The 288,358-nt window shown below is 42.5% G+C and overlaps 5 protein-coding genes and 1 long non-coding RNA gene across 8 annotated transcripts in view; 2 read left to right on the plus strand and 4 right to left on the minus strand.

Moving 5' to 3' along the window:
* The first annotated feature begins 34,870 nt into the window (after positions 1-34,870).
* On the plus strand, positions 34,871-188,618 carry Adcy1 (adenylate cyclase 1). The gene is made up of 20 exons (XM_047560293.1): positions 34,871-35,611; positions 51,914-52,063; positions 76,360-76,478; positions 83,908-84,019; positions 106,496-106,623; positions 112,525-112,683; positions 113,995-114,136; positions 117,286-117,441; positions 127,052-127,246; positions 127,360-127,457; positions 128,766-128,850; positions 136,530-136,619; positions 137,044-137,297; positions 137,638-137,764; positions 167,990-168,106; positions 169,945-170,091; positions 170,645-170,743; positions 174,500-174,614; positions 176,750-176,874; positions 178,875-188,618. The coding sequence occupies exons 1-20, from the start codon at positions 34,973-34,975 to the stop codon at positions 179,172-179,174; spliced, it is 3,357 nt and encodes a 1,118-aa protein (XP_047416249.1). The 5' UTR covers positions 34,871-34,972; the 3' UTR covers positions 179,175-188,618.
* LOC124990346 (uncharacterized) lies at positions 143,701-148,888 on the minus strand. Its single transcript, XR_007109750.1, has 2 exons — positions 148,664-148,888; positions 143,701-143,853 (listed from the first exon to the last, which is right to left on the minus strand). It is a non-coding gene; the product is annotated as an uncharacterized LOC124990346 (long non-coding RNA).
* Positions 188,619-195,696: 7,078 nt separating the features above from the next.
* Positions 195,697-210,383, minus strand: Ccdc201 (coiled-coil domain containing 201). Its single transcript, XM_047562144.1, has 3 exons — positions 210,327-210,383; positions 196,739-197,194; positions 195,697-195,783 (listed from the first exon to the last, which is right to left on the minus strand). Exons 1-3 carry the CDS (start codon positions 210,381-210,383, stop codon positions 195,697-195,699), a joined length of 600 nt encoding a protein of 199 aa, XP_047418100.1.
* Positions 210,384-214,730: 4,347 nt separating this feature from the next.
* Igfbp1 (insulin like growth factor binding protein 1) lies at positions 214,731-219,550 on the plus strand. Of its 3 annotated transcripts, none has more exons than XM_047559947.1 (4): positions 214,731-215,244; positions 216,684-216,868; positions 217,886-218,014; positions 218,852-219,550. In XM_047559947.1, the coding sequence occupies exons 1-4, from the start codon at positions 214,875-214,877 to the stop codon at positions 218,981-218,983; spliced, it is 816 nt and encodes a 271-aa protein (XP_047415903.1). In that variant the 5' UTR covers positions 214,731-214,874; the 3' UTR covers positions 218,984-219,550. The 3 variants fall into 3 exon arrangements, with proteins under 3 accessions (XP_047415903.1, XP_047415901.1, XP_047415902.1); XM_047559945.1 differs by having other exon boundaries at positions 214,732-215,250; XM_047559946.1 differs by having other exon boundaries at positions 214,732-215,250; positions 217,889-218,014.
* A 12,148-nt stretch (positions 219,551-231,698) lies between these two features.
* Positions 231,699-238,728, minus strand: Igfbp3 (insulin like growth factor binding protein 3). Its single transcript, XM_047562504.1, has 5 exons — positions 238,181-238,728; positions 234,609-234,835; positions 233,945-234,064; positions 232,880-233,020; positions 231,699-231,805 (listed from the first exon to the last, which is right to left on the minus strand). The coding sequence occupies exons 1-4, from the start codon at positions 238,587-238,589 to the stop codon at positions 232,895-232,897; spliced, it is 882 nt and encodes a 293-aa protein (XP_047418460.1). The 5' UTR covers positions 238,590-238,728; the 3' UTR covers positions 231,699-231,805; positions 232,880-232,894.
* Positions 238,729-285,489: 46,761 nt separating this feature from the next.
* The window catches only part of LOC124991378 (proteasome subunit beta type-2-like), a 13,355-nt gene continuing 10,486 nt past the window's right edge, over positions 285,490-288,358 (minus strand). Inside the window, 3 exon segments of the mRNA XM_047562145.1 lie at positions 285,490-285,818; positions 285,821-285,902; positions 286,252-286,459. Coding sequence (XP_047418101.1) covers positions 285,490-285,818; positions 285,821-285,902; positions 286,252-286,459 — 619 coding nt within the window.

Consider the following 288,358-nt stretch of genomic DNA (forward strand, 5'->3'; position numbering starts at 1 on the left):
GTGAGATAAGCCAATCCCAAAAAACCAAAGGCTGAATGTTTTCCCTGATAAGTGGAGAATGATATATAATGGGGGCGTGGGGAGGGAGAGAAAAATGGGGGAACTTCCTTCTATAGAAGATAGAGAAGATTATGTAGAAGGAAATGAGAGGGAGGGGGGTATTAAAAATGGTGGAATGAGACATCATTACCCTATGTACATGTATGATTACACGAATGGTATGAATCTACATTGTGTACAACCATAGAAATGAAATGATGTGCCCCATTTGTGTACAATGAATCAAAATGCAGTCTTAAAAAATTAAAAGATAGGTTAAAAAAAAAGAATCAAAGAGGGAACATTACTACCTACCAACTGTACAGAAACAAAAAGGATTATAGGGGAATACTATGACCAATACATGAGGTAAACTAAATGAAATGGAAAAAATTAAGAAACATACAAAATGGAGTCAAGAAGAAAAGGCTAATTTAAATAAATCCATAACAAATAAAATAATTGAATTGGTAATTAAAAAAATTCTTCCAATAAAGAAAAACCTGGGGCCAGATGGCTTCACTGGTAAATCCTATTGAATGTTTAAAGAAAAATTAACATTCTTCAGTCAAAAACTCTTCCAAAATTAAAAGAAGAGGGAATAATTTCCAAGTTTTTCTATGTGACCAGTATTACCCTGATTCTAGAATCAGACAAAGAAATAAAAACTAGGTACCAGTATTTCTTATGAATAAGATGCAAAATTTTCAACAAAATACCAGCAAACTGAACTCAATAGCATATAAAAAGGATTATACATCATGATCAAGGAATGCATGGATGGTTCAATATATGAAAATCAATAGAATACACAATATAAATAGAAGAAGGAAGAAAAACAACCATCTCATAGATCAGAAAAAAAGCATTTGAGCACATCCAATACTCTTTCATGATAAAAACACTTAACAAACGAGAGATAGAAGGAAATTTTCTCAATACAATAAAGGGCAATTATGATTAACTCACAGCTGGCATCATGTATAAAACTGAAAACTGAGTAAAACAAGGATATATTTGCTCTTGCCACTTTTATTCAACACTGTACCAGGGAGGCATCAAGATCATCTTGAACAACTTATCAAGACCCTGTCTCAAAATAAAAAATAAGAAGGGTTGGTTAGATATAGCTCAAAGGTAGAGCATCCCTGCGTTCAATTACAGGTATTACCCTCCCCCCAAAAAATCAGTTTAAATAAACAAAAAGATACCCCATGTTCATGGATATTCATGGATTAGAAGACAAAAATTTTTAAGATGATAATACTCTCCAAGCTATCTACAGATTTTATATAATTCTTAGCAGTATTCTAATGAAGACATTGACACACTTATCTGAAATTTCATATAGAAATGCAAGGGCTCAAAATGGCCCCAAATGATCTTGAAAAAGAAGAACAAAGTTGGAAGACATACATTTTCAGATTTTAAAAAGTTACCACAAACCTATGATAGAATAGCATGGAACTGGCATAAAGATTGATCAATGCAATAGAATTGAGAGTCCAGAAATAGACCCGCATGTCTATGGCCAACTGATTAACAAGGTGTCAAGACAATCCAAGGGGGGAATGAACAGTCCTTTCAACAAATGGTGCTGGAATAATTGGATTGCCACATTTGAAAGAATGAATTACAAGAACAAAAATTAACTCCAAGTGAATTTAAGATTAACTCCAAATATTACAGTTAAAACTGTAAAACTTTTAGAAGAAAACAGGTGTAAATCTTGTGACCTTGAATTAAGTGACAGTTTTTTAAAAATTTGTGACACCTAAAGCACATGCAAACAAAGGAAAATATAGGTAATTTGACATTAAAATTAAAAACTTTTGTGTATCAAAATACATTATTAAGAAAGAAAAAAAACCCTGCACAATGGGAGAAATTGTTTGCTAATAATACACCTGATGAGTGTCTAGAACATATGAACATACGAAGAGCTTTTACCTCTCACCAGTTAAAAAAACAAAACAAAACAAAATAGCCTAACTAAAAGATATTTTTAAAAAATTGCCCAAGAAATGTATATGAATGGCTTCCATTCATTTCTGGTGAAAGGGTGAAATGGTAACTCTACATTCAAAATCACTCAGCAGTTTCTGAAAATGTCAAACAGCATTATTAGTGAACCCAGCAGTTTCACTCCTAGGTATATTGCCCAGGAGAGTTGAGAAAAGTTCACACAGAAAATTGCATACAAATGTTCATAGCATCATCATTCACAATTGCCAAAAAACAGATGGATAAAGAAAATGTGCTATATTCAAATAATAGAATATTATTCTGGCATAAAAGTAAATGAAGTGATACACACTGTGATTCAGATGAACTTTAAAAATCTTAGGCTAAATGAAAGAAACCAGGCCCATTGGGTCAAATAGTATATGATTCAATATATAAGAAATTTATCTAGAATAGGCAAATCCATAGGCAGAAGGCATATTAATGGTTTTCAGGGACTTGGGTTAGAGAGAATGGAGAATGACTGCAAAGAGTGCAGGGTTTCTTTTGGGGGTGATGAAAATATTATGGAATTAGTGCTGATTTTACAACCTTTTGAATGAACTAAAAACTACTGTGCACTTTAAAATGGTGAATTTCATAATATGTGAACTGTATCTTTTAAAAAGGCAAAGACTAAGTAAAAATGAACAAGTAAATAACATATCAGAAAATTATTTGCAACACTACAATAAACAAAAAGTTACTATTCTTAAAATATGTAAAGATCTCTTGAAATTAGTTTTTAAAACACCCATAGGATGCATCAGCAAAGGACGTGAACAGTGAACAGCCTCACATAAAATTTAAAAAAAGTTAAAGGGTAAGAAATAGATGAAGAAATGTCTGCCTCGCTAGCAAATGAGTTTATATTAAAATATGATATTATTGATTATAGTCTTATAGTTCTCCAGGCTTTTATTTTTTATTTTTATTTATTTGTTTTGCTGAAATAAATTTAACAAAATGAATTTCAGTACAATTTATATGTACTGGGGATTGAACCTGGGAGCAGTATACAGAGGCACTACATACCCAGCCCTTTCTATTTGTTTGTTCTTTATTTTGAGACAAAGTCTGGCTAAGTTGCTGAGATTGGCCTTGAACTGGTGATCCTCCTGCTTCAGTCTTCCAAGTAGCGGGGATTACAGGCACGGGTCACCATGCCTGGCTTAGTTCTCCATACTAAGTTTCTATTTTAGAATCATAAAAATTCTTTTAAATCGTGTCTAATGAAGCCCTTGGAGAATGTTCTGGGAGCTGGTGCTTTGGTGAGTGGGAAGGGACTTGTATTGCTGAGTCTGGCGGCTACATACATGCTGGTCAGCACTTAGGAGGTTCTTTTCATTCCTATAAATAGTGTATCAACACTCCATTTACAGGTGGTAAAACTGAGGCCGAGCTCTCACGGTGTAACTTGCTGAAGGTCAGATGGCAAATCACTAGGAAAACAGGTTCAACCAGGGTCCCAAACTCTTACTGCTTCCATGTCAGGAAGCACCTAGAATCCCCTCCTCCATTCCTGCTTAGAGACTAGGATTCTTATCAGTAGCCTAATCTGGTCATCCAGAAGCATCGTGAACTGAAGCCAGGGCTAGTAGCCGGGATGCTGGAGGAAGGCTCAGATGTAGGACAGACCTGGCTCCAGGAAGGTGAAGTCCTGGATAGCCCCTCTGGCAAGGGTCATGCAGGGATGGGTAGTATACTACTTCTTGGAGAAGCAGCCCTTACATGTTCCCTGCAGGGTGCAGGAGAGCCTGGAAGGGTGCCAGGGACAAGAGGCTCTGACTCAGAAAACCCAGGAAGAACCCTCATAACAGCCAGGAGCAGGAAAATACAGAAACAGTAAATATTACAGCAAAGATGTGAGACCTGGAGTGTTTGCAGGATACAGTGGGATGGGAATTGGAAGGTGTTGTGCTGAATTTAAAAGACCCACCAGGAGGGCATAAGAATCCTCCTTCTTATGGTGGCTGGGACCATGTGTGCTTGTGCATGTGTATATTCCTGCATGTGTGAGTGGATGTGTGTGTGCTTGCTTGTATGCTTGTGCACATGAGTGTGCGTGCCTGTGTGTACATAGCAGGTGTGTGTGTGTGTACCCATACTGTGGGTAACATGTAGTGATACTTACGTAGGTCAGAGTGTGGGTGGGTCAGTGGGTCTCTGCCTGTATGGCCTTGGCCACGTCTGTTTCTCTGAGCCTCAACTTAGAGACTCCCAAAGAGAAGCAAAATTTACTCAATTCTGAGGTGACTTACTGGCGTCTCTCAGGGCAGGTAGCCACCTGCACAGTGCTTTTCCGTGTGAAGGATCCCTGGTTGTTGGGTGTAGGGGCTGAGACATCCTTTCCTGACTCTGGGATATGCCTCAAGAAAGGTTCTCTCAGGGCCAAGGCATGGACACAGCAGAAAAACGTTGTGGCCTTTCACGTTCCCAGCAATGACAGCTATTCTCCACTTTTCTTTCTTCTTTAGAGTTACCCCAGTTAGGAAGGGGCCTGTGTAGGAGCATCAAGGCAGAGAGGGGGCCTCGATTATTGCTGGGGACCTTGGCAAATCACCTGCAGTTTGGTGACTTCTCCACTAGACTGCATGAGCTGAGAGATATACAATGTATACAGCAGGGGATGGTGCAAATGGGCTTTAACCCTGCAGCTACTATTGATGCTCATCTTGCAAACGTGACCCCACATAAGGAAACTGTATCCACTGTACACTGGATTTTTTGAGTGTCTTAGAATCCTGACAAATGTACAACGTTGACTTTTTTAATTAGTTTTTAAATTTTGTTCTAATTTTCCATACATGAGAGTAGAATGCATTTATAAGAGGATATATAATCAATCAACAAATATATGAAAAAATGTTCAATATATCTAGCAAATCAAAACTACTCTGAAATTTCATCTCACTCCATTCAGAATGGCAATGATCAAGAATACAGGCAACAATCAATGTTGGCGAGTATGTGGGAGAAAAGGTACATTCATACATTGCTGGTGGGAATGCAAATTGGTGCAACCATTATGGAAAGCAGTATGGAGATTGCTCAGAAAACTTGGAATGGAACCACCATTTGAACAAGCTATTCCACTCCTCCATTTATAAGAGGATTAAAATCAGTCTACTCCAGTGTCGCAACCACATCAATGTTTATGGCAACTCAATTCACAATAGCTAAACTATGAAACCAACCTAGATGCCCTTCAATGGATGAATGGATAAAGAAAATGTGGTATATACACACAGTGGAATATTACTCAGCCTTAAAAAAGAATGAAATGAAGCCATTTGCAGATAAATGAATGGAACTGAAGAACATCATACTAAGGCAATTAAGCCAATCCCAAAAAACCAAAGGTCAATTGTTTCCTCTGATATGCGAATGACTTTTACTTTTTTTGGTTTAACCTTAATTTGCAAGAGCCTGTCAGTGTTATTAATAAGTTTAAGATTCTTGAGGAATCAAAAGTTTTATATTTTAATCTCTATAAATGTCTGAGCTAGAAACTGTGGGGGATCCAGCACTTCTCCCATGGAAACCATACTCATCCCATAACTCTTTAAAGTAAAATGCAGCTAAGCCATCAACATGGTTCTTAAGGTTATGTGGGCATTTAAGTAATGTTTTAGCCAGCTTTGCACTGCTGTGACCCAAAGACCTGACAACAACAACCTAGAGGAGAAAAATTTTATTTGGGGGTCACAGAGTCAGAGGTCTCAGTTCATAGAGGCCAACTCCTTGGTGGGTCCAAGGTGAGGCAGAACATCATGGTAGAAGGGCCCACTGGAAGAAAGCGGCTCAGTTCATGGCAGGGTCAGGGTGGATGGGGCTCAGACAGGCAAAATGCACCCTTCCAGGACACACGCTGGTGACCCACCTCCTCCAGCCATGACCCACCTGTATATAGTTACTCCCCAGTCCTAAAACTTAGGATGGACTGATTAGGTTACAACTATCACAGTCTAACTATTTTACCTCTGAATATTCCTGCCTTAACACAGGAGCTTGGTGGGACACCTCATATCCAAACTATAACAGATAAACAGGAAAATCCTCACTCCAGATTTTGAATCAATTTAGATTGCTTCATGGCCTTTTGGCTAAGATCAAGTGAATCACTTTAGTGACATGATTTCTGAGTTGACTTTTCATGGTTGTGCAGGAATGGGGTGAGAATGGTAAAACCCTCTTGGCCAAATCCCAGTTTACCTGCTCCAAAGGAGAGATCCCACATAGACCTCCTGGAAATGTTATTGAAAGAGAGCATTGTTTCTATATTATGTAGTTAAATAGAGAACAGACTCTGTCTGTCAAATAGAATTATTAATTTCTTTTCCTCTTCAGATAGTAAGAAATGCCAAATTTTAATGATTTGAAAATATTTCCCCAATTTTTCTTTTTTTAATTTTTAAAAATTTTTACAGATTGCATTTTGATTCATTGTACACAAGTGGGGTACAACTTGTCATTTCTGTGGTCGTACATGATGTAGATTGACACCATTCATGTAATCATACATGTAAATAGGGGAATGATGTCTGTCTCAGTCCACTATCCTGTGGACTGTCCCCTCCCCCCTCATTTCCCTCTACACAATCCAAAGTTCCTCCATTCTTCTCTTTTCCTCCTCCTGTTATATATCATCATCCACTTATTAGAGAAAATATTCTTTTCCCAACTTTTCAATCCCCTTATTCCCTGCCCCACAAGCCACCATTCTGGGGATCAAACCCAGGGCCTTGCTCATGATAGGTAAATGCCTTATTATGGGTACACCCCATACCCAGTCCCTCTTTTTCTTTTTTTGTAGTACTGGGTATTGTACCCCAGGGCCTTTTGCATGCCAGGAAGCACTCTAATACTAAGTCATACCCTCAGCCCTTCAGTCCCCTGATTTTTTAAACAGAGTGAGAAAACAGGTAAGATACAAGTCCTTTAGGGAGAAAAGGAAGGGTTTATTTGTAGCTCTTCCTAACAAGCACAGCAGGTATGCTTAACGCGGGTATCAGGCCAGCAGTAACAGTGCCTGAAAACTCTTAAAAATGAACATTTTCTGACCCCACCCAAGTAAAACAGAAGCTCTGGAGGTTGGGGAGCGGGTGGAAATCGAAGTTTTGGCCAATCCTTCAGGTGATGCTAATGCAGGCTCAAGTTTAAGAGTGACTCATTTACATAAGGCAAAGCATTCGGGGTAATATTCTCAATTATGTAATTCAGAAAAACATACATATCCACAACACACACATAGCCACATATACATAATACACACAAACATACATACATACCTACAAGCATTATGTGCACACATACATGCATACTTAAATGTGTCCATGCATATATGCATATACATAACAAACATGCACACTTAACACACAATACATACATAATACATAATATGTGCACACACATAATACATACATAAACATATGTCATACACTTAATACATATACACATGCATACGTACATACAGTACACACACACACACACACACACACACACACAGTTTAAAAGCTCTCTCGTGACCTTCAGATAAAAAAATTTGTAAGGTAACTCTGAGCAGGTGTGATCTGTAAGTGAGAGCTTCAATCTCTCTGCCACTCTTTTTTTTTTTTTTTTTTGTCTATAAAAACAGGGTAATGTCAACCTGTCAGTTCTCTAAGAAGCTAGATATGCCTCAGTTTTGAATCAGAGCACCACAGAATCATGGGGTCAGACACTGGAGACCATCAAGTCCAATCTCCAGGTAGTGTGTTATAGTCACCTGATGTAAGGCCTGGACTGATTGGTGGCCCAACCCAGACTCCCTGGAGGGTCCTCAGAGTCACTGGGGAGCCTGGGAAGCCTTGTGTGTGACAGACCCACATCCTGCTCAGCTTCCCCTTTCATCCCCAGCATGTCCCAGTAAGAGTACTCTGGGCTCACCCTATTTGTGGAACAATTTCTGACAAGGAAGCACACTGCAGCTCCATTTGTTGATGTTTCAAATTACATAACGGTGGACTGATACAAAGCAAGCATAACCATAAAACCATTAAAACTAAAAAATGTCCTGAACCGATGCCCCAACTCAAGAACAGAATCATTCCCAATGCTATTGTATTTCCCTAATCCAGCATCCTATTTCTAAACCAGAGGACACAGAAGCATTGAATTGTGAGTTTATTAGGCTCCTGATCTCATAGAAAAAGAGGATTTCTTTAAAAATGCATGCATCCCTAAGTGACATACAGTTTCAATGCTCTTATTTTCAGGTTTTGTGAAAAGTGCCATCGTTTCTCTGAGTCATGCATATTATTGCATGTCACCATGATGCATTTATTTTCAATGCTTCATAATTGAATTGTGTCAATATACCATGAATGTTTTTTTTTTCTTTTCCTGTGATTGGAAGTGTTGTCTTTTGGTGTACATGGGTAAGACCTTATCTAGACTTTTAAAAGTGAGGGGTATCAGCTCTGGGTGGCAGGGTATGCAAATATTGACATTTACAAGATATATCAAATTGTTTTCCCCAAATTGGATTAATTTACCTCCCTTTTTCTACTCTTTGGCTCTGTGTCAACGCATACGCATTTGCCAATCTAGGGAAATCAGAATGATTTTCATTGTGATTTCTGTTAACATAATTACTAACAAGATCAAATGTCTTTCCATGTGTGCTTATTTGCCAATTATGTTTTTTCTTCCTTAAAATGTTTGTCCATGTTTTAGTCGTTTTTTCCTCTGCTGTGACCAAAAGACCTGACAAGAACAATTTTAGAGGAGGAAAAATTTACTTGGGGGCTCACAGTTTCAGAGATCTTAGTCCACATGTTATAGGACTGGAGACTTCGGGGAAACTGAGCAGCAGGAAGACTGCCTCCCCGACTTTAAACCCAGGTTTTTGCGATCAAGTTAGAAAGATTTCAGACATGTTGCTTAGAGTAACAGGAATGAGTTTATTGGAGGGCTAGGAAAAGGGAAAGGGGACACTGTCAAGGGAAAAAGTGGGTCCTCTCAGAGAGAAGAGGGACAGCGTGCCTCTTCTGCACTCCAGTTTTATCCCAGAGAAGTTTCCAGAGAGTCTCACCCAAATCTACCTCTTGGCTTTTGACTGACTTCAGGATGACATCAGACTTTCAAGTCCCCGCTGCCAAGACAACTGGGTCACTTTGGCCTGTGCTGATGGGTTCTAATCGGATCCTTAACCATGAATCCTTTTTCTTAATTTTTTAAAAATTTTTAAAAATTTGTTCTAATTAGTTATACATGACAGTGAACTGCATTTTGACAAATCATACATATATGGAGTATTATTTCTCATTCTTCTGGTTGTACATCATGTAGAATCACACCGGTTGTGTAGTCATATATGTACATAGGGTAATAATGTCCAATTCATTCTACTATCCTTCCTACCTTCATACCCGTCCCCTCCCTTCCCCTCTGCCTAGTGCAAAGTACCTCTATTCTTCCCTAGTGCTCCCCCAACCTTATTGTGAATTAAACATCAGCATATCAGAGAAAACATTTGGCCTTTGGAACTTTGGGATTGATTTATTTCACTTAGCGTGATGTTCTCCAGTTCCATCCATTTACCTGCAAATGCCATCATTTTATTCTTCTTTAAGGCTGAGTAATATTCCATTGTGTATATACACCACAGTTTCTTTATCCACCATAGAAAATCTTTTCATTTATTTGGGTTTTCTTTAGCAACTTCCAAAAAACTTCATAATTTCATCCCTGAAGGACTCATACCTTTTTTTGTTAGATTTATTCCTTGATATAATTTTTGCTACTATTCTAAATAGATTAGAAAATTTCCCTTTCTCTGAATGTTTTTGGAGATATAAATATGTAGTTAATTTTTGATATTGATCTTATATCTAGTCATGATATTAAATATATAGTATTTCTGATAATTTGGCTCTGAATTTTGTTGGATTTTCTATGTAGGAAATAGTATAACACTGATATAATAGTAGTTTAGTTCTTTACAACTTTCAGAGCTTAAACCTTTTGCTTTTGTATTGTAAATGATATTTTTTGTATCTTGCAAGAACTATGAGTAAATTATGAATGTAAGCTATGAGAGTGAGCTGTTTTTTAATTTGTTCTAATTTATTGTACAGTAGAATGCATTTATACATTTTGATATATTATACATAAATGGAGTATAACCTCTCATTTTTCTGATTGTACATATCATAGGATCACATCAGTCATGCAGTCATACATGTACATGAGGTAATAATGTCTGTTTCACTCTACTATCATTCCTACCCCCACACCCTTTCCCGTCCCTTCAATCTCCTCTACCTAATATAAAGTAACTCCATTCTTCCCTATCCATCCTCCCTTATTATATGGGCTGTCTTTTGATAGATGTTATCAGGTTGTTTCTTCTGTTTGCATTTGATTAGAGGACTTAATATGAATGTGTGATGAATTCTATCAAATGCTTTTATTGCATCAGTTGAGATGGTTATTTATTATGGTTTTCTCTTCATTAATTTTTACAGAAAGATATTTATAGATTTTTCTAATGCTAACGAAGCATAGGAACTCATAAAAGAAGATGTAAAGTATGTCCACTGTTTCTGTTTGGATGAAGAGTTTGTGTGAGTCTAGAGAGATGCATCCCTCGAAAGTTTTGATTGGACAGGAGTGAGTTGTGGAGTTCTAATGTATAGCAGGTGAGGTAGTTAGAAAGCATGTGTTATATACTTGAAATCTGCTGAGGGAGTGGCTTTCACCACACATACATACACACAGTACCCAAGTACCCAAGCGAGGCAGTGGGTATGTTAATGAGCTTGATTGTGGCAATCATTTCATAACATATTCATGTATCAAAACACCATCATGGGGGAGCTTCAAGATGGCGGCCTAGAGGGCGGCTGCATTTCACGTTGCTCCAGGATGCAGGATTCAAAAGAGGAGATAGTGAGAGACTTGGGACCAACTCAAAGCCGCCGGGTGAGTCTCTCCCGTTGGGGAGGCATCCCGGATGGGGCAGTAGCCCCGGAACGCAGGGAACTTTGTGAAGTGGAGTTGCTCGGCGAGATGCCCCTCCCCCCGCTGGAGCGGTAAACACGGACAACTGGGATCATCGTAGAGGAGGGGGCTCAGCACAGCGCTTGGACTCGGAGCAACCACTGGGGCTCCGGGCGGCTGCCTGAGGAGGAGCTGCGTGGTGAGCTGTTTAGACTCAGAGTAATCGCTTCTGAACACCGGGGGGTTGCCCGGAGGAAGAGGAGGAGCCCGGTGGGTCGCTTGCTCTAGGAGTGACTGCATCAGAGCCACAGGCGGTTGCCAGAGGAGGAGGCGAGTGGTGAGTTGATTGGACTAAAAGTGACCGCTCCTGAACACCGGTGGCCTGCCTGGAGGAGGAGCACGGTGGGTCACTTGGTCTCGGAGCCACCGCCCCTGAACACCTGGGGGGCTACCCCGAGGAGGAGGAGGAGGAACAGGGCGGGTCACTTGGGCTTGGAGTGACTGACTAGGGCTACGGGAGGTTGGCGGGAGGAGGAGACGCGAAGTGAGTTGCTTGGACTCCTAGTGACTGCGTCAGAAACCGGGCTGCTGCCTGGTGGAGGAGGTGTGTGGCAGGTCTCTGGGTATCAGAGCTATTGTACGGGGCTCCAGGTGGCGGCTCAGAGGAGGGGCCGCATAGCCAGGCGGTTAGGTGCAGAGTAGGGTCCCAGGAGCTAGGTGGCTTCTTGCTGGAAGAGCCGCACAGAGATACGCCTAGGGGCGGAGTGAAGTTTCCAGGACTGCGGGCGGATTCTCTGGGAGAGGCAGCCTAAGGAGACTCGCCTGCGGAGGGTGAGGCTCCCAGGCCCAGGAGGTAGGTCCGGGCCCCTGGGAACGTTGCAGAGGAAGACAGCACAGCCCAGGCGGTAGTTATAGATTGAGGGGAACCTCTAGCAGGGGAACTGACCAGCGAGACGTTCCCACCGAGTGAGTCTTCCCTACTGGGAGAGGTTTTCCCACAGGGACGGTAAAACCAGAGACACAGGCACAAACAGGACTTGCCTCAGCCCGCAGCCTAGTTCCCCGTTGGATGACCATTGGTCAACAAGTGGAGACACCTCTGACCACTAGCAGGGAATATATGCCACCTGAGGGTCACCACCCTAGAGAGGCAGCTTCTTCGTGGAGCTCCGCATTATCAACTTCCTCCAAGACTGCAGGCTACTGAAGGATAAGAGGGGATATACTAGCAATCTTCAGGGACATTATAAGTCGATAGAGGAAATCTGCAATATCTTAATGACCCACTGATTCCTGAACAATATGAGAAAACAAGGGAAGAAAATGCCCCAAACAAATCTAGATGTTACATCAATAGAATCCAACGACAGCATGGCAGAAGAAATGACAGAAAGGGAGTTCAGAATGTACATAATTAAAATGATTAGGGAAGCAAACGATGAGATGAAAGAGCAAGTGCAGGCGTTGAATGTTGAGATGAAAGAGCAAATGCAGGCATTGAATGATCGCACCAATCGACAGTTAAAAGAGCAAATACAGGAAGCAAAAGATCATTTCAATAAAGAGTTAGAGATATTGAAAAAAAACCAAACAGAAATCCTTGAAATGAAGGAAACAATAAACCAAATTAAGAACTCCATAGAAAGCATAACCAATAGGATAGAACAGCTGGAAGACAGAACTTCAGATATTGAAGACAAAATATTTAACCTCGAAAACAAAGTTGAACAAACAGAGAAGATGGTAAGAAATCATGAACAGAATCTGCAAGAATTATGGGATATTATGAAAAGGCCAAATTTGAGAATTATTGGGATTGAGGAAGTCTTAGAGAAACAAACCAAAGGAATGAACAATCTATTCAATGAAATAATATCAGAAAATTTCCCAAATCTGAAGAATGAAATGGAAAATCAAGTTCAAGAGGCTTATAGGACACCAAATACACAAAATTACAACAGACCCACACCAAGGCACATTATAATGAAAATACCTAACATACAAAATAAAGACAGAATTTTAAAGGCTGTGAGAGAAAAGAACCAAATTACATTCAGGGGGAAACCAATACGGATATCAGCAGATTTTTCAATCCAGACCCTAAAAGCTAGAAGGGCCTGGAACAACATTTTTCAAACTCTGAAAGAAAATAGATGCCAACCAAGAATCTTATACCCAGCAAAGCTTACCTTCAAATTTGACAATGAAATAAAATCTTTCCATGATAAACAAAAGCTAAAAGAATTTACAAAAAGAAAGCCAGCATTACAGAACATACTCGGCAAAATATTTCATGAGGAAGAAATAAAAAACAAAGAAGCAAATCAGCAAAGGGAGGAATTATCCTAAAGGAACTGTCAAATAAAGGAGGAATCAAGATGTGTCAAAAAATAAATAAATAAATAAATAAAATTTTAAATATGAACCAAGTGACCGGGAATACAAATCATATCTCAATAATAACCCTGAATGTTAATGGCCTGAATTCATCAATCAAAAGACATAGACTGGCAGATTGGATTAAAAAGAAAGATCCAACAATATGTTGCCTGCAAGAGACTCACCTCATAGAAAGAGATACCCATAGACTAAAGGTGAAAGGATGGGGAAAAACATACCATGCACATGGACTCAGCAAAAAAGCTGAAGTATCCATCCTCATTTCAGATAACGTGGACTTCAAACCAATGTTAGTCAGAAGGGATAAGGAAGGACATTTCATACTACTTAAGGGAAGCATAAATCAGCAAGATATAACAATCATAAACATCTATGCCCCAAACAGTGGCTCATCCATGTATGTTAAACAAATCCTTCTTAATTTTAGAAACCAAATAGACCATAACACAATAATACTAGGCGATTTTAACACTCCTCTCTCACCACTGGACAGATCTTCCAAACAAAAATTGAACAAAGAAACCATAGATCTCAATAACACAATCAATAATTTAGACTTAACAGACATTTATAGAATATACCATCCAACCAAGAGCGAATACACTTTCTTCTCAGCAGCACATGGATCCTTCTCTAAAATAGACCATATATTATGCCACAAAGCTAATGTCAGCAAATACAAGAAGATAGAGACACTACCTTGTATTCTATCAGATCATAATGGATTGAAGTTAGAAATAAATGAAAGAGTAAAAAACAGAAACTACTCCAACACCTGGAGATTAAACAATATGCTATTATATGATGAATGGATAACAAAAGATATTAGGAAGGAAATTAAAAAATTCTTAGAGGTAAATGAGAACAAAGAAACATCATATCAAAATCTCTGGGACACTATGAAAGCAGTACTTAGAGGAAGATTTATTTCATGGAGCGCATTTAATAAAAAAAGTAAAACTCAACAAATAAACGACCTAACACTACAGCTCAAAGCCCTAGAAAAAGAAGAACAGAACAACACCAAAAGTAGTAGAAACAAAAGAAACAATACAAAAAATTGACAAAATAAATAGTTGGTTCTTTGAAAAAATAAACAAAATTGATAAACCTTTAGCCACACTAACAAAGAGAAGACGAGAGAAAACCCAAATCACTAAAATTTGGAATGAACAAGGAAATATCACAACAGACACGACTGAAATACAAAACATAATTAGAAGCTATTTTGAAAATTTATACTCCAACAAAATAGAAAATTTTGAAGACATCAAAAGGTTTCTAGAGACATACGAATTGCCTAAACTGAACGAGGAGGACATATACAATTTAAATAGACCAATTTCAAGTAATGAAATAGAAGAAGTCATCAAAAGCCTACCAACAAAGAAAAGTCCAGGACCAGATGGGTTCTCAGCCGAGTTCTACAAAACTTTTAAAGAAGAGCTCATTCCAATACTTCTCAAAGTATTCCATAAAATAGAAGAAGAGGGAACCCTCCCAAACTCATTCTATGAAGCCAATATTACCCTGATACCTAAACCAGACAGAGACACATCAAGGAAAGAAAATTTCAGACCAATATCCTTAATGAACATCGACGCAAAAATTCTCAACAAAATTTTAACAAATTGCATACAAAAACATATTAAAAAGATAATGCACCATGATCAAGTGGGTTTCATCCCAGGGATGCAAGGTTGGTTCAACATCAGGAAATCAATAAATGTCATTCACCATATCAATAGACTTAAAGTCAAGAATCACATGATTATTTCAATAGATGCAGAGAAAGCATTTGATAAAATACAGTACCCCTTCATGCACAAAACACTAGAAAAAATAGGGATAGTGGGAACATTCCTTAACATTGTAAAGGCCATCTATGCTAAGCCCATGGCTAATATCATTCTAAATGGTGAAAAACTGAAAGCCTTCCCCCTAAAAACTGGAACAAGGCAGGGATGCCCTCTTTCACCACTTCTTTTTAATATCGTCCTTGAAACTCTAGCCAGAGCAATTAGACAGACTAAAGAAATTAAAGAGATACGAATAGGAAAAGAAGAACTCAAACTATCCCTATTTGCTGATGATATTATTATATACTTAGAGGAACCAGGAAATTCCACCAGAAAAGTTTAGATCTCATAAGTGAATTCAGTAAAGTAGTGGGATATAAGATCAATGCACATAAATTCAATGCATTTTTATACATAAGTGATGAATCTTCAGAAAGAGAAATTAGGAAAACTACCCCATTCACAATAGCTTCGAAAAAAATAAAATACTTGGGAATCAATCTCACAAAAGAGGTGAAAGACCTCTACAATGAGAACTACAGAACACTAAAGAAAGAAATTAAAGAAAACCTCAGAAGATGGAAAGATCTCCCATGTTCTTGGATAGGAAGAATTAATATTGTCAAAATGGCCATAATACCGAAAGTGCTATACAGATTCAATGCAATTCCAATTAAAATCCCAATGATGTACCTTACAGAAATAGAGCAAGAAATTATGAAATTCATCTGGAAGAATAAAAAACCTAGAATAGCTAAAGCAATCCTTGGCAGAAAGAGTGAAGCAGTGGGTATCGCAATACCAGATCTTCAACTCTACTACAAAGCAATAGTAATAAAAATGGCATGGTATTGGTACCAAAATAGAAAGGTGGATCAATGGTACAGAATAGAGGACACGGACACAAACCCAAATAAATACAATTTTCTCATTCTAGACAAAGGGGCCAAAAATATGCAATGGAGAAAAGATAGCCTCTTCAACAAATGGTGCTGGGAGAATTGGAAATCCATATGCAACAGAATGAAACTAAACCCATATCTCTCACCATGCACGAAACTAAACTCAAAATGGATTAAAGGATCTCGGAATCAGACCAGAGACCTTGCATCTTATAGAAGAAAAAGTAGGTCCAGAGCTTCAACATGTCGGCTTAGGATCAGACTTCCTTAACAGGACTCCCATAGCACAAGAAATAAAAGCAAGAATTAATAACTGGGATAGATTCAAACTAAAAAGCTTTCTCTCAGCAAAGGAAACTATCAGCAATGCGAAGAAAGAGCCTACAGAGTGGGAGAAAATCTTTGCCAATCATACTTCAGATAGAGCACTAATCTCCAGAATCTATAAAGAACTCAAAAAACTCTACATCAAGAATGCAAAGAATCCAATCGACAAATGGGCTAAGGAAATGAATAGACACTTCACAGAAGAAGATCTACAAGCAATCAACAAACATATGGAAAAATGTTCAACATCTCTAGTAATAAGAGAAATGCAAATCAAAACCACCCTAAGATTCCATTTCACCCCAATTAGAATGGCGATTATTAAGAATACAAGCAACAACAGGTGTTGGCGAGGATGTGGGGAGAAAGGTACACTCATACATTGCTGGTGGGACTGCAAATTAGTGCAGCCACTCTGGAAAGCAGTGTGGAGACTCCTTAGAAAACTTGGAATGGACCCACCATTTGACCCAGCTATCCCACTCCTTGGCCTATACCCAAAGGATTTAAAATCAGCATATTACAGTGATACAGCCACATCAATGTTCATAGCTGCTCAGTTCACAATAGCCAGATTGTGGAACCAACCTAGATGTCCTTTAATTGATGAATGGATAAAGAAACTGTGGTATATATATACAATGGAATATTACTCTGCCATAAAGAATGATAAAATTATGGCATTTGCAGGCAAATGGATGAAACTGGAGAATATCATGCTAAGTGAGATAAGCCAATCTCAAAAAACCAAAGGAAGAATGATATCGCTAATAAGTGGATGAGGACACATAATGGGGGATGGGAAGAGTTAGTGTTAGGGTTAGAGTTAGGTTTAGGGAGGTGGGCAAGAATGGAGGAAGGAAGGACTGTATAGAGGGAGGGGAGGTGTGGGAGGTGTGGGGGGAAGGGAAAAAAATAACAGAATGAATCAAACATTACCCTATGTAAATTTATGATTACACAAATTGTATGCCTTTATGCCATGTACAAATAGAGAAACAACATGTATCCCATTTGTGTACAATAATAAAAAAAATAAATAAATAATAAAAAAAACACCATCATGTAACCTTAAATACTACCATTTTTTCTTGTCAATTGTACCTTAATGAAGCTGGGAGAAAAGAGATTGTGTATTTATTTTCTATTTCATTAATTTAGACTTTAGGTTTTTCTTTACTAACACAGTGCTCACATGACGTTTGAATTTATTCTAGAATTCTTTATTCAGCCTCTTAATTTGGGTCCTTAGCTTTTTTTATTTTCATACTTTCTTCTTCCTATTTAAGTATGTGAGACTAAAAGTTTCTTATTAAATACTGCTTCCATTTGCATCTCTTAAATTTTGATGTGCAGTACTTTTTATTGTTCAGTTTTAAGTATTTAAAATTTTTCTGTAAAAACTTCATTTGGGAATATTTGCTAAAGTGTTCCCATCAATGCATTGAGAAATGCAATTCTATATTAGTAATATTTTAAAAATTACTTGTTTTTTAATTATTTTGTGGCTGGAAAACTAATTTGTATGAATCTGAGCCTCTGAGAGTTTTGAGGTTTACTTATGGATAAGGGAGAGGTCCCATTTACTTCCACTTAGTTCTTATGGATGCTCTTGAACTGGATTATAGGAACCCAATTAATACAAAGTGATCAATAAGAGACAAAAATAAGTGTTTTATTAATTGTACGAATAAATGCAAATCTTTCAAAGAGTGAAGACCAGCCCCCCAAATGACCATAGCATGCTGCTTTGATACTACTGAAACAAAGAACAATAAATGTGTGAAGGAATGACAGAATAAATGGATCTCTGGACTAGAGTAGTAGATTCTAGAGATGTCACTAAGAGAAGTATGAGGAGGTGTGGAGATAGTGAAAGACAAGGATTGCTCCACAGAGTTTATTCAGTCAGGTCCATTACAGTCCCAATTTCCAGTTTCTGGTGATGAAGCGTATTTTCTTGCCCTGGTATGGGAAAGACATCTTTGCTGATCATGGGCAAAGTCAGGCCAAATGACCCTTTCCTCAGGTTATTTCAGCCTGAAATAATCTCTACTCCCTCTTGGCGTACTTTGAGATGGCACATCCTTACCTCCTTGTACCCAAAACTGAAAGGAGTCAGGAAGGATCCTCTTCTGTAGGTGTCAGAGAGATCCTGACTCTGTGGACACCTTGATTTTGAACTTCAGGCCTCCAGACTATGAGAGAGAAAATTTCTGTTGTAAAATGACCACCCAGCTTTTGTCAATATTGGTATGGCAGCCCTAGGAAACTACCGAAGTCTTATAAGATTCAGGTACCTCAGCTTCCCTCCTTGTGGTCCTGGAGCACACAGGCCACCTCTCATTTGATTTTATGTCCCAGTTCTCTGTCCCCAGGTCTCATCCCATGGCAAGCAGGTACTCAGTGAATACTGGTTTGATTAAAATACGTGAGGGCCTGGCATGGTGGTGCAGTGTTAATCCCAGCAACTCAGGAGGCTGAGGCAGGAGATCATACTTGATTTTCAAGCAACCACAATAATGTCATCTAAAGTGTCTTTGACTGGTAAGAATACAGGTGTTTTCCTCTTCTATACGTGTTTCTGTGGCTTACAAAATTTTTGCCAAAAATTTGTTATAATCAGAAAATCAACTTACTGTGATAAGGTTTGAAATCTACTACAGGACAGGTTGCTGTGTGTACCAAAAAGTAAATGAGAATATATAGGGGAAAGACTTTGACAATGGAAAAGCATAAAGCACATGTATATTATTAATATTGTTATGTTATTTCTTTTGTTGGACAGGACAAAATATAAACATCGAAAAAAAAAATTCTACTTTTATTCAATTCACAATTTCTAAGTCCCAGCCCTTAACCTGCTGGAGGGAGGTGCAGATATTAATCAATTGGGAGTCACCTCTCCAGGCCCTGAACAGGCATGATGATAAACCAGGGCTCTCTGCTCCTGCCCTGGTAGAGTCTGCTCCATGACCAATTTACTTAGCCAGGATTTTGTCTTAAGAAGAGAGAACTGTAATACTTTACTCAAGACCTTTCTTCTCCCAACAAACTCCTTCCCTGCTAACTTCTGTCCTGGTGTTTCATAGAGACAGGGAGTAACTGTTCAGTTATTGCTTGTTAATTACTATTCACAGGGAAAAACTGTTAAAATGCTACTGAAGTCATCATTTAAGAGAGAATGAAAACTCCAAGGAGGTGCCCTGCACACCTGAAAGAGTGGCTCAGTTGAATCTGACCTTGTAAGGCCCCACCCCCTGTCATGCCCCAGGCCCTATACCTGTGCTCTGACCATGCTTGCAGGCATTGGGGGTGCTTCAGGGTGTCACACCTGGAATTTGGAAAGTTACTGGTGATGATGGTGGTAAGTGTGTGAGTGGGGGATTCACTTTGCACAAATCTGCAGAACTCATTGTCTGACTGGACACACTCCTGGGATTTGTTATCTGCACCTGCCTTATTTCTATTCTACCTGTCTGTGTGAGATCTCTTCTTAGTGACTTCAATCTCCTATAAAGAGGAGGTGACTGTAAGGGATCCCACGGAAACCACACAAGACACAGGAAATCACATAAGGGAGTTTATTAAGCAAACAGAGTGTCTCCCTGCAGGGTAAGAGAGAAAATGAGAGAAAGAGAAAGGGCAAGCGCAAGAAAGTGTAAAAGCTAGGAGGATAGAGAAAGTGAGTAGGAGAGAAAGATGAGGAAAGATGGCAGGGTAGCTCCAGTAAAGCAATTGAATTCCACCGGCCTAACAGGGGACCAATATCGGAGAAGGATACTTGCAAGCTGACTGATGAACCAATAGCTAGCTAGGATGTTCACAGATTGACAAGTGGTTTGGGAGGCGGGGAAAATGGCTGCACCCGGAAAGGTTAGGGGGAGCAGCTTTGTACATTACAGTGACTCTAAAAATGGAGTGATTGCTCAACCTTTGAGGAGGTACTGAGACTGCTGTGGTGGAGAGAGTCAGGTGGCTGAGCTGCCTCCTGCACCAAAGAAGGAGGGTCTGTCCCACTGAGTGGGACGGGGAGAGTAGAGGATCTTCCCATTGAGGTGGGAGGAAGGGGATAGGGATAGAGATGGGGAGGGAGAAGAGGGTCTTCTCACTGAGGGGGAGGAGTCGGGGGACAGGGAGAGGGCCGTTTTCTGCCCTGATGATGAGAAGGAACAACAGGGAGCTGCTGCCCAGAGATGGAAGCCATGCAGTGTGGGTGGGAGAGTTGGTCTTGAGACACTTTCTACCCCTTGAGTGATTATGTGTGCAAGAAAGAAACTTTTATTTTGTATTTAAAAAGGTAGAATAAAAGAAACATACTGACCAGTTGTAATACATGCCCCTTGATTGGATCCTAGTTTGGAAAAACAAACCAAAGAAAGAATCTTTAGGGAACAGTGGGAAAAATGTGAATATGGTCTGGGCCTCAGAGGACATGAAAAATGCCTTGGTGACTAGTCTACTGGGTTTTCCTAAGAGTGAATGACATTCTGATAGTGAACTTGTGTCTTTATTCTTAGGAAGAAAATGCTGAAGTATTTAGAAACGACGTTTTACAGCCTCTATAGTTTTCCTTCAATTAGTTCAAAGAAAACTCTTTCCACCCTTTTGTATGGTTGAAAATCTTCATATCAAAAGTTAAGAAAGGGAATAGGGAGGGAAGAAACGTCAGGAAATAAGATCAGAAGTATACACGGCTATTAGCAGAAGCATAAGTTCTCTGTGGGAAAACACCCTAAAGTTAGGCCTCCAGTTCTCCTCCAAGTTAATGTAAACCAAATCTGAGTTCATACTCAGAGATCATCAACGACATAAAGAAACAAATGACTGCAAGTGACAGTCGACAGATTTAGATCCTCGAGGTCTCCAGACATTGTCACGATCAGAGGCGGAGCATAAACAAGTGACAAATAGCATTTGAAATGAACTAAAGTGTAGTGACCAAAGTGAGCAAATGCAGAGGCTCTGGTAGAAAGAAGATAGAGCAACTGGAAGAAGGAAAAGACCTTCGCCCGCTGTGAAACAGGGTGTGCTGAGCACAGACTTAAGACAGCAACAAAGGGAAGGAAACAAACGTGGATTATTATTTTAAAGGCCTGAGAAACAAGCAACTACCAGCTTGGAATTGTGCCATTTGAAGAATAAACTTACCAAACAGGACAAAATGAAGACATTGCCAGAAAAGCAAAGACCAAGAGAAACTATAGCACCAAAATAGCTACAATAATGAAGTATCTAAGGAACTACTCCAGGAGAAAATTAAATGAACCCAGCAAGTTGTTCTGAATTTTAGGATGCATAAAGACAATGGCTGGGTCTGCAAACAAAAGTTTGAAATATTTTATTCATAAGAGTTATAACTGGTAGTGATACGCAGAAATTGCCAGCCAAGAATCAGTTCAGCAAGGCTAATGCTGACTGGTGGTGTAATATCAGACAAGACTACCTTTCTAAAAGTGTTTTTGGCATAGAGAAAGTTATATCATAGAGACCAGAGTTTCAATTCCTTAGCAAGATGTAATTCTAAACTTGCAAGCAAGAAGTGGACTCCAAGGAAATATAGATTAAGAACGGGTAGAACTACAGGAAGAAATAACAAACACCATCAGATATGGTTCTTTCAATTTTTAATAGATCAAGCTGACAAAACATTAACAAACATCAAGGAGATAAACTTTTTTTTTTGAGATGGACAACTATGTTGCCCGTGATGGTTTTGGTCTTGTGATCCTCCTGCCTCAGCTTCCAGAGTAGCTGACATTGCAGTCACATGCCACTGCACCTGGCTATAAACTCATTTTCTTTGTTATGTACGTAGAGTTATGTTGTCCACAATTAGAGAACAAACAGTTTTCTAGGCACATATGCAACATTTACACAAATTTGCTACTAGGTCATAAAGTGAAGGAGTTAAGAACGTGCCATCTCAAACTATGCCAAATTAGTTTATTGATTATCTTAAGCTGTAATTGCCTGGGGAGCTCAGATGGGACCGGGTGGCTTGGCTTTTCCCACTTGCAGTAAGCCTTGAAGATTCTTTTGGAAGGGCTATTCTCCCTGTTTCAAGGTGAGAAAATAGCCTTTATTACTAGATGCTGGAAACTGAGACTACAATGAACTTGAATGAACAGTCTTTAGAGCAGGTTCATCTCGCTATGTATCTCTTAGTCACACCCTAGAATTTACAGCACTGGTCTAGAGGTTCATTTGTTCTGTCATTCTTTCACAAATTTGTCATTCTTTGTCTTAAACTATAAAAGCATCTTGCTTTGACCATACCTTTGGACCTCACACTTGCAGAGATCCCCATGTACAAGTAAAATTAATAAAACTTGCATGTTTTTTTCCTGTTAATCATTCTTGTGTTAATTTGGTTCTTAGACCCACCTGAAAGAACTAAGGAAAGACAGAAGGACCCCTCACCACTCCAGGTATTTGCCTGCAATCCTTGACATTCTTTGGTTTCTGCCAGTGTTGCTCCAAGAGCTACCTCTGTCCTCACATGGCTATCTTCCCTGCCTCTACCCTAAATCCAGGATGATGGCATCTCAAGATCCTTAACTAATTGCATCTGCAAAGACTTTATTTCCTAATAAGGTCACATTTTGAGGTTTTGGGTGGACATAAATTTTGGGGGGACCTCATTCAACTAACTACAAAGACCTTGACGAGCGCTAAGACCTACAAAGACCTTGGAGAGTGCTAAGACCGGAGGGAGAATAAAAGGGGGGTCTGGGCAGTGAGGGATTGTCCTTCAATGCAGAGGCAGTTGAATTGACCACAAAGTGGACATAGTGACAATGTTTTATTCAACCAGTGTCCGGATCTTACCCAATGTGTTCCCATAGAACTGCCTTTCTGTGTTTCCACACAATCCATGCCCCCAAGGTCAGTACTGCCCCCAGGCTCCTTCTGGCTGGTCAGAACACCCTGGCACAGCCCTTGTCTCAGGCACATGACCAGGGTAGGTTCAGAGAGACCCATGGTGGAGATCTGAAGTGCAAACTGAGAGAGATTCTCCTCTGCGATGATGTGCATGAGGACATGAGTGGGGACTGTTCCTGCCCGGTGGACAGAGCTGGCATGGAATGCTGTAGACACAGAGGTGCATCTTTCCCTTTGGTTGGGTCACTCCTTTGGTATCTAGAAAATAAAATTGGGGCCTTAGGCAAAAACTTGCATGAACCAACTCTGCATTCTGGGTTTCCAGTTCTTCCAGATGTCCTAAGAGGTTTCTAGCCAATGAATGGGTAAACTGAGTGAAGTAAGAAGAAATATGAACCTGCTCTCTGCCCACATTTCCTGGCATGTTCCTAAGACCCCTGGAGTCTCTGAAGAGTTGTATCTTCGAATGCTGATGAGATGACTATGGCTGGGGCTCCTGAACTGTCTCATGATGGTGGTTGGTTGCCAGGGAACCAACCACGAGATAATACAGTTGGAACTTTCAGTCCCATCCTTAACTCTGGGAGGATGAAGGACTAACAGCTGAGTTTATCAACAATGGTCGATTACTGAAGAGAAATCTTTAGTAAAAACCCAAAAGGATGGAGCTCAGAGGGCTTATGAATTGGTGACCAAGAGCACATTCATGTGCTGGGAGGATAGTGCATCCCAAAACTTTATAGGGTCAGAAGCACCTGTGCTTGGGACTCTTCCAGACCCACACTAGGTATCTCTTCATCTGCCTGTTCAACGTATTCTTTGATATGTCCTTTGTAATAAACTGGAAACTGAGTAAGGAAGCTATTTTCCTGGGTTCCCTGAGTAGCTCTAGCAAACTATGGAAACTGAGCAAAGGGTTGTGAGAAATTTTGATTTGCAGTCAATTGAGACAGAAGTTGTGAGTGGCCAGGAGACTCCTGCCTGGTGACTGGCATCTGAAGTGGAGGCAGCCTGTGGGACAGAACCCTTAATCTGTGAGGTCTGACACTAACTCCAGGTGGATAGTGTCAGAACTAAGTGGAATTGTGGGGCACCCAGATGATATCAGGATTAATAGAAGAAGCCAGGTGTGATGGTGTACACCTTTAATCCCAGCAGTTCGGGAGGCTAAGGCAGGAAGATTGCAAGTTCAAAGCCAAACTTAGCAATTTAGTGAGACTCTGTCTCAAAGTAAAAAAAAAATATAAAGGGCTGGGGATGTGATTCAGTTGTTAAGCACCCCTGGATTCAGTCCCTGGTACCCCCCAAAAATTGATAGAGGAAAACCCATGTATTTCATGCATTTTGGTGACCAAAAGTGTTCAGTGTTGAGTGTGAGAGGAAGACAGTTGTTTTTTTCCTAAATTCTCTGAAAGGAGAAAGAGAGATTGGACGAGGGCCCAGTCTTATAGCGGGGTGGCAAGGTGCAGTTATAGAATGCAAGGGACAAGTCAGGATTGCAGGTGACTGCACAAATGTGTGCTTGGGGGAGGGAAATCACAGGTTTGAGAGCCCTAGGGCTGGTGTCCGGCTGTTCAACCCTATCCTTAGGATGCCATTCGGTGTTCTTTGGTCAGACAAATTGGAAATGCTGCCTTAAATGAAGCTAAGCACACTCCTGCTTACAGCGTCTCTTGGATGCATTCTAACACAGCATTTCTTTTTTTAGGGTTTTTCTCAGGCCTCCAGTACTGTAAAGGGGATTCTTTGAGATACTAGGAAAACATTGATTTTTTTTTTTTTTTTAAGAGCAAGAAACTGATAAGACCCTCTTCACATTTCAGGAAAGATGTGTAGGAGACTGAGCAGAGGTGAGTGGCAGTGGTGGTGGGGTAGCTGGAAGCAGAGAGCGAAGGAATCTGTGAAGACCTGGTGGCAAGTGGCAGTGATGGGCTTGGAGCAGAGATGCAGAGGAGGGAACTATTTTGGGGATGGAATCCATAGGACTCGGTGACAGATTGGACGTGGGGAGAAGAGGGAGGTGTGGAGTGTGCGGCTGGGTTCCTGGCTGGGATAAGGTGGTGTGCAGAGATACAGAGAATCCAGAATGGGCTGGGTGGAGTCTGGTTTGTATTCACTGTGTGCTGACATGAGCATTGTCACGTGTGTGTGTGTGTGTGTGTGAGAGAGAAGTGTGATCAGAGCCACCGCCCCATTCCCAGCTCTTGAGCACGAAAAGCACTATTTAGCTTGAACCCCAACAGCGGCCACCAGAGACCACACTGGGCACAGGTCCAGGGTCATAGGGGTGCTCTGCACGAGCCTCTGGCCCTTTCTGTAAAATGCTGGGCTCCATGAGCGTCAGTGCGCATCCTGCATGTATAGAGCAGGAGACCCCTGCCCTTAAAAGGAGATGCAAAATTTATTTTAAAATCCTTCTGGAGTTTTGGTTTTCCTTTTAATCCCAAATGGCCTTTTAAGCCTCTGGCTCCTATATTTAACCTATTTAATGAGATTTCTTTTCCAGTAATTCCTGAAACTGGTAATCTCTAATTGGGTCAAATTCTCTACCCACAAGCCAGCGATGCTATTTTTAGTGCAAATCCTCAGGCTGAAGCTCCTCCGGCCTTTCAGACGCAGCTGTCAGCGCCGACTTTCCGCCACGCTCCGCTCTCCCCAGCCAGACCTGATTTTAAATATTTTCCCAATACGTTTCAGGGTGCGCCTGCCCGCCCAGCCCTCCGGCCTCCTCCCCATCTGCAGCCCCAGGATGGTTTACACAAATCCATTTAACGCTCGTCAGCTTAGGTCCCCAGTGTCACTATAAATAATCGAGTCCTGGCAGCGGCTTTGGGGAAGCACCTGAGCTCTACTTCCCGCTGCCTTTTGTCCCTGTTGTGGACGAGCCACCTGGGGGAGAGGGAGGAAGGCAAGGGCTTATGCTGACCCTGAAAACCATGGGGGGTGGGGTGGGATTTAGAGAATCCCTTTCCGGTGTCCTCATTCAGCCAGGGGACCTTACTGGTCCTCTGGATGATCCAGGTGCCTCCTCCTGCCCACAGCCTTCCTGGACGCCTCCTGGTGGGAGGAGCATTTGGGGAGGTAAGTTGGCCCCTATTGTCCCAGGGGCTTCCTGTTCTCCGGCCTCCCCCGCACTGGACTGTGGGCACCTGGGACAGGTGGGGCTTCTTTGCCTTGGTGTCTCCAGAGTTCTAGAGGAGTAAATGGACCCTCTCAATAGGGCGACCTAGGGGTTTGTCTGGGGAGATCTTGACCCCTGACTTTGCTTGAAATGCACACATCTGAGTTCATTTGGGGTCGGGGCGGGGAAGGGAAGATGCTACCAGGGAGAGGCTGAGTTAGGTTGGTGTGAGGTACATGTGTCTGCAGTCCACGTGCTCAGTGGTCACAATGGGCCCAAGACCAGTGAGCCCTAGCCCCATATCCTTCAAATCAAGAGTGTTGGCAAAAGGGATGCAGACTGCCTATCCTGAGGTTTCTTTCCTGCGGCCTCCAGTTTTTTCCCCGAAGTTTTAACCTCTCAACAAAATCCACAGTGAGACAGTTCTGGAAGGTTCTGTCCTCCTTCTCCAAAGAAGTATGCCCAGCCTTGTTTCACATTCACTTCGCAAGCCTAACGTCCTGAATTAGGAAGGACATTTCTAATTTCAAAGTTTGCCCATTGGCAGACCATGTGACCTGCCATTAATGCAGGCAAATAAACTTGTTATACCTTTTCCTTTCTGGGGATTTTGGCCCAACTCCCTGTCATGGTTAATTTTATGACATTTTGTCTGTGGCATGCCCAGATAGCTAATGGAATGTTATTCTGGATGTGTCTGTGAAGGTGATTTTGGATGAGATTACATTTAAATTGCTGGACTCTGAGTGAGGCAAATTTTTCTCTATAGTGTAGGTGGGCCTCATCCAATCAGTCGAGGGCCCAACAGAACAAAAAAGATTGACCTCTCCCAAGTAATGAGGAATTCTCCAGAAGATCATCACATTGGAGTGAACTGGAACATGGGCTTTTCCCTGGAACTCCAACCTTTCCACCCATTCTGAAGACTTGGGACATGCCAGCCTTCATAATTGAATTGTCTTTTTTTCTCATATTGCATATGTATATGGATATACATACACACACCCACACACATACACATGCATCACATGTGCACGTGCATACATACACCCTATTGGTTCTGCTTCTCTAGAGAACTTGGACATACATTGCCCCTACCCATCAGACTCCAAATATTACCATGCAGTGTCCTTCCTGAGATAACTGTGTGGACAGGGTTTGAACCCACCAGGAGGAGCAGGAAAGAAGGAGGAGAGTTTAAGCTTATTGTATAAATGCTCTTGAGCCACAGTCCTCAAGGAAGCAACCTAGAGATGGTCACTTCTCCTGTCCCAATATTGCAGTCCCTGGCACTTTCCAGCATCACTGTCCCCTGAAAACAACAGGGGGAAAAGATTAGGCATCTTTTATGAAGTTTGCAGTCATCCCCAAGATAATTTGGGATGATCAAGATGATAATTTGGGATTTCCTGCCAAGGAAATCACACTGGGGTTGCAATTCCTGATGGAAAGCTGCAAGCCTAGATGAGGACAGGCCTTGAGCATCAGGAGCCAGCGAAGCCCCCGTGAGGGTGATCTCACAGAGCCCCAGAGGGCTTAGCAAGAACAGAACATGGGCCACATGCCATGTCCACCAACAGACAGGAACTTGCCTTTCTTTCAGAAAAGAAGTGGAGATTTGGGGCTCTTCAATAAACCTCAGTGAGTATAATTTCTTTTGAATTTAATATAAGTAATTGTGATTAAAATAACAGAAGCAGGATATACTTGTTTGGGGCTACTTTGGGGTGTGTGATTGTACATCTAGGAAGATGACTCTTCCTTAGGGAAACCTGAGTACATGTGAGTGAGCTGGAATGACCCGTTATCTCCATCCTAGAGCTTGGACAGGATGGGGCAGGCAGGCCGCAGGTCTTTCCATGCAGAGAGTGTAGGGATGATAAAGTTTTTAATGGACACCCAAGAAGCTGGGACCTCATTTAGTCTGTAAAGGGATAGGGAAGAGAGGAAGGGTCTCAGAGGGGGTTGGGGGACCTCAGGAAGGTGTTACCCTGGGGCCAAAGGAGTATTGGCTAGTGACATCTTGGCTTGTTGTAAGGGAGGAAGAGATTCTCCTCTACCCCCCTTAGTTCCTATGTGGGCTCTTTGACTGGATCTAGGAAGACAATTAATACAAGAGCTGATGAACCAGAGAAAAGCATGAAAGTTTTATTAAATTTACAGGCACATGGGGATCTTTACAAAAGAGTGAAGTCCAAAAAAAAAAAAGACCAAAGCATGAAGCTTTTATACTTTTTAGACAAAGAATGATAGATTTGTGAAGGAATAACAGGACAGATGGTTCTCTGGATTAGGGTAGTAAATTCTAGGGATGATATTAAGGTCTATGGGGGGCATGTGCAAGCTTGTGGAAGATAAGGGTCATTTCAGAGTTTATATATTCAGATTCATTGCAGCCCAGTTACCAGTCTCTGGTGATAAAGGCTATTTTCTGGTCTTTGTGTGTAGAGAACACCCCTCCCAGTAGACTCTTCAAGGCTTGCTGCTTGTAGGGGAAGACAGGCCAAATGACCCTTTATGAACTTAAAGTTTCTCCAGGGATTTCAGCTTGAAATAATCAATACACCAGTTCAGCATATTTTGAGATGGCATGTACTTGCCTTCTTCAGCATCCAGGTCTTATGTTCAGTTTTAAAATCTCACCCCAGTGCTGTGCTCTCTCTCCATCCCCAGATCTCTTATGAACTTTGCTGTGAAATTTTGCTCTGTGTTACCTGGGGAGACACAGGAATGAGGGAGGGTAACTTAGGGGGAGAGAGGACCAGGAGCAAGAGGACACTGAGTTTGCATGAGTCCTCCCCATTCCACAGGGGCTTTTCTTAGAGCAGTTGCACTTCTGATCACACATTTAGGATTACTGGATTAGCACCTGCCTTTCCCACTCAACCAGGAATCCTGATAGGGCAGGACTCTATGATCTCTGCCCAATGCCAAATCCTTATTAAAAAAAAAATTTTTTTTTATTGTGGCATTAGGAATTGAACCCAGGGGTGCTCTACCACAGAGCTACAGCCCCAGTCATTTTTTTATTTTTTGAGAGGGCATTTCACTAAATTGTCCAGGCTGACCTTGAACTTGCAATCTCCTGCCTTAGCCTCCTGAATAGCTGGGGTTACAGGTGTGTGCCACTATGCCCAGTTCATTACCAAGTCTTAAGAGCCATGGATGATACACAGACCTCTGTCCAAATGCTCAACTGCCAGTTTTCCTTGAAACTGGGACATACAAGTGGATGTTTATCTGATGCCTAGCATTCCTTAGGTTGGCCTGGGACCTTGGCATAGTGTTGAGGAAGTGGAGTCTCCCAAGACCCACAAGTGTTGCCCTCAGTCATGCAGAGGCCAATGGTAGGGCTGCCTCAGAAGGCTCCATCACCACCTTTTGCTCCATCTTCTTGTGCCACAAGAAACATCTCTAGACTAGTGCTGCTTGAAGTGGCCGAATCGGTGAGCCCAGATCCTGTATCCTGTATGCTCCCTGGCTGTCTGCAGATTGTCGTGCATCTCCTTCCTGCAGCTGCAGCTTCTGCCTTTAGCACCAGGACCTCTTCTCCTGGGTTCTGTCTGTCTGGGTGCTGCCTTGGTTCCAGAGAGGAGCAAAGGGACAACCAGCACCTCCCACGGAGTCACATGAGCAGGTGGCAGTGGGAGCCCCCATCCCACGGTTCCTCCAGGCTCTGGGGTTGTAGGACAGATGCACCTGTGGCCATCCTCTGACCTTAAGTCACAGAGATGCCACCTCATCATTTTGGATTAATGTGGTGTGTATAGTTTTCCTATCATTTTTTGACAGAAGGAATTCCAAACAGATGCTCATGATGGGTTCTGATTGCTAGCCTTGAGTAACTAAGAACACTTTCCTGTGTTCTACATGCTTCAAGCAAAAAACTACGTGAGGAAATACCCCAAGAAGGGCTGGGACACACCCTTGTGTCACATGTCAGATGAAGTTGGTATTTGAAAGCCATCTTTATAAAGGGGAGAAATGGGAAAAGGGCAACATTTGAGGGTCTTAGTCCATTTCCTGTTGCTATAACAGAATACCTGAGAATGGTTAACTTATAAAGAGAAGATGTTTGTTTTGTTCAGAGTTCTAGAAGCCGGAAGTCAAAGAGCACAGCACCAGAATCTGCTCAGTTTCTGGTGAAAGTCTCATGCTGATCTGTGCACAGTAGAAACTGGAAGGGTGAGCAAGCGCATGGAGAAGAGGAGAGGGAATCAAACTCCCATGCTAGCTAACCTGGTCCTGTAAGACAGTGTTAATCTATTCATGAGGTTCCACCTCCATGACCCTGACTCCTCACACTAGGCCCACTACAGAATGCAGCTGCACTGGGGAATTAAGGCCCAGGATTAGTTTTGGTGGGAACCTATATTCAAACCATAGCCAGACCCAACTTGCTCTGGGCTGAGCCCCAGCAGCTGTCAATCAGCTTGGAATTTTTCACCATTCTCAGACTTTAGTGGGGATCATTTGATTACCTAGAAATTACTTGAACAAAACTAGCTTCACTGAGTAGCCTATAGGCACAGAATCAACAACTTTCCTGACCAAGCTCATTTCCACAAGAGGCTCAAAGTCAGTAGTAGAGGCTGATCTCTCCTAGCAGCTTCACAAGGGAAATTTTGTCCCTAAATATGAATTTTTGTCCCTAAATGTAAAATGTTAGTGGAGTTGTAGCCACTCCTCCAGGAGCCAAATCTCTGACCAAGTCAGTAAAACTTAGTGAGCTCTCTGCCAATAGAATGTGGGTAAGTTGACTTTCCCAGCTATTATGGTCACTATCCAGATGCTAAAATGACACATTTTGCTGTAAGAATCTGAATGACCCTCACCCATTTATATGTATAAGAAACACTGAATTGTTATAGGGAAAACTGTCTTTGTTCTACATGTACCAAGTGCAGGCTTGTGCATGTGGACCATGAAGCCTAGGGAGATAGGTCCTAAATCCCCAATCCATAGTGAAGAAGTCAAAGAACAGAGAGGCTGAGTATGTTGCTTAAAGTCACATAGCTGGGAGGGGTAGCACCAAGATGCTAGCCCAGCAATGTGACTCAAGGGTCCCCACTCTTAGCCATGATACTACATGACTGTCTTGTGGAGACTATGAGCTGAACCTGGGTCAGATGGGCTGAGGCTCCAGGATGAACCCACTCAGCACCACCCCCATGATGCTGCAATTCATTTAGTTTCTCCAAAGGCCAGGGCCCTCTGCTGTGGTGAGGTTCCAATACAAAGACAGGAGAGATCAGTAAATGGTGGAAAGCAAAGGGATGCCCCATGGCGTTATTGTTCAGAAAGACCTCGAAGGGGGCAGCAGCTTCCTCAAGACAAGACCTTGAGCCCCAGTCTCCTCCACGTGAACAAGGGTGCCCAAATTGTCCCGCGTGTTTGTTTTTATTGGGAGGAAAGTGTATGCTGTGGTGACGCAGAGGTAGCAGATGCTGGCCTGTGCAGACATGTGCACACCAAGTGGCTGACGGCGCTGGCTTCTGATGAGGGCGGCAGGTGCTCCCCAGAAGAACAGAATTTCTCACCATGATTCTCAAATCCCCTTGGCTATTGTTCAATGCGTACTCACTGCAGCAAGGAACATGATCCAGGACAGACCACATGCGAGTGTATTTATTAGTCAGCCTCCCTTAACAAAGCACCACAGACTGGGCAGCTTCACTCACACAGAGCTGCCTCACAGTACTGGAGGCAGTCAGTGTCCAGATTTCCCCTTTTTATAAGGACATCAATCATATTGAAGGGGGCCCTCCTGCAATCCAGCACAGCCTCTTCTTAACTAATTATATCTGCAGTGACCCTCTTTTCAGATAAGGCCACATTCTGAGGTGCTGAAGGTTAACTTCATCGTATGAATTTTGGAAGAAATGCAATTTGACCTATTACACCCACCAAGAGTACAGGGTGTAATATTTCACCGTACTGCACATTAACTTTCCTGTCGTCTCTGGTTGCAAAGTGTCCATTTGAAGGTTTTCACCTTCCAACCTGGTAAACAGGGAGAGAGTATTAACACATCAGTATACAAGTCCACACCAACAAAAGCAACTGTGAGTTCCTGTCCCTCCTGGGATTTTAACAACAGGGGTTAGAGTGAGGAGTTCCATTCTTTTACCAAACTCTGGCATGTCCCTGGTGTGACTTGAGGTCACTCTCAAACATCTCTATATCTCCAATTTTTTGTCAACAAAATGAGAGTGATAAAAGCTTCTTTCCAAGACACCACTGAGGGTCAATGGTACAACAGTCATGAGAATGATGGAGAAACATCTCAGCACCAGGTAGCCCTGGATACTTTATTAGGACTGGCATGTGTGGCAGTGAACAAAGGGTGTTGTACCCATGAACAGTCTTTTTTTTCACTCAAACTTGAATATAAATCTTTTCGAGCTCTCTGGATGGCAGTTGATGCCAACCCTACCAAAGAAACTTTTTTTTTTTTTCTGTTTACCAAATAAACTTTTTGAATAAGGGAAGAGGTGAGAGCTAAAAGGTGCAAGAGTGTGCTGTTGATTTGTGAATTTTGTACCCAGATAACTTTATCACACTTCTCTCATTTTCATGTCATTTGATCATCTTTGGACATTAACTTTGCTTTTATAAAATCATTAAAATATAAAAATACACCATTTAATAAGAGAATATACACTTTGATAAATGAACAAATTTGCAAACTTCGCTATTTGGGGACAAATGGAGACCAGGTGATGAAAGTGGTGCTTTGTCAGGTAAGGACAAATAGGCATCGGGCGAGGTCATTTCCCCAGTGTCAGCTGCTACCCTCCACAGGCTCTACCCCAAAGAGGGGAGGAGGACAACTGACCACAAAATGAGGCTACAGAGTGGTAGTTGTGAAACTTCATGGAAGGTTAGGGACTGTGGATCCTTCTCAGGACCAGGAAGGCTTCCCAGAGAAAGGCCACCTTCTGGAGAGGTCATTCCAGGAAGCAGAACCAGCAGGTCACCAAGTGTTTCCTGAGGGCCTTAGGGATGAGCTATTGGGTAGATGGGTTGGGAACAAGTTCCTACTTTAGGCAAAGACCATGAAGCATCATTATCCTCAACTCTGATTGAAGCAGGTGAAAATAAAGTTGATAGGTGACCACTTTAACCCTTTTACAAAAATACAGCAATTCATGGAGCTCAGCCTAACACTAGTGCCAAAGAAAAAGGAAACACCACCAGTTTTCATCGTTGGGCCCATATAACAGAATGTGGCTTTCAAGCTATTAGAATTCCTGGGGGCTTCTAAGATAGACCAATGCCTGGACAGAATCAGTTAAATCAGAGTTTCTGTATGGTGCTAGCCTCCAGTCAGCAGTATTTCACCAGACCCCTAGTTCTTGGTTTATCCCCATGATCACAGAAGGGGCAACTACCCAGGATTTTCGCTAAAGGGGAACAGAAGTAGCTACCTCAGGACTCCTACCTGAGCAACAAATAAGATACCACGCCTGAAGCACCAGCACAAAGTTCTCTACCTACAATAAATGTAACCCCCACACGCTAGCGGGATTGTCCCTACCATTTGCCCCCGGAAGATGGAAAATACCTCTTCATCACTTGGGCATTCACCGTTTCTTTAGGGCAAACAGCATCTCTGTCTCATCTCTCATTTCTAATCCCTGCACCTACACCTCACATCGTGTTCCCTGGACATAGCAGTGCTAGGACCCTATTCTGACTTAGTTCAGCAACAGGAGTGACCCCTCAGACTGAACCTCAGGGGCTCTGCCTCTGGAACTTCATCCAGCCCCTCCCCACACCTCCTCAACCACAGCTCCCGTCAGCTCCTGCACCCACACAGGATCCCTGGAAGGACCCTCCATAAAAAGGGCTCCAAGTCTGTGCTGAGGGGCCCGGGTTCAAATGCCATAGGCCATTGCCACTGTCCTCCCCACTCTGAGGGGCGGGGGGAGGGTCCTCGGGAGTCGCTTCTTGGTTCCCGGGGCCCTGACTCTGGGTTTACAGTCAAGCATCGGCTCCTTTCGAGCGACCTAGTTTTATTTGGGGAGGGGGAACACATATGGTAGGACTCCCACTCCGTCCACGAGGAATTTCAGCGGTTTTAGCGTCCCAAAAGACTCCCAGGGGGTGGGTTCTACTGCGCTCGGGTGGGGAAACCGAGGCTCAGAGGGACAAGGGAGGTACCTAAGGTCACGCGGCCCCTTTGGCGGGCGGGGACGCGGGGCGCAGAGTTGGGACTTGGGCCGTGCGCATCCAGGACCGCGGCTCCCCGGGCTCGGCTGTCGCAGCGCGGTCGCCGCGGAGGACCGCGGCCGGGGCGCGGGCGGGCGCCAGTGCGCAGGCGCGGCGGGCGGGAGGGGACGCGCTCGGGGCGCGCGCGCTGGGCAGCCGGCGCCCCAACTCCGCCCGCCCCGCGCCCCGGCGCCTAGCCGCCCGCCGCCCGCCCGCCCCGGCGCCGCCGCCCGCGCCCCGGCGCCCCGGGCCGGCGAGGGGCGCGCCCGTAGCCGCTGCCGCTGCATGGCGCTGAGATGGCGGGGGCGCCGCGCGGCCAAGGCGGCGGCGGAGGCGGCGCGGGCGAGCCCGGGGGCGCCGAGCGGGCGGCCGGGCCGGGCGGCCGGCGCGGGTTCCGGGCGTGCGGCGAGGAGTTCGCGTGCCCCGAGCTGGAGGCGCTGTTCCGCGGCTACACTCTGCGGCTGGAGCAGGCAGCCACGCTGAAGGCTCTGGCTGTGCTCAGCCTACTGGCGGGCGCGCTGGCACTGGCCGAGTTGCTAGGCGCGCCGGGGCCCGCGCCCGGCCTGGCCAAGGGGTCGCACCCGGTGCACTGCGTCCTCTTTTTGGCGCTGCTTGTGGTCACCAATGTCCGGTCCCTGCAGGTGCCTCAGCTGCAGCAGGTCGGTCAGCTGGCGCTGCTCTTCAGTCTCACCTTCGCGCTGCTGTGCTGCCCCTTTGCACTGGGCGGCCCCGCCAGGGGCTCTGCCGGGGCGGCTGCGGGGTCGGCCGCAGCCGAACAGGGGGTTTGGCAGCTTCTTTTGGTCACCTTCGTTTCCTATGCCTTGCTGCCCGTGCGCAGCCTGCTGGCCATCGGCTTTGGGCTTGTGGTGGCCGCCTCGCACTTACTGGTTACAGCCACCTTGGTCCCAGCCAAGCGCCCGCGTCTCTGGAGGACGGTAAGTGCTGCCACACGCCCCCCCCCCTTCCCATTTGGTCTGAGACACACCTGCTTGGCGGGACTGGGAATGCCCAGAGTTGGGCGCGCTTTTTCCTACCCAGCGGGTGGGGAAACTGAGGTGCTAAATGGGGGGTGGTTGTTCAAGGTCACTCAACAAGCTGAGGACGCAGTAGGGACTGGCACCCGCGACCTGGGCTTTTTCCTCCGATATACCGTCCACAAAGCACCTCTGGGCGTGCGATGTGGAGACGCGAGACAGGCATGGAGAGGGGGAGGATTGGCCAAGGTCAGGCGGCTGGTGAGCGTCCAAAAGGGTGCAAGAGCAGGATCCAGTACTCTTTCACTATACTCATCCCTACAGAGGGGTGAAAATGGGAAGGGGCGCGGACCCCAGGCCGGATTCTTCCTCTGGAATGCAGCCCCGGGCTCCTCCCTCGCTTACCTGGCGCGTGTTTGGGGCTCACCTCTCAGCCCTGAGGACCCAGGGGAGAAAGAGTAGTGGGGAGGACTTTGCGGTCCAGTGTGGACCCGCCTTGGTCCAGAAGGAGCAGGATTTGCGAAGGTCACACACCTCCAGTTCCTCCCGCCCCACTCGGCGATCGCCCTGACCCTAGCTCCGCAGCGCTGGAACTTTGTCACTGTCTTCCCAGCTTGGCGGGAGAGGTGGTTGCAAGGGCAAGGACTCAGGACGTCTGACTCCTGAGGGCTCCTTTGGACTGTAGAGTCGTCTGTTCCTATCAGGCCACCCCACCCTGATGGGAGATGGACCAGGCGACTTTGCTCCCAGGGACTTTGGGAGCCTTCCCTGGTGTCCTCAGTGCAGAGGGATGGTTTTGTTTTTTCTCCGACTGCAGTTTAACAGGAGGGTGGTGTGAACCAGATGGGGTTGGAGATCCCCTCTGAGGAAAGAAGTGGTGTGTGTGGGAAATAGAGAGAGAGAGAGAGAGAGAGAGAGAGAGAGAGAGAGAGAGAGAGAGAGAGAGCAGACAGACAAGGACCAAAGGGGGAAGAGAGAGAGAGAGAGAGAGAGAGAGAGAGAGAGAGAGAGAGAGAGAGAAAGAAAGCAGACAGACAAGGGCCAAAGGGGGAAGCCTGACAGAAGGAGATTCTAAATTGGGCAAGAATAACGTGGTGCTGGGGGTAGGTGTATGAGATAGTGTTTAGACAGTTTTGCCTGGGGGACCAACAGGACCAACCCCCAAGGAACTAGAAGACCTGGGGACCAACATCCAACACCTTACCCAAGACCCTGATACCAGGGGCAACACTTGGGCAAAGGGGTCATGAGATGCACAACTAGGCACAGGGTGGGCACATCACTGGCTTGCAGTTTAAGGCTAGAGAGAGATGGCATGTGCTCAAACCCATGGCAGAGAGCACAGGAAGGAAGAAGGAAGAATGTGTGGAGCAGAACTGGCAAAGAGGGGGTCGGGAGTGGGAGGAGGAGAGGAGGAGAAGTAGGGGTGAGGCCAGTGCTATAGAAGAGGGGAGGAGAAAGGCAGAAAAGAGAGGAACAAAACCATAGGATTGTGTGTGGGGGCAGGGTTCTCCAGCATGCCCCTCTACTGCCTCCTCTGGGCTGTGCCTGAGCCTTGTGTGACCATTCTGAGGGGGCTCTCCCATGTCTCTGCTCTTCTGTCTCTGTTTAGCCTCATGCTGGTCCTCAAAGCCATATTGTATCCACAAGATAACCTCCCCATTTTAAACAGGAGGGAGGCCAGATGCCTGGGCAGCTAGGGAGTGGGGAGGGGGCCAGGGATCTCATCAGACTGTGCTTCCCCTGTGCACATTTGGGAGTCAACAGGTGCTCATAAAAGGCTGTGTAATTGTTTTCTTTTAAAAGAACTTTCCCATGCAGCTTCTAGGCATTCCTTTCAGAGAAAAGGTTATAAAAGAGAAAGGAAGTCTGCAATAGTGCCTTTGCTCCTCCTTCTGGTACAAGAGGAGCCCCTGTTACTCTGGGGGGAGGGTGGAAGAAAGCCCATTCTGGGAGCAAGGATTCTGAGGGAGCAGACACCTGCTACTAGCTCCCTGGGCAATGTAAACCCTTCCCTCACCAAATCTCAGTTTCCCCACCTATATAAAGGGATAGAAGTCCCTCTGCAGTGCAGTGTAGTCAAGGGGAAAAATCCATAGTGGAAAAGCACATATTGGAAATCTCCTGACACTTCTAAATCACTTTGGCCTCAAGAATGTTCCTGTGCCATACTACAGGTTGGTGGTGATATTGACAAATAGGTGGAGATCAGTGCAGAGCAACCTGTAGTGAGGAGGGGGCTAGATGATCCTTCAGGAATTTTGTTTTCTTCAAAATTCCAGGAGCCTACTAAGTCTGTCCTTAATGAACTCTGCAACTTGGTGCTTGAGATGAAGGAGGAAGGTGGCACGCATAATAGGGAGCAATGGTGTTTCTGCTCCTCCTCTCTGCCTTACTGCTGCCTCCCATCAGGCCTGTCATCCTTCAGTGCACTCACCTGCTGATGGTGCTGCCTCCTCAACTCTGAACTCTAGGGAGGTGGGCAAAGGGTGGATGCCCAAAGAGACTGAAAGATGGACTGAATGAGCAAGGGAATCATCAAGGGGTGTCGTCCCTGCTGCGTGCACAGAAGGTTGTTGGTGAGCCCCATGAAAGCATGAGAAACTAGCTGTCTCCAGAGTCAGGTTAATACCCTTAGCAGCGATCCCTCAGATCTCAGACCCAAGTGCCTTCTTGTCAAGGATAGCCCTGAAGAGGCCTTGAGAAAACCTGCACTTTACACAAGGACCTGGGTTCATTCAAGTTCCTGGACTGTGCAGTGGAACAAGTCTCTTTTCAGAGTCAGTGCCTGTCTGCAAAGAGGCTCTTGGACCTCCTTGCAGCATTCCTGTGCCACTTCCGGTACACTGTGCTCTGGGGATGTGGCCCCTATACTTTGGGGCATCTGGTTCCTTTTCCATAGAACCCAGGCCAGACTCAGGACACCGGGAGGTGGAGAGAACTGGAATCCAGGTACACATGTAGCTAGTACTAACTCCTCCCACAGAGGGGGTGCTTGATACTGATGTCCTATAGAGCACAGAGGTCTTTAGGGGAAATGGCCTTATTCCCACCCAGAGAGGAAGTGCCCATAACTGTGCCCTGAATTCTTCCCTCTTCCAATCCCTTGCTTTCAGGCCACTCATTGTACATAAACAATCATATATATATATATATGTTTTTTTTTTTTTTTTTTTTAAATTGGCCTACTGTTGGAATTGATAGCATCTGGTTTAAAAGCATTCATGTGAAAAGGCCATCCAGGGTGGGCTGGAGAGCATGGGAGTCGGTTGGGGGTGAATGCAGCACCCTGTGAGCTGTGGGACATTGTGGGTGGGGAGGAAGAGAGAAGGGGCTGGGCACGGTGATGATACCCATTACTGTAAGTCCTAATAGAGCCTCAGAGGGAGGAGGTGAGTTGCTCTCTGATGTTGACATGTTCAGGGTTACCAAGGGAGGGAGAGGAGTTGGTGGGGAAATAAAAGCAGGAGTGTGTTAGAAAAGGTCCTTGTCCTGGAGTACTTGTGAAGGACAAAGGGAATCTTGGGAGAAGGGTGTCCTGGACCAGGCTCACTGGCTTAAGGCCCCCACCCCCTGTGGTTCCTCTTCTGCCCTGCCCACCTCTGTGCCTGGAGCAGCTCTGAGTCTCCTCCCTGTGCTACCTTGCTCTGCACCTCCCCCAAACGCTTGCTTTTTTTCCTCTGTGAGTCAGGATTACTGCTATTATTTTTTTATTTTTGAAGTAGCAGAGGTCTATGGCCTTGTACACAATATGTGTCAATATGGTTACCTTTCAGTATAAAGGGAATATATTTCCGTTTGTGCTGAGTTCTTAACCATAGGCAGAATAACAGAAACCACAGTTATCACAGATGTCTGCATGACCCCATCCCTGCCTGCCAACAGAGCTGTCAGCATGCCCTTTTGGGGACTCACCATGGTTTTGGACGCTGTCCCTTTCCCTTCTCTGAGGGCTAGAGGTCTTGATAGGCTCCTGCAGGGGTGAAGTGGGGTGGTTCAGATGCTGACAGACCAGGTGGGCTTGTGAATGGGTGGATCTCCCAGCACCTCAGGGGTGCTGGCATAGCTGTGTGACCTGGGGCACAGGATGACCCCCATGCTTGTTTCCCCCACTGTCAATGGGAGCAGTTGTTCACTCTGTAGTTCTGTAGGACAGATGCATCTTCCAGATACCGTACGTGGATTGTCTGGCAGGCATTCCCCCTCTTGCCTGCACCATCGGGGCTCAGTGGCATGGGAGCAGCCTCTTACTCCCAGTAACTGTTCCTAGCTGGTGACCTGCTAGTTTATCTCTGATTTAGTGAACCCGAACTGTCAGAGTCAGAGTGAAGCTGGTCTAGATCACATGCTAGGAGAGACCCCATGAATGCAGGTGGCAGTCCTCTGCTCTCTGCCTGCTCTATCAACTGTAACAGCAGGAGCAAGGCAGCTCAGTTAGAGGGACCGTATGGCTCTGATGGAGGTGGTATCCCTGTGGCTGGAACCTGTGTGTGCTCATTCTGCCAGACTAGCTCTTTTCCAGCCAGCCAGGTAGCATGGGAGGCTGCAGTGGCAGGGCCCCAGTGGGCACAGGAAGAACTGTGGCCCTCCTCAGGGGAGACCCTGTTCCTACAGCCACAGACTCCTCTTTATCCCAGGGACTGAATGAGGCAAGGGGCAGAGTGTTCTGCTCTGCAGGATGCTGCTTTGCCTCCGCCGAGTATGTGAGTCATGTCCGCCTCTCTTCTCTTCATGCTCTCACACACATGCACACATGTCCACCCACACACACTGCCACACACATTCTCACACAGACACTTCTACACACATGTCACATTCTTACACTTAAACACTCACACATGTGCATATACACTCACACATAGGCACTTTTACATACCCACTGGCATACATCCACACAAACTCCCACACATGCACACTCAAACCCAGTCTCACACTTACACATGCTCACACATGCACCCACAAACCCATAATCACAGACAAATCAATGCATATTCACACACTCATAATACTTGATGCACAAACCCACACACACCTGTGTGTGTTTACACTCATTTTCACACACATCAATAAATACGTGCACGCTCATGCACTTACGATCTCACAACACTCAGGTACACACAAGCATACTCATAAACTAACCACACTTGCACATATACATCCACACAAACATACCCACCTGCACACTTACACTCATTCCTTTTCATACACCACGCTTTTGTTAGTGTGTCCCCCTTTATTTGTGTGGTACTCTGGCTTGAACCCAGGGCCTCATGCATCCAAGGCAGGTGCTCTGCCACTAAGCCACATCCCCAGCCCTTTTTATTTTGAGATAGGGTCTTGTTAAGTTGGCTAGAACTTGGGATCCTCCTGCCTTAGCCTCCCAAGTATCTGGGATTATAGGCATGCATCACCACACCTGGCTAATGTGCACCTGTTTTTTGGGGAGATGCAACTCCCACAAGGGTGGTGTATGCCTCTAGTCTCAGGGGTGCCTGGGCAGAGAACCCAGCTGAGGTCCACCTCCTTTACCTCTAGTTCCATGACCTTGGGCAACCCCAGGGTCTATAGAATGAGGAGAACAAGCTTAGGCCTTGCCTGGATCAAGGAGATTGGGTGTGTCCAGGTGGAATTTGAGGGTCATGGGGACAGTAATGAGGGGTAGGACCCCAGAACCCTGTGCGGGGAAGGGAGTGGGACCTACTGCTACTTAACCCAGACCAAGGTGGTCCTGCCTCCTCTGTCTCCCCCAGCCCATCTGCCACAGTAGTCCCGTCAGTTGTGTGAGGCCCCTTTGTTTCTCCTGTCCTCCTCCCTCCTGAGGCTTCTTCCCCTGTCCTCTGTAATTCCCTGTACCTTCTTCTCAGTTGGGCATCAGCAGCCTATGTGTTCTTATCCTAAAGGACCCCACCCTGTCTTCCCATGTGCTGTACAGACTCACAAGCCTCAGAAAGAGAAGGGGGGCCACCCCAGGGGCCAAGCTCTGGCTTTGCCCTGAAGGCAGCACAGAGCCTGATGATCTTCTCCCTGAGTTGGAGGGAAGCAGGGCCTGCTTTGATCTCCAACTGGGTATTTGCTCCGCCTTTCATCGGAGCTGAGAAGAAAGCTCAGAGTTGAGGACAGTTGTGCTACTTGATTTCCAGGACTGTGCAGAGCCCAATGCGGTGCTTGGGGTGGTGCTCTATGTGTGCATGCGTATGAGTGTGTGCATGTGTGCTCATTCGTGTGCCTGCTTATTCACATAGTGCAGTGCACAGGGATGCATGTTCTTGTGTGTCTCTTCATAACCATGCCCATGTGCTCACGTTTGTATGTTTTTTTTTTTTGTATGCATCTATGCATACATAATTGTGTGTGCACATGTGTGCAAAACAGTTGGTAACATTCAGAGGATCCCAGGGGCAGGTGGATAGGAAGCCACCTGTGGTATTATAGGGTCCCTTGATGTACCAGGAGTCCTATCCCAATCTCTGAGCCCTGTAGAGGAGAAATTCCTCCCTGGTAGCACATTCTGAATCTGAACACAACTTTTTGTTTTCACTCTAAAATACAGACCAACCCTTTTCTCAGAGTACACTGTTCTCTTTTCCTAGTAGATTCTCTTGCCTTCAGAAGTGGCTTAGTGCTCATGCACATGCATGGTGCTTGGCTGGCCCAACTCCCTGGTGCCTGATCACCTGAGTGCCCTTTTCTTAGCAACATGGTTCATTTGATTGATATCATGTCAAATGCTGTGTGTGGTGCATACCTGCTGCTTTGTCTCTGGGAGCACTGATGTTTCTGATAGATGGGATTTTGTTGCTTGCCCAGTGGTCTGTGAGGCTCAAGGCACCACCTGGCTAAGGATGCAGATGGGGGATGTACACCTGGGGCAAGGAGAATGACCAGGTCATGCCAGCACCCTACCTGGGTTAGAATGTCTGGCTACTTTTTGCTGTCTGTCCTGGCTGTGGTCCTCAAGCTAGCTCTGTCTACCAGTCTCGATGGCCTGCTTGACTTCTTGACTCTGTTCTTCCCTGGCAGCAGGCCTTGAACTGTCTTGGTCAATCTATATAATGCTGCATTCTTTGGAAGGTGCCTCCCTGTCCCAATGTACCAGTATGTCTAGCTGGGTCTAGTGCTCTTAGCCTGTGTTTGGCATCCAGCCTTTCTAAGAGAAACATCACTGTGGGACACCTATCTGTCTGTCTGCCTGTACTATCAGGAGGGCTCCTTCTCAGTCTGTGGGGTAGCTGTGGGTTTTCTCAACTCTAGCATCCAACCCTTGGACATGGTGTTATTGTAGCAATGTATATCTGAGTGAGTCTTCTTGGGAGGGTGGTGGAAAGTTTGAGACTCTTAGCAGTTGCTTGTGTGCATTGAGATTGGGGGCAGCCCACTCCAGAACATCCTGCTCTTTAGGGGAAGCTGCAGCAGTGAGCATTTTGAGTGGTCACTGTAGGTGTACACTGTGTACCTGCCAGTTTGGGGAACCTGTGCTGGAACCAGCCTGGTGATGCCATTCTTTTTTTTTTATTTTTAATTTCTTATTTTATTTGTTCTAATTAGTTGTACATGATAGTAGAATGCATTTATACATTTTGATAGATCATACATAAATGGAGTGTAATCTCTCATTTTTCTATCTGGTAATGCCATTCTTGGAAATGGTTAGTATGTTTCTCTTGGTGCCTTTGAGTGCATCCACCTAAAAGAGAAATAACCTCCTGTTAAGAAAACTTGTTGCCCTTCTAAATCAAAGTGAAGGATCTGAAAAACTGGCTCCTTCAACTTGTTTTCCATGACAGCTATTTTCTCCAATTCTGTGTACCCTGCTGTGTGAACGATGAACTGAATGATCGCATTTTAGGAATCTTTGGTTTAGCCTAAAGGTTTCAAAGTATCTTTGATGTTTAATTTTTTTTTTTTTAAATCTACACTTGGACATCACAAATGTTTCCCTAGCACTGATCATGAGCTGGGTGCTGACTTCCTTGGTGGGACCCTGTGGAGCAGGCATATCTTGGGTATAGTTTGTTCAGAGGTCAGCAATGCACAGAGCTCCTGTTGGTATCCAGGAGTCTGAAGGGGTTGGGGCGTGGAGACATCATAGATGCCATGGATGGGTGTGGGGCAGGCCTGAAGTGGGACTGTCAGAGGTCTTGGTGGGTGAGCTTGAGCCAGAGTCACCGTCTTTGCGAGGCTCAGATGGTCCTCTGGGAGGGTGGGCGTTGAGCTCTGCGGGGAACTGCTTGTCTCTGGTAGGAACTGTCCTGGTATGCTCACTGCCTTGGGCCTTAGACCTGTCTTCTGAGTCCCTACCCTTTGTTCCTAAATTTCTGAGGTGTCCAAGTGTCAGCCACTACACACACATACACCTTTTCCTCTCTCCCTCCTCAGGATAATGATGTGGGTGTACCTGATGTGGGAGGAGAGAGTGGCACTGTGAGGGAATAGATGGCAAGTGCAACTCTTGCATGAGGCCCTAACACTTGGGGCCCCCCTTGGCATTGAGGGGCCAGGGGTTACCCAAGACACCCAGGGCCTGCTTCCCCAGGTCTGTGAGATCCATTTCTTCACAAGTCAGAAACAGGAGGACTGGAGAATCCTCAGGTTCTCTTTCTTTCTTTCTTTCTTTCTTTCTTTCTGTTATTAAACTTGTTTTTATTTTATTTTTATTATGGGAAATTTAAACATACCCCAAAGTAGAGAGATGGGTACAGTGATTCCTTGAGTACTCTTCACCAGCTCCAGCAATGATCAACATTCTGCCAATCCTCTCTCAAATGATGCTAATTCTAAAACACTTATTAATTCAAAAACAGACAGCTAGCAAGCAATTAGGTTAATTTGCACAATGTTGCAAAAGCAGCCAGTGTTCAAAGAAAATGACAGTACATTTACCACCCAGCCATTGATGGACACCCACAGGCAGGACTGAAGGCCTATGGATGAGATGAGGGCCTGACCCCACCGACCAGACACCCAGGAGTCTGTGCAAAGCCCATGGCGGTCAGTGAATTTGTTATGTGACTGTGTCCACTGTGGTGTGGGGAGCAGTGTGCAGGATCAGACTCTTCTCTGGAGGTGGCCAAAGTGCTGTGTGCTAATGTGAGAAAGGACTTCCTGGACAGGCTTTGTGTCCTGTCTGCATGTGCCCTTCTGGCAGAGACTGGTCAGGGTCAGCCCACATTGGTTTCTGCATTCCTACCAGTGGTACAAATGCTGCCCAAGCTCTGTGTCCAAAGTGGGGGTAGCCCAGGCAGCTGCGGGTTGAAACCGGAGCAGGTTCAATGGTGAGGTTTGCATATTGAGTAGGGTAATGTTAATTGGGGATGCTACAAGATGAGAAAGGACTCCCCAGCCCAATCCAGGGATCAGGAGGTCGCTAAGTGAAGGAGGGAAACCTGCAGACAGGCTGCAGAAAGGGGAGAGGTGAATGTGATCTTCCTAGAACCATGTGCTGAATGCATGGTGGCATATGTGTAGTAGGGCACATACTCATGCATGTGCACAAACCTGAATACATGTGTGGAGCATGCCCCGCCCACGGACCAGGAGGCATGGTGGGCAGGAATGGGGTTAGCTGAGTTCTTGACAGCCTCCAGCATGCTAGGGATGTAGGACTCTGTCCAAAGGTATGAGCAGGGGGATCTGCTAGGATGACAGGAGGATCTGCTGTCAGGGAGACTCCAGTTGCATCCCAGTGTGAGTTGTGCTGGCAAGTGGTGGGTGGAGAGAAGCGGGTGGCCTGGGGCCCTCAGGCAGGAATTGGTGAAAGTGAGGAGATAGAGAGGGAGGTCAGGGGACTCACAGGTTCTGGACTGGGCAGTGGCACTTGCTACTGAATGTGGCACAGGGTAGGAGGTGTAGGTACCAGGAAGTGTGAGATGATGATGTCAGGTTGGGACAGGCCTTTGCCTCAGGGATTGTGGAACATCTTAGAGAGATCAGGGTCAGGGCCGCCCCAGGTGCTAGTGCAGTGACTCTGAGGGGTCTCCATCCAGTGGCTATCCATGTCTGATGGTTTGTCATCTCATGGCTGTTCTGGAGCGCTAGGTTTTCTGCAGGAAGCCCTGGGAAGGGAGTGCCCTCATCACACTGCACTTCCACATCTGTCAATGTGACTTGTCACCATGGAGCTGCTAAGATTGCTGCCAGGCTTCACCCTGATGTGTTTCTTTTTTATCTTACTTTTCTACATCTTGCTCTTTGAGAGGAAGCACTGTGCCCAGCCCACACTTAGGGAGTGGGGAGTTTACCTCCTGGAGGACGGAGTCCTTGTGGATGACTTGGAATGCACCCAGGGTTTGCCTGTTTGTCTCTGATCCTTTGTTCACGTTTTATTCATCGGTTGATTTCTATCAGTGTGGACTTGTGGATGTTTATTTTTTACTTTGGGTTGTAATCTAAAGCCACTTCATTTTGTTGCTCAGATTGTTCCAGATCTGGCTGCACAAAGCTCTTCCATCTGGCTCCTGTGTCCTCTAACACACCCCATCATTGTACGTGTGTGACTTTTTAAAAGCCTTTGCCTTACTTTGTGGCACTGCATGATGCTCCAGGTGCCTGTCATATGTTCTCTGCCCCAGCCCAAGAAAGGAACACTTCTTTCTTCTCTTGGAGATTTGTGTTAGACCATGATGTGGACCCTGGGTGTCCTCATTGCTCCTGGGGCATCTTTGCTTCTGACAGCAGACAGAGCTAGAAAATTCACACCCTTTGCATACTTTTGCAAATATTTGTGTTTGTGCCCATCCGTGTCTAAATTAAATTGAATATAAATTCATCCTGATGTCTCAGACTCTAACTTGCTCCCTCACAGACGACTCTAGCTTCCTCCCTCACCAGCCTGCAATACCCTCCCACAGTGAGGAGCTGGCTCTGGTGATGTTTTGAGCTTGTTGCTCAAGTGCATAGAAAGGTCCTGCTGTGCATGGGCCTCTCTCCTGGAACATAACTTGTGGAACCTCACTGAGCTGGTTCTTTGAGAATCCCTTCTTCCCCAGACTCTGCCTGCTAGGCAGGTCCCTTGAGGCTTCTGTGCTCATCTCTGCATGGGCTGGTTCACCCTGTTGTGATGCCAGCCAGCCTTGCATCCTGTTGGGATGATGACCAAACGTAGCATTCTTAAACTCTCACTGGCCTCTGCGAGGTGGGAGCTCTGCTTCAGGTGTTGGGTCTGCTCCCTCTCTGGGGCATTGTTGGGTGGGTTCTGGGGCCACTGCAGAGGAGCACACAGGCATCTCAGTGCCTGGGAGACCTGTCTTCTCTCCTGCACTCAGTGTGTCTGTCTGCAGAAAGGGATCAGTGATCAGTGGGACAGAGTGGGGTGGGGGATGTAAGGGAGGATGGGGAGCAGTTCCCAGTGCTTCCCCCATCCTCATAGACTCGCAGCAGAGTGACTTCTGTGCTACACACCGAGCTTCCATCTGTCTGGGTGGAGCTCATCAGGAATGTCTGTGACATCAGCTTACTCCTTGGTGGTTCACACAGAGCTTCCTGAGCACACCAGGCAGACGTTATATTATGGGTAGAACATGTGTGTGATGGTTAGACGGGGGACCAGAACCTAAGAAATGATTAGGGGAAAACTATAGCTGAAGAAGGAACAGGGCTCCATTGGAAGGAGAAGGCTGGGATGGTAGAGAGGGTGTCCACACTGAGACCAGCAGCTTGGGTCCTCTCTGCTCTGGGCTGCCATAGGGCCTCTGAGTACAGAGGTGGCATGCATACCACCTGGACCGGATTGCCTTTGAGGAAGGCCAGAATTGGGTCCACTGCTCCAGCAGTGACCAGTCAACAGGGTGGGAGCCAGTCTTCCTCTCCCTCCAGTCCAGCAACTGGTGAGGTCTTTTCCTTTGGGTCCACTTGGGGACCTGGGGGTGGTCTAAAACCGGTCAGTCATCCCAGTACACAAATGTGCCAGCGGTTATTCATGTGCCTGACTCCATTTTCCTGTAGTGTAACCTGAGCCCATTGTGTTCTAGGTGGAAACCATGGGAGAAAGGAAGCTTAGATGTTGACAAATTTCAAAAGGGAGGTTTTGTTCTTAATTATAGTTTTCATTAAGGGCTGGGATCTGCCTGCCTTTCACTTCCGTTAGAATGTGGGTGGTATGCCTTTGTGCAGGCCCTTCTGCTGGCCTTATCAGCTCACCTGATAGCTTGGCTCCTTTCTCTGGCCCTGGCCCTTTCCAGACCTCCATGGTGTCCGGCGACTGGCCAGTTCTCCCTTCAGCGTCCATCTGTTTCAACAGTTTGCTGCATTGTACTGAGAAATGCTGCTGCCTCTCAGGCTCCACCTGCCCTGGCCTCTCCATCTTCAGCCACTGCTGTTGTCTTCTGTTGGGGGCAAGGGGAGGGTGAGGCCATGGCCCTCTGGGGTCCTCTTGGTCATCTGCCTAGTGCCCTTGATGTCCATCCGAGTTTGCTTCAGGATCTGCAGCATCCCTGAAGTACTGTCCACCCAATGTTCCAACTCCAGGGCTCTTGGGGGCAGAACACAAGGCTGGAAGGATTAGCAAAGTGTGTTCTTGCACCAGGAGAGCAGACTGCCATGGAGCCATCTGTAGGAGTGCTAAGTGTGTAATCAGAAATGCTGGTCAGAACTTTACCTCTGAGGGTTTTATTACGACAGGGACAAATAGTGGAAACCATCAGGAATGCAACTGGAAGATCATGGCTATGTGAAAGAAAACATCCATTTGCAGCAGTATCTTGTGTTTGTTAACAATTCAGAGCACCTAACGAATTCTAAGATGCTCTCTGTCATGTTCATGGAAAAAATTGGGTCTAAATCTCAACTACTCTGTGATGAAGCTCAATAAAAAGTATGGAAAGAAAAGAGAAGTGGCTAATATTTAGATTGCAGTGAGACAGAAGTTGGGAGTTGCATGGATACGTTCAGGTCACAATGGCATGTCAGGGTCACAGTGGGATGTTTAGGTTACAGAGAAATGTTCAAAGTTGATTGGATATGTTCAAGTCACAATGAAATGTTCAGGTCACATGAAGATGTTCAGGGTCACATGAAGATGTTCAGGGTCACAGGCATAAGTCAAGTGATAGTGAGATGATCAGGATCATATGGAGATGTTCAAGGTCACAGTTAGATGTTCATGGTGGCATAGAGATGTCAGAGTTATAGTAAAATTTTCAGGTCACATTGAGATATTCAGGATCACAGTGTGATGTTCAGATTACAGAGAAATGTTCAAGATTGCATGGAGATATTCTGGTCAGAGCACTGCTTGGGGTCACAGGTTAATTTTCAAGGTCACATGGAAATGTTCAGAGTCACAGATGTTCAGGTCATGGTGAGATGTTCAGGGTCACTTTGTACTGTCAGGGTCATAATGGAGATTTCAGTGTCACCATGATGACGTTCAGGGACCTGGGAGGAACCATGTCATAGGGTGTTGCATTAGGCAACTTTTGATCATTCTGATAAAATACCTGAGAAAATTAACTTAGAGGAGGAAAGATTAATTTTGGCTCATGGTTTCAAAGGTTTCAGTGTATGGTCACTTGGCTCCATTGTTTCTGAGCCTATGGTGAGGCAGAACATCATGGTGGTAGGGTGTAGTGAAATAAAGCTGCTCATCTAATGGCAGTCAGGAAACCGAGACTGGAGCGGGGAGGCTGAAACTGTCAGAAAGGGGCTGGGGCACAAGGTATACCCTTCAAAGACCACCTCCTCCAACCAGACCCCACTTCCCAAAGTTTCCACCACCTCCCAATATGCCACAGGCTGGCAACCAAGTCTTTAACACGTGGCCTTTGGGAGACATTTTAGACCCAAACCATAGCAGATGTCTTTCCACCCTCTCTGACCCTCTCTCAAATACCACCTGCCTACTGTCCTGCTGGAGGAGGCTGTGATCAGGGTGTTGACATCCAGGAAGAACAACCAACTAACTCTGCATTGTATGGTGTTGAATGTTAGCCCCACGTGGTGAAGTGAACACGTGCCTCACTTCCCCGGAGGGTTGTGCTGTGCAAGGACCAGCTCTTGGGTGGCAGGGCGAGATTCTCGTAGAGGATGGCCATTCTGTGGGGCCTGTGGATTCTTATTTCTTGTCCTCTCTTCTGGTCACCTCTTTGAGAATGCTCTAATGTGTTTCTAGAGTGCATGTGACTGTTGACCATAGGACCGTATTTCCAGCCTTTGGACACATCATTTGAGGAGTAAAAGAGTAAATTGAAGCACAATAAAAATTTAAAGAGTTGCATCAGGTGCAAGTCATGAATTGGAAAACACTGAACCAATAGAGGTTTAATATTTTTTTCTTTTTGGTGTTGGGGGCCAAACTCAGGTCCTCGTGCATACTAGCTCAGTAGAGGGTTAATGTTCTGATAACAAAGCATTGAATTTAAGGGTGATTGAAGAAACAAAATAAAGGAATATTCTTGTGGCAGTTATACTGTTGCTTATTTGATCTATACCATTGGAAAGCTCCTCAAAGCTGTTTATTGACTACTTCTGTTGGTTGAGCCTATGTTCTATTTTCTTTTAGTATAGGTGTTCACATGAAACAGCTCAAGTTAAGGTTTGCCTGTGTTTGCAAATCAAGCCAAGGGTAAGGTCACTTATGAGGTCTGACTGTCTTTGTTGGCTCAGGGTGTCTTTAGGCCTGGTCCCCATTTTATTTTGCTTTAACAGAGGTTATCTCATACACCTCAAGTTCAAAGGTGCCCATGTCCTAAATCTGTCTTCTTTCTGTGGACCTGACCCTGTCTCAGCTGGCCCACCTGCTCCCTGGCCCAGCATCCTGTCAATCAGCTGCAGTTCTCCTTCCCTATAGCTCTTCCTACCCGATCAGGGCAACTTCCCTGTTTCTCTTGGGAGTTATCTTGGTGGACACCTGCTCCACGTGCCACTATGTTTGTGTTAAATTTGTTCTCTGTTTAATAGTGTGTGGCACACAGTCGCGTCTCAGGGTATTTGTGGCTAATCTGTAAGAAGCAGTGACATTTGGAAACTGTGATTTCTACTCCCTGGGGCGGAGGTAGAAATGCCAGGTTTAATCAGACATAGAAATTGTCCACTTTTGCAGCCGGGTGAGAGACCCTTGTTTCACACAGTGCTTATAAACTATGTTAGGTAGAGAGTGGGCATCCCCTGCCAGTGGGTAGGGCTGCCATCCTATGTATCATTTGAGAGGTGCCTCTATGGAGTGCAAGACTCGGGACAGACCACATGAGGCATCCTGCTGGGGCAGCCATCAAAGCTGTAGTGTGGGTTCCGAGCCCAGTCCTGAGTCCACTATGCCTGGGGTGTGATCGGGCAGGGAAGTCCTCTTTGCCATTGCCAGTTCCTGTGAAATTCCATTCTTAGTCCTGTAAGATCTCAACTAGAGCTGAATCAGGGCCAGGAAATCATACAAGCTGCATTCTTGGGGTCCTTTTTTAACCGAAGCACAGGGCATGCCTTTTGCACTGTCTATCATTGCAGGCCTTGGAGCTGGGCCCCTGCAGGATTCTCCTCAGCCGGGCCTTAAAGATCTGGGAGAATAGGAGATGGACCTTAGGATGCAGTTTCCTCATCTTGTGTTGGTATTTACCTCATGTCCAGATCAACATTCTGGATTTTATTTTTGTCAACTTGCTTTCCCTGAATCCTTCTAGAGCATTCCTTGCAGTCTTTGTGAACAGTCACTCTTCACATTTATGTTTTCTAGGTATATTACTTTTCTGGGGCTGTCATAACAGTGACACAGAGTAAGGTCTTAAATAACAGAAATTTGCTTTCTTACGGTCCTGGAGGCTGGAAGTAGAAGATCCATGTGTGGGCAGGGTTGGCTGCTTCTGAGACCTCTCCCCTTGGTATGTAAAATGGCATCTTCTCTCTGAGGCCTTCTCTGGGTCTTTGTCTTAATCTCTTTATAAGTTCACTAGTCAGATCAGATCAGGACCCACCCTAATGACCTCATCTTACCTTGGTTACCTCTTTAAAGACCCCAGCTCCAAATACCGTCACATTCTGAGATTCTACGGGCTAAGGCTTCAACGTAGGAATTTTGGCAGGGCAAAATTCAGCCCATAATGTTAGACTTGGATATCACTGAATTCTGTGACATGCTTTGGCCTGTGCCATCGGCCTGGATGGACAAAGTGTGTACTTCCTGCCCCTGATCAGCTCATAGCTTACTTCACGGTGTGTCTGGGCAGCACTGCAGAGGTCCCTGATGGCTGTGGTGGTTACGGGGCTAGCTGTGGGGTGTTAGGGAGTCTCTGCATGCTCCAAGGATGGCTTCCACATGCTGCATCTATGCTCTCCCTGCAGCTTGGCGCCAATGCCCTGCTCTTCGTGGGTGTGAACATGTATGGCGTCTTCGTGCGGATCCTGACTGAGCGCTCTCAGAGGAAGGCCTTTCTGCAGGCCCGGAGCTGCATCGAGGATCGGCTGCGGCTGGAGGATGAAAACGAGAAGCAGGTCAGTGGGAGCAGGTGGACCTACCCTTTGGCCTGTCCCTGTCCCTGTCCTGCCAGGCTGTGTGGGCTTCAGGAACCTGGGTCAGTCAGCCAACAGGAAGCAGCTGTGGTTATGGAGGAGAGGGAGCTCTCCACCTTTTTTTCTCCCTGGGCCTCAGTTTACCTCTTGATGACAGGGGCTACAATTCTTATTGTTAAGTTTGGCATATGGGGCTGTGGAGGAGACACCCTCCATATTTTATAGGAATCTAATGGATGGGTAGCCTGAACCTGCTGCTCCTACAGGGGCTGAGTTGCTTGGGAGCCATGGGATAGTGATTGGGGGTGGCATTTGGGTGCATTATCTCCCTGATGCAGCTGGGAACAGTTCACCTGGCCTTGGGAGGATGAACCTGGTCCTGGCCACACTCAAGTGAATGTGAATGTGCAGCTGGTCCTGAGCTGCTGGCCTGAGGAACCCCCTTGGCAAGGAGCTGAGGCATGTACCAACTCTGGCCTTGGCTGATTCCTGGGCATGCTGCCTTTCCTGGGGGTACTTGGGAGCTATACAGGAGTCTTGGTGGTCACAGTGGTAGGCTCCCTAGTATGACCTGAGCACCCTCCTTGGGACTCCTTACTATGGCCTGCTGAGGCAGCATGACTGTCACTCTGTTCTCAAGATTAAACAGGCTTGGGGAAGCTGCTCTTCAGTCCCACTCACCTCCTGTTGTTCAGCACTGTGTATTTTTGCATGGGGCTCTGCCCACAAGGTGGACCAGGTAAACATGACCCAAGTGACTCAGGGTGAGGTCTGGAGCATTATGGCTTCTGCACTGGGAGGATCCAGATTTCTCCCAGCTGGGGGCTCACAGACCCTCTGCATACCAGTGCTAATGTCTCAGGTGTGTGGTTGTCAAGGCAGCGGGAGAAGACAGCATCTAGTTCTCAACTGTATTCTACTTTTTTTGTAAATATTATTATACTTACTGTAAATTTAAATACATGCACAATCGTTTTTTTTTCATGTATATGCCTTGTAATGAAGCCTACTATTTCTGGTAATAGTTGAATATAATTGAGGAATAGATCACATGTACATTTAGATTGTGTGTTTGGACATGTGCATGGACCAATGTGTATATGTGTACATACATACTTGTGGATATGCATGTATGGATATGTGCACATTTTCCTTTGTACACATATGCACACATATGTCAATCTGACTGCGTGTTCATATGTCATGTGCATATCTATGCATGTCTGTATGTCTGTGTGGCTGCATGTGTGCGAGTACATTTATCTATGGGTTTGTGGGATCTGTGTACATGTATGTGTGTGTGTTATATACTATATGTGTGTGCATATGTGTGTAAATTGTGCATCTTCTGAGACTGTGTCCTGAGCATTTGGCCAGAGGTTCATCACACTGGTAGCAATGTCTTCTTGGTACTTTCTAAGAAATGCTTGACCCTGTTTTTATTTCCTCTGTGAGATTCCAGAAGTGAATCCTTAGAAACCCTGTTTTTCCCTTAAATGATATCCTCTGCAGTGCTGGAGAAAGCAGGCTCTTTTGTGGGTCATCCTTGTGTGTATTTCTGAACCATCCTTTTCTTTTTCTCTGATCCCCTGCCATCTCCTTTTCAATACCTTCCTTTCCTACTTCCTCTCTTTTGTCAATTTTCATTTCTTTCTGACTTTTGCTGCCTCTCCTACAGATGATCTTGCCTCCCAGTGTATTCTTTTTTTTATTAAAAAAAACTTCTCATACCCCTTTAAATCATTTTGTTTTTATTTATTTATTTTTAAATTAATTTTTTGATTAACATCTTAATCAAATATACTTATCAATGGAGTTCAGTGTGACATTTCAACATGTGCATGCAGCAGCGTTGATCGCATCAGGATAGTTAGCATTTCTCCTTCTTGTCACTTCTTTATGTTGGGAGCCTTTGAGTTACTCTCTACTAGGTCTTTGTAAAATGTATAGCAAGTTGTGAAATGTATTCACTCCACTGTGCTGTGGCACACCAGAACTTACCCCTTTTATCTAACTTTGTTTCAGTACCCATTGCCCAATCTCTGTCCATCCTCCCTGCCTCTGGTAATTACTCTGCTATGTTCAGGCTGACTTTTTTAGCTTTCACATATGAGAGAGATCATCCTGCAGTTGTCTTTCAAAAACGGCTGCCTCATTTCACTCAATGTCCATCCATTTTGCTGCAAATGACAGCATTTCATTCTTCTTTATAGCTCAGTAGTACTCCATTGTCCACATTTTCTTTATTCATTCATCTGTGGGTGGGCACCTAGGTTGATTCCATATCTTAGCTACTGTGAATAGTGCTGCAATAAACTCCTCTAGCCATTGCTGCTTGAGGGTGTAGCTTTGCTTGGTTTTCTAGCAGTCCTGGGAACAAGGGTTTATTTCTTAGCTCTACAGATGAGGAAGGCTAATCTCAGGCAGGAAATTTCAAAATGGTAAATGTCACCCAGTCCCTTTAATCCAGCTGAATGCCCTTCTTTTCAACGTTTTGTCTTTATGTGTATTCTTTTCTCACGTATTGTCATCTTGGCATATGGAATTTTATTTTCTACATGACCTCACAGTTTGCATAGGTGTACCCACTTGCATTATAAATGTGATTTGAATCAAGTTTCTTCTTCCCCTTAGTGCATATGCTCCAGTGTTCTCAGCTTCTGATATTTAGATGCCGTGCTTTCAAAACGTTTTTCTTCTTGCACATCTGTATTCATCTAGATTTGAAATATTCTTTCAGTTACATTGTTAGGTGAGTGATTATGACCTGCTGCTCTCCCAAGTTCCTGGGTGTTGCTCCTTTATATCTTTAAGAAGTAGTATCTGATTACACTGTCCTCCCTGGAATGCTAGTTCTCTGTGTGGGCCATGCCATCAGCAGCCTGAGGGAGCCTGTTAAAAATGCAGATATCACGCCCTTACCAGCCTGAGGGTGGGAAAGACAGGCCCAGGCCCAGGGAGGGTTGGGTTTTGGTGAGCAGCCAGCAGTGTTCTGTGTTGAGTCTGATTGTCTTTCCCATCCTCTTTCCCGCCTCCCATTCTCTCTCTCTCTCTCTCTCTCTCTCTCTCTCTCTCTCTCTCTCTGTTTCTGTCTCCCTGTCTCTGTTTCTTTGCATCTTTGTCTCTGTCTCTCCCTGTCTCTGCCCTTCTGTCTCCCTCTGTTTCTTCATATCCCTCTCTCTTTCTTTCTGTCTCCATCTCTGTGTTTCTGTCTCTCTCTCCCTGTCTCTGCTCCTGCATCTCTCTGTTTCTCTTTCTCTCTCTGTTTCTTCATACCCCTCTCTCTGAGTCTTTCTTCTTTTTGTCTCTCTCTCCCTATCTCTGCCTCTCCATTTCCTTCTCTTTGTCTCTGTCTCTCTTTCCCTGTCTCTGCCCCTGCATATCCCTGTGTTTCTCTCTCTGTTTCTTCATATCCTTCTCTCTCAGTCTCTCCCTGTCTGCATCTCTGTTTCTCTGTGTATCTCCCCCTCCCATCTCCCTATCCTGCTCTCTGTGTCTGTTTGTCTCTGTCTCTCTCTGTGTTGGACTGTGACCCCTCCTGCTCATCCTGTCCCTCTCATTACTGGTGCCATCCTTGCCACCTCCTGCTCATGGTCTGTATTTCTCTGTGAATTGTGCACTTGACTCTCATAGGAGCTGGGTACACAGCTCTTCCTATAACAGCGAGGTGACGCTCTGTCCACAGCCCTATGCTTCCCCAATCCATTTTGGCTTTTCTTTGTATGGAAATTCAATCCTTGGTGTTTATAGTTTCCTTCATGGTTTTCTCTGTTGCCTCAAAGTGGAACCCACCCTGCTTCTGGGAGGGTATCTGGGATTGCTCTTGGGTCCTGGAAGATCTAGGCAATGGATCCCAGTCCTGGGAGGGGTCTGTGTCTGTGCAGGAGGTGAGATGTAGGACAGAGTTCAGAGGGACTAGAAGGTGAGGCCTGAGTAGGTTGAGACTCAGGGAAGCAGCATGGGCAGAGATCCCAGCTGGGTGCTCCTGTGTGTGTGGTGCTTTTGGGGCCTTTGGTGGCCTCATCAGGAGCAAGGTAGCCCTGAAGGTGGATCAGGAAGTAGGTCTGGTCCCAAGTGTCTCTTCTGTGGGATGACTTTTCTCTCAGTGGCTGTATGGGTGTTAGGCCCTGTAAAAGGACCCCTGCCTGACACTAGTGGGACAGAGGCATCTGGACATGTTGGGAGTCAGTGCACCTATGAGAACCTGAAGGCAGGGGAGCAACTGCACTGGGGGAACTTGGGGGCTTCTTTTCTCCCTTCCCTGGGGATAAGTGTGTAGCTCAGGGTGCCTGGCAGAAAAAGAGCTATGCTCAGTTCACAAAGAAGAGCACTCCCCTAACCAAAGAAGTGAAAGTCCTCTACAATGAAAAGTACAGAACATTAAAGAAAGAAATTGAAGAAGACCTTAGAAGATGGAAAGATCTCCCGTGTTCTTGGTTAGGCAGAATTAATATTGTCAAAATGGCCATATTTCCCAAGGCGCTATACAGGTTTAACGTAATTCCAATTAAAATTCCAATGACATTCCTCATAGAAATAGAGAAAGCAATCATGAAATTCATCTGGAAGAACAAAAGACTCAGAATAGCCAAAGCTATTTTGAGCAGGAAGAGTGATGCAGGAGGTATCACATACTAGACCTTAAACTGTACTATAGAGCAATAGTAACAAAAATGGCATGGTATTGACACCAAAATAGACAGGTAGACCAATGGTATAGGATAGAAGACATGGAGACAAACACGCGTAAGTACAGTTATCTCATACTAGACAAAGGTGCCAAAAACTTACAATGGAGAAAAGATAGCCTCTTCAACAAATGGTGCTGGCAAAACTGGAAATCCATATGCAGTAAAATGAAATTAAACCCCTATCTCTCACCCTACACAAAACTCAACTCAAAATGAATCAAGGGTCGAGGAATTAGACCTGAGACCCTTCATCAAATAGAAGAAGAGCACTCCTCCCAGGGATGTGCCTCAGCCTGGCTGTGCTTCTGCAGCCAGCACTAACCACCTGTGCCTGCCAGGGAGAGAGCAAGGGGCCGTTGTTCTGAGATGCAAACTCCTGCATTAAAACTCCCTTGTCCTGTCCCAGGGATTCGATAGAACAGATGAGAACCACTGAGACAGCAGTGCCCTGGCCCAGTGCTGCTGGTAAGAACTGCAAATGGAGGTCACAAGGCCTCAGCCCTTCTTCACTCTGTTTACAGATTGGATCCCTTGATCCCATGCTGGAATTGTTGTTGCTTGCTGCACCTTAGGCCTTGGTGAGAACCTCCAAGAGCCCTGGGTGATGCCGACATGTTGGAAATTACCAGCCAGGACTGCATCTGATGCTATACTTTTTGCTCATTTTTTCAGCACTGCCGTGAAGAGAGGCATGTTTGATACAACCATCAGGAACCTTTGCCCTCCATTGTTTATGCTGACAGCCGTGTGGCTGCCTTGCCTTCAGCCAGGCTGTGTTGAGGTCCAGCCCTTCATCTGCTGAGGTGTTTAGGCCCAAATTCTTACATCATTTCAGGCTGTGAGCCCTCCACCAACATTCATCAACATAAAATAACAACACTGCTTTAAAGAAAATGAGAAAATAGTCTATTCAGAGGCAAATGTGAGTGATCCTGGTCCAGAAAGACACATTTGAGTTACCCTGAATGATGTGTTCTCTCATGAAAGAGGTTATGTGGAACTTTTATGATCAAAGAAGGCCATGAATAAATTACATTCCATAAATCTTTTGGTGGGGGCAGTAGGTAGGTAGGCTTCAGCAAAGGGGGGAATTTCTTCCATAGGTTTCAGATGTTATAGCATTCTTAGATTTGGGGTTGGCGGATGCTGGAGGGCTGCTAAGCCTAGTGATATATTTTCCAAGAGATTTATCTAATTGTCATTTGGAAGTTAAGCCATGTGCAAAGGTTACAAGTAAGTGGCTCTTTCTAAAGGCCCTAAGATAGCCCAAGATAATTTTGGTTCTCAATCTGTAACAATCCATCTCTTCACAGTCACCATGCTCTGCTCAGTCAGGATCAAATATTCCACAGGGTCTTTAACATAAAGATGGCTTCCTCAGAGAACTCAGGTTGCACGCTTGTGTTGGAGGAACGTTGGAGTTGCTCTTCCCACCTTCCCTGGACTTTTTGAAGCAGCCCATAGCACAGGAGGAGATAGGAGGGAGGGTGGGGCAGGGGCTCTTCTGTTACATTGTACCACTTATTATGCTTCTAGAAAGTTCTTTACTCCTGAGAAAAGTTACCTGAATTATTAGCAGGGCTGAGGCTGATTCCTTTGGGAGGGGTTTGGATATGCTAAAGTCCCCTCCTCCCAACAAAATAAAGGAACAGAATAAAGGGGTATCCTTACCTATGGGGCCTGGGTGGAATAGAAGATACAGTGCAAAAATGTTCTTCTTGTCCCAAGTGGTTGAATCTCTTTAAAATTAAGAGGCATCTGTTAAATGGTCAGGCCTCTGCCTCATTGTTAAGAGTGTAAGGAGTTTTTTTGGTTTCATTAATCTAAGCCCAGATTTTTAAACACTTTGGGAAAGATAATGAGCAAATAACAAAGTGGAGGTGGAGCAGAACCCAGGCCCACCCCTGCATCTCCCTTTGTGTCTGGTCCTCTTCAGCACACAGAGGCTCATTCAGGTGTAGTTTACAGAAAACTGAGTTAAATGTTCCAAAGGGGTGTGAAGATTCTAGCAGGGCTCTTGCTGTTTCCGAACAGAAATGTCAGAAGTGGATTCTTAGAAAGAGAAAAACCTGAGAGACACCGATCAAGAAGAAAGAGAGCTGGCACACATGAGTGGTATGAGGGACGAGAAGGGGCTGGCTGCAGACAAAGCAGTGACCCAAAATAGATAATAGGGAGATGCTAAGAATAACCTTTTGCCTGCATATTTGAAAACTTAGACAGAATGGACAAATTCCCAGAAACGTGTCAGTTGCCAAACATGATCTGAAAAGAAAAAGAAAGCCTGGAAAATCTTACAACCATCAAAAATACTGACTCAGTCCTTTTACAGGCTTACCAAAATGTAGACAGCAGGCCCTGAAGGGTTTGCAAATGAGCTTTCTCTCTCTCTCTCTCTCTCTCTCTCTCTCTCTCTCTCTCTCTCTCTCATATCAGGGATCAAATCCAGGGATGCTTAACCACTGAGCCATATCCGCAGTCCCACCCCCACCCCCATTTTTAATTTTTATTTTAACAGGGTCTTGCTAAGTTGCTTAGGGCCTCACTAAATTGCTGAGGCTCACTTCGAACTCAAGATCCTCCTGCCTCAGTCTCCCAAGCTGCTGGGATTACAATTGTGCACTACCACGCCTGGCCTGCAGATGAGTTTTATACAACTTTGAGGAAGATATTATTCCAACTGGATCATGCGCAGGATGGGAAACATTGTCTGAGCTCAGTGGGACCTTGCTTGAGCTGGAGGACTCAGATCTAACAGGAAACTCAGATGAAACAAACCTGTTTACCTGCCCAGTTTTCATTAGTGGCTCCTCTCAGGCTGAGTGGACTGGAAGGGAGTTCCTGGGCTGCTTGTCGCCTATTGGTGTTGCTAATGCATTGGGCTCTAGGAGAGAGGGGCAGGTGTGCCACTTGGTTGGGGCGATGACCTGACTCTCTTGTGTAGTTAGTCCCACAGTAGCCCCAGTATACTGTGCAAGTGGAACTGAGTTCCCAGTGGCCCCAGAAAACTATTGACTTGGGTTGGCCTTAGATCTCCTGATTCTTGGTCAGTTACTTGAATGGGGAGGTGACCACCTCCATCACCACTTTTTTGAGCAGTCCCTGCCCAGCATTCTTCCTACCTGAGGTAGTCAGCAGGAGTGTGCTTGGACACCCTCCTGCAGCCAGGATGCAGCATGTTGTCTACACACTGAGCACTAAGTCTTGCAGCAGGACTGTCCAGCGGTCCTCAGACTCCACAGCCTTCCAGTAACCCCTTGCTGCTCTGTGATCAGTCTTGCCACATTGTTTCTGCCACTTGTGCTTCAGAAGTAGTCCTGCAGAAGCCACGGGGACCCAGTGTCACTTCCTTGTCCTTCTGTGGTGAGGCTCTACATTGTCAGGAAGAGACCAGAAGCCTTGGTTTCTAGGTAAGGAGGTTTGTGGGGACCCCAGCCATCCACCTTTTCTGTTCTGTTCCTCATTTGTCTGAAGCCTATGTGGCAGTTGGAGGTGGTGGCCAACGTGCTGTCCCAGGGACAGGCCTCTTGTTGTCAGAGCACAGACATAGGAGCCACTAGCCTAACAGAGCCATGGTGTGGCTGGGGAAGAAGGGTTCCTTGAGCTACAGGACTAGGGTCTCTCTCCTTGGCCTGCAAATAGCCACCTTCTTGTCTTCCCTGTGTGCACATCCTGGGGATCTGTGTCCAAATCTCTTCACCAGTCAGACTGGATTAAGGCCCACTCCAGTGACCTCATTTTAACTTAATTACTTTCTTAAAGGCCCTGTCTCCAAATATGGTTACAATGGGGGTTGGAATTCAACCTATAAATTTGAGGGAGGGAAAAATTCCATCCACAATATGCACTAAGCCACATGATACTCTTATGTCATGTAAAAGTTAAGTACACCATCCAAGAATGAGGAGCTGCTGGCTCTGAGCCCTGGGTATGGGTGGAGTGCAGAGTACCTGTTCTTGTCCCTAGATGGCCAGACACAAAGAGAAGGAGCAAGTCTTGACTCCTGTGCAGCTGTTGGAGAACAGCTTGGGCTGAAGACTAGCCCCTTTCTGTTCATTCTTCCCCATCCCTCCTGCTCTTACCTGGGATGTGCTGCATGGTGGCAGCAGGAGGAGGAGGAACCTGAGCAGGCTCTCTGCTTGCTTCAGATGAATGGTGACAGCTCATTGGCCATCCCGGGGCCTGGGACCCACCAGGCCTGAGTACAGATCTGCCCCTTCCTCAGGATGGTTGTGGGCAGGAGTGCAGCATTACCTCCTCTCAGCCCAGGGTACCCTGCGCCCCACTTAGTCCTGCTGTCCCCACTGAGGGAGAGGTCCTTTCTCAGCACTCCAAGAACTTTAAAAAGGATTATTCTTGGTGTTTCTAAGCTCTTTTTGGTTTCTCTTGGTGTTGATTTTCTCACCTGGCACAGTGATTGGCAGAGGTGGAGTCATGAACATAAGTGGGCCATGAACAGATGTGATCTGGGGAGGATTCATCCTCTGGTCTCCTTGGCCCAACTCTCCTGGGGCCTCTCCCTCTGCAGATCTCACACAGCCATGGTTGGTAACCTTGGCAGTGAGCCTGGGTAAGGGGTGAGGGATGGAGTGAGGACAGTGGGTAACAGACCTTGCCCTTTGGACATGTCTAGCTTGGAACTGGTGTGAGAATAGAAGTGACTGGCCTCAGTCAGCAGGATAGGTGGAGGACAGTGGCTGAGGTTGCTTGCCAGACCTGGGGCAGAGAGAGGATTACCTAGCTGGTTCCTCCAGCCATGGAGAAGCTTCTGGAAATGACCAGTTCTAAGAATCAAGGAGGCTCTGACTGGGCCAAGGAGAAAAGTCAATCCCAGGTGCAAGTCTGTGGTGGGGTACAGGTGGGTCTTGGGCAGTGCGGGTGGTCAGTATGATGGCCTCCAGGGAGTTGGCTCAGCAAACTCTTGGCAGCCTGGCTGGACAGAAGGCTGAGGGTCTGGTGAGTGAGGGTAGGGGAGATGCAGATGGACCCAGCTGTGCTGCCACTCCTGCGGTGGAGAGCCAATTCCCCTGCCTCCTCCAGGCACTTTCATTTCCATTTTCCCTCTGCTTTTGGATGTTAGCCTCCAGCGTCACCTCCCACAAGCCCCTGACTGAGTGTTCTGAGTTACCTGGGAAGATGCACCTTGCCTGTGGGGAATCAGCTGGGCAGTGTCACCCTGATGTGGTCCTCAGCTACCCCAGGCACTGGTGAGAAATGCAGAAGATCAGACCCTACTCCGGACTCACTGAAACCACAGCTCTATGACTGAAACCCAGAAGGGGGCGTCCAAAGAGGGTCCCAGGTGCTGATACACAGACTTCCATAGCAAGCACCTGGCACAGATGCTGGCAGCATATGCCCCCTGTGGGGGTGTGCTGTATGGAGGTGTATGATCAGAGGTTTAAGGGATGTGTAAGAGTTTGCCAGGTAGAGGCAGGGAGGTGGGAGCCCATGGGTGCCTTTCAGGCAACGGACTGGGGGAGTTCACGTGTTAATTTTGGGAAAGGATAACCAGGTCCCTAGGCATGAGCTCTGCCTTCCTTCACTGTGGAGATGTTAGGGATGCAGGCTAAAAGGACAGTTCCAACAAGGCCACCTGGGGTCCTCAGGTATATTCACAGCCCCAGCCTGGAGGTTTGGCCCTGGGATCTGTGCCTGTCTCAGCTGGAGAGTACAGGGGTGAGAAGTATCTGACAGTTGCCTTCAGCAGGTCCTGGGGCTTCCTCCTCTGCCACCCCCAACAGTCCACTGAACAAGGGAGTCCTACGCTCAGCTTTCCCTTCCTAAGTGTGGAGGCAGGTTCCTCCAAGGACCTGGCTGTTCCTCAGATGCCACTACTAAATCAGAATTCCAAAAATAACACACAGCTATTTAAAGCACACATTCAATTTGTTATTCTAACAAGGTAAATGGAACAATTTTGAATTCCCAGTGTGTAAGGAAATTTATTAAGAGAAAGTAATATAGGATCGATATCTAAACAGGCTGACCCATTCTGAGCACTCTTTTCAAACCACTGCAGTTGTTATTTACACTTCATTTTTAATTTTATTTTTTATTGTTTTGCAGTTCAGGTAATTGACTGCTTTGTTATTAAAATATCTTTGTTGACAATTGACATATAAAGTTCAATTGAAAGATCAAAACAAGTTTCAGTATTTATAGAATTTTTTTATATTGGATTATTATACAATAATCTTAATCCTATGTGTTAATTTTATTTAATATATATTCATCTTAATTTTAACCTTACACATTAATCTTATTTAACATATATTAAGCAATGAATATATAGAATTACATAACAATCAGTATAAGATAGGAAATAATTAAAATCAATTGAATTGAGAATAAAAAAAATTCCAAAGGATCAATGAAACAAAGAGTTGTTGTTTTAAAAGCTAAATAATATTGGTAAATCCTTAGCCAAACTAACCAAAAGAAAGAGAAAACTCAAATTAATAAAATTAGAGATGAAAAAGGAAATATCACCCCAGACACTACTGAAATCCAGAGGATCATCAGAAACTATTTTGAAAATTTATACTTCAACAAACTAGAAAATCTTGAAGATACTGACAGATTCCTAGAGATATAGGACCTACTCAAATTGAACTATGAGGATGTAGAAAACTTAAACAGATTAATATCAAGCAATGAAATTGAAGCAGTTATCAAAAGCTTTCCAACAACAACAACAACAAAAATCCCAGGACAGGATGAATTCTCCTGAGTTCTACCAGACCTTTAAACAACAACTAATACCAATACTGCTCAGATTATTCCATGAAAAGGAGAGAACACTGCCACATTTATTCTATGATGCCAGTATCACTTTGATACCCAGACAAAGACACATCAAGGAAAGAAAAATTGAGGCTGATATCCTTGATGAACATAGATGCAAACATTCTTAATAAAACATTGGCAAATCATATAGAAGAACACATTAAAAAGATAGTATACCTTGATCAAGTGGGTTTCATCCCAGGGATGCAAGGATGGTTCAACAATAAAAGTATTTCACCACACAAATAGAGTTAAGGATAGGAATCACATGATTATCTTCATTTATGCAGGAAAAACATTTGACAAAGTCTAGCCCCATTCATGTTTATCATGTTTAAAACACTAGAGAAACTAGAGATGGAAGGAACTTACATCAACATTATAAATGCTACATATGACAAACCCAAGGCCAATATCATACTGAATGGAGAAAGACTGAAAGCATTTTGTTTAAAAATGGGAACTTGACAAGGATGTCTACTCTCACCACATCTATTCAAAATAGTCTTTGAAACTCTAACCAGAGCAATCAGAAAAGAAAAGGAAATTAAAGGGATACAAATAGAAAAGAAGAGCTTCATGTATCTGTTTACTGACAATGTGATCCTATATTTAGAAGACCCCAAAAACTTGCAAGCACAATGCCCTGAGTTCGATCCCCAGCACTGCAAAAAAAAAAAGACCCCAAAAAATCTCCACCTGAAGATTTCTAGAGCTGATAAACAAATTTAATAAAGTAGCAGGATAGAAGATCAACACATGTAAATCAATCACTTTCCTAAACTCCAATAATGAATATGCTGAAAGATAAATTAGAAAAAACTATCCCATTTACAATAACCTAAAAAAAATACTTGGGAATTAATCTAATGAAGGAGGTGAAGGACCTCTACAATGAAAACTATAAAACACTGAAGAAAGAAATTGAAGAAGACACTAGAAGATGGAAAGACCTCTCATGTTCTTGGATAAGCAGAATTAACATTACCAAAATGGCCATACTACCAAAAGCATTATACAGATTCAATGCAATACCCATCAGAATACAATGACATTCCTCACAGATCTAGAAAAAGCAGTTCTAAAATTCATTTGGAAAAATAAGAGACCCAGAAGCCAAAGCAATCTTGAGCAAAAAGAGTGATGCTGGAGGCATCACAATACTGGACCTCAAAATATACTACAGAGCTGGGAATGTGGGGGTTTCTGCCACGTCCCGCATGGCTGAGAAAAGGGATAAATGCCAGAGGACGATGCTGGCTATCAATCATTCAATTACCCATAAACTTATATAATCAATAAACACACAAGAACCAGTACTCTTTTTAAATGAGAGGGGGTGGACGAGATGGGGCCATACCCTTTCTGGCCTCTAACAACATGGAGTAGCCCAACTCTCTTTTATTTATAGTCACACAGATAAAGGGGCTGGGAATGGGAGGGGCTTCTTCTGTAATAACAGGATGGGGTGGAGTTAGGGGAGTCAGTTTGCTCAGGGAAACTATGGTAGAACCAGACAGGGAACCACTCCCACAGTGCCGCATACCTCCCGGCCATCTGGGACAGACCTTCATGCCTGCCAGTTCCCAGAAGTCAGGCCTTTGTGTCATGAGGCCCATCCTTATCTGATTCTGCTAGATAAGGATGACTTCCCACATGGGAGTGATGGTACACACCTGTAATTTCAGCAGCTCAGGAGACTGAAACAGGAGGATGTCTCTAAAGAAAGTACAAAAAGGTCTGGGGATGTGGCTCAGTGGTTAAGTGCTCCTGGGTTCAATCCCTAGTAGATTATATATATACACAGCTATAGTAACAAAAATGGCATGGTACTGCCACCATATATAATGGAACCACCATATAACTCAGCTATCCCACTCCTTGGCATATATCCAGAATATCTAAAATCAGCATTCTCTACAGCCACAACAATGTTAATAGCAACACAATTCACAATAGCCAAGCTATGGAACCATCTTAGGTGCCCCTCAGCAGATGAATGGATAAATAAAATGTGGCATACATACCCAATGGAGTATGATTCAGTTATAAAGAATGAAATTATGGCATTTGCAGGTAAATGGATGGAACTGGAGACAATCATGCTAAGTGAAGCAAGCCAAACTCAAAGAGTCAAATATTTAATATTTTCTCTTGATATGCAGAAACTATTCCAAAATAAGGAGAGAGAGGGGAAGAGGGAGAAGGAGAGGGAGAGAGAGAAAGGAAATAAATGGAGGAGAATTTCATCAAAATCGAAGAAAGAGGTATGTAGTAGACTAAGGGGGATTGAGGAGGAGGGAGGGATGGGATAAGGGAAGAATGGTAGAATGACTCCTGACCTAACTTTCCTACATATGAATATATCACACTAAATCTCACCATTATATATATCCACAGAAACTATTTAAAAAAAAAACACAATAGGAGAAGGATCAGTAGAGTAGAAGGAAGGGAACAGGGGAAATGAGGAGAGAGGGAAGGAGGAAGTACTAGGGACTGAATTAGAGCAAATCATATTCAAGGCTTTTATAATTATGTCAAAATGGATCCTAATGTTATGTAATTTAAAAAAATCAAGAAAAAAATAAGCACCACTTAAAGTTAGATAAAATAAAGGTGTTGTGTCCATTTACAACTAAAAATACTTTTTAAAAAGGAATAGTGAGGTGAGAGGAATCAGTATATTCAATTTCAGACTTGTTATAAAGAAACAATAATTAAGACTATGTGGTACTGTAGAAAGAAAACAAAATGGGCAGTGGAACAGAATCTAGAATCAAGAAAGGAACCCACACAAATTTGCATAATTTTTGACAAAGGTTCAAAACTAATTCAAAGGAGGAAGTAATTTTAACCTTACATTAATATTATTTAACATATTAAATCATCGCAATATTATTATATACAATTATGGTGCTGAGGATAGAACCCAGTGCCTCACACGTGGTAGGCAAGCACGCTACCACTGAGCTACAACCCCAGCCCCCTCATTATTCTTTTTCAAAAATTTGTTAATTGTTTATTATTCCTTTTTCCATAGAAATTTTAGAATAATCTTTCCCATGTGCACTAAAGTCATTTGTGGGATTTTGATAGGATTTGTATTAAACCTGTATATCAATTTGGAGAAAATTTACATCTTTACTCTGTAGTCTTCCATGAATACAGTATGAATATTGTATGTTTCTCCACTTATTTAAATCATTTCTGATCTCTTTAATCAGTTTTATAATTTTCAGCATTCAAATTCTATGCATTTTTTTTGTATTTACACCTATGTATTTCATTTTTGAGCAGTTGTAAATGGCATAGTATTTTTAGTATCAATGTCCGTGTGTTCATTGCTAGTATAGAGAAATGCAAGTGGCTTTTGTATATTGATCTTGTATCCTGTGACCTTTTGAACTCAATTATTTGTTCTAGGCATGTTTTAAGAATTGTTTTGTCTTTATAGCAGTCTTTTTTTTTTTTTTTCCTATGTAGTCATCATATAATTTTTGTTTCTTCCTTCCCAGTCTAAATCCTTTTTCTTACCTTATTGCACTGGCTAAATCTTCCAGTGTGATGTCGAATATGAGTGATGAGGGATGATATTGCCTTGTTCCAGGTAAAAGCACTGAATGTTAGCATTAGGGGGATGTTACTTACCAAGATGAGGAAGTTCACTATTCCTATTTCCCTGAAAATTCATCACAAATAAATGTTGTATTTTGTTACATTCTTTTTCAGTATTAATTGCTATGTGTTTTTTTACTCTTTATTCTGTTGGTGTGGTATATAGCATTGATATTTCAAACTAGCATTGTGTTTTTGTCAACTTTTGCATTGCTATGACCAAAATCCCTGACAAGAACAACTTAGAGGAGGGAAAATTTATTTGGGACTCATGGTTTTAGAGGTCTCAGTCCATTGTGGGCCAACATAAGGCAAGCACATCTTGGCAGAAGGGCCCACTTAAGGGAAAGTTGCTTAACTCCTGGTGGGATCAGGAAGCAGAGAGAGAGAGAAGGAGGGGAAAGGGGCCACAGGGAAGATGCACCCTTCTAGGACATGACCCCAGTGACACACCTCCTCCAACCATGTCCTCCCTGCCTAACACCAAGTTAGTTCATTCAAACTAGGATGGACTGAATAGGTTCCAACTCTCAGAAGTCAACCACTTTACCTTTGAACATTCCTGCATTAACACAGGAACTTTTTGGAGGGTCACCACCTCACATCCAAACCATAACATATGGCATCCTTGAATTAAACCCATTTTGGTCAGGGTATATAATTCTTTTTTGTGTGAATTACTAATACCTTGTCAAGGTTCTTACAATCGATATTCATTTTCAAAGGGTGTTTTAGTTCTTCATTAAGTCATTTTTCTGATGATTGCTTTAGGGTCTTCGTTAGTTATTCTTACATCTCTGACATCTTGAGGTTGGTTGTCTTCATTCATTGAGCTTGTTCTAGTTATTGGTCTGATGAATGATAGACATTTGGGGTACATTGTATGAGGCTCTAAATCTTACTTGGACCTTGTGTTTGGATTAGTTTTCTGTGACATCACTCTATCAGGGGAAGGGGAGATACAGTCTCTTTATGCCAGATTGGGGTTGAAGTCCAGGTTCCACACTCAGACTCCATGACCCTTATGAGAGGAGGGCTTCTCCTTACTGCTGGGAAAAGTGTGCGTATCTGTCCCTATAGGGCCCACTAATAGCACTGGGCTGGTGGGAGGAGCAGGGGAGCCCTGTGGTCCCCACTGACCCCACAGAGTGGGGAGGGGCATTTGTTACCCCCAAGTGGAAATGACAGGCCTGGCTCCCTCTGTGGCCTTCTCCAGCACCACTGGGTGTCAAAAGGTCTCACTTCCTGTCAAAAATTTCTTCCTCTGGGGCTACTCTGTCTTGGTGCTTGGACTGGAGAGAGCATCTTTTGTTGGGCCTTCTTTGCATTTGTGCCCACTGGTGTTTCTGAGTTGCCTACTTCACAAACACTGGGTCTGGGATTCATGAGGCAAGCAGAAGGTCCAGGTAACTCCCACATTGTTTCTTGGTCCTGGTTTCCTGCCTTCTTCCCTCCATCTTTAAGTCTTCCGATGTTTGATGTGAAACTTCTAGAACTTTTAGTGGTCCTCAATGGGAAGAATAGGGAGAAATACTTCTCTGTCTTCCTCGAAAAGAGTTGTCATTTAAATATCAAAAATTTATTAATAATACATTTATTCTAAGTCACATTTTGATAGTTATGATAAATGTCTTAAGGTTTTAATATAGCCTTTGCAGACACTGTAATACTTCATATGAAGTTTTGTCCCTCTGATTTCTGACTTTGCATCTTGTTTTGATGTTTAGAATTTATCAGTATCATCTTGTATTCCTGATGTTAATGTTTATTGTGTTTGGAGCTTTGGGATCAGGCTTGAGATTGGAAACTGATTGCAGGCATTACTTTTTTCATGTGTATGAGTTGCTTTGTCTTAGGTGTTTTCTTTTCAATCAGGAATGAGTGCATGACCTTATCAGATGGTTGCTTTGCTCCCAAAGGTTATGTACTTTCGTTTTGGTTATTAAAAGGTATTGGTTTTAGGTGCTTTTGCTAATCTAATGGAGAGAGTTCTTGGTTGGAAGTACATTCTACCATTAGAAACTTCACATGCCAGTAGCTTACACAAGTGAAGTAACTCTGTTTTCATACATACATTCCAGGTTGGCACCCTCTGGTATTGTGCCAGATCTCATTCATGAAATTCTCAGCAAGTCTTTCTGTTTAGTTCATGTCCTATGTACCTAGTGTGTGGTCTTCATCCTTATGACTCAAGATTGTAGGTAGAAATCCAGCCATTATGATTTCCTCCCCAGGAATGGCATGGTAGAAAATGGAGGAGATAACCTTAAGGACTATTCTGGAGGCGTCTTGTGTTAGTCAACTTGAAAGCAGTCTTGAATCAGAATTGGGTCCTCATTCCCCCAGTGTTGAAGATTAAACATCAGAGAAATGCTGAGGCAAGAAAACAAGTTTTATTTAAGGGATAGAACAGAGGGGGTGGGGAGACTTCTCCAGAGAGCAGGTGCCTGAGGGAGAAGGGGTGTCTTGTCCCTTTTTTGGATTTCAGGTTTCCTTTCTTCTCATGCCTATGTGACCAAAAGGCAGGAAGAGAGCCTTCCAGGGGGTGATTGCTTATGTTGGCAAGTGTAATCCTTCCCTTCCCCGGAGGCTATTAGCAACCAGGTGATAGGGAAGTACTCTCTGCCCATTTCCTTTTCTTTGATAATCAGCTACCTGTCCTTTGCCCTGGTCTCAAACTTTCCATCATTATAATGAAGTAACCTGAGATAACTTAGAATGGGTTTATTGTGGCCCACAGTCTTGGAGGTTCCAGTTTAAGATCAGTTGACTCTGTCACTTTGGTGAGTCCACCCATCTTGCTGGGAGCATGTGGCAGAGCAAAACCGGTCACCTCATTGCCAGGAAGCAAAGAGAGGAAGAGGAAGGGACAGGGCCTTACTGTTCCCTTCAAGGGTATGCTGCCAGTGACCCAAGGATCTCCCAAAGGCCTCACCTCTCAAAGGTTCCATCACCTCCCAACCGTACCCACCAGGACCGAGTCTTTACTGCACGGGCCTTTGGGGAATATTCAAGATCCAAACCACAACACTCTCACATGGTGGGGGTCATCTGTCTCCTTGGCCATATCTAGGCATGGGAGGCAGAAAACATGATCCTTTTGCTAGGTAGCTAAGAACCCTGGTGCAGACGAGGCCTTCACTGTGGTACCAGTAGTGGAGCAGGGTCCTGAGACAGTGAACTGATGGCCAGTGTCTGCCATAGGTACTTCTCCCAATGCCCTGTGTCACAGTCCAGCCTTCCATGTGAAGGACTCCAGTGCCCTGTGCCAGGGGCTGTGTGCAGGAGCTGCTCAGGGCCCTTCTCTCCTTCCCTCTGGGATGAGCACCTATGGCCCAGATGCCCCATTTCCATGGAGGTTGGTCTCCTCCTGTGTCCTTTAAGTCCTCCTGTCTGACTGGTTCAGTCCTGTGGCCTGTGGTTCACTGTTGTTCTGTCTCAATTCCAAACTGTGCAGGGCAGTGAGATGATGGTAAGACCAAGAGCCCCTAAGGCCTCCCTGCAGGTGTGTCGGGAGGGTGTTCTGGGGGCTGCTGAGGAGGGTGTTTTGAGAACATTGACTGTAAAAGGGGGCCTGAGATGGGTTCTGGGTGAAGGACAGTGTTTTACTTGTTTGTTTGACTTTGGGGTATTTTCCCACTCTGTAGTTGCAGGTGAGAGACAGATGTGAGATGCAGTGAGCTGAGTGCTGGAGTGATGGGATGGGGTGCTGGTGGGAGCGATGGCCCTGCGGTGACTGCTATGGCTGTGGGAGGCTGAGGCCCGACCTGTGAGTCCTCTTTGCTCTCAGATATCATCCTCACCTGTCAGGCATGATGACGCTGGGACAGCTTCACTAACTGCCCCAAAACCATTGAGCCAGGATTTGGGGCCAGGCCTCCTGGAACCCTGATGTGATCTCTCAGGCCTTGTCCAGGGCTACCCAAGTGCTGCCTCCCAAGCCTGCACGTGGCTTGTTGGCTTGAGGAGCTGTTGATTCTTTCCGTGACTCTGGGGCCACTGGGGAGAGCACTGAGCATGCACTGTGCTTCCTCAGGACCTTCCTGCGCAGCCTTCCAAGTTTGTGCAGCAGCTTCTGCTTTCCTGCCTGCCTGATGCTGTTGAGCCTCGGGTCGGGTCTGTGACTGACACTGTTCCTGGTCCATCAGCACATGGCCTGAGTGAGCACCACCTGGGTTCCTTCCAGCTCAATATGGCTGGTTGCCTGCAGTTGTCCCTTTTGAGGGCCACGTTTTGGACTGTGTCCTGAGTCCCTTATCAAGGAAGAGGCCCAACACCCTTAGCACTAGACATGCTCCCACTCCCTGTGCAAAGGGGCTTTCCTAAGACTGTCCTAAAGCAGGGTGGCTGAGACACTGCAGTGTCTTCTCCTCTTGTGACCTGATGTGGAGAGTGGTCATGAATGGTTCATCCTCCTGCAGGGTCCCTTCTGGAGTATGAGGATGCATTCCACAGGAGTTTTCTGGGACACAGTAGTGGATCTTCAGCATAGGTTCTAAGGCAAGATTCAGGCAGGCCTTGCTTGGATACACAAATTCAGCCCTACTCAGCCTGTGAGAGGGCTAGGCTGGGCTTCCTCCTCCGAAGTTTATATGGAAGCAACTCACCTGGAGGCTTCTCTGGTGTGTCTAGCATGTTTTCCATCATGGGATGACTATGCACATGCTGCGCCATCTGTAGTGTGGAGCAGAGGGGCGAGGCCTCATAGTGACTCCCCAGGATCCATGGGGTTTTGGAGTCTGCGCACCTGCTTTTCCTGCTTGCTGTCCTGATGGGTCCTGGGCACAAAGGTATGGGTACCTGTGCTCCTGGAAAAGTCATTGGGATGGCAGCTGCTCCCAGTCAGGATGTGGGCTTCCACACGGAAGAGTGGGTTGTGGTTCAGGAGCCCCGAGGGTAGCTCCTGCAGTCTGTACCAGACTGGGAGACAAGCAGGGAGGGAATGAAACTCAGTTGGGTGCTTCTGAAGCTCCCCAGAGGGAGGGTGGGCCCGGTGCTGGTCCACATGAGTCACAGGCCAGGAGCCTAGGAAGGAGCCTGCAGAGAGATGAAGCAGGGATCGAGTTTTCTCTCCCATACCAGTCCTGTGCCCTCCCTTGTCAGTGGGATGTTTCACCGGAGTCTGTGTGGGATTTAAACTCCATCCTTTAAATGTCCTCTCCAGTGTAGCATGAGAGGGGACATGGGTGGGTCTGAGGAAAAATGGAGGCCTTCACACCACAGATTCAGCATGATGTTTCTCAGACACAGGGTTGTGTCCTGTGGGTCAGGGGCTAGTGGGGGCTAAGGTCAGGAAAAAGGGTCCATGTTCCTGGTGAGAGTCAAAGTCCTGCCCACACTGTTTCAGATGGGAAAACTGAGGCCCTGGGAATGGCCCTCCTCAGGGTGGCACAGCTGTCCTTGAAAAATCCCAGCATTGGAGATCAAGATGACAGAGGGGATCTAAGCTGTGCTTTCCAACTTCTCTGCAGTTTGAATCTAGAGAATGTCCACACAGCAGTGTAGGTATCTGAGAGAATGCACTGAGGATCAGTCATAAACTGACAGACTTGGAGAGACTCAGAAAGTCTAGTTACTGGACAGACAGTGAGAGAGAATCAGTTCCGAGCGTGCACATGTGCTGCCCAGACGGGGAGGAGGGAGGGAAACCACAGAAAGGAGGGGAAAAAAAGAAGCAAAACGATAAGACTGCTTTGAAAACAGTAGTAGAAGAGAATATTGGACTGAACTTAGCTGACACAGAAGCTGCACATCAGGCTGGTGTAAGAGAAGTGTTCTGCTGTTCTCAGTTTTTAAGTAGAATACTGTGGCAGGAAGCCATTTTGTGAAGGTCATGCCTTAGCTGGCAGTGCCGGGAAAGTTAAACTGAGTCCTGGAAATTGTAGCAATTTTGGCTCCAGAGAATGATTTTGAATTAGATAAAGCAATCAAGTGGGAGCGATGGCTGCTGAGAGCCACTGCCCACCATGTGGGAGAGGAATCTGTGCTGGAGCAGAGCTGCTACGGGACCAGAGCTGTGACTGGGTGTACTGAACACCCAGGGCTTCCTTGGTGGAACTGAAGGGTGGGGTGAGAACTGTTAGAAGCACTAGGTGTGGACTTTCCCCCATAAACATGCAGTGTCTTCATCTGCATGGCGGGTTTGGCCTCTGGGCAGTACAGACCCCAGGACCATCTTGTTTGTGCTTCTAGAGGTATCTCCAGCATCTGGCCCTGACACAGAGCTATTAAGGTGACCAGCATACAGTCCTAGAAGTGGGAAGAAATAAAAGTGCCATGCCTCTTCCTACCACTGAGCCTGTGGATTCAATCACCTCCTCCATATCCAGAAACTTTAGAAGTCACGCTTCTGTAGCTTGAACAATTGCCACACCTTCAGTACCTCACAGATTCTTAATCCAGAAGTCCTCAAAGAAAGACTCTTTGTCTTACATATCCAGGCAAGAGGAAAATTGTAGTTTTGATTTGAGTTGTATGGTTATTGTTGTAGTTAGTTTTGATTCCCCTCATTATTGTGATTGCATATGTTTATATAAAATTTATACTTCAGAAAATTTGCTATTTGTATTTATTCTTTTTTCTTCTTTCTCATTTTTATACTCTACTATTTGTCCATCTTTAGCTGTTTTTTTCTTCTTTTGTCCCTCCCCCACACTGCTTTTTGGGGAATATAAACAAGATTGATAAACCCTTAGCCAAACAAAGCAAAAGAAAGAGAAGACCAAAATGAATAAAATTAGAGACAAAAAAGAAACTATTATAACAGAAACCACTGAAATGCAGAGGGATAAAGAAATTGAAGACTTAAGAAGATGGAAAGACCTTCCATGTTCTTGGACAGGCAGAACTAATACTGTTAAAATGGACCATGTTACCAAAAGTAATCTACAGATTCAGTACAATTTCTATCAAAGTGCCAATTATATTCTTCTCCTTACTAGAAAAAAAAAATTCTAAAATTCATATGAAAGAACAAAAGACCCCGAATAGCCAAAGCAGTCCTGAGCGCAAAGAACAATACTGGAGACATCACAATACCTGGTCTTCAGATTGTACTGCAGAGCCATAGTAATAAAAACATCATGGTACTTGCATAAAAGCAGACATGTAGACCAATGGAGGAGAATTGAAGACACAGACAAACCCACATGGATAACATTGTCTGATAAACATATGTTAGAGAAAAGGCAGCCTCTTTAACAAGTGGTGCTGGGAAAATGGCCATCCATATTCAGAAGAATGAAAATAGATTCCTCATCCTGTACAAAAGTCAACTCAAAATGGATCAAAGACCTAGGAATAAGATCAGAAACTTTGCAAGAATTAGAAGGAAAAATAGAGGAAACACTTCTACATCCAGGTGCAGTCAAAGACTTACTATACAGGAATCCTATAGCTCAGGAAATAAGAGAAGAAATCAATAAATGAGATGGCATCAAATTAAAAAGCTTGGGCTCAGGTTGTGGTTCAGTGGTAGAGTGCTTGCCTAGCATGTGGGAGGTACTGGGTTCGATTCCCAGTACCACATTAAACAAAATAAACAAAATAAAGGTATCATGTCCATCTACAACTAAAAATAAAAAAAAAATAAAAAGCTTCTGCACCACAAAGAAAGCAACAGAGTGAATAGACAACCTATAGAATGGGAGGGAATCTTTGTCAGCTACTCTCCCAAAAAGGATTAATAACTGGAATATATTAAAAACTAAAAAACTCAATATTAAAAATTCAAATAATTCAATCAATAATCGGACAAATGAACTGAACAGGCGCATCTCAAAAGCAGCAGTACAAATGGCCAACAATTTTATGAAAAATATATTCAGTATCTTTAGCAATTAGGGAAATGCAAATTAAAACCACACTGAGATTCAATTTCACTCCAGTCAGAGTGACAGTCACCAAGAATACAATTAACAATAAATGCTTGTGAGGATATGGGGGTGGAGGTGGGGGAGGAGAAACTCTTATACACTTTTGGTATGAATGTAAATTAGCATAGTCACTGTGAAAATCAGTATGGAGGTTCCTCAAAAAGCTAAAATTGAAACCATATACTACTTGCTCTATCCAAAAGAATTAAAGTCAACATACTTCAGAGACACACGCATACCCATGTTTATTGTAGCACAGTAGCCAACTTAAGGACTTAGCCTAGGTGTCCCTCAACAGATGAATGGATAAAGAAAATGTGGTATGTATACACAGTGGAGTTTTATTCAGCCATAAAGAAGAATGAAATTATGTCATCTGCAGGAAAATGGAGGAACTGGAGATCATAATTTTGAGTGAAATAAACCACACTCAGAGAAGAGTATCACGTTTTCTCTCATATGTGGAAACTAGAGGAAAAATCAGGAAGAAAAGGGATGTTATGAGAGGAGACCATTAGGGTCGAAGAAGTGGATCAGGAGATGAGGGAGAGGGGAGGAGGTATTGAAGCATGAAATTGACCAAATAATGTTTTTATGTATGTGGTTTGAATATGCCACAATAAAATCCACAATTCTGTGTAATTAATAATAATTATTAATAAAATTAATATTATTTATTACTGATTTTTACAAAACCCAAACAGTTTTTCTTTTGGGGAGAAATTTTAAAAAGTGCTTGACCTCCACAGATCAGGGAGAGGTAAGGCAAGGACCAGGAGAAAATCCCACCTTATCCCCAAGGCGTTGTTTCTGTGTAAAAACAAGGAGTCTGGTCTTTGTCTTATGAAGAGAGTGACCTATGAAAACCATCTGAAGGACTCTTTCTGGACTGAGTTGGGGCAGTGGGGGTTGGAAAGAGGGTCCTGGTGGGAGCCCAGGTCAGAGATGGTGGTCTTTTTGCAGCTGTGACCCTCCTGCACACGGAAGCTTAGAATGCCCAGCAGGCCAAGACTCAGTATCTTGACCTAAGGAGCAGTGTGCAAGGGGTTGCAGGTGAGGCTGTGTGTTCAGGAGGGCAGGTCCATGCTCAGCCAGTATTCCTGGAGCCAGTTACTTGCTTGTTCTGGTGTGGGACCCACTGAGGCTCTGGGCCTGGGCAGTGTCTGCAGGCCTGGATGCTTGTAGGCTATGCCTGATGAGATGGGCAGCTCCTCACCCCATCCTTATCAGGGCAAGTGCTCAAGGAAGGTCTGAGGAAGAACTGGGAGTCCCCTGTTGTCTGATGTGAACCTTCTTTTCTGTGTAGGAGCGGCTGCTTATGAGCCTCCTTCCCCGGAATGTCGCCATGGAGATGAAGGAGGACTTCTTGAAGCCCCCTGAGAGGATTTTCCACAAGATTTACATCCAGAGGCATGACAATGTGAGGTAGGGCTGGCCCTGACCTGGCCCAGAGGTAGGACGTGGGCCTGAGGTGTAGAGGTGATGAGGGAGAAGGGCAGGGGTGAGGAAAGAGGGGAGGGAATGGCGGATAAGGAGAGGAGATGAAGGAAGTAGGGAGGAGATGGTGGAGGTAGGGAGAGGTTGGGTAGGGAAGGAGGTGGGAAAATCATAGAAGTTAGGGGAGGAGTGGGAAGGTGTGGTCAGGAAGCCCAGGTAGGCAACTGTCCTGCAGGGAGTCTGGTCCCTGGACTGTGGCTTCTTAGATGATGCGATAGTTCTCTCCCATTTCTTACTTCATTACCCTTGAACTTCTTGTGTTGACTACAAGGTTAGAACTCTCTCCCTAAAATTGGGTCTGAGCAGTGACTTTTTGGGCTGGGGATTTGCCCAGGTCTGAATTATAGCTGAGTATTATTTTAGTTGCTGCCTGGGTCTGGGGAGGGCTTACTCCTCTCTCTTACTCTTTCCGTCTCCTGAGAGTTCTTGAAGGTAGGGACTGTCGTTCCCATTTTGCAGGTGAAGAAACTGAGCCCTCAGGTGAATCAACTTGCTGCAGACCCTGAAGTTTGTCTGTTTTTAACATTCTCTTAAAAGTATTTATCTTACTGCATTATACATTCCTTTCAAAAACACTTTGCTGAATTGTAGCACACTTAGACTAGTGGTGGTCACCTGTTTGGGATTGGCACTTTGTGTAAATGCTACTCAGGTATGAGGTGGTATTGGGTGGACCCCAAAGCACTTTCCTTTTCAGCTTTTGGTAAGTTGGCTCTTTTTGGTTTTGGGTGTCATTGACTCCTGAAGACACAAAAGAATAAGAAAAACTATCTTATGTCAAGCACCACAGGCTGGTGCTAAATGGAGTTCTTAAACAGAAATGCAAGAATGCTAAACAGCAACACAGTAGGAATTCCTATTACCCAATTATAGTAATACAGATTTTGTGCTTGTATGTACATTTACCTTTACCAGTTTCATTAAAGACATATAGTAGATGAATGGGCAAACAAACAAGCAAATAAACAAAAATCAAACAACAATAACCACAAATAAGTCTAATGTTTTAGACAACTTTCATTGCTGTGACTGAAATACTTGACGAGAACAGCTTAGAGGAATAAAAGTTTATTTGGTGCCAGAAGTCTGAGACCACAGATAGCTGACTCCATTGCTTTGGGCCCAAGGTGAGGCAGTAAATCATGGTGGAATGGCCAAGTTGAAGTAAAGCTGCTGAGCTCATGGTAGGGTCAGGAAGCAGAGAAGGGAAGGTGAGAAGGGACTACAGGGAAGAACAACCTTTTCAGGGCATACCTCCAGTGACCTGCCTCCTCCAGCCCTGCGCTACCTGCCCATAGTTACCACTCAGTCTTTCCATTCATACTGATTTAAAAATGGTCAAAGGACTTAAATAGATACTTTTCTCAAATGCAGAATTTCACATAGCCAACAGGTGTATGACAAAAATTCTCAACATTACTAATCATTAGAGTAATGCAAATTAAAACCACAGTGAGAAATCATCTTATACCTGTTAGAATGACTGTTTTCAAAGACAACAGATAAATGTTGGTGAGGTTATTGATAAGAGGAAACTTGTACAATGTTCTTGGGAATGTAAGTTAGTATCACTGTTATGGACATCAGTGTGGAAATGCCTCAAATATTACAAATAGAACTACCCCTTGATCCCCCACCACTGAGTGTATATCCAAAGGATATAAAATCAGTATATCAAATAGATATCTATGCTCCCATCTTTATTGCATTGTTTACCCTGAGCAAGATATGGAAGCAACCTAAGTACTCTCAAAATAGGAATGAATAAAGAAAATATGGTATGTATATGTATAAATATGTGTGTGTGTATATATATGTTTACGCATATACACACAGAATACTATTCAACCTTAAAAAGGAGATCTTGCCATATATGCCAATACAGATGGAGCTGGAGGACACTGAAGTAAGCTAAATAAGACTCAGAAAAACCTTCATGGTTTCATTTACATGTGCAACTAAAATGGTGAAACTCAGAAGCATAGGAGGGGTGGTGGTTGCCAGGAGCTGGGGGGAGAGGAAAATGGAGTGAAGTTGATGAAAGAGTACAAAGTTTTAGCTACATAGGCTGAATATGTTCTGGAGATCTAATGTGCAACAGAATGGTGAGAGTTAACACTAACATATTCTTGAAATTTGCTAAGAGGATAGATCTAAGTTCAATCTTGTTAACACATGTACACACATACACACAGAGGATGGTAACTATGTAGAGGTGATGGCTATGTTAATTAGCTTGATTATGGTACTCATTTCACAATGTACTTGTATATTAAAACATCAAGTTGACCAGGCATAGTAGCACACACCTGTAATCCCAGCGTCTTAGGAAGCTGAGGTAGGAGGATTGAGAGTTCAAAGCAAGTCTCAGCAAAAGAGAGGTGCTAAGCAATTCACTGAGACCCTGTCTCTAAATAAGATACAAAATAGGGCTGGGGATGTGGCTTGGTGGTCAAGTGCCCCTGAGTTCAATCCCTGGTACCCTCCCAGAAAAAATCCACATCAAGTGGGAAAAATACAACATCAAGTTGTATACCATACATACACAATATTTATACAATGATATTTCAGTGAAGCTGATAAGAAAGAAAATGTGGTATGTACATAAAATGGAATACTATTCCTTCATAAAAGGAAATTCTGCATTACATAACAACATAAATAAAAGTTGAGGACATTATGCTGACTGAAATAAGCCAGTCACCAAAAGATAAATAATGCATGATTCTATTTATATGAGATATTTAAAGCATTCAAATGCATAGAATCGGAGTGGTATAATGTTTTCTAGGGAGTCGGGGAAGGGAAACTGGTGAGTTATAAGTCAAAGGCCATAAAATTTCAGTAAAATTAGATTAATAAGTCCTAGAGATCTGCTATACAATATTGTACTGATAACTAATAATAATATATTATAATTTTTAAAAAATTAAGAGACTTGATTTCATGTTAGATTCTTAGCAGAATTTTTTTTTTTTTTTTTTTTTTTTTAAAGTCAAGGTTCTTCGGGACTGGGGAGTTAGCTCAGTTGGTAGAGTGCTTGCCTTGCAAGCACAAGGCCCTGGGTTCGATCCCCAGCACCGCAAAAAAAAAAAAAAAAAAAAAAAAAAAACAAACAAACAAACAAAAAAAAACCCAGGAAAACTCCAATTAAAGGGACATTTAATAAAACAGCCTGTACTCTTTAAAAAATAAATAAATAAATAAATAAAAAATAAAGTCAAGGTTCTTCTGGGGAATGCAGCTGGAGTTGGGCACAGTGTCTGGACACCTAAGTGCCTTTTCCTCAGCTGGCTTCTTACCTGGGGACAGGGATAAAAAGTGGAGATGCAGGGAACCACCATTTTTCTTGTATACTGAAAATTATCCATCTGCATTCCCTAGTTGGCTCCTTAGTACCCCAGCAGTTGGAATGAGACAGGTTCAATGACCTGAGCAAGCAAGCTGAGCCTCCTTATTGTTGATGGTGCCAGCTCCACCCTCACCCCTTTGACAACCTTCTGGAAACTGTCACAGATGTCTTTTGGTGTCCCAGATATGAACATCTTGCTGCTCTTTTCCCATTCTCAATAGAATCTTCCAGTGATTCTGAATTACTCCAGGATCGCTGTCCAAACTCAGTGTGCCATATACAGTTCACATGGACTGATGTCATCAGGGCTGGTGTACATCTTGCAATTCTCTTCTCTGAGAATGCACCAACAATGCTGGAAGATGTTGTAAGAACTCTAGAAATTAGCCCAAATCTTGCAACAATTTATGAGGAGTATTTAAGAAAAATAACTAAATTTCAAGAACAGTGAGCTGTTTGGCTTTTTAACTTGCCCTATTCCATCTTTCTGTCTTCTCAGCTCCACAATAGCATTGAAAACCAACAATTGCAGTCACAGTGAAAACTAACACTCTTAAAGCTACTGAAGGGGATCTGAATGGAGTTGGTGCTCTTTCCAAGCCTGATTCTCAGAAAATTGTCATTATTTGTGTGAACTTCCCTGGGAAATCCCGCTCATGAACCATCTCTATTGTACCCGATGCAAAGCCCAGTGTGGACTGCCTTTGCTCAGCACCTTTGATGAAAACAACCAGTGGCAATTGTTTAACATCATAACTGCCTTAGGCAAACAATAAGGTAACCCCCACCCAAAAAAAAAACCAAATTAAAGGATAATCTTGGGAAGGAGATGTACACAGGATGCTTTGAATACCTCTGGGAATTTCAGAAGACCAAGTGTATGTAGAATTAGTTCACAAGAATCACTAAATAATGTCAAACCAAATAGCAATAACTACAATCCCTGAGGTGGGAGTTGGGGTGAGCAAATGTTATTTCCAGAGTTGCCACATTGTATTATTCAGTTCATAATAGAAATATATTATATATGAAATAAATGTATATATGGTAACACATAGGATGGAAAGAGCAATTAATGGAAACCATCCTTGAGGAAGCCTAGACATTGGGCCTCTTAGACAAAAATTTTAGCTCAGCTGTTTTAAATATATTCAAGGAACAAAACTGTATCTATATGACTAAAGGAAACACTAAGAATGATTTTGCACTAAATAAGGAATGCCAATAGTGTTTTAGTTAAAAAATGAAATAGAATTTCCAAAATTGAAAAATATAGTAACTGAAATGAAAAATTCACTAAAGGGTCTCCATAATCAGTCTTGAGCAGGCAGAAAAAGAATCAGTGAACTTGAAGATAAGTCCATTGAGATTTTGCAATCAGAACAATGAAAAAGGGATTAAGAATATGAAGAGAAACTCAGAGCTGTGAGACACCCTCAGGTATATCAACATATGCATAGTAAGCCCCAGAGAAAAGGAAAAAAGACAAAAGGGCAGGAAGAATGTTTGAAGAAATAATGGCCAAAAATGTCCCCAATTTTTTTGGAAAACATTAACACACACAAGAAGCTCAGTGCACTCAAGGTGAATGAACTCAAGGAGATCCCCAGCAAGACACATTATGATCACATGGAAATAAACTAAAGATGCAGAGACAATCTTTAAAGCAGCACAAGAGAAATGACAGTTTACTTACAAGTAAGATTAATTGCTGAGTTCTCATCAGAAACCGGGGATGCTAGAAGGCAGTGGGATGGCAGTGAGAAACTGAATTGAAATGTTCCAGCAAAACTCACAGGAGCAGTATCTGCTCTTCTCTCCACCTGGAATCCTGCCTGCTCATTGTCTATGCATCACCCTCCTCCCACCCCCAAAACTCACCTGACCCACCCTAGGTAACAATACTCACAACTCCATGCCTGTCCCCCAGCTTCAGTTTTCACTATAGTTAAACTGGCCACCTTTGGCATACTTTATATGTCCCCTCCTTCAGTGGAAGGGAATTCTTCCAAGGACAGTCATGTTTGTTTGAATCTTTTGTTTACTACCAAGTTCCAAGCATCTAAAATATTGTCAGTACATCTGGCCCACAATACATACTTGTCAAATGAGCAAGCGAATGAATGAATGAATAATGATACTTAAAAATCATTATAAATGATTGTAAACAGTAATAGAGCTCTTAAGGTAGCCTCTTGTTTTACTCCCATTTTACAAATGAAAGGATGGACATTATGAAAGTTTGCATAAGTTGCCTGGGGCCCCTTGCTGTTAGCTGGTAGAGCTGGACAGTCCTGCTAGAGTAGAGCTGTGAGCCCCTTCTTTGCTTTCCTTCTTTTCTTCTGTTTATTATTATTATTATTATTATTTGCAGTGCTGGAGGTTGACCCCAGGGCCTTGAGCATCCTAGGCAAATGCTCTATCACTGAGCTACACCCACAGCCCTTTTTATTTATTTATTTTTTTAATTTTGAGACACAGGGTCTTAGCTGGATGCAGTAGCACATGCCTGTAATTCCAGTGACTCAGGAGGCTGAGGCAGGAGGATCTTGAGTTTAAAGCCAGCCTCAGCAAAAGCGAGGCGCTAAGCAACTCAGTGAGACCCTATCTCTAAATAAAATACAAAATAGGACTGGGAATGTGGCTCTGTGGTCGAGTGTCCCTGAGTTCAATCCCTGATACTGCCCCCCGCCCCAAAAATGCCCAGGTTGGCTTGCACTTACAATCCTGCCTCAGCCTCTGGAGTAGCTGGGATTACAGGTGTGCATCATCACATCCAGTTAAGCTGGGCTGGTTCCTCTTTGGTGATACTATCTGTTGTCCACAAAAATGCTTGTTTTCTTTTACTTGACATTTATGGCTTCCATAGAGGGATGCTGGGAGGGAGTGGTATAGGTTCAGGAAGTCCAAAAGTTAGAGAAAAACAAGAACACCTTATACATTGAATAGTGGTTGCGGCCATGTTTTTAGACATATCTTAAAATGTAATGTTTCCAAGACAAACATTTTTTTCTTCATTTCTCAAATACTCTGCAGAGAGCATGTTTTAATTTTATAAGAAAATACATGGGTGTGGTGGCACATGCCTATAACCCCAGAAATTTGGAAGGCTGAGGTGGAAGTTTCAGGAGTTTAAAGGCCATCCTGGGTAAACCAGTGAGAACAGTCAATCCATCAATAAATGAAAGAAGGAAGAAAGGAAGGAAATCCTAGAAAACATCTTTTTAACCCATTTTTGTCCCATCATCCCAGATGTGGAACACGTATAAAAACTTAAGTTGAGCAACAAACATACTACTTATAGTAACTTTGAAATAATATTTGAGTATTTATTGTGTTTGCAGAATTGACGACTTGGGACCTAATGGATTAGTCTTTCCTACCAACTGTAGGGAAATAGTTCTGCTCTGTGGGTGGACACTGAGTTCTTGAGGCTGACTCAGGTTCTATATAAATAAGACACCCAGTATGTGGAGAATTTCACATAAGGGTGTGGCATCTCTGTAGAATAATTTAGTGATCTGTCCCCTTTGATTGTGAGGCTCTAATACCTGACCCAGGACCTCACAGTCACCTGTGTCCAGCTCATAGCAGAAGGGGAAAAAAAGGTTGTGGTGTGGAGGGGCCCACACACTTCTTAAAAGCTCACTACCTTAGTTCAGTGCTTGTAGCCACCACCTAGTCACATGGCTTCCCTGGAAGGGGGCAGGTCTAATGGACAGTGTGTAGTGGGAGAGGTTGGCAAGGGGGCTTGGCAAGCTCTGAATGACCCAGCAGCTAAACTCCCTCTGGGACCAAGAGGAAAGTCCTGCAGCTTCTCTGAGCCTCAGTCTTCTTGCCTCTAAAATGGGAACAGGGGGACCTTTATTTCCAGCTTGCATGGAGGAGTAAATGGGGTGATTTATTCTAAAGTGGTTTGTGGGTGGAAATGTCTATTCAACTTTGAAAGTCATTATTTTCCGAGTGATTGAGAGAAGGCGGCCCTGGCACCCCTTTCTCTTGCAGCATCCTGTTTGCCGACATTGTGGGCTTCACAGGCTTGGCATCCCAGTGCACGGCCCAGGAGCTGGTGAAACTGCTCAATGAACTCTTTGGCAAGTTCGATGAGTTAGCCACGGTAAGCTCAGTGTTTTCCTTTGTTCAGGTTAAATCAGAATGGCTTCTGTGCTTGGTGATTCCCTGTACCTAGAATGTGAACTGGACTGAGTGCCAAGTCATTCATCACCAGCAAGGTGGTAAATCATTGTGTTTTGAGCCTCACTGTTCATTGATTCCTCTCCTTGGACCTGCATGTGCCAGATAAGTGCACATGGCACAAACTCTGCCAGTGTACCTTCCAAATGGGTCTTCCAGAAAGATACTGTGTCCTGCAGGCCATACCCAGGCACAGGGCTGCTTTTTGCCATTCCCACAGGCAAACAGAACCAGTGGCCACAACCCCTTGTTCATGGCTATGTCTGTTGACATTAGGCTTGCCATTCTTCTGGGGCTGAGTCTGCCAATGGACATGCTGGGTCTGGGCAGCAGCCACCTTTGCCCTCAATAGGCTGCATGCTGGAGTGGAACAGGTCATAACTGGCATCAAGTCCTGCTGAAGGCCCAGCTAAGGCCATGCTAACAGCTTTGGCTTGAAATGGTGTGCTTGGATGCTGAGAACAGTAAACCCATGGAGCTTCCATGAGTGCCAGTAATCCCCTGGGCCACCACAGCCCCCTGTGGGAGTCTGGTTGGTGGACTCAGGAGCCCTTTGCATTTGTGGTACTCAGCCACATTGACCAGCAGGCTCTGAGGGGCTACCAGAGTCTTCCCCTCACCCCGGAACATGTTGGTTTTTAGAGCAGAGAGAGAGTATGTGGGTCTGGAGTCCAAGCTGCAGAAACTGACAGACCATCCCAGCCCTCAGGAGGGCACATTTGCTGAGTGGGATGCCCTTCATTTTTCTCTACTGCCCAGGGGAATGTTTGGGATAAATTGCACTGCTCACAGCAGTAATCAGATCAGGGCTAAGAATGCGCCCTGTTACTCTGTAGTGGAAATCCTCTTCTAGCTCTTTCATCTGGCAAATCCTCCCTGATACTGATTCCTAGCCCATGCGGGCCTGGCCTGCTTCTGCAGGAAGACTGACCACAGCCAAGGAAGGCTCCTCTCTCAATGGGACAAAGGGAGCAGAGGGCAGTGGTGGGATGCCCAGGTGTGAGACTTGCTGGGGCACTGGCTGTCTGGGCTTCCTTGGACCCCAGACCCTCACCATCCCTGCCCTTTGAGGAACAGGAAGAGCACATGGGATGGTGCCAAATTCCCCTTCTCTTTTGATCAGCCTCCTTCCAGGTGGGGGAGGGGGCGCTGAGGTCAGTGGTTTGGGAGAGAGCAGTCAACTCCAGGGAAAATCAGTACCTTTCTCAATGGAAGCAATGGTGAAGATTCTTGGGAGAAAGAGTGGCTGTTTACCCAATGGAAGCGCCAGAAAAGGGCCTAGCTGGGGCTGGCAGTGTGGCAGCAGAGTTGAGAACCTCTGAGCATGGTGTAGGCTGGGTGAGGAGCCCCACTGGGCAGGGCATGGCCAGGTGATGGTCACATGGGACTGAGGCTGCTGAACTTGCCATACCTGGATGATTCAGTTTTGGGGTCTGACTGTGTGTGTGGGAGCAAACCTGGGCATGTGCTGTAGACATCTGGGATAGAGAGAGAGCTTAAGAGGGGTGGGAGGGAGTGGGCCTGGGAACTTTGGACGCTGCTATCTTTTGGGGGTTCCTGTGGAGAGCAAAGGTCCTGAGGTCCAATCCTAAAGTTGTTGTCTACATTCCTAATGGACTGGTTAGATGAGCCCTTTCTCCTAAGATACTCATTGGTATGCTGGGACAGGGTGCTGTGGAACCCTATTTGGGAAAGGCTGTGTCCTCCTTCCTGAAGGGGAAAGGAAGATGATGGCTCTCCATCTGGAAAGGACGCTTTCTGGCTGAAATGATGTTTTTGCCTGGCTTGGGGGCTGCCTGTCTATAGCTCTGTCTGACTATCTACTGGCCTCGTTCCCAACTGTGGCTGTAACTATCTTCCCACAAGCTTCCCCATCTTCCTGGGCAAGTCCCAGGGCTCTTCCTTTCTATCTGTTGCATAGGATTTCTGGCTGCCATGAAGGAGGTGTGGTGAGATATGCCCAGTGTGCGCCTTATTGCCTGGGGTGGAGCTCTAGCTCCTGTCTTTTAGTCAAAGAGCACATTTTGTCCAGATGCTAGGGGGTGCCTATAGCTTCATCCTTATGGAATCTTCTAGATGGAGTGTTCCACTTAGCCCTGCCAGGGCTTTCTTTACTTTTATTTGTTTTTTTTTTTCCTTCTTCTTCTTTTCTCTCCTGGTCTGAGCTTGTACTGCCAATGGGATGGGTTGGGTCATTTCTGTATTGTGTCTGAAAAATCTTTGCCCAAAGTGCTATTACTGTGTGTTGGTTTCTCAAAGCCACTGTGGCAGATTACCACCCAACTTGGTGGCTTGAAACAATAGAAATTTGTTTTCTCAGTTCGGGAGGTCTGCAATCAGTCCTTCTTGCCTCGGATCAAGATGTCGATGGATGTTGCACATGGTGGTGCACACCTGTAATCCCAGCAACTTGGGAGGCTGAAACAGGAGGATGGCAAGTTCAAGGCCAGCAACTTAGTGATACCTTGTCTTGAAGTAAAAAAGAGGGGGAGGATTCTGGAGATGTAGCTCAATGATAGAGCATCCCTAGATTCAATCTCTAGTACCAATAAATATATAAATACATAAAAAGGATGTTGGTAGTGTCCTTCTCCCCACCAACGGAGAATCTGTCCCTTACTGCTTATATCTTCTCTTGGTTTCTGCAGTTCCTTAACTTGTGCCATATCTCTCCAGTCTCCTTTGTCTTCACATTGCTGCTTCTCCCCTGCTTCTCCTCCTCCTTCTCTTCCTCTTCCCTTCTTTTTTTCTTCTGTCTGTTGCTTTTTTCTTTGCAATAGGTTTCCTCCTGCCTTCCTCTTATCAGGCTACGTGTCATTGTACCCAGGGCCCATCTGCATGATCCAGGATGGTCTTCCCATTTCAGGATCCTTAATTTAATCATATATGCAGAGATTCCTTTTCTTATTTGTTATATAAAGTGACATTCACAGATTCCAGGGATTTGATCATGGATATCTTTTGGGAGACCATTTTTCAGCCTACCAGTGACTCACTTTTAGTCTTTCCATTGAAAAAAAGGAACTAGCTATGACTATTTCAAGGTGTTAATATAATGAGAAGTCAAATAGTAGAAAGCAAAATAACAGCATGAAACACCTAGCATAGTGCTTAGGACAGAGTTAACCTTCAGTGAACCACAGCTACTGTCGTTACCAGAAGAACTGTGATCAGAGGGTCAGTGACATTAAAACTGCTTAGGTATTTGAAAACTTAGTGTGAAAAAAATCAGCATCTTCTAACATAAAGCTCATTTTCCTTTAATCCCATTAGGTTATTAATTCATAACCAGATAACATTGCTGTTAGAAATGCCCATTTGTCAACCGGGTCTCTTTTAGAGAATTGTCAAATGACTTTTGTTCTTACTACCTTTGTAATTAAATCATATTCAGTTTTTACTTTGCAAATTTTCGCACACTGTGCTATGTGGGAGAAATTCTGCTGTTCACCAGGATGTGCATTTCCAAGCAGGCTGCAGACTTTATTGATCAACTTCATACTCCAATAGAGGAAGACATGTATTTCTTATACACTTGCTTCATAAAGCACACACTATATTACCAATAAATGGAATACATTAATTCAGTGTTCTCCATCTTATGAGGTCTGCACCCAAACTTGAGAAAAAACATCATTAACAAAAAGTCCAAGCATTAGATACAGTAGTTAGATTCATGGTCAATGAAATGAAAACATGACATAGTACTCATAAATTTTTTTGTGTGTGAATTTTCCACAGCTTTACAAATACATACTGTTTTTAGAAAAATGCACATGGCAAAGATATGCAAATGATTGCAATCATTCGTTTCATTTGCCAACTATCTAAACCCAGCCTGTGGCCCCTCTCATAGTAGGGTTGTTAAATAAATATAAGAAAATTTTTTGCCTAATCAAGGTCATAAAAATTTTCTCCCATGTTTTCTTTTAGAAGTTTTATAATTTTAGGTTTTACATTTAGGTTTATAATACATTTTGAGTGAATTTTTGTGTATAACATGAGGTATGGATCAAAGTTTTTTAATTTAGTTTTTTGCATGTGGATATCTAATTGTTTTAGCAACATTTGCTGAAAAGACTATCATTTCTGCGCTAAATTGTATTTCTAGAACTTTAGAATAAACACTTTTGTTTATATATAGGTGGACCTATTTTTGAATTTTCTTTTCTATTGATCTTTGTGTCTATTTTGACACCAAAGTCACACACTTTGGTCCTATAGCTTTACAACAAATCTCAAGACAGGTCTTGTGAATCCTCCAAGTTTGTTTTTCTTTTTCAAAGTGATTTTTGGCTATTTTAGGTTCATTTCTTTTTTCTATGAATTTTAGAATGGACTTGTTAGTTTCTAAAACAGAGTCCGCCAAAATTTTGTTTGGGATTGTGTTGCATCTACATTATGAATCCAGGGAGACCTGGAATTCCATAAATACAAAAGCTTGTGATTCATGAACATAGTATATCTCTCCATTTTTTAGATCTTATTTAATTTCTTTAAGAAATGTATAGTTTTCAGTGTATAGGTGTTTCATATATTTTATCAAATTTATCCCTAAATAGTTCCTACTTTTTGGTATTATTTAAATGCTTTTGATCTTTAACTTTTAATTTCTAATTTTCTGTTATCAGAATAGTGTTAGTTTTGTGTCACTGTGACCAAAATACCTGAAAAAAATCAACTTAGATGAGGAGCAGTTTATTTTGGCACACATATTCAGAGGCTTAGTCCATAGTCAACCAATTCCATTGCTCTGAGCCCAAGGTGAGGCATGAAGAACATGGTAGAGGAGCGTTGCTTGTGTCATGGTAGAACCAAAGAGAGGGGTCAGGGGTCACAGGGCAGATGAACCTTTCCAGGGCACATCTCCAGTGACCCACCTTCTCCAGTCATGTCCCATCTGCCCCCAATTACCACCAATTACATTCAAACCAGGATGACCTGATAAGGTTATAACTCTCACAATCCAATCATTTCACCTCTGAACCTTTCTACATTAACATAGGAGCTTTTGGGGGATGCCTCATATCCAAACCGTAACTTAAAAAAATTGTGTTTTTATTGACTTATTGTTCTGAAACTCTGTTAAACTCATTTTGCAAATGAAGACAGTTTTTCTTCTTTGTTCATCATCTAGTTGCCTTTTATTTGCATTTTCTTGTCTTATTTCACTGGCTAGAACCTCTGGAGTAAGTGGCAGGAGCAGAAATTCTTGTCTTGTTCTCTATTCTAGGAGAAAAGCACTGTCTTTCATAATTAAGTATGATGCTAGCTGTGGGGGTTTTGTGGATGCTTTTTATCAAGTTGAACAAGTTTTCTTTTATTCCTAATCTGCTGAGAGCTTTTTACCAGAAATGGATGTTGGATTTTTGTCAGTTTTTTTCTTTTGTGTTTATAGGAATGGTCATATGACTTCCCATTTTTAGTATGCTAATGGAATAAATTACATTGATTGATGGTAAGTGACAAAACATCCTTGCATTCCTGGGATAAACCATACTTGAACATACTTGGCTTTGATTTGTTAGAATTTTGTTTAGAACTTTTTCCATTTATGTTATTTGAGGATATTAGTCTGTAGCTTTTCTTATTTTGTCTTTACATAGTATCAGTGATCTCAGAGATGGCTTTTGGGTGTGTTTCTTCTTGTTCAGTTTTCTGGGAAAATGTTCAGTAGATTTACCAGTAACACATCTGGGTCTGTATTTTCTTTGGGCAAAATTTTTACCAACAAATTCAACTTCTTACCCATTTTTTTTTTCCTTTTCTTGAATGATTTTAGTAGTGGTTTTTGTTTGTTTACTTTTCTATGAAGGAGTTTGTCTACCTACTCTAAGTTGTTAAAATCATTGGAATAACCAGAAGAGTAAGAAGTTATATTCCATTTATGTATAGTATATCAAAATACATTCTACTGTCATGTGTAACTAATTAGGACAAATTTAAAAAAAATCATTGGAATGAAATTATTCATCATATTTCCTTGTTATTCTTCCACATCTGTAGAGTTTGGAGGATGTCACTGCTTTTATTCCTGATTTAGATAATTTGTATCTTTTCTTCTGGTCATTTTGTCTAGAGGTTTATCAAATTTGTTGATTTTCTTAAAAAATGCTTTTGTTTTCATTGATCTATTTTTCTGTTCCAACAATTTCATTTCAGCCATTTATTAGTGTGTTTCTTCTTATTTTGAGTTTAATTTGCTTTTAACTTTTTTTGTAGTTTCATTAAGATGAAATGATCATTAATTTGAAGTTTTTTCTTTTAATATGTTTTTAGTGCTATAAACTTCCCCTGAAATGCTGCATAATAGCACCAAAATTTCTGCTTTGTTTTTATTGAGTTCAAATGCTTTTTAATTTCCCTTTTGATTTTTTTTTTTTTTTTTAGACCCATGGGTTATATTTAGAGGTATGATGTAGGGATTTTTGAAGATCTTTCTGCTTTTGACTTCTACTTTGATTCTGTTATAGTTAGAGAATATAATATTTTTTATGATTTGAATTCTCTTAAATTTATGGCCAAGGATATGGTTTCCTTGATAAATGACCCATGTACACTTGAAAATAATGCGTACTCTGCATTTGCAGAATTCTTTTATTAATAATGTATTCTATAAATAGCAGTACTGATATCCTGGCTACTTGTTCTCTCAATTATTGTGAGAGGTGTGTCAAAATCTTCAACATAATTGTATATTCTTCCTTTTGGTTCTGTTTTCTGTTGCTTCATATATTCTTAAGCTTTGTTATTGGATTCTTTATTTAATAACAGGATTGTCATTTCCTCTTGATGTATTCACTTGCATGTGTGTGTGTGTGTGTGTGTGTGTGCGCGCATGTGTGTGTTACTGGGGACTGAATCTAGGGATGCTGTACCAGTCTTCTCTATTTTTAATTTTGAGTCTGTCTCTCACTAAGTTCCCCAGACTGGCCTCGAACTTGTTATCCTTCTGCCTCAGGCTCCCATTTAGCTGGGTTCATAGGTGTGCTTGGCTAAGTTGACTTATTATTAAGAAATAATCCTCTTCATTCTGGTGATAATCTTTACTTGGCCTGATATAAATATAGTTATTCTAACTTTCTTTTGATTATTGTCAGAAAGTCTGTCTTTTCCTGTGCTTTTTTTTTTTTTTTTAATCTTTCTGTATCTTTTTATCTGAAGTTCATTTCTAGTTGGATTTTGCTTTTATTTTTTATCTGGAATGACAGTTTCTTTCTTTAATTGGGCATTTGGACTCTGCATTATTGATGCATTAGGTCAAAAACTGTCACCTTGCTATTTACTTTTGATTTGTCCCATCTGTTCTTTATTTCCTTTTTTTGTTTTTGACTTTTATTGCCCTTTTGTAGATTTATTGAATGTTTTATGGTTCTGTCTTACCTTTGTCGGCTTATTAGTAGAAAGTGTTTTCATTATTTTCAGCATTGCTGTAGGGTTTTATAACTTAATAACTTTCCACCATCATGCAGTTTCTATTTACTGTTCAAGCTTGTTTACCTTATGAGAAAAGGATACTTCTGTTTCTGTCCTCTTGTCCTTCATGAAATTGTTGCCATTCACCTTTTTGTGAGTTATGTTTTTTGGTGTTACTTTGTTAATATATCTATTTACGTAGTTCTTTTTGGAAGAGATTTAAATGATAAGAAGTCTTATCTATTCCTGTAGTTTCCATTTCCCTGGCTCTTCATTCATGTGGTCAGTATATCTCTGTGTTGTATTTTTTCTGCCTAGGGAATTTCCTTTAACCTGTTTTGTAGTGGCAGTCTGCTGGGGATGAATTCTTCCAGTTTTTGTACTTCAGGAAAGCTCTTTATTTGGCCTTCAGTTTTTGGAGTTTATATCTACTGGTATCATCCTCTAGGTCTGTGGTTTAGTTCTGTGTTACTTTCTGCAGCACTCTGAGGATGTCGTTCTGTTGTCTTCCCTTACGTGCTTTTCCTGTGAACCATCTGCAGTCAGTTCTTGGTTCCTTTGTATGAAATTGGTCCCTTTTCTCTGTCTACTTTTAATAGTTCCTCTTCATCACTGGTTCTAATAAATTTGATTTTGATGTGCCTTGGTGTAGTTTTTCTCATGTTACCTGTGCTTGCAGTACATTGAACTTCTTGCATCTGTAGGTTTATACTGATATCAGATTTGGAAAAGACAAAAAAATAAATCATCCCTTTCAAACACTTTTTATTTTCCCTCCCTCTTCCTTCAGGGGCACCAGTGCCACCTGTGCTAGGTTCTCTTGAGACTGTCCTATAGCTCATTCATGATCTTTTAAAAAAGAATTTTGGATTCCTTTTCTTTTTCATTTTGAGCTATGTCTATTTTTTTCTGCAGTGAATAACCTGTCACTCCTAGTCACTGTCATTTCCCTCTCAGACACTTCAGTTTTTATCTTTAGAAGTTTAACTTGGATCACCTTTTCTCCTTGTTGAGGTAACTGCTAGGAATTTCAAAATTGGAATGACCCCTTTCATGTCATCTTTTTCTGTATCAGTTATCTCTTCTTCCCTTTGTGCCCTGATGGTGTTGTGCATTTTTAAGTGTGTGGTTTGCTCTAATCTGCATGAGTACTTTTTAGAGGACCTTATGTGCTTCCTCATAGCTGTGCTCATTCTGGGTTGCAGTACCTGGCACTGAGACTCAGGGTGGCCCCTGTGAAGTGCAGGCTTGGAAAATCACACACAGCTGTAGTCCAAACACCTTTTCTTTACAGAGGTACCTGCAGGAAGTTAAATAAACACAGTGCATATTTGCCTTAGTCTTAATAGTAGCTGATGGTTTATTTACCTCCTTAGCCATGGTTGATGGTCACAGATGTGAACAATATTTTTGACCTTTCCCCCATTTATTGGATTCTTGTTAGATTTGCATTGGTTCTTATATGCATGTATATTTGCAAAACTGTCCACACCCCTGTGAAATGATGGAGAAACACCTGTTCTTCTGTTTTAGTCAGATTTTTTGCTGGTGTGACGAGAAAACCTGACAAGAATGGTTTTGGAGGAAGAAAAGTTTGTTTGACGCTTATGGTTTCAGAGGTCTCAGTCCATAGATGGCCAGTCCATTGCTGTGGGTCCTAGATGAGCAGAAGGGTGTGGAAAAGGAAAGCAGCTCAGAACATGGCAATAGGAAGCAGAGAGAGTGCTTTTCTCATCAGGGACAAAATGTAATCTCCAAAGGCATACCCACAGTGACCTACCTCCTCCAGTCATACCCCACCTGCCTACAGTTACCACACAGTTAATACATTTAAATGGGTTAATCCACTGATTAAGTTAAGATTTTTATAACCTGATCATTTCACCTTTAGAACTTTTTTAAAAAATTTATTTGATTTTATTTGTTCTACTTAGTTTTCCTTCATTGTCTCACACAGGAGCATTTTGGGGGGTGCCTCATCTGAACCACAGCAGTCTTCCTCCTTTCACCTCTACCTGTGGAGGGACAGGGTCCCATCTCTGAATGTCAGTTTTCCTAACAGGAACATGAACTGGTTGGACTAGGTACATAGTCCCTTCAGCTGCTTCCAGAAGGTGATGGGACAGTGTGGTGATTCACACTCTGCCATCTGTAGAGATAAACCGATTTCAATATGGCTTTTTTTTTTTTTTTTAATCAGCTAGACAACCTGGGGCTCCTCCTGATCCCAGGTCTCATGTGGATGAGAACAGAGCTCCTTAGTTTTGTTCATAACTACCAGAACCCTTCCTGGAGCCTCCCCTGCCCCCATTAACAAGAGCATATTGTAAGTTCTGAGCTCCTGTGTGATGGTTGTCAGTGGATGGACTCAGACTTGAGATGGTATAGCTGGGTGCCCTGATTGATACAGAATTCAAGCAAGGGTTGGTTGGGAAGGATAGCAAGGTCGCACAACTCCATGAAGTATTTCCTTTCCCTGGATTGGCTTCGAGGTCACCCCTAGGTGTGAGTAATAGTGAGGGATGTTCAGGGTCTGCTGATAACCTCTTGAAGTCAATGCTGTCCCCAAATACAGATATACCAGGAGACTTTCTGATCCACAAGGAACTATCACAGAGGATTACTTGAACAAAAATAATGAGTATTTAAGTTAGGATCATTAGCATTCATATAATTTGCTTTAAGAGAAAATAGGGCAATCATGCTGAGTTGAGGAATTCTTCTGCAGGCTCAAATGACATTGGGCTTCCTGACCACAGATGACAAGACAGACACACATGGCTTTATGATACAATCTGGCCATTTTGTTCAATCTTTAATTGCTGAAAGATGACACTTTGATGGCCTGTGTAGTGAGGTTATTGTTTTGCATTTATTTTGTGTTTCCTCTGGATATTTCCAAAAGGAACTCATGCAAGCTGGGCTGGGAGCCAGAGCTGTCCCTGTAGGCTCCAGGTCCATAGGGAAGTGTGTTCACATCCATCCTTCTAGTGCCCTCTTGGTCTTTGCCCTCATTGAACCTTTCACTGGCTTCAATTTAAAGGCCACGGGCAGCCCTAAGTACCCAGCCTCATCATCATTACTTCTCTTGCCTCACCTTCTGTGCCTGCAAAATGTGAGGAGAATACCAGAAGGGTCTGCACATCCCCTCCTGCTCTGGCACCCTAGTTCTGTGAGCCACTGAACACCTGGCTGTCTTAGAACCCTGAAGTGGATTTGTTGATTCGTTGTACTCACTGTTGATGGTGTTCTTGGAGCAAGTTTGTGTGTCATGCACGTTGAGCACAGAGCATGCTGAGCGATGCAGTCTTGGTCTTTACAGACATCTCTGTGCGGGGCACTCTGAGTTTTGTGTAAAACCAGGAGTTTGCTGAATAAAATGCTTGACACATTATGATCAGAATAGAAATAAAACATCATGAGTGCTGTCCAGAGTGAAACATGGTGCATTTCCTGGAGAGTTGGTCTTCCAGTAGAGACAGTGGAATAAGGGAGAAAATGGTGCCTTTCATGGGGGACAGTGTTATATAAATGAGTGGACATAAAGAAGAACGTGGCCAAATTGTGATTTGAATGCAGAATCTGATCAGAAAATGGGAGAGATGAGACTGATACCTGGTTTTGGAGATCAGGAACAGGTCCTCATTCCCCAGGTGCTGAAGATTAAACACATCTGACAAACCTGAGGTAAGTAGAAAGCAAGTTTTTTTTTTTTTTTTTTTAAAGGGAGGGACAGAGGTAGCAGACTTCTCCAAGAGAGAAGGGCACCCAGAGCTGGGTGCCTGTGAAGTGGGTGTGTTTTGTAGACCCCAGACCCGCCCCCCCCCCCAACCTTCTCTTTCTTCTCTGTGCACTTACCTAAGGGCAGGAAGAGGCAGGAGCACAGGTAATGGCTTGTGTTGGGAAGCACAGTCCTGGAGGTGTTACCAACCCACTGAGCTGGTACTGTGATTCTGGAGGTTAGCTGTTAGCAACCCAGTGATAACCAGCCATCTTCCTCTCATTGTCTACACTGACTGCCAGGCCTTCTGCCCCCTGCCTCAGTTTGTTGAAGAATGTGACATTTCCTGTCCCCTTAGGCCAGGTGGGGATGCAGGCAGATTGCTTTTGGGCACAGAAAGCATGTGGGGAGTCAGTGCAGTGGGTTCATTTTATAGAATTATTCCCTTAACCTTGTGTTCCCATCATCCTCGTCTATTTGTCCCCATATAAGGCTTGAGTGAGAAGCAGATCAGTTAGCTAGGGAGATCCTGCTGGACACAGCAGGAGATGCATTCACCCCTCAGTCCACCTGCAGGGGAGACAGATGTTCACAGTTGGGTGTGTTCATTCAGAAAACAGGCACTGAGAGCCAGGTGGGGTAATGCACTTGTGTAATCCCACCTACTCAGGAAGCTGAGGCAGGAGGATCACAAGTTCAAGGGCATTCTGGGCAACTTCATGAGACCTTGTCTCAGAGTGAAATTTAAAAAGGGTTCAGGAAGTAGCTTAGTGATAGAGCACCCCTGGGTTCCATCCCTAGTACTGAAAGAAAACAAAAGCAAACAAACAAAAACAACTTCTGAGCCCCTCTGTGGCCTGTGCAATTTTCTAGAAGACAGGGTTGTAGCATGAACAAGTGAGGCACCAACCCTCCCTTTAGGAGTCTGCCATTTTATTTTTTAAAAATTTTATTTATTTTTATTTTTACAGACTGCGTTTTGATTCATTGTACACAAATAGGGTACAACTTTTCATTTATATGGTTGTAACCATGTAGATTCATACCATTTGTGTAATCATACATGTACACGGGGTAATGATGTCTGTCTCATTCCACTCTTTCCTTTCCCCACCCCCCTTATTTCCCTCTACACAATCCAGAGTTCCTCCATTCTTCTCTTACCAGCCCCCCACCCCATTATGTTTCATCATCCACTTATCAGAAGAAACATTCAGCCTTTGGTTTTTTGGGATTGTCCTATTTCACTTACCATGATATTCTCCAACTCCATCCATTAACCTGCAAATGCCATAATTTTATTCTTCTTTATGACTGAATAATATTCCATTGTTTATATATACCACAGTTTCTTTATCCATTCACCTATTGAAGGGCATCTAGGTTGGTTCCACAATCTAGCTATTGTGAATTGAGCTGCTATAAATATTGACATGAGCCTGCCATTTTATAATGTAACTTCAGCAGTTATTAATTATGGTCAGTCTTGTTTGGTCTTTATCCTGTCTCCTCCTAAATGCTAGATATTATCTCACATCATGTACAAGTCCTTCAGCACATAGCTCTACTATCTGAGAACATTTCAACCAACACCACCACGACACTATTTTCATCTCCAACCAAACCACTGACAGCCACATCATTTCTAACAGTCTGGGCTTAGTTTACCCCTTTTCATGTGGCTGCTTTGTTCCTTCAGGATACAAACAAGATGGACACATATCTTGATTGCCCTGTGGGATGTTAACTGATGGAGTGACCGAGTGAGGACACAGAGAGAACAATACCTTTGAAGGAAATTTATCACTCATAGCAGAATAAAAGAGACATTCTTTGCCAAGCCAGTCCAGCTGGGAAGAACCACAACAACCAGCAGGGGCAGAAACAAGGGGCAGCAAACCTCTGAGCATTTATTTTGTTCTCTAGGGAATGAAGGGGTGAGGCAAGCTAAATAGTTCATTAGGTTTAGGATTGGCTAGTTTGAATAATGACCTAGGCTATAGGTATGGTCTCTAATTGTCTGGTACTTGACCCTGAGGCCCTTTGGGAGTGTGACTTGGTGTGTGAAAGTTAGGTTAGATAAAAGGGCGTTGGGTATGTGGATGAGGGCTTGGTTAGTTTGCATGTGAAAGGAGAGTTCTACAGAGCTCTTTGCTGACTCTAGGGATTAGCTAACCCTGGGAGGCCACTCTCTCAGTATGCAAACCTCCAAGCTGTCAGAGCTTCTGAAAATACAGAAAATAGAAAAATGAATTTTCTTTTTTCTCTCTGAAGTTTTAATGATTTTAGTCCATGAAATAAATTGATATGGGACAGACTTAACAGGAAGAAAAGCGTACGAATATATTAACATGCAGAAACATGAAGGCCACACACCAAGTACAAGACTCAAAGAACAGGACCCAGAGTTAAAGTTCATCATTTTAAGATACAGAAAACAAATAGAGGCTTGAGGCTTTGGGAGATTATGGAAGGGTCAGGGGAGAAAAATGCCCTGAAGGAAGGAGGTCTCATTAGGCAAAGTCTCCAGGTCAGCAGAGGACTTCATGTGATGTCCTACTGTTGGGGCCAGGTGTGAGACCTCCAATCTCTTCTTCCTGTGAAGATGCCTTCCTAGGCAGATGGGGGCTTCAGAGAAGGCCTCTTTACATCTGCTGTTTACTTGTGCTGCAGACAAAAAATGTCCCCCACAGAAAGACAGCTTTTCAAAGCTGTCCTGTGTCTTCAGTTCCTCTGAAAAGCCATCTCAAAATATGCATTAGAAGTGTATTTTGATGTGGCCTCACATGATTAATACAACCTGTTGCTCTTGGTGGATAGGTCAGTGTGTTGTGTTTGTTTTGTTTTGCTATTCCTTTTTCATTCTTCAACAGTTTCCCTCCCTTTTTGGTTCCTCATCCTCTGTGGTTTTATGTTAAGTCCCATAGCCCCTTATCATCTCCTTTGAATTAAAACTGGTACATCCCAGAGACTTGACCGAGTAGGTTCTTGGGTCTGCACCCATTCTTGTGTGGCTATGAGCCTCCCATTGCTTCTCCCCAGCAGGGGGCGCCAGAGCTTTTCTCTTCCTGGAGGTTGAGGTTGTTGGTGGATTCAGACTTGGTCAGTGAGATTCACCCCCTCACCTGGCTCCATCCACTGTTGCACCCAGTGGTCTTACAGCAGCTGCCCTGTAAGCATTGCCAGGATTTCATACTTCATTTGAGCGTGCTTTTTAATTGCATCACTTCTGAGTTTGTTAACTCATAATTTTTGTTTAAAAAAAGAATGTTTACTCATCAGCTCTTTGATTATTCTCAAAAATAGTAAACACTTCATTTTTTAAATTGATCCATCAGTTTTTAAAACAGTGAATCAGAGCCTCTTTATGAACTTGTGGATTTTGAAAAATCTGATGTACTGATCCATTGTCATCTTTTTTACTTTTGGGGTTCTAATTTCCCATGTTGGCAAGTGGGGGCCTGGCTCAGCTGACTTCAATTTCCTTTGTTTTAGACAGTAAATTATTTTATTTATTTTCTTAAAAACAAATCTTTTATTCAGTATGAAACTATTATTTCACAATCAACTGTAACTTGAAATTGCAAAACTTTTTATAATGTCCAACATATACTCTCTCTCTTATTAATATTTTAAGACAACTAGATTTGACAAAGAAATAATTATTTTTTTTCATGCAAAGTAGAAAGATCCCTTAAAAATATCGATTCACATAATGGAAAGATTCCAACAGATACACAGCTGCTTGCTAGTTTGGGGACATTAGGCATTTCTATGCATATATGTAACTCTACAAGATCTCATGTAAAATAACTGCATTTACTTTAATTTCCCCTTGATGCTAACTCTTTTTTTTGTTGTTGTTTTGAATTCCTCCAAGTATGGTTTTTAAAAATTTTTTTTTTATTTTTTTTTTTTTTATTTTTTTTTATTTTTTTTTTTTTACGCTTACATAGGGTAATGATGTTTATTATATTTTTTCCCCTCCCCCCCACCCCTCCCACCCCTCCCACCCCTCCCACCCCTCTTTTCCCTCTACACAGTCCTTCTTTCCTTCATTCTTACTGCTCTCCTTAGCCTAACTCTAAACCTAACCCTAAACCTAATGCTAGCCCCTCCCACCCCCCATTATATGTCCTCATCCGCTTATCAGCGAGATCATTCGTCCTTTAGTTTTTTGAGATTGGCTTATCTCACTTAGCATGATATTCTCCAATTTCGACCATTTGCCTACAAATGCCATAATTTTATCATTCTTCATTGCGGAGTAATATTCCATTGTATAAATATGCCACAGTTTCTTTATCCATTCATCAACCGAAGGACATCTAGGTTGGTTCCACAATCTGGCTATGGTGAATTGAGCAGCAATGAACATTGATGTGGCTGTATCTCTGTAGTATGCTGCTTTTAAGTCCTTTGGGTATAGGCCAAGGAGTGGGATAGCTGGGTCAAATGGTGTTTCCATTCCAAGCTTTCTGAGGAATCTCCACACTGCTTTCCAGAGTGGTTGCACTAATTTGCAACCCCACCAGCAATGTATGAGTGTTCCTTTTTCACCACATCCTCGCCAACACCTATTGTTGCTTGTATTCTTGATAATCGCCATTCTAATTGGGGTGAGATGAAATCTTAGGGTAGTTTTGATTTGCATTTCCCTTATTACTAGGGATGTTGAACATTTTTTCATATATCTGGTGATTACTTGTACATCTTCTTCTGTGAAGTGTCTGTTCATTTCCTTAGCCCATTTGTTGATTGGATTATTTGTATTCTTCGTGTAGAGTTTTTTGAGTTCTTTATAGATTCTGGAAATTAGCGCTCTATCTGAGGTATGGTTGGCAAAGATATTCTCCCACTCTGTAGGCTCTCTCTTCACATTTCTGATAGTTTCCTTTGCTGAGAGAAAGCTTTTTAGTTTGAATCTATCCCAGTTGTTTATTCTTGCTTTTATTTCTTGTGCTATGGGAGTCCTGTTAAGGAAATCTGATCCTGAGCCAACAAGTTGAAGATTTGGACCTACTTTTTCTTCTATAAGATGCAGGGTCTCTGGTCTGATTCCGAGGTCCTTGATCCATTTTGAGTTGAGTTTTGTGTAGGGTGAGAGATAGGGGTTTAGTTTCATTCTATTGCATATAGTTTTCCAGTTTTCCCAGCACCATTTGTTGAAGAGGCTATCTTTTCTCCATTGCATATTGTTGGAACCTTTGTCTAGTATGAGAAAATTGTATTTATTTGGGTTTGTGTCCATGTCCTCTATTCTGTACCATTGATCTACCTGTCTATTTTGGTACCAATACCATGCCGTTTTTGTTACTATTGCTTTGTAGTAGAGTTGAAGATCTGGTATTGCAATACCCCCTGCTTCGCTCTTGCTACTGAGGATTGCTTTAGCTATTCTAGGTTTTTTATTCTTCCAGATGAATTTCATAATTGCTTGCTCTATTTCTGCGAGGTACATCATTGGGATTTTAATTGGAATTGCATTGAATCTGTATAGAATTTTAGGTAGTATAGCCATTTTGATGATATTAATTCTGCCTATCCAGGAACATGGGAGATCTTTCCATCTTCTAAGGTTTTCTTGAATTTCTTTCTTTAGTGTTCTGTAGTTCTCATTGTAGAGGTCTTTCACCTCTTTTGTGAGATTGATTCCCAAGTATTTTATTTTTTTCGATGCTATTGTGAATGGAGTAGTTTTCCTAATTTCTCTTTCTGAAGATTCATCACTTATGTATAAAAATGCGTTGGATTTATGAGCATTGATCTTGTAACCTGCTACTTTACTGAATTCACTTATGAGCTCTAAAAGTTTGGTTTTTAAAAATTTTTAAAAATTTGTTCTAATTTATTGTACATGACAGTAGAATGTATTTATACATTTTGATAGAGCATATATAAATGGAGTGTAATCTCTCATTTTTCTGATTCTATTTACTTTTGACATGGTGATTTACCTCTGAGCATTATCTTTAGGGACAGTGAGGAGTTCCTGCTGCAGACACACCCTTGGCATTATGCCAGAAGCCCTAGTTTCCTTCAGTGGGAATTGGGGTTTCAATCCTAGAATCTGGGTTGCCATTGGTCCTGGGACTTTTTCAGAGATAGAGATAGTTATATATTTTTTTAAGAAAAGAAAAATAAATTTGAGTTTATATTAATATTTCCAATTCCCTTAACTCCACTCCTTTGATTTTGATATTTCCAATTCATGGAACTCCACTCTTTGATTTTTATATTTATATTTTTTTCTTGATGCTTGAAAATCCTAATGATAGTGCTATGGTTCTAATATGTACCCTGAAGTTCTTATATTGGAAACTTAATTTCTAATTCAATAGTACTTAGAGTTGGGACCTAGTAAGAGGTTAGGCCATGAGGACTCTGCCCTTATGAATGGATTAATGTCATTTTTGTAGGACATGGGCTAGTGTCCTGAGAGTGGGTTGTTACAAAAGTAAGTTCAGGGCTGGGGATGTGGCTCAGTGGAAGAGCACTTGCCTAGCAGGTGTGAAGCACTGGGTTGGATCCTTAGCACCACAATGAATAAAATAAAGGTCTATTGACAACTAAAAAAAAATTTTAAAAAAAGTAAGTTCAGTCCCAACTTGGCTTCTCTTGCACTCCCTGGGGGGCTTCCACCAGGGGAGCATAAAGGTCTTTGCCAAATGTGGACCCCTCATCCTTGGACTTCCCAGATTCCAGAACTGTAAGAGATAATAAAAATCTCTGTTCTTTTAAAAATACCTATGCCCAAGCATTCTGTAATAACAACACAAAGTGAATAAAGATAATAATATGATTTGTTTTACCTTTCCATATATAGTAGGTTCAAAATAACTGCCAATATTATTATAATCAAGAAAAAGCCTAGTGGGTGCATTTTAACATTTCTTGGTGGTTATATCCATCAGATATACAGCATCTTATGTTTTTGCATCCCTTAGAATAATTTTGTGTGTGGTCATGCTGCCAGCATGGTAATGTTGCCAGAATCCTAGGCCAGAGGCCTGATTTCAGGGAGTCCCAGCAAACCAGGTTCAGACATTTGCCCCATACATCCAGTGAAAATAGTAATGGTGACGTAGGAAAGAAATTTTTTGAGTATAGGTGCACTTGGGAAGACAAGGGGGGCCAGCATCCTCAGCCTTGTCTTTGGGGTGCTTCCATGAACTTTAGGTTTAAATAAATAGGGGAGGATCAAAAGCAGGGCACAAGAAGTATATAAAGTTAAGCCATGTTGGTCAAACTGGTGTGGTGGATGCTGATCTCAATTCTGGTTCTTGTGGTCCTGGAGAAGTGGTTATTTGCTTGAGAGGACTGTCTGATTTCCATCATGAGATGATGGCGCCTGCTTAGGGGGCATTCTTGGTTCCCATCATGGGATGATTGCTCCTGTAGGAGGGCAGACCCATCAAGGGGTGACATGCCTGCAAGTTTTAGGGAAATAACTGGAGACCTTTAGGAATTTCCCAGGGGTCTGGAACAGGATGTTATAAAAGCTGTCAGTTGACAATTTGTTGATTATGATGTCCCTGCAAGTCTTAAAAATACCTTAGTTACTCTTATCTTGGTGCTTCAACCTTGAAGGGGGATGAGAGAGGTTAGGTAAATTTAGGGCTAATCAACCTTGTATTACCAGTTTTTAGACAGACACTCCTTAAATGATTAACATGTCTACGTGCAAAGTTAAGCAGAAATCTGACACAACGTTTAAAGTACAAAGGAGACAGATACACAATGAAGGCAGAGGTGACAAGCTTTTTTCCTGCTTTTAGTTACCCATCTGAGGACCAAGCAAAGAGTCAGTTCTTTTAGCAAAATCAGCCTCTTAAGTCCCTGTTATAGTAACAGGTTTATTTCATTTTGGTTTGGATTTTTAGGCATCACTGTTTTTAATTTAATTTTATTTGGAGAGTCTTTCTGATGACAGGGTAGGCTTACTCCTTTTGGTCCTTTCTGAGCCAGGGAAACCTTATGGGGACTGTGCTTGCCTGGTACCTATTGATGGACAGATGTCTGTAGAATTCTTGGGTTTCAACATTTCTGCCCTGTATGTCCCAGTCCTTGTAGTGGAAAGCTCCACAAAGACAAAGATCTTCTCTCTTTTCATTCACTCTTATGTATTCCATGCTTTAGTGTAGTGAGTGGCTCATCATGGGGTTGAGTAAAAGCACTTGTGGGAAAATGAGTTCAACTGCAGTTGAAACAACGATTCTTCTTAACTTCTGGTGATTTCCACTGAGTGTATTTCAGTGCATTTCTTTTTAATCCTGTGGGTCTAGCAAGTTAAATGTACACAGTTGCTACACATGTATAGTTGTCACGTGCTGCAACATAGAAATACAGTTTTGTCACATTTCCTGTTCTTCTGTTTTTCCACTGACAGTCAAACACTCAATTGTACAAAGTTCATAGGACTTGGTCAACTCGGGTTTTGAACGCAGTCACTTCAGGGCAAAAACTGGATTAATGCATATGCCTCCTCCTTCTCCAGGGGAGCCCAGGTCCTGGGACTTACCTCACTCAATCGAGGTGTAGTGTGGAGTCCTCATGTTGTCCTCTGGCCTCTCTGGACTCCACTGTTTTAGGGCTGACTGTAGCAGGGCTCAGACATCATAGGGCTCTAGAATCAGTAGCAATTATCCTGCCTACTGACTCTGCTTCCTCCTGGACCTGCAAGATGGTGGTTTTTAACTCAATCATTTCTGCATGGAATTAAAGCCCTCTTATAGACCCCAGCCCTTTCAGTGCTCTGTGACCTTCTGGGCTGGACAGAGTCAGAATATACAGCTGTGTGTGTGACCTTCCCTGTGACTGCCCACTCAGGCAGGGTCATTGCTGGTCCAGACTTTGTAAGCAGGCTGTAGGTCTTAAGGCCACACATGGGAAGCAAAGTGTGAGATCGTCCTGCCTGCATTCTCTCTCAATCCTGTCTTTTCCATGCCTGGGAAGGAGGGACAACTTTGGTCCCTTGGGGCTGCCTACATCTTAGGGCCCCTTCCACCCTCCTCTTCTTCTTCTCTCTTCGTGGTGGGACACAGAATCATATGAGTATCATAAATGTTCCCCTCTGTGCTTCCTGTAGTGACTCCCAGCAGTGGCTTTCCATATTTACAGAGAATATTCTAAAATCTAAAGGCTAGGGTCATGCACCCACGTGCTGTGCATGTTGCCCAGGTTCCAGGTGGGGATTGCTGTTCTAAGATAGTCATTCTGGACAATTTCTCCAGAATAGACCTGACCCTCATCGGTCTTAAGACCTTAATGTGTGGATGTGTGCACATGGATATTCAATATTAAATGGCTTTGCCCTCAGTCCCTGTTCAGAGATAGATTCTCCCCATGCACACCTCAGCTGCAATGTGCAGTAACGGTCACACTTCACATTCCTGTGCGTGCCTTTGGCTTTCATCACAGGGGACTGTTTTCATCTCCTTCTGCGTATGACTCCTGTAGGGATTGTAATCAAAGATTATACCTCTGCCAGCCCCACAGCGATGTTCCTTTTCTGTGATGCTGTTGTGTGGAAGGAGTGGGCATGGAGTCATCTGCACAGCTGGTGGCACCTGCTTCTCAGATGCTCACTGGGGGCTGGAGACATTTCTCAAGGTCTCTGCAGCACCAAGCCTGGGACACTTCAGGACAGCAGTGAGGGCAACTGTTTAACAATCTCTGGGAATATCTGACCATGGACAGGTCTAGGGGTGGACTCCCCTCACCACCCAGCTGCTATGCTGACCCCCTGCTCAGCCTGGGCATTCGTTAATTCACAGCATTTGTGAAAACCTACAGGAGGCAGCTCATTAATAAGAAACCAAAGGGTAAAATTAGATATAAACTGTGAACATGTTCTCAAAGTAAGGTCTGAGGAGCTCTGTGGCTCTATGAGACCATCTCAGGGTCCGGAAGGTCCTTTCTTGCCCACCAGTGTCCCTGTGTGGGTTCATTTCCTTGATGAACATCCATGGCATCAGCACAGCATGAAGGGTTGGAAGCAGATGTGTCCAGCTGTCTGCTCTGAAAATGGGCATCAGAGACATGCAGAAGTGGACAACTAAGCCAGACTTCTCACTCATTGTATTTTGTGTGGGGAAATGTTATAGTTTTTCATAAAATGTTATTTATGTTAACTTGCAAATGGGTTAACTATTGCCTTTAAATGCATCCATATGTGTTTTAAAAATGTGTCAGTGGTGGGTTCTAATTGGTAAATGTCAACAGTTGTAACCCACCCCCAAATTTTTTGTGGACACTTCAGTTACTTCAAGATGTAAAGGGATCCTGAAATGGAGATGTTTAAGAACTGCTGTTTAATGCTTAAAATAAGAACAAGAGTCATGATGATAGTCTCAGCTGACACCTATGGAGTCACACTGGTTAGGTATAATGCTTGACTGACTCTCTTGATCTTCATTGTAACTCACCCGTCCTTCCTACGAGATCTTGTATGTGCCAGAAGGTCTGCCCATGACCCTTTGCATTATTGGTCAAGGGAGCAGTGTGCAAATGCTATGGGTTGAAGCAGATTTGCCACAGAGGTTCAGTTTCATGTTAAGCACCTATAATCTGAGATCCAAAATCTGAAATACTCCAAAAGCTGAAACTTTGAGCATTATGTCACACTAAAAAACTTTTGGGTTTTGAAGCATTTTGGGTTTCAGGTTTTCAGATTAACAATGCTCAACCAGTTTTAAAATCTTTGCAAGTATTCCAAAATCTGAAAAATCCAAAATGTGAAACACTTTTGGTCCCAAGCACTTCAGATAAAGAATACTGAGCCTGTTTTCTTCTTAGTGTAATTAAGGGAATGGATATTCAGTGATAGCAAGGGCCTTCTAGAAGTATGCTCTAGGGTGGGGATATTGAGAGTTGCAGGAACACCTGCAACCCTGTCCTTCCTGGGGGACCTTGTATCTTCCAGAAGGGCTACCTGTGACCCTCTGTGTTGATGGACGGCGGGGCACTGTGCCAATTATGTGTTGTGGTAGTCTCTCCATAGAGGTGACCTTACATCTGGACCTAAGAGGATTTGCTTACCAAATGGAGGTGGGAGGGATGAATTCCCCAAGTGGAAAGAGGCTCTGGGTAAGGGTATCAGGGGCAGAAAAGGGAACATCAGCATGAGCTTGGTTCTGGCCATTGTGGTGACCATATTGGTAAGTAGTTCACATGCTTGGTGGTCAAATAGCATCTAAACGTGATGAGAAAGGTCGAATTTCCCAGTTCTATCACTGACCATGTGCTTTGCCTTCTCTGAAGGAGAACCACTGTCGTCGCATCAAGATCCTTGGGGACTGCTACTACTGTGTGTCAGGCCTTACCCAGCCCAAGACTGACCATGCCCACTGCTGTGTGGAGATGGGGCTTGACATGATTGACACCATCACGTGAGTGCCATGCTGCCCCAAGGGTCTGTCCGGGGCTGCAGAGGCTGATGCAGCAGTGGGAGGGTGCTGGGTCCAGGAGTTCTCTCCTGGTCTGAGAAGTGGGGCTTCAGTGACCCCCTCCTGCATTTTGCTGTGATGCATTTCTTTGTTCAGAGGATCCTGTGTATTGTCAGGTATATCTGAGACATGCGAAAAGAAATCCCCTTTTATAATTGGACTGGATAAGCCATTCAGAAAGGGTGGCCAAAGACAGCCTTCATTGTGTGCTGGTTTTTCTTCCAGCAGGTGACTGCTTCGGTACTCGGTGTGGAGAGTGGGGCTGGGGTCTGGTAAGGTTAGTCCTTGAGGAGGGATAGTATCTGTGAGGACTGGCCTGCTCTTCCTTGGTCAGATTTGTCTCCTTGTCCTTATGAGGGACAGGAGTGGAGACATAGAGGCTCTTGACAAGGTAAGGTGTGGAGATGGCCTGATGGTTGGAGGGTAGATCCTGATTCAGACATCTTAAAGCATGGAGAAGTGGGTCTGTTCCAACAAGATGAGTAAACAGGGATTGGTGTGAAGTTTCATGCTTGGAGCAGAAGGTACTATCACAAGAATCAGGTGGGGAAGATGTGATGGGTGAAAGAATGCACACACATCACCCACAGTTAAGGCTGCGGACATTGAGTGACACTTGAGACCCTGTGGGGCCCCACTGTGCTGTGGGTTACCCCAGTGGTACCCTTGCAGATTGCACCTAGAGGAAGCATGAAGAAGGAGCTAGCACCATGGGCATACTGAGTGCCAGGCACAGTAAGCAAGATCTGGACCCTCTAAGGAGTGGTTCTCCAGTGTGGCTTACCCATGTCAAGAGTCCAAGGGAGCTGGTCTGGGCCAAGTTCAGGGCTGAGATGGAAAAGCTTCCAGCTGACTGCAAATCACAGCCAAATGCAAGAACCACTACTTCGGAAAAAAGCAGGCAGCTGCAAGAAATGCTAGGCTGAAATTGGGGAAGGAAGGAAGGGAGGAGGCAGGGAGGAAGAGGAAGGAAGGACACCTGACTTGGAGGAGACTCAGAAGGCAGTGACTGTCTTCTGAGACATCACTGGATGTCAAGCCATAAGGCTCATGTCACAGCTCATCACATTGCATGTCATACATCACATGTGATAGCACATATATCTTGTTACTTGCTGTATGTCACCTGTGTCCTGTCACATCATGTCATACATCATGTTGTCACAACACATCATCTATGTTATATGTTAGATCTTGTATCATATGTGCCATATTACATCACATCACATAAAACACATCATATATCATCTAATATATCATACATCATATTGGTTTTAGTGAGCTTTTTCACTACTGTGATCAAAAAACCTGACAACAATTTTAGAGAAAGAAAAGTTTATTTTGGTAATTGTGGTTTCAGAGGTCTCAGTCCACAGATAGCTGCTTCCATTGCTCTGGGACTAAAGTGAGGCAGAACACCATGGTAGAAAGGTGTGGCAGAGGAAAGCAGCTCAGCACAGTACACCACGAAGCAAAGAGAGACTTATCCTTTCACCAAGGACAAAATATATACCCAAAGGCATAACACCCAATGACCCACCTCCTCCAGCCCAACACTACCTGCCTACAGTTCCTACCCCAGTAATCCATTCAAGTGAATTAACACACTGATACACTGATTAGGTTAAGGCTCTCATAACCTGATCATTTCACCTCTAAACTTCCTTGCATATTTTCACATATGAGCTTTGGGGGGGATACCTCCTAATCTAAACCATAACAACATCACATATCATAAGCTGTATTATACCACATCATACATACCTCATCATATACCATCTATTGTACATATCACATATCATATTGTATCATGCCATGTATCACATCATATCACACTGCATATCACATATCATATATATCACATTATACTATTATATATCACATCATATAACATAGAATGCCATCATATTGTTATAAACCCAAGTTTGTTTTACTCACTGCTCAAAAAAGGGCCCAATGAATGGAGGACAAGTTTTCGGGGCAAAGAAAAAGATTTATTTGATAGAGCAGGAAAACTGATGGTGGACTAGCATCCTGGAAAATCATCTTAGCGCAGGCTTTAAGCTCCTTTCATCTTTAGGCACGGGGGAAGGAAGAGAGGTTTAGGTTAAGAAGTGATTGGTGAAAGCTGGTGGCTCTTGATCCGTTAAGTTGGCACAGGTGTAAATCCACCCTTGCTGCTACTTTTCAGCTTTAAGTGATTAACAGGGGCTGCATGTCAAGGAGGATCTAGAAGTGTGGTTAAATACAACACAGGGCTGTGGCGCTGAGTTTTCTGTGAGCCGCAAGCATGGCTACAAGCATGCCTTGAGTTGTATATTGCATTATATCACATCATATATTATATATATGTCATATATCATACTGGATCTTGTTTTGTGAGATCTCCTTAGGATAAAATGAGGAAGCTATAGGTGGAAACTATAAGGAGACAGAGGTCAGCCTATTCATTTGGTAAATATTTACGAAACCCTGCTCCAGCCATGCTGATACAGGTAGTTAGCTGGGTGCTCCAGCTGACCTGGTCTGACCAGGAGGTGGCTGAGGTTGCACCTTGTGCCACTGTGGTTGGTAACCTTGACTGAACTCCTGGGCATCCTCTAGCTCTGTCCCATCTGGGTGGGCCTCCCAGGCCCACTCTGTGCACAGGAGCTCATCCTGTCTCTCTCAGAGGGCTGTGACCTTAAAGTGGTGCTGCCCTTCCTTTCCTTAATATTTTCTTACTTGAATTGCACACTTATGGATTCTGAATAGTTCCTGCAGGAATTGGTTTATCACCTGCCAGACAAAGGGAGCTGACCCAGTGGAGAGGGAGTCCCTCTTCTTTGGAATTCCCTCTGGAGCACATGGTCCTGTATACCTGTAGAAATGGGGACCTGTCTATTCATCTCTGGGGGAAGTTTCTGCTGGCACAGGCAATAGGGAAACAGGAATCTCATTATTCTTCCATACAATCCCAAAGTATGCTAAGTGCCATTTTGTTAAATAGACTTAATCCAGAAAAGGCCTTGCTCATGGTTGATATGTTTTTTGTTTTTTCTTTTTCTGTACTGAATTAAGTTAGCAGGGGAAAATGGCACGCGCTTTTCCTCCCCTGGCCCACCTGAACTGGTGAGGACAGCTTGTACCTGCTGTCCTCATGCACAGAGTTACACAGTTCCAGCAGAGCCTGATGGCCTCCCAGCTGAAGCCCTGAGGTCCTGGTAGGGGCGCCTATGACCTTGTTTCCAGACACCTGGGCTCTCTCCTACAAGCCCTTTTTTTTTTTTTTTTTTTTTTTTTTTTTTTTTTTTTACGGTGCTGGGGATTGAACCCAGGGCCTTGTGCTTGAGAGGTGAGCACTCCACCAACTGAGCTATCTCCCCAGCCCCAGGCCCTTCCTTTTTAACAAACTGGTTTGTGTGTGTGAGCCAGGGAGCATTTCTCAGTTTCTCATCAGAGTAACTTTAGGGATTACTTCATGTTGTTACTGGATTCTAGTTTTGGTTAGGTGCACTCATGTCTTTATTTGCATAGGATTTTCATCAAAACTTTATGGGATCTGGAGATTCTGAACCTGTACATTCCAGGTTGAGAACTTGCATTTTTACAGATGGAAAAGCTAAGGCGTAGGAGTGGAAGTGAGGGGCCGGAGTTGAGGCCATTTTTTTGAACACATGGGACTTGATACCATTTGCTCCATTCTTCCTCCATGCTGGGAAACTTCCTTCTAGATGATAGTAAATTGGCCTCTATAGTGTCCATTGCCTCCTTTTTATTTTTTTTTATTGTGTGCCCAGCTGTAGCCACAGTGCTTTGAATAATGACTGAAGGGAGGCAGTCAATTGATGTTTGTTGAACAAATGAACAGAAGTACCCTCATCTGCCCCTTCATTTGCAAGCTTCAGTATAATCATGATTACATTTCCTCTATGCCAGGATTTATTTATGCCAAGGTGCTGATGGGGTCTGCTGTGTCTTGGGGTGGACTGCTTCCTTGTTTCTTCCCTGTTGGAATCAAGCACTTGAGAGCTCAGGTCATGGCTGCAGACTGAGCAGGCGTCTGCCTTTTTCCTGGCATAGAAAATACTTGAGATAAATAAGTGAACCCACGCACATAAATAAGAAAGAAAAATTGGACAAATGAAGTCAAAAGGCCTGGGAAAATTCTGGTTCCTTGGAAATGATATGAGAAGTTCTATTGTATAAATAGCCAAATCCAGCCGAGATGTTCCAGGAAGAATAGGGCCAAGAGGAGTGACAGTGAGAACAGCTCTGGAGGTGTGATTTCTTTAGAAGCAGCTGTCCAGTTTCCTGAAGACCATATGGTGTCAGCATGGAGATATTGGAGGCAGAACCTGCTAACGACAGAAAGTATTGGCAGAAGGTGCAGGGTGGCAGATGTGTGAGGCTGCATGGACCTGGTTGGTGGTTCTTGAAGAGGTCTGGGGACAGGGGTGGATGTGAGTCCCAGCAGTCTCCATGTCATCTGCCCTTTCCTGACTACATAAGTATAAACGTTCAAAGTGCTCTGAAACACCATTGGCAGGTTTTGACATCTACATTTTCCCATAGGCATTTCCTGTCACAGATTTTGAAATGTTTTAACTTCAGGATCTTGTTTTAGTGTCTCTTATTGGAGACTGGCAAACAACTGAAAAAAGTTTAAAAAGATTGCTTTCAAAATATAAAGTCGAACAGGTATTAAAGAAGTTTTAATAGTCTAACTTTCAAATAACTTCTCCGTAAATCTGTGGAATGAACGCTTCTGAGGCTACTGAAGCTGAACTTGCACTGGGACTTCTGGGACCCTCCAGTGTGGAGGCTGGCAGACAGCTCTCTTGGAGTGGCTGTTGGGTCCTCTGTGTGCTGTGGTTGTGGAGCACAAGCTCTTATGCAGGTGAATACATGATGATGGCCGAGCTGCTCCTGTTTGTAAGATGAGCCCAGCAGGGTTGAGTGGAGGTCAGGAGGCTGTGGAGACATGCTGGGCAGTTGCTCCCTCAGCTATGGTGGGGGCTTCAGACATGGAAATAAGGGAAGTCAGAGTGAAGGTGAACCAGACACATCTCAGGTGGTGTGGGGTGAACCTGTGCTTTCCATGTCATCATTGATACAGAGGCCTCTGGAGTGGGGCTGCAGAGCAGAGCATGGAGCAGGGTCCAGGGCAGAGTGCGGGCTGCCTCACTGAGAGTGGCAAGGAGTGGGCTATGCTTCCTGAAGACTTTTTTTTTTTTTTTTTTATATTTTCACTCAGTGGAATAGAATGAATTAGCAGGCTGACTGTTCCCCCATGTCCTGGGGTAACTGGGGTGAGTTTAAATGATTTTGGACATTGTCAGAACCAATGTAGCCAGAGCTGGACTTCTATGCAAGGAAACTGAGACTCAGGGATAGGCAGTAGTGTGTGCAAAGTTGGCCAGGCTGACCTGACATTCCCCAAATCCTCAATACCCTTAGCACCTGCTCTGTCTTCATTTATCTCCCCAAGTCCCCTTCCGTTTGTGACAAGACTTGTGTGGGATTTGAGGTCCTAGGCTCATTTCTTTCTGGGGATGTTCCTAGATGGGAAGGGGTAGGAGGAGGCCATGGAGGGAACCTCCCGAGCTGGTGTGAACACTGTAAGGTGACCGCGATGGCCTTGTCTGCCCACCCAGGGCTCACAGACAAAGCAGAGAAGTGCTGTTATCCACTGACCAGGCCAGGAAACCTCCATACACCTGTCCCATCCTGACCCTTCCCGGATGGTGTAGCAGCATTGAAGTCTAGTTTCCCCGTTGCTCACAGCTTCACAGTGCAGACTGTGGTGGTCCATTGAGGCAGTTGCTGGGTGGTCTCAGCCCCATGTTCTATGCTGTGTTACAGGTCTGTGGCTGAGGCCACTGAGGTGGACCTGAACATGCGTGTGGGGCTACACACCGGCAGGGTCCTCTGTGGTGTTCTGGGCCTGCGCAAGTGGCAATACGACGTGTGGTCCAATGATGTGACCCTGGCCAACGTCATGGAGGCTGCTGGCCTGCCTGGGTAAGTTGGGGACTCGGTAAGGGGTGGCCCCACAGTGACCATGTGGTCTCATGTGAGTCCTCTCTCTGGGCCTTGTTCCTGAAGGGATCTGTGTGGGTTCTAATTTGATCCTTAGCATCAGGAACTCAGAGGAGCTTGACCTGTCCTGGCCACAACTGCCACTGCATCCTGTGGTGGGGGCTCCTGCTGAGCCCACTTCTGCTCTCCCTGGGTTGAGCTGAGGCCCAGTACACATCTTCAGAAAGCTGGTATTAGATTGGAAGACTAGATGTGCATGGAGACTTTTTTGCCTGATGCAAGTGGTGTTCTTATAGCTTATTATTGCTTCTTTTTTGCTCTGTTTGGTTTTATTTTCTGAAAACATGTGCATGGAAAGTGCGTAACCTCAGATACCCACCAGTGACTGGCAGTTTCCTCCCTATCCTTTCCTCTCCTACCCATCCCATCCTCTGAAGCTCATAAAGCAGCCACTGCCAGAAAAGGCCACTGCTGACCACCCAGGCCCTGTCCTCCCCTCTCAGAGTCCTGGAAAATTTGGAACCTCCACCCTCAGCCTGGCCCCCACTTTCGTGGGGCCTCCCTGATTTCATCCTTAGCCAGCCAGAGAGTTCAATCTTGAAATCAAGACTTTCCTCTGCAAGGAAGTCAGAAGATTGCATGGTGAAGAGTGGAGTTGGTCAGGGAGTTTACTTTTTGTTCCCTGAGCATTAGGTGGAGGAGAGGAGGCTGCCAGTGTTTCATCTGCCTGTCACGTTTGCATCTTCTACAGAGATGTTGCTCCCTTTGAGGGATTCATCTGCCTTCGCCTGAAGACATGTGGGGCAGTGTGAAGGCCATGGGTCCCATGTACCACAGCATGTCCTGACATTCTGTCCACTCACATTGTGTGGGGCCAGGCTGGCCAGCTCTGACCTGTGTGACTGACCAAATGTCACCCTAACAATTTGGGAAGTGGCTCCTATTTCTCCTCTTTTCTTTTTCCCCCACTCACCTCACATATCCTCTTCTCAATTCCTGGTTGTAGCCTTCTGACATTTTTCTCTCTCCTGTGATTCTTCCCTTCTCCCTCTGACCCTTCATCCTCCTCCACTGTCCCTGCTTTCTCCTCCTGGGCATGACCCCTCCTGCTTTGCTTGCCTCCTTCTCCTTTCTTCCTAGGTTACCTGTGTAGAACATGCACAGGGAGCAAGAGTGCTCCTTGGGGAGCTTGCTCCAGGCCAGGAAGCCGGAGCCATGGGCCCACGTGAGGGCTCTCTGGGACACTGAGCAGCAAGGCTCACAACTCCATGCACATGTATCCTTTTCTCATAGGAAGGTTCATATCACAAAGACAACCCTTGCGTGCTTGAATGGGGACTATGAGGTAGAGCCAGGCCATGGACATGAGAGGAACAGCTTTCTGAAAACTCATAACATCGAGACCTTCTTTATTGTGCCATCCCATCGGAGAAAGGTGGGTACCTGGAAACTGCACCCCACCTTGCTTTTGATCCTTAAATGGCCTGGCCTGGACAGAGCTTTAGAGACACACTTGTCCCGTGCTCCTCCTTCCATGATGGTTTCTCTGGCTATGGACTTGCTGAGAGAGAGAGGGGTACCCCTACTAACATTGGGTCCAGGGCTTTGCCTTTTGTTGGTGGGAGCAAGTCAGAGAGCAGAAGGGATGGGAATCCCTAGTCAGACATCTGGGGTTATCTCAGGGCTGGGTCCTCCCTCCCCACTCTGGACCTTTACTGTCTGCTCTGCAAAGTGAGTGAGAGACCCCTGCAAGGGGTCAGTGGGGGAACTCTGTGATCTGAGTGGTGCTGCATACACAGGGAGCTTTGATTATACTAGTGGAGCACTTGTCATCACCCCATCCAGGGAAAAGTGATCTGATCATGATTGAGGGTGACAGAGCTTCCAGGGTTCAGGTGTAGGTACAGGCTCAGGTGAGGGAGTAGGGCTATGTCTGTGTGTATGTGTGGGTTTTAGAGAAAAAATTTGTGATGTGACTAAAAAATAAAAGCATGACCTCACTGCCCATGTTCTCTACTGAATATCACCCTTATCACCACTGTGTTAGTCACCTTTTCGTCCCTGTAATCAGAATAGCTGACAAGAACAACGTATGGAAAGAAAAATTTATTTTGGCTCATGGTTTCAGAGGTTTCAGCCCAAGATCAGCTAGTCCATTGTGGAAATATCTTGGCAGAAGGGTGTGGAAGAGAATGCTGCTCAATATGGCATCTAGACAGAGAGAGAAAGAACCAGGGACAAGATATAGTCCCCAGGGTTATGCTCCTAGTGGACTACCTCCTCTAGCCACACCTACCTGCTGATAGTAGTGCCCAGGCGTCCATTCAAAATATTATTATTATTATTTTGGAACTGGGGATAATTTAGAGACAAGGTCTCACTGAGTTGATTAGAGCTTTGCTAAGTTGTTGAGGCTGCCTTTGAACTCAACGTCCTTCTGCCTCAGCCTCCCATTTACAGGTGTGTGCCACCATGCCAGGCCATTCAAATTAATTCATCAAGCAGATTAATCCACTGATGAGGTTACAACTGAGGATCCAACCATTGCCTAAAAGCCCCACCTCTGAATCTTATTGCATTGGGGATCAGATCATGATTTCAACACATGAGCTTTTGGTGGGAGGCATTCAAAATCCAAAGCATAACAACTACCATTCCAGGGAATCTAGTGTCCATACAGGTTGCATGGTTGGGCCTCTCTGGGGATGACTCTTCTTTGTGAACACCAGTGAGAAGCTATGCCAAGGGCTCTTTAGAAGCTGACCTGCCCTGGACCGTAGGTCCTGGGTGGCTTTCTTTGACTTTGGCCATCACCCACCTAAGGTTCTGGAGGAGGTAGACTGGACAGGTCTGGGCCTTCCTCAGACTGGAATATCCCTGGCAGTAACTGGGATCACAGTCTCATCCCAGTGAGTATCAGGACTGAGATCTGAAACAAAAAGGTCAAGGGTATGCCAAGAGAGCTAAGCCCCTTTCCAACTTACTTACCCAGAGTTCCCCAATTCAGCTACGGCTACCAGTAAAAATGTCTTTTAAATAACCTATTAAAGATGGAGCCTCCTTTTCTTTGTCTTCTAAGCACATGTTGCTATGGGACTCCCTTGTGTGTTTCAACTTGATGCAGGAGTATTGAATTCTTAGGGACCACCACTTTGTCAGGACAGAGTGGATGGGGCATGAGAAAGAGTTTCCAGACTCCCTGGGCTGGAAGCTCAGACTCCCTGGGCTGTTGTTCTTCCTGGGCTCTGGAGATGCAGTGATCAACCCAAGAGAACCCAGCCATGGAGGGTGGTAGAGGAGAAAAGGTTTGGGAGACAGCATCTCCATCTGACTTAGGGGCCATGGATGACTGGGCAGCAGCCAGGAAGTGACATGGGGTTCACTGGGCAGGACAAACTGGGAAGGACCAGGTCCCTCCTAAAGGGGCTGAGTTTGGGGGAGGAATTCTGAGGGGGAACTTGGGCTGTGAGGGGCCCTACAGGGAATGTAGCAGGGGTCACCCTCAGGGAAAGTAGGCATTGTAAGTTGGGGATCATCAGAGGGAGATTGTTGACCTGCCACCTGTAGGTCAACCAAGGATGAGGGAATGTGAAGGGGCTATAAGTTTTAGAAAGCCCAGGAAGTCCAAGCAGGTTGGAGTCAGGGGACTCAGAGGTCCTGAGAAGGGGGGCACTGCCCCACAAGGATGCCACCCCCAGGCTGGGTCATGTTGACACAGCATTGAGTACTGTGGTTGGAAGGTAGTGGGGTTCATCAGGTCAGGACAGTGTACAGCCCCTGTTTATAGAACTTTGGCAAGAAGAGAATGAGTGTAAAAAGCAGGAGGGCGTTCTGTTGTTTTGAAATTGAGAGTTTCCTTTCCTATCTGTAGGGCCAGTGGAGGTGGAGGTAAGAAGTGGGCAGGGTGGCTGAGCACCAGTCAGGAGCACCTTGATCCTGGAGAGGAGATGGAGTCAGAGCTGCTCTGGGAGAGAGCTTTGGGCTCACTTTAGGATGATGTGAAGCCAGCAAGACAGGAGGCTTTCTTAGGTTCCCACTTTCCTATCCTCTCACTTGTTCTTGAAAAGGCCTGAGGGGTGAGCAGGTAATATTGTGCAGATCAGAGCCCTGGACACAAAGGCAGTGAGAATGCAAGGCCCCCAGCCCAGCAGGTGCTGACCCTACTACCTAGCCTCCCTGGTTCATGGCGTCTTTCCTCATTTGTAGAGTAGTACATACTGGGACCTGAATGGGATAACAGAAGCCATAAAGTGACATTTGCTCCAAGCCTAAGTGTTGTTTCTCTGACCCTGGTCCCAAACCTTTCCTCCACTTTGCCCACGATTTGATGCCTCATTTTGGTTTTAGAGGCCTTGTGTGTGTGTGTGTGTGTGTGTGTGTGTGTGTGTGGTTTGAGAATTGGATGTTCTGAAACCTGGCTAGGGTTTGTTCATTATTGTGTTCAATGCCTGGCACACAGTCAGCATTGAGCAAATGGTTCCCTGTGCCCTGGGGTCCCTGTCACCACCAGGGTCATGTTTTTAGTCCGAGAAACATCATATATCTCATTGATAGCATTTCTCTCTGTTCATTGTGTTTGAACAGATATTTCCAGGCCTGATTCTCTCAGATATAAAGCCGGCCAAGAGGATGAAGTTTAAGACTGTCTGCTACCTGCTGGTACAGCTCATGCACTGCCGGAAGATGTTCAAGGCTGAGATCCCCTTCTCCAATGTCATGACCTGTGAAGACGATGACAAGGTAGGAGTTACCAGGGGCACTGCTGGCAGGAGCCAATGGGAACTGAGTCTCCATCCCATCTTCTCCTCACCTCTCCTCTGCAATATAGTACTTGTGCAGCTTGGTTAGGTCCAACATCACTATTTATACATTGTTTAGTCAGCTTTTCATTCCGGTGTCTAAAACAACTGACAAGAACAACCTAGAGGAGGAAAAGTTTATTTTAGTTTCATAGTTTCAGAGGTTCAGTCCATGGTTGGTGGACTCTATTGCTCTGGGCCTTGGATAAGACAGAATATCATGTTGGAAGGACACAGTGGAGGAAAGCTGCTCAGCTCATGGCAGCCAAGAAGAAAGAGAGAGGAAGGGGCCATGGACAGATAGAATTCCCAAGGTCATGCCCCCAGTGACCTACTTCCTTCAGCCATGTCCCACCTGCCTACAGTTTCCATCTAGTAGTCCTTTCATATTATTAATCTATCAAATGGATTAATCCACTCACAAGGTTATAGCTCTCATAATCTAATCACTTATCTCTGTACATTTCTGAACATTGCCTAACACATGAACTTTTCTAGAGACATTAAAGATCCAAACTATAATACATGTTTATGATCTTGTGAATGCTGCTGAGTGCTAAGTTTTATTTCCTGTACAGATTTCTGTATTGCCTTGTACTTTTTCACACCTTAATAATCTGTATTTATCCAAGTTCAAGCTAACATTCCCCCACTCACTGTCTAAGCTCAGGATGGTCCTGTACTTATGTCCTAGCCATTTTAGCCTTGATCTGACTATCCCCTGAGGCTGGCCCCTACCACCCTAATGGGCTTCTTTGGCGCTGTCTTTCTCCTGTGGTTGACCTTGTGTCTCTCGTATCACATGGGCTCCTCTCTCCCTTGGTTCAGTTCTTCCTTTTGATGGATCATGAACTCTAGCAACTGACCATGGGAGGGACAGGAGGTAACGTTGGGGTACCTTGCATGCATAAAGGGATCTTTCTAACACCACACATGTAGAGCTTTGCAGCCTGTTGGTGTAATAGGGCCTCAATTACTAGGTTGATGTATTAGTTGCTCAGGCTCCACAGCAGAATGCCACAGCCTTGGAGAGACCTTAAGCCATAGACATTTTTTTCTCTTACAGTGCTGGAGGCTAGAAATCCAAGATCAAGGTGTTGGCAGGGCTGGTCTCTTCTAGTCATCTCTCCTTGGCTTTGCAGGTGCCTTCATACTGTGTCCTCACATGGCAGAGAGAAGGGGACTCTGGTGTCTCTTTAAGGATGCAAATCCCATCAGGATCTCATCTAAACCTAATCACCTCTAAGTCCTCACCTCCTACTACCATCATGTTGGGGGTTAGAATTAGAAGAAGTGGATTTGGAGGTATTCAAACATTTGATAGTTCACCATGATCTTCCTTCCTCTGACAGTTTGTTTCACTATGTTCTGGCTTCTGGGGTTGCTGCTGAGAAGCTCAGAGTTATCCTATTTCCCAACCCTTTGATGTGACCCTTCTGAGTATTATTGCTCTCAGGAAGCTTATGGAACCTGTTCTTTGTACCTGGTGTTCTGAACTTGCCCTAAATATGCCTTAATCTAGGTTTTTTTTTTTTTAAATGCTTTGGAATGGATACTGCATGGACCCAGAGGATCCACCTCTGGGAGTGTTCTGGGATTATTTTGTTGATGATTGCTTTTCCCTCATTTTTCCTAAAACGTTTATTATTTAGGCATTGAATTGAATCTCCTGAACTGGTGTGATTCTCCTTCTCTGTCTGTCTCTACTTAGAAAATTTCTTCAACTTTATCATTCATCAATTTTTTTTTCTTTTTTTTTTTTTTGTACCAGGGATTTGACCCAGGGGTGCTTAACCATGGAATCACATCCCCATCCTTTTTATTTTTTATTTTGAGATAGGGTCTTGCTAAGTTGCTTAGGGCCTCGCTAAATTGTTTAGGACCTCTCTGAGTTGCTGAGGTGGCTGTGAACTAGCGATCCTCCTGCCTTAGCCTCCCAAGTCGCTGGTATTACAAGCATGTGCCACCTTACCCAACTCAACACTTCTTTTGAAGTTTTCATTTCTTCAACCACATTTAAAAAAACAAACAAACAAACAAACAAACAAACAAAAACCTTCCATGATCTCTTATTTTGTTCTGAATAGTTCTTTTCATGAAATCCTATTTCCATGTCAGGGATGTATCTTTCCCCCTTTTGTCTCACTGAGATTTTTTTTTTTTTTTAAAGATTTTCTTGTCCCAGAAACATCTGTTTCCTCTGAGCACCTTTCCCCACTCTGTTCATCTTCCTTTATAATCCTATCTCCCATAGATGTCCAAAGCCCTTACTCTTGTTGATTAAATTTGGGAATTACAGAGCTGACTGGGAATGCCCATCCAGGAGAAAGGTTCTCCTCTTTGAACTTTCTTGTGGGTACCAGGATTTTCTGTCTCTCTTCTTGAATGGGTCAGGGTCACCTGGGATTCTTAAATTTTCTGCTGAAAGGCATGGGGTCTCAGGCTTCACTTCAACCAGGTGGTCTTGCATCAGTAACTCTGAGCTGGAGACCCTGATTTCCCCCTAAGGAAAGATCTCACTGGTACTTTGGGGGGTTGATGGGTTCATGTCCCAAGACTGTGGGGTAAACCTGGGACCATTGACACCGCCTCATGGATGGCATTTGACCACAGTAGTTATGACCATCAATGCTTAAACCTGAGCTGGCCTGGTTCCTCCACTGTCAGCTGGGGTCCAGCCCTCCAAGGTCTGTCTCCTCAGTTCCTGATGCCTGTTTTCTAAACTCCTGTTGCTACTTTTTCCACCTTCATTTCTTTCCTGCCTTTATGGGTTTTATGCCTTTTAAAGAAACCTCTTGCTATAATTTAGAGTCTTCTAAGAAGCAAGATTCTGCTGCCTCAGGCTCATGGTTCATTATCACAATTTGTGTGTGTGAGCTCAACTTTGCTAGAACTTTATCTGAGAATTCTGTAAGAATTCATGGTGTATCCCATCAAAGAATATTGGTCTTTATGCCTCTCAGGCAGCTAGGGACTGTTTTAAACTAAATGGTTGGCTTCTAGTTTTCAGATGTCCAAGGTAATAGGGATTTTGGCTCTAATCAGGCCAGTAGGCACATGTTTCTAAGTTTCTACTCCATTCAGAGTGGAATCCAAGACAGATAAGTCTCCTCATCTCCCATGCAAGGAGCTTTTCCAGTCATTGGCTGAGGGTGGAGCCTCTTGAGCCTGGAATTCCCACCACTTTCAGGCCTTAGTTTTTGGGGCTGGTGTTCTGCGAGTGCCACATGAAATATGCAGCACTTGAGATGTACTGAGTTTGACAGCGCTGCTGCCCCCAGGGCTGACAGTGGCTTTGACATTCTTACCCTGTCTAGACTCCCAGTTACCTGAACATTTCTGACCTCTGATAATTTCCTTTCTTGCTAGTTCGGTTGTGCATTGAATTTTATTTAGAATTTGTAACCAGAGAATCTTAAACCCTCTTGTTTGCCATGTTTTCAGATTTAATCTCTACCTTTCTCCCCTAGTGCTTGGGGCCCCCACATATCTCTCCACCAGGGCTAGAACAAAGATGGGGCAAGCCAGGTGCACAGTTTAAGCCCAAAACTCAGTCATCCAGATAAATAATATTTTCATGCAATATTTTGAAAAATAAATTTTAATCCAAAAGAATCCAGGATGAATAAAAAAATCAAAATTAAAAAAGACTAGAGGGTGCAGAGGTATTATGGAACCTAAAGCAATAGGGAAAGCCTGCAAGCAGGGCTTCTGTCTGCCCAGGACACTCTTGGAGCAGTTGTGGTGAGGGGAGCAAAAGTCATTCTTATTGGATCACTGAGGAAACTCAGGTTTAATAAGACTCTAGAATTCAGACATGTTTCCAGGTAGAGCATGCTGCTCAGTGATTCAAATATTAAAGCTCTATTGGACAAACCAAGATAGTGACGGGACTGCCCTTTCTCCTAGGGTGGGAGAAAGCAGTGTCTCTGCTTAGATTTTAGACAACTCCCGCAGCAGCCCCTCAGTGGCTCTGTAGGTTTGGAAGGAGACAAACCTGGGCTCCCCGGACCCTATTGAGCCATTTGCAGCCTCACTTCAGTGGCTTGTTGGTGATTCCAGCCCTCTCCTGCCACCATCCTGCTTCCTGCAGTCTTACCCTGGCTTAGGCAGCATGCCTTGACAAGCTTCTATGTGCATACACCTCTCACCTCCCTGACCAAAGACTTGGACCCCTTGCTTTTCACCTTCCTGCCTCCTCTGGGTGCACTGAGTGTTGTCCCCATTTCATCTTTGGTCCCTCTATCCCCTCAGTCCTCTAGATGGATGGCATAGAGCGTCAGACCTCACCTGTGAGCTCAGGGTTCTGAACTCCAGGCCCTGCTGCTGCCTGCCTGGTGCCTGGATACACAAACTTCTACATCTGACTTTCATACTCCCCTGGGAGGCTCAAACCCTCTCATATTGTGCCCTCTTCTCTCTCATCACGGTGCCATACCACCTTCTTTGAACTCTGGGACTTTATCTGTGCTTGTCATGGTCGGGTCCTGTCCTTGCTGGGCCCTCCAGCCCTGACCCTCAAGTGTCCCGCATGTTGGTGCTGGCCCTTTTCACTTTGGATGACCCCTGGACATCTTGCTAAGCCTCCTGGCCTTGAGGCTTGGCCCCACCTACCATCACCTTATACCCAGTGCCTCCCTCTTTTGTCTCATCCTTCTGTCCATCTGCCTGTCATGTTGCTTCACAACTCCCCATCTGTACATGAGCTCTCTGCCTGTAGATGATCCTCCCCTGGCATCATGCCTTGGTCAGCAGCCCTGTCAGTACTGCCAAATGCTGCCGAAACACTGTCTTCTTGTTCTCTACCTCTAAACTCTGACCCCTTGCCATCCAGGGTGCCCAATTCTGGCCTCTTTGCCCCATGGATATTCTCTGTGGCCAGGGCAACTCTCTTCCCCTAGTACCCAGTCCTCCCTGGGGACAGAGACCAAGAGTCACCCCAACTTCCATGGAAAAAGCTTTACTTTTCCAATATCCTCATCACCATCTGTTCCCAGACTGGGTTCCTTGCTGCTGCCTATGATTAGTGAAAACAAGTCCCAAATGGGGGCAGAGAGTGTCATCAAAGAGTGATGATGGGCAATGGCATGGGGTCTCTACAGGGATGTCTGTGTTGGCTCCAGGGAGGGCCAGATCCTGAGCATGTGACAAGTTTGCTTTGAGTGACAGGTGGACACTGTGCAGACTACTCTGCTTGCAGCTCTTTCCCTCTCCATGGCATTCCAGGCTTATCTTCACTCATCCATCTCACCTCTTCCTTTTCTCTGCTCCCCTGCTCCTCCAGACATGCACACCTGGCAGCCTCAGTGTAAGATGGAGCCACCTAGGAACTGGGGTTGGGGTGAGGTGAGCGTGTGCTTTATACTTGGGATATTGGCATGGCTTTTATGATCAATGTGTCCAGTTCTGTGGAGTGACTTACAAGTGTACTTGAGCACTTGAGCTTGGACTGTTCTGTCCGTGGGGGTCCAGTGTTTTCAGGTGCTGCTCATTTAGGGGAGCAGGAGCCAGGACAGCAGGGATTGACCAATAGGTGGCAACATTGCACAAAGACTCAGTTCAGGGTCAGGAATTGGGGTGTTCAGGATCTGTGCAGTAGAACCAGGGAAGTGGGGTCCCAAAGTTGGGGGGAGAGATTGGGGTGAGCTTCAAACACATCAGGGAAAGTGGGAATCTGTAGCTAAGTTATAGGGTGGAGTCAATGGATAGAAAATTACCAAGAGGAAGCATCAGGGATTTGGTGATTCTGGCTAAACCAACCTATAGGATTCCTGCTGATGATAAGCCAGGGTGATCATATATTACCTGGGGCATGGTGACGGTTGAGGGACCGACTAGTTATGGATGGTGATCATATATTGAGGCAGGATTTTGCTAAACTAAGCATGTTTCTTTGCGGAAACTAGATTTTATAAGGAAGTGCACAGAGAAACCCAGAGGAGGATTCTGGATCTGAATCTTTGTTAGTTCCCACATATTCTACCTCAGGTAGGTTTGGGCCACCCCACACTGGGTACCCTAGACTTCCTCCTGGGGGTTTGGTCTACCTGCACCCACAGTGGCCTTGCCTGTGGCTTTAGGTCTTGCTCAAACAGCTATTGTTGTCATACTGCAGGGATAAGCTCCTACAGTAAACTGTAACTCACAGCACATATACATCTTCTTTTTGTTCTCTGAATATTCTCTATGATTATAAAAGTACTTATTGTAAAAAATTTGAAGAAACGCAAAAATGCATGAAGAAGAAAATGAAAAATATTTATCTATAATCCTACCAACTCTCACAAAAATAAAACCTATCATTAACATTTTGTTCCTTCCTGTTTCCTAAGTGTGTGTGTTTATAAATTTTTTAATAAAACTTGATTGGGTAACATACAAACAGTTTGGTTGCTTGTTTCTTCTTCACTGGCCAGTATATCATAAGGATATATGATTACACGACTGGGTGATTCTACATCATGTACACAGAATGAGAAGTTATATTCCATTTATGTATGAGATGTCAAAATGCATTCTACTGTCATGCATAACTAATTAGAACAAATAAAAAATAAAAATAAGAAAAGATTTTCTTATATTGTCAAATACCCCTCAAAAATTTGATTTTCAACTATTGCATAGATATCTAGAGAGACTATTTACTTAATCAACCTCCACTGATATTTAGGGTATTTTTGTTTTAAATGAAGCACATCATGAACAGCATTTTTGTTCCTGAAATTTTGTTCTTGGATCATTCTGTAAAATGAGTCCTATGAGTCAAGGTCTGCTTGCATGGGTGTGTCACTCATGAGGGTTTGTGATGCCTGTCACCAATTGAACCCATCAGGTTGGGGACAGGCTGATGCTAGCCAGAGCCAGTCTGGGGACTCTTCTTGATTCTGGTATTCGTACATCTGGGAACCTCCTTCTGTCTGCCTTCTCTCTCTTCTCTATCTTTTAGCATTATTTTTATCCTTCTTGTCATACTTCATTATCTAAGTTTTTTGATTAAACAGTAACAATAACTACTACAAAAAATATACTGGGCATGGTGGTGCATGCTTGTAATTGCAGTGATTTGGGAGGCTGAGAAAGGAGGATCACAAGTTCAAGGCCAGCCTGGGCAACTTCATGAGACTGTGTCTCAAAATAAAAATAAAATGGACTGGGGATGTAGCTCAGTGGTAAAGTACTCCTGGGTTCAATCCCTATTACCTAAATAAATAAATAAAAATAAAAGCAGTGTCTGTACATGATACAAAAATTAAATCTTTCAAACTGTTTACCATTTTGTCTTTCTTTCTAGAAATCAGTGTGTGTATGCACCAGGAAGTAAATGCAAGTAGGAACTGAGATTACTATAGCTATGCACAGTCTTTTCTCTCATGCTGGACCATAGGCATCTTGGAGATACACACAAATCCAAGTCCTTTCTGTGGCAGAATGGTTTCCACATCTGGAAACCACTGGATGGGTGCAGACCTGACTTCACCCATCTTGTTGGTAGATGGGGACTTCATTTTATCATGTCCCCAGGTTCTGGGAACATCCTTTTAAAAAACACATCTTAGCAAGAGTACAAGGATAGCCTGAGGTATTGCGTTATGGTGAAATTGCTGGGTTAATGGAGTGTCTATTTTAATTTTGGAGAGCTATTGCCAAATTGTGCTCTCCCAAGTGTCTGCCCTGCTAACCCCACCCATGGTATGTATGAGCTCTGGTTTTCCCAACCCCCTCAGCTCTTCCCTTAGCCTAGTTTAAAATATCACCAGTGTGCTCCCTGCCATGCCTTTTCTTCTATTTCTGATCCACTTAGCCTTTTGCCTGCCCTATCTCCTGGGCTTTATGTTTAAATATGCTAGGGATTATTTTTATAAGAATAATGTCTACTATATCTATCTAATATAGTGAACATAAAATTTTAGCTTGTTTGGTCCGCACACAGTAACTTCTTACTTAATTCTCTTGGATTTTCTCGATCTACAGTAATATGCATTACAAATTATGAGAATTGTGCTTCATCTTCTTTCCATTATTAAGTGACCTTAATAAAGGTGGGCATTCTTTTTTATTCTGACTTTAGTAGTTAAAACAAATAGGATTTTGCCATTAATGATGACATTTTGCACTAGGTGTAGTAGAATATGCCTAATTATTTCAGGGAAGCAGCTCACAGCATTAGTATTTACATTTTTTAATGAGAAGTTTTATCCATCATTTTTTAATGCTGGATTTAGGAAATACTTTTGTGTATGTATTAAGATGATACACTTAGAGGTATGGCCCTCTGACTGTTCATATGTATGATGTGACTGACTCTCCCGTGTTTCTGTGATCTTATGAGGTGCGGTTAGGGGTGCTCTCTTGTTACTGCCAGGTGAACATGGAAGTCCCGGTTGCCACTCATCTTCCGTGACATCACTATTAGGCAGATATGGAAGCTGATTCTCCTTGAGGCCACCAGTAGTAGCATAAGTACAGGGTTCATTGCCATTTCCTGGATATGAGCACCTTGGCTCTGTTTGACTTTCTTTGGCATTGTCTTAGTTGGGGTGCAGCTACACTTTCTCACAGCCCTATGAGAGTGGAATTCAAGACTCCAGTGTGGCCTTTGCTGGATGAATGGGGGTAGGAAACAGATTTTTCAGTGGTCTTGGGAAAGAGTAGGGTGGTTGTTGCCTAAGTTTTCTCTTTTTCTAGGTTTCCCATTCTTGGTTCTTTTGCCAGAAAGAGCAGTCGTTTGGTGCTTCCACTAATTTTATCTGTACACAATGGCATTTTCAGGCCATTGGCTTCTTCAGTTTCTCATCTGAGATAAATAAGACAAAAAGAAACCCCAGGGGGACCTCCCACTCTGCCATACATTTTTTCTTTGAATCCCAAAGTTCCTAAAGCACCCATTTTTTTTCTTTCTACTGTTGAGTCTTGTGTCTATATGTATTGTTGGCATTTTGACCATTTGGTTAGAATAGAATGGAGTGATGTGTTTATTCCTTCTTTTCTGAAACTACATGCACAGCATCTTTTTAATATTTTTGTTTTCTCGTAAAACGTGTTAATCACCAGAGGCCCTGCTTGTGAAGTCCAATAACGAGATCGCAGTAGGTGGTTTCAAATTAGATTCCATTTTCTTTTTAGCAAATGGGTGCATTCCTATACCCCTTCTGGGACATGTAGGAGCTGTGTAGAAGGGTTCATGCTCCATTCTCATCAGCCCTGGCTGCAGTGAGAGACCTGTAAGGTCTTGTCTTTCGGGTCATATGTGCAGGTGCCTGCTCTTCCCTGGATACTGTTCCACCACTGCACACGTATTGAGTCCCACAACCCTCACTGCAGTGCTGTGGACAGCTGCCCTGTAACCCCCAGCACAGATTCGGGAACCCCAACACTGAGAGACCTCCCCTCCCATCTCAGGTCAGCGGGGGCAGAGCTATGTTTGCATCTCAGATCCTCAAATGGAGTCCATCCTGCAGTGGATAGGATGCAGGCTAGAGGGTGAGTATGACCCCTTTTCTTCAAAAAGTGGAGAATTTGATGATGTTTCTTTATTTCCACAATGGCTGCAGCGGAGGGCGTTGAGAACAGCATCAGAAAAACTGAGAAACCGCTCGTCTTTCTCTACAAATGTGGTCTACACCACACCGGGCACGCGTGTCAATAGGTACATCAGCCGCCTCCTGGAAGCCCGTCAGACGGAGCTGGAGATGGCGGATCTGAACTTCTTTACCTTGAAGTACAAACATGTTGAACGGGAACAAAAGGTAAGTAACTCTGGTTTTAATCTTCCTTGATGTACTGAGTCAAGGCGCCGTCTAGGGCCCAGAAGCTCGCAGCCCCAGGGGTTGATCCATCTCTCTCCCTCCCCTCTTTGTAGTACCACCAGCTTCAGGACGAGTATTTCACCAGCGCTGTCGTCCTTGCCCTCATCCTGGCTGCCTTATTTGGCCTTGTCTACCTTCTTATGATCCCACAGTAAGTGTTGTCCTGTTCTGATCAGTGATGTGGGAAGGTGATCAAGAAGTCGGGGTCACTGGCTGGACATGGTGGCTCACACTTGCAATCCCAGCAGCTCAGGAAGCTGAGGCAGGAGGATCACAGATTCAAATCCAACCTCAGGAACTTAGTGAGGCCCTGAGGAGCTTAGCAAGACCTTGTCTCAAAATAAAACATAAAAGGGCCCTGGACGTGGCTCAGTGGTTAGCTGCCCCTGGGTTCAGTCCCTAGTAGGAAAATAAATAAATAAAGTGGAATTTGAGGTCCCTGAGGTTGGTAGCTGTGTGCTCTTCTCTTATATTCAGGATTCACCTCCCAGTTACTCTCCCATCATGCCCAGCATTTGGGGAAGACATTGGCCACCACCAGTTACTCAAGTCAGTAGTATAGCAAACTTTGATGGCATCCAGCTTGGTACTGGTCACTGTGGATTTTTAATTTTGAACTGACTGAATGAATTCTAAGACACCATGTATTTTCAGTTTCTCCATCCTTTGTGGCATGTGCCATTGCCCTGATAACTGTTGTCAAGGAAGAAACTGAATGTACTGAATGGCCTCACTGGTTTTTAGGTCCATGTCGTTTTCAGAAACATTAAAATGAGAAAAAGAGGATTCTGAAAAGGAAGAAAAATATACTAATCATCCTATGAGTGGGTGTGAGTTTGGCAGGTGTTTTTGGTTGAGGAAGGCACCCCAAAAGTCTCTGCTTGTTACTTTTCTTCCAGACATAACTGTTTCTTCATAAAACCTATCTAGGGGGAATAACATCTCCTTTGACTTTCCAGAGAACACACAGGATGTCCTCACACCTGAGGAGGATAGGGGGCCACATCTGTGGGATGCATATAGACCCTGAACACAGTGATCCACCTGAGGTCCCTGTTTGGGAATCTAGCTTTTTCTAGAAGCTTCCTTCCCAGATGAAGCCCCTCAGAAGGGCAGCTCATTTGACTGGGCAGCTCCTATGATTCTGTCAGGAGTAAAGGGCTTCCAGAAAGATATCTGTCCCTCAGCCTAGTTAGAACTTGGAGGTAGGGTGGTACAAATCAAGTATAACTCAGAAAAAAAAACCCTTTACTTGGGAACCCCAAATGCCTCCTCTAGAAGACAACAGATGTGGCAAATTGCCAGGGACCCAAGGGCAGGCGGCCCAGTATATGACACTGCTTCATCCTGAGAGCTCAGGAGATTTAGAGGGAGCATAGGGAGAACTGATTTACAGGTATCTCTTGGCCACATCACCCAGCCCCTGCCCAGCAGTGACCTGCATGTCCTCTATCTTCAGGAGTGTGGCCGTCCTGCTCCTGCTGGTGTTCTGTATCTGCTTCCTGGTGGCCTGTGTCCTCTACCTGCACATCACCCGGGTCCAGGTACGTGTGTGGTGTGTGTCTCCTCCCTGTCCATCCCACCTCTGGGCAGGACAGGTGGGATGTTGGAGGCAGTACTGTCCCTTGCCCTCCATGGCAGATGGAAATATCTGCCCTTGTGCTGGATGTTCACTAAGTCCAGTCTTGCATCAGGCACCATGTGCTGTGTGGAAGCTACCTTCTGGGCATAGTGGGTGGGTGACGGATGCCAGTGAAGTAAATGAACACAAAATATTGATCCTGCTGTCCCAGATGGAGAGCTTAGGGAAGGAGGGAGGAGTGGTTGCGTGGCTTTTCACACCTCTGCCCTGGGAGAGCATTTTCCAGGTGGGGCATCTGCTGTCCAGGCCCCCACACTCATCTTCTCAGCTCTTGGACTTTGGGTGCTGAGGCCTGAGTTCCAAAGCCTTGTTCTTTCTGCTGCTCATCAGAGAGGATGCTTTTGTTCCTCCTGGTCCTGCATTCCTTCATCGCATCCTTAGTCTTCATTCCCAAATTCCCCATTTCCCCCAGGATACCTTTACTTCTCCCTCTGATAGGCCCAGTGTTATTTTTGCATCATTGTTGAATCTAGCAACTTCTGAGAAGATTAAGTCTAGTTTTATTCATTTAGCTTTGTCATTATTCATAGGCAGGTACCATCCTGATTTTTTTCTAAATTAGATGATACTATTTATTAAAACTGCATTTGCAGCTCTTTGATTTTTATAGGTTGAGTGACATTTGGTTTGAAATTTCCCCCTTTGGATAAGATTGCTTTTGTCATATAATTTCAAGCAAAAGCATGATGGATGTTAATTTCAAAGCCTGTCACTTTGTTCACAGTGGTGGGAACTGACATGCCCACCTCATGGTGTGCAAATAGCCTAACATATGCAGAAAACATAGAATGAATACTGCTGGGGAAAGAATAACAGCCACCAAGCATAGCTGAGGAAGGCACCAGCCCCACAAGCCCACCTAGCATCTCACTTGGGGAATATGGATTCTCCTGAGCATATTCACACCACGTACTTGAGCCTCCCATGTGGGAGTGAGACACTTTAACCTCTTTCTGCCGATTAGGGACATGGGGTTTGGGCAGCTAAGTGACTTGCTCAAGTGACTTAGAAGCAAAATCTGTACCTGGTCTCCTGTCCATAAAAATAATATTCAAACCTAAACACCGCCTGGCTCCATAAAATATGTTTTCAGTGAGATTGGGCTGTGTCTGTGGCTGGAATTGATCCTCTTGGTCAATAAGGCAGCTGCCCTACGACTGGGAACTTTGGTCAGAGTAATTTCAGGGTGATAACATTAAAAATAAACTAGTCTGCGTCATCCCATGTGATGCTTCTTACTGAGATGTTTTGTTCTCTTGGTGGACTCTGACCAGGCTCTGATAGCTCCCTTTTTTCTAAGGTGCACTCCCCTCCCCTCCCCCATGGGCATGGAGTGTTTTCCTGTGTGTTTGTAAAGCACCAGGCTCACAAAGCTGCAGGGCCTGACCTTCCTAGGAGCTGTTGTCAGTGGCATGTGCACTGATGTGCAAAAAGCAGAGTCTGGTCTCAGCTCAGACAGGAGGCAGGGCCAAGCTTACAGCAAGTATGTACCGGGTCAGGGCTTGACTGAACTAGCATCATATACTGACGGTGTTCAACAAGCTCTGCACAGGGCTGAGAGCATCCTTTGTGGGGGATTAACCTGACTGGGGCCATGGCAGATACCTGTGCAAAATACACTGTGGGGATGAACAGATGACAGGACGGAGGCATGGGGGAGGTTGGCCCACAGCCTCAAGTCCATCCAGGAGAAAGCCAGCTTGACCGAGGGGGAGGCATGACTGGGTAGTGCCAGCCACTTAGGTGGGGTTAGGTCTAGTTCCCAGAACATGTTCTTGAGACATTTGTGATATGAACACATAGAAATGTTCTCTCCCCTGATGTCGACGGTATTCAAAGCCACCTGTCCGTGGGAACTTCACCCTTTGAATTGGTCCTTGTAATCATCATTATTCAATTCCTGGAGAGATATTTTAACTTCTACTTAAATGATAAAACACATTCATAGGAACAAATATTGAGCATCAGATGGGAGGATCTGAAGTACTCCAGGGCCAGCTTTCACAGTTTCCTAACTGAGGGTATAAGCCAGGATGACTTTCAGAGTCTACATATATGTGAGATCATGCAGTGTTGTTGCTTCTGCACCTGGTTATGTTTCACTTAGAATATAGTCCTCTGGGTTCATCCATATTGGGGCAAATAGTAGGATTTGCTTCATTTATAAGGCTAAATAGTACTCCATTGTGTATGTGCACCATATTTTTGTTATCCATTCATCCTTGGATGGGCACCTAGATTGATTCTATATCTTGGCTCTTGTGAATAGTGCTGTAGTGAACATGGGAGTATAGCTATCTGTCATGCTGATTTCATTTCTTTTGGCTCTATACCCTGTAGTGGAGTTGCTAGAGTATATGGTAGTTCTATTTTTAATTTTTTGAGAAACCTCCATACTGTTTTCCATGATGGCTGTACTAATTGACAGTTCCACCAACATTGTACAAGGATTTCCTTTTTTCCACACCTTTGCCAACACTTGTAACCTTTTGTCTTTTTATCTTAATAATAACCATTCTAATTGGAAAGAGGTGATATCTCATTGTCGTTTAAATTTGCATTTCTCTGATGATTAGTGATGTTGAGCATTTTTCATTTATCTGTCAAACTTTGTCTTCATTTGAGAAAATGTATATTAAGGTCCTTTGCTCATTTTTAAATTGGGTTATTTGTTTTTTACTATTGAGTTGTCTGAGTTCTTATATATTTTGGATAATATTCCATTATCAGATGTATTCTTTGCAGATATTATCTCCCAATTCAGGGTTATTTCTTCACTTTATTAGTTGTCATAGAGGAAAAGCTCCTTTATGTCCATTCATTTGGACAATGCTTTTTTTTTTTTTTTTGCACTGAGCTTTAAAAGCACATAAAACAAAAGGAAAAACAAACAAATGGAATTACATCAAACTAAAAGGATTCTGCACAGCAAAGAAAGGCCTCCTGTGATTAGATTAAGTGCATCGAGTACTCTTGTCTGAGTGATGAAGAATTAGCCGATTATTAAACTTAATTACAGCTTCAGAGTCCCTTATGCCATGAATGTCACATGATCATAGACATTCTCATTCATCATAGTCTCTGACCCAGGATTTAGGGTGAGAAACCTTGGGAACTTTTTAGAACTATGCCAATCCTAAGTATACTAAATAAAATTCATTTTATTAATTTAAGAAATTTCTCCATATATTTATAACCCAGAACTTTTGATATTTTTGGCAAATTTTTAAAGGGTTGTGGGGAATCATAATTTTTCCCTTTGATTACCAAAGTTGCTTTATATGGTTTCTGCTTGCATGGTCATTTTCATGGCCTTGCACTAGCTTGCAATGAAGCACTGACTGTCTGATATGCTATTTTAGTCAGTTTTTCATCACTATGACCAAAAGACCCAACAAGAACAACTTAGAGGAGGAAGTTTATTTTGGTTCAGTCCATGGTCAGCAGACTTCATAGCTCTGGCCCAAGGTGACACAGAGCATCATTGCAGAAAGGCATGGTGGAGGAGAGCTGCTTGGTTCATGACAGCCAGGATGCAGACAGAGAGTGAGCTCCACTTGCCAGGGACAAAATATAAACCCCAAAGGCTTTCCCCCAGTAACCTACTTCCTCCAACTACACCTGACCTGTCTGTACTTACCATCCTGTATAGTTGTCCTTTTAAATTAATTAAATGGATAAATCCACTGATTAGGCTGCAGCTCTCATAATATAACCTCTGAACATTCCTGCATTGTCTCATACATGAGTTCTTGGTGGTTACCTTATATCTAAATCATAACATTCTGCCCCTGGTCCCCCAACACTCATGCCCATCTCACAATGCAAAATATAATTAGCCAATTTACAAGAGTTCCCATAGTCTTAACAGTTCCAGTATTACCCAAAAGTCCAAGTTCAAATTATCATCCAAGATTCAAGGCAAATTCTTAGCTATGAGGCCCTGTAAACATCAAAAGCAGGTTACATATATCCATATGCAATAGCACATAGTAAACATTTCCATTTCAAAAGGGATAAATAGAGACATAGGAAGAAGGGATAGAATCAAAGCAAGACTGGAATCCAGCTGGGCAAATGAGTTCTATAGCTCCATGTTCAGCATTTGGGGCACATGGCTTTGTGATGTTCTTACTAAAAGGTTTGTGTAGCTCTACCCCTATGTCCTTAATGGTGTAGCCCACATAACCTCTCTGTTAGCTTGTTCGTGGAACTCTCTTTGGCAGAAGTTCCACCTTACTGACAACTCTTAATTTGGGGGCTTCTACTGCAGCTTAAACTTCCTTCTACATCTTCACACATTACCCTCCCAGGGGATGTCTACGGGGATTTGGAACCTACTACATTTTGCCTGGCCTCTCATGTCTTCTTTTGAAATCTTGGCGGAAGCCTCCATGACCTCTTAACTCCAGTATCCTGCATTCCTGCAGAACCAACACCACATGGATTATGTTGAGATCGGTCACCATCTTGAGCAGTAGCCAGACTTCCTGGACCCACAGCTGCAGCAGCCCCTAAATGTCTGAGCAGCTGAGCATGGTGAAACAACTACCTAGACGCCCCTGTACAAGCAGGGTGCCCATTTTTTTCTAAAGAATTTTTAATTTTCTACCCTTGCAACTGAGATGGGCATGGTCTTGCCAGTTCCTGAAATGCCCTCAAGTCATCTTTTCTATTGTCTCTGGGTAAAGTATTTAGCATTTCTTTAGTGGCTGTAATCTCTAACCACGACTTCATTAACTACAGTTTTACTTACACTTTTCTGGCCATACTACAAGTTTTTCAAATATTTCTGCTCTGCTTTCTGCTCCTAAATATCAGAGTAAGCTTGACTAAAAACTGTCAGCAATATCTATGCCAACCGAGTCTTATGCTGCCTTGCAATTTCCTCCACCAGATTAATTAGTACATCACCTTTAAGTTTAGTCTCATAGAAAATCTCAGGACATAGACAAAATGTAAACAACTTCTTTGCCAGAATGTAACATGAATGGTTTCTGGTCCAGTTTCCAGTAGTGTCCTCCTTCTCCTCTGAAACCTCATAAGCCCAGTCTCTACTGTCCACAGTCCTATCAGTATTCTGGTCTTTTGAACTTCTACCAGAATCACTCATTAAGCTCTACTTACAACATTCTAAAGCTTTTCTAGCTTATTATCTCTAAACTCTTTAGAATTCCTTCCACAAACTTCAAATAACACCAAAAGCTTCTGAACCACATGATAAGGTTAGTCACAACAGTGACCCCACTTCTTAGTACAATTACTGTTAATGCTTAGCTTTTGTGTTTCTGTGACCAAAATACCTGACAAGAATGACTTAGAGGAAGAAGTTTACTTTGGATCATGGTTTCAGCAGTTCAGTCCATGGTTTTGTAGCTTTGGGCCTGAGGCAAGGCAGAACATAATTACAGAAAGGCATGGCTGAGAAGAGCTGGCTGCTCAGTTCATGATAGCAGTATGCAGAGAGAGAGAGCACACTGCTGGCCTGGTATAAAATATAAGCCCCAAAGTCATGCCCCCAGTGACTTACTTCCTCCAGCCAGAGCCTACCTGCTTATAGTTATCACCCAGTTAATCTGTATTAGTGAATTAGTTCACTGATTAGGTCATAGCTCTTGTAATCTAAGCATTTCAATTCTAAACATCCTTGCATTATTTCACACAAGAGCTTTTGGGGGATACTACATGTCTAAACCATAACACTGGGGAATGAGGTTGACTGGTATCCATAAAATAGGTCATTCAATCCCCCTGATTATTAAAATCCCCCTGGAGTCACCTTTCAGTGAGAATTCACATAGGATACAAATATCTTCATGTCTCTTGCACACTAAGAGAGGTCAATTCATATACCTCTGTCCCATATTTCCTTCTCATTAGCATTCAATCCCGTTCCTTCCAAGTCCCTGTCTATCCAGCCACAGCATTGATCACAGTCTATGAATTGGTATATAATTGCATATCTGACCTAGGTGTACTGCCCTGAGTTCTGCTCAGTGGGAGGATTTCCCTTCATCATTGCTTTCAGTGATATCCTGAGAGGATTGTAGCTGTCCACTTTCAGGTGGTGCCTGCATATCATGCAGAACCATCTGTAAATCAGGCCTGAATCTTTGCTGTTTCTGTCAACTAATTATAGGGAACTCCCCATGGGGCCACAGGTGCAGGCTAGGAGAGAGGAGGCACTGCAACAGGAGGAAAGATCTTGAGCATTTGGACCAATTCTTTGCCTAGATTGCTAGTGCCTTCAGGGCCTGATCAGGCCCAATCATGTAAATATTGCTTCCATTTGGTGATGGAGTGTTACTGTACATGCCCAACTTTGTGACTTGGTAGGTCAGATAACACTTGGCTCATGATGGGCAATTCAGATTACATGGTGACGTGGTAGCCCATAGTCAGATGTTCCATTTCTATTAAGTCCCAGTTATAGGCCAAGAACTGTTCTCAAAAGGAGAGTTGTTATCTGCAGAGGACTGCAGCCTTGTTCCAAAATCCTGTTCCAGGGACTGGGTGTGGTTCCTAGTCTGGAAGTTGGGGATTGCAGTGGCCCTGGCCATGTTCCCAACCATGTGGAGTTCTGCCACAGCCAGAGTTAGGGAAGCAGCTAAAAGAGGGCCATGCTGGGGATCAGGGTCTTTTGTCTTGCTAAAGTGCTAAGGTCAGATTGAAAATGAAATGAGGAGTAGCCCAAGTGCTCAAACTTCACAGCATCTCTTCTTTCTGAGATCAATAGAAATGAGTGTTTAGGTGAAATGTAACAGCATTGGGACTTAGGAACCAAGAACTGGGGCCTGAATCCATATCTTGCCAGCCATATGCTTTCAGAAACTATTCTCTCCTCGTCTCCAGAATTCATGATCCTGGGCTTACAGGTGTTTGTGCCAGTTTTTCCTTAGCTGTCCAGTGGGAAAATAATAGTACCAAAGATTGCAGGTATAACTTGTAGACTTCCAAGGATGTCCTGCCAGGAGCCCACTGTTGGTGCTAGTTGTTGTTTCTTTTCATAAGATGCTATGGGTATTTATTTTAGTCTGTATTTTTTATTTTCTGGAATGTGAGTGTAAAAAGAACATTTTACTTTTATACTTGAAAGCATTTATTGACTATTTCAAACTGTATTTAAAGCGAATAGATTTAAAATAAAGGTTCTAGTAAGTTTTAAGAATTATATAAAACCTGTACAAAGAATGTGATAAACTTACCTAAAGGACATAAAAGAAGACAAATGTGTGGAAATTCTTAACATTCCTAATATGGGAGAATGCATGTAATGAAAATGTCAATTATTCTACTTAATTTTAATGCCAATCAAAGTCACATTGCCTGGCAGAGGGAAGGTGATATTACTCTTTTTAATTTTAAAAAATTAAAGGTTTAAAAAAAAAAAAAAACCTGAGTTCTTCACTTGGGAAATAAATATTTGAAAAGAGCCAAGAAATCTGTGTGTGAGAGGAACACATGAGGGTCTAGGGACATGCAGACCATTCTTCACATTTGGCCTTATGTGGATTATTTACTATGCACGTGAATCTATTTCTTAATCAGATGATACTTTTAAAATTATGTTTTCTTGTTCAGTGTTTTCCAGGGTGCCTGACGATTCAGATTCGTACCGTCTTGTGCATATTCATAGTGGTCTTAATCTATTCTGTAGCCCAAGGATGTGTGGTAAGCATCCATCTATAACTTCTGGAAAACACTGGGGCAAGAGTAACCGGAGGGAGCAGGGCAGGAGTAACGATGGATGGGGCAGAAGAAACAGGATGGGAAGGAACTGGGGCAGGACTAACAAGATGAAGCCAGGATAGTAGTAACAAGAGGGAACTGAGGCAGGAATCACAGGATAGAGCTGCCAGGCTTGGGGTGTAGGGAGGGATGGTGCCTCCTGATCCTACTTAATTCTTTGCCTTCTCCACAGCCTGCAGCGTTTGCAGGCTGTGGGCGGCAAGATGGTTGAGACCTGGCTGGTGACAAGGGGGGATGGTTATAGTAGAAGGCAGGGGGAACCATGAGATTGGGACACCTGAATGTCCTGAGGGACGGCTGACTGCCTCCTGACCTTTCCTAAGTCCCTGTGTCCCTTACTTCCCAGGTGGGCTGCCTACCCTGGGCCTGGAGCTCCCAGTCCAACAGCTCCCTGGTGGTCCTTGCGGCTGGGGGCCGGCGCACTGTGTTGCCTGCTCTGCCCTGCGAGTCTGCACATCACGCCCTGCTCTGCTGCCTGGTGGGTACCCTCCCGCTAGCCATATTCCTGCGGGTGTCCTCCTTGCCAAAGATGATCCTGCTGTCTGGGCTCACCACATCCTACATCCTCGTTCTGGAGCTCAGCGGATACACCAAGGCCGAGTGAGTGTGGTTGCCCCAAGGAAAAGACCCGGGTGGGGTTCTGTTAGTGAAATCTATATATACAGCTAGGTATAGCATGTTCTGATTAGCAAATTAATGAGGACTAATTCTATGCAAAATATTTAATTCCATGGATTTTCCATTTCTCCTCTTCAGCCCAGGTTATAGAAAGGCATCAGACTTCCTGTTAAGAAGGAGGTCTTGACCTGGGTCAGCCCCAGTGAACTGTTTGTGGGCATCACCACCTGAGGACCACTCTCTGCCCTGCTCCAGGGTTTGCTGACCACGTGTTGCCTGGAAGCTCTGCATTGACTGGGGTTTCTTCCTCTCCTTCCCCCAGGGGCGGTGGTGTCTCTGGGCGCAGCTACGAGCCGATCATGGCCATCCTGCTGTTCTCATGCACGCTGGCCCTGCATGCCAGGCAGGTGGACGTGAGGCTGCGGCTGGACTACCTCTGGGCAGCACAGGCAAGATAAGCCCTCTCTTCTTCCTTGGGGTGTGGGATGGGGATCCTTCAGCAATTGGGGTAGCTGACTGACACATTCAATAACTGTGTGACCTGCAGAGGTCCCTGCTCAGAGCACTATGCAAGGACCACGTTCTGATCAGAGGTGGAAAAGACCTGTGCCAGGGGCTTGAGAATTAGGGACAATTCCTGTGGAATGACCACATGGAAGTCTGTAGGAAGGGTGTTCTAGAAAATAATGTCAGAACGGCTGTTTTGTGAGGCAGTGAGCTCCCCATACTAGATGGTGTGTGGCAGTGATGATCGGAGGGGACTTGACCTCTGTGGGGTCTGGATGATGGTCTCATGTCCCATCAGAGTCATGGGGAAATAAGGAAACACTGAATCTCAGTCCATCCACTCCAGATTGAGTTGCTCTGCGGGTGGGGACTGGGAATCTATATTTTTCTATATTTTTGACAAGTACCCTGGGAAATTCTGATAGGAGAGGCGTGAGGACCACTTGTGGAGAGACTCCTAAAAGAAGTGATGTGAGCTGGCTTTGGACCTTGACCTTCAGCAGCTGACTGCTGCTGGGTACTAAGTGGGAGTCACAGTTTCTTGAAATCTATTCAGATGTGAGACAGATGCCAAGTGCCAGATCTTTACCTGAGCCCATGCTGAATAGCTAAGTTCAGAGACAGAAGGGCTTACCTGTGTTCATGACGGGGCCAAGGCTGCAGCTGGTGCTAATGTGAATGCATCTCTCTCTGTCTCTGGGCTCCCATCTGCTCTGTTCTTCCTAGGCCTCTGGGATATGAGGCATTTGAATAGTCAGGATTAGATTACCCAGGCTCATATCCCATCTACAGACTGTCTTGCTCTAGGCAAATTACTCCTCCTGATTTTCTTCACGTGAAAATGGGGAATGAAGGCTGATGAATCTTAGCTTTAGCAAGAGGTAGTCTTATTCTGACACATCAAGAATAGCTCTTGGCTATTGGAGTTATATGATTTCAATTAGACCTCAGAGTAGCATCACCCAAGAGGTGGGATTATACATGGAAAAGCAGGGTCCATAGAAGGGAATGCCAGGGTCTTGCAGCCCTGAGTGGCTGAACCAGAGGGCTCACTGTGGATGTGGGAGTGCTGAGTGTGCCCAGGTGTCTTCTGGCAGAGGGACCAGCTCTTCAACATCTGCAGTGGAGGGATGAAGACTCTGGTCAGCAGCAGGAGGGGTAACAAGGACTGGACCTGGCATTAGATAGTCCCTGTTCTACATTCTGGCAATGTCACTTAGAGCCAGTAATGGACCATACTTGCTTCTTTCCAGCCATAAAATGGGGGTGAGAACCCAATCTGGGCTCCCAAGAATAACTGAAATTACCTTCTAGGCACACTGGCCTCAGCCTAAAGTGAGGGAGGAAGGCATGCTGGATCCCTCCTGACTTGGTCACTGCAGGTGATTGTGTCCCTTGGCTGCAGGTCATGACTCTTGTTGATTGACCTGCACCTGCTGTTGCTCTCCATTGTCCCAGTCCAACTGGAAGCAGGACTCAGGGGACCTATTGGTTGGTAGTCTCCTGGTCGACCTCCTAGTGGTGAGGAATGGTTGCAGGTGCTGGCACGTACCATTCTTGGAAATGAGACCAGCTGCAGTTTGCCAGAGCCTGCCAGGTGATAGGAGGAGTCTCTTTTTGATGAGTTTTGCTGCTGATATTTGTTCTGCTCTGCCAGCTGTCCAGCATAATCCAGCAGACTGGCCCCTAACACTCATCAACCCGGCCATCAGCTGGCCTCTCTGGTTTAAAGTCTTTCCATATGAGCAGTGTCTGAGGCCAAGTGGAAATGTCCTCAGCCTGGGGCCTCCCCTCTGCAGCCAAGACTGAGGGGGCCCCACCTCAGAGTTGGGGCCAAACATCAGATACCTATCCAGAGCTGGAGACGAATGAATTTAGCATGATCCTTAAAGACTGGTACAGCTGGGACACCAAGATGAAGGGTTTGTAAGGTTGGTTACTATGGTGCCCAATTAATTGGCTCCATACTCGAAGTAAGTAGAATCGAGGCCATGGCTGTGACTTCCATCTGGGGATGCTTCCTGGGGGAGTCATGTTTTTCTCATCTGGGTTGGCATGGCCTTTTCTCAGCTTTGATTATTAAGTTAAAATATTGATTATTAAATATGATATTTTAATTAAATATAATATTTAAATGTTATTAAATACAGTATTTGAGCCTGCCATGTGATTCTCCATCTGACCACAACCCCTACCAACTTCAGGGCACAAATGCATTCTGGGTGAGTCTGTAGCCCTCATGAATGTGTATCATGAGGGAAAGGTTGCTAAATGGGACACACTGACACATTTTTTCAATAGATATGTAACAAGAAATGCTACTTTGCTTTCCCGTAATCCCAGCAAAATACAGAACTTTCTATACTTTATCTGTTTGCCCTCTGGACATTTAAGCAGGTTGTACAGACATCAGAGTTCCTCAAACTGTTGCACAATTTTCAGACCAAAGACCAGGTGGGTTAATTATTTATGGAGACCAGATTGGTTGTACAAACCTGCATAAATAGATGGGTTTTACCATTGTGATGACATTTTTGACCTCTTCAACTTTATTGAGATGCTTCTGTTCCAAGGTTGTTACTTTCTTTGATCTCAATAGATAATCACCATGAAAATGCAGTTATTTGTCTACCAATAAATGCTTAATCCAATGATAACATCGTGCAGTAGCCATTACTAACTTTGAGAAAAGTTTGCCTATAGTATGGTCACAGTACAGACCTGGAATTCTCAACCATAGAACCAAGTTAGAGATGCCATTCTCCTCCTGATTTCAGAACCTTATGTTCTTGAACATGCATTTTCGCACATGTGACAGTAACACTGTGTGACAGTAACAGGGAGTTTATGTCACCAAAGTCAGGGTCACCTTTCTCAGACTCGGAAATGCTTCAGTGTGTTGGTTGTCGTTTGTTCTTTTACTTACCACAGGTTTTATCTCTGGGCTTTGGGTGAGCACATCCTCACAAACAGCTTTTAGTAAAGACAGATGATTCTGAATCACTTTCCACTAGGTCCTGCCTCTTACAGGCCCCCCACTTCCCAACATCACTACCCCAGGTCCAAACGCCAACATGTGAACCCTTGGGGGCAAGCCACATCTAAACTATAGCAATGTCTATCTGCTGTTGGTGTGAGAGTAATACTGTCTTCATAGGATGAGTGGAGAAGCATTCTATCCTTGTCAGTTTTTCCTCAGAGTTTGTGTAGAAGAGGTCTTATTTCCTTCTTAAATGTTAGGACCTGGTCCACTTTCCTCTGGATCCGGTTGTGCTTTTGATTTTGTTTGTGTGTTGAGGAAATTTTATACTAAAATTCAGTTTCTCTTAGGATATATGGCTATTTAGGCTTTCCATGTCTTTTTGAGGTAACTTTGGAATTTGTATTTTTCCCTGAAATTTTTTGACTTTTTTGACATAAAATTGGTTATAATATTCCCTTATTATCTCTTTAATATTTATAGAACCTGATCTATATTATTTACTAGTTACAATTTACTATTATTTTGGGGTTTTAAGGTAATTTGACAGAGGCTTTTCATCCTGTGTAATATAGGTACTCTCTGTGACAAGTTTGCCTCTAAATACTGCTTTAGCTGAATTCCATTAATGTTGTTATATGTAGGTTCATTTTCATTTGGTTCACAGTACTTTCTAATTTTCCTTTTGATTCCCCTCCTTCTCTTCCTCACTTTAATCAGTGTAGCCAGGAAGAGAAGGCGGACCCATGTCCATAGACCTGTCTTTGAGCGGCTAATAGACTTAGAGGTTTTATAGAGAGGGAAATGAGGGCAATGGTGTGTGTCAAAGGTGGGGAGAGGGTATGCATAGCCAGAGTGATTACTGTCAAAGCAGGTGATCTTGTTCAGGTGCAATCTACCCATCATTAGCTAAGGTTAACCAGGTGTGACCTTGTCCCTAATAGGAAAGTTGCAGTTGCTAGTGGTACCTTCCATTTATCACACAGCATTCATTGGATCAGGCTTTGTTCCAGGAAGCCAAGATGACTTGGGGTGAAGGGGACTGATGCAAAATGGAGGCAGAGGTGCCAAGGCTCTAATCCTGATTTTAGTCACCCATTGGACATTTGAAGGCAGAAGTAAAGAGTCACGTCCTTGTTACAACTCTGTCTTTTGGCCATTCCTTAATCTTGAGGGAACTAGGGTGTCAGCCAGTCTGACTTTCTAGGTTTCCTGACCCAGTGATAACTAGTCTTTGAATTATGGTTGAAGCAAAAAAGGGTTAGATGCCTAAGCCTGAAAGTAGCTTGCCATTACAAGCTGTAAAACAGAATGTAAGAGTCAAAGTCTGAAGATATATAGTTAAATAGATCATGTAGGAGGACTTTCCTTTTTCATAGTTTTGTATGGACTACTAAATACACACACACACACACACACTCACACACACACACACACACATTTATTCAGAAAAGAATAGTTATTTTCTTGATTTTGTCTAAATAGCCCTTGCCTAAGCTATGAGTTCCACCTCTGATATGGAGGTTCCTGGTAGAAGGGCTTTCGTGTCAGGCAATCATGCATAACTTCTCCATAACTTCTTGGCCTTACTGACTTTTGGTAGGGCTGACACAAGTGTACATCCTAAGTCACATTTAAAAGGGCCACTGTTTCTCCCTTTTAATTATTCATGCATTACTGTTTTTTGACTTTTCTTCCACCCCATATTAGTACCTTTGCCTCTGATTTTACTTTCCTTTTGGGTGTTCAATACCAATTACCTAATTGTCGACTCCTGTGTTGACCTCTTTCCTTCCTATTGTTTAGTTGGGGTTACTTCCTCAGGGGTTACTTTTTAGGCACTTTTGAGGAGCCCCTGGATTCCTTTAGTCTTTTCCTCTACCAGTTGTACCATCTGCCAGATTGGGTTAGAGTCTTGCTGACTACATGTGACTTCCTTTGGAAGCATTTGGAGACATTCCCCTCTCCAATGACCCTCCACTTTGCAGAATGTATGCTGACTGGCTTCCTGTTCTCCAAGGTCCTTGCATTCCCCCTGATCAGGAGGTTCAGTTGTTATAGAACTGGGCCTTCCATGAAACTAAGGCAGCATGAAGACTCCCCATTAAAATCCGACTCTAGTCATCAAGTCAGAAAGATTTCAGACATGTCACTCAGAGTAACAGGCATAAGTTTATTAGAATGTATAGAAAAGGGAGAGGGTGTGTCCTCTCAGAGAGGAGTGGGAACATGTACCTTTCCTGCACTCCATTTTTATTGGGATCCCAGGGGCATTTCCAGAGAGTCCTGCCCAGGTCTACCTCTTCACTTTTGACTGACAGCAGAATGACATCAGACTTTCAAGTTCCAGCTGTCATGAATGATCATGACACTAGGTCACTATGGTCCAGGCTGACCAGTTCTAATTGAAACCTGTTCTTTCAGATGTTATAGTTAAGGGGAATTATCCTTATTGCCCTGAGTTCTGTGATCTGGTCTGTGTGAGGGTCACGAAAGTCCCCCCCACACACACTTTAGGGTAACTAGTGTTCTTCTTATTGACATTATTTCAGACCTGCCTTTTTCCTGCACATAGCAGGTAGTTTATGAGGAATGTAACATAGCCTGTCCTCATAAGCTAGGCGGGGTTGCAGGTAAATTGCTTCTGAGAAAAGAAAGAATGTGGGGGTCTGCAAAGTGGGCCCAGTTTCTGGAATTATTCCCTTAACCTCATGTTTCCACCACTCACCTATGTCTGTCCCCTATCAGGGTGACTTACCTGAGATACCAGGTCCTTAAAGGGTGACTTAGGAGGGTAAGAGCCAAAATATTGCTGTTTTTATTCCTTAGGTCTTTTATTTCTTTGGTTACCCAGCATGTCTTGGGTTTTGAACACACAGAAACCCATTTCCACTAGCCTTGAAGAGGGAGTAATGAGTTTTAATTTTTACAATTATACCTTCCATTTAATTGAGGTATTAGTACTGGAATCAGCATCATATCTTGTCTGCTTTGTACGTGATGACTTCTTATCTCAAATTAAGTCAGCTTATTCTGTTAGAAATTGTACTTCTGCAAAACACCAGCAGACAAAGTTTTACAAGGAAAATACAAAACAAGCAAAAACATATTTAGTTTGTATAAGAGCTCTGAATCAAGAAACATTTTTACTAACACTAGTGTAGCTTTGATATCTGTTTAGCTTCTGTAAAGAATTCATAGTCAGCTCAATCACATATAAAATCTTTTACAAATTCTATTTCTTTTTTAAAACCCTGTTACAGTGTTTAAATACCTTTTACCCAAAACCTTTATGTAGTTTACCCAAACCCTTATGTAGTTTCGCAATGTATTTCTTTCTATTTTGGGATGACAGTAATCTTTACAACACAAATTTATCCTTTTGGACAGGACTTTAAATGAGTTTAATTTTAGCCTACTTTGGGGCCATCCTAAAGTGGAATAGGGCAAGAGGCAGAACCTTATCTCTGGTGGGGGTGGCCTTTTGACAAAGCTTAGTGTTTTACATTTGAGGCTAATCTTTGCCCCTTTCTAAATATTGTATTTAGGTATAGAAGAAAAGTAGTTCTCCTATATTGTTCCATTTCAATATGAGTTAACATAATAATATTACATCTGAAACATCAATCAAACAGAAAGGCTAAGAGAACTCTTTAATTTCCTTCCTTTGTGGAAAAAGGCAGCAAAGCATTTCCATAATCCACATTTTGCTACTCTTTAAACAAATCAGGCCCTCATAATTATGATTAAAAAATACATTTAAATACATTTAAATTCCCATCCCAGGGTAATATAATTCCCCATATATCACTTATTTATTACATTTTTACCCAGTTAAAACACATTAAATGACATGAATAAATCTCCATCTAAATTTTCTCTTTTTATATAAGAAAAAAAAAAAAAGGCTATCCTACTAACAGATTTTAGTTTGGAGACCATGCCAAAAGTTTCATTGACTGTTTTATATGTTTCAAGTACAGATACAATGTATATTGTATTGAATCAAGCACTTATTAATTTGCCTGTATTATTAAGCTTACATAGCTTTAATTCTACAAACTTTTACATAATATTTAGGCAAAGGTCCGACAAATGTATTTAGCCCTCAGATGTATACATATCTCCAGTTGCATATATTTAGGGTATCAAATATACTGTTATAACCTAAAATAGCAGTTGTTTATTTAACCAGAGTTATAAGGCAATCATTTAAAAGACTTTAAACAGGTACTTAAAAGAACCCTAATTCTTCTACAACTTAGTTTCCCTAAGTAGTAATAACCTAATAGATGCAAGAAATTATCTTGATAAATAAGAGCAGATCAATGTTTTAACAAACTCACATTGTTTTAAACATAATAGAATTAGATTCTGTTTTTATGTCAGTACATAAGATTTTGACTCTAGAAAAACCCATAAATGATTTTAATGAATTGGTTTAATTATAGACAACTAAACCAAACATAAAATTTTCCTAAGATTTGTTTTCCACAAACCTTATACAACTTACTCAGACTCTAAACAACTTGTTTATATCCTTAGTTTTGTCCTGTCTTGCTTTTTCCCATCTTTAAATTTAGGACAGAAATATTACTTAACCATACAAAATACTTTCTCATCCAGAAACACTTCCTTTTACTTCTAATTTTTCTAAAATAAGTCCCCATACCTATTACTTCTTGATCTCTTCTATTTGCTTAGTCTTTTTTTTTTTTTGCCTTAAGTTTATATTCTAGGACAATCCTTATAAAAATTTTAAACTTAGATTTCTCCTTTTTCCCTCAATGTGATGAAATACTTTATGCTTTCTGTAGTATTTTAATCAAAACACAACTGAAATTATTTGTATTTTTGCATATAGAATTACATCTGTGTTAATTAGAATTTTAATTCTTTATAACATTAGTGAAGACCCAGAAACAAAGCAATCTTGAACTGTTGTTTCATATAACAACAATTTATAAAAACACTTTATGTAGACTCAAATATATACTTTTTCTTAAAGAATTTAAGAGAACAAGAGTACTTATATTTATATTTAGCAATTGATTGAATTGTTCAATATTTTAACTTATAAGTGACTCAGATGGTTTCTTTTACAAACATTTATAAATGCTTATCCCTTCTATATCAAACCTAATGTACATCCCCTGGCTGCCTTTTTTTTTTTTTTGAACTGGTTATTGAACCCAGGGGAGCTTTATCACTGAGCTACATCCCCAGTTCTTTTTAAGACAGTGACTCACTAAGTTGCCCAGGACCATGCTACATTGCTGAGACTGACTTTGAGCTTTCAATTCTCCTGCCTTAGCCTTTCAAGATGCTGGTAGGTAATACTGGTTGGTAATACTGGAAATAAGGATCCAGTCCTCATTCCCTAGGTATTGAAGATTGAACACCAGAGAAACCCCGAAACAAATGTAGAAAGCAAGTTTTATTTAAGAAAGAGACAGAACAGAGAGTGGAGAAAAAGAGAGAGAGGAGAGAAGTTGGGGCCCAGAGTTGGGTGCCCCTGAGAGGGGTTGTGTGGTGCCTTTTATAGATGGCAGATTTCCTCTCCCTTCAGAGCAACCTAGGTGGTAATCATTAGCAACTCCTTATCCTCGGAAGATTCCCTGGAGGTGTTAGCAATCCATTTCCTTTCCTCATCTTTCTGACCCCCTGTCATTTACTATCTACTTGTCCTTTACCTCTGTCTCACCTGGATTACAGGTCTGAACCACCACACCCAGCAAATTTACCCATTTTTTAAAACAACTTTTTTTCTCATTATCCATAAAAACCAAAACATTAGACAAATGTAGTTAACATTTAGGCATTTTTCCTGTCCTCCCAAAATAAAAGCAATTGACATTGCACTTTAAACACCTTAGCAGAGAAGAACAGAATTGCAAATGTCTAGTAACCTAGGCAAAAAAAAAAAGGTGTATTCATCGTTTTAAAGATATCTTTACTTCTGTCTAACCAACAAATTTATCAAAGATTTATTTAAGTCACATGAACTAAAGCATTTTGATTCATATCCTTTAAAAATGTATGAGAGTTCATTTATTTATTAGCCAATTTGGTACTAAGGAGACACAACACATAATACAAACATGCATAAAAATTACAGAAAACAGCGCACGCCTGTAATCCCAGTTGCTCGGGAGGCTGAGGCAGGAGGATTGTGAGTTCAAAGCCAGCCTTAGCAAAGGTGAGGTGCTAAGCAACTCAGTGAGACTCTGTCTCTAAATAAAATACAAAATAGGGCTGAGGATGTGGCTCAGTGGTTGAGTGCCCCTGAGTTCAATCCCTATTACCCCAAGGAAACAAAATTACAGAAAACAAAGATTTCATAGCTTTCATTTAGAGTCATCATTTGTCATTTGTTTTTTTTAACTGATCTGTTGATATAGTCCGAAAACATCCTTGATCTCACATTTGAACTTCCAAAGATATAATTTAGTTGAAACAAAGCAGAAAATTTATGTCTCAAAGACATAAATCTTAGTCCAAACATTATTGAAAAGACAAAGGCAAAGGCCTAGTGAAAGAGTGTTTAAGAGTGAGACCTGTCTGGCAGGGCTTATGCTAATCTTTACCTATTTTAAGAACTAATTAATAGAGGGAGGAACCCTTACATGTGGAAATTTCTTTTTTAAAGGGTTAGAAAAATCCTATTTTGGAGAGCTATCTAGCTGATAAGTCAACTTGTTTTCTAGTCAGATGCAAGGTAAAGGGAACTTTCTATATTCACCTAACCTGGCAAAACCTCCTTTGAGCTTCCTGAAACTTTCTTCCTGTTTTATCACAGGTTTCAGCCAATTTAGAAAGAATTTGCTTTAAATTTTAAAACATTTCCCATTATATCAGAATTCAGAATTGCTGGTCAAAAATTTGTATGTATTTTACTTTTTTGTTTTATTGCACAAGGATGATAGTGCACAGGAAAACCAATTTAGGGGACTGAGGATGTAGCTAAGTGGTAACCTGCTGGCCTGACATGCTTGAGGTTCTGGGTTCAATCCCCAGCACCCCCCCACTCCCACACATACACAAATGGGAATAGTAAATGTTCTACATTTCTTAAGTACTTGCAAGTTGAGGCACTGTAACCATCAAACATAAAACCAGTTGGAGTACCAAATGGGATTTTCCTCCAAACACTATATTCCCTTGGACTTCTTTCCTGTTTTAGTGGAGGTGCCCCTTCTCCCAAAATTGTTAACCTTCTGATATAACTGGTGAACTTGGATTTTGGACTAAAAGGTGCAAGGTTGCAAAGATTAGGAGAAAGAGACAAAAAAGCTAAAAGGTAAATCTACACAATGTAGTGGAAGAATACAAAGACCAAATGCTAACAGACGAAGGTTCTGAAACAAAGGATATCCAAATTAGCCAACTCAGAATCAACAACTCTCAACCAAAGTGTATATTTCCAGTAGGGACTATGACTGCCAACCATCACATTTTTGTTTTAATCCCTTTATCAAGTCAGTCATTATGAACACAGACTAACTGACAGAAGAACACATGAAATAATTACATTAAACCAGAGTTCATCTTCAGGTACATAGGCCATGCTGTACTACCATAGATTAAACAGACAAAATTCTTCTTAGGAGGCAGGGGAACAGAATTAGTGCATTCTATTCTTATGCAAATTACAAAAGAGATCTTCCCCAAACCAACCTGACTTCTTTGTGTGCCTCCTTCCCTGTTAATTGGCACCACAGACTTATAGAATCTAGACTTCTCTGTCAGACAAACATCAGAATCCCATAATGGTTCAAAAGAACCCAAATTGCTCAAAAGACCCCCAAACACAAGGACAAGGAAGGGCAAGACCAAATTTGCATTGCTGGGCAGAACTTACCAGGGGTCAGACTTTGGAGCCCATAGAGTCCAACAAGTTCATTTTTCTGTTTCACCAAATGATGGTAAAAAGAGGAGCTGATGGCATCCTGAAGTGGAAAGGAAAGGAGAGGAACCCCCCCACTGCCCATACCAGTGAACATAATTTGGGCAGTTACACGGGTCCTTCTTTGTCTGCCCTCTTCGTTCTGGGTAAGCAAACTGCAGCTGGCTAATGCCCGAACAGTATGCTTTCTCCTGGCAAGGCACGTCAAAGCTATTACCAAAGTCCTCCGCCAGGGACCTGACTCTGGGCATCCAATAAATCAAATCCGGTACTCATCCCAAACACCAAACAAACAGAAACGGTAATGGTGAACCAAACAGAAACGGTAATGGTGAAAATCGTGAAAGGAACTTTCATCAGTGTAGCTGGCTATACCAGGAAGACAAGGGACCCATGTGCTTAGCCCAGTCTTCCTGATTACTTCTTTAAACCAAAAATCATGAAGTGTTTTCTTTAGTTAGGGATTTCCCAGAGATATTGCAGTTGTTGACTTCAAATTTTATTATACTATGGTCAAAGAATACACTTTGTATGATTTGAATTATTTTAAATTTCTTGAGACTTGCTACATAAGCCATATTCCATGAGCTCTTGAAGAGAATGTGTATTTGATCACTATTGGATGCTGTATTTTATAAGTTTCAATTAAGTTGACCTGGTTGATAATGTCCTTACTGATTTTCTTTTTAGTTATTTTATCAGTTTATTTTAGAAGGTTCTTGGAATCTCCAGCTGTACTTGTGGGTAGAACTTCTGAACAGTTCTCTCAGCTTTTGCTTCATATGTTTTGATGATCTGTTATTAGCTACTTAAATTTTTGCCCTTTTATCACCCTTAAGCATCACAGGGAAAAAAAATAACTTTTTTCCCCCAGGTAATTTTTTTGGCTCTATAGTCTACTTTGTCTGTTCTTAATGTAAGTGATCCCATTTTCATATTCTTTTTTCCAGCATTTTACTTTTAAACTATCTTTTAATTTAAAGTACATTCCTTCTAAGTAATATATGATTGAGTCTTATTTTTATCCAATTGATAAATCTCTACCTTTTAATTGTTAAGGCCATTTACAGTGTAATTTTTGACATTGTTGAATTTTAACCTACCATCTTACCTACCATTATTTTTTTTCCTGTTCTTTCTTTCCTTGTTTCTCTTTTTCTGCCTGTTTTGAGTTAATTATTTTCATTATCCATTTAATCTTTATTTTTTCTTATTAGCTATACCTTTTTATTGCATTGTTTTCTTGGGGACTTACCATAGTCTACCTTCAAATGATATACTATCTCACACATCATGTAAGAACCTTAAAATGTGTCTACATTAGATTGTTTGTGTTCCCCCACAAAGTCCATGTTGAAATTCTAACCCCTAATTTGATGGCATTAGAAGGCGCGATACTAACTCATGAGGGCGGAGCCCTACTGAATGTCATAACTGCCCTTGCAAAAGAACTCTCTTATCCTCTTTCTGCCATACGAAGAGAACAAAGAGAAGATGACCATCTGCAACCAGGAAGCAGGTTCTTGTTAAAACCCAGCCATTCTGGTGCCCTGAGACTTCATAGCCTTCAGAGCTGGGAGAAATGTTTGTTCTTCAAGCAATCCTGTCTAAGATAATTTATAAGTTATAGCATCCTGAACTGGTTGAAACCATGTCCATTTCTTCCATCTTAAGGTTTTGCAGTTTTCATTATCAATTTATTTTATTTGTACATATATTATAAACCCCAAAATACATAGTTATTGATAGGAAATCATGAGCAATCATATTTTATTATTCTTATTTTGTTTATAGCAGCTTTATTTGTAATTGCCAAAACCTGAAAGTTCCCGAGGTGTCCTTTAGTAGATGAATGAATGCATAAACTCTGGTACATCTTGAAAATGAAATATTACTCAGAACTAAAAAGAAATGAATCCTTGAAGATATGGGGAGACCTTAAATAAATATTTCAGACCATCTGAAAGGCTGCATGTGATATGCTTCCAAATATTTGGCATTCTAGAAAAGGTAAAGCTTATGAGGACAGTAAGAAGATCTGACTTACAGAGGATGGGGAGAGGGAGAAATAGGTGGAGCATGAGAGCTTATTAGGGCAGTGAAACTATTCTGCATGATGATTCATCTAATCAAACATTGGATACATCTAATCAAACATTGGTCAGTGACAGGCATAGTGGCATATACCCATAATACCAGGTATTGAAGGTTGAGGCAGAAGGATTGCAAATTCAAGATTGGCCTCAGCAACTTTATTTTTGGTACTGGGTGTTGAACTCAGAGGTGCTCTATCACTGAGCTATATGCTTAGTCTTTTGTATTTTTAGATAGCATCTCACTCAGTTGCTTAGGCTGACCTCAAACTTGTATTCCTCTTGCCTTTGCCTCCCCCAATTGCTGGGATTGCAGGTGTGCACCACTGCACCTGGCCAACCTCAGCAACTTAATGAGACCCTCTGTCAAAATAAAAAATAAAAAGAACTGTGGATATAGCTCAATGGTAGAGTACCCTTGGGTCCAATCCTCAGTATTGAAAAAAAAAAATAAGACTTAGTTAATAATATACCAATATTGACTTATCAGTTGTAACAAATGTACCACACTAACAGAAGATGTTAATATTAAAACCAGGCATGGTGGCACACATCTGTGATCCCAACAACTTAGGAGGCTGAGGCAAGATTGGAAGATCAAGACTGGCTTCAGCAATTTAGCAACATCCAGTCTTAAAATAAAAAAAGAAAAAGGGTTAGGAATATAGCTTAGTGGTAGAACACCCCTGGGTTCAATTTCCAGTACAAAAAAATAAATAAATAAAAATAAATAAAATCAATATTAAAAGCAACAACTGGGGAAGAAGTATATGGGACTCTCTTTGATGAGTAATTATATTTTAGAGATATTTAATTAGTTTTTAACTTACCCACATAGTTATGATTTCTGATGCTTTTCACTCTTCTGTGTACCTCTAGATTTCCATCTATTTGAATGACTTGCTTTAACATATCTTTCAGGTCTGTTGGTGATTAATTTTTTTCAGCGTTTGATGTCTGAAAAAACTTTTATTTTACCATCATGGTTGAAAGATTTTTTGTTGGGACTAGACAACAAAATTAACTGGTAGTCAATGATGTTTTTCTTTTAATTTTTTAAATCATTTTTTTATTTTAACAGATTGCATTTTGATTCATTGTACACAAATGGGGTATATCTTTTCATTTCTGTGGTTGTGCACGATGTAGATTCAAACCATTCGTGTAATCATACATGTACATAGGGTAATGATGTTTGTCTCATTCCACCATTTTTGATCTTTCATTTCAGTGCTTTAAAGATATTCCTGCCATCTTCTGTCTGGTGTTGTTTCCAATGAGAAATCTGCTGCCATCTGCACCTGTTTCTCTATGTCTAATGTGTGTGTGTTTTTTTAACCTGATTTTGAAAGGATTTATCACTGATTTTAAGTGGCTGTGATGTACTTGATGTAGTTTTTTCATATTTCTTATATTGGGATTTGTTGATCTGGGATCTGTGGTTTTACAGTTCCATAAAATTTGGGAAAATCTTAGCCATCATTTCTTCCAGTATTTTTATTTCCATCTCTCCCCACTTTCTATCTCTCTCCTTCTTCAGGAACATCACTTACACATGTACTGGCTTCTTGAAGTTGCCCCACACTTCACTAGTGTTCTGTTCATTTTTTTGTTGTTTTTCCTTTTTCTCTGTTTATTTTTGGTGGTTTTTACAACTATGTCTTCAAGTTTACTAATATTTTCTACTGAACTGTCTAATCTAATGTTAGTCCCACCCAGTGCATTTTTTTCATCTTTCAGCTTTCTAGAAGTTATAGTTGAGTCTTTCATATCTTTGATGTCTGTACTTACTATGGTTTCTCTACCTTCTTGAATGTATGGAATACATTCATAGTAACTGTTTTAGTATCTTTGTCTATCTAATCCTATCCACTATAACCAAGTTAATATTGGTTTATTTTCTTATTATGAATTGCCCTTTTTTGCTTCTTTGCATATGTTAATTTTTAAGGGGATATCTTATTTTTTTTGAGTGCCAGATATTCTTGTGTTCCTCAAATTATTCTTGATCCTTTTTTGGGGACCCAGATAAGTTACGTGGCAACATTTTGATTTTTTTAGGGTCTTGCTTTTAATGTTCATTAGGAAGAACTTGAAGAACATTTATTCCAGGACACATTTTGCCCACTGTGGAGGCAAAACTCTTTTCAGTATTCTGCCTTATGGGGTAGTGAATTATGAGTTTCCCATTTTTTCAGCAGGGTTAGGAACTGTATTTAGCATTGTGTGAACTTTGGGGGTTGTTCCTGCAATTTGTTGGTTGATTTCCCCCCCAGTCCATTCTGATCAGTACTCAAGTGAAGACTTAAAGGAACCCTTTACAGGTCTCCTCAGAGTTCCCTCTCCTCTTTGATATCCTTCCTGTGAACTCAGGCTGCCTTGGGCTCCCTAGGCTCCCAGATTAGTCAATATTGGGAGACTGCCTTCTGCCACAGGCTCCATATGAGCTTCTTCTATAAACAATCTGGAAACTGACCGGACCCACTCTGCCAAGAGAGAAGTGGAGCTGATCTGAACAGTAGGTAGCAGGCTTAGATGAGAGAGGAATATATAGAGAGAATAGCCAGTGATCATAGTAGCAGGACTTGACAGATCTAAAGTGTAGAGCTGGGTAAGGAGCAAACAATGATGCTGAACAATTGGAGATGGGGGAGGCTAAGTGTACAGATCAGAAATATCTACATAACAATCAGCTTGCCCCCTAGGGTAAATAGTATGTATAAAGTCTTATGCATTATCTGGAGAAATTGTTAGTGAGATGCATACATTTTTTTAACCCCTGGTGTAGCCATGCAAAGTCATCTTTTCTGGCAGGGAACCAAAACCCTCTCTCAATGCCACTTTCTCCTTTACCTTAATTGGTCATTTCCTTTTATGTTCCTGGTCTTGGGATTTGAGGAGGATATGTGGCTGGGACCTGTCATCAAAATGACTCTTCTGAGGTTCAGAATTCAAGCTCACTATAACAACTGAATTGCTGGAACAACTGGACAGGATAAAAAACTGAATGAGAATTTTGTGTTTGAAACACAGTTCTTTGCAAGCATAGGGCAGAACAAACAGCTTAGCAGCAGCTCCCAGAGAGAGGTGTAGAGAGCTAGTTAGCTGGGAGCTGGGCATTTGGTTAAAGAACTGCTTCAGGCCGGTGCCCTTCCTGTGAAAGAACTTGGCCACAACCCAACCTGCTAGGACACCCAGCCAGTGAGAGACCATCAAAGCAGTCACAGATAGGAGGGGTAGCTGAAGGAATCAAGGTGGTACTCTGAGCAAGGGAATTTCAGCCCTCCAGCCCTGACACAGTGGTCTTTGGCAGACTAAGAACAGAACAAGGACCTTCGGGCAAAAGATCCAGAATTTCACTCAACAACAGGGGAGTTCTTTAACAGCTTGAGTGTTTGAGATTGGATGAGGCAGACTTGTATAGTAGTGAATTTTGGATCTCCTTAAGCTACTCAAGGAAAAGTGGATAATGATTCAAGATGGTGGAGATTATTTCACCAACCCCATGGAAGTTGAAATGACATCTCGAACTGCTTCTTAACATAAGTGATCTTAGACCTGTATATCAGGCTTGCCCTGGAGAAGTCAGCACTTCCCAATATGTATTCATGATGCTATAATGAAGAACCATCTTGAGGAGGTCACATGTGAGCTTGCTGCTTTGGAAAAGCAAAATTCCCTACATTTTTCTGTCCCCAGGAACCTGCAACAAACATTAGTACACTCTCAGTGGATTCTCAATTGAGATTTGTTTTGGCTCTTGGAAGTGCCACTGAGACAAAACTGTGGGAAACGCTTTGCAGTGGGAAACCAATCGTGACGCAGAAGGGAGCAGAACTTGCTTTCCCCTTTAAAGACCAGTGGTGCTGGTAGCCATCTGAAGCTATTCTGGGGGACTAAGCACACATGTGTTATTATGCATGGGAGCTGGGTCTCAGAAGGCTGGAGTTGTGGGCATTGGATTTTACAATGATTAATGTACCCCCTGAATAAGTGGGGAGTTGCTTTGCCCTCTGAGTGGCCTTCTCAAGAGGCACCAGAGAGGTAGATGTGATACAGTGCTCAGCATCAGCCCAGTTCTTGAAGTGTACTGAGTTAATCTTTCTTGAGTAAATTTCTGCCATGGGAAGTTTGAATTCCATAGTGCCTTGTACTGAAATGCATGGCAGCTGAGAACTGTTCCAACTGGCTCCAATCCCAATCTACTGTTACCCTTCATCTGTCAAGAAACACAAAAGAAAGAAGGGGTGAATAATCCCTAGTCTTTGTTTTCTCCAAGGGGTGCATAGCATAAGCAGACAAGGAAGGAAGTATGTTCAACACACATAGGAAGCATCAAACTCTTGCCCACACAATCACATTAGTGGATACAATATTTCATTTTATTTTCAGACTTTTTTTTTAATGTTTTGGTTGTTTGGTTTCTGTAATGTGTGTGTTTCTTTTTTCCTTTTTCTTTACTCTCTTTTCTTTTTAAGATTCACATTTTTTTCTTTTTTTTTAATTTTTGCTTTTACTTTCTTCCTTTATCCTGCTTTTTCTCTTTTTGAATATTATTTTACTTTCCCATTTTTCCCCTCTTTAATTTTATTTCTATCTTTTCTTAATTTTTAAGTTCATTTTATATTATTTTTGCCCCCTACCATTCCTGTTGTTGATTTTGTAGTTTTTACTTTATTTCTCTAACTGATTTTATTTTATTTATTGTTATTTGATTTGTTTTCCTCTATATGTTTCTGGGGATCAAGCTCAACACCTTCAGCATGTTGGATAGATGCTCTACTACTGTGCCACACTCCCAGTCCATATAAGAAAGATTTCACCTTATGCTACCCAGAACCCAGCTCTGTTCTAACTAGTTGTATACTTCAACTTAAAGAATAAGGGATATAAAAGCTGCTAGCTGGTGCCCAGTCTCCAATGTCCCACTCCTGGATATTCTGGTGTCTATTCTGGTAGCCTGAGCTACCAGAGGGACCCCACTGTTATAAGACCTACTGAGGAAGCAGGACCCTAAGAATGTGACATAGTACATGTGTGAAAGCCCACTAATCATAGAGAAGCCATGATAAAAAATAAGTCTATTTGGAATTAAATTCCACACTACACCACAAACTGATAGCCCAAGGCACATTGTTAAGAGAAGGCTATTTCCAAAGAAGACCCTCACATAAAAGTGGAAGAGATATCCCGACAGGTGCACAAATTTCAACATGAAACTACGAGAACATAATAAAAGAAGGCAAATCATGTCTCCAAAAGTTCATAAGTCTCCAGTAAGTAATTTCAAAGATATTGAAGTGGATAAGATGTCAAATAATTCAAAGGAATGATGCTACTAAAAATCTTCAGCAAATCCAAAGGACAAATAAACAACTGAATGAATTAAGAAGGAAAATGAAGGATGTGGAAGAGCAATTTAATAGAGATTCTAAAAAGAACCAAATAAATCTGGAAAATGAAAAGCTCAGTAAGACAAATTAAAAACTCAGTGAAAAGCCTCACCAGTAGACTAAATCAAGACTTGAAGATAAGGTTGATGAATTATCACATTCAGACAGTAACACCAAAAAAAAAAAAAAAAAAAAGCTGAATAAAGCATAAAAGACCTATGGGGCATGATAAAAGACCAAATGTGTGAATCATAAATGTAGACTAAGGAGCAGAGATATAGGCTAAAGCCATAAAAGGCTATTAATTGCAATAAAAACAGAAAATTTTACAAATCTTGGGAAAGGTGGACATCAGGGTATGGAAGGTATTTAGGACTCCACATAGAGAAGACCAGTAGAGAACTTATCCACATAATATTGTAACTAAACTGCTAAAAGTACAGAAAAAAGAAAGAATATTGAATGCTTCAAGAGAGAAGCATGAAGGCATTTATAAAGACAAATCCATCAGAATAACAGATTTCTGAGCAGAAACTCTAAAGGTCAGGAGGGCATGGAATGTGTTTTGAGTCCTGAAAGAAAATAATAGCCAACCTAGATCACTAGATCCAGCAAAGTTATCCTTCACGATTCAAGAATAAATAAGGACTTTCCAAGATAATTATTAACTAAAGGAATTCATAACCACTTATCCAGTATTACAGAAAACACATAAAGGAATCCTGTACACAGAAAAGAAGCAAGATAAATACTATCATGAGGACACAGGAAAGAATAAATCTCACTAGAATAGTAAACAAGAACTAGAAAGACTAAAACATTATTCAGTAAACCCTAACATTTCTAAGATGAATAAGAGAGAAAGAAATGATAGATCAGTTGAAACAACCAAAATAAAAATGAAAAAATTGATAGCAATTGATACATATTGTTCAGTAATAACCCTGGATATAAATGGTCTTAATTCTCCAAATAAAGATGTAGATTGTATGATTGGTTTGAAAAACAAGACCCAATGATCTGTTGCCTGAAACTCCCCTCCCTTGCAAAGACACACACAGCCTGAAAGTGGAAAAATTGAAAAAGATATTACAAGCAAATGGAATCTGAAAGTAAGCAGTAGTAGTCATACTTATATCTGACAAAACAGACTTTAAGCCAAAATCAGTCAGAAAAGACAAAGAAGGTTACTACATATTGACAAAGGGAGTGATCCATCAAGAAAACATAATAATTGTAAATGTGTATGTGCTGAATGTTGGAGGATCTAATTTTATAAAACATACTATTGGGCATAAAAGAGAGAAATACAATCATAGTGGGTGACTTCAATGCACTGTTCTCACCAATAGATCATCAAGGTCAAAAAGTAAAATCAACAAAGAAACATTGGAGTTAAACTATGCTATGGATAAAACAGACTTAATGGACATTGTCAGAATATTCTGTTCAGCAGCTGTAGAAGACATATTTTTTTATCAGCTTATGGAGCTTTTTCTAAAACATTATATTTTAGGCCTACAACAAATCTTAATAAATCCAAAATAAATGAAATTCTTGCATCTTATCAGAGACAAGAATGAAACTAGAAATCAATGGCAAGAGAAACTATATAAACACTTGAAGACTGAACAACACATTTTTGAACAAAGGGTGAGTCTTCGAAGAAATCAGGGGAGAGAATTTAAAAATTCCTAGAATCAAATGAAAATGAAAACACAATATACCAGAGTCTGTGAAACACAGAGAAAGCAATACTAAGAGGGATGTTTGTAGCCATGAATGACAACTTTAAAAAACTTACAGACTTAAATAAATAACCTGATGGTATATCTCAAGGTCTTAGAAAAACAAGAATAAAGCAGACCTAAAATCAGTAGAAGGAAAGAAATAATAAAGACCAAAGTTGAATTAAAGGAAATTAGACTAAAAGAACAATACAAAGAATCAGTGAAACAGAGTTGGTTAACAGATCAACAAACCCTTAGCCAAATTAACCAAAAGAAAGAAGACCTACATAAAATTAGCTATGAAAATGAAGATGTTAAAACCAATAACTCTGAAACACAAATGTTCAGTAGGGACTATTTTTAAAAAACGATATTTCAATAAAATGGAAAATATGGACAAATTTCTGAACATGTCTGATTTTCCAACATTGAACCAAAATGATATAGAAAATGTAAAAAGAAAAATAACATGCAGGGAAATTGAAGTAATAATAAAAAGTCTTCCAACAAACAAAAATGCAGGTGATCCACGACTGAATTTTGCTAGACTTTTAAAGAAGTAATACTGGTGCTTCTTAAATTGCTCTATTAAATAGAAAGGGAAGAAATCCTTCCAGACTCTTTCTACAAAGCCAGTATTACCCTGCTGCTAAAACCAAATAAGAACAAAATGAAGAAAATAAAAGCAAAAACAAACAAACAAAAAAAAAACAATTGTAAGCCAGTTGACACATACCTGTAATTCCAGTGAGTCAGGAGGCTGAAGCAAGAGGATTCCAAATTCAAGACCAGCCTCAGCAAGTTAGTGAGACCCTGAATAATTTTGTGGGATTCTGTATCAAAATTAAAAAAACTCCTGGGTTCAATCCCCAGTAGAAAAAATAAGGAAAGAAAAGGAAAAAAAAAAAAAAAAAAAAAAACTTTAGACCAATATCCTTGACAAATACACATGTAAAAACCTAGATATATTATTTATAAATTGAATTTAAAAACACATTAAAAATCATACACCATGATCAAGTTGCTTTCATTCCAGGGGTGCAAGAATGGTTCAACATATTCAAATCCATTAATGTAATAGAACATAAAATAGAATCAAGGACAAAAATCACATGATAATCTCAGTAGATGCATAAAACGTATTTGGCAAAATTCAACAACACTTTTTGATTAAAAAACAAACACCTGAAGAAACTACAAACAAAGATCATATCTTAACACAATAAAAGCTGTGTACAACAAACCCCATAGCCCAAATCATCCTGAATGTGAAAAAAATGGAATCATTTCCTTTAAAATTATAAATGAGACAAGGTGGTCTACTCTCACTATTTTATTCAGTGTTGTAGTTGAAATTTTATTCAGAGAATTCAGGCAAGAGAAAGAAACAGAAGTGATACAAATAGGAAAGGAGGGAGTCAAATTATCCCTGTTTACAAATGATATGATTCTAACTTAGAAGATGTTAAAGACTCCACCAAAAGACTCTTAGAATTGATAAATTCAAAATAGCCTCAAAAATATAGAGATAAATCTAACCAAAGAGGTGAAAGACCTCTGATGACATTTATAAAACACCGAAGAAAGAAATTGAAGAAGACACTAGGAGATGGAAAGACTTCCCATGTTCATGGATTGGAAGAATTAATATTGTTAAAATGGCCACATCATGAAAAGCAATAAAACAGATTTAATGCAAAGCCCATGAAACTACCAAAGACTTTCTTCACAGAACTAAGGGAAAGAATCATAAAATTCATATAGAAGCATAAGACAAAAGCAATCATGAGCAAAGAGCAATCAATACCTGGTTTCACAATATATACAGAGCCATAGTTATAAAATCAGCATGATATTGCCAAAAAAACAGACATGTAGACCGATGGAACAGATTAGAGGACCCAGAATTAAACCCATATATCTAGAACCATCTGATTTTCAACAAAGGTGCCCAAAATATATACTGGAGACAAGAGAGGCTCTACAAATTGTGCTGTGCTGGGGAAACTGCATATCCCATGTAGAAGCTTGAGACTTAACTAATATCTGTCATGGTGAACAAAAACCAACTCAAAATGAAATAAGACTTTAATATAAGATCTGAAACTTTGAAACTACTAGAGGAAAACATAGGAGAAACACTTCAGGATATTGGCACAAACCACAAAGTCCTAAATAGGCCTCCAGTAGCTCAGGAAATAAAAATAAGAACTGACAAATGGGGATTACATCAATTAAAAATATGCACATAAAAAACAATTAACAGTGAAAAGACCATCTAAAGAATGGGAGAAATTTTTGCCAGCTATTCATAGGACAGGATTAATATTTAGAATATACAAATAACTCAAAAGAGTTAGCAAAAAGTGATCTAATCAATAAGTGGAGAAGTGAGCTAGACACTTCTCAAAATAAGTACAGATCTCCAATCTATATACATATATGTGTATATGTATGTATATGGGATTCTGTATCGAAATTTAAAAAATTAAAGAAAAAGGAGATGGGGATATAGCTCTGTGGTAAAGCACTCCTGGGTTCAATCCCCAGTAGAAATAAATAAGGAAAGAAAAGGAAAAAAACTCTAGACCAATATCCTTGATGAATACATGTGTGAAAAGCTAGATATAACACTTGTAAATTGAACTTAAAAACACAGTAAAATTATACACAACATATGTATGTATGAAAAAAATACTCAACATCTTAGCCATCAGGGAAATGAAAATAAAAAATTTATTGAGATTCTATCTCACCCCAGACAGAATAGCTATTACCAAAAAAACAAAAAAATAACAAACACTGGCAAGGATATGGAAGAAGATGAACTCTGTACACTGTTCATGGGAATGTAAATTAGAACAGCTACTATGGAAATCAGTATGGAGGTGTCTCAAAAAACTAAAAGTAGAACTACCACATGATCCAGCTCTATCACTCCTGGGTATTTACCTGAAGGAAATGAAGTCAGCATACCACAGAGACACCTGTGCACTCATGTTTATAGAAGCACAATTCACAATAGCCATGATATGGTATCAGTCTAGTTGCCTGTAAACAGATGAATGGCTAAAAAAAAAAAATGTGGTATACATACACAGTGAAGTTTTATTCAGATATAAGAATGAAATTGTGTCATTTGCAGGAAAAACAACACAACTGGAGGTTATCATGTTAAGCATAATTGCCAGACACAAAATGATAAGTATTGCATGTATTTTCTCATATGTGTTAGATAAAAAAAATAAAAAGATGACCTGAAAGTAGAAGACTAGAGAAGGGTTAAGGGAGCCAATGGAGAGAGAGGGAAGGAAGAGTGCCAGAAATGACAATAGGGATAGTTGATATGAACAAAGTGCCATATGTACCATATGTGTGGAAATGTCACAATGAAACACATTAATTTGTACAGTTAATATGGTGAAATGATTATAATAAAAATAAATAATAATACCTCTTGAAATGCTATTATTTGAGGGAAAACCCCTTCAGATCAGACCTGGAATGAGTCAGACAGAGGTAGAGAATGCATGATCACGCTTGCAGGGGACATGGGAGAGTGGGAGACTGGTGGAGTAGAAGCCTGTTAGGGACCTAACTGTATAGAGGGTGACAAGGGAAAAGGAGGGAGGTTCCCAAAGTGTGGCCCTCTTTAGAGCTGCTCTTAGAACCCAGTATTCTGAGGGTCAGACTGGTTCGTGTTGCAGTGAGACCTGCAGGATGTCAGGAGGATAAATGAGCAAGGTTTACAGGTCATCAAGGGGACCTCATCAAAACCATAGTTCTCCAGGAGCCATGCTGGCAGACAGTGGAGCTTCCTTAGCTCTTTTCAGCACAGAAAGAGGGGGTAGAGTCCAGGGCCACTGCTGAGGACTCTAGCCCAGAAGCAGAGCGTGGTCCCAGTCTCCCTCATCTTCAGGGGGTGTGCTTATGTGACTCTGTCATTCCTGGAAGTCAGTGGGGGAACGTTAGGAATGTCTACTCCAGAGCCTTCAGGGAAGAAGGAAAGCCACCAGCATCTGTTCAAGGTGGACTCTTCACGTTTTAGCCTTCCTGACTTAAGGGGTGGGTGTTGCTCTAGGCATGTGCACCCCATGTCGCCTGCCTGGTCTGTGCCACTCTGGTCTTAAGAAAACTACCCTAAGATTTCATCTCACCCCAATTAGAAAGGCGATTATCAAGAACACAAGCAACAATAGGTGTTGGCGAGGATGTGGTGAAAAAGGAACACTCATACATTGCTGGTGGGGTTGCAAATTAGTGCAGTCACGCTGGAAAGCAGTGTGGAGATTCCTCAGAAAGCTTGGAATGGAAACACCATTTGACCCAGCTATCCCACTCCTTGGCCTATACCCAAAGGACTTAAAATCAGCATACTACAGAGATACAGCCACATCAATGTTCACTGCTGCTCAATTCACCATAGCCAGATTGTGGAACCAACCTAGATGCCCATCAGTTGATGAATGGATAAAGAAACTGTGGCATATTTATACAATGGAATATTACTCCGCAATGAAGAATGATAAAATTATGGCATTTGTAGGCAAATGGTCGAAATTGGAGAATATCATGCTAAGTGAGATAAGCCAATCTCAAAAACTAAAGGACGAATGATCTCGCTGATAAGCGGATGAGGACATATAATGGGGGGTGGGAGGGGCTAGCATTAGGTTTAGGGTTAGGTTTAGAGTTAGGCTAAGGAGAGCAGTAAGAATGAAGGAAAGAAGGACTGTGTAGAGGGAAAAGAGGGGTGGGAGGGGTGGGAGGGGTGGGAGGGGTGGGGGGGAGGGGAAAAATATAATAAACATCATTACCCTATGTAAACGTAAAAAAAAAAAAAAAAAAAAAATCTATGTATAGACCACATTGATGTGAAATTGAGGGACCCACTATTGCAAGGACTCACAGCAGTTCTCAAATTTGGAATTGCTACTGAAGGGAGGTTGAGAAATTTCCCAACTTCCCAGCTTCTCCTCCTTCCCACTGACTATTTGTATAGTTATAAATAACACCATAGAATCAGACACTCACAGTAATATGTTCTTTTAGTCCTCAAAATCTACACATCTTTAAAAGAAAAAAAAAAAAAAAAAGACTCGATCCATCCAAGGGGCAATGACACCATGCAGAGATGTGTGCCATCTCTAATTCACATGTTGTGGGCTGTGTGTGGAAAATCAATTATCAAAGGTAACATGAAACAACTCAACCCCAAAGTTAGTAACTATGTTGGGGACTGACGATGCTTGATCTTAGCTGCTCCCTGTGCTTGGGCAAGTTTTTTTCCCTCTCTATACTCTTTCCCCCAAAGAGGTAGTTCTCAGAGCTGGGGGTATCTGCTGGAAAGACACTAGATGCTTTCAGTGGGAGAGGACATCAGAAAGTTCATTTATAGTGATTGTATCTGAACATTAAGAAATGTACTGTCCTAGTATTGAAGAACAAATTGTGTTGATCTCGCTCAGCAAATGTCGTGTGCCCCTTGCAGGAGGGCACAGAGGGAGAATGGGGCCACCATGCAGGGCTGTTCCCTCCTAGGGAACACATTGTTGATTCCAGGTGCTGGACTGGAGGTTGCTGGTCTTGTTTGTTGAACTAAGAACTCTTTGTCTCAGTCCACCAACAAACTGAGTCATTTACAGCACCCATCAATGTCCCAGGGAGTGGACAAGTTAGGCTGTCTGTTGTTTAGCTTGGGTTATTTTTCTAAAATGACAGTGCCTCAGGTGGGGATCTCTGAAATGTTACATCCTAGTCAATAGATGTCCTTGTGAAGAAATTCTAAAATGTAAGCACAAGTGAGAAGGGAAATGCCTTTTGAAAGAAACTATTATCAAGAGAACCTTTTGAGAAGTTGTGAATTTGCATCTGTCATGCGAATCTGTTGCGTGTCACTCACAAGTCTTTAATATACTAGTTTCCTGGCAGGTTGGAAAGTCTTCTAGAGAATTCCAGTGGAATTTGGTTTTGTTAAAAACATAACAGTATAACTTCTGTTTAGTTCATACAAACAACTGGCATGGGGAAGACAGATTTTTCAAGATTCAACAAAAATCTTTGCATCTTTGGGTGGACTAAAATCTATATGATGAGTTAGGAGGGACAGCTACTTAGCTCATAAATCCAGATGTTGACATAGCAAAACTCAGAAGCAGATTGTTTAATCACAATGTAATAAGCCAAGATTTTGTTTTTAATCAAACATTCAATTGCATTGTTATCACTGAAATATTAACACTAACAACAGGGTTTTGGAAAGAGGATAAACATTTCTGTGCCACTAATAAATACAACAAAACCAACCTCCTTCCCTCCTTCCTTCCTTCCTTCCTTCCTTCCTTCCTTCTTCCTTCCTCCCTCCCTCCCTTCCTCCCTTCCTCCCTTCCTTCCCAGGGATTGAACCTAGGGGAGCTTACCCACTGAGCAACATCCCCAGACGATTTTATTTATTTTTTTATTTTGAGGCAGGGTCTAAGTTGCTGAGGCTGGCTTTGAATTTGGGATCCTCCTGCCTCAGCCTCCCAAGCCACTTGGATTACAGGTGGGCAACACAAAACTCCTTCCTCTTTATCTTGCCCTGTAAGAACCTTTCTTTTGTATGTCTTAGAGGGTAACATGCTAACACATAAAAAGGTGCCTCATGGAGAGAAGCACATTTGAAATGTTATATTGACAGGACTGTGAGATGAAAAGACTATCAGAGGCTGGAAAGCAAAGGCCACTGACCTTCGAGTGAGACCGAGAGCAAGACATGAATTTCATGTGAGGCTCGCTGCCTGTGCTTCACCTGAACAGTGAAGGCTTGTTGCAGGCACATGCCCATGTTGCCTTCCAACATAGTCCATGAACCCTGAGACCCTTTCAGAATTGCCCATGGCCACTTCCTACTGTTTACAGATCAGGCTCCAGGCTGTCTGGGCAGCCAGTACACAATTCTGGTCTGACCTGAAGGTTACAGCCCAGGGTTACCTTTTTCATCTCTGCCCACTGCATTCTGCTCTTGCTGAAAAGCAGGATAAACATATCAATGGTGCTGTCTTCATAGGTCCTGCTGATTCACTGACTGTTTTTCCTCAGAAAACACCCAAGGTGGGGTTCTTCCCAGCATGGCGATCCTCCAAACAAAAACTGAACAAACAAACTATAGAATTAAATAATATAATCAATGATGTAGACTTAACTGGACATGTATAGAGTATTTCATCCATCATTGAGCGAATATACTTTATTCTCAGCAGCTCATGGATCCTTCTCCAAAATAGACCATATGCCTATGCCACAAAGAAGCCTTTAGTGAACACACAAAAAATAGAGATACTACTTGTATTCTATCAGACAATAATGGAATGCAATTAGAAATCAATGATAAAATAAAAAAACAAAAACTACTCCTATACCTGGAGACTAAATAATATGCTATTGAATAATGCAATGATAACAGAAGACATCAAGGAGGAAATAAAAAAATTCTTAGAGGTAAACAAGAACAACAACACAACATATCAAAATTTCTGGGACACACTGAAAGCAGTACTAAGAGGAATGTTCATTGCATTGAGCTCATACATTAAAAAAATAAAAAGTCAACAACTAAATGACCTAACATTACATCTCGAAGCCCTAGAAAAAGAACAGATCAACACCAAAAGTAGTAGAACACAGGAAACAATTAAAATCAGTGCTGAAATCATTTTCTGCTATTCTGTAGGCTTTCCTTTCACATTCCTATTTTGATGGCATCCCACTTATTGAGTCTTGTCTTTATTTCTTGAGCTTTAGGGGTCTTTTTAAGAAAATTGGTACCTGCACTTATATGATGGAATATGGACCTCATGTTTTCTTCTAGCAGTTGAAAAGTTTCTGGTCTAATTCCTATGTCTTTGATCCACTTTGATTTGACTTTTGTGCAGGGCAGGGGATAGGGATCTCTAACTTCATGGTTCTACATATGGATATCCAGTTTTCTGAGCACCATTTATTTAAAAGACTGTCTTTTCTCCAACATATATTTTTGGCACCTTTGTCAAGTATCAGATGATTGTAAATATGTGGGTTTATTTCTGTGTCTTCTAGGCTATTGGTTTTTATGTCTATTTTGATGCCAATACCATGCTGTTTTTGTTACTATAGCTCTATAGTATAATTCAAGATACAGTACTGTGATGTCTCCTGCATCACTCTTCTTGCTCAGGATTGCTTTGGCTATTCTGGGTCTCTTCTTCTTCCAAATGAATGTAAAGGCTGTTTTTTCTAGAACTATGAAGAATGTCATTGGTATTTTGGTGGGGATTGCATTGAATCTGTATATTGCTTTTAATAGTATAACCATTTTTCACAGTATTAATTTGGCTTATCCAAGAAGATGGGGGATCTTTCCATCTTCTAAGAACTTAAATTTCTTAAGTGTTGTATAATTTTCATTGTCGAGATCTTTCACTTCCTTGGTCAAATTAATTCCCAAGTATTTTAGTTTTTCCAGGATATTATAAATAAGGTGGTTTCCCTTTCTTTCTCAGCAGAATCACGGTTGTAATAAGGGGAAGCTATTTAATGTCTGAATGATGATCTTGTATTTTTGCTGCTTTGCTGAATTCATTTATCAGCTCTAAATAAGATGGAGTTATTTGATTCTTCTAGATATAGGATCATGTCATCAGCAAACAAATAAAATTTAACTTCTTCTTTTCCTGTTTGTATCCCTTGACTTCCTTTTCTTTCCTGATCACTTTGGCTGATGTTTTGAGGACTATATTGAATAGAAGTGGTAAGAGTGTCTTGTTCCTGATTTTAGAGGAAATGCTTTTAGTTTTTTTCCATCTGGTATGATGCTGAGTTTGGGCTTGTCATAAGTGGCCTTCATGATGTTGAGGTAAATTCCTTTGATCCCTAGCTTCTCCAGCATTTTTAACATGAATGTGTGCTGCATTTTATCAAAGAGGCCTTTTCTGATCATGTAATTCTTGTCCTTAATTCTGTTTATATGGTGAATTACTTTTATGGATTCATTTATGTTTAACCAACCTTGCATCCCCGTAATAAAACCCATTTATCCTTTTTTTGTTTTTTGTTTTTTTTTGGTACCAGGGATTGAACTCAGGGGCACTCGACCACTGAGCCATATCCCCAGCCCTGTTTTGTGTTTTATTTAGAGGCAGGATCTCAGGAAGTTGCTTAGTGCCTTGTCAACGCTGAAGCTGACTTTGAACTCATGATCCTCCTACCTCAGCCTCCCAAGCTGCCACCCTGTGCACCACCGTGCACCATGTGTGTGCCACCGTGCCTGGCAATGGTGTATATCTCTTTTGGATGTGCTTTTGAATGTAGTTTGCTAAAATTTTATTAAGGATTTTTGCATCTATGTTCTTCAGGGATATTGGCATGTAGTTTTTTTATTTATTTTTTTCCTTGATGAGTCTTTGTTTGGTTTTGGTATGGGGTTATATTGACTTCTTAGAATGTATTTGGGAGTGTTCCCTCCATTTCAATTTCATGGAAAAATTTGAGAAGGACTGGTGTTAGTTCTTCTGTAAAGATCTGATATAATGCAGCTAAGAATCCATCTGGTCTTGGGCTTTTCTTTTTTGGAAGACTTTCAATTGCTGTTTTTCAATTTTATTACTTGATATTGATTTGTTTAGGTTTTCTGTATCTTCCTGATTCAATTTAGGCAGGTCATATATGTCTAGAAATTTCTCAGGGGAATTTGGGTGACCTAGGGACGTGTCTACTGTCTGATACTGGGCAAAGCTGACCTGGGTGGTTGCCTGGGGTTGGTGTGAAGTATCTGGTTCCCAGGAATTGGCTGGTGATAGGGCCGAAAGTGAGGGGAGCCATTGTCTGTCCTTTGAAAGTTACAGTGATAGGAGAAGTGATTTATGAATACATCTGTGAATTCCCCAGTTCTATAATCTGCCTCTGGTCCCCATGTCTGGTGGGAGGGAAGGAAAAGCCCTAATGTAGACCATCCATTCACACAGAGTCCAGTGTGGATGATCAGAGAGAAACTGCAATCAGTACGTTAGGGCAGGTGAATGACTGATACTCCCTCCTCATCCCCTTCAGGCAGAAGAGGAGCGAGATGATATGGAGAGGGTAAAGCTGGACAACAAGAGGATACTCTTTAACCTCCTGCCAGCCCACGTTGCACAGCACTTCCTCATGTCCAATCCCCGGAATATGGTGAGCACCTTGGTACATGGGTACCACATTCTGGTCAGTGACTCCTGCTGAAGTCTGCTGGGATCTTTGGGGTGGCAGGGGATCCTGGTGTGCAGGTGGAAATCTGATTTGGACCCACCCTGTGTTTATTCTTCTCTGTTTTAACTGGAAGCCTCCCTGGCAGCAGGGCAGTGATTTAGCAGGCTCAGCTCCTTACTGGGCCACCTTGCCTGTGCCTGAGGGTAGAGATGGTGCTGGGCTGACAGGAAGCTCCTGGGGCCCCAGTTGAAAAGTGTGTTTGATTCAGTTTTCTTCTCCCCTTTGATCATGGAAAAGAATGCAGTATTTATTATACCCAAGGAAAGGAAAATGGGCTTCAGGAAATCATAGATGTGGTTTCTCAAGACCTGAAAATTTCAACTGAGGTTTCCCTTATAACTAAATTTTAGCCAACATATACCTTAAAAAATAGAGCCTGCCTGGCTATGGAGTGATTTGCTTTGTTACATATGCTTGAAACATCTGGAGATTCCTTTTCCCTTCCCTTTGCTCAGTGTATTGGGGTTGTTCAGAACTTCTAACAGCCATAACTGCTGTAGCAATGAGTTGGAACACTAATATAGTAGCAGGTGCTTTAAAAGGCCAAATTAAAAAAAAAAATTGTTGATTGGTCTTCTAAGGTCCTAAAGGCAGAAACGAAACCGCAAGGTTCAGCTTCCATCTGCTTTGGCCTGAAGTAGCTCCAGGTGCTAACTGAGTTTCACAGTCATGTGGTGCAAGGCTTTCCTAAAATTCTTTCTTTTCCTCTGGCTGTCAGGAGTGGCAAGGAGGAGTCAATGAGAGTAAATTTGGTCCCAAATCAATTGGCTTTTGTTTGATGCTGATCACACAATTATTTATAGTTATTCTAACCTGTAGTCACACCAATATCACACATAACTTAATCACTAAATTATTATAAGCCCCAAATAAACAAAACTCACTCCTTACTGAGACCCGTTCCTAAGGTCCACTGCTCTGTGACGTGTCTTGAGTTGAAGGGCAGCGACTCCCAGAGGTCAGTCAGGAAGACAGCTCAGGAGATCTCACTGGGGAACTCCCTCTGGCCAGAGTCCTGATCGGGGGAGGACGGTTGGGAGGTGAAGGAGGGAGGCGAGGTCAAGGCAGGCAGGCTGGGTGGAGATGCACACAGCAAGGCAGCTGTGTGCACACAGTCAAGGCAGGATGCACACGGGCAGCTCCGCTGTCACTTCCACAGGAATGTCTCCGTCACGGTCAGGATGATGGATGGTCCATCAAGCAACAAGCAAGTCAGTGAGTCCCTTTCAGGCTTGGTGCAACACTGGTGTTATTGGTGTAAAACGGGACTGGAGCTAGGCTCATCATGAGTCCTTTTAAATCCTTTTTATTAGACCCTGCCAACCGGTCTTGGTCCGAGGGAAGTTAGTTGTCTTACTCGAGGTCAGTTGCACATGTCTCCAACTTGGGGGCAACGTCAGTCTTATCTTGGGGCAACACCACATCATTATCTATCTCATTACAGCACAGAACACTCAAGTTACTTTTTGCAAGTTACACAGTACAGAGTAAACAAGTTGTTTTTTTGCAAGTTACACAGCACACAGAATGTCACACATTTAACTTTGCTGCTTAAAATGGCCTTCTCACCTTCCTGGCCTCCAGGAGAAAGTGGCACATAGGGGTCTTCCCTCAAGTATGAGTCACATGACCTGAAACCTCTGGAACCCACCAGAGTCTTGTCTGTAAAATAGGCTGGGTCCATGCAGCCTGGACTATCCCTAGCCCAAGTGCTGCTCTGTCTCCCCCTGCCTGACAGGTTGACCCCTCTGCTCTTGCAGGACCTCTACTACCAGTCCTACTCCCAGGTGGGCGTCATGTTTGCCTCCATTCCCAACTTCAATGACTTCTACATCGAGCTGGATGGCAACAACATGGGGGTGGAGTGCCTGCGACTCCTCAACGAGATCATCGCTGACTTTGATGAGGTGAGGTCATGCTGCACTGTCGCTTACATCCCGCTGATTGATTGTCCCTCCACCTAATCAGATTGGGCACAAGTTCACTATGTCATGCTCTCTCTGGATGTGTAGGGAGTAAGCACACATGTCTCCTTTAGGGTCCAGGTCAGCTGTGACAATTAAGAAAGGAGGAACTTACCTAAGATGGGCGACAAGGGCCACTGAGTTGTCAAGGGCTTGGCATCTACAGTGACTGGGGCTGTGCAGCTTCCTCTGCAGAAGGGCAGGCAGTGGGGTACCTGCAGGTCCTTCTCCAGTCAGATACTGTGTCTGCCTGCTGCCCATCTCACCATTCTCTTCGGTGACTGTGAACTCAGCTTCAGGGGCAGGGACGTATCTTGACCATTCCTCCTTGCTGCCTTTTTCAAAGGTAGTCCCGGAACCTATCTGGCACCCAAAAAAAAGAGGTTGAGTTGCTCTGTAGAATATGTTGGTCAGCTCCAGAGTTGCTCCCAATGGCTGATGACAGCAGTGATGTCTCTCAAATGTGTAATGTTTAACTGTTTTGTTTTTGACAAAGCTCATGGACAAAGACTTTTACAAGGATCTAGAGAAGATCAAGACCATTGGGAGCACCTACATGGCTGCAGTGGGGCTGGCGCCCACAGCAGGAACCAGGGTAAGTACTGTCCAGGGCTACCTGTTATGCCTGGGCCTGGGTCCAGCCCTGCTCCAGAGGACTCTGGGATCCTGGGCAGTTCCCCACACTGGAAATTTCCCCCTAAGATCCCCTTCATTGGATTAGGAAAGGATCCCAACCTATCTCACACCAGCTGGCTCACACCAGATGTAATCTTCTGGAAAAATCAACACAGAAAGCTGATCAGAATGGCTTCCTCTATCCTTGACCCATCCCCTTATTTCCAGTTGCTCTTCTTTCCTCCCTTCTAGCACTGCACCACTGAATATTCTCCTTCCTCACAGCAGAACTGTGAATATAAAAATAAATATTATGAATAGATCTATAGCTATTGAAGAAATTGATTCAGTAATTAATAACTTCCAAAATAGAAAGCAACAGACCCAGATGCATTCATTGTAACATTCATTTTTTTTCCATGAAGAATCTTATGTATGTATATAAGTATGTGGTGCTGGGGATTGAACCCAGGGCTAAGTACATGCTAGGTAAGTTCTCTACTGCTGAGCTATACTCCCAGCCCCTAAATGCATTAATTGGCAAATTCTACCAAACATTCAAGGAAAAAATGATCTCCAGTCTCTTCCAGAAGAGAGAAACAGATGTTTCTTAACTTATTCTATGAGACCATCACCCTAATCAGAAAATCAGACCAAAAAATGCACAAGAAAGGAAAACTATATGCTAGTATTTGTCATGAGTATGCATAAGTCTTCAATATACATTAGAAAATTGAAATCAATAATGAATAAAAAGAATTATAAACCAAAACCAAGTTAGATCCATTCCAGATATACAAAGCAGATTCAGCATTACGAAGTGACTTCATGAGCTTCAGTATATCAATGGAATAAAGAAGAAAAACGATTTGATCATATTAATCTAGGCAGAAGAATCATTTCACTTTGTCCAATGATCATTCTGAATAAAAACTAGGTAAACTAGGAATAGAAAGAAACATCTTTAAAAAAAAAAAAAAAGAAAAGAAAAAGGCCTACAGCTTAACACCAAATTAGAAATTTCCCCCTAAGATCAGGAACACAGTAAGAATTTCCTCTCTCTCTACTCCTGGAATTCCTAGCTGAGGAATAATAAGAAAAAGAAAATGAAATGCATACATATTGGGAAGAAAACAAATTATCTTTGTTCATAGATAGAATGATTGATGTAGTAAATCTGAAAGAATCACAATAAGAAAATTCTGAAACTAGTAAGAGACTGTAGCAAGGTTGCAGAATATATGTTTAATATATAAAATTGATTAACTTTTCCATATATCAGTGGTGAATGATTGAAATTAGAAATTACAAGCATGAAACCATTTACATTAGCACCAAAAAATGCTAGGTATAAATCTAACAAGATATATACAAGATAGATATGAAGAAAGTTACAAATCTCTGATGAAAGAATTCAAGAAAGGTCTAAATAAATGGGAAGATATTCCATGTTTCTGCATAGGAAGAATTAATATTATCAAGATGTCAATTCTTTCTGAGATGATTGATGGATTTTATACAATCCTAATCAAATTCCCACCAGTATTTTTTATGATATCCATAAACAAATCCCAAGTGTATAATTAAAGCCAAATGGTCCTATATAGACAACAGTATTAAAGAGGAAGAACAAAGCTGAAGACTAGCAAGGTCCAGCTTCAAGACTAAATATAAAGCTACAGTAATCAAGAGAGTATGGTGTTGGGGAAAGAACAGACAAATTGATAAATAGGATAGAGTAAAGAGCCCAGAAATAGACCCACACAAATATCATCAGATGATCTGTGAGAAATGAAGGGCAAATACAATAGAGAAATCATAGTCCTTCAACAAATGATGCAAGAACAACTGGATATCCTTAAAGAGCAAAAAGAATCTAAATGCAGACCTTGTACCCTTCACAGATATTAACTCAAAATAGATAATAAACCTACATATAAAATACAAAACTATAAAATGATTTCTGGTTTGGTAATGACTTTTTAGAGACAACACCAAAAGCATGATCTGGGAAAGAAAAAAAAAATTGTGTAAGTTGGGGCTTATTAAAATCAAAAACTCTTACTCCATGAAGATATTAAGAAAATAAAAAGTCAAACCACAGGCTTAGAGAAAATCTTTGCAAACTATCTGATAAAGGGCTTATATCTAAAATATACAAAGACCTCTTAAAATCCAACAGTAGGAGGAAAACAACCTAGTTAAAAAGTGAGCAAACATCTGAACAGGCACTTTACCAAAGAAGATCCACTGTAGATATGAAGAGATGCTCAGCACCATGTAGCATTAGGAAGTTGCAAACTGAAACAGCAGTGAAATGGCACCACATGCCTATTCAAATAGTTGAAAATCCATAGCATTGGCAGGACCAAATGTGGTGAGGATGTGGAGCAACAGAAACTCATTATTCATTATTGGTGGTAATATAGAATGATACAACCATGATGAAGACAGTTTGATAGGATTTTACTACAAAGCTGAATGTAGTGTTATCCATGCTGTCCAAACAATTGCAGTCATTGATATTTACCAAAATGAGATGCAAACTATCCACACAGAAATAGAAATGTGTGCTTGGGCATTGACTGCAGCTTTATTATCACTGAAACATGAGAGCCCTTAGTGAATAGGTGCACAAATACTGATATATTAAAAAATTTGAATATTATCAAGTGATAAAAAGAAATGAGCACTGAAGTCACAAAGAGACATGGGGAAACCTTAAATACAAATTACTACATAAAGGAAACTAGTCTGAAAAGACTACCTACTGTATGATTCCAACCACATGAAGTTCTGGAAAAGGAGAAATGAGTAGGCACAGAATATTGTTAGGGCAGTGAAACTATTCTGTGTGACACTATGGTGGTAGACGCATGTCACTATACATTTTGCATTTGTCAAAACCCATAGAATACGCAAGACTGAGAGTAAGCCCTAATGGTAACTGTGGCCTTTGGGTGATGATTATATGTCAGTATTGGTTCTTCAGTTGTAACAAGTGTACAGAGGAATGCATGATTGTAGCAATAATAGAAAATCTATGTGGAAGAGGGTGGGAACATGAGAACTCTCTATAATCTACTCTGTTTATTTATAAACCTAAAACTGTCCTGAAAAATAGTCTGCTAATTATTTTTCAAAGCATTAGTTCCCTGATGTTGAGGGCTAATAAAATTTTCTTTAAAAAATAAAAATTAGAAACCTTACAACTAACACTCTTTCTTTCATGGAAAAACTTTCTCTCTCTCTCTCTCTCTCTCTCTCTCTCTCACACACACACACACACACACACACACACACACACATACACACGCACACACAGTCCCAACAGGAAGGAAGTTGGTGCTGCTCACTGGCATAGGTCCTCTGTCCTTGCTTTGCTCATTTGCAGTGGGTGGTGACAGAGTTATCTGAACAGGAATTTGAGCAGGAGGTCTCCCAATTCCAGGGGTTACCAACCAGCAGAGGGGCATGAGCAGGTTTGTGTGACTTTGGAGAGACACCTGTCTCTGTCCCTTGGGAGCCAGTGTGGATAGTACTCTGCCTCACTCTCTAACCCATAAAAAGGACTGATAAACATGCCCCCAGCCAGATACTAGGAGCAGCTACAGTTTCCAGGGCTGCTGTGTTTTAATGTAGGAATCAAATTCCAGACCCAGGACTAGTGAAACTGGTCTGTGTCCTCCTGCCCTGGCACCTTCCACACATAATGCTACCATCTGTTCATGCCTAGGCTAAGAAATCCATCTCCTCCCATCTCAGCACACTGGCTGACTTTGCTATTGAGATGTTTGACGTCTTGGATGAAATCAACTACCAGTCGTACAATGACTTCGTCCTCCGAGTTGGTAGGTGGCTGTAGACCTATCCCATCTCTAGTGTAGAACAGTTTCCTAAACCTGCATGGGAGAGGGCTGCAGGAGGTCTTGTAGAAGGGAGGGTGGCTCCTAGGAACATTTGGGGGACGTGGGAACAGCCATGCCTCTGAAAGCAGCTTGTGGAAGTATAGATGCTTCAGAAAGGGACTTAGGACAAAAGATTTTGTGTCCAGTTTATGAGACATGCTATAAATCTAAGTTGTTGCAGAGTTGTTCAGAGGTACCTCTGTGTACACACTCAGATGGGGGAAAGGTCTCCTTTTAGCTCACTGGCACTAGCAACAGGGACTGAGGCTGGGGTCCTCTTACAAAAAGATCTTGGCTAGAGCCCAGTCGTGGGACCCAGGCAGCAACTTCCCTGGTCTATGGAGTGAAAAAAGAAAGCTAGATGTCCAAGTTCCTTTCTAACTTTTACAAAGCTATGGTTTTGATATGTGTGGGTATGTTAATTCCAAATTCATGTTTTTCTGACATGTAGTTTATCAGGAAACTTCCTACTAGTCCAGAATCCAATAAAACTAGATATTTATGGCTATTTCCTTTCTCTTCCAGATGCCCACCTGCCTTCCTTCCTTCCTTCCTATTTTCCTTCCTTCCTTCCTTCTAGAAGATACAGAGATGCAGTTAAACTAGAGGTTTATGGTTGTCCTACAATTCAAATATCTAGTGGCCCTTGAAGCAAACTTGGGTTGTGTTTGAGTGTAAGGGAGGCAGGAGGTGATGTACTTCATAGTCATGGAGTGCTGACGTCCTTAGAAGCCAAATTCTGTTTTAGCGTGCTGTTCATCCTAAGGGTAGGGAAGGGTGAGTCACCAGGCCTTATCCCCAGCATCTAGGCCTCCTTCTGAGCCTTGAGCTCAGAAGGGATCTTAGGGATCCCCTTAAGGGATCTTAGGGATCACCCACAGATCCCTAAGATGCAGTGCCCAAATTGAGGCATAGGGGGCTGAGGGTGAATTGGGGTCTGCGATCAGTAGATGTACTGGTATAACCAAAAACAGATTTGGTGGTGGGTTGGAGAGATTCTGTTCCTTCATCTCCCACAAAGGAAGACACACAGTGGTCAGCAGCCCTTGCAACCCTACTGCCTAGCAGACTGGCCCTGACCCAATCTCCTCCACCTGGGCTGAGGCATCCAGGGTTGACAGAGGGGGCTGAGTTCCACCAGCCATTTAAGTGACCCTTTAGGAGTTCCTGTCTGGATGTCCCATGCTCCTCCCAGGCCAGCCCCCATGACCAGGATTTCAGAGAAAGTTACTAGACCAAGCTTAGAAAAATCAGTTCGCAAGCACAGAAAGAGAAGATAGGATGTGGCATCTGTTCATATCACATAGACTTGGTCTCAGGGGGCAGTGCCAATGGGCTCTGATGAGTCCCCTGAATGTCCTGCCTCAGGCTAGGCTAGGGTGGAACAAGAAGTTTTGTGCCCCATTTGCAGGGAAGGAAACCCAGGCCCAGAGAAGGTAAGCACTTTGCCAGAAGTCTCACAAGGGTGATTCAGACTCAGGTGCACCTAGGCTTTGTGATGCTATCCAGGAGTGGAGGTGCTCAGAGACCAAGTGGACCCCATGCTGCAGAAACAGAGTAGTCTCCATATCCTCCCCTCAGAACATCCACATTATCACGCTCAGTTCTGTGACCCATGCCCTGAAATAGTTGCAGTACTGCATCCTGAGAAAAGTTCAGGAGCTACTTTTTATTTTTTATTGTTTGGAAGAGGATGTACTTGAGCACACTATGGTCATAGAAACTGTATAGTCAGACTTCTTGGTAGCTCTGGCGTGGTACTCCACACAAGGGCCAGTATTGCAGGACCTGAGCTTTTCCTTGGGATTAGGAATTGTTTCTGACAGTCAGTGCTGTTGAAAATAGCAGTGGAGAGTGTCATGAGGGGACTGCCCATTGGCCACCTGGGAGCTTTGGGCAGAAAGTACTTGCTGCTGCCCCTTTCTGAGTCTGGGGGAATTCTGCTTTAGGACACAGCAAGACCTAGAAGGGAGCAGCCTTTTCTTCACCAAGGACATAATCAAGCACACTGGGTGGCCCTAGCAGGTGAGTCCTGATTTTCCTGCTGACCACAGGCCATATCTTTGGCTGTTTTCTAGGTATCAACGTTGGCCCTGTGGTGGCTGGAGTGATTGGTGCTCGTAGGCCCCAGTACGACATCTGGGGAAACACAGTCAATGTGGCCAGTCGGATGGACAGCACCGGAGTCCAAGGCAGGATCCAGGTAAGTTCACCCACAGATACCTAAGATGCAGTGCCCAAATTGAGGCATAGGGTGCTGAGGGCGAATTGGGGTCTGCGGCCAGTAAGTGGTACTGCATAACTCAGTGTCTGGAGGGCACAGCTTAGCCTGGCAGTTGATTTTGGTGTTTGATTTGTTCATACTGCCTTGAGGGTGGCTTTTGAATGAGCAGGTGCAGAGTTGGGGATCACAGTGCCTCACAAGGTCAGGGCCATGCACTAATCCTGACAGCCTAACTGCTCAATTCCCTCTCTTGTCCCAGAACCAGGGCCCTGCCTGGCTGCCACGGAAGGGAGGGGTTTTCCCTGTGTTTGAAGGACATGGTGCATGCCACTGTATCTGAGGAACTTCTGGACCACTCAGAAGGGGTTGTAACACCTGAAAAGACAACAGAAAGGATTAAAAGGCAACAGCCTCTGGTGTTTCTCAGTGTGGGGGGTGGTCCACCTTTAGGATTATTTCCCTTAGATTAACATGAAACCTGGCCTTGATGCCTACTTGGATAAGACCCTGTGGGTCAGCTCTCCTGCCACCCCACCTGGGAACTGCAGAGCTTAAGGCCTCCATCCACCTGGTACATGATTGTTCTGTTCACTGAGAATGGGGCAGTGAACAGAGAGCACTTCACAGTTATAGCTGGTTCCCTCCTGCTGTGACTGGACCATGGCCATGGGCAGTGGGCCATGGGGAGGGTTGTCTGACTCAATTCAGTGACAGCTGGATGTTGGTCCTTCAACTTATCACAAAGCCTCATTGGGTCATCCTGCAGATGACTCTACACATAAGACACCAAATTTCAGCATCCAAGGCAGCAACCAGCACAGCCTCATTCAGCTGAGGAGGCCAGCAGGCAGGGCTCAGATGGCCCTCTGTTGAGCATTTATTGGGCACCATCTCAAGGTCAGGTGCTTTGGTTGATCTTTGGATTCAACAGTTTAAAAAATAGGCCAACCAGGCACAGTGGCACATGTCTATAACCCCAGTGACTTAGGAGGCTGAAGCAGGAGGATCACAAGTTTGAGGCAACTTAATGAGGGCCTCTGTCCTCCCTTTCCTGCCCAGACATCCTAGTACCTAATGCCAGGGGCCCCTCCCTAGCTCTGGCAGGACATGAGAAGGTGGCTTGTGACAGATTTCATTGTTTTAACTAAAAAGATGGTGGAGCCACGGAGAGAGAGAAGTGACTCCAAGACAAAGTAGAGATCCTGTCCTATTCTGGTCACAGGACTATATTGAGGAGAAAGTACTTCTCTTATTTTCTTTTTGACTTTGTGTTGCATGAATTCATGGGGCTAGAATACTGATTAGAGACCTGAGAAAAAGGGGAGTTAAGGGATGACCCTGTTTTCTCCTGGCAATTTGCCACTGCCCTCTATATGCTGGTGACCCCCACCCCAGGAACTCTGGAGGCACCTACACTCCAACCCTGGCAACTAAAGGCACCACTCCCAGAGGCAGGGTTGGAAGCTGCAGACTGCACTCTGCTGAGGTGCTGGGAGCCCTGGGCCCAAGGAGCCAGCCAGCCTGTTCTCCATTCCTGATACTGAAACTGAGTCCCATGTAGCCAGGCAGTCCCTTTGGCTCCCCTGGGCACTGGTGCTGGGTTCTCTTCCTGTGTATGTACCCCAGACTACTCTCCCTACCCCAGTGACCCCACTTGGTGAATGTTGCTTCTCCCACTTGTCTGGGGAACGGGAAGTAGGATTCCCTGAGCTACTCCTTAGGGTCTCTCCATAGGCCCTGGGCAGTCTGCAGGGTCATGTCATCCTTAATGAGGGTTGACCAGGAGGCTGCAAAGAAGCAGGGACTCCTGCTCCCAGGCAAGCTGGGGAAGTCTTGTCCCCAGGCTTCTACCAGGTTTAGGCATTCAGGGTGGGCAGTAAGAGATATAGGGTGAAATGGTGCTTGTGGGGATCCCATTCCCCAGAGGACCCCACCTCATTGCTTATGACTGACAGTAATCTGACTTTTCCCCATGACAGGTGACTGAGGAGGTGCACCGTCTGCTGAGGAGGTGTGCCTACCACTTCGTGTGCCGAGGCAAAGTCAGTGTCAAAGGCAAGGGAGAGATGCTGACATACTTCCTAGAAGGCAGGACTGATGGAAATGGCTCCCACAGGTCTCTTCACTTGGAGCGCAAGATGTGTTCTTATGGGAGAGCTGGAGGCCAGGCCAGGCGGCCCCCACTGTGCCCCGCAGCAGGCCCACCAGTCAGGGCTGGGCTGCCCCCAGTTCCCACAGGCCAGTACCTGCCACCTGCAGCAGCGGGGAAGGAAGCTTAGCAGAGCTCATGTTGGCCTCTGGAGGTGCATGCAGGGCAAGAATGCTCCAGGGTGACACAGGCCACTGTGGCTCCAGTCAGGACCATCCAGATGAGCAGAACAGGAAGACAGTGGCCGAGATGGAGAAAGAGCATTTTCCAGGTGTGACCTGAGAGTCAATAGGAGATGTGCCTAAGCCACCCACTTTGGGGCATAGGGAGCCGTACCTGTTCCCAGTGGAGCTACCCAGGTCTGGCCAGTGTCACCATGGATGTTGGAACCTTCAGAATATCTGCAAGGAACACAACAAGAATCATGGAGGTCTTGCTGTCAGAGTCAGAGGAATCCATCACCAGTGAGCCCTGAGTTGGCACCACGGCAACCTGGCTGTGATGGATGGGTCCTGGCATGTGGACAGCCTCAGTCCTAGGCAGCAGCTCCAAGAACTGTACTGGGAAGTCAGCCCCATGGGGCAGGGCCATGAGGGCTGAGCTCTTCACACTGTGGCCACAGCACAGAGCTGGTCAGGTCTTGGAACAGGACAGTCTGGGAAGAGTCAAGAAGCTGCCTCTCACTGCATGGAGAGTGGAGGCTGCTGGCTTTTCTCATGAGCAGAATTTTGCCAGATGCCAGAGGCAGGCCTCCTGGAACCATCAGGGGGCCCCAGCCACACTCCATTATTGGCCAGCACCAGCTGCTTGTTCCCCTGTGCATCCTCCCCCTGCCCCACCTGCCAGCTGTGGCTCCTGTGACAGCTGGGTGTTCCTTTTACTGCACCATTGCTAGGTATTCAAAGGAGAAGAGGGGTGAGCATTGTGTCTTACCTGTTCCCCTGGTGTCTTGGATACTGTACATTACAAAAATCAAGGCTCCGTTTGTGTTGAAAATGAGTGACCATCACACCACAAGCCAGTTTCCTTGATGGGAGACAGTTTCTCTGACAGAATCAGCCCTCCTGGAGCTGGCGGGTGGTGATAGGGTTAGCAGAGTTTGTGGTTCTGAGTCCAGGTGCCCCTGTTTCAGTGTGCAAGGAGAGCAGCTGAAGGTGGTCCTGTTGACATCTGGGACCTCCCACCTGTGCTTAATGGTTGTGATGGATATGAAGATGAAGGGGTCTAGGAGAGCCATTAGATAGGTAGGAATGGGCTGGCTAGAAATAACTGGAAAATTGGCTCCTGCAGACCTCTGACCTTGTCACAGGGAAGGAGGCAGCTTGAAATAGGCTGGTGGGAAAGGGGAAGAGGCTCTAGGCCAGTACCTTGGTTGGTGAATGTCCAGAGACCTGTAGCTTCAAAAGATGGCAGAAAAGTTTATGTGGAACAGGTGGCTGAAGCCTATCCTGCTCATGACTTTGGAGGTCCTTCTCTGCACGGCTCCCCAAGGACTCTCCCCATTCCCTGGGGATCTCAACTTTGCAGAATAAGAGAAGAGCCCAGATTTCCTTCCCTGAGGTGCAGGCCTGTGTATGGCCGGCTTTGTATGGAGCTTTGTCAGGATGGGAGGATGGCGTCCTTTAGCTCAATCCTGGCTTGGTTGTGTGGTTGTGCAGGGACAGCAGGGACTTTGGCCTTAGCTGGAGCTTTGTGGGCCAGCTGGTGTGATGATGCTTGGGGCAAGCTGACTACCTATCCCAACAGGACTCAGCTGAGGCAGGACTTGGGGCAGAGGTGGGCAGAGTGGATAGCTTTAGGCAGGGGACAGGGGGAGGTGGGCCTGCACGCAGGGTTCCTGTGTACCTGGGGCCCTGGACTATGGGTGACCAGTTGGAGCTGTGAGGATTGTCCATTCATGACTCTGTGATGGTGCAGGAGGCAGGCAGGTGGCCTCTAGTTTCTCCTGTGGGGGGACTGTGACCACGCCTGCCCTCCATTGCTATTTTCCTGGCATCTTCCCCTGGGGCAGTGGTGGGGGCGGTGAGAAACTCACAGGCTAGGGCCATGCTGGTCCCCAGGGCCCCACCACAGACGTTGGGGGTGGAGAATATGCAATTTGTCCTTAGGTGGTCATTTCTGATTTGTGTGGGCCTAGTGTTTTGGTGTCACTATATGCAGGTGGAGGCTGCTCCTGTGAGGGGAGGGCAGGAGGAGTTACTCTCGGGGGCCTCTCCTTGTCATCAGAGATCATGTGTATAGGAATATGCTTTGAGGGGTGCTTCGGCGGCTCCTCAGAACAGGCAGCATCCACCTGAGCCAGCTGCAGGGCTGGGAACCCGTGGGTGCCCTGCCACCACTCCTTATCAGCCCCATCTCGCGTCTGCTCCCATGCTTTCCTGTCTTTGGGCCGAAAGGGTCATTTTTATCATTTCCTTTTCCACTAGGCTTTTTTCATCTCTGCTAACCAGATTTGAGGCAGTCAGTTCAGACAGGAGTACACAAAGCGAGCAAATACATTGCTGGGCAATAGCAAGGCTGGCCCTGGGCTCTGCAGGCTGTGGGGCTTCTTCCCCTCCTCCCATTATGGCTGTGGTGCTGTCCCCAGACCCACAGGCCCACCACATAGCTTGGTCTTGGTTCCTGTGTCCCCCACATGTCTCTGGCCCTCCATTGCTACTGACCATTGGGCCACCTAGGTCAGGAACAGAGGAGTGACTTTCAAAGATACCCACACCCTGACTGGGGCTGGGCCTTAAGGGTGTGTTCTGTTACATTGCCAAAGGGACTTTGCAGATGGAATTAAGGTTAGGAGCCTGAGAATTGGAAAGGGTCCTAGACCTCTGGGTGGGCTGGCTGCAGCACAGGGCCCTGCAGACATGGATGAAGGGGCAGGAGGACCAGGGTGTGACCATGACTGAGCGCTCATAGATGGTTTAAACATGAGGTACCATAAGACAACACTGGTGAATGAACATGAGGACAACCCCAGCCAGCAAAGAGGCAGTCATGTTGCTCCCACAACTACAGGAGATGAACTTGGCAACAGCCTGCATGAGCAAGAGACAGATTCACCCTGAACCATCAGCAGGATCCCAGCCTGGGGACACCTGGACTTCATCTGTGTGACTCTGAGTGGAGTCAACAAACCACACCTTGTCCTAGCTGAGCTCCATAGTGCTTCATGGTTACGAATGTGTGTGCAGAGCCCTCGAGGTATGGTTGGGGTAAGAGGAAACCACTGCAGGGGACAATGCTACCTTCTCTGGGCACAGGACTGTTCTGAAGTGGACCACGTGGCAGCCTTGGCGAAGTCTCTACTTCAGGGGCAGACATCTCCTCCATCATCAGCAAATTCCAAACCCTGTCTACTTCCTGTGAGGTCAGGAACACATTTAGCCATAATGTTCCTTGGGGTTTGGTAAAAATCAACTTCCTTTTTATTTGTGATAAAACTGTATTATATTGCCTTATTTATTTTTAATCTTGTACAATATTCATGTACAAATGTTAGAGCCATTCGGGTAGGATTCTTCTCTAAATTATTTATTTTAAGATGCTCTGTAAATAGTGCACCAATTACAGGTGCTGCCTGTTCACTTGTACCAAAAATGAGGAAAAGCCCGGCACCCACATCAACCCCTGCACGGTGATGCCGTGGCCCTTGGGAAATGACCCTGCGTGTTCCCTTCTGGACCCTAGCATGCCTCCCGTGCCTGACACTGTAGAGTAGAACACAGCCCCAGAATGCTTCCAAATGCTTCCACGGGCCCTGCCAACCCAGGCAGGTCCACACCTTACACCCAGCAACCCAGTTGCCAGCCCGTGTTTCTCAGACTCTAAGCCTCCAGGGCTTCCTGACCCCTTCTGTCATAGAAGCAATAATCGTAACTCTATACTGTAGAGACGAGACTGACCTGAGCAGATTGATAATTCAGATAAGCCATGCAAACAAGTTTGCTGTGGGGGACTGCCACTCCCAAACTCCCACCCCTCTGAGGACCCAGCTCTGGCATCTCAATTCCTAGGATTGAGCTCAGTGCCCCAGGCAATTGAGAAGATCAAGCCAGCATCTGACCTAAGTCCCCACACTTTTGGTCAGGAGAAGGAGGAGGAGTTGAGGGCACCTGCCCTCATCCAAATTCCGTCCTGATTCTTGAATGTCAATGCTGGTCTCATGTGACCTAGGATGGTAAACTGCATGGTTTGTCATAGCAGAGCATTGAAGCATAACATTTCAAGGCTTACCTATGGTACACTGTTTTTAAAAAATGTTGGTGTGTGGAAGGGTGTCCTCCTCACTTTGCACCATGGCCTACTGGTGAGAGAAGAATCCTCAGGGCAGGATGCCTGGGTGAACCCAAGTGTGTGGCAGGAAAGGCTGAGGAGCCTTGATTGATTGATATGGAGGATTCAGGCCCCAGGCTTGGCAGGATGCAGCCAACCTTCAGCGACTCTGCATTTTATTTGTATCTCACAGAAAGGCTTGTGTCATAATTCTTATAGCAACCTGGAAAGATTATGTAGACTACTCGCTTAAATGGGCCACTTTAGAAGGAAGTAGTTTGGATTGATGAAATCAAGGTGTGTGGAGGGCTTCACTTGGGCACGTGCACCTGACCCTTCTCCAGCAGGGTGGTTTCTGAAACTCCCCAAGTCCCAGGCATTTTGTTCACAACCCATGCAGGGCCTCTGTCCAACAGGCATGCATGGTTTATAAAGCAAGTATGCACCTGTAATTGTGCATGTTACAGTTATAGGAAGAGAAAGAGCATGCTTACATATATTGTACCTTTTACAGTACAAGAGAAGGTCCCAGAAGTGCTATTAATACTTTAAGTTCTGAAAACCTGCAGATTTGATGACTGTATGTAAAGTAATCCCCCAGAAACATGGTTTTGAAACTTCAATTTTTAAGTATATGCGTGCGTGCACACACACACACACACAAACAAAAAATAAAAAACCTTCTTAGAAGTAATTGAATTTCAGAATATTTGGTTCAGTAAAATAAAGAGCAAACTGACTGAGCCATGCTCTGGCAGCCTGGATGTTGCCTGGCATAACTTTTTCTCTGGGTCCTGGGACATCCTGCCTCCCTGGCTACAGTATGCTTTGAAAGTTCAACTGAATCAGTAGTTCCTTATTTTCAGTTAAAAATCAATGTTAGAGAATGGAATGGATGATGGAAGTGGGATTATTTCTTCATATGATACCTTGAGGTTTGTGTTTGCATTCACAGCTCTTTAACTGGGGGTTGGAAGAGCTGCCCAGGATTGACTTAAGGTAGATTCATGGGCCTATTAGGGAATGTAGTGGGACCCAGAGCTCAGCAGGCAGGATTGGGGAGTTGTTCCCCGCTTACCTAAGTGTGGAAAGGTTAATTGAAAGAGCACAGAATGATTCCTGTGCCAGAAGTTGTTTGGGTATATGAGTTGGTACCTTGAGTGAGACTTCTCCCTCCCTCCCCCAAGTTTGATGTGAAGGCCTGAGCCACGTGATTGCTTCAGTCTTGTGCTGTCTCAGTCCCTCACTGTGCCCATTAAGTCAGCCAGAGTCCATTTACCGCTGACTGAGCCAGAAGCTGATAAGTTGAAACCACATTTCCTGGGTGGCAGCTGGATTATCAGAGGCCTGAGCACCTGCTCCCTGTCCTGGAGGGAAGGTGGGAATAGAACTGAGATGATTCTGGAGGTTAGTGTGTGGGACTCAGAAGGAATGATCTCCAAGTTGTGGTTTTCATATGTGGACTTGTGTGATTGGGCTACTGGCAGATGAGAGCTGTGTGGGGACCCTACCTGGAAGCCGTAGGCTCAGTGATGCTGGACAGACTGACAGTGAGGCGGAGGTGTGTGGAAGGGAGCCCCTTGACCCTGCAGCTGTTCCCTCACACAAGGTCAGGTATTCTGTGAGCACAACCCTGCACAGGGGCAGGCAGGATGTTAGAGCCCTGCAGGGGCTGCCCCCTCGAGGAACCTAGAGGGACTTTGGAATGTATCTGGGGATTTCCTACCTTATCCTCCTGTGTGTTCACACCCTTCGTGAAGGCCAGTAACAGGCCATTGAAGGTTTAGGAAAAGGATGGGAGGGGATATGTCACCTCCATGGTCTGTTCCATAAACACCACGGATCCAGTTTCAGATGCTACATTCTGGGGTTAGATGTCCCTCAGTAACATACCCATCATATAATGACTCAGATATGTATATTTTTAAATTTCCTTGAAAAAATGCATCTGTTCTGTTGCATATTGGACCTGTTCACTATCTTAGAAGATATAATGATTCCAGTAGAGGCCATGCTTAGTCAGTATGTGCCCCTGTGCACATGTATGATATATAGTATAAATAAAATAAAAATTATTCATTCTTGGTATTAAGAAGGATTCATATAAAGAACAAAATTAAAATGGAGTACAGTCAGGTAATTGTCACTAAGAGACTCCACTTCATTTCCCCATTAGAGTGAAGAGGGCAGAGGCATCTCAGCCCCTCAGGAATACCCACATGGTCCCTGAGCTTCTGTGAGATGACACAGACCTGTAATCCCAGCTACTTGGGAGTTTCAGGCAGGAGAATTGCAAGTTTAAGGCCAGCCTGGGCAACATAGTAAGACCCCATCTCAAAAAAAAGTCTCTCCAATATCAGCACTAAGGTCTAGATACATTGAGGCACTAACATGCTCCTACTTCTTTTGGTTGATTATTTTTGTTTGGTTCTGTTTTTTTTTTTTTTTTTTTTTTTTTTTTTCACACATGGAAATCTATGGATCTGTGGAGAGACTTCAGGGTGGATATACAGCAGGAATTCCCAATGGGGAGCCAAGTGGGGGCCAAATCTTGATTACCACTAACAGCCCCCAGCTCCCAAACTGACTTAGAAGCCAGGCTTTCCAATCAGGATATGTCAGCACTCATCTCTCCAGCAATAGACAGGTGACCTTCTTGGATTGTGGCTCAGTGCTAGCTGGACAAACAAACATCAGAAAACCAACCACAGTGGTCACCAATCTGGCCTGATCCCATGTTCTCCGTCTTGACAGGCATTAGTCATTTTAGATCGAATTTCTTTATTCTTCGTGAAATTACTGAGTTTCTTGTGACAGGTCACTAGATTTACTATGTTCTGCACTCAACTACAGGGGAAGGGCAACCATTACTCTCCTGTTTAGTTAAAACAGGTCTCCAGAGGGCCTTTTGTTATGACCACAAATTAATACATTCATTACTAGTTCCCAAATCTGACTTTTCAGTCGGTGCAAACCTTCTGTCTGTGGAGGAGATAGAATGATAATTAATCTTGCTGTCCATGGAGAATCCAAGGCCTGCAGGTTAGAGAGTTGAGCTTGCCACACAGTCTTGAGAGGAAGGGCCAGGCTTCAACTCCTGTTCTGTTCCCCATCTCAAGCCTTTGTGTTTTCTGTTACATTTAGGATTTACTAACATTAAAATCTGTAATTGATGGAGAACACTATCTTGTCCACACAATTATGCCCAGCATGGTGGAGAGGACCCACTTAGGATGCTCTTCCAGGGGCAAGGCTTACTCTGACCCCTGTCCTAGGAGCTTGTGTCCAGGTCACATTGGCCCTACTGTCCTTGGCTTCTTGATGCTCAGTTAGAGCCTGCAATTCCTCTTGGCTAAGTCATTCCTTTTTTAACCTTACTGATCCCCAGGAAGGAAATAAATTGCTAGGTTTTGGGACAAAACAAACAAACAAAAACCCTTCCTACTTGGTCATATTGTACTTGAACTTCTAAAACTCTTTGGGAACACAACCCGTCATTGTGTCTAAAATGATAGAGTCTCCTTAAACAGGGAGGACAGCTGGTTTTTCTAGAAGGACCCTCTGACATCAAATAGTGCATTATAGCTCCTCTTCCCCAAGCACCCCCAAACTACACGCCATTTCTCCACTTATACCCAGCCTCCAGTTGCTGGTGAGGAGTTTCTTGAGCACTGAGAGGGCTTAGGTTGCCTTTCCCATTTCTGCTCCTCTTCCTCTGCTGTGGAACCATTCAGTGTTGTTATATGCTACTGTTGCAGTGTAGGAAGTCAAGGTGCCTTCCCAGGGATTAGAGGATGTATGAAGAATGGATATCCCCAGGAGCATTCATAAGGCAAGGAAGAGATTACAATAGATGGTGAGAGGTTTGGCAACCACTCAAGCCAGGGGCCCTGGCCATCTCCTGGGTGTTGGTTCCTATTGGTACCAACCAGTACAGACTCGGAGAGGGTTGGTTTCCAAAGCTGTTTTCAGCCATTAATTGAGAATTAATGTTTAAACAGAGATGACATCCTAGACCAACTGCAGAGCCTAAACAAAATATCTTGCACTTAATAAACTTGTGCAGGATGTCTGTGCAGGAACAGCTGGCTCAGAGCATCCTGTGGGTGTTCACCTTCTGCAGCAGGTGCAGTAAGAAGTTGACCCGACAGCAGCCAGAACTTGTTTCTTGCCTCCCACCAGCAACCACCACTCAACCCCGGGCCCCAGGCACATGAAGCACAAGTCTCAGGGGACCATTCCCACATTGTGGGGATCCCAAGGACACCCATGGCACCTCTAGCATACACCGGGATTGTGGACCCAACTGATCACCAGGAGCACACATGCCCGGTGTGGAGGGGCCCTCTGTGTTGCCTTCATCCCTGTTAAAACTGCGTATATGCAAGCCATTTGCACTCTGGAATTGCATGCCGTGAAATTCCTAATTGTGTGGGACTTAGTTTGAATTTGAAATCGTGCAGCATGCGCTCAGGCTTGCCCCTGAGTCATCTGCTTGCTAGGTGCAGAGTACCCCTGTAAGCCAGGGTGAGTCCCGTGGAACCTGAGCTTTGCGTAGCTCTAGCACTTAGTATGCACCGTCTCCTTTTAGCCCGAACTCCCCTTTCTACTATCCTCTCATTTATATTGATTGCACTCCAACTTACACAAATGGAAATGTCATTATTATGTCCATCTCAGCAGTAATTCCATTCTGATTTAAGGTAAGTCCAAATCCCACCTCTGGATTGTCTTACTTGCTGAGAAAAGTCACGTAAGCTCCTATGCCCTGCGTTTGGCTAGAGAGGGTTGCATCCCTTGGTGAGATGAAGAGTGACACTGGCAAGGGATCCTTTTCTCCCACACAGTAAACTCACTGAGGATGCTTCTGTAGACATGAGAACACAATGATTATATTCAGAATCACAATAACTCAATCTCACTGGGTAACTTCTCATGATAGATTTGTATAATCAATACGGGTCTATTTTTATGTCAACTGAACACTGTAGAGCACCTTCCAGTCTTTTTCAAGATTGTTAAATTGAGACAAGTAATTGAATAATTTGTCCTATTTTTATTTTAAAAAAAGTGAATGGACTGAAATGTTAAATGTGAATGTACATTTCTTAATTGCAACTTTTCTACTGAGTGTTTGCACTATACTTTCTGGAGTCTTATTTAACAAAAATAAAGGAAAAATTGCTTGACTAAACTGTGATCATTTTAATTGAAAAATAAATGGTTGTTTGGATGTTTTAAAGACACTCCTGGCTCTTTTACATACTTTCAAGGGAAAATTTTGAATGCAAAATATTAAGCATTCCATGACACTGTGTCCAAAATACCTGGTAAGACAACGTGGAGGAGGAAGGAGGAAAAGCTTATTTGAGTCTCACAATTTCAGAGGTCTCAGGCCATGGTTGGCGAACTCCATTGCTCTGGGCCTGAGATGAGACAAGGCATCCTGGCAGAAGGGTATGGCAGAGGAAAGCTGCTTAGCTCATGAAGCCAGGAAGTAAGAGAGTACAAGGAGCCAGGAACAAAATATATCATCTGCAAGCCAGGCTCCTAGTGATGCACTTCCTCCAACCACATTCCACCTGCTTACAGTTATCTGGTAATCATTCAAATTATTAATCCATCAAATGGATTAATCTACTGATTAGCTTATAGTTCTCATAATCTAATCATTTTACTCCCTGTATTAATACAGGAGCTTTGGGAAGGACACCTCATATCCAAACCATAACAACCCCCTACTCAGACAAAACATTAAATTTTCCTATTAGCCCACTCTTAATTCCACATTGTTCTTATCTGGGTTTTTTTTTTTTTTAATCTCACAATTAATGTGCTCATTTTATTCTGATAATACTTCAAATTTAATATAGACTTCCCATTTTCTTTTTCACAAAACTTTCTTGGATTTCAGAGTATCCTGTAGGATAATACAACTGCTTCTATCTTTTTCAGACATTCTTTTAGCTCAGGAATCCATGCAAATTCACTTTACTTCCACCTGTTGAGTATTTCATCTCCCTTAAAAGATAAATACAGAACACATACCAGTAGATAGGTTATTTTCTTTCAAAAGTTTGAAAATATGATCCCCTCCAAGTTGGACTGGAATGGTGAAGGACTGCTTTCATTGTCATTTGGAGAAATCTGTGGAGTTGTTTTTCCTTGAATTTGTGTTTAAGTTCTCCAGGGAAACAAGAACAAGAAGGATATGGGTATGAGAGTTGGTAGGGGACATTGAAACAGTTTAAGGAACTGCTTCACATCATTGTAGGGCTGTCAAATCTGAATTCTGCAGGGCAGAGTGTGATAGGTTGACATATTTGACTCCATGGAAATGTTATAGGCCAGGCTATATGGGCAATGACTAAACAGACTGCATTTTACCCTAAGACTCCATGTTATGTAGGAAATACTTCTTCCATGGGAACACCCCACCTCTGTACCCATCATCAGTTGCTTAGCATGCCATGTTTGGTAACACAAAATGAAAATTCTTATATAATGAAAAATTGTTCTCTTTTTGATTCTTATTTTCCCTAAGCAATGTACCATATCAACAGTGATGTCAACAGTGATTTTCTAGATGCTAGTAACCATTCTTTAATTTGTACCCAACTAAGGTCATTCTGACCCACTTCCCCCTTTGCTAATAATTTTAGATCTCATGATGTTAGTTTGTAGTTTTGAATCATAGCAACAGACACTTACGATTGATGTATTGACTTATGGTATAAAAACCCCTGCAACCCTATAGTCAGGGCTGTTCCCCCAATAGTCATTTTTGGGGTGTTGTGTGAGACAGTCAGATGCCTGACTAATAAAGACTCTCAAATTTGGACTTCTCATGGTGATCGGTCTGTTCTTAAAATGTGCCCCACAGCAGAGACCGGGGAGGAGCTGAAGGTGCAGCTGGAGTTGGAACGCCAAGACCAGCTGGAGGCAGAATTCCCTCTTCCTCAGAGGACTTCAGTCATCTAAGACATTTAACTGAGTGGATGAGGACCACCTGTTTTGTGAAGGGGCATCTGTTTTACTCAAAGTCTACTGATTACAAATGTCAGTCACATCTAAAAAACCACTTTCACAGCAACATCCACACCGAGGTTTGACCAGATAACTGGGAACCTTGCCCAGCCAAGATGACAGATGAAATTAACCATCCATGTATACAGCATAGTTTTTTTTCCCCACTTTTAATTAAAAACACTGCCTCTTCACTTAAAAAAAAAATCAATTCCTAGTGAAGGTATTTAGAAAATAATATGGAAAGAATATCCCAACAGATTTTTAAACCCCAAAGGGCAGATAAAGAACTATCAGAGAAGCTGGGCACAGTGGTGCATACCTATAATTCCAGCAGATAGGGAAGCTGAGGCAAGAGGATCTTGAGTTCAAAGCCAGCCTCAGCAACTTAGCAAGACCCTGTCTCAAAAAAGAAAAAAATAAAATCAGAGAAAGAACAACCAAGACAGCCAAGCTGGCTCTGAGTTTTAGGGAGTTAATGGATATACCAGAAAATTAGGAACTAAAACATAGACCAGCCTTTAAGGTTAGAGAATTAAGATAACACACAGAAGATGAGAGGTTGAGAGGTCAGTGCAGTCTTTTGAGACTGTGGTCAGTAGAGAAGCCAGAGCCACTTCATACCAACCCTCTGAGACAGGACAGTAGTCTGCCCTGTTCTAAAAATAACATTAGGGACTCTCCCAGATGATGAAGGGCAGATTCCAGGTGGTGAGAGGCAAATGCTTGGGTAGAACAGTTAGTAAAATAACCTGCATTTACCTTTCCACACAGAGTAAAACATGCCTTGAGGTGGAGTCTTCAGGTGGTAATGAGACGATCACATGAAGAGGCATAATAAGGAACTAAAACCCCACCCCTATGTGTGATGACATCAAGAGAACACATCCCTGCCTACTCTGTAGATGCCATAAAGCTGTACAGCTTTGATCCTCTGCTTGAGTCAGTCTAAGATTTCTGTCCCCACATGCTGTCTCCCTTGTGTTTGAGCATTAATAAAGAGCTTCGTTCCTGACCCAGTTGCGCCTTTCTCTGATTCTTCTGATGGAGTGCACAACCACCCACCCGGTTGGTGACAGTCAGAAAACACATGGACATCAACATAACTGTTAATGAAGGACATGCCAAAACAACTATCGAAAGTCAGGTTTTTTAAAAGAGACTATAGTATTAGCAAAGTTACAGTGAGATCCTACTTACAGGAATTGTCCCTCGTGTAGCAGAGTTCCACAGGAACCATAAAATGTTAATATCCTTTAATATAGTAAAACAATCCCTAAAATTCTATCAAAATTAATAGACATGAATATAGTTTTTTTCTTTTTTTGGTACCAAAGTTACCATCACTGTTATTTATAATGGGAAATCGGGAACAGACCATGGTAAACAGAATTCTGAAGATGCCCCACCCAAGATTCCATGCCTCCTAATTAGATCCTGTGATAAGATGTCACTCCCGATTGTATGGGTCATATTATCTGGCACAATGGACCTCTTAGGACCCCTAAAAGCAGAGAACTTTCTCTGACTGGTGACACAAGGAAAAATCAGAGGATTCAAAGGATAAGGTTTTGACCAGACATTGTTTGTGTGAAGACTGAGGCAGCCAGATCCCTAGGAATGTGAGGGGGTCCTTTAGGATCCCAAAGCAGAGCAGCATCCCACTGACAGCCATCAAGGGAATACAGTCTCAGCCCTACAACCACAAGGAACCAGATTCTTCCAATCTGAATAAGGTTGGAGGTAGGTTCTTGCCCAGGTAAGAAGCTACCTTGATCTCACCTCAAGAGATCCCAGGCAAAGTCCCAGTTGAGCTTCCAGAATGGTGAGATAATAAAGGAATGTTGTTGGTAGTCCCTAAGTTTATGATCATTTGTTATGAAACCATAGAAAATTAAAATGCAATAGAGACCAATATACTAATAGAAACTGATGTTAAGCGCTGAGACAATTTAAACATACAACATAGGCATGTTGTATGATGGAATGTGGGTAGTGCCCATCCATCATCAGTTCTCTAAACCACATGTGAAGAAGGGGATGGGGTGCTCAATCTATGGGAAAGAAGTGCGATTTTAATAAAGATTAGAGGGAGCTGCTTCTCAGAGTTCAAACACACTTCAGGTTGAAGGGAAACTGCCAGGTAAAAGAATGCATTTCCTTTCCTTGTAGGTTTGATACTTGCATTTTCTGCAAAATGCATGGCTTTGCATATATTGCAAGAGTTAAGGAAAACATTTTTTACACCAAATAATAGTCCAGGTTACATTCATGCTTATCTGTAAGTGAGCATCGTTGGTGTTGTCCAAGAACCACTGTTTATCAGCTTATCATTGGATCATTAATTTAGGGATCTTGTTGTTTGTGTAACCTGAGCCAGCAACATTCATTTCCTATGTGCCTCAGTCTGGGAATTCCCCATCTCCTGTTCCAGTTTCTCAGTCACCTCTCCTAAGGACACAGAAATGTCAGACCATCTGGGTGTCTGGGTACTTGGGCGGCAGCAGTGGTTCCTTCCTCAGCCAGTTTCCCACAGGCATCTGCCCATGAATGGGATGTACACACTGTCTTATTTATTAAATATCCTGGAGAACTGCTTTTTAACTAGCGTGCCTCTGTATAAATGCATAGACTCCAGCTGGCCAAGTATATATAATAATCCCTAGAAGATGTAATATAAACTACCAAGAAATCATCTGTCACAAAAACCTTTCTCCTGAGTGCCTGCAATTTCAAATCTTTTGTCCCCACCCACAAAGAGTGAAAGGAGTAGGATTTATTCAAGTGTGAAGATTAAAAACAAAACTCTCTCAGGGGCAAGAGGGGACCCAATATGGGTTGTTGCTAAATCTTTTAAGAATACATTTCCCCCAGACCTTCTCCCAGAACTCATTGCAAGTTCAAATTTCATCCTTTGAAAAATCGAGAGAAATATAATTCGCTTGACTACATATTTGAATCAATTTGCATTAAAGACTCGAGAATAGTTCCAACATAGTTTATTTTAAATAATTGGAAGGAATTCCTCTGATTTATCCATATGCTATATACTTCTAGTCAGTTTTTCTGCTTTATACTTCAAAACCTAATAGTTTTCTCATGCTTATAAATCTGATAATTGGATAGCTTAACAGAAAAAACAGTAAACAGTAAACATGCTCAGGAAGAACTAGTTCAGAAAACTTGCAATGTTTAAATATACGACACAGTAAATAATTTTTTTCCTCTTGTCTTTGTAAGCATCAGATGGAATTCTTAATTACTATCCTAATTGTACCTGCTAGTTTGCATCTAATGGTTCTTGTGGGTAATCTCACCATCCCCTTTCTATTGGAATCCTTCAAGAAAATATGGGTGCCTCCAGGGATAACCATTTCTTGACTGGAATCAGTTTGGCACAGTGAAACTTTTCACCAGTTTCTCAAACCAAGCATACTGGAACTTACATGCCCTTAGAAAGTATTACATCCCATTTTCAAATCTAGTCTGAGGGTTCATTTAGAGATTGTCCTTTTTGATTCCACCATAGCAACAACATTTTATCCACATGCCTGAGAAGCCCCAGCCCACCTGCCAACACACCAAGAGGGTGAACAGGAGGCAGTATGGATGGGCTGAAAATGTAAGCATGCTTTTGTTTTTAGCCAGGAAAAAAAAAAATCACATTTTTAGATGAAGTGTGGGATGCAAGCACTTACAAGAATAAAATCTAGCTTTGTATTTAAGTGGCCATAACATGTTCAAAGGAAGAGGTGCTCCTGAGAGGTACTTGGAAATTTGTTGCTGGTCTCCTGTTAAACTGAAGTTCCTTGGGTGCCTGCTTCATCTCCTCTTCCTTCCTGTATGGTATTAAGGTGATACTCTTGTAGACTTGGATGCTAGTTGGAGGGCACACACAAGATGAAGGTAGGAAGCTATCCAGGCATTGGTAAGAGGTTAAATTCCCCTAACCTCGCCCAGGAAACCAATACAAACACTCCCTGCAGCTTTCCAGAATGCCACCTCCCCGTGAGAGTCAGTTTCAGGGCATTCTCCTCTAGAAACTGCTTGGCTCCTACCAGATTCCTCATGTTCAAGCTCCACCCGTGGGCTGGCATGACGGGGATCAGGTCTGGGGCCTCAGCCCTGGTCAGCCATGCAGCATTGGCAGCAGGTGGTAGCCTGAGCTCCCAAGTTTCCAGGTCTTGACCTGAATCATCATGAGATCCCAGGGTCTACTTCCACACCTGGGCCTGTGGAGGAGGGAGGTAAGTGCTCTCCAAGAAATGACTATGGGCACTTATCTGTCAGAACCTCCACCTTCTTCCACAGATAGGAAAGGAAAATACATACTTCACCATAGTGCTCAGATGAGGGCACTATGACCACATGTTTGGGGACTTGCTTCCAGCTCTAATAATGGTGTCCCTAAAGATGCACTGGGAATTGGCTCAATCCTTTGCTGAGAGGACTGAGGCCAAAACCTAGATTCTACCTACTTTTCAGTTTCTTTTATCCTGGGAAAACCCATTAGAATCCCCTTTCTATGTCTGGCCTGTGCTAACCCCACCCAGAAAAGGAGCTTCCATATCTTCTGTTCCCTCTGCCATGCGCCTGACTGAGCACAAAGATCAAGCTTGTAACATCAGTTGTACTTGCACTTGCACTCAGCCTAGTACCTAGCATTTCATAATTCCATTCCCCAGAGAGTTTATCCCCCCGACCCCAGGGAAAGGTTGGAAGAAGTCAACTTGGGAACAGTCCCAATGAGGCACCACCAGAAAATTCAGGTAGCTCATTTATTTTCCTCAAGTGCAAACCCTCAAGCTCAGTGTTTCCCCTTCTAGGTTGCTCAAGTGCCCTGGGGGAGGTTTCTTTGCTGTAACAACCTCCCTTCTGGTCCATATCTCTGAGGGTCTGAAGGAATCAGCCCAGAACAGTCTGAGGAACCTGATACCCACCCCTTTCCAAGGGTAGAGGGAGTGGCACCACGTGGACACCCTCACATATTACCCTGGGATGAGTTTTCATTGTTTTCCAGATAAGAAAACCGTGGGTCAGACAAGCAGAGGGATGTCCCTGTGGTCAGAGCCAGGCAGTGGAGGACGCTGGGCTCAATCAGGCCAGTTTTTTTTTTTTGTTTTTTTTTTTTTTTTTAAGTTATAAAACATAAAGAACCTCATCCTCTAAACTGCCAACTCAGTCCCCTGGCCCCACTCCATTAGCTTCTCTGACCCCACCTTTGTAGTCTGGGTAACATCTTTCCCACCTCCCCTTAAGGGGTCTTGGGGACCCAAGGCATCTAGAGGACAACTCTATGTAGATGACTATGTCAGACCAAGGAGGCAGGTCCCTGAGCACTTACCTTTACTGCCCCAGTGTCACTCAACTTGGATGAAGAGTTCATGGTGGACTGCCTCCTCAATTTCCTGAAGTAGGCGGATTTCCCATTGCCTCACTCGCTGCATCTGTTTAGAAGACAGTTGTTACATAGGAATAGTTGTTTCTACTAGGGACAAGCTTGCACACTGCAAAATGAACTTAGGAACAGAAATACCCATCAGGCATGGAACAGGCATTTGCTCGGATCAGACACCTGAGCCAGCCAGCTCTACACGGTTCCCCCTTCCTGTGCTCTAGATTGAGCCAGTTCCCCATGCATCTTTAGGGGAAACCTGGCCCCTGTTGTGACAAGTAGGTGGTGGGGAGGGTTTGTCCCTCTGTCTTATTGATCAGCAGAGAAAGGGAACTATGTCAAAGGGAAATGTGGTCTTACACAGCTTTGCTCTGTTTGCTGTCCTACCATAGGAGCTTAGACCTTGCAGTGTGAAGGTGAGACATCTCAGTTCTAGGGCAGTGCTAAGGAAAGAGTCAGGACTGCCTTAATCAAGCTCTAGGACTGCCTCAGGAGTGGTAATTGCTTCCTGCTAAGAACAGCTCCAAGAGCAGAAAGGAGCAGAGACTCAGCACAGGGTGGCAGTTTTCACTGGAAGATGTCAGTGCCCAATAGGACTATTCTGGCCACCAACCTCTTTTGTACTCTGAACTGAAGAGAGTTGGTACCTTATTCCCCTGTGGTTTAGAGACCAAAGATAGGGAGCAGCCACAGCCACAGAAAGGGCTAGAAGGGTAGAGCCATGGCTGGTAAGCCATGGCCTTTTAGGCAACACGGGCCACGGGATCCCCTCCGAGCAGAGGGACGCCTCAGCACAGGGCAGCACGAAGTGTTAGAAAGACTGACAACCTCAGTGACCTCCTGTGAAGAGTGGGTTGTTGGCCCTCCATGTCTGGGGTTGAAAGGGCATGAAGTCATGGAAGGTGTGTGCCAGTGCACTACAGCTTGGCAGCACACACTTTCCTAACTGTCAACAGGGACTTGGAGCTATGTCAGGTGGTGGGTGAGAGGCACAGGGCCAGGCCTACCACAGCCTCCTGCTCTTTCCGGTCTTGTCTTTTCTTCCTGGCTACGTCTGGAATCCCAGGCAATCCGAAATTTCCTCGCCAGTTCTTTGCTCCCCTGGCCTCTTTTTTCTGCTGCTGTTTGGCTAATGAGGCTGACGCAGGTGGGTCCTTCCCAGGAGCTGAGTAGTCCAAATAGGACCCTAACTGCCCACTGGTGCCCTCAGATGCCCGGATGGTTGAAAGCTTCCTCTTTCTGAAGGTGGCTATAGGGCTGACCCCTGTCAGGTGGGACACAAGGTCCTTGGAGGAGCGAGCAGGCACTGGGGACCCTAGGAGTCGGGAGGTCCCTTTTGGGGGCTTCGGATTCCAGCCCAGGGCTGTCTCCTCAGGGGTACTATGCTTGGTGGGCTTCTTCCAGGACATCCTCTTTGTCACTAGAGAAGGGCTCTCGTCCTCAGAGGAACTTGACACAGGAACCTATAAAGTAAAAACAGAGATCCAGATCCTAGAGAGTCACAGCAAGCCTCGAGATGAGCACTAAACCCCACCAGGCACCTTCTCATCTGGGCAGGACCACTCTATGAGATAGACCCTAAAGTCACCCCACAGAGGAGTGTGTGCAGCACAGAGGGGTGATACCTGGCACAAGATGGGACACCTGCTTCTGCACATGGTTTTCACTGACTACTTTCAACATGGTAGCAGTGGTCAGAGGTAGGTGTTTAATGGGTAGGACAGGAACACAGAGGATGTTTAGGGTGACCCCCTCCCTGAGCGGGGAGGGAGTAAAACATTGCCAATGAAATAATTTTAACATGCAAACTAATGTAGAAAGACAAAATTGTTCATGAACACTGCAGCTTTTCATGCATGAATAGGTAAGGAGAGTTGGGCAAGAGGGTCTGACTGGTGGCTTGAGGTAGGTGGTAGTTGGACCACAGGTTAACATCCCAACCCAAGGCCCATGACTGACTGCAGCTATTAAGTTGGTCAAGTTTTCCTCCAAGATAAAGTCTAGGTTAGAACATTCACGCTCCTCTTCTCACACTTTTTTTTTCCGCCAGATAACAAGTTATAGTTAACCTTTATATCAACAGATTCCACACCAGTAGATTCAGCCAGAGTTGAAAATATTCCAGAAAAAAATTGTATTGAATATGTACAATATTTTCTTGTCATTATTCCCCATGTTATGCAGTATAACAACTTTCATAGCCTTTGCATTGTGTTCAGTATTATAAGTAATCTAGAGATAATTTAAAGTGTGTGTGGAACCTATGTAGATCCTCTTGAACACTACACCATTTTATACAAGTGACTTGAGCATCTTTAGGGTCCTGGAACTGATGCCAAAGGAAAACATGTTCATGTCTCCACAGTACCCCTTGGAAACTGTTCATGTTAAATGAGTTGAAGGCAGCTAAGCCATCTATTGTGCTTGTCATTTTTAGGAGTCTTAGACACATTTGCTCATGCTAACAGCATCATAAGGTATCTTCCACACTTACTACTCATTGAGGAAACTTTCAAAGTAATACCAGAGTTCTGATTTTTGTTTTATCCCACTCTGATGGAACAATTTTCTGCATGTATTTTTTAGTTAATGAGGGTGACAGTTTCCAGTTACAATGTCCACTGCAGGCTATGACATCTGCAAACTGTTAAGGAAGCCATTGTCGCACAGGGTGGAAGGGGAACTGAAAAGTTTCTATATGAGAATAAAATTTTTTTTTTGGAGTGATTTTGACATTCCCTGATGCTTGTCAATACTGTGTGATTAGCCATTGCATTTCCATGGCCTGGAAATCAGCAATCAATAAGAACTCAGAACTTACACAAGAGAAACTCAAGAGCAACATGAACTTCCCTGAAAACAGGCCCTCTCCAGTCAAGGTCAAAGTCTCAGGACTCTATTTCCAATCCATCTGCTCAGGCCCATCTTCTGCTTGAACTGATAACTGTTATAGAAGTAAAAACATTTCTACTTTACTGAGTTCTTGTTCATATTTGTGCACAGAGTGGATAAATTTGGGGGGAAGCACAACTGGAAGGTTTGTTAACAATGATGAAGTAATAGGGAATTAAAATTCTCTTAGAACAAAATAAAAATAGATGAATATATTAACTTTAAACATGAGACTGATTAAGAATATTAGTCTGAAGCAATGGGAATATTTATGAGTTTATTATTTGCTGCATAACAAATTGCATTTAAATTTAGTGACTTAAATATATAGTCTTCCCTTATCCATGGGGATATATTTCAAGAACCTTAGTGGGTACCAGAAATCACAGATAGAACTGATCCCCCAAATACCACTTTTTCCCTCTACGTATATAACTAAACTTTCAACTGTACACTAAACTTTAACCTTTTCATTTAAAGGCAGCACTTCATGGCTTTTCTTTAGCATATTTAAATTGCTAGCACCACTGCTTTTACACATTGGGGCCATTACAAAATAAAAGGGTTACTTGAACACAACCACTGCAAAATCATTACAGTTCGTCTGATACCCAAGATGGCTACTAAGTGACTAAGAAATGGGTAGCACACACCATCTGGATACATTGGACAAAGGGATGATTCATGACTAGGCAGGACAGCATGAGACCCAGCTTTACACATCAAGTACCCTGATGCTTAGCCAGAAGGTGGTAAAGGAATGCTGGCTCCCTTGAGGAGGACAAGTTGACCCTAACAAATGGGGAGCATATACCACATGGATGCTTTGGAAGACCATGGACAGAACTTGTGTAGCCTTGGAGTAAGTTTTGTATACTGTTTGCTTTCAACAAAACCTTGGGACTGGATTCATGTCAACTCCAAGCAAACTGAAGGATGCATTTATGCCTAAGCATGAATCCATAATAGAAATTGCCACACTGATTTTCAATGTGCTTGTACCATTCTTCAACACCGCCAGCAACATATGGAGTTCTTGCTGCTTCACAATCTCACCAGCATGTGTTATGCTTCTTTTTAAAAAAAGTTAGTTTTATAATAGGTGAGTAGTGTATTTCATTTTCATGAGCAGAATTTCATTTGCATGGTGGTCCAAATAAGCATTTCTATAATGAATAAGAAGGTGAACATCTTTTCATGTACTTTTCAGTCTATGTCTTGATTGGTAAACAAAAAACTAAAGGCCAAAGACATCTGTTATGGCCATAAGGACAAATGGAATAACTCATCTATTGAGGGATCCTCAGATTGGTTTAGAAAGAAAAACCCAACTATGAATTGCCTAAAATATGATTATCCAAGAGTGTTATAATGGGCAAAAAATAATATTGGGAAAGTACAAATGAAAAAGTGCAGACTTAAATATTTTTATTGGAAAGATTGAATTCATGGCAAAACCCATTAAAAAACAAAAAAAAAGCACAATGTAATAAAAACAACTAAAATGCATAGTTGTGAAACTTTTGTACCTGATAATAGAAAAATTAATATCCATAAAGCAAAATACTAGGAAAAATAGGAACAACAGGAATGAAGTAGTAATTAAAGTTAATTCATTTGTTTAGCCCATGCTAGATCAAGCCAGGAAAAATAAATGATTAAATTAGAGGAAAAAGAAATGATCAATACCTTTGAAGTTTATCTTCTTACCTGTAAAAACATTAGCACTTATAAAAGACTTTAAATTCTACCATTTCAGAGAACAAGATCTTAGAGGAAAAATTGGGGTAAGGGAAAGAACTGGGACTTTTATCAAAAAAGAAATTGCAAGATAATAGTATATTTTCTTACTAACAGGAGGTGCAATTAACTAGCTATTTATAACAATGAACTAAAACTCTAAGTGTTGATAATTTGATGTTTTCTAATATTGCAATATGTTGAAAGCTTACACAAACAATTTAGTATTGTTTTGTAAACATATGTAAAGAACAGATGCTCCCAACTCACATATGAAGGAAGCATATGCAAAAAGAAGCATCTCAGATGAACAGGGAGGAGAGTTTTTGTCTTTTATCACATGTTCTGGCTGGCTGGTCATTTGGGAAAAAAGTAGTAATAAAGTCAAGTCCCTAGCTCTTGAACTAAACAAATGCCTTGAACGAAAACAAATTATAAGGGATTGAAGATTATACTCTTAAAAATCATAAATTATGAGAAAACAAAACAAAACAAAAAACCCCTTAAAATATGAAACAAAGTCAGGTTCTTATATCACATCATTCACCAAGATAAATTCCAAATGGATTAAATGCAAACAAACAAACTAACATTTTAAAGCATCTGAAATAGATGAATTGAAGGAAAAGGATAGATTATTCTGTCAACATGTCCTAAGTAAGGCTTTTCTATGATTCACAACATAGATTAAAAAAAAAATTGGACTACATATTTTTTAAAACTTCTGCAAAAATATAATATAGTACTGAAAAGATAAAAGACAAACACAATTCCTATAAAAGATAAACAAAGGGCAAGTCTGCCTATAATTTAGGAAAAACTCAGCAGACTAGTGGATATACAGGCATACACATACTCAACCTCATTCTTAGTAATAAAAATGCAGATTAAAATGAAAGCAATGTACCATTTGCTTCCATCTGTGAGTCTGACAAAAATCCAGAAGTATGAAAACTTTACAAAAGGCAGTGAGGAAATTGTGGCATCCTCCATGGGAAGTAATTTGGTAACAGTCAAAGCACATGTTCTATTTGACCAGCAACATGTCTAGAAATTTATTCTACAGAAAGATACATGTGCAAAATTCCATAGGTACAAGGTGGTTGATGGCACTATTTTATAGAAGATTGAAAACAACCCAGATCTTCATCCTGGTGGATATGTTAAATTATTAACCACTTAAGGGAATAATGTGTATCTATAAAAGTACGCAAATGCTTTTTATATACTGATAAGATTTCTATGTTTTAAATCGTCTTAGACGAACTGAGGAAAAATAAGACTAGGTTCTAGAAGCAGCTAAGTCTAAGTTCTAGACTAAATTAGCATTTAGTTATGGTGAGGAAGAGTTGGGTAGAGGATAGAAAGAGTCACTGTTTATCTTTTTATGTCTTAAAATTTTTGGAACCGTAGAAGTGTATTGCCACTTACAAAAGAAAAAGGAAAAAAAAAATGTGATTTTTCTTTTTCTTTTTTTTTGAAAAAGCCAAGGCACATGGACACTAAGGTGGTGGAAGTAGTTAAGGGTCCTAACCCAGTAGGTGCTCCCAGGCTTGTACAAGGCATGGTAGGCACTGATAGGTTTTAATTAGGTCCAAAGCTTAACATCTGTACAACCATTTTAAATCCTTACCTCCATTTTATAAAATAAGTTTCAGTTTCCTGCCTTAGAAATAAATTTCCCTTTCCTGCCCTATGTAGGTGCTTTCAGAGGACACAAAAGTTAGCAGAGAGCTCCCGGTCCCCCTCACCACCTGTTAACCGACATAACTGAAATATCTCCCTGTTCGTCCTAAGAGCCCACTGCAAGGCTTTACACAGGCAGCTCGTACAAGAACAGCCCACCACAAGGCTTCACACAGATAGCCCATCTTAGCTTACACAAGCGGTGCAAGCCAGCCCTATAAAATACCCCAGGGTTAGATTTTTCCCTGCCCTATCTCACCTTTTCTGAGCAATGGCCTTTGTCAGACTCTGACTGACAAATAAAGCTTCTTAACTATGGATCTCTTTGCCTGGTTTCTGTGCTGCTGGTGTGGTTCATTTTCCTTTCAGTTTTGACTTCACGGAGACTATACTAGGCGGGCATTTCATTGTGTATCTAGAGCAGACAGACAGACAGCTGACAGGGTGGACTGGGGCTTCTGGTCTTCTTGGACTTCTGACCTCTCATTAGCCCCCCAACCAACAGCTAAGGAGGCTGTTATCACCCAGATCCAGGAGATCTTGCCAGATGGACTAGGAGAGGGAAAGTGTAAATGCCCAGAGTCTCAGTATTGCAATTTCCTGGCAACTGGGAGCTTCCCTGGGGCCCAAACAGCCTAGAGCACCTCTCCCCACCTACCTGCAGCCTGGGCTCCATCTTCCCTCCTCACCAGGATCTGCCTCCTTGCATAACCCTGTCCTGGGAGCCCCACTGTCTAGAAATACCTGCCCTGTGGTGCTGAATCACCACTCAGGCCTCAGGCACGTGCAGAAACCCACCTGTGCTGGATCTACCTAATGACCACGTGAAGCGCTGGGCAGGTTCAGGCGAGTTCTCCTCTTTGATAACTTGTCTTTTTTTTGGTACCTGGGATAAACTTAGAGGTGCTTAACCACTGAGCAACATCCCTGCCACATCCCCAGTCCTATTTTGATTTTATTTAGAGACAGGTCTCACTGAGCTGCTTAGCACCTCACTTTTGCTGAGGCTGGCTTTGAACTCAAGATCTTCCTGTCTCAGCCTCCCTGGGATTACAGGTGTTCGCCACAGAGTCCAGCTTGTTGATTACTCTTGAGTACATCTGAATGTGTGCCAATGGTGTTCTATAAGTCAAGGGGGAAGGGGTCCTCCTGATAAGAAGCCCTTGGTGGTGTGCTCACTGTGTGCCAAATTCTTTACCTGCACCATCACAACATAAAAGGAATGGACTCGGCCAATTAAACCAAGACCAAAGATATTTCCATGTTCATGCAAGCTGAGAGGACTTCAGAGTATATTCTGTGGCTGAGGACTTACCTTTTCTTCAGTGAGTCTCAAATTTAAGTTTCTCAGAAAACTGGATGAGCCAAGTGCCTGATTGAGCTGTTCCCATTAGCTTTTTTAACAACTGCCAGGTGATGTACTGGTGTAGGTCCACTTCAGAGCTTTGCATTGAGTGTCAATAAAACCACAGAGTAATGGTAACTTGGGTTATGCTAATCTATACTAGTCCTACACTAATAAAAATAATAATAGTCATTTCCTAACACGCCTTGAGCATCTGGGGGGAACCAAACAAAAATTAGAGAAATCAAGGAGCTATGGAACACCTGATGAAATGAAACAACTCAATATGGTATATTTAAGCAATTTAAAAACCTTTATTAATTACTTAAGAACCAATTATGACTTTTTCTTAAAAGAAATCTGGTAACAATTGGAAGAAACTACCTATGTTAGTTTGACTTTAGACATAATTTCAACTTTCCATCAACCCTGAGAATAAAGTTGTTAGTATGCCCATTTTAAAACAGGAAAGATGGATCCCAGAAATTGAGGTACATAGCTTGGGGTCACTTAGTGGTATTCAACAGAATCAAGACAAAAACCTTGGAGTGTATCAAATTAAAAAAAAAAAAAAAGAGAAAGAACCTGGGTTTATCTGGTTTTAAACCAAAAGTGATCTTTACCCCTTGCTACTCTTTATTATTTTTTTAAAATATAATTTTCTGAACTTGGTCACTAAGTTGCAGTATGATTTTGATGGGCTCTCTCCTTTCTGAGTTGGTGTATGAGGGATTTCCCAGCTCCTAAACATTGACACACACAGGAACCTAAGCAAGGAACAGGCAACTTAGAGAGCTCATGTGGGCTCAGTGCCCAGGTCTGTGGACAGGTGCAGAGCGAAGCTCTTTGAGGACATAATAGGTGGCAAAGAGGCTGAGATTCCTTAATATGGAAGTTAATTAAATCCTGAGGATTCAGAGAGCACTGAAGGGGGATGCAGGACCTACCTGACCTGTAGTGGTTTCACAGAACAGCACAGCTAGGTGACTGGTTGCAGGTGAAGGTATTGAGGGTGGCCAGAAAGGAGAACCTTTCTATGCTGCTGGTGAGCCTTGGGGAGCAGCCCTTCTGTAGTGCAAATTGGCATTAATTAATGTATAGTATGCATGAAAGTGTTCATGACCTTGAATGTGTCAGGAGATAATCAGATGGAGTCATTACCTACTTCTGCTACCGATATCCATGGAGAATTGTCTTTCAGTGCCCAAATACATTCAGTATGCATAGCCAGGAAAGAAACACTGATGGAATAAATTAGGGCAAATCTAAGGAAAGGAATACCTTTCAGTATGTGTGTCTAAACACGTGTGCAGGTGCATACATGTACACATACAATGCACGTATGGGCAAAATAGGTACACTATAGTCAAAATATATCCAAAAGAGATATATGAAAAAGGTAAAAATGAGTCTCATCCAGAAGGCAGGATGATGGGTAAATTTTTTTTCAGTACTAAGGATTGAACCCAGGCCTTTGTGAATCTAGGCAAGTGTTCTGCCAGTGAGTTCCATGCCCAAAACCTTTTAAAAATTTTATTTTGAGACAGGTTCTAAGTTGAGCAGGCTATCCTTGAGTTTTTGATACTACCTCAGTTTCCCCAGTAGCAGTTTAAAGACCTGAACCACTATGCCAGGCATGATGGGTAAATTCGAACTTCACTAGCCAGATGTGTGATGCACACCTATAATCTCAGCCACTTGGGAGACTGACGCAGGAGTATTGCAACATAATGAGACCCATCTTAAAAAATGGTTTAATATCACTTATTTCTGCTTCACACGTTCCTAAAAATAAGATGTAATGAATATGTAATAACTTTAAAGAGTAAAACTCACTTAGTATAGTTCAGTTATTTTCTAGATGGGGAAACAGGATGGCAGAGGGGAGGGGCTTGTCCAAAATCCCTGAGTCAGTCGGGCCATGGCTGCTCTACCCTATGCACTGTGCCACCGGATATGACTGAGAACAGAGCAATATGTTCTTAGACAAGTTCCTGAATTGTTTCTGTCAGCAGATGAGTTACAGACACAGCCCCTGTCCGTCACAGGCCTTCACAGTACAAGACCAAGATGAATCAGATACAAGTGACAAGTATTTGTCACAAGCACCATATGGTCCCAGAATAGTGACCTGCAGAGGTGAATATGCCCTAGTCCCTGAGCTTGGGAATCTTCTCAGGGAGGAGGAACTTTTGCTTGGAAGTTAGGATCTAGTCTTCAAAATAGGGTAATAGGCTGGCAAATCTGAGCAGAGCAGAACCTGGGGTGGCTGGAGAGGTCAGTGAGCAGAAGTTGGAGTTGGAGAGGGTAGGGAGCTGCTGGGGTGGATCAGAGACATGCTCTACAGCCACAGGATCCCAAATCACTCACCTGTAGGACATGCACACTGTAGATAATTCATAATTAATCCAAGTCCAAGTAGCTGGTATGCATCCTGATGGGTGGCTACATTGAAAATACATGTGGTTAAAATACTGCTTCAGGCCTTGGCAGGTCTGGACTCAGTGCCTGCCTTGTCATTTGAATGGTGGAAGTCCTGGATGATGACAGCTCCTCCCTAGGTCTCTGTTAATGTGCAGGAAATCCTTAGACAGTGGCATGGGGTAAACTCAACACCTGTACAGATTGAGTTTCCCTAATTCAAAAATCTGGAATTTGAAATGTTGCAAAATCCTTAGCTTTTTTTGTTTTTATAAATAAGTATAATTATTTGTAAATTATATCTTTTTTCTTTTTAGATATTCAGGAGAGTAGAGTATATTTTGACATATCATACATGCATGGAGTATAACTTCCTGTTCTTGTGGTTGTACATGATATGGAGTTACACTGGTTGTGAATTCATATTATGAATACGGGAAAAGTTATGTCTGATTCATTCTACTATCTTTCCTATTCCATCCCTACTCCCTTCCCATCATTCCCCTTTGTCTAAACTAATAAAACTTCTATTCTTCACTCTCCTCCCATTGTGTGTTAGCCTCTGTGTATCAGAGAGAAGAACATTTGGCCTTTGGTTTTTGGGATTGGCTTATTTCACTTAGCATGATATTCTCCAGTTCCATCCATTTACCAGAAAATTCCATTGTTTCATTCTTCTTTATGGTTGAGTAATATTCCATTGTGTATATATACGACATTTTCTTTATCCATTCATTTGTTGAAGGACACCTAGGTTGATTTCACAGCTTAGATGTTTATTGTGAATTGAGCTGCTTTAGTTTTTCTTTTTTTTGCCACAGTGAACAATTCCATACCTGGCCTCATGTGACAAGTCACATGCAAAATACAGGCCCACTAAAAATATTCAAAATTATCTTCAGGTCATGTGTATAAAGTGTATATGAAACATGAATAAATTTCATGCTGAGACTTGGGTCCCATTCCCAAAATATCTCATTATGTTTATGCAAATATTCCCAAACTGGAAAAAGTACAAAATTGGAAGTAATTCTTGTCCAAAGCATTTCAATAAGGGATACTCTGTTGGTGACACATTTTCTATTGTTCCTGTTTTTACTACGGTACTACACCAGCATTTCCTTTCGGGTTCCCATTTTCATTGAACACTCATGTTTCTCTGAAGTCCACCACAAGGAATTACATGTTTCTGATATGCTCCAGGCTGCCTTTAATCCCTAGCTATAAACAAGTAGCTAATGGGAAACACTCTTTGTAAAGAACCCTTTGGTGTGTGTGTGTGTGGGGGATCTGTAAATTATCAATAATCAAATAAATGCAAAATATTGTAAAGCAGTATTGTTTTAAAATTATTGAGTGTGCAAAGGTGAAGTGTCCACATACAAAATCAGTGATGTTGGGATGAAATTGTATTCTTGTGCATTGTCACTGGCAATGTAAATGAGTATAGAAAGCAAGTTATCCTGTGAATCTAGACCCTTAAAAATCCAATATGAGACTTTTAAAACTGGAATAAAGGAAGAAAATATTAAATTGCCGCATTATTTGCCATGAAGAAAAATTGGAAATGAACTACTGCCCAAATATCCAAGTGCAGCATACCGGGCTACCAATAAACACAAGAGAAAGGGAAACAGGAAGAGAGGTGTTTGACATTCCTGGGCTTTGGGATTACAATTGGAGTTCCCTTTTTGATTCTTTGGCTCTCAGTTAATGTTCATACTTGGCCTGTTTGCAATAAGCAGCTTTACCAAGAAGAGTGTTCCTTCAGTTACTCTGATGTAGATACCCATCATCTTTACCCACAGACACCAGGTAGCCACAGCTCTGTGAAGGCAGGTCTGGATCTGAGAGTGTTGGTTTGAGAGATGTCCACAGGAAACGGGGCTCTGGATCTAGGGTACATTGGCTTTGTCATTTGAGGGAAATTACATAATCCTCTGAACCTGTGTTTGACTAGCAAAATCTATCACTGATGTGCGTGAAATGAAATAACAGGTACGACGATTAGTCATCACGGTGCACTGGGAACAGGCAGTGGTTGGCAGAGAGCATGATGCACCAGGAAGGGCAGAGAGTGTTTGATGTGGAGGTATAATAGGCCACATGGAAAGGAGGCGACAGGTGAGGGGGAAGAAGGGAGAGCATCTTGCAACCTGAAGAGGAAAAGAAAACATGAGATGAATTCCCCCATAAACCTGTCAGAGAGATAATTTTCCATGATTCAGACCCTTGATGCACACACAATGATATGAGCGACAGCATCCCACATGATGCACACACCTATGGAAGTGATGGTGCCCCAGGTAATGTGCACACCGTGACTCAGAGGTTAGGATCCCACCCTTTTGGGTCAGGGTCATTCTGTCTGCTCAAGTAACTAGAGCCAGGTCACTAGTCCTTAGTGCCTCTAACCATGCTATAATTCAAGACCTTTGTTCAAAGTCGGTGTGTTCAGGGATTACAGCAAGGAGCTGGAGTACTGTGGAGAAGAAACCCACAGCCCCATCCTGGGGAGGGGGGATCCTGTTGGCCCTTGGGGCAGTCGATTGTGGGCTGGGTGAAGGCAGTCTGTTTGCATTGGATTGATGGTCTTACAGGTATATTAAAGTCTCTTATGACTGAGAGTAGCCCCAAATTCAAGCAATAAGGGGCCTGAGGTGGGAGTTCACAGTGTAGGGTCACAGGGCCAGCTGATGCAATAGGTTTAACCTCACCAAAGCCATGGCCTTCTCCACCATGGGTCTGTGCTTGATGGAGCAACAGGGTGCCCAGAGGTGTAGTAGGGGCATCATGGCTACCAGAGGCCCATGTGAGTCCCAAGTTAGCTTCTTCTATGAACTTTCTCTGTTTATATAAGGGGCAACAAAGACTCCATTTGGAAATCCACTTGGGGTGAGCAGCAGGGAGCTAGGTCCCCTGATAGCTCCTCCACATTTCCCTTGGCCCCTCCCACCACCCAGCTGTAACCGGATTACGCTGCATCAGCATTTCTTCCATCAAAGGCACTCATTACTCCTGAACCAGAACATGGCACCACTCCTCTCGCAGAGGGGGCTGAGCAAGTGTGAGACCAGAGGGAGGATACATCAGAACCTCTTGAGGCTCCTTAAAACAGAGTGCTGGAAGCACCCCTGATTCCATGGCCAGGGGTGGGGACTGAAGATAAGCATTTCTACCCAGTTCCCAGGTGGTTTGATGCTGGTCTAAATCTCTACACTTCATACAGAGCAGAGTGATGAGGAGGGCCCCAGCCTCCGCAGCCTCACTGCAGAGCAAGGACAAGGGAGTGACTCTTAATGCACCATCCCCGTGCTGGGCACTTAGCATCTGCCCTCTTTTTAATTTTAAAAAAAAAATTTTAGTTTTAGATGGACAATACCTTTATTTAAATAGTTAATTTATTTTTATGTGATCCTTAGGATTGAACCCGATGCCTCCCACATGCTAGGCAAGCGCTCTACCACTGAATCACAACCCCAGCCCCAGTATCTGCCCTCTTTAACTTATCCCCAATGAATCCCTGAATGCACATGCATCTGGGGGCCTGGATTTACCACTCACACTGAGACTGAACCCCCTGTCTTCTGACAAGGACCCCTGAACTCATTTGACTCCTCTCCTGTTTAGAATCTGGGCTTGTTGGCATGACAAAAGTGAGGTGAATTTTGCACCTTGGTTAGTGGGGAGCGTAGGTATGAGCTATTTTTTTCCAAACTTTCTTGCAGTTTGCAGAGCGGCACCTTCATCTGCCTGGGAGATAAGGGCAGCAGGCCAGGCCTTTGCATAGATTTACATCATCCCCTGTGTTGATCATAACATAAGCAGAACATCTTTTGTGCTTTTCTCCCAGGTCAAAAACAGCTTCCCTTCTGAGGTTTCCCTGGATTGCAGTGTTTTTTTTTCCCTTTGAAAGTTTGACTTTGCCCTTGACTGTATTATTTTTCAGGGCACAGATTGCCCAATTTTCTGGCTGCCCATGGGTAAGCAGCACGCTACCTGAAAGGGAGAATTTGGAAGAGTGGGTGATGGAAGGCTTTGAGTGTTTTTCATCATCCAAAGGCTCATAGCCTCTGCCCATGGCAGAAGGAGCCCACTGAGAGGTCCAGGATGACAATGGCTCACATTCATTCAGTGCTTACTTATGCCAGGAACTCCATTACGTCCATCTTAAAGGTGAGAAAGCTGAGACCCAGGAGGTTTTGTGATACACAAGGACACAGAAATCCAAGGTGAAAAAATGCTGTGTTGTGTGGTGCAACCTCCCCTTCAGGCTCTAATAAACCTCCCACTGTTGAGTTCTTTTGATTCAACAGTCAACACTGATTCTTGGCATTCCTACAACGAATTGACAGAGGTGTTAAGTGCTATTTAATTATTGGCAAAGATGCTATGTGCTGTCTGTTCACATGGCGCCCCCTGGAGTCCACAGTGGGAGTGCCATCACCATGTATTTCTTGCCTTTTCTGATCTGACTAGTGGTTTTTTTTTCTCTATAGCAGAGAATTTACTGCAGGGTAGGAGGTGGTGGCCATCTTCCAGAAGCTGTCATAATGCTCACCAGCCATGGCGGCACTTTTTCCAGAGGTGCCCAAACATGCTGGATGCTCTTCTTTGCCACAGCAATTGTCACAGGATGATTTTATAACCTTCGAGAGACACCCTCCCCCCATGACTGTGAACATGTCAGGTTGCTACTCAGTTTGAGGCATCCCATTACCCATCTCCACAAACCTAGCTCCACACCTGCCCCACTGAAAGAAGAGCTCCCCTCCACACCACGTGGCCACCATTGGTTGGGGTAAAGAATGCAGAGAGAAGCTCAGAAAATGCATGAAGGAGAATGATCTCGCTGATAAGTGGATGAGGACACATCATGGGGCATGGGAGGGGTTAGTTTTAGGGTTAGAGTTAGGGTTAGGGAGGGGGGCAAGAATGGGGGAAGGAAGGACTGTATAGAGGGAAAAGAGGGGTGGGAGGGGTGGGGGGAAGGGAAAAAATAACAGAATGAATCAACCAACATTACCCTATGTAAATTTATGATTACACAAATGGTATGCCTTGACTCCATGTACAAACAGAGAAACAACATGTATCCCATTTGTTTACAATAAAAAAATGCATGAAGGAGAAAATGGAAGGAAGGAGATGCCTTCTGCTGTATTTGGTTACAGGAGGGTGAGGGTTATTAGGACAGAGTCTTGGAAGAAAACTTCTGGGATGGATGTAAGAGCTCATGGGCTTCAGAGATGAGGACAACAGGGCAATGGGAATTCAAGCTTGAGGACAGCAAGACCTGAGTCTTGAGGTGTGGAAGGAAAGTTGTGTTGTTTTAAATGAATGGTGAGGAGGTTAATTGAAGTTGGAAAATGATCAGAGTTTTGGAGCCTTGGGGCCAGGATTAGAGTTAGAGGAGCAAGTCACAGGTGGCTGAGTCACTATTGTGACTCTGACCTGCCAGGGGAGGGCTACTCACCCCACACAGGACTGGCGGATGAACAGAGAGTCCACGTGGGCCTGGAGGAAGGGGCCTGATTCCATTTGTGTTGACAAAGGGCTGGGAGTAAAAGTGGAGCTCTGTCCCTAGGTTTAGTGACTGTTTGGTTTGTTTGTTGCTATGAGGCAAGCAATGGAAACATTTGGGAAATTGATCTTCAGGGAAGGGGGAACTTCCACTACGTGCAGGATGACAGTGACCTCAGAGAGGGAGGGCAGGCTGGGCACTAGGTAAGTGCATGACAGTGTGAACTATTCAGGACCAGGCAAACTAACAGGCACACAGTAGGGGAACCCCAAGTATTTGCCAGTAAAGTTTCTCATTCACGTATTTCATTAAGAAAACATTTCAAGTGTGGGATGGTGATCACAAATTGAGGAAGCCAAAGAGAAAAGAAAATCCAGAGCACAAATTCTTCTAGACATGAAAATATTTTAGGGAACTACACCCAAAGTATTAATTTAAAACAATTAAAATTTAAGTTTAAAATACTAATTTTAAAGCAAAAAATGTTAAATTTGAAATCTCAATAAAAAGTGATAAATGTGATCATTAACTTCCAAGTACAATTATTTTGATGGATTTTATTTTGATTGTTGCTGAAGAGATGCTGGAGCTGTTGCTATTTGAGACTTTCCAGGTAGAACAAAAATGAACTTGGCAAAACCAAGGCACTTTCTTAGGTCCAGGGAACCAGGAAAGTGGCAAGGATAGGAAGAAATAAGTTAATTTAAATTCAGTTATACTTAGGTAGGTAATATAACAGAAAAACTAAGTATATAATACAAATCCAGAAAGGATACAGAAAAATCCAGACTGTCCTTTAGCCACTTAAATTCACACACTATACTCTATTGCCAAGTAGGCATTATATCTGTTTTCATGTATTCTTCTCAAGACATTCCATAAATTTAGTCAGTTACTTTTTCATTTATTCTAATTAGCTATACATGACAGTAGAATGCATTTATGCATTTTGATAAATCATACATAAATGGAGTATAATTCCTCATTTTTCTGATTATACATGTTGTAGGATCATTGGTCAGGCAGTCACATATGTACATGAGGTAATAATGTCTGATTCACTCTACTATCCTTCCTATCCCCATACCCCTTCCCCTTCCTTCACTCCCCTCTTCCTAATCTGGAGTAACTATTCTTCCCTAGTGACTCCCGTCCTTTTTGTGAATTAGCAACTACATAACAGAGAAAACATTCAGCCTTTGGTTTTTGGGTTTGGCTCATTTTGCTTAGCATGATATTCTCCAACTCCATCCATTTACCAACAAATGCCTTAATTTCATTTCTTTAAGGCTAAGTAATATTCTATCACAGTTACTTTTATTGTACAATCAACAACAGCATCGTCTGCATCTTCTCATTCTGAGCTTGAAGATTTTATTTAATTTGAAAAAGTACATATCTTGAAGATTTTTCTCTATCAGAAAATATAGAGCTGCTTTTTTTCTCATAATAACCACATATTTTCCAGTGAAAGGATGCCCCCAAATTTAGTTATCTTTGGTTGTGTGCAGGATGGCTTCAGAGTAGAGATCGATTGGCTGGTGCATCTTTACACCAGAGTACAAAATGATCTCACATCTGTCTCCAACTCTGTGGGAGTTAGTCTAGGGCCAGCAAGATTTCTCCTTTCAGAATCCTTTCCTCTTTCCCAAATGGCTCTGCTCATTGGTGGCCTTGGGCTGTGGCCATCTCTGCAGCATCAGGAAGTAGGGGCAGAGGCAACTCCCTTTAATCTCTGGTGAATCCAAAGGCACTTCCCTCAGGGTTGGATGCAGGGACCACACTTATTAGCCTTCCTGTAGGAGTAGCAAGCTCGTGTGTGATTGGGCCATGTTCCTCTGCTGCCAACTCCTCCACAACCACTTTGGACATCTTCTCTCAGCTCCACACCTGCTAAAGCACCCTTATTCCTGTTCCAACTCAGGAGACTTCTCTGTAAGCAGGTGTTCTGTGAGCTATCACAGTGCCCCACTGGCCCATCTCCCTGGTCCTTGGTATTGTATTCCTTATCTGTTAGGTTTTCTATGAACCTCAAAATAGGAGGTACATTAGTCACTATTGTCACTTCCCCTTACACTTGCTCTGGAGAGGGCATCAGTGCTGGCTTCCTTGGCATTCCTTGACATTCCCTGTAAGAATGTCAGTTCCTTATTTAGCTAAGTTACAGAAAAAGGCCTTAAGATTCAGATACAGTGAGCAGAAGGTCACCACAGTGTATAATCTGTCCAAGATGTGCCACAATAGCCTTTGTGACTTTGACCTGCAATGTCCTTCATCCTCTGGCCTCAGTGTCCTCCTATGTAAAGCAAGGGACTGGACGGGTGATCTCTACCCCAACCCCTCTCAGGGCCTCCCCAGGCCTGAAATACCATTCCTAAAGAACCTGAGGGGAAGGGCAAACAAGGGGTCAGAGCCAGGGTTGGGGGCTGCTCTGGGCCTGTGACTAGACCAGCAAAGATGGGGGCAGGCAGGTGAGGAAATGTGGGGCTGGAGGAAATGATGCTCCGGGAGGCCCAGAGGCAGCGTTCCACACTTTCATAGTTTTCCCCTGGGAAGTCATGGACAGGGTTCCAGGGAAAGCCTGCAGCTCCTGGAGATGAACTCATTTCTGATTTTCTTTAAAGGCATTTGCCTTTTATTCCTCCCTTGTGATCCAAGAGAATAACCAAGAAATAGAAATTTCACCTAAAAAAAAATAAAAAAGGTTTCATATTTGGTATTAATAAATATTTGGCTTAAGCCATAATGTCAAAAACAGTTTTTGGTCCTGGCTCCACTGCCAGAGCCCAGACAGTGCCTTAACACTTTGAGCCTTGCTTTTTTTTGGAGGTGAAGTTAACTAGGTCTTTCTCTTGGGGCTGAAGTGAAATTGATGCCTTTGGCAGAAACCTCTGGGTAAACTGGGTTTCCCTGACTCCTGGGAGGAGTCTTCCTGCAGAACAAGGGAGCACTTCTGGGTTTAGCCACAGAGAATCCACTCCTTACCCTTGTTCCCCGGAGCTTACAGAAACTTGGGTTTAACCTGTTCAACCTTCCAAACCCTAGGCCTTGGTTTCCCCATGTGAATCCTCAAGTTTTCCCTGGGTTCAGTAGGAGAGCATTGACCAGCTAGGCCGTCTATGCCCTTAAACAAAAACAAGTGCCACCCCCCGCCTGATTGCACGTTTGTTGTTAGAAATGGACTTTAGCTCCAGGCCTGAACCCCATAACAACAGGACAAACATTGTCTGAAACTGGAACCCTTTACCCTCCTTCCACCCACGGTTTGCGCAGAAAGCAGGAGCAAAACAAACTTATTTTGAAAACTGGGCTCCTAGCACGCGGCGCTGGCAATCATTAACTTGCTAGTCCAAGTGGAGTGGACCGCGCTCTTCATAAGGCGCCTGCTGCACCCAGAGAGCATCGTACACTGCCCACTACGACACAGAATCGGACACTAACCAAGCCACTGCCACCTGCCCAGAGAGCATTGACCACCGTGCCACTGCCACCTGCCCAGAGAGGATCTTTCGCTGCTTACTACCCTCACTTTGCGATGCCTGAGGTCCCAGCTGCCGGTCCCTGGCCGTTCCTGCTCCTGCTGGCGCTTCAGGTCGGCGCGGTTGCCAGCTCAACCCAACCCTGGCACTGTGCGCCCTGCTCCCCAGAGAAGCTCGCGCTCTGTCCACCAGTGCCCTCCTCGTGCCCGGAACTCTCCAGGCCTGCCGGCTGTGGCTGTTGCCCTATGTGCGCCCTGCCTCTAGGGGCTGCCTGTGGTGTGGCCACTGCGCGCTGCGCCAGGGGACTCAGCTGCCGCGCTCTGCCGGGAGAGCCTCGGCCCCTGCACGCTCTCACCCGCGGTCAGGGCGCCTGCGTACCTGAGCCTGCCACTCCCGCCGCGAGTGCACTGTCCAGCGCTGAAGAAGGTGAAGGTACTATAGCCCCTGCCCTGGGACATCTGAGAGGCCTGAAGCCCGACAGGGACTTGCCCAAAGCCCACAGAGAGTGGGACACAAACGGCTCAGGGGGAGCTTGAAGCTGGAGCCTGAAGTGGGGAAAGGAGCTTCGGTCACCTAGCGGAGGCCCAATATTGTTGGGTCCTGGCGGGAGGTGTCCCTGGAGAAAAAGAGAGAGGCCCAAGGGCACAAGCTTAGAGGAGCATAGCGGAGAGAGCTCACAGGAGGCACCCTGGCCCATTGATCTCTTGCGATCCAGATAGTAGAGGTCATGAGACTGCAGGGGCTTTGCTCTCTCCTGCTTGTGACAGCGCCAGTAACTGGAGTATTCATCCGGGAAGGTTTAGGATGGGACTCCCTCCTCCTGACCCCTCCAGGAGGCGGTTGGAATGTCCTTTGTAATATATGTCCTGTGGATACAGTATGTGCTTCCCAGATGTTTACAGAACATAATGTGAAAATTTAAGCTAAAAACTTCATTTCCATTCATTGCCATAGAAAAACAGTGTTTGATGTGTATGTTGCCTCTAAGAACTTGACAATCACGTTGCTTCCTGAATTTAAGCAGTGATTTGTTTGTAGTAGGAAGCTTAGGAAATGCCTCTTCCTCTACTCCAGCCCCATATCTCCTCATCTGGGCTGGTTGCACTTCCTGTGTGGGTCTTGGAGAAGTCTCCAGGTTCCATAACTTGATAGGAATCTGTATGGGAGCACCAGACCCTTCCAAGTAGGGAACACAGTTTGCTCTGCCCTTCAGAGTAAAAGAAATGGAGCTATTTCAACGTTCCTCAAAGGAAATGGATTTCCCTTGGGTGGTGGGTGGAGTCCTTAGAGTTAGTTCTCTCAGATTCTTTCCATGCAGTATCTCATGACCTCCCCTTCTTTGAAGGGGAGTCAGGGTGGTGTCTGTTACAGAGAGGTCGCATAGTATATGGGAAGGCAGCCCCCCGCCACAAGAGAAGAGGATACTGGTTTGAGTCAGGGGAGCTGCATTCTAGACTCCCACCTCTAATTGAACTCTATCACCTGTTCATGGGATGTGGCATTTTATGGATGGAAAAGTTGAGGTTCTAAGACTTCTCACTAATGGGGTCAGGAGTTGAGCCCCAATTCTTGACTTCTTCAGGGTTATTCCTGGCCTCAGCAAACATACACGTTGCTCCTTCTCAGCCATTTTAGAACTAAAATCACAGGGCAACCCTCAACACACTCCAGAACTTACCACTTCTAGAATAGAACTGGGATTGCTGTTGGGTCATCCATGATCTCTTCCCAGACACCATCTCCAAAATGCTGGGTTCACCTGACCATATTTACATCCCAGCCTGGTTCTGAGGGAAGGAAGTGACTCTGGGGAGCCAAGGGTGGGTGCTTTCATAGTGCTCATGTTTGCTGCATTTCTTTTTCAGAGGCGAAGGCCCTCACGGTCCCTGAGAGAGTGCCCCCTGAGAGTGCTGAGATGACCGAGGAGCAGCTACTGGAGAGTTTCCACCTGATGGCCTCCTCCAGTGAGGACCAGCCCATTCTCTGGAATGCCATCAATACCTACAAGAGCATGAGGGCCCGAGAGGTGGCAGACATCAAAAAATGGAAGGTGAGGCCCTGTGGTTAGATGCACTTGCTGCTGAGTACCTTTAGACAGGTTACTTCATGTCTCTGAGCTCATCCCATGAGGGTGTCAGAGCAGACAATCGCTAAAGAGCATTGGGTTATAGTATAGTGAAGCTAACTAAGCACAAGGGTCCAACTATCCTGCTTCCCAGCATATCTTTTTTTGCCCCCTCTTAAAAAAATTGTGGTAAAATATACATAAAGTTTATCATTCTAGCCATTGTAAATATAGGCTTCTGTGTCATTAAGTACATTGAGCAGCCATCACCACCATCCATCTCCAGAACTTTTCATTCTTCCAAACTGAAACTCTGAACCCATGAAAGTCACTTCCCAGCACATTTTGATTCCACCACTTGAGGGCGACAGAGAACCAAAGTTGGAGTGATTTCATTCTGGAGGTGGCTGAGGAAAAAAAAAAAAGAAAGAAAATCATTCCACAAACGTGCATACCCAGAAAAGTGAAATACTAAACTAGTTTTTTTGGATGCTTCTGAATTTCATCTGGAAATGATGACAAATGGAGGAAAGTTAATTCTTATCTTAGGATGTCTTGCTCCTCACTTGATTTGGATTATTTGAAATAACCTTGTAGATTGCAGTTTTTCAAAATCTAAAAATCTCTGCTGCCAAGCTCTCCATTCAGAGAGATCTGTTTTCCCACTCTCATTTCTACCAAATGGTGGGTGCCAACAGGGCTTTGTGGCATTGGCCAAGCTTTTGCCAGGGGATGTCTCTGTGTAGGTGTTAGAAAGCATTCATCGAGGGAGAGAGTGATGTTCCCATCCTTTATCCTAATAACTCAAGTCAGAGACCAAACCCCTTGCACACAGGTGGGAAAAGAAGTCCCAGAGAGGGTCGATAATTTGACACTGGGTCCTGGGGCCTTATGGCTAGATGTTGGGGTTGTTCCAGCCCATACGAAACCCCAGTTAGTCATCATCTAAGATGATAATTCACTTTCTCTTGTATTCGTCCTAATATCGAATTATTCTTTCAGCAGCCCTGCCAACGAGAACTCTACAAAGTGCTGGAGAGATTAGCTAAGGCACAACAGAAGGCAGGAGAAGAAATTTACAAATTTTATCTGCCAAACTGCAACAAGAATGGATTTTATCACAGCAAACAGGTAGGTGGCTTTATTACTGGGTGTTCTCATAGGGCTAGCCGCCATTGCCCCATATCCATGGTAAAGAATGTCCAGTCCTACATATATACCATAGCAGGTTTCATTAAGCAAGATCCACCTCTGTGGGTATCAGGAAAAGCTAGTTCCAAGACAGCCTCATGAACTGCTCAATACTCCAAAGACAGTGGGAGAAAACCCCACTGGGTCAGCAGCCTGGCACTGACCCTTGCTCCATCACTCAGCAAGCCACAGGGACAGAGGGTATTCACAGGTTTCCTAACACTTGGGATATCCCGGCCTATAACTCTAGAGGAAGGGAACAAACTCAATTTAGAAGAGCAATGATCTCTTTGGACATCTGTTACTTTCCCAAAAGGAGAAACAAACTCTAAAATAAAATACAATAACATATTTGTGACTTGTCAATAATAAATGTGATTAAACAAACCATGGCTTAATTTTGAGGAAGCTTTAGGACTCAGAGAAGCGCACATTCCATGGGTTTTTGAGGGGAAAACTGAAATCTAGGCACTGCTTTATAACCCACAGGGAACAGTGGTTCCAACATGGGAGATGCTGCCTTGGGACTGGGCTCCTCTGGCACTGGGCCCATGAAGCAAACACAGCACTGTCTTTAACACAGTTACCAGGCTCTTATCACATGTGCTGCTCAACCATTGTCTCCATTTGTGTTGGGAATGAGAAGGGTGTTGGACTGGTGTCTTGGCTGGCAGGTGGCTCTGCAGTGTTCTGGCGGCACTCGGGGGTCTGGCCGGAGCTGCACCTTCCCTGTCAGGTCCTTGTCTGCTGCTCTTGACCTTGGTCCTGTCTTTGCAGTGTGAGACATCGCTGGACGGAGAGGCAGGGCTGTGCTGGTGCGTCTACCCTTGGAGTGGGAAGAGGATCCCGGGATCTCTGGAGATCAGAGGGGACCCCAACTGCCACCAGTATTTTAATGTGAAAAACTAAAAATAGATGCTGCATATGTTCTTTCACATGAAGTATTTAAGTATATAGTATATTTATACTCTAGAACACACACACATTTTTATATATGTGTATATGTATATATATATAGGAACTACTTTTTATACTCCACATATTCCTTGATATATAAAACTGGTTTATATTTATTCACTGTAAGTTTATTTTTTTCTACACAGTATCTTGTGCTATATTAATTTATATATCACGAAACACTTCTCATCACCTTATGTGTACATATGGTATTTCAGTTCTTCAAAAGCTTATGCTTCTGTTTATAAAGAGCATGGAGTACTACTATCCAGAAGATGCAGAAGCAAATAAGAGGCAGTGGTTTTTCAAGTGGTTTAAAGGACAGTCAACCTGTATTTAAGAATGATTTATTTGGTGCATCCTACAGATGTGACTGTAAATTTTCAGGAAAAGTTGAAAAGTTAAAATGTTGAGTATGTAATCAAAGCTAGACGTGGTGATGCTGCTACATGTGAAATGTGCATTGGATATATTGTTAAATTCACAGTGAAACATATTTGGAATAAATATTCCATGTGAAAATATTCCTATCTCTGTGGCCATTAATTGAAATATATCGTCGTTTTTGGTTCTGAAATTCCTTCCTCTTTTACCCTAACCTGCCTCATAGGGTTTATATTTTTGCCATAGATGGTATTTTCTGTCTGCCCCATGCCTCTGGCCTCCTACATCCCAGCATAGTCAGGGCCTCCTCTGCCTGGGCCAGGATGGTTGTCCCCTCCTACCTTTCAGTCAGTCTCCTTTCTCCCCAGGGCTCTTTGCTTCTTCCTCTTCCTTCTCCCCTTCCCTTCAACTTAAAAATAGGCTCAGGGTTTCTTCCATCTTAAAAGCAAGAAGGAACATTTTGATTTTGCTCACTTGATCGTCTCTTTCCCTCCTGCTCAGCTCTGTCGTCTGCAGGGAATCCAGCTGCCGGGAATCAGCAGGGAATCAGCCAGTGCATTCATTCTCACTCTGTTCCCTCTGATATTTTATTCCTTAAAACTGTGACCTCGTTGGTTTTCCCGATGCTGCTGCTCCTAATGCTGCCCATCCCCCTCCGCTGTTACTGCTCCTTTCCTCTCACTTCCCATCTTTCCCAATATCTTGTCCATCCCAGATGATCCCATTCAGGTCTCTTAGCTGCCTCCAGCCCTGTCTCCTTGATGCCCTTTGCTGAAGGGAAAGCCGCAGCCTTCCTCACCCATGTCACCTTCCAGGAAGCCTGGCCACTTCCCTTATCTCACATGCCCCACACATGTTTGCCTCCCTGCCATTCTGACCCGCCCCCAGAAGCTCTGGCTCCCCATCTTGGGTCTCCCCCTAACCCTATCATTCCATGACTGCCATCCTCTGCCGAGCCCCCCAGGACCGATATGTGAGCTCAGTGTTTAAACTCATTTTCAGTGCAGCAACCTGCCCCATGTGGGACAGTGCATTTTTTCCCACCCATTTAGGGAAAAGTCAAGGCGTCTGGACCCCACCCTTTCCATGCAGGTGAGGGGCCTTCTGTGAGGCAAATCAAACAGCTGTGGCAGGCTTCAACTGGGGGCCTCAGGAAAGGTGAGATACACTCACACATACATACACACCCACCCACACAGAGAATGATGTTTGAACAAATCTCTGGGCAACCCATAGCTGATCAGTTGACATAAGTGCATCCCTTGTCAACTTGACAACCATACACATCTCCTTGCACCATGCTTCATCTCCAAATAGAGACAATAACATGGTCATAATTCCATAACAGAATTCGACTACACAACCAAAAGTGCACTAACCCCTTTCCCTGAAGAGCGGTAAAATCTGTGAGTGATATTTACTATTATCCTTGGTAACCATAACTTAAATATTGTGATGTAAAATGAGAAATACTTAAATATTATATAAAGTCATTATATCACATCTATATCTCTATATATATTATCAAGACAAAAATAAGAAACAAATGCTCATGCAATTGCAGGTAATTATAGTGCTGGTTTTGTCTCTGGTATGATGTAATTGGTCAGGTGATCGCATTTGGAATTTGTAACCATCTCTTTCTACTCCCTATTCTGTTTGGCTTGAGCAAACACCTCAGTGGGTCCTGGGTCCCTGCCTGGTGGGAGGACCTAACCCGCCTTCCTGAAGGGTCTGGGCCATTCCATATGGATTAAGGTTGTGGTTTCCTATTGAACTTATCCACAAGGAAGGATAATATTAAGAGACACCTTGAAGGATGGCCTTGTTGCTGAAATGCTCTTCCTTACTGCAGTTGTCTACTTCCCCTGGTCGTCAGGGTGGGTCATCTTAGCCATCACTGTAGCTGCCTTCTTCACCTGTTGGTTCAAACATGAGGACCTCAGAGTCGTCAGTGGAAACCTTAACTTTCAGTTTAGTGGAATCAGAGTTGTGTTTCCTAACAGAATCAAGGCCCGTCGGCCAGTAGAGCATAAAATTGTGGGAAGAGAAAGCAAATTTCATGCTATTGGGTTAGTAGGAGTAAAAGTGGGTGGTGCTACTATCATTTCTACCCCTTGATTGGCAGACCTGAGAATCCTGGCCATGGAGGAAACAACATCACTTATGGGGCACAGGGTCAGAGCATAAACAGCCTCCTAGAGCACCTTGCCAGGCCTTGTGAGGTATTGCCACCTAGCTGGGGCTGTAACTGTGGCTTCAAAAGGCCATCCCACCATTCCATCAAGACACCTGCTCCAGGATGATGGAGAACATGGTAAGACCAGTGAATTCTACAAGCATGGACCCACTGTGGCACTTCATTTGATGTGAAATGAGTTCTTTGATCCAAAGCAACGCTGTGTGGAATCGCATATGGGTGGATAGGACATTCTGTAAGTTCATGAATGATAAAATTGGCAGGAGTACGTGCAAGGGGAGGGCAAATTCACATTCAGAATAAATATCTATTCTAGTCATGACAAAATGCCCTGACTTCCATGATGGAATCAGCCCAGTGTAATCACCCTGAGTGATCATCTGAGGAGAAAGGTCAGAGCAGAGGCTCGGGCTCAGCCTTGGTTTCTGCTGCTGGCAGATTGGGCATTCAGCAATGGCCACAGCCAGGTCAGTCTTGGTGAGTAGAAGTTCATGTTGCTGAGACCATGCAAATCTCTATCTCTGCCACCACTGCCAAAGTTCATGAGCCACTGGGCAGGGTCAGAGAAGGATAGAAAGAGAGGCTGACAGTTATTCACAGCATGGGTCACCCTATCCACCTGGTTATTAACATCTTCCTCTGCTGAGGTCAACCTTTAGTGAGCATTCACGTGGGATACAGATTATCTTCACGTGGTTTTTCTCGTCCAGAGAGGTGTGAGAACAGTGACTTGGCACTGAAGCCACTTTCCTGAACAAAGTGATTGGTCCCCTTTCATCTAGGTACTGTCGAAGCAAAGGTCTGCCCACAGAGATATAAACCAAGAGGACAGAGCAGGACGCTCCAGGAGATGCAGGAAACTGCCCCTGTGGCATCTTGGAAGATGTGGAAACTTCTGTGAGTCACTTCCACTCTAAATTAGTTCAAAGAAGATGATATTTAGTCTGAAAGATCCTGTCTTATTAGTGTCATTATGCTGTTGTCCTATCAGAATGTTCAGGACAGATAAACTGAAACACTAAAGAAAAATCTTGTTAACTCCTTGAAATCAGGGCTCTCCTGCACAGTGGGTCATGTTGCCAAGTGCCATGGTACATGCCTGTAATCCCCATGACTTGGGAGGCTGAGGCAGGAGGATCATAAGTTTGAGGTCAGCCTCAGCAACTTACTGAGACCCTATCTCATCATGAAAAATAAAAAGAACAGGAGATGTAGTTCAGTGGTAGAGTGCTCCTGGGTTCAATCCCCAGTACCATGCACACAAAAAGATGAGTAAACAAATAAACAGATAGACAACTAACTAAATAAACTAAATAAACAACTAACTAACTAAATAAATCTGGACCCTCAGTAATTCATATCAATCTCTCCCTGCCCTGAAGTTCTCTGGGTTCTCCAAGCTTTCACCCAGTCTTTAGCCGTACTGCTCCATGAACTTGAATTTCTTTTTTCATGCATAATATTTCATTTGGTCGTCTCCCCTTTTCCTGAAGCTATCTTGCCAAGTCTGAACTGCCTGATCTTGAGACCAGCATCTTCCCCGATCTTCCATACTTAAGGTCTCTGGAAAAACTTTTCTTTTGTGCAAAAAAGATTTCAAGTATAGTGTTGTTTCGCAAGACAGCAACTAAGAGGGACAAATGTTGGTGGCCTTTGGGACAAGGTGTAGGTGAGTTCAAATCCAGAGTGTTAGTTGTTCTGGCTGCAGTGAGAGAGAGAAATGGTTCACCAAAACATTGTTGATAGAAATGAAAGCTCTACTCGTTAGAGTGCTCATCTCACAAGCACAAGGCTCTGGGTTCAATCCCCAGCACCGTAAAAAAAAAAAAAAAAAAAAAAAAAAAAAAAAAAAAAAAAAAAAAAAAGGAAATTAAAGACCTAAATAAAATAGGACTCACAATTCCTGATTTCAAAACTTACTACAGAACAATGGCAATCAAGACAGTGTGGTATAGACACAAAGATAGGTGAATAATCAATGAAGTAGAGTTCAGAGTCCATGAATAACCCCCTATACTGATAGTCAACCATGTTCAATAAGGGTGCCAAGACTTTTCAATGGGGCTAACACCTCTGATGCGACAGCTGGATGTCCACAGATAAAAGATTGAAGTTGGGCTCCTTTCTCATGCCATGTACAAAATTTAACTCAACCCAGAAGCTTGGGAGACTGAGACAGGAGGATCATGAGTTCAAAGTCAGCCTCAGCAAGTTAGCAAGAACCTAAGCAACTCAGCAAGACCCTGTCTCTAAAAAAGATATATATATATATATATATATATATATATTATATATTTATATATATTTATATATATTTATATATTTATATATACACACACATATATTTTGTATATATACACATGTATATTTTATATATGTACATATGAAGAACAAATAAAATAAAAAAGAGAATGATTTTTAGAACATCTAAGGAACTCTCTCATAACTCAATACTATGAAGACAAGTAACCCAATTAGAAAGAGACAATGGATCTGAATAGATATTTCTCCAAAGATGATATATAAATGGCTATGAAAAGATGTTCGGATCACTAGTGATGAAGGAAATGCAAATTAAAACTACAATGAGATAACATTTGCTTGACTAAAATTGAAAAATTGGATAGCAAGAAGTATTGGCAAGGACGTGGCGAAATTGGCACCCTCATACAGTGCTGGTGGGATTGCAACATGGTGCAACCACTCTGGAAAATGGTCTCATAATTTCTCAAATAATTAAACATAGAGCTATCATATGACCTAGCAATTCTACAAAGTTCCATTCCAAAACCCACTGATAGCTGAGAGCTCCCAGGTATAAATTGTTTCCAAGTATATACTCAACATACATGAAAATATACCTGCATGTAAAACTTTGTACAAAAGGTTCATAGAGACATTTATAATAGCCAAAAGGTAAAAGTATTTATAATGTTCATTAATGGACAAATGGATAAATGAAATGTTCCAAGTTTCTAGACAGTGAAATACTATGTAACCCTCAAAAAAATAGAGCACTGAATAATGGTATCAGTGTGGATGGACCTTGAAAACATGATGTTAAGTGAAAGGAGCCAGTCACATACAACCACAACCACACACTGTATGATTACAATCATACAAAAATGCAGGAAAGAGAGATCTATAGAAACAGAAAGTAGATTTTTGATTGCTTAAGACTGGGGAGGGAAGATAAGGAATTATTGCTAAATTATTGCATTTCAGGGTATCTTACTGAAGTGATGAAAATGTTCTAAAATTCTCTTGGTGATAGGTACACATCTGTAACTATACTACAAGTCCTTGAATTGTGTAGTTTAAATGGGTAGATTTTATGGTATTTGAATTACATCTCCAACTGCTAAAAGGAAAGATTTTTTCACTGTGAGTAACACTGTTGGAGTTAAACTTTAGGAAGAAGATTCTGGAAGCAATGGTAATTATAGATTTAAAAAGATAAAGGAGGCCAGGAAGCCAGCCAGGAGTTGGTTGGAACTTTTGGTTGCAGGAGGGTCAGGAGCCTCAGCCTGGTTGGAAAAGAGGCAGATTGAGCCTACAAAGTGACAGAGAATTAACTTCTGGAAGTTGTTGCTGACTCCAACTTCTCTCCTTCTTTCTATTCTCTTTTGAACACACTTTAATCAATTGTGATGATTCATCATAATCCTTGCTTTTGTTATTGTTTTTGTTTGGGTACTAGGGATTGAAACCAGAGGTGCTTTATCACTGAAACACATCCCCATCCAGGGTCTCAATAAGTTGCTGAAGGCCTTGCTAATTTGCTAAGGCTGGCCTTGAACTTGTGGTCCTCCTGTCTCAGCCTCCCAAGTTGTTGGCATTACAGCACTGCACCACCACACCTGGTTTATAATCCTTGGTTTAGAATTTACACTCTTTATTGACCCATGATTGACACTCTTATTTATTTGTTCCATTTTTAATAATGTACTAAGGATCCATGGACTCATCAATTGACCTTAGAACTACCATTCTGGCAATAATCACTTATTATTTCACTCCCATTTAGTTATAATCACATCTTTATCAATTTTATAAAGTATATTTATATTTTAGATGAGAAGTTATTTTTTAAAACATTTTATAAAGTATATCTTGCAGAATGTGATACTTAGGGACTTGCATTGTATGTTGTTCATTCATTTAGGCTTCAAAAAACCCTCCCTCTTGCACAATATTACTGTTCATTCATCTAGGCTCCCACTAATGTGAATCTGGTTATTTTCAGGTTTAAAAAATTGTCAACAGTACTACTAAAACATTCTTGCAAATGGACATATTATGACTTAGATTGGGTCTTGAGAAAGCATATCCTAAGACAAAAGAATCAAGTGAGATTGACTTATTAGGATTCGTTCTCTCTCTCTCTGTCTCTCTCTCTCTCTGTCTCTCTCTCTCTGTCTCTCTCTCTGTCTCTCTCTCTCTCTCCACACACACACACACACACACACACACACACACACACACACACGCCAGCATGGTTTTGAAAAAATAGAACTGGGAAGGCAGAAAGGCCATGCCAGGTCAAGTCCGACAGAAGGTGACTAGGGTTTGCCCTGCAGAAGTTGTGCTAGGAAGCAATTTTAAGTGAGGGAATGAAGGATTTACTTTTCAAAGACCCAACTCTGGAGGTGAGGAGTTATGGGGTGTTTCCGTTATGCTCTTAAGATAAGTGTGGCTAAGGAGTCCCTAATCAGCTGGTGAAAACACCATTTAAAGGTACCTCTTCAATCCTCCAAAGAAGCAAACACTAGAGGTCACAGCTTGCTATCTGGCCTTATCCCGATCTCCCTCCAGAACTGCTCCGCACACAGGTCTCTCTGATAGTTATACCTACTCCTGCCTCTGGATATTGTGTCACACACACACACACACACACACACACACACACACACACACATTAATATACATACATGTACATAAATGTATGATTACAAAAAGGGAATTTATTAGATAGGCTTATACCACCAGAAGCTGGATAGTCCCACAATGGCCATCTGCCCACTGGAGAGCTGGAGGAACCAGTAACTGTTCAGTTTGAGAAGTTGGAGCCTCAGAACAAGAGGGACCAATGATGTATAAAGATGCAGCTCCAGTCTGGAACTGAAGACCTGGAAATTTCCCGGTGAGTTGCTGGTCAGAGTCCACTTGGAAAGAGTGAAAGAGCTGGAGTCCAAAGTTCTCAGGCAAATGATTGCAGCTGCAATTCAAGAACTCTCAAGAAGAATGGAGCTTTGGCTTCCTCATTCTTCCACCTTTTTGTTCCATGAGTCCTCAGACCTATTGGAATGTGCCTCCCATGTTTCTGGTGGATCTCCTCCTCCGTTTGCTGTCCTATATGCCAATCATTCCTAGAAACACCTACACTGACACACCCAGAAGTCTTTTAACCTTAGGCATCTCTGAATTCAATCAAGTAGACAATTCAGATTAACTACCACAAACCCTTGGCAGTAAAAAACCTCTTCACAGTGAAACTTTCCTTGGCCAGCTTGTCCAAATTAAAGAAAGGAAGGAAGGAAGGAGGGAGGGACAGTTGCGACGCTTTTTCATATTTCCTATTTTCCTTTATGTTTTTCCTCATAGTGCTCAACATTGTCTCACACCCTCTGTATTCGAGGGTAGTGATTTTATGGGTCTTCTTCATTTCTATGTGCTGTTCTAGAACATAAAAAGGAGATAAACAATACTGGTGAATGTGGGACAAGGGGGAAGGCACATTTATTTCTAGGTTCAGGAAATGGACTAGATTCTGCAGGAGGGCTGCAGGAGAGGGTAGCTGAGGTGTCTCTTCTCTGTGGATACGATGCCCAGGGGCCTGATGGAAATGAAAACTCTTTGCTCAGATTCAAGCTAAAGACAGGGGCATCAAAAATGCAGCTTGCTTTTCTGAATTAAAAAATGCAAACATTCATTATAGAAATTATTATGATTATAATGAAGTAGAAATAAAATAAGGACATTTTCTCTATTCACATTGCCAGGGTTAACATTTTGGTGTATTTCCTTTTAGTTTACACAATATAATAACATTCTGCTTTTATCTTAGCCTGCCACAAAACATTCTTCTATGGTATCAACTCTTTTTCAAAAACTTTTCCGTCAGGGCAAAATATTCCTTTGTATGGATGCGTTCGTTTAAAATGTCTTGCTCTTTCCTGTGCACTCCTCTGAGGATGCCTTTAGGATTCATTTCTGCAATCAGATTAAAAGCTGTGTCAATTTGATGGCTGAATCTCAGGCAGCTGTTAACAACCTCTGCATCATCTTGACTTCAGAGAGTAGAATGCTTTCCTTTTCTGTGTGTGCAGGGTGGATGGCACATGACCTTAAAGCCTGAGAGGGCAGAAGGTGGTTGGTGGAGAGGCTGAGGGGCAGAGGGGGGCTCCCAGGTCTTCCTGGGAGGCTGCAAGGGGAGGCAGAGGAGCAGTGGGCAAAAGGAAAACCAGGTGGGCATAATTTCTCCATTTTTACTGCAAGTGGCAGGAGAATATTTAGAAGGAAGTTGTGACCAAAGGTGTTGGATTAGTCAAAGTCCTCCAGAGAAACAGAACCAATAGGTTATGTACATAGTACATAAATATGTATGTATGTACCTACTTATGTATCTATTATCTATTATATTTATCTATCATCTATTTTTTTTTTCTATTTGTATATTTTTTGGTGCTGGGTACTGAAAGCAGGGTTTCCCACAAGTGCTAGATGAGAACTCTCCCACTGAGCTACAACTCCAGCTTTATCACTGATCGATCATTTTTTGGTCATCTATCATCTATTAACCATCTATCCTTCAAATGCCTATTTATTTATAAATCTATCATCTATCAATCAGCTATCATCTAACAATCTATCATCTGTCAACCATCCATCTATATTCACCTATCCATCATCTATCATCTGTATCTATATCCATTAACCATCTATTGATTTTGTATCAATCATCAATCTATATCCATCTATCCATCAGTCATCTCCCATCTATCATCAATCTATCTAACCACCTATCTAAAAGGTATTTATTATGAAGAACTGGCTCACATATTCAAGCTTTTGAGGAGTCCTACCATCTGCCATCTGCAAGCTACAGACTTGGGAAAACTAATGTTGGTATTCAGTGTTGAATCCAAAGACCTAAGAATTGATACTGTGGTGGTATAAGTACCAGTCTGAGGGCCAAAGAGGATATGGCCCAAGCAGGCAGGAAAAAAGGTGCAAATTCCTTCTTCCTCTGCCCTTTGCTCTATTCAGATCCTTAAAGGATTAGATGAGGCCCAAACACAAGGGAGAATAATCTGCTTATTGAACCCACTGATTTAAATACTCCTCTCATCTGGAGATAATCACAGACATACCCTGAAATTACATTTCATCTGGACAGTCCAGTCAAGCTGATGCCTAGACTGACCATCACAAGTATGGAGAGTAGCAGAGGCTAGAGATTAAGGAGTGAGAACAAAGAAAGGCACATAAGTTGGTGGCTTTCAGGGTGGCAAGTCCAGTGGATTTCCAAAGAACCATCATTGGGTGGGTGGCACACACTGGTAATCCCAGCAACTTGGGAAACTGAGGCAGGAGGATAGACTACAAATTTAATGCCAGCATGGGCAACTTGGCAGGGCCCTGTTCTCAAAAAAAAAACAACAACAACAACAACAAAAAAAACCAAACTGGGAATGTAGTTCTATATTAGAGCATTTCAATACTCAGTACTTGGCAAGGGGATATAATTGTGTGGCCCATACCTCTGCAGTATCACTGAAGTGCCTGACAAGCTCCCGTCCTGGATCCCCAGGTGCCCAGCCTGCTGCCAAGGTACACTCCATGGTGTCTGTGTCTTTCCCACCCGACAGTGAGCCTGCTTTGTTTACTGACTCCTTCCATTCTTGCATCTTTGCAAGTTTGGCACCCCAGGGTGTCTGCACCCTCATTTTCCCTGGTTTCTTACATGATCAACTCCATGGCCACATCCCACACCCTCAGACCTCTGAACACCCTCAGAACCTACTTCTTGTTCATTGTGTACAGCTCTGACTTTGGAATCGTTGTAGATATTTTATTAACAGATCAGACATGGCTTCTAAACAAGATTCCTTGATATGCAGTTTGTCCTTCAATGCCCTAAAGGCGAGGGCTCAGTACTTTTCAAGGTGCTCTGCGACAAGAAACAATTGTTCCAAGGCTGCAGAGAGGGGATTGAGCCCCCAGAATCCCACCTAGCACCTCTCAGGGTCCTCCTGTCCTTCCTGCCTATGTCTACTTCCCCACCTCCAAGCAGACATTGGCAAAAGAGTCAAAGGGAAAGGATGTGGGGCTGGCTGGGGGAGGGTCTTGTCTCATCCATTGTCCTACCTGGCTTGGGGAGGCTGCTCTGAAGACAACACAGGGCACAACCCTAAAACCAGAAGTTCACAGACTACATCCGCTGACCTGTTCAACCTGCCCACATAGTGACAGTCTCTAATACAACCTCCCAGAACTGGATATTGTTCCAGTTGTGGCACAATGTTGCGTGGATTTCAGTGATGGCCACTGGGACTGTCTTGCTGGGCTCTTTTGTTAGCCATGGAGACAGGGAAACATGTTTATGAAGTCTGTTACTATGTCCAGAATAATCTACCCTCTCAAGGGTTATTTCCTTCGTGATACAAGACCTGGAGGCAGTCAATAACAAGGGGAAGAAGGTATATTTTTTTCAATGGTAAAAACTTTATTTACTATTTATAAATACATTGCAAGACAAACTTTTCAAAAATACTTTTTTTTTTTCCCAAAAACTTAATTAAAAAAATAAAGAAAAGCTAATAGGTAGGCAGAATGTCTCGAGACCCCTTTGTGTTCTCAAGGAGAGCTCTGTGCAGTGTGCATCCATCCCCAGGGCCATGACAGGTAGGGCAGAAGTGTCCTTGTGCCCCTCTTTGCCAGACCTCCATGGATTTGGCCTTGGGGAGAACAGCCCAGCCTCTGGACACGAGCTCTTTTCCTCGGTCATGGCCGTGGTTATATCATCTATTATCTCTAACATTTTATCTAGGATTATCTAGTATAGATCCTATTATATTTGGGCTATGTTGTATACAATGTTAACAATTATTAAGAATGTATTTTCTTTGAATATATGTGTTAATTATAAAGAAAGCATGAGAACTCCAAGTTCAACAAACACAGGTGATTCTCTATGTGTTCCCAGTGTCCTTGATAGGCTCCCCAACAAGCTATTCATCTTTCCCGTTTAGAGAATATTTTTTTTAACATTGTACCAAGAAGGATAAGATAAAAATAAAACTGTCCTCAAAAATAAACTTTGTTTTGAGGAGTTCACCTAGAAAACACTATTTTCTGCAGTCATCCAAAGAATCCTGCCATGTTTGTGATGCTGTTGAACACAGAGGCTAAGGCTCTCTGCCCCTGCCCTTCCTGCCCTGTGGGGGCCACAGCAAAGGCCATCCTGGTTCTTCCACTGGGCCACATCTTCAGGAAGCTGCCTGGCAAAGAAGGGTTAGAAATACTTGCCTTTATTGGTTCCCAGAGTTCCCTAGAACATTCTTGGTCATTTTTTTTTTTTTTTTTTAAGACTCCACCTTCTACTCTGCAATAGTTTCCAAGCAGATACGGTCACTGGCAGAGTGAACAATGATCTTCGTGATGGAGGGACCAGACCTTTGATTCAAAGATGGCGCCACCGAGGGCTGTGAGCCTTAGGATGGTGTGCCAGGATGTCCAGGTGACTGGGGTTTAGGGGTTTTCCTACTCTTGATAAGGCCTGTGATCATTTCACAGAGGGTGGGGAGGAGGTGTGTTCTCTACATTAGCAACACAGCTGCCATAGTCCTGAAGTCGGAGGGTCGGCCGCCTCGGCAAACACACGGTGAAAGTCCAGGTGGGAAGAAATCCACAGCCTTGTGCACGAGAGCGTGAGTACTTTTATAGGCAGCAACAGAGAAATTCAAACTGTTTTTCGCTGACTACTGGAAAGTGGAAAGATGCTCAAATTTACCATTTAAAGGAACCATAGGCATTTCAAAATCTGTCTAAACTTTGGTTGTGTTTTTTTTTTTTTTTTTAAAATCAGTTCACCACAAAAGAAATATAAATGGAGGTTGTAGCCAGCTGCTGATCATGTCCTTGGCAGTCTTTTGTGCAAAATAAGGCGTATTTGAGCTCCACATTAACTGAAACAAAAAGAAAAGGAAATATGTTGGTATGACCACCCCAAAAACCAAAAAGGGTACAAATCTTGTTCTGGGATTTGCAGACATAGGCCCTAGGCAAATGATGTTGAGGTGTGGGTGGTGGGCTGGGGTCAATTTAAGAAAGCAAAGAACACTATAAGTTGCTCATAGTTGAAAAACGTTACCCTAATATTAGAATTATTATTTTTCTAACTTATAAGGGAAAAAAAATATCCTGACTAAATAAAACGCTTCTACTGCTTACTAAATGTCTTGTGGAGATGAAAGAATCTATTTCTTATTTGTTTGCCAACAACTCCCTCACTTATTAAAAGAAAAAAAGAATATTGAATAGCATTCTTCAAAATGATGGCTTAAAATTCCAATTTCATATTAAACAAGTTTTCTTTCAGACAGTATTACCCTATGTAAATGTATGATTACATGAATGGTGTGAAGCTACATTGTGCACAACCATAGAAATGAAAAGTTGTACCCCATTTGTGTACAAGGAATCAAAATGCAGTCTGTAAAAATAAAAAGATTTTAATAAAAAAAGAAAAAAGTTTTCTTAAAAATTATATTAACTGCAGACTCAGCATATTCATAATATATTTATAGGAAAAAAATTAGCCACGTCTTTAATTTAGAAACAAGGGTCTTTAACAAGTTCTTCTGGATGAAAACAGTTTTGCTGGTGCGAAGATAAAGAACCATCAGACTTCCAAGAACAAAGCTTCACTTTGAAAAACCTTCATGCTGTACATGAGTTGAAGATTACATGTTGTAAACTATTTAAAATGAAGCTCAGTGTCTGAAACCACACTGGTTCTGGCCTTTCTCCCTGTGTTGTTTGGTTGGCTGGATGGGGGGCTCCCTCTCCTTGCACCTGCCTGAGTGATCTGTCCCCTTGCTTTCCTCTCTTTGGGCCTGGCTGCAGCTCCTGGGTCAGTGAGCCTGAGTAGGGGCCAGTGGTTATGCCCAGCTCTCATTACCTCACCACTCCCAGGAGGATAAGCCCTCAGGGCCAGGGATGCTGAGGCCCCCACAGTCCCACCCAGTCCCTGGGTTTACCTGGTGTAGTGGAGTCTACTGGCTCTGCATGCTGAGGCAATGCACGTCATCCTTCCCCTTGGTGTCGTAGCCCGGGAGGGGCTGCCCGTACTTGTCCACGCACCAGCAGAAGCCCCGCTTTCTGCCTTTGGAAGGGCGGCACTGAGGGAAGGAGAGAAGACAGACACGAACACTCTGGGTGAGTCAGTAACAAGGGCACAAGGTGGCTTTCCCAGCATGGCTCTGCTGGGCTGAGAAAGCACAACAGAAATTTTGGCCAAGACTCCCAAAAAATTGTGTGTAGGTGGTGTTGTATGTGTCTATGTGCATGGGTGTGCAGTATAACCTCTCCATAAGAACAGGGGGATGAGTATGCTCCTTCTGCCTTGGGGATACCAGACTGTCTCTCAGAGCCCAGGCCCAGCTTTACACGTGACATCTTCTCAGTCTGAATCTGCTAAATGGGGGACTGGCAGAAAATGGCCATGTGATCAAGGGCCTGAGAGCAACAGCTATGGAAGAAGACAAGTTCTCTGACCATGGCCACTATGACAAACACTGGAACATGGTCTGGCTATGGCCATTTCTGCTTGCTTAGGTCTTCTAAAATCCGTGGTGTGCCAGAGAGGCACACTTAACTTGGTTTAACTACATCTAAATTTTGTTTATCCCCTATAGCTTATCACCACCAGGAAGGCATCACTATGGGATCTTATGTCCTAAAGTTAGAAATTCACCACAGTAGTTATTCAGAATGTCACACTCCATGACGCAATATTAACAAATGTGTGGATGTGTCCCTTTACAGTTTGTAAAGGGCTCCTCCATGTATCTTCTGGGTGAGTGGTTAAAATAGATGGTAGAAAGACAGTAGGGTTGAGGATCTGGGCTCAACCCTCACTTAGATCAACAGGTCAAAGTTGCCCTTAGTCCCATCTCCTGAGACCGACCCCAAGTCACAGTACCAGTGCCACACCGCTCAGAGTTGGAGCCATGTCCAGAAGAACCTGGGGGTTGACCCAAGGCCAATTTCTCCTCTGAAGCAACAGAGAGGGGAAGAGAAAGAAAACATGTGGAGGCCTTTACCTGCTTTTTCTTATAAAATCCCTTCTTGTCACAGTTTGGGATGTGCACACCCCTGGGACTGAGCACATTGAGGAACTTCAGGTGATTCAGTGTGTCCTCCATTTCTCTACGGCAGGGACCCTGTGAATTAGGAAGCATCAGAAACAAAGGGACATGGTTATTGCTTTAATATTCTATTATGTATAATACCCACACAACCATCCCAGGAAGGACCTATAATGTATGTCCCTTCAGTACCTCTTGTGTAGGTTAGCAAGAAAGTCCCATGAAGACGCTAATCACTGCTATTGCTCCCTCCTTTTTTTTTTTTTTTTTTAATTCCCAGAGTATTACATAGAATCTGGCAGGGGTCCAAGAACAGGACCCAGTGAATAAAATAAAACCATCTTTATGAGAACCTCTCTGTGTGCAGAGGCCTTGAGGGCACACTACATGCTTTGTGTGTGTGTGTGTGCTGGGGATTGAACCCAGGGCCTTGTGCTTGCAAGGCAAGCACTCTACCAACTGAGCTATATCCCCAGCCCACACTACATGCTTTATAAGTGCTAGGAGGGACGTGAGGCTGCCCACACATCCAGGACCACTGGGACTTGTCATGTGAAGACAGTCCTCACGGATCTTGGTAGGTCTCCCCTCTCCCTGCTTTAAGTGGAAAGGTTCTCACATATTCTGTCTCCCGCTTGGACTCAGAGGAGAAATTCTGAGTGTCTGTGCTTTGTGATTCGTAGTCCACTTTGTAGCGCTGGCTATCTTTGGCATGCCCCTTCTTGATGACATCCATTTTGGTATGGAGGGGATGGAATTTGGAGTCGGTCACCCTGTGTGTGCCGGGGACTGCCTGGCTCTCCACACTCCCAGTGCTGCGATCCTCCTCAGACTCACTGGCATTTCCTTGAAAAGCAAAAGGGAGACAAAGATGTGATTACTGTTGACATGGAACAATGGTCTTTTCAAAATCTTACTATTATATCTAAATGGCAAAGTTATTCGACCATTCCAAGTAAATCAAAAAAACCTCGATAAAATATTATTCGATAGTACTGCTTGCTGAATTGTGGTTGCTTTAAATCAAGAAGCCATCTGTTTAAATGTCAGTCGACCATGTGCTTTTTCTATGCAGCTGCAACTCCAAGTAGGAACTGCTTATCAAGTGCCCCGGGTAGACTCCAAGGCAGCAGGGCTCTATCAGTCCAGCAGGGGGCGAGTGTACACTACAAAAGTTGCTGCAGAGCTGACCAGAAATCTCTTAGGCAGCTTCAAGAGTGGTTTCCCTCTCCTGGGAAGACAGACTACTCCTGGGATCTGGGGGAAGACACACATTCTCTACCCCAGAAAAGTGGTGGCAGCAGTCTGGGTGTGAACAAGCCCTCCTGGAATTCTGAAATTCACTCCAGTTTGATCAGCACTGTCCTCTACGTTGCCAGTGCTATGAAATTTTTGTCCAGTTCAGATGGGAAAACAATTTTAATTACAAAGGATGGTGCTGCAGGACCCAGCATCACACTGACATGTTGGGGGCTTGTTTTCCTTCTGTCCCGTCACTAAGACTCAAGGTCTACACTGACCCTGTGCTTCTCCAGGGGCACATTATTGGGTGAGTCCTCCCTGACTGTCAGCACAGCAGCACCTGAGTCACAGATGGCACCAAACCCACACTCACAATATAGATCTCTAAGTGCCAAAAGAGTGTTCATTCTTTGGGGTTAGGGGATGTGAAGGAGAAAGCCACCTCTTGAGAAGTCCCCTTTTATAATTAAAAATGCTAATGAAGAAAGTCCAATAATTGACAAGGATGCCTGAATGTTCATAGTTTGATACTTCAGGTATGTGACTAAATGGGTGCTGGATGGGTAGCCATAATCCTCACTCTATCCCCTTTACAGAAAAGGACTTGAGATGCTTCCAAACTGGGTGCATCTGAGCCAGTGTACAGCTCTGACCCTCAGAGGGTTTCAGTTTCAGGTACAAGTGATTGTCATGGAATTCCTTTACTTCCACCATCAGAACCTTAATGCTTCCCCTTATCAGTGGGCTGGTCAGTTGTCTAACTGGTTTGGAATCTATTACTGTAGAACTGTTTCTTGCCTCCAGGGAATATGACCAGCTGTGGCCACAGGGAAGTGGCTCTTTGTCCAGAGGAGCTAATGCCTGGTTCCCTGAAAACTACCAGACTGATGAAATAATTGGGCTGTGGACACTTTGCTCTCTTCTTCAACCAGCAGGCTTATGAGGAGATTTTGGGAAAGCCTCTCCCTGGGACTCGGTTTCCTCACCCACCCAAAAGCTCCTTGAGGTCCCCCAGGTGTTTTGTGCCTTCGGGAGTAAAAATTCCCAAGTTCTAGCTCAGTATTTGATAGAAAAGGTTCACAATTGATCAGTTTAGTTTTAATGTCTTTTAATCTCAGTTTTTTTTTTTTCTTTTTCACGAAAGTACTGGGACAATGGAGATGCTAAGAATATGTAAATAAACATATTTGCATTTCTTTTCCAAGAACCCTGAGTAATTTCTTAAACTTCCTTTGTTTCTTTTAATGCTGAGATTGCAGACTAGAGCCTGAAGAGATAAGGGTTCTACTTAAGCAAGAAAATTGACTTTTGACTATAAGTTTACTTTTTCCCTAAATTAATTTTAGAAGTCACTTAGTTTTTAAAAAATAATTTTATAAAACCACACATCAACCAACAGATACATACTATAGAGTTATAATGATTATAATCATAATGATTATTAAAGCCTAACTAAAAAGGACATTATTTTAAGTACTTCTAAGGTAACTTTTTGAATACTCCAAAATACACTAGAACAATAAGCTTCACAATCAAATGACATGACTTTGCTATGAGAGAAGAGTATTCAGAGACTTTAACAATTGGCTAGAGCCATGAGACCATTGGAATCTTGCCTTTCTGCTAATCCGGTTTCTTAGGGATGAATAAAGCCAGCCTTGCCCAGCAAGGGAATAGCTTCATCCAAGAGTGTAACTCTACAACTACAGAAATTATAAAGGGACTGTCCATTTTGCTAATGCTGGATGGGGGTTTACCCAGCACCATCTGTCCCGCATGATGATGGGGGACTAGGGTGAGAAGAATTCTTCCTGCCTTCAGCTGTGCAGGGCAGGAACTTTCCTCACATAACTAAGGGAGACTGGCTAAGCATGCTTGAAATTTAGAACAGCTGCCAAATCCATTTAAACTTTAAGGGAACAATGTGATGTCCTTAAACACAGTTGCTGTCTGCCAGATAGTGGCAGATCCAGGAGGGGGAATTGCCAACGGTTTGCATTTTTCTTCCCTTGGGGCTCCCTTCAATTGTACCTCATTCCTTTCACTTGGCATTAAAGAGGGGAAAAAGTCCTCTGATTTCAACTCCCCTCTGTCACTGAAATCCACTGAGTCTGCACTCTCCGCAGTACCCAGCACCTGAGTTTTTGTCCGACCGCCTCACAGGTGCTGGGTGTGACAGAGTGCACAGTACTAAGGTACTAAGAGTGGCAAATAGGGTCCAAATTTATAGGATGGTTTCCCCTGGGTGACCTTGAGAGGTTACTTCTTTTTCGAAGTCAGGTTTTCCAACCGCAATCCCACCTCAGTTGTTTTTGGACACAAGAAGACAAGACATTGCTTTCCAAGCCAAAGACTACGCAAATGTTACTATTTTTAGACAAGTATCTTCCTACGACTTGCCTGCCCACCTCCTCCCGTCCAAATCCGCCCCTGCGTTTCTGCCTTGGTGTCTTTTCCGGGATTGACCGGCTCCTTTCTACTTTGTGGGGAATGGAAGCCGAGTTCCAGAGTTGGGCTGCACAGTCCACACCTGAGTCTCCGAACTGGGAAAGGAGAATCTCCTTGTTCAGGATCTTTCTTTCTTCGAGGTGCTGGGGAATCGAACCCAGGGCCTCACGCATGCTGGGCGTAGCTCTCTACCTCCGGGCCACATTCCCAGCCCCAGGTACTTCCCGCAGAAGGCCAATCTCGGTATCCGTTCTCCACGCTAATGAAACCTAGCCAATTTCACTGAAAGAGTTTTGCAATTTACTAGACCTCTGCACTATGAAAACGAAGCAAGTAGAAAGTTGGCTGCGGAGGGTCTTAGTTTCCAGGAGCCTATTTTCCCACTACGACCTTATGGGTGAGAAGTGCTGAGTGTCTCACAGCAGCACACCTCGTTCCCCCCAGCCATTCGTACCGGGTCCCCCGCTATTGCGCGCGATGTGCCTGACGCCGGCAGCTCACCTGGAGAGGATGGTGCCGGCAGCAGGTAGGCGCGCAGACGGCCAGCGGCGCTGGCATTAGCGCAGAACCCGCGGCCGTCCAGCAGCGCCTGCAGCGGGCGCGGCTCTCCCGGCGGCGGCTGGCAGCGGAGACCGGCGCCACAGCGCTCAGTGTAGACGCCGCACGGCTGGCCCTCGCGCAGCGCGCATGTCATGCAGCAGCCACAGCCTGGCTCGCGCACCAGCTCGGCGCACGCGGGCGCTGTGGGCGGTGGCGCGCACTGGGCCAGCGCACGCGCGTCGCATGGCTCGCAGCGCACTACGGGGCCCGCGCCCACCGCGCCCGCGCCAGCCCGCGCCACTGGCGGCCCGCGAAGAAGCGTCAATGCGGCCAGCGCAGCGGCCCAGAGCGCGGGGCGCGCCCGATGCATGGCGCACACCGCGAGGGCCCGCTGCTCAGCAGGCCGGAACACACGGGGATTGAGCGACAGAAAGTGGTGCGAGGCTGCGGGATCCGAGCAGGCAACTGCAGTTCCTCAGCACCTAGCCGCAGCGCTCGCATCTGGGCAGCCTGGGCGCACCAGCTGCTATATAGGAGAAGGGGTGGCCGAGGACACGCCCCGGAACGGCGCGCCCAGGAGTCGGAGGGGGGCGGGCCGGCGCAAGCACGACTCCGGGGGCTCGCGTCTCACCCTGTGCAGCGGGGTCCAAGAGCGGGGGCGCGCATCGTGTGGTTCGCACGGGCACCTGCTCCCCGCGCGCACGTCCGGCGCCAAAGCCATCCGGTTACTCACGGGAACCACCGTGCCCGCGGCTACACAGCCACCTCGGCACCTCAGGCTACCGCAGTGCCGCCGGTCACCTCAGTCATTCCCAGCCAACGCGGCGCCCCTGACCCCCGCCGCCGCCGCCCTTCCCCCCTCCACGTCGGTACTGAGGTTGCCCCGCGGCGAACAGATGTTGGGGAAACTGGCAAGCGTTACTCTTCATTCTTGTGTACTTTGCAAAGCTTTCGAAAATTTAAATCCGTGTGTAGGGCGTGTTGTGGAACGTTTCTGAATGAGAATACCCGATTCACATCGGGGTCTCGGGGAGCCCAGGCGCTGCCGGGTTTAATCTGCACCCGCTGGGCCATTCGAATCCCGCAGGGACCCACAAATACGTGCTCTGCAGAAGCTCAGGAGGTCTTCAACGGTTTACAGGCTTGTCTCTCAAAGCGGACACGATTCACACTTACTGCTTGTTGCAAGTCCTCAGCAGAGTGGGCTGGCAGCGAATTTGTTCTTAAGGCAAGGGATTCGAAGATTTTACATCCCAACAGTTCTTCTTGTTTTAGATTTTGCTTAATTACGTTTTCAAATAGAGTTTACATCCTCGACAAAAGAACTAAAGGCACTATAGTGGTCACCAATGAAACGTAATTAATAACCCAGTAGTCCTTAAAATTAGTAATTTTAACACTCATTTTTTTTGGAAGGCATCTTTGTATCCCTGTACTAAATTCTTTCCGGTACGTTCAAGTGGACACAGGGATTCTCACTAATCAGCGCGATCTGAACACTTTGCAATAGAGTTTACATTCGTGGCACCATCGCGCCCTTGAGGTCTTTGTGACTGGTGTATTCTTTCTCTACTGCGCGGGTCTCTCCAGTGTTGTCTGTGCTCTCCTTCTCTAGACGACCAACAGAGGACGCTAGTTGTCCAGGATTGGATTGAGAAACTTGGTGGCTCTTTCACAGTTTATGGATGAGCAGTGGGAACAAGTGAGACCACCGCAGGGAACATTCCTAAGCATTGTTGAAATTGTGTACTTACTTCAGGAGGTGGATAGTAGTTTTAGAAGGGACCTGTGCAGTTTGGAGCAGGAATAGCAAACCAGGACCTCTTTTCCTTCCCACTCCAGCTCGCAGTTTTTGGTGAAGTTAGCATTCATATTCAATCTCTCTCTCTCTCTCTCTCTCTCTCTCTCTCTCTCTCTCTCTCTCTCTCTCTCTCTCTCTCCACACACACACACACGTTTTTATTTTATAAATATATATAGCCTCCTTTTAGAATAGGAACACCAATTTAGTTCCTTTTTTTCTGTGGCAAATAGATCAATAATATTCTATTAGTGGACCTTTACAAAGGAAGAGACCAAAGGCAAGAAGTGTGGAGGGCCCTGGTCTCCATGGCAGCCCTGCCAACACACAATGCCTTCATTTTCATATTAGCTTTTCTCCAACCATACTCATGCTGTGGCTGGACCCTGTTTACAATAAACTGTGCCACAATTGTCACTTGCTGTTTTCTTTCTCCTGTATCACCCCCTTGTAGCTGCAGAGTATCTGCTTTGACACCCAAGAACAGGGTCTGATTTCATTGGAAAATTAAAGGAAGAAAAAAAAATCCCTCAGTTACATTTGTTCCTTAAATAACCACAAAGACCTTGACTTTGAAAATAGAGCTGGATTTTGTATCAAAATCGATTCTTGGAAGTCCCAAGCCTGTCTTCTGAAGCCATTCTGATCACTAGTTAGTGTAGCACTTTTGCCCAGATTTATCATCTAGCTAGTGGGCAGGGAACACTCAGAAGGAATATCTTTTTAGAGAAGATAAAAATAAGTCTTTGCTCTTGGTTCTCCTTCATTTTTAGTTGAGAGCCCTGACATTGCATTGTAGTTTGAGAAATGGGTGCTTATTCCTAGAGAAGCTCCTAGGGGGCACCAGAGCGCCAGGCGTCCAACCAAACTTATGGACTCACAGAAGACAAAGCAAACTTAAATTTCATCCTTCAAAGGATATATTCCTATAACAATGTTTTATATAGACTGTCATCACCTTTATCATGAAATCTTTCCACAGCAGAGTAAATTCGTGGTATTGACATGAGGACAATTGTGTTTTAATATTTAGCCATTTTTATTTGACAAACTGCTGGGGGAAAAAACCCCCCAGAATGTAATTGTTGCAGGAAGGATTTGGATGGGATAAAACTCAATTTTGTGACATGCTAGTTAATTTTGTCAAACTTTCAATTAACTTGGTGTTTGTGGTTTTGAACCTAATCTAGAGCATTTAGTGGGAAAGATGTTTTTCCCCCTCTTAAAGGTACTTGGCATACAATTGTTAATAATTGTGAAGTAGTATATAACCATCAGAGTAATAGGAGGCTGCACATATTTCTCTGCACTAATTCAACCTAGTTGACCCAATTATAATTAGTGATTCCTGAGGCCACCCTGCTTATCTTATATAGCTGACATAAATACCTCATTTATTTTTTAGCCTACTCTACTGCTGATGGCAGCTTGTCACTGATAATTCTGGCCTCCTTTCTTCTCTTCTGCTCAGGGTCTGGATGTGTAAGCAACCTTTAGAACTCAATTCTTAGGCACTGACCACAGCAAGTACCATCTCCCCATGTCTCCAGGGATGTAGCTGTCAGGTTTATAGACCATCACTAGATTCAGAATAAAAAGTTCCAAACTCCTTGGGGCAAATGACATTGATGAACTAATTTTCAGGACTTGTGTCACAGCCTAAGGCTTGAGAATTTCCCCCAGGGTAGGTATGAGTGAAGAAAGGCTAAGTTCCCTCCCTTGGATCACCTGCTGGGTAAGCCTTCCAGAGTTCTATATTCTGGACTTGGAGATGCTTTGGGGACTATCAACTGCCAACATCACTACTGCTGACACTGCAAATGACTGTTACCCACAAATGGTAATTGAACACTTTCATGTTCCAGTCACAGGGTTTCATTGGCTGTCCAGAGAGACTCATCAGAGACCAAACCATGGCGGGCAATGTGACCATGAGAAGAACAGAGGAGCTTTCCAAATACATCTGTAACCCAGCAGAGGAATGGCAAATCTGTCCAATGGTCAGGAAAAACTTCCAAGGGGTGATGGCATTTGAGTTGGGCCTTAAATGATGTGTGAGAGGACAGCTGAGGGAGGCAGGTAGGAGGAAGGGTATGTGCTTCTGAATCCAAGGAGAATTGCTCTGTGTGCTGGAAGGATGAAGGGGAGGACTCAGAAGGAACAGTGTGGACATCAGCATGTGTTTTTGGGAAAGATGTAATACTGAAGTATGGAAGTGAAGAGAAGGTAACTGTAGAAAGTGGACTGGGAAAGGTAGCACCTGTGGCATTGGAAAACCAAAGTGTAGAGCTTGGGGCTCCTCAGAGTTAGTGCTGTTCGGTTTGTGCAACAATTTGGGGATGAACAGCAGGCTTCCAGAGAAAAGGCTTAGGCATGTTCTAAACAGAAGACAAGCCTCTCTGGGATCCACCCTTTGGAAGGGAGTTTCTCAGTACAGTCATGCCCTGTTACGGTCTTTTTTTCCTCCAATAGTGCTACTTTCTACCTGTGCTTCTACAGCTATGCCAACATTGCCAGTAATTTACATGACAAGAGCTATTTCTCTGTCTTTTGGTCATTCAAACAGAGGTGATTCCTATCTCTGTCTCACATTGTTATGATTTAGATATGAGGTGTTCCCCAAAAGCTCATGTTTGAGACAGTGCAAGAATGTTCAGAGGTGAAATGATTAGATTATGAGAGCCATAACCCATTGGTTCATTGATAGAGATTAACTTGGTGGTAACTATGGGCATGTATGATGTGGTTGGAGGAGGTAGGTCACTGGGGGTGTGACTTTGGGATTTGTAATTTGTCCCTGGAGAGCAAAGTGCTCTTTCTTCCTCTCTCTCTCTCTCTCTCTCTCTCTCTCTCTCTCTCTCTCTCTCTCTCTCTCTCTCTCTCTGTTTCTTGATTGCCATATCCTGAGATGCTTTCCTCCTCCACACCCTTCCATCTTGATATTTGGCCTCATCTAGGGCCCAGAGCAAAGGAATTGGCTGTCTGTGGACTGGGACTTATGAAATTGTGAGCCAAATAAACTTTTCCTATTGTTCTTATTAGGTTCTTTTGGTCACAATGATGAAAAAGCTCTCTAGAACAGAAATTGGTGCTGAGAAGTGGAGTCCTTGCTGTGGCTAACCTGACCATGTGGTTCAGAAGTCTTTGGAACTGGTTTGTGTGGGGGAAGAATTTTGAAAATTTGGAGATGCAAGCTGAAAAAGCTTTAGAACCTTGTAGGAAGAGGTGGGAGTTTACACCAGAATGCTGATTGGTCTGTGGTCAGTGAAGACTGGGCTTAGGAGGTTTCAGAGGAGAAGGGGGACTCTTGGAAATTGAACTAGAAGCCATTCATGTTACGTTCTGACAAAGAAGTTGTCTGCATTTTGTCCTTGTCCTGAGATTTTCTGTGAATCTGAATTTAAAGGTGATGGACTAATTCATCTGGTGAAGGAAATTTCAAGGCAGCCCAGGATTCAGGGGATGGCACTCATACTGCTGGCAGCTTACAGCCAAATTTACTATGATAATCAGGAGCAGAAAGTAAAGTAGAAAGATCTGAAAACTTGCAGTTTGGCCAGAAAAAGGCAAGAAAAGTTGTGGCTAAAGAAGGTATGATTGTTAGATTATAGCCACTAAAGAAATGCTAAATTCTTTGCCCAGAGACAATAGTAAAGATGACTTGAGGGCATCTCAAGTACTGGCAAGATCACTCCCATCTCAAGTTCAAGGATGTAAAAGTAAAAATTCCTTTGAGAATAAAATAGATGAAAACACACATCCACCTGTCTGTCAAGGTCCAACCTTCAGGAACAATAAGATCTGGAACTTGGATTGCAATAGAACTGAATTTATTCTCACCTGCTTGCTCCTCTTTCTGACATGAAACAGGTTCTCACCTTAATTCTAGGACTGACTAGGGACACCAACTAGGACTTGAAGCATGGACGAAGAATCCACTCTTAAACACAGTGTTGCCTGGTGTAGGGAAGTCAAAGTTTATTACTGTGTTCACTTAATACCTGAAGAAATCTTAAACTAGGGGTTTTATTCTCAAACAGATTTCAATACAGCCCATATACCTTCCAGATGCCTTATCTCCTTAGTTCAAATGTCAATGTGTTTACAATTGATGTTACCTCTGGCCATGATATAGATTCACCAGATGGACCATGTGTATAATAGGTCCTTTCCCTGACTAAAACCATAGGAAGATTCTGGGGGCATTTTTCATTCTGCTGGTTTGCCCTTGGCACTAATATCCATCCTGTGCCCTTCCCTCAAGAGCAGCTACCTGCCACTTCTAGCTCTTTGTCCAGTTTTGCAAGGCCAGATGGAAAGGAGGAGATTCCTAGAGCTCTCCCATGCTAGAAAGGTCCAGGGATGCTATTCATCTTTTTCACTGGAAATGCAGGTTTTCCCTTTTCATACTTCATTGAGTTTTCTAGAGCAGCATCCCACAGATTCTGTGGTACCTCCTGCATTTTATCGACTGGTAGATAGGTAGATATTTCTTTTTTTTTGAAGAATAATTAACATACAATAAACTGCATAGATTCAAAGTGTACAGTTTGATAGGTTTTCCTGCATACACTCAGGAAATCATTACCATGTAATAAAAGTTTCCTTCACTCTCAACTTCTTGACCATTTATAATCTTGAGCCTCCTCCACTCCATTCTTATCCCCTGGCAATTGCAGATCTCTCTTCTGTTACTCTAGATTAGTTTGTGCTTCCTAGAATTTTATCTAAATGAGATCATATAGTATGATATCTTTCTTCTGACTTCTTTCACTCAGAGATTTATCTTTTACTTTGAGATTCATGCCCTGTTGAGGCATATATGAATAGTTCACCCCTTTTTGTTGAGTTAAATTCTATTGTGTGAATATATCATGGTTTGTTTATCCATTCCCCTGTTGATGGACCTTTGGATTGTTTCCTCTTATTTTATTTTTGCTATTAAACACAGAGCCACTATGAATTTGTGTATAAGTTTTTGCATGGATATGTTTTCAGGTCTCCTATTGATGAAATGTTTGAACTATTGAATATATCTATATATTCATATATTTATATAATATACATGTATTATATATACACACAGGTACATAGGCTTTATGTAAATATATATGAACATGAAACATATTAAATAAGTTATATATATTAAATGAAGCACATGTGTATGTATACATACTTGATGTCTTAATGAATAATCAAAGTGTGTTTACACCATTTTATATATTCCTACTGGCAGTATATGAGAGTTCCAGATTCTCCACATTCTTTCCATTTATATATTATTAAATTTTCCATTCTATTAAGTGAGTAGAAGTAGCTCATCTTAGTTTTAATTTGCATTTGCCTCATGAAAAGGGATGTAGAGCAGCTAATTTTTTGTATGTCTTCTTTAGTGGAGTACGTGTTAACATTCTTTCCCACCTTTGAAATAGGACCATTTGTGTTCTTATTGAGTTTTGGAAATTCTTTATATATTCTGGAAACAAGTTCTTTTTTTTTTTTTTTTTACTATTTACGTAATTTGAAAATATTTTCTCTCAGCTTTTTATTTTTTTAAGTCCTTTGAAGACCGAAGATTTTAACTTTTACCAAGTGCTATTTATCATTTTTTTCTTTTATGAATCATATTTTTGAAGTTGTATATAATATTTTTGCCTAACTGAGATTCAGTAAGGATCTACTATTTGTTCTGAAACATTTATAGTTTTAGCTTTTATATTTTTGTCAGTGTTCATTTTGATTTAATTTTCAAGTATGGTGTGAGTTATAAGTGAAACAATATAATATCCTATTTCTTGCATCATTTATTGAAAAGACAATCTTCACCCCCTGATTTGCCTTTGTGCCATTTTTAAAAACTAGGTTTCTATATATATGTTGTGTGTTTTTTTATTAGCTCTGTAGTCTAATCATCATATCATCTATATTTATCTATATGGAAATATCATACTGTTTTCACAATTATAGCTCAATTATAAATCTTAAAATCAGGTAGTGCTATTCTTCCAAATTTGCTTTTTAGTTATTTTGTCTCCTTAAGATCTTTTAAATTCCATATAAACTTTAGAACCAATTTTTTAATTTCTACAAAGAATGCTCCTGGAGTTTTGTTTGGTATTTCACTAGCTCAAGAAATCAATTTTGAGAGAATTGACCTCTTCACAATACTGAGTCTTCGGATCCATAAGCAAGACATGTGTACCCATTCATTTAGTCCTTTTAAAACTTTTCTTAGCAAGATTTTGTAGTTTTCAGTGTTCAAGCCTTCTTTCACCATAAATATTCCTAAGTATGTGATATTTTTGGTTCTTTTGTAAATGGTATTTTTTTGGAGGTTTCACTTTACACGTTTGCATAGCTTCTACATAAGAGCAGAGCTGATGGTGGGAGACTGATCTTGTATCAAGGCAAAACTCACTTAGTTTTTTCTAATAGATGTATTGTGCATTATACTCATATTTATCTGTAAATATAGTTTTACTTTTTCCACCAATCTGGATGTCTTTATTTCTCTTGCCTTATCACCCTAGCTAGACTTTGTAGTAGTATTATATTTAATAGAAATGGTAAAGAGGACTTCCTTGCCTGATTTCTGATCATAGTGGGGAAAACATTCAGTCTTTCACTATCAGAAATGATATTAGGCTGGGAGTGGTAGTGCACACCTGTAATCCTGGCATCTTGGGAGGCTGAGGTAGAAGGATCATGAGTTCAAAGCCAGCCTCAGCAAAAGCGAGGCACTAAGCAACTCAGTGAGACTGTGTCTCTAAATAAAATACAAAATAGGGCTGGGGACGTGGCTCAGTGGTCAAGTGCCCCTGAGTTCAATCCCCAGTACCAAAAAACCCCCAAATAACAAAAAAGAAAGAAATGATATTAGTTGTAGGTTTTCATTAAGTGACATTTATCAGGATGAGAAAATTCCTTTCTCTTCTGTTTTTACAGAGAGGTTTTTGATCAGAAATGCATGTTGGGTTACACTAAATGCTTTTACTGAATTGATTGAAATTACCATAAATGTTTCTGTTTTAGATTGCTGATTTTTTGAATTACAAAAATTAACTTTTGAAATGTTAAATTACACTCGCATTACTGGGATAGACCCTCCCACATTGATATATTATTTTATTATTCGTTTTATATATTGCAGAACTTGTTTTACTAATTTTTTTTCTTAGAATTTTTGCATCTGTATTCATGAACATTATTGCTATGTAGTTTTCTTGTAATTTTTTTTCTCTTAAAAAGATTAGTAATGTTATTTTTCCTTTACATGTTTGGTAGTGAAGTCATCTGGGGTTGAAGTCTTTTTTGGTAGAAAAATAATTTTTTTTTTCTGCTTTGCTCTTGTTTTGAGTTTTACTTCTGCAGACTCTGAGGGTGAATCATTAAGAAAGAGAGGATTGGGCTAGAGCTGGAGCTCAGTAGTAGCGCACTTGCCTTGCATGTTTTAGGCACTGGGTTCAAATCTCAGCACTACATATAAATAAATAAAAATAAAGGTCCATTGATAACTAAAAAAATTATTTAAAAAACTGGAGAATTATTCTCAGGAGTTAAAGCCTACTGTAATTTTTCTACTGGGGTTTGAACATGTGAACATGTGGAACATGCGAATCCTTTATTCCTACCAATTTCTTCCTTTTGAAATTGAAAAGTCTATCCTGTACCCACCCTACTGTTGTATTTTGGAAGTAGGCAACATGCTTAGTTTAAAAGATATATTTTAGAAGTAGGCAACGTGTTCCTGGGTTTATAGTTTTAGCATAAAAATCATGTATGTATTTCATAAGGTCTATACCTGAGTATTTCATATTTAAAACTATTCTGAATGGTAATTTTTAAGTTAAAAAATTTCAATTGTTCATAATATACAGAAACATGATAGAATTTTTGTGTTGACTTTGTATTCTGTGTCCTTGCTACTTTTATGTATTTGTTCCCAAAGTATTTTTTTGATAGATTCTTTGGAATATTTTATGTAGACAATTATATCATCTGTAAATATTGACAGTTTTATGTCTCACTTTCCAATCAGTATGACTTATTTGTTTTTCTTGTCTTATGGCACTGTCTACCACTTCTATACAGTGTTGAATAGGGGCAGTGAGGAAGGACAACGTTGTCTTGTTCTTGATCTTAGTGATAAAGCTTTTAGTCTTATGCCTTATGGCACTGTCTAGCACTCTTATACAGTGTTGAATAGGGGCAGTGAGGAAGGACAACCTTGTCTTGTTCTTGATTTTAGTGATAAAGCATTCAGTCTTACACTGTTAAGAATAATGATAATTGTGGAATTTTTATTGATGCCTTTTATTAGGTTAACAATGTTGCCTACTGTTTAGTTTGCTGAAAATTTTGTCATGATTGATAGGTTGTTACATTTTGTCAAATGATTTTTTTTTGCATTGATAAATACTATCATATATGTTTTCTTTCAACTCTTGATATAGTAAATGACACTGATTTATTTCAGAATATTGAATCAGTCAAGCAGTTTATGATTTAATCCCTCATTCATGGTAGGTTAAAAAATACATATTGCTTTATTTTATTTGCTAAGATTTGTTGAGGATTTTTGTGCCTATATTCATGAGGGATATTGGCCTATATTTTCTGATACTGTCTTTTCTGTTTTTGTTATGATGTTTATTCTGAATATTTAATAAAACAAAATGTATTTTACCTTTTCCTAAATGAAAATGTTTACAATTATGTAATTTCTTTTGTGTTTGTGAGAATTCACTATGAAATTTAACCTGGAGATTTTTTTGTAGGTTTTATTTGATTTATTTATGTTTTAAATTTTTTATTTGTTCTTTTTGGTCATATATGACAGTGGAATGTATTTTGACTTATCATACATACATGGAGTATAACCTCCCATTCTTGTGCTTGTACATGATGTATAGTTACATTTGTTGTGTATTCATCAACCAATGAACATAGGAAAGTTATGTTTGATTCATACTACTGTCTCTCCTATTCCCATTCCCCCTCACTTCCTTTCATTCCCCTTTGTCTAATCCAGTGAACTTCTATTCTTCCTCTCCCCAACCTCACTTGTTGTGAGTCAGTATCCACATATCAGAGAGAACATTTGGCTTTTGGTTTTGGGGGATTGGTTTATTTCACTTAGCATGATAGTCTCTAGTTCCATTCATTTACTGGCAAATGCCATAATTTCATTCTTTTTTATGATTGAGTACATGTACATTTTCTTTGTCTATTTATCTGTTGGAGGGCACCCAGTTTGGTTTCATAGCTTAGCTATTGTGAGTTGAGCTGCTATAAACACTGATGTGGCTGCTTGACTATAGTATGCTGATTTTAAGTCCTTTGGGTATAAACCAAGGAGTGGGATAACTGGGTCCAATGGTGGTTCAATTCCAAGTTTTCTGAGGATTCTCCACACTACTTTCCATAATGGTTACACCAATTTGCAGTTTCATCAGCAAAGTATGAGTGTACCTTTTTCCCCACATTGTTGCCAACCTTTACTGTTGCTTGTATTTTTGATAATTGCCATTTAGACTGGAGTGAGGTGAAATCTCAGTGTAGTTTTAATTTGCATTTCTTTAATTGCTAGAGATGTTGAACATTTTTTCATGTATTTGACCAAATTTCTTCTGTGAAATGTCTGTTCAGTTCTTAGCCCATTTATTGATTGGGTTATTAATTTTTTTTGGTTTTTTTTTGAGTTCTTTATATATTTTGGAGATTAATATTGTATCTGAGGTGCAGGTGGCAAAGATTTTCTCCCATTCTCTAGGCTCTCTGTTTATGTTCTTAATTGTTTTCTTTTCTGGGAAGAAGTTTTTAGTTTGATACCATACCATTTTTTGATTCTTGATTTTACTTCTTATGCTTTAGGAGCTTATTGAGGCATTTGGTTCCTAAACTGACATGATGGAGATTTGAGCCTACATTTAATTCTAATAGAAACAGCATCTCTGCTCTAATCCCTAGGTCCCTGATGCACTTTGAGTTGAGTTTTGTGCAAGGTAAGAGATAGGAGTTCAATTTTATTCTGCTACATATTGATTTCCAGTTTTCCCAGCATCATTTGTAGAAGAGGCTGTCTTTTCTCCCATATATGTTTATGGTACCTTTGTATAGTATGAGATAACTGTATTTATGTGGGTGTGTCTTATGTGTGTGTGTCTTCTATGCTGTTCCAATGGTGTTTGTGTCTCTTTTGGTGCCAATACTGTGCCATTTTTGTTACTATTGCTCTATAGTAAAATTTAAGATCTGGTATTGTGATGCCTTCTGCTTTACTTTTCTTGCTGAGTATTGCTTTGGCTATTCTGGACCTCTTATTTTTCCAAATGAATTTCATGACTGCTTTTTCTATTTATATGAAGAACATCATTGGAATTTTAATAGAATTGCAGTAAATTTTATAGCCCTTTTGGTAGTATGGCCAATTGCACCTCTTTTGTTAGATTGTTTCCCAAATATTTTATTTTTTGAGACTCTTGTGAATGGGATAGTTTTCCTAATTTCTCTTTCAGCTGATTCATCATTGGTATATAGGAGTTCAATTGATTTAAGGATGTTAATTTTATATCCTGTCACTTTGCTGTATTGATTAATGAGTTCTAGAAGTATTCTGGTAGAGTTTTGTTTGGGTGTTGTAAATATAGAATCATCTCCCCAGCAAATAGGGATAGTTTGAGTTCTTTTTTTCCTGTTAGGATCCCTTTAATTAATTTCTTCGGTCTAATTGCTCTGGCTAGAGTTTCCAGGACTATGTTTATTTGAAGTGGTGAAAGAGGGCATCCTGCTGGGTGAGGTGGCACACGCCTATAATCCTAGTAACTTAGAAGACTGAGACAGGAGGATCACAAGTTCAAAGCCAGCCTCAGCAATGGCAAGGCACTAAGCAACTCTGTGAGACCCTGTCTCTAAATAAAACATAAACTAGGGCTGAGGATGTTGCTCAGTGGTCAAGTGCCCCTGAGTTCAATCCCTAGTACAAGGGGAAAAAAATAAATAAATAAATAAAAAGAAAGAAGGAAAGAGATCATTCCTGTCTTGTTCCAGTTTTTAGATGGAATGCTTTCTTTTTGTCCATTTAGAATGATGTTAACCTTCTGTTTAGCATATATAGCTTTTACAATATTGACATATGTCTCTACTATCCCTAGTTTTTCTAGTGTTTTGAACATGAATGGATGCTGTATTTTGTCAAATAGATGCTTTTTCTGCATCTATTGAGATAATCATTTGATTCTTGTCTTACATGTATTTTGATGTGATGAATTACATTTATTGATTTCCATGTGTTGATCCAACCTTGCATTCCTGGGATGAACCCCACTTGATCATGGTACACTATCTTTTAAATATGTTATTATATATGATTTGCCAGTATTTATTAAGAATTTTTGCATCTATATTCATCAGGGATATTGGACTGAAGTTTTCTTTCCTTGATGTGTCTTTGTCTGGTGTTGGTATCAGGGTGATATTGAGACTGACAGTTATTGGTGATGAGTTCCGCTTCCTCAAATGTTGAAGTTTGAACATTGGAGAAGCATTCCAGGCAAGCATACAAAGCAATTTTTATCTAAAGGTAGTAACAGACTTCTCCTAGGAGGGAGAAGGGGGCCATGGCTGGTATTCTGGTATCCCAAGAGGTGAGAGGCCCCTGCCCCTTTTATAGACTTTTACTTTCTTTGTTCTCCTGGTGTCTCCCCGACTTATCTCTCTCATTCCTGCATAAGTGACTAGGCCCAGGAGAAGCTGGTGGGATGGCCAAAAGGTGGAAGCAGATGGGCAGAGGGAAGGGCCAAATGGAGTGGTCCAGAAAGGTAACAGCCCTGGAGGGTATTAATTAGCAACTCCCTGTCTGCAAACCTTTTGGGAGGGGTAGTATAGGCAGGTAATCCTGGTGATCAAATGGCTGTGGAGACATTGACATTCCAATCTCCCAGGGGTGGTCTTCAACTTCCTGGATCCAAACTGGCCTCCATTTTCTCGATTCTACCCTATCACCCATCTATACTAACTGCCTGTCTTTAATTCTGGTTTCCTTGTTAGCCTCATAGAATGAGTTTGGAAGGGTTCCCTCCTTTTCTATTTCATGGAATAATTTGAGAAGGATTGGTGTTAGTTCTTCTTTGAAGGTCTGGTAGAACTTGGCTGAGAATTGAGATGGGGCAGTATAGGCGGGTGGTGCTGAAGACAGCCGTTTTGGTGGTGAGGCAAATTAGGTGTGTATGGAGTAGTCTTACTTCCAGTCCAGGTGGTAGTGCTATTATGATGGTAAGTAGCTGGTTGACCAGTAGCAGTACTGTCCTGCTGAGGCCCTGAAGCTATCTGCAACAATCCTTCTCTATGACTACCTGCCACAATACTGGCCGGCTGACTTGCGGAAGCCACAGGAATGTTAGGAAAGTTGGTGGTGCTGGTAGCATTTGACTCAGATGGGGCTAAAAGAGCTGGGGTGCTGTATGTCTGTCAAAGCATGATTACTTGGTGGATGCTGAATGGTTTGAATTGAATATCTTTCTGTGGATAATGATGGCTTCCCCTCAAAGTCATGAACATATTCGTCCTTCACCAACATTCTTGGTGGAGCATTACTCTGCAGTGTTAGTCCTGAGAGATCAAATTCAGGTGGTACAACTTGTTCATAGTGATATGGATTCACAAAAACACTATCACATTTTAAATCAAAAGTGCATACTGACAATATTTAACATGCTTTTATTCATTTTTGTGAATATCAGGCCACCTCCACAGACGGGCAGATCCTTTCTGACTAACCACCTGAAGTCTTCCATCTAGTGTTCTCTGTATTGTAACGCATTTGCTAGAATGAGCTCCATGTGTAGTTATAACAGTTATTAAGTATGTACAGTGCTCAGTCAGGCATTATTAATTGTTGGTGTATTCATAATAGACAAATTGTCCATTTGATTATTTGACAAATTGTCCATATTTGATTTAAATGTCTCTCAATATCCAGAGCAATTTTGATCTTTTAGAGACAATGAAAAACAATGGCTAACGTTGTAAGGAAAATTGTTAGACATCTGGTATTCAGGATAACCTGGGCTCTGGTGCTGGTGAGGAGAGTTCATTCTCCTGTCACTGCCTTACCCCTGGTGGGAGTGCTCCTCTACCTCTGCCATGAGACACCCGGGGCAGGCCACTGCTCCAGCAGAGCATTGCTGCCCACATAGACCAGGTTCTGGGCTCCTGGGCTCTCCTGTGGTGGGGGGCCTCTCTCATGAGGTGCCCGACTCCCCTTACCCATGCCCGCCCCTTGGAAGTCCCAGAGATTTTGATTTATTGTATCACTATTCTCATTTACCTCTGAGTAATTTTTTTATTTCAGCCCTTCTTTTTTCTGCTGTCCATTGGTCATTCAATAGTATATTATTTAGTTTCCAAGTGTTAGAGTAGCTTCTATTTTTTATTTTATCATTGATTTCTAATTTCATTCCATTATGATCTGATAGAATGCAAAATATTATCTCTTAGTTTTGTATTTGCTAAGATTTGCTTTGTGGCCTAAGATATGGTCTATTTTAGAGGAGGATCCATGTGCTCCTGAGAAGAAAGTGTATTCAGTCATTGATGGATGAAATATTCTATGTGCCTGTTAAGTCTAAATTATTAACTGTATTTTAAAATTCTGTAGCTTCTTTATTTCGTTTTTGTTTGGATGATCTATCCAGTGGTGAGACAGGTGTTTTGAAATCACCCAGTATTGTTGTGTTATGGTCTATTTGATTCTTGAAATTGAAAAGGGTTTGTTTGATGTACATAGATGCTCCATTGTTTGAGGCATAAATATTTATTGTTTTATCTTATCGATGTATAATTCCCTTAAGCAGATGAAATGACCTTCTTTGTTCCTTCTGATTAACTTTGGCTTGAAGTCTACTTTATCTGATATGAAGATAGAAACCCCTATTTGTTTATAGGATCTATGTGAATATGTTTTTTCCTATCCTTTCACCTTCAGTCTGTGAATATCTTTGCCTATGAGGTGAGTCTCTTGGAGAAAGCATATGGGTCATGTTTTTTAATCCAATCTGCCTCTGTCTTTTTATTGATGAGCTTAGGGCTTTATATTCAGTGTTATTATGGAGAATGATTTTTAATCCCATCATTCTGATATTTTCTTGTTTTTAATTTAAATTAGTTTCTCCCTTGATTAACTGTTCTTCTAGTGTAGTTCCTCCCTTTGCTGGTTTTCACTTTTATTTTTCATTTCTTCTTCATGAACTATTTTATTGAGTATGTTTTATAGTGTAGGTCATTTAGGCATGCCCTGTGTTTTGCAGTGTATGTTTACCAGGCCTGTATTTTGGACCAAACTCAGGTTTGCCAGGAATCGGTTCCCTTAGCTTCCAGCCTCCTTACCTGGACTGCAGAATGGTTCCTTCCTTTGTCCTCTGCACCCAGTCAGAGAGATATGGCTTATTTCCCCCACAAAGATATTGTGCAGCACCTTTCAGTTCAGTCAGGCAGTGTCTTTAAACTCTCCGTACCTCAGACCTCCTAAAAATGAAGATTCCTTTAATTCCCTCATTTCTCCTCTTTGTTCATGAATGGACTGCTCTGGCTGGTGCCTTTGTTCAGGGCAGCAGCTGTGGTGCTGGTGATTTCTTCCTTATTTTATTATAGCCAACCTTCTGAGCCCCTGATCTGCTTTGAATGTCCAGTTTTAAAGTCCAGTTAAGCTCCCCCCGACCCCCTGCTTTTTGTTCACCCACCTTGGTGAGAAGCTGCTATCTGCTTTCTTGGTTTCACACCACAGAGCAGCCAGGAAAATGACTTTCTCTATTCCACCATCTTGAAACCTCCCCTGAAAGGTTGTAAATGATTAGTTCCATTTCTAAAATAGCAATAATAATATTTGGATTTTCTATTTACTCTTGGATGAATTTTATTATTTTATGACTTTGAGGTACTTATATATTGAATTGCTGAATTTATATGTGTAGAGTTGTTAAAATATTCACTTATTTTTTAACTATTTGTAAATTCTGTAGTATCTTTTCTGTTATTGGCAATTCACATCTTTTGTGTGTTTTTATCTTTTAGATTTTAAAATATATTGTTCTAAACTTTAGTTTTCACTTATTTTTCTATTGTTTTGTTTTCAACTTTATTAATTTTTGCTTACATCTCTTTCTTATTTCTCCATGCTTTGCATTTATTTCCTCTTCAGTTTCTGGTCACTTAAGGTAGAATTTTGGATTATTAAATTGAGAATATTCTTTATTAATATAAGCATTTGATACCATAAATTTTCTTCTAACCATTACTTTTTCTGCATTACACAAATTTTGATAATTGTATTTTCATCTTTTAAATTTCTGATCTTTTTTGTTGGTGTATTATAATTATACATAATAACAGGGTTCATTATTCCATATTTGTACATGCACATAACATTTCAGTCTCATTCTCCAGTACTTCCCCTTTCCCTCTCCTCCTCCCTTCCCAAATCTTCTTGTTCTGGTCCTATTATCATTTCCTATTATCATTATTGTTATTTTAATTAGTACATTATAATTACACATGTGTGCAATATATGATTCATTGTGGTATATATGAACATGAACTTAGCAGAGTCTGGTAGATTTCATCCCCCAGTAATTTCCCATAGTCTTCCCTCCTTCCCTCTCAATCCTCTTCTGCTACTCTATTGGTCTCCCTTCTATTTTCATGGGATCCCCCTTTTTGTTTTGTTTTGTTTTTTCCACACTTTCTGGAACCAAGACCCTCACCACTTGAACCTTTTCTTAAAGGAAATATTAGAAAGCTAAGCTCTACCCAGAGAAGAAAAGACACAAAGAAGGTCAGAGTAACAAATTGTTATAAGCTTAACATGAAGTGTATACTGATGCAGGGTGAAAAAATGATCATAAAAGAGAAGGAATGGAAATCAGATTGGATCCATGGTATGGAAACCCTAGCAGGGAAGTGCTAGAGTCATTACCTGCAGCAGATCTGGAGAGTGAATTACTGAGGTGGGTGTGGGGCAAAGTCTTAGGGAAGTGGAGGTCAAAGACTGAAGTGCTATTACAGTAGATATAGATTTGGAGAAAGTGACAGGGGCCCTGGAGCTAAAAAGAAGTGGGTGGTCCTGGGAAAGAAAGAGCATCAAGGCAAGGGGGAGTACTAGGTGAGAAATCCCAAACAGGGGAGCCAAAACTGAGCATGACAGCAAAGAGTGAGAGTTAACTAGAAACAAGGAATGAGTCTGCTTGCTCTATGTCCAGGTCCAACAGGTCAGGAATGATGAGAGGAACTTTAGAGTCAGTTTATCTAGTTCCAAATAATATTTAATGAGAATTTCATTGATTCTAATGATCAATTTGAAATGAATAGGTAGCATTACAGTACTATATCTTCCAATACATAAATGTGGAGTATCTCTTAATGTAGATTTTTTTTTCAGTAAAACTTTAACAGTTATTTTATTTTATTTATTTTTTTCTTTTTTTGCAGTGCTGGAGATTGAATGCAAGGTCTTATGCTGTTGAGGCAAGCACTCTACCAACTGAGCTACATCCCCAGCCCTTTTAATGGTTACTTTAAAGAAGTCTTGTATATCTTTGGTTAGATTGAATCCCCAAAACATGAATTTTTTTTTTTTTTGATGCTGGTCTTAAAAAAGTGTTTTGTTGTTATTGACACATAGAAATACTGTTGGGATTTTGTACATTTATTTTGGATCCAGCAACTTTGCTAAATGCTGTAGCTCCTTTTGTTCTAATTATTTCATCTTTAGTTCTATCACCTTAAAATAATTGTTATCTGTTTTATCTTTTTAATCCTGATATATCTTGTTTCTTTTTCTTGCTTTATTATTTCCAGTATGTCATGCTTAAGTGTGATACTTATTGTAGACTTTGTGTATGTATGTATATAGATACCCTTTATCAGGTTAAGGAAATTATCATCTATTACAACTTTGTTAAGCTTTTAAAAAAATACATGTTGAAATTTACCTTTTTTTGGGTGAGGGTTAGGGTTAGGGTTAGTGTTATAAAGATTATGTAAAGAATTCCCATATACCCTTCTTCCAGCTTCCCTAGTACATTTGACATAACCATGAAAACTTTATCAAAATAAAGACATTAATGTTTGTACAAATGCTATTAACTAACTGTAGACTTTATTCATATTTTACCAGTTTTTCCACTAGGATGCTTTTTCTGTTCCAACATCCAATCTAGGATACAGGATTGCATTTAGACATGAGGTATCCCCCAAAGACTCCTGTGTGAGACAATGCAGGCAGGTTTAGTGACAAAATGATTAGGTTAGGAGAGTCTTAACCCAATCAGTGAAGTAATTCCCTGATAGGGATAAACTGGGTGGTAACTGGGTGGTAGGTGTGGTGGGGGGAGGTAGTTGTTGGGATGTGCCTTGTGGATTTATATTTTGTCCTTGTTGAGCAGAACTCTCTTCCTGGTGCCATGCTTTCATTGCTTTTCTCTACCACACTCTTCGGCCATGATGTTCTGCCTCATCCCAGGCTCTGAAGAATGGAGTTGATCATCTATGGACTGAGACATCTGAAACTGTGAACTCTCAAATACACTTTCCTCCTTAAAATTGTTCTTGTTGGGTCTTTTGGTTACAGCAGTGAAAAAAACGAACTAAATGAGCTGTCATATATCCTTATTCTTCTCCAGTCTGTGATAGTTTTTTCAGTCTTTGTTCTTTATGACTTTATTTTTATTATAAATTTGTTCTTTTTAAATTTTTATTGCTCCATTTTAATGACACATAATGGTGAGATTCAATATATGACATTCCTGTGTGCACATAACATGATTTGCTCAATCTCTTTTCCCATTTCCTTCCCTTCCCCTCTTCCTCCATCTTCCTGATCCATTTGCTAAATGAGCAATGGTCAGGTGTCTTGAAGAGTAGCACTCAATTTGGATTTCTTTGATGTTTTCTTATAATTAGAATGGCGAATGGATTGTTGGGGAGGGGTATTGTGGTGTGGATGTGAGGTGTCCCCACAAAACTCTTTTGTTAATGCAGGAATATTCAGAGTTAACAATTTTTGGATTGTGAGAGCTGTAACCTCATCAGTCTATCCTATTTTGAGTTTCTGGACGGTAGGTGGGGAAGGGCTGGTGAATGTGGATCACTGGCAGTGTGCAGTGGAAGGTGCATCTTCCTTTTGGTCCCTTCCCCCTCTCACTCTGCTTCCTGCCATGAGTTGAGTAGGTGCACTCCACCTTGCCCTTCTACCTGATGTTTTGCCTCATCTTGGGCCCAGAGCAAGGGAGTTGGCCTTCTATGAATCGAGACCTCTGGATTCATGAACCTCAAATAAATGTTCCCTTCTCTAAGTTGTTCTTGTTTGGTATTTTGGTCATAGTGAAGAAAATATTAAATAAAACAGAGGCGGACTGACCTTTTTGTCATGTCATTTTTGGGTGTCAATATCTCATCATAACATCACATCATGATGTCATCCTTACTGTGGTGTTGATGACTTGGTGAAGATGATGTCTTGTTGAGTTTATTCAAGTTTTCTCAGCCTCATAAAATAATTTGGGGATATGTGTCTTCTCTTTATTTTACTCTGAAAGAGTTAGCTTAAGACTGGCATCATTTAAACATTCTAGAATTCACTGTAGAGCTATCTGGAGTTTTCTTTATTAGGACATTTTTAATCACTTACTGAATTTCTTTATTTTTTATTTTTTTTTTGGGGTGGTGGTTACCAGGGATTGAACTCAGGGGTACTCAACCACTGAGCCACATCCTCAGCCCTATTATTTATTTTATTTAGAGACAGAGTCTCACTGAGTTGCTTAGTGCCTCACCATTGCTGAGGCTGACTTTGAACTGGAGATCCTCCTGTCTCAGCCTCCCAAGCTGCTGTGTTTAAGTGAGGGAACCACCATAACTGGCTTGGATTTCTTTAAAAATTTTGAGACTATGTGTTTTCTCTTTTTATATTAATCAATTTTGTTATTTTCCCACAAAATATTCATTTCAACTAAATTTTTATTTTTTGACATAGAAGTTGGTCACAATATCTTCTTGATGCTGACAGGATCTGTGTTCACATCTTCTTTTTCTTTTACGATATTGGTTATTTATGCCATCTCTCTTTGTTGAACACTTTGCCTGAGGTTTGCAATTTTTATTATTAGCTCTTACAAACAGCCAACATTTTGCTTTTTTTCACTTTCTATTGTTCTGTTGTTTGTCTTCCATTTCATTAATTTCTGCCTTTCTTTTTATTTTTTCCTTTTAAGTTTATTTTAATGTTCCTTTTTAACATTTTAGAGACAGATGACTGGAATATTAATTTTTAGTTTTTTTTTTCTGGTATATATATTTAAACTAAACTTTATTTCCTGCTAAGAATTCTTTTAAATTCATTACTCGATGAATGATATGTAGTATTTTCTTTGTAATTCACTACAATATTTTCTATTAAACTTATTGTTTCTTTTTTGATTTATCTGATATTTAAAAGGATATTTCTAAATTTCCACATACATGAAACATGCCTAATTTTTTTTGTTATTTATTTCTAGCATAATTTCTTCTTGATCAGAGAACTTGTCCCAGATGATTTTAATTCTTTATAAATTTTAAAAGATGCACTTAATGGTCCTATATGGACATTAATATTCCCAAGGGAAACCCTTTCTTTCTGGTCTGAAGATCTGAAAAGGGAACTCCTAAGGGCAGAGAAAGTGTGTGGAATTATTTCCTTGTGCTTTTATTTTTCTTCTGTACTCTTGAGCTACATCGCCAGCCCTGTTTTTGTTTTTATCTGCCTTACTTACTGTCCCTGGTCTGGGCAGTCCTTTGGCTGTGGCAGAGTGATGAGACTGATATATAAAACTCTAAGGAACCAGAGGAGCTGTGAATTTAAGAACCTGGGAAAATCCCTGTTGTATTTTCTGTCTTTCCTTTGCTTACTCTGGGCTTGTTCTGGGTGTAGATGGGACCCCAGATGTGGACGGTAGGGAAACTTCAGTAGGGAAACTGAAGGTCTATAATTCAGGCTGATGGAAGGAAGAGAAGGCCTACCAGGAAGACAGAAAGTTTTGGGGAGATCATAGAGATGAGGGAGATAAAGAAGGTCCTCCCATTTAAATAGCATTACAACTGCTTTGAAAACTTAAATATTAAAGTCATAGTCCAGAGAATGAAGGGCACATTCTGTGGCCTAATCAATGTTTTTATTAAGTCATAAATAAGGTGGAGAGTCACATGATATCCAGGAAATGATCTAGTGAAGTCATCTGAGTCTTAAATTCTCTTTCTTTGAAGAATTTTAACCAAGAGTTCATTTTTCAAAATAGATGTGGGACCATTCAGGTGATCTATATTTCTTATATAAGCTTTGGTAATTTGTGCTTTTAAGAATTTGTCCATTTCATCTAAATTCAAATTTATGAGTTCATGGCACGTTGGTCAGGTGGATCTGATTAGTGGAGGTGAAGATGGACATGGTGGTGGCTTACAGATTGCTGTCGGGAATCAGGGCTCCCCTCATGGCCACCAATGCCCCTTGTCATTTGTTTTTTTGTCTTTTTGATAAGATCTATTCTACCTGGGTAAGCCGATACTCATTGTGGTTTTGATTTGCATTTCTCTGAGGATTAGTGATGTTGAACATTGTTTTCCATATTATTTTTGCCTCTTTGTATAACCTCTTGAGAAATGTCTATTTAGGGGATTTGCCCATTTTTTTTTTATTATAAACAAATGGGATACATGTTGTTTCTCTGTTTGTACATGGCGTAAAGGCATACCATTTGTGTAATCATAAATTTACATAGGGTAATGTTGTTTGATTCATTCTGTTATTTTTTTCCCTTCCCTCCCACCCCTCCCACCCCTCTTTCCCTCTATACAGTCCTTCCGTCCTCCATTCTTGCCCACCTCCCTAACCCTAACTCTAACCCTAACACTAACCCCTCCCACCCCCCATTATGTGTCATCATCCACTTATTAGCAATATCATTCTTCCTTTGGTTTTTTGAGATTGGTTTATCTCACTTAGCATGATATTCTCCAGTTTCATACATTTGCCTGCAAATGCCATAATTTTATCATTCTTTATGGCTGAGTAATATTCCATTGTATATATATACCACAGTTTCTTTATCCATTCATCAATTGAAGGACATCTAGGTTGGTTCCACAATCTGGCTATTGTGAACTGAGCAGCTATGAACATTGATGTGGCTGTGTCTCTGTAATATGCTGATTTTAAATCCTTTGGGTATAGGCCAAGGAGTGGTATAGCTGGGTCAAATGGTGGTTCCATTCCAAGTTTTCTAAGGAGTCTCCACACTGCTTTCCAGAGTGGCTGCACTAGTTTGCAGCCCCACCAGCAATGTATGAGTGTACCTTTCTCCCCACATCCTCGCCAACACCTATTGTTGCTTGTATTCTTGATACTCGCCATTCTAATTGGGGTGAGATGGAATCTTAGAGTGGTTTTGATTTGCATTTCTCTTATTACTAGAGATGTTGAACATTTTTCCATATGTTTGTTGATTGCTTGTAGATCTTCTTCTGTGAAGTGTCTATTCATTTCCTTAGCCCATTTGTCGATTGGATTATTTACATTCTTGGTGTAGAGATTTTGAGTTCTTTATAGATTCTGGAAATTAGTGCTCTATCTGAAGTATGATTGGCAAAGATTTTCTCCCACTCTGTAGGCTCTTTCTTCGCATTGCTGATAGTTTCCTTTGCTGAGAGAAAGCTTTTTAGTTTGAATCTATCCCAGTTATTGATTCTTGCTTTTATTTCTTGTGCTATGGGAGTCCTGTTGAGGAAGTCTGGTCCTAAGCCGACATGTTGAAGCTCTGGACCTACTTTTTCTTCTATAAGATGCACTGTCTCTGGTCTGATTCCGAGGTCCTTAATCCATTTTGAGTTTAGTTTCATGCATGGTGAGAGATATGGGTTTAGTTTCATTCTGTTGCATATGGATTTCAATTCTCCCAGCACCATTTGTTGAAGAGGCTATCTTTTCTCCATTGCATATTTTTGGCCCCTTTGTCTAGTATGAGAAAATTGTATTTATTTGGGTTTGTGTCCGTGTCCTCTATCATGTACCATTGATCCACCTTTCTATTTTGGTACCAATACCATGCCATTTTTGTTACTATTTCTTTGTAGTAGAGTTGAAGATCTGGTATTGCGATACCCCCTGCTTCACTCTTTCTGCAAAGGATTGCTTTAGCTATTCTGGGTTTTTAATTCTTCCAGATGAATTTCATAATTGCTTGTTCTATTTCTGTAAGGTACATCATTAGGATTTTAATTGGAATTGCATTGAATCTGTATAGCACTTTTGGTAGTATGGCCATTTTGACAATATTAATTCTTCCTATCCAAGAACATGGGAGATCTTTCCATCTTCTAAGGTTTTCTTTAATTTCTTTCTGTAGTGTTCTGTAGTTCTCATTGTAGAGGTCTTTCACCTCTTTTGTGAGATTGATTCCCAAGTATTTTATTTTTTTCGATGCTATTGTGAATGGGGTAGTTTTCCTAATTTCTCTTTCTGAAGATTCATCACTTATGTATAAAAATGCCTTAGATTAATGTGCATTGATCTTATATCCCGCTACTTTACTGAATTCACTTATGAGTTCTAAAAGTTTTCTGGTGGAATTTCCTGGTTCCTCTAAGTATATAATCATACATTCAGCAAATAGGGATAGTTTGAGTTCTTCTTTTCCTATTCATATCCCTTTAATTTCTTTGGTCTGTCTAATTGCTCTGACTAGAGTTTCAAGGACGATATTGAAAAGAAGTGGTGAAAGAGGGCATCCCTGCCTTGTTCCAGTTTTTAGGGGGAATGCTTTCAGTTTTTCACCATTTAGAATGATATTAGCCATGGGCTTAGCATAGATGGCCTTTACAATGTTAAGGAATGTTCCCACTATCCCTGTTTTTTCTAGTGTTTTGAGCATGAAGGGGTGCTGTATTTTATCAAATGCTTTTTCTGCATCTATTGAAATAATCATGTGATTCTTGACTTTAAGTCTATTGATATGGTGAATTACATTTATTGATTTCCTGATGTTGAACCAACCTTGCATCCCTGGGATGAAACCCACTTGATCATGGTGCACTATCTTTTTAATATGTTTTTGTATGTGATTTGCTAAAATTTTGTTGAGAATTTTTGCGTCGATGTTCATTAAGGATATTGGTCTGAAATTTTCTTTCCTCGATGTGTCTCTGTCTGGTTTAGGTATCAGGGTAATATTGGCTTCATAAAATGAGTCTGGGAGGGTTCCCTCCTCTTCTATTTTCTGGAATACTTTGAGAAGTATTGGAATGAGCTCTTCTTTAAAGGTTTTGTAGAACTCGGCTGAGAACCCATCAGGTCCTGGACTTTTCTTTGTTGGAAGGCTTTTGATGACTTCTTCTATTTCATTACTTGAAATTGGTCTATTTAAATTGTGTATGTCCTCCTCGTTCAGTTTAGGCAATTCATATGTCTCTAGAAACCTGTTGATGTCTTGGAAACTTTCTATTTTGTTGGAGTATAGATTTTCAAAATAGCTTCTAATTATGTTTTGTATTTCGGTCGTGTCTGTTGTGATATTTCTTTGTTCATTCTGAATTTTAGTGATTTGGGTTTTCTCTCATCTTCTCTTTGTTAGTGTGGCTAAAGGTTTATCAATTTTGTTTATTTTTTCGAAGAACCAACTATTTATTTTGTCAATTTTTTGTATCGTTTCTTTTGTTTCAATTTCATGATTTCAGCTCTGAGTTTAACTATTTCCTGTCTTCTACTACTTTTGGTGTTGGTCTGCTCTTCTTTTTCTAGGGCTTTGAGCTGTAGTGTTAGTTCGTTTATTTGTTGAGTTTTACTTCTTTTATTAAATGCGCTCCATGAAATAAATTTTCCTCTAAGTACTGCTTTCATAGTGTCCCAGAGATTTTGATATGATGTTTCTTTGTTCTCATTTACCTCTAAGAATTTTTAAATTTCCTTCCTAATATCTTCTGTTATCCATTCATCACATAATAGCATATTGTTTAATCTCCAGGTGTTGGAGTAGTTTCTGTTTTTTACTCTTTCATTTATTTCTAACTTCAATTCATTATGATCTGATAGAATACAAGGTAGTGTCTCTATCTTCTTGTATTTGCTAACATTAGCTTTGTGGCATAATATATGGTCTATTTTAGAGAAGGATCCATGTGCTGCTGAGAAGAAAGTGTATTCGCTCTTGGTTGGATGGTATATTCTATAAATGTCTGTTAAGTCTAAATTATTGATTGTGTTATTGAGATCTATGGTTTCTTTGTTCAATTTTTGTTTGGAAGATCTGTCCAGTGGTGAGAGAAGTGTGTTAAAATCACCTAGTATTATTGTGTTATGGTCTATTTGGTTTCTAAAATTGAGAAGGATTTGTTTGACACACATGGATGAGGCACTGTTTGGGGCATAGATGTTTATGATTGTTATATCTTGCTGATTTATGCTTCCCTTAAGCAGTATGAAATGTCCTTCTTTATCCCTTCTGACTAACTTTGGCTTGAAGTCCACATTATCTGAAATGAGGATGGATACTCCAGCTTTTTGCTGAGTCCATGTGCATGGTATGTTTTTCCCCATCCTTTCACCTTTAGTCTATGGGTATCTCTTTCTATGAGGTGAGTCTCTTGCAGGCAACATATTGCTGGATCTTTCTTTTTATTCCAATCTGCCAGTCTATGTCTTTTGATTGATGAATTCAGGCCGTTAACATTTAGGGTTATTATTATTATTATTATTATTATTATTATTATTTTTGCATTTGGAATAACCGCTTTAATAAAATAGACAATATGACAGTTTCCATTAGTTTCCAATAATCAAGCACATGTTTTTCAGTGCAAAAAGCCCTTGATAAGGTGAGTTATGTAATTTCACGTGCAAATTGTCATTATCAGCTTACAGTTCCCAGCATGAATGTGTGGTCTTATTCTTTTTAGAGAAGTCCCATGGACCACAGAAATGGATTGGGGTGCAGAGCACTGATTGCCAGAGTCCTTTTATGAGAACCCCAAGGACATGAAGCCCTGGAAGCTCCCATTGGATATAGAGTCCGGGCCCCACGTCACATCAGCTGCCTTTTGTCTGATGCTGCTGTCCCAGGGACACGTGGCTACTGTCCCAGAGCTTCTACTACCTTTTTCCTCCTACCCCTCTGCAGACCAGCAGAATATTCTCCCCTTCTCATCTCCAACCAGGAGTTTGGTCTGGTTTCTAGACACAGCCAACACTGTCACGGCAGGGCTGATCTTGCTGGGTTTCCCAGTCAAAGCCAAGCTGACATCCAGCTCTCTACTCAAGGCAAGGTTCTTTTCCTACTTGTGACCTCTTCACTTCCACCACAGCTGTTCAGTCGCCCCTGTTACCGTCACTTCCTCTATGTAGACTTTGTCTCTCAATTCCCTAAGGAGTTTACCCCTGCTCTTCCAGGTTTCCTTAGAATTCATAAACTTTATACTTCTTTTCTTTCTCACTAAAATGGGCTGATTCCTCATGGTCTCCAAGTACCCTGGAGATCCTAGGATAAGTTTACTGAATGTTGTTCTTAGTTTGTGGTGTTAGACTCTGGATCAGCACAGTTTATTGACAAGGGTCCTTGGATAGTATTATCTTGAAGGAAGGGATCCCCAGGACCTAGGACAAAGTAGGGGCTGAGTGATTGTCCTATGTGCTTACATAATAAAAGAACTATGTTTTTGCATAACAAAATCAACTATCCATGAATTGACGACTAAATGAATCAAGGAGGTGTGAGATACATTTTAAATCATTGAAAATGGCTACTATTTTCAGAAACCAGCCCTCTAAAATTAGGGAAATTCTCTCCTGTGAATGATCACTTGTTGGAAAGCAAATAAACCAGGAACCAGCTACCAGAAGGGGTCAGTATGATAGGAGAATTCTCACTTCATCAATACATGTTTCTTTTGATTGTGGGTCCCACCAAAGATCTGGGTTGGGATCTTTGATGAAGACAGAGCTGAGAGAGAGGTTCGGCTGCACTGGAGGAAGCCATGGTGGTGGATATTAGGTAGTTAGTCACCCATGAATGGGTAAGTAGGGAAAGGACAACAAAGGGTGACTGAAAACCACAGGGCCTCATCCGACAGGCAAGCCCCTGGAAGTTTGGGGCCTGTTATGTCAACCCCCCACCCCTTAGGGTTATTATTGAGATATGATTTGTATTCCCAGTCATTTGGTTCATTTTTAAAATTTTATTTATTTATTTATTTATTTTTTGACACACCTTGGTTCCTCCTTTATTTGAGAGTTACTTTAGGATAATTCCTCCCTTTGCTGATATGCTTCTTCATTTTTTATCTCCTCCTCATGGAATATTTTGCTGAGAATGTTCTGTAATGCTGCCTTTCTTTTTGTAAATTCTTTTAGCTTTTGTTTATCATGGAATGATTTTATTTCATCGTCAAATTTAAAGGTAAGTTTTGCTGGGTATAAGATTCTTGGTTGGCATCCATTTTCTTTCAGAGCTTGAAAAATGTTGTTCCAGGCCCTTCTAGCTTTTAGGGTCTGGATTGAAAATTCTGCTGATATCTGTATTGGTTTCCCACTGAATTTAATTTGGTTCTTTCTCTCACAGCCTTTAAAATTCTGTCTTTATTTTGTATGTTAGGTATTTTCATTATAATGTGCCTTGGTGTGGGTCTGTTGTAATTTTGTGTATTTGGAGTCCTATAAGCCTCTTGAACTTGATTTTCCATTTCATTCTTCAGATTTGGGAAATTTTCTGATATTATTTCATTGAATAGATTGTTCATTCCTTTGGTTTGTTTCTCTAAGCTTTCCTCAATCCCAATAATTCTCAAATTTGGCCTTTTCATGATATCCCATAGTTCTTGGAGATTCTGTTCATGATTTCTTACCATCTTCTCTGTTTGTTCAACTTTGTTTTCAAGGTTAAATATTTTGTCTTCAATATCTGAGGTTCTGTCTTCCAGGTGTTCTATCCTATGGGTTATGCTTTCTATGGAGTTCTTAATTTGGTTTATTGTTTCCTTCATTTCAAGGATTTCTGTTTGGTTTTTTTTCAATATCTCTAACTCTTTATTGAAATGATCTTTTGCTTCCTGTATTTGCTCTTTAAACTGTCGATTGGTGCTATCATTCAATGCCTGCATTTGTTCTTTCATCTCATCATTCAATGCCTGCATTTGCTCTTTCATCTCATTGTTTGCTTCCCTGATCATTTTAATTATGTACATTCTGATCTCCCTTTCTGTCATTTCTTCTGCCATGCTGTCATTGGATTTTATTCATGTAGCATCTAGATTTGTTTGGGGCAATTTCTTCCCTTGTTTTCTCATATTGTTCAGGAATCAGTGGGTCATTAAGATATTGCAGATTTCCTCCATTGACTTATAATGTCCCTGAAGATTGCTAGTATATCCCCTCTTATCCTACAGTAGCCTGAATTCTTGGAGGAAGTTGATAGTGCGGTGCTCCACAAGGAAGCTGCCTCTCTAGGGGTGGTGACCCTCAGGTGGGGTATATTCCCTGATAGTGGGCAGAGGTTCCTCCACTTGTTGACCAATGGTCATCCAAAGGGGAACTAGGCTGTGGGCTGAGGCAAGGCCTGTTTGTGCCTGTGTCTCTGGTTTTACCGTCCTTGTGGGAAAACCTCACCCGGCAGGGAAGACTCACCCGGTGGGGAGGTCTTGCTGGTCAGTTCCTCCTAGAGGTTCCCCTCAATCTACAACTACCACCTGGGCTGGGCTGTCTTCTTCTGCAATGTTCCCAGGGGCCCGGACCTACCTCCTGGGCCTGGGAGCCTCACCCTTCGCAGACAAGTCTCCTTAGGTTGCCTCTCCTCAGAGAATCTGCCTGCAGTCCTGGAAACTTCGCTCTGCCCCTAGGCGTGTCTCTGTGTGGCTCTTCCACCAAGAAGCTGGTCCTGGGACCCTGCTCTGCACCTAATCATCTGGCTACGTGGCCCCTCCTCTGAGCCGCCACCTGGAGCCCCATACAATAGCTCAGAGACCCAGAGACCCACCACACACCTCTTCTTCCAGACAGCCGCCCGGTTTCCGACGCAGTCACTAGGAGTCCAAGCAACTCACTTAGCGTCTCCTCCTCCCGCCAACCGCCTGTAGCCCTAGGCAGTCACTCCAAGTCCAAGTGACCCGCCCTGTTCCTCCTCCTCCTTGGGGTAGCCCCCCGGGTGTTCAGGAGCGGTCGCTCGGAGACCAAGCGACCCACCGCCCTCCTCCTCCAGGCAGGCCACTGGTGTTCAGGAGCGGTCGCTTTGAGTTCAAACAACTCACCACTCGCCTCCTCCTCTGGCAACCGCCTGTGGCTCTGATGCAGTCACTCCTAGATCAAGCGACCCGCCGCGCTTCTCCTCTTCCTCTGGGCAGCCCCCCGGTGTTCAGAAGCGATCGCTCTGAGTCCAAGCATCTCGCCACGCAGCTCCTCCTCTGGCAACCGCCTGGAGCCCCAGTAGTTGCTCCGAGTCCAAGCGCTTGCTGAGCCGCCTCCTCTACGATGATCCCAGTTGTCCGCGTTCACCGCTCCAGTGGGTTGAGGGGCGTCTCGCCGAGCAACTCTACTTCACAAAGTTCCCTGCGTTCCGGGGCTACCGCCCCATCTGGGACGCCTCCCCAACGGGAGAGACTCATCCGGCGGCTTTGAGTTGGTCCCAAGTCTCTCACTATCTCCTCTTTTGAATCCTGCATCCTGAAGCAACATGAAATGCAGCCGCCCTCTAATCTGCCATCTTGAAAAACCCAATTTGCCCATTTTTAAATTTAATTATTCAGTTTTCTTGTTGAGTTGTTTGAGTTCCTAATGTAGTCTGGAAATTAATTCCTTGTTGGATAAATGGATTTACAAATGTTTTCTTCCATTCTGTAAATTGTCAGTTCATTCTGTTGATTATATTCTCTGATGTGTAGAAGCTTTTTAACTCAATGAAATCCCATGTGTCAAATTTTGTTGCTAGTGTTTGTAGGTTCATATTCAAAAATAGTAGACCATATCTTGAAGCATTTTTTCAATATCTTCTTCTAGTTGCTTCATAGTTCTAGGTCTCACATTTAAAGTGTTTGATCCATTTTGAGTTGATTTTTGTATATGGTGAGAATCAGGGATCTAATTTCTTTTTTTGCATGTGAATATATTCTAGCACATTTATTGAAGACACTTTCCTTTATCTAATGTATGTTCTTGCCATCTTTGTCAAAAATCAGGTGAATTTAATTATGTGGATTCATTTCTGCATTTTATATTCTGTTCCACTGGAGTAAGTGTCTGTTTTAATTCCAGTACCATGCTGTTTTGGTTACCACTGCTTTGTAGTGTGTTTTGAAGTCAGATTTTATAAATGCTCCAAGTTTTGTTCTTTTTGCTCAGACTTGTTTGGCTATTCAGGGTTTTTTTTTTTTTTTTTTTTTTTTTTTTTACAAATTTTAGGGGCTTTTTTCCTATTTGTGTGAAGAATATAATTAGTATTTTGATAAGGATTACATTGAATCTGTAGATTATTTTGGGTAGCATGTACATTTTAATTCTTCCAATTCATGAGCATGGGTCATCTTCATTTCATCTTCAGTTTCTTTAATCAGTGCTTCATAATTTCCATTGTAGACAGCATTCATTTCCTTGGTTAAAGTTTATTCATAGGGTAATTTTTTTTTTCTTTGTAGCTATTGTGAATATGGTTGGCTTCATTATTTCTTTCTCAACTATTTTGTTATTGCTATATAAAAACCTACTGATTTTAGTATGTTGATTTTGTATCCTACAACCTTACTGAATTTGTTTACCAGTTCTAACAAGTGGAATCTTTTGTTTTTTCTCTATATAAAATCATGTTGTCTGTAAATAGGGATAATTTGACTTTTTCCTTTCCTATTTGGATACCTTCAAATAAGTCACTCTTCACTAAATATAGGAGTACTTGTTTTCAAAGAATAATCTCAGACACTTGATTAATTTTATCAAATTTTAAAAATATTTACACAATACCTTTATTTTATTTATTTTTATGTGGTGCTCAGGATCGAACCCAGTGCCTTACACTTGCTAGGCAAGTTCTTTACCACTGAGCTACAACCCTAGTCCTTCATTTTATCAAATTTTTGCCACCAGCAGTCAAACTTTTTAAATGATCACTAAGTGTTCACGGAAAGATTATCAATGCTATGGGAAGTATAAACTGTTTTGAAGATTTTATAATTTGTTTTTAAAAAACTTTAAAAGGACAACCTAGAGATGATTTACCTCAGGGAACTTCTTAGGGTACAATATAGATATTTATAGTATAGATAAAATTCACTGGGTCTCCATGGTGATTCTCCACAAAGTCAACAGTGTTTTTTTAAAACCCAGTACAAAGGCCACTGGCTCAAAACCACATTTTGAAATGACAACAGCATGAGATTTGACCGAATAACTACTATCTCTTAAATAAGTATGCTCAATTATACTTGGCTTTTAACCTTGGAGTGGTAAAGTTCCAGATCTCCCACCCTCTCAATCTAAATTCAGTCACATCTAAATGTACTCATTCTCTAAACATCGGAGTCCTCAGTTTCCTAGCTCTGAGGGAAACATAAGAGCCTTCAGAAGTCCAAGTGCTTATATTCAGGGCAGGATGAACTTTAGAATTCCATTTTCTTCCACTAATGGCAAGCCACAGGTCTCAAAATTATGCATGCAGACACCTGGATTACTGACACTTGGAAAAACATCTCTTATTTTTTATGTTTGTCTATCTTTCTCATCTACCTACATCTTCCTGCTTCTCAGGGAAATTTCTTAGCCATTTGCATCTTCGTGGATGTGAGAGTTATGTGGTTGTGACATCTGTCCCTCCATTGATCTCCAGGTTTGCTTCAACTCATCTGAGTGGTCCCCTTCCTCCCTCGATGCTCCATGTGCATCCCTCCCAAAGCTATGCTCTCAGTGGAAGAGGATGGCTTTGCCTGATAGCGGAGGTCTGTCCTTCCATCGAGGGTAAACAAGTCTCCAGACAAACTCTGAAGATCCATTTACATTGTTGATGCACTTTGTGGCATGTGCCATCTTCTCCAACTCTTTAGTTTTGTTTCCCCTTTCTTTTGTTTATCATGATTTGACTCATTTGAATTTTGAGTTTATCCTCTTTAATGTTTGCTTTTTTCAAGAAACTATAAATTTATGTTATTCTCCAATTTTGGAATGTTTTCAGTTCTTATTTTCTGGGCCAGTCTTTTCCCTTTTTCTGTGATTCCCATGATATCATCATTATATTAAGATAATTGTGGAGGTCTGTGGTGCTCTGATCACACACATTGTTTGTCATTCTATATGTTCTTCAGATTGGATAATGTTTATTATTTCATCTTCAATTCACAAACTCTTTCCTCTGAGATCCTCATTGTGCTATTGAGCAGGCCCATTGAATTTGTACTTCATATATTCCATTTTAATTTTTTTTTTGTTTCCTTTCTGTTGAAAACCTTAATCTTTTGTATTTTTGTAGTTGGCAGATAACCTTGAATGTATTTTTTGCATCCAACTGTTTTGAGGTTAAAAACACTCAATATGCATTCTTTAGCAGTTTTCAAGTTTGCTTCCCTTATCTCCAGGAAGCATGGATATAAAAGTGACTCTTTGGTCATTTTTATATGAGGATAGTCTTGAGGAAAAGCCTTGTTGGCTATTTTTCTTCCTGAGCATTTTTCCTATTTTCCTGTTTTTTTTTTTTTTTTTTTTTTTTTTTTTTTTTTCCTGTGTGCTGATTACTTTTGGATTGTGTCCTTCACGTGGGAAATATTACACACTTCAGACATTAGGTTCAGGATCCTGTTGGGGCATGTTGATGCTTTTGTTGGTTGGGTGGTTTGAGCAAGCTCCTTACTCAGGCTCTGACCACAGAGCCTGAGTGGCCAGTGGTTTTAATCTCAGGTTTGTTTGTAAAGCTTTTACTGTGCTGCTGTGGATCTCTCCCAGGCCTGTGTCACACAGCCATTGTTCTGTGACTTTGGTTGTGGCTTAACTCGTGGTTCATTTCTTGAAGATTTCCCTACCTTCTGTGGCATGACCACTTGTTGACCAGTTGGCGCATCATCTTTGAATGTGTGAAGATTCATACCCAGAAGCAGGCAACCCCTTCACAGCCCTCTTTCCACTCAGACGACCCCTTGCTCTCTGGACTGTGAAGCAGGATTTCTCTGGCCACTGGGGTGGTTTATTCTGGAGCCCAAGTTGTCTATTCTCCAGCCTCAGGATGAGGCTTACCCTGGGAACAAAGCTTGGAGAGAAAAGCTTGGAAAAAATAAGGGATTTCCATCTGTACTCTTTTAACTTCAGTTCTTTTCTTAGTTCCTCTGGCCAGAAAGATAGAATTCTGGATCTCCTCCATCATTGTTGCACATTTTGTGATTGGGGCTGCCTTTGGATCAGTGTGAAAAGAAAAAAGAGAAAAAATAAAAACAGGAAACTGCCTTGGGGGCTGCTTTTCCACATTTTGACTCCCTGCCACACAGCTGACTGGTTTTGGTTTACTGAATATTTTATTTGTAAACCAACAATTGATGTAGCTATGGCAATTTTATTTAGCTAGAAGTAGCTTTCCTGGTTAATTTTTCTATTATATTATTTGTACTTTTTTATTAATCATTTTGCAATATTACCTAGAAATTTCGATGTGCTTTCTTAATTTATAAAATTTTAATAGTGATACTTTTATTTTATTCCTGTGCAATAGAAGGACATTCAGATTCTTTTGTTCAATTTGTAGTCTTTTTGATTTTAATGTGCAACTTTTATTATGCATTTTATTTCCATCTGTATAATCTAAATCTCAGAAAAGGCTATTATTTCTGTTTTAATATAGTCAATATTCATTAGGAGATAGTCTCATAAATCTTTTGATTTCCTCTTGTATCTTCAGTTTTCCATCTCTGATAATGTTCTTTCTACCTGAAGTATATCCTTTGTATTTTCTAGTACTGTGTTCTATTGACAGGTTCTCTTGGTTTTTTTATCTAAAGAATTTTTGATTTCTAGTTTTTTATGAATTTGTCAGGTATCCTATATATGAATGAAAAACTTGCATTGATTATAGTAGTTTCTGGGTAATGTTATATAGTCAAATGTGTCACTTTTATATTTTTGCTCTTTGCTCTTTTAAATTTTATTGCAAGAGTCTGATGTGATATCTGCATATATGCATACATAATTGACATATCAAATTATTAAAGCATTCTCTTGTTTTTTTCTTTTGCCATCTCACTTTTGTCTCATTTCATAAAATAGATGTTATTTTCAATTTTGCTGGTACAAGTAAAGGCTATGATTCATTTTTTAAATTAATTTTAAAAATTTGTTCTAATTTGTTATACATGACAGTAGAATGTGTTTATACATTTTGACATATCAGACATAAATGGAGTGTAATCGCTTACTTTTCTAATTATACATGTTGCAGGATCACATTGGTCATGCAGTCATACATGTACATGAGGTAATAATGTCTGTTTACTCTATTATCATTCCTTCCCCCATACCTGTTCCCCTCCCTTCACTCCCCTCTACCTAATATAAAGTAACTCTGTTCTTCCCTAGCCCCCCACTTATTGTGTTGTTTTTGTTTCCTGCACTAAATTATTCTCAACATTTGTTCATTCTCCATCTTTTGTATACCACACAGTGTTCTTATTGATAATCTTTTTTTCTTTTACTTAAATGCATAGTCTTCTAGTTAGGTGGCATTTTCATGTAGTGAATAATGGTTTCATGTATCTACTACTCTGTTGGGATGCCCCATGGATCCTCAAGTTTGATTCCTGAGGCTTGATGCCGGTTTAGTGAATGGGGGAGGGGAGGGGTCTAAAGGCTTGAACATTTTTTGCAAAATAGATTTGCTTCTATGTCTTTTTGTATCTTTTCTGCTCTGAACTTAGCAATGCTCTGTTTTGGTACCAAGCTTGATGTGGGTAGGGTGCCATTATATGGGGAAGCAGGCTCCTTTTTCTCTTTGGAGAGAGATTAACTCCCAGCCTTGAGAGTACCTTTTCCCACTTCCTGCTCTCTGCCTAAGTGAAGAACTCTGAGTCCTGGGGAATCATGCTGGGTGTCAGAGCCCCAAAGCCTGCCTTTTTATCCCTGTGCACATATTACTTTACTGTGGCCATCAAAAACTCCCCAAATGTAACTTCTCTACCGGTTTTGAGGTCTGCCCTTTTATTTCCTTACTCTTCAGTTTTGGAGTGCTTTGAGAGTCCTCGGTGTTCTCCATTTGGATCCTATGGGTCTTTATTCTTAGTCTGCTGAGGTTTCAAAAGATCTAGGGATTCTTAATAAATCTGGTCCCATTTCTGTTATTCATAGTAGAAATGCTTCTGAGTTTCTAGAATTTTTTGGCTTCCAGTCTTAACTTTTAAGTTTTAAGTTTTTCCTTAGGTTTTATATTTTGTATATAATTTGTTTTCTGAATGTAGGTGGGAGAATAATGCTCTTCTCCTCAATTTATTATCTATTTCATGTACTTTCTTTTAGATGACTTAAAAATTCTCTCTCCCTCTTTGTTTACTTCAATTTTTTGTTTATTTTTGTGATCACAAATAATTCTTGCTCACGTGAAACAATGTAGAAAGTCAGAGAAAGTAAAAATTGGAAAATATTATTTTGGAGTCTGTTGTGTAATAAAGAATCTATCTATTTTTTTTCCCCTCAGTTCACAGGAGGCAATCTTGGAATCTTCCAAGTGATAATAAATATCTTTATTATTCATGGTGGGCCACTGGGAAAATATCAGAGTTTAATAAGGTAATTCATAATGTACTTGCTCATTAACTTATGGATATGGGCCTGGTTGTGTCAGAAAGTCCAAGAACGTGATTAGAGAGTTAGGGCTTTTGGCCATGTGACATCAGCCCTACTTCTGGGAGGGAGAGAGTTTAGAGATTGATTTTAGTCTCATGGTCAATGACTCAAATCAGTCTTGCTTGATTAAAAACTCTGGGTACCACAGCCCAGGTGAGCTTCTCTGGTTAGTGATACCCATTAATATGCCCAGAGGGTGACTAAGAACAGAGAAGTGTCACATATCTGAGACCCTCTCAGAAGTCACTCTAGGACTCTCTTCTTTTCGCTCTTCATAGCTTATATCTGTTACCATCCAGGGGTGCTGGGTTCATTGTCTTGGTTCAGCAAAGTATTGAAGAACAAGACACAGAGATAACAAGCAAGAATTAGGTTTATTGCAAAAGCAGCAAAGATAGACTTCTCATGAGAGAAGGTGGTCCAGAGCTGGGAATCTGGTGAGGGAGTTTTGGCCTGTTCTTTTAATGGTCTCTGGAATTTCCTCCTTTCCTTATCTCCTCCCCTGTCCACGTGCTCCTAACTATTACTGATCGGTGCCCACTCTGTCCATGAGTCTGTTTTAGTTTTTCTAGTACATCCCCTGCTCAGGAGCACCAGTATGAAAGTGTCTGTTTGATTGGGTCTCCTACTTGTGTCCACAATCACTTTTGTCAAGCAGGAAGTCGACCTCATCAGAAGACCTTCTCCATGCTCCTATGTTCTGGCCCTGCCCGCCGACCTCCTCACTTGCCATCTCGCCCTGGCTGCCTAAGCTCTTCTACATACCCCTCATATCCTTTTTATTTTTTTCTATTATAAACCTATGATCATAATAGCACTATTTGAGGTTGAAATTCAGGGGATTGTGGGAACCATGAATGTCTAGCAACTTAGTCAGAAATAAGGGATGTCTGGGAATCCTTGAATTTGTGGTTAGTGTCTGAAGTGAGGAAAGTCTTGTTAGGGACTGTGCTCTTGTGTTAGTTAGAGTTGCATTACCATAACAAAACATCTGAAATGGTCAAGATTGCTTTGGTTTACAGTTTTAGAGAATTTGGTTCATGGTTGGTTTACTCTGATGCTTTTGGGATTGTTGTGAGGCAGCACACCATGACGGAGGCATATGGAGGAAAAGGATATATACCTCATGGTGGCTGGGAATTGAAAAAGAGAGGAAGAGGAGTGAGCTTGATTCCAGTACCAGACTTCCTTCCACTAGGTCACAACTTTTAAAGATTCTACCACCTCTTGACTTGGGAACAAATCCTTTTGCTCATGGGCCTCTGAGGGATACTTATCCAAACTATAGTGGCCCTTAACCTATGAAGTACAATCTAACTCCATGTAGTCAGTGTCAGGATTGCATTTGCAAAACATCTCTTGTCAGATACTCTGCTTATTTTCATGTTGAAAGATTTTATTATAATAGTCACAGTTTTTTTTCCTTATAGTTGAAGTTATCTCATCTATACAATATTGCATCCCATTATTATTTCATTTGAGACTTTCATAGTAAAATAAGATACAGGCATACTGTTTTATTGTGCTTTATTTTATTGTGCTTTTCAGATATCACAAGTTGAAGATTTGTGGCAGCCTTGCCTCGAGAACTCTATTGGTGCCATTTTTGCCAATAGCATGGGGTCACTTCATGTCTCTGTGCCACATTTTGGCAATTTTCACATTTCAAACTTTTTTGTTTTTATTACATTTGTTATGGTGCTCAGTAGTTTTTGGTATTACAATTCCACTCCCTGATCCCTTTCCTCTACTGATCTCTCTTTGATTTTCATGAAATTTCTGCCCCTCATCATTCTTTTCCACTTTCCTCTCTAGCTTTCCACATCTGAGAAAAAACATAAAACAATTGACCCTCTGAGTTTGGCTTATTTCATTTGACATAATGTGTCTACTTTCATCAGTTTTCCTGAAAATGACATAATTCCATTTTTATGGCTGAACAAAACTCCATTGTGTATATATACTACCTTTTCTTTATCTATTTTTCTTCTGATGAACATCTTGGCTGGTTTTATAGGTTAGCTATTGTGAATTGTGCTGCTATAAAGATGGGTATGCATGTATCACTGTAGTATGATGACTTTAATTTTTTGGAATAAATACTGAAGAGTGATATAGCTGGGTCATGTAGTGGGTCCATTCCTAGTCTTTTGAGGAAGCTCCATACTAATTTCCATAATGGTTGAACTAATTTACATTCCCACCAACAACGTGGAAGTGTTCCTTTTTCTCTACATCCTCTCTGGCATTTATCATTATTTGTATTCTTGATGACTACCATTCTGACTGGAGTGGGATAAAATCTCAGTGTAGTTTTGATTTTCATTTCCCTAATTACTAATGATGTTGAACATTTTTTCATATATTTATCGGCCACTTGTATTTCTGCTCACTTAACATACTACAATTAGGGTAACTGACTTATATGTGCTGGGTAACCAAAAAGTTCATGTGACTCTTTACCGCGATATTCACTTTACCACAGTGGTATGAAACTGAACCTGCAATAGCTCCAAGGCTTACCCGTGGTTCATAATATTTAATCCCTACAGCAACTACATTAGGAGAATTTTGCAGATGAGGAATCTGAAGGTGTGTTCAGATAGGCAACAGCAGCACCCAGGTTCATTCTAAGATGTCCTAGGCCTGAAGCACAGGCCATTCTCCACCCTACTGTCATACTTTCATTTACTATCATTTTCCAATGCAATTTTAAGTAACTCCTCTCAATTCAGAGGTAAGTGTTTTTCACTAAAAAGACATATGAACTGTAGAGTTACTTTCTAAGTATAGTCTGAGGACCTGGGATAAGAAAAGGGAGCCAGGTCTCTGATAGAGTTGAATCTGGTGAGGTATTCAAAGTCACAGTGTTGACACAGCCTGGGAGGAGGAGAGGAGGATGTTCCAGGCAAATAATCCAAATCTGAGACTTAAAAAATAAATAAATAAATAAGCTTCTCTTGCTGTGTGGGCATGTCAGCTCCTTTTAAAGGGTTGGGTGGAATATTTATTGTTGGACAAGATTCTGTTTCTCAGTGAGGCAATGGGAAAGATTTGTGCTCTGAGATACTTTTTCTATTCCACTTCAAGCAACCTCTCCCAAGGATTTTATTGAGTGTGTGAACTTGTGTGTGCTCATGTGAATGTAGGGCATGTGCATGAGTGTGTCTGAGTGAATGTGAGTTTGTATGAGTGTGTGATACAGAAGCAAACTCACGTTTTCCCATTTTATCACTTGTTTTTAATTTCACAAAGAATTAGCTGAAGCCATAAGGAAGCAATAATTATCCAGATTGGCAAGAATTCAAGCATTGATTCATATTGAACGCAACTTCAGTGGGCAAAGATAGATTGTATTTTGTCGAAATGCAGAAGCGATTTTCATTAATTTTAGGTTGGAGGAGTTAAAAAATAAAAGTTTTTGCAAACACTTCTGATTATTTCCCCTTAATTGAAGTCACCAGATTACATGAGAATTATTTATAATGTGGTCATTGTTAACTTCACAACTTCAGAGGCTTATGAGCATGCAAAGAAACACATTGAAATATGTAAAATAAATTAAAAATAAGAACAAGTAACTTCTCTAACAAGCTGCAAACAAACAGGCAAAAATCCCAGTCCCACGGGGGCAGACCAGATGGGGGGAGTCCCACACAATTCACAGCTTATTTTGGTGTAAGATTTATAAAGTGTTGATCTGTCAGAGGAAAGTGACAGGGTTTGAAAAAGCCTCCAATCTTGCCTAATTTCCAAATTTGGGAACTTTTTAGATTTCAGTTAACTTGATGTAGAGGAGATAGGTAGATTTCAAATCCCACACAGCTCAGGAGTAGTAGGCTCTGGTTTGGAGGAAGGGGAGTGTATATATTGTGAAGCCCCCACCCACACTGTGAGCTCAGCTCCTGACTCTGCCTCACTGGGGTGATGTAGATGCCATCCCCCAAACTGGGACAAATTCACAGATTAGAGACCTTACTCAGTGAGGTGGATATAACACCCACCCTCCCAATAGGGAGTTTAGTTTGCTTGTCCAAGGTAACACTGAGAGGCCCAGTGTCTCAGGTCTGGGTCTGGCTGGCTGTTCCTCCCTACCAGGGTCTGCCTAGGTAGTGGGTGTGAAGGCAGAGTCTTGGGCAGGGTACTAATGCTGGAGGGCTGGGAGGACAAGGATCTGACCTTTCTTTCCTACTAGTGTGCCCTCTTCTGTCCTGTTCTGTTCTGCTAGCTGGACCTTAGGGTGGTTGTCTTTTCCATGCTCAGTTAATGTGCCTCTGCAAGTGTGCATTGTGTGTCTGTGGTTCTGCTCATCCTTCTCCTGTGTTGGGCCTTGGTCTTAGCCCTCATGGGAGGCCATGAGTGGGCAGATGCCCAGCTGACAGAAGACACTACATCTGGGTAACAGATCTTTCAAATCCAGTGCTGAGTCCAGTGCTCTGCACAGCATCTGTGCGGCTCTCAGGGATGACATCCTTCTCCATCTAAACCTGCTCATGGACATCCAGCACCCCTTGGAATGAAAACACCCTCTGGCATGTTTGCTTTCATGCTTCAAGGCCAAGGTCATCTTCCTCCCTGGAGCTATAGGCTAGCAGGACATGAATCCTGATAGTTGCTCCCTGTAACTCCTGGGAGGCCCTTTATCATGGAGGGGCTCCCTTGCCTAAAAGGAATATTTAATTACAACTGCCAATTCATAATAGAGAAGCTTGGCCTCCTAGGTCTGTCCTCCTGCTCAACTTCTGTGTGAGTCAGACATGGGTGACCACATGATTTCTCTTCATCCAGGCTCTTATCGTTGTGTGGTAAAAGATGAGATGGGACCTTGTAGTGCATATCCAACTGTCTCATCTTGAAAGTAAAGAATACCATAGGAGAAATTTCTTTTATATTTAGTATTGATATTGTCAAAAATTTGTCAAGAAAGTCCATAGTATGTTTAACAAATTTACCACATTAAAAAATGTTTCAGTCAGTCTTTTGTCACTGTGACCCAAAGGTCTGACAAGAACAGCTTAAAGCAGGAAAAGTTCATTTTGGCTCATGGTTTCAGAGGTTCCATTCACAGTGGGCTGACTCAGCTCCGGGCCCAAGATGAGGCAGAACATCACGGCACAGGGCATGGCAGAGGAAAGCAGCGCAGGACATGGGAACAGGAAGTAGAGGGAGAGAACTTTGCTCACAGCAACAAAATATATACCCCAAAGGCACCCAGTGCCTACCCCTAGTGATCTACTTCTTGCAACCACACCCTACTTGCCTACAGTTTCTATCCGGTTAATCCATATCAGTGGATTAATCCACTTAGGTCACATCTTTCATAATCTAATCATTTTACTTCTGAAAATTCTTACATTGTCTCATGCATGAGCTTTTGGGGGACACCTGATATCTAAAGCATAACATAAAACCACTTTGATTTTTTGTTCATAAAACTGCTTTATGTATCAAGTAGATTTTAGTCTTCTCTAAGACCATTGCAGAGCCTGGCATGTTTCCTCTGCTTGCCTGGTGTGGCTGCACACAGGCTACATTTTGGTCCCTTGTCCCCTTCCTAAGATCCTCATGAGGTTTTGGCCCAAATCTTAGAAAACAGGCAGTTTTGTTTACAAATCAAATACCTGCTAATTCTCGTTTGTGGATATAACTTGACTCTGCTTTCAGCAGAATCTGTTTCTAGGGAGATCCAGCAACAGCAGCAGAATGAAATCATCCATCATAAAACCCAATGTGAGGGCATTTTTGACTTCATTGGAAACAGAAAGTCCCAGAAAGCTTGAGGTAGAGCCTGCACTAGTACAGCCTTTCAGGCTAAATGGGCCAAACTTCTTCAATTGTGGTTTGAGGATCTAAAAGCATTGTGGGTGGGAGGTGGTTGTTCATGCCTGTTTATGGCAGTCTCGTTGACATGAAGAATGAGAATTGTCAAGACCTGTACAGATGCTGTTGTAAGCTTAAATCACAAAATATGGTTTTTCCCTTCTGCTTTTTAGTGAGTGGTTATATGGCAGACATTGGAACTCAGCTATTTAAAAATATCAAATGCTATTGTGTCGTCTTAGGTTCAATTCTAATAAATTAAATTAATTTCACATCTAAGAAATTAAAAAAATTTTTCTTAAGAAAAGTTAGAGGAAAGTAATGATATAATTGCATGCAATCATTTTTATAACAAAGCAGACATGCCTAGAGTCATTTTTAAAATTTTGATCCTGAAGTACTAACTGTTGCTGGGTTCACTAGAATATCTTACTTTTGGGTTTTGAAATACTGTGGTAGAATGGAAACCCCATTTCCTCCCATGACAGTCTTATTGTCTCTTGAGTCTAAATGGCAAGCATTTGTTCTTATAGCCACTCCCTGATGACAGAAGCTTTTTGAAGGATGAGTATATTTTAGTTAGATTAAGGCTAGCAAACAGAACCCAGGGTGGTGGCTAACCCAGTTGAGGTCTGGCTATAGCTAGGAGGCCCAGGATGAGTGATAGACATGCAGTGTTCATACATTAAGCAACCATAACTTTGGGCCTCCTTTAGCCTTCTGCCTGCATCTTTTAAAAAGAAAATCCCAAACAACAAACAAACTGGAATTGAGTCTTTTATTGTATAAGAACTGTTTAAATTAATTTTGAGAAGAAGAGTTTGCCAAGTTAGTTTCCTTACAGAAGTACTTCCACCACTCAATTCCTCCACCTTCTGAATTAACATGCATGCCCACGTTAGTGTGGTATTTGAATTCCATTCTTTCCTGCTACAAAGCTGTGCAGCATGATATGGGGGAGTCTTTTCCTGGCTTGTGAGTGGGGTTAGTCACGAGAGCAGATATTTCATTCTGTACAATGACTGCCAGGGATGAGTGCAGAATCTCAGTGCACGGCATCCTCTGTCCCAGCACTAGGGGAATTTGGACAATGCTGTGGGTCTTATTCTGTAGCCACTGCAGAAGTATGTAAAAATCCTTACCTTAGGGATGTGCTTGTGATTTAGCCATCCCAAGATTATTGTGCTGCCTTGCTAAGCATGGATGGACTCTAATTCCAAAATTATAAAATACATAAGAAAATAAGCTACCACAAAGCTACCACTCTCTGCAGGGTTCAACGTGGAGATTGAGCTATAGGATAAAAACTGGTTCTTCCCCAACTTAATGTCCATGTAATACTCTTGTGTAGTGATTTTATCTGGAATCTTCTAAATACATTAGCTCATCAATCACATTTGCATGGCTGTGCTTTTGTACTGACTGTCTTTATTTGATAGGTGATGGTAGGAGCATAAGAAAACCTGTGTCTAGAGGCAGTGTTCCAGCGATGTCACTTACACAGGGTGAGAAAGGAGCCAGGGGACCCCAGGGCAGCCAAACTGGTTGTTCCAGGAATCAGGGGATGAGCATCATGGGGTATGTCTGGGTCCCTTCCTTTAGGATGCAGTGTGGCTCTTTCATGCAGGGATTAAGGGAAAAAGACTTTTATTTAGATACACTGGGTTTTTACCCTAACCCTTGCCATTTTTCTTGTCTCTCATTTTTCTCTAAACCAGCACTTTCAGTCTTTTTCTCCCAGGGGCCACATCTGTTCCTGTGGGTCAATGGAGTAGTCAGGCTCTGGTTTCTTGCTGGTTGCCCATGACCGCCTGCTGCAAGCAAGGGGCCCTTTGGCTTTGGGAAGGTTTTTGTTTCAGTGCAAATTTCTTTGGTGACCATCATGATGTTCTCAGGACCAGAAACAAACACCAAGTATGCCTTCTTGGGGAGGCCGTGTCCAATCTTGAACAATTCCTCAATCTTGACTCAATTCCTCAGTCACCTCATACTATTTCTGCCACAAAGAATTCTCCCTGAATTCAAGTAAGTACAAAGTATCTTCAATTACACTCCCCTGAGGTTCTTTCTTTGGTGGGAATAGTGATTCTCTGGCAAATTTACTTCGAAGAAAATTATCTTAAGAATAATACTAGTTATCTATTACAGCATGCCTATTATATTATGGACTTAATGCTATGAACCTATATGGTATCTCAGTATCAAACCATGAGACAAATATCATCATTTTACTGATAAGGAGGCCATGTCACATACCTAGGACAACACACCAGAGAGAGGCCTGGGACTGTCTGACTATGTTTTATTCTCCTTGATTTGATTTTTACCTCTAGTCAGCATTTCTAGGATTCTCTTATTTTCTGGTTCCATGAAAGTGAACTAAGAGGTTTGATTATGTCAGAGAATGTACTGCTTGGAGGGCTCAGTACCTCTGTTCTGCTGGGTTTGTCTAGGTGGTTTAACAGTGACCCAGGCAGCATTTGTAGATGTGCTCAAAGCCCGGAGGTTGCGGGGTACACAGCTAGGTGGTAACTCCCATGGGGTCAGGGCAGGCTTCCCAGAGCAGGGACAGGAGAGATGGGAGAGCTCCCAGGAAGCCTTTGAGAGAAAGTGCCCAGGTGGGGAGAAGGGAAGTGTCTTGTGGGCTAGGGATGGAACTTCTCTGAGACTTTTCTTGCATTTTTCTGAACTCATATGGTGGAGGAACTCTTTCAGTTTCTGTTTGTGCCTGTTGGGTTAAACTCTAATCAGTGCCTAAGAAAGTTGGCAGTGAGATAAAGACTCTAAAAAACATGATAGCAAAGGAAATAGAGAAGGGAAGCATCCCAGAGAAGGGAGCTGGATGCTTCCCTTATTTTCAGTCTTCAGACGAGGATCCCAAAAGAGTGAATTTGTAAAGTAGAAGAATGCACTCATAAAACCTCAGAAGAACCCTGCCTGTGCAGTGGGCATGTACCCGATCCTGTTTCCCCTGCTTGAGAGCTCACGGTGCTGCCCTTCTTTGGATCCTGGCCTGCCACCTCCGAGGAGTACACGAGTCATCAAATGTTCAAAACCTCTCTGTTGAGTCCTCCAAGTTCTTAATTTGAGATTGGTAAACAGTATACTTGGGAAATTTATAACCTTGGGGTTGAATAGTGCCCAAACACCAACCTGGTCCTGCTGGAATCTGCCCACCTGCTTTGACCTCCTAATTCTGGCTTGGCTGCCCTTGGGGAGAGGTCAATATGTGTTGGTTGTCACTCAAACTGTTATGTGCATTTAGGAATAGGTCAAGATGAACCTCACTATTATGTATAACTCTAATGCACTAATCAAAACATTTAAAAATTGTTCCTTGTGTATTCACCCAGTGAGAGGGTCCAGTTGAAACCTCAGTTTCTTAAATGGTCTCTATTTTTTCATTATGACAAACAAAATACCCTTTCACCATAGAAAGAAGACATTCTAATTGATATTTCTATAGGATTTGGTATTTGCCTTCTGCACACATTAACATACAGACTTATTGATTTCCTTTATCAATAATAACTGTATTATCATTCTGATTTTGCAGAAAAGGAAATTAAAGTCTGGATAAATTATGTGACTTTTCCAAGGTAATATAACCAACATATAGCATTTAAATCCCCTCTTAATTCTTCCTCTCGTAGAGGACAATTTTGATGTATGACTGTTTAGTTTTTGCTTATCAATCTAGTGTATCTCTTTATCTTACTTTATATATTTATCCTATTCCTATCTGTTATCATCTCTATCTAATCTATCCTCTATCTTGTATCTATCATCTATCTGCCTATCATCTGTCCATGTATGGATTCTATATCTTTCTAATCTTAGAATGATATATTTCATAACTTGCTTCCCTCAAGGAGCAATATGTTATATCAATAAATATCACTCAAAAATAATTTTAAATATTTAAAAATATGCATATATTAATTGATAAATAAGTCACAATTTACTGAAACATTTCTTATCACTAGATTTCATTGTTTGTTACTGTCCCCAGCCTCAAAAAGGCCTGAGTGGTGCACAGAATATACTGGAAAGCCCCAGCTCAGCACCAGAATTCTCATGATTCGTGTTAAAAATGAATGCATGCTTTGCATTCCATTCTATGTCTTTTTATCTAAGATACATTCATTGTTGTACATGATCTACTATGAAGAAAATTTAATGTTCCTGGACAAGTAGATGACCACTAGATGTAGGCACAGAACTTATGAAGAGGAACAACCCCAGCTGCACAGCACAATCTTAAGGCACAGGTGATGAATAACTTATTTTTGCTAGTAAAACATTACTGCCATGAGTTTATTGAATTAAATGAGGGCACATGGATTCAGACTTATCAAGACCATTCCAAAGAGGCCAGGCATGTGACCTTATCAGAAACATCAGACCAATGGATGTTGCAACCATCTCATCCAGAACCCATAGGAGGAGGGACACTGGAGACTCTGACATGGCAACACCAACCTGTCAACTTCTGGACCACCCGGTGTAAGCAACGAGTTCTCTTCCCAGGGAATTCTCCAGGCTAGAACTTCTAACTGTTGCCTGACTTCAGCTCAGCATGGTGTCCCTGAGACCATGTTAATTGTATATGTGGTCTATTATCCCCAGGTCCTATGATGGTATTTCTTTTTTCCTTTTCATCAACTTACCCATATTGTTTTATTCAGAATTAACCATCTATCCTATGAGTGCACATCTGAAAAGTAGAAAAAATTAAAGTTTCCTGTCAAAAAATATTTCCTGGCAAGTGGGAAGGAGGGTATGATGTTAGCAGTCATGTTTAAGGAAGAAAATGTTATCCAGGTCATGGATGCTGTTTTTGTTAATGATTCGAACACTGAAGGTCGGCAGATTCAAGATGAGGTACTTCTGGAGCCCCTCCAGACATTTTCTAAGAAGCTCTACTGCCCTCTCATGTGAGACAGTTGGTGTATAGTACTGGTCCAAGATACTGAGAGTCAGGAAGGCACTGTAACCATGGGCTGCAAAAGGGACTTTGGCCAAGGCAGCCAGGTAGTTCATGTAGTAGAGTGCTGGCCCCTCATGTTCATCATAGCCAGGCGGGTTCACATGATATGGGGTCCAACTCCAAAGACAGCCAGGTTTTGGCATGTGAAATTAGCTGCTTCTGTCTGAGACAACTCATGTCTATTTTGCATCTTATAAAGTTGTACATTTTTCTTTTCTTTTTTTTTTACATGTGAGTTTTTTTAATTAGGGTAAAATACACATAATGAATTTATCACTTTAACCATCTGAAAATGTACAATTCAGAGGCATTTAGTGCCTCTGTGATGTTGCACAACCTTCACCATGATCTAGTTCCAGAATATTTTCATCCCCTTCTTGGAAACTTCACATCCATAAGCAGCCACTCCTCTTGTCCCTTACTCCCAGTACCTGGATCCACTGATCTGACCACCTTTTGTGTCCAGTTTCTTTTTTTATTGTTTTTTTTCTAGTTAATTATACATGACAGCAGAAAGCATTTTAATTCATTGTACACAAATGGAGCACACAAAGTGGTACATTTTTCTGAATATATTCTTCAAACTCCACAATATCTCTAGCCTCTCCAACACCCAGGAGTAAGAGTTTTTCACTCATCTGAAACATCCTATCACTATCATCCTTCATCTGGACAATATTGCTGGCAACCATCCGGTTGGAGGCAAAAAGAACGTAGTCAGGGCCCCGGATGTCAATGAGGTACTCCAGGGTAGCAGAAGGCTGGGGTCTACAGGTTGGACCAGACACGGGACTTGCCAGTTTCTCTGCCTCACTGGTGAGACAGCACTGCCTAGCAAAACTCCACACCTGTGATGGTATTTCTGACCTGAGGCCCTTCTGGTTTTCTGAGAAAAGTTTTTGTGTATCCAATCGTGTCACTTGGTATGTTTCTCTGTTGATTTCTTGGAGGTAATGGGTTCCTTCTCTGGAATTTGTTTGTGGTTTATATTACTGGAATGGCCTCAGTGTCCAGTTGTTCCCGGGTCTGTAGTAGGTTCTGTTTGGCTGTTGAGTTATATAATTTTATCTTGGTATGTTGTTTGTTGTAGATGTGTTTTGTCTGTCGAATGTTCTAGTGTTAAATGTGAAAGAATTTCTGGCTTCTGGTGGGGCTTGATTTGGAATAAGTTTGTCACAAATGTTGTTTTGTGTGATCTGCATAGTTCTGATGGTGGTTTAAGTGTTTGTAATATGTCATGCATGTTCTGACAGTCTGCTAATGGATTCATGAATGGGATTTCTAGATGTTCTGGTACACAATTAAGTAGAACTTTTTTAATCTCATTTTTTTTTTTTTGTTGGTACCTTGAATGGTGTTGCATATGCATCTATCTGATTATATATCATTGCTAGGATTGCTAATTTCTGGTGTTAGTTGGTTTATCTAGGCCTATCTACCTTAAGGTCTCCATATTTTGTAGGATCACAGTAAGGGTTTGTTACTCTTTAGCATACTGCTATCCTGTCCCACAAATGACAGGACTCCGTTTGGGTGGCTAGTTGTGAGCTTTCACAACTCAAGGTTTAGATTGAATTTTCTGCCCAGGAGAAGATTTGTCTCATTTCATTTCAGAAATGCTTAGGGCTACAGAATTTGTTTCTCTGTCCCAAGGTGTACTAGTCAATTATATTTGTGGGTTTTTTTTTTCTTTTTGCATGAAGTTTTCCTAAGATTTTGCAATATTATTATAGCATATTCCCTATTTTCTGCTATGTTTTGAGGACTTCTATGTCCATGGTTATGATCTATTACTATTTTTTTAGTTTTAGTTGGTTTACCCCAAAGATCATTAAAATCTCTTGGATCCATGGAATAGGAGTCCCATGGTCACTATCAGTCATTATGTTATCTGGAGAATCTATTTCTCCTAAGTATTTTAAGTACTAATTATTTACCCTTATGTCTGTTCTGATCAACTTGTGATAGACTTTTTAACAATATTGCAGGGACTTCTTCTCTTGGTGCTTTATAATGGGTTTATATTCTTAGGATTCTTTAAATATAATTTTATACCCTCTGGGACTGCTACTGATAATTTTCTTCTAGCTTCCTGCTCTTTGGGGCTCCATAGATCTCCAGAGGCAAGCACTGTTTTGAACACTTCCTTTTTATTTTGATTTATCTTTCTTCCCAGAGCTAACATATTTTTCCTAGCCAGTTTTATTGTCCTCTCAGTAATTTCTTAGTACAGTATAACTCAGTATTCCACCTTTTATATGAACAGTTGTTAATGTGTGACCTGAGGTCTGTTTCCTTTCTTTTTGTACTTTGTGTATTCTTTAGCCACCAGTTTTTCATGAGTTGAGACCCTGAGCAGTGTAGCCATTTGCTTTTCTTGCTCTTTGGCCCTTGACCTTCATGGATCTGAGGTGAGCCTTCCTTCCATCACCTAGGAGTACAAGCCTGGGTTGGCAGAGTGAGTCTTTGTTCATGAGCCTCTGGTGGGTGGTGGAATTTTGTTTATATTGCCAAATGGCTTAATTTGTCTGAAAAATATTTGTGTATTTTCAATTATTTTGCCAATGAACTGTCTACTCATTGAATTCCTTCTTAACAAATGAAATCCTGCTAAGTACACCAGTTGTCCTGAGCCAACTATGCCATTACCACAGACTTACACATTTG

Source organism: Sciurus carolinensis, chromosome 8 (assembly GCF_902686445.1).
Source record: "Sciurus carolinensis chromosome 8, mSciCar1.2, whole genome shotgun sequence".
NCBI classification, from domain to species: Eukaryota; Metazoa; Chordata; class Mammalia; order Rodentia; family Sciuridae; genus Sciurus; species Sciurus carolinensis.

Excerpts from the sequence above, each read along its gene's own strand:
- Igfbp3 (XM_047562504.1), bottom strand. The coding sequence starts at position 238,589 with ATGCATCGGGCGCGCCCCGCGCTCTGGGCCGCTGCGCTGGCCGCATTG. Across the intron at positions 234,065-234,608 it reads CCAAGCGGGAGACAGAATAT|GGTCCCTGCCGTAGAGAAAT; the intron begins GTGAGAACCTTT and ends CCTAATTCACAG. Across the intron at positions 233,021-233,944 it reads GATTTTATAAGAAAAAGCAG|TGCCGCCCTTCCAAAGGCAG; the intron begins GTAAAGGCCTCC and ends TCCTTCCCTCAG.
- Adcy1 (XM_047560293.1), top strand. The coding sequence starts at position 34,973 with ATGGCGGGGGCGCCGCGCGGCCAAGGCGGCGGCGGAGGCGGCGCGGGC. Across the intron at positions 136,620-137,043 it reads CTGTAGCCCAAGGATGTGTG|GTGGGCTGCCTACCCTGGGC; the intron begins GTAAGCATCCAT and ends CTTACTTCCCAG. Across the intron at positions 168,107-169,944 it reads TGTCCAATCCCCGGAATATG|GACCTCTACTACCAGTCCTA; the intron begins GTGAGCACCTTG and ends CTGCTCTTGCAG.
- Igfbp1 (XM_047559945.1), top strand. The coding sequence starts at position 214,875 with ATGCCTGAGGTCCCAGCTGCCGGTCCCTGGCCGTTCCTGCTCCTGCTG. Across the intron at positions 215,251-216,683 it reads CAGCGCTGAAGAAGGTGAAG|AGGCGAAGGCCCTCACGGTC; the intron begins GTACTATAGCCC and ends TTTCTTTTTCAG. Across the intron at positions 216,869-217,885 it reads CAGACATCAAAAAATGGAAG|CAGCCCTGCCAACGAGAACT; the intron begins GTGAGGCCCTGT and ends TTATTCTTTCAG.
- Ccdc201 (XM_047562144.1), bottom strand. The coding sequence starts at position 210,383 with ATGGCTGGTGAGCATTATGACAGCTTCTGGAAGATGGCCACCACCTCC. Across the intron at positions 197,195-210,326 it reads CCACCACCTCCTACCCTGCA|GTTCCTGTGTCAAGTTCCTC; the intron begins GTAAATTCTCTG and ends TTTACTTTATAG. Across the intron at positions 195,784-196,738 it reads GGAAAGAGCAGGAGGCTGTG|ATGCAGCGAGTGAGGCAATG; the intron begins GTAGGCCTGGCC and ends TCTTCTAAACAG.